Source organism: Poecile atricapillus, chromosome 2 (genome assembly GCF_030490865.1).
Source record: "Poecile atricapillus isolate bPoeAtr1 chromosome 2, bPoeAtr1.hap1, whole genome shotgun sequence".
NCBI classification, from domain to species: domain Eukaryota; kingdom Metazoa; phylum Chordata; class Aves; order Passeriformes; family Paridae; genus Poecile; species Poecile atricapillus.
Window position 1 is genome coordinate 122058918 of NC_081250.1, and position 288358 is coordinate 122347275.

At 38.5% G+C, this 288358-nt stretch overlaps 5 protein-coding genes across 18 annotated transcripts; 2 read left to right on the plus strand and 3 right to left on the minus strand.

Annotated features, from left to right (window-relative positions):
- Positions 1-4037: 4037 nt before the first annotated feature.
- Positions 4038-175464, minus strand: STAU2 (staufen double-stranded RNA binding protein 2). 6 transcript variants are annotated; one of them, XM_058832098.1, is made up of 16 exons: positions 175327-175464; positions 155489-155696; positions 154310-154440; positions 149529-149688; positions 147118-147253; positions 122516-122675; positions 118871-118978; positions 112769-112981; positions 110203-110340; positions 106847-106978; positions 102789-102849; positions 89521-89828; positions 65201-65314; positions 30927-31041; positions 6019-6107; positions 4038-5172 (listed from the first exon to the last, which is right to left on the minus strand). In XM_058832098.1, exons 2-15 carry the CDS (start codon positions 155685-155687, stop codon positions 6037-6039), a joined length of 2046 nt encoding a protein of 681 aa, XP_058688081.1. In that variant the 5' UTR covers positions 155688-155696; positions 175327-175464; the 3' UTR covers positions 4038-5172; positions 6019-6036. The 6 variants fall into 6 exon arrangements, with proteins under 6 accessions (XP_058688081.1, XP_058688084.1, XP_058688083.1 ...); XM_058832101.1 differs by lacking the exon at positions 175327-175464 and adding an exon at positions 175142-175226; XM_058832100.1 differs by lacking the exon at positions 175327-175464 and adding an exon at positions 174931-175041.
- A 12647-nt stretch (positions 175465-188111) lies between these two features.
- Positions 188112-220179, minus strand: UBE2W (ubiquitin conjugating enzyme E2 W). Of its 5 annotated transcripts, none has more exons than XR_009276894.1 (6): positions 219914-220067; positions 201891-201982; positions 199069-199171; positions 196443-196598; positions 195225-195319; positions 188112-190995 (listed from the first exon to the last, which is right to left on the minus strand). XR_009276894.1 is itself a non-coding variant. In XM_058832108.1 (6 exons), the coding sequence occupies exons 1-6, from the start codon at positions 219926-219928 to the stop codon at positions 190982-190984; spliced, it is 456 nt and encodes a 151-aa protein (XP_058688091.1). In that variant the 5' UTR covers positions 219929-220064; the 3' UTR covers positions 188112-190981. The 5 variants fall into 5 exon arrangements, 4 of the variants coding, with proteins under 4 accessions (XP_058688091.1, XP_058688088.1, XP_058688089.1 ...); XM_058832108.1 differs by having other exon boundaries at positions 195225-195300; positions 219914-220064; XM_058832105.1 differs by lacking the exon at positions 188112-190995 and adding an exon at positions 191002-194524 and having other exon boundaries at positions 195225-195300; positions 219914-220179.
- Positions 220180-229882: 9703 nt separating this feature from the next.
- ELOC (elongin C) lies at positions 229883-240968 on the minus strand. 5 transcript variants are annotated; one of them, XM_058830348.1, is made up of 5 exons: positions 240817-240885; positions 240367-240436; positions 233545-233606; positions 232854-232997; positions 229883-230313 (listed from the first exon to the last, which is right to left on the minus strand). In XM_058830348.1, the coding sequence occupies exons 3-5, from the start codon at positions 233546-233548 to the stop codon at positions 230123-230125; spliced, it is 339 nt and encodes a 112-aa protein (XP_058686331.1). In that variant the 5' UTR covers positions 233549-233606; positions 240367-240436; positions 240817-240885; the 3' UTR covers positions 229883-230122. The 5 variants fall into 5 exon arrangements, with proteins under 5 accessions (XP_058686331.1, XP_058686329.1, XP_058686330.1 ...); XM_058830346.1 differs by lacking the exon at positions 240367-240436 and having other exon boundaries at positions 240817-240968; XM_058830347.1 differs by lacking the exon at positions 240817-240885 and having other exon boundaries at positions 240367-240642.
- A 735-nt stretch (positions 240969-241703) lies between these two features.
- TMEM70 (transmembrane protein 70) lies at positions 241704-244914 on the plus strand. The gene is made up of 3 exons (XM_058830344.1): positions 241704-241969; positions 243044-243155; positions 244234-244914. The coding sequence occupies exons 1-3, from the start codon at positions 241820-241822 to the stop codon at positions 244689-244691; spliced, it is 720 nt and encodes a 239-aa protein (XP_058686327.1). The 5' UTR covers positions 241704-241819; the 3' UTR covers positions 244692-244914.
- A 6544-nt stretch (positions 244915-251458) lies between these two features.
- On the plus strand, positions 251459-258919 carry LY96 (lymphocyte antigen 96). Its single transcript, XM_058830345.1, is given in 7 exon segments — positions 251459-252062; positions 254142-254280; positions 254282-254379; positions 255337-255426; positions 256321-256449; positions 257349-257401; positions 258378-258919. Coding segments are annotated over 6 exon segments (546 nt in total). The 5' UTR covers positions 251459-252062; positions 254142-254206; the 3' UTR covers positions 258480-258919.
- The last annotated feature ends 29439 nt before the right edge of the window (positions 258920-288358 follow it).

The window sequence follows — 288358 nt, forward strand, 5'->3', positions numbered from 1 at the left end:
CAGCCAACCATGACTAACTGCATAAAGCAAATAACAAGCTGTACGATCAAAAACAAAAGTCAGTGCTGCTCATGTGGAATAATAGAAATCATACCACCAAAACACTTCATACACATCTCATCTACCGATGTACACACTTGCTCAGCTCCTATCACGCCTCAGGAATGCAGTTACAAACAGCAAGGGACTGCAGGAGAGGTAAATACCCAGAGGGGAAGCAGCATTTCCCTGTGTCTCATCTCGACAGCACCTCATGCCTTCGGCTTAGGGATCATTGGCCAAGGGGAAGGGAAGGCAGAGCAAGCTGTTACTCAGGACATCTCCTTGCAGCTCTTCTGGAGGTGTCCTAGGGGAGCTGTGCCAAATATACAAGCTGAACACTATTGCCCAGAGCAGATAACTTGCCATGTTTAAGCCAGAAGGCTGGCAGAAGATAACCATCATCCATTCGCACTGGTCACAGAATCACGACCCCCAAAGTGCACAAAATCATCATTCCATGTTGCATTCAGGGCTCTGATACAGTCCCTGTCTTTATTATCATTAAAAATCACCTCTCACCCTCTGCTCAGTTTTCTCGGGAGTTGAAAAGGCCATTCTTATTTGAGCAAAGAAAATACCAAACACCCGTTTATAGGATGCAGCTGGGAGTGGGGCATGCTGGATTTGACTGGGAGTGGATATAAAGATTTTACCAAGCACATTTTTTTTGCTTAGTGTTTCAAAACAAGCAAACAAAACCCCAGCCCTCTGCCTATTAACTGGAAAACAAATCCAACTTACAATTTTTGCTCAACTCTCACTGCAGGAAATGGGAAACCTTCTGCTGTTTCATGGGGAATTGGAGCAGGCCAGAAAGATGAGAGCAATAACAAGCAGCCACCCACCAATAAAATGCATGTAGTAAAGCACTGTCAGAGAGATCAAGGGCTTTGCATATACTTTAGGAAGGATTAGATTTCATTGTCACTTCAGGCCAAGGAGGAGGAGATTCCATATTCCTGCAGTCATTCATCCCAGCTACTCCCCTGCTCCTAAGGTTCCTCTCTACTCTTATTCAAAGACCCTTTAAAAATGCTGCTGATAAGTACTAAATATTTTAAATCCTGTGACTATGACTTCCATCAGAGAAAATTAAATGCCAGCTTAATTATCTCTTGAATTCAATGAGGACTCTGGCTGAAGGGTAAATTCAGCTCCACTGTGAATGGAGGGGGAACACTGGGATGTCTGGGAGCAGAAATCTGCACGCTGTTCCGCAGCTCTGTGGCCCCGATGCTGCTGTGTTTTGTATTTGTCAGAAGCAGCACATCTGTCCCTTTGGAGACCAGTGCTACACGTGACAATGTGAGAACAGAAACTCCCAGAGTGTGCTGAGCTGTTGACAGAGCAGTGCTCCATCAAAGATGATAACTCAGATATAAGATTAACCATGTGTATCCCTGTCCTTTGAGCCATGTCAGACACCCCATTCTCTCGGTGATGGGCCTTTTCCTGTGCAGGTTCTTAGTTAGCTGACCCTTGGAAGGTGTTGAAAAGATTTTTGAGAGGATACCTAAGTGACCTATTTTCTCTTTAGCATGATTCCTCCTGATTAATAAGTTCTATAGGTTCAAAACTGATGACAATTTGTGTTCTGAGTCCTTAAAGTGTTGAGAACAATGTAGTCTGCTAGACAGGCAAATGGCTATTTTAGGCTTTATTCCTTATTCCTGCCTTATTCCTAAGGACCAGCCTGCACCTTAGATCCACTTCTGTAAAACATGGCATTTGCTCATCTTTGAAAGTGCTCTGAGACATAGGATGAGATGTGTGGTGTGTGTGTGTGCAGTGAGGAACTAAACTGTACCTGGTGCTTTGCAAACATAAGTTGGACAAAATCTATACCTTAAAGAATGTATCATCTAAAAAATAAAAAAAAAAAAATAAAAATACTGACTTCTGTCAGAGAAACAACCTCTTTAGAATTAATAGTAACATTCAAACATATTGATAGTCTTTCAGTGTCCATCATTATTTACAAAATTAAATATAAAATCTGTTCAGTTCAACATGTATTTATTTTAGAAAGAACAAAAAAAAAAAGAAAAAAAAAGAAGTTACTCAAGAAAAATATAATAGTTTTTAGATTATCAGACTGAATTCCTCACCAGCAGCTTTCAGATACTGGCAGCTCAGGAACTAAGAGGAACAGCTGTGAACCAACAAGACTGAAGACTGAAGACAAGTCCAGTGGCTGCTGCAACATCACTGACGCAAGAATTTTGCTCAAGCTCTTGGGAAGTTGCTAGTGATAATGCCAAACTAAAGTGCATTTCTGTGTATGTGTGTGAATACTGAAGGATATTCTTTGAGAAAATAAATGCTGCAGGTGGAACAGACTGAAATCTCTTCACTGACACGGGAACTTTGTAATGCCTTAGTGACACCAAAGTGACACTGTGGTGTTCAGGTGCAGTATCTTGATGAGCTCCATACAGAGGTCTTTGTGATGCTGTTGGTACCTGAAGGAAGGAGGAACACTTTCTTCAGATATTCCAGGAAAAGCTCTGTCAGCCTTCATTGGGGCCTCTGTGATGAAGCTTTTAACCTGTGGTTTTGGAGGTGCTTTGAAGCTGCCATCTGTGTGCACTTGACAGAAGGCTACAGATTTTCTAACTTACTAATTACAGCAATCATTAGTCAACCCTGCTTTTGGACAATAGTTAGAACTTCTGCTACTCTAAGACTCTCCTCACCCAGTCTGCTCCATGTTTCTACAGTTTTGAGAAAAAGGAGTGAGCCCCCCAGATCAGTTACTTTCCTTGTTTTATGTCAGAATCGGAATTGAGCATAGTTCTGACAAGCAAGAGAATCTGAAATAAGAGGTTCACAGAAATACTCTTTCCCTACTGTTGGAGAGGCTGAATGAGCTCTCTTGGGCCTAGACAGTTGGTTGCACACATTTGGTTGCAATTTGATCATTGAGAGTGAGGTGAGCATCACTTTGCTGCACTCCACATGCACTGGCACAAGCCTGCTGCTCAATGCAGAGCCCACCTGCAAACAAAGCAACTAATCTAAAATTTACTGGGACAGGGAACACACCATAGAGGTTCTGTCAATGCTAGGGGAGACCATACTGCCAGTCTCCTTGTCACATTCTCCCCAGTAAGCACAGAATCTCGCCTTAGGACAGAGGAATGGGTTTGCCTCTTCTTTTGTTCTTGCTCTCCAAGAGGGGAGACAGTAATGACATCTGTATCCTGCATACTGGCAGGTACAGCTAAAATGCACACTGAGGCTGTCTCTGAGCTCTCTGAGCTGTCTGATGAGCTGGAGGAGCAGAATTTCTGCTCCAGCTACCAATTAGGCAGGTAACATATCCCTGAGAAAGGTGGTATGTAAGAGCTAATTATTTTTGTATGTTGCTGCCTGAATAACTTGAGTTATTGAGGTGCCAAATGCCCCTGGAAATCTGTGGGAACTGAAAGGTTCATCTTGTTCCTGACTCTTTTATAGAGTCAGACCCTAGAAAACTTCAAGCTTTTAGAACAAAGGCTCCTTATCTGCCAGTGCTGAGAGTGAATCATACCCATGAGAAACATGAGGTATTAAAAAAGGACTCCGAGCGCTGGTTCTGTGAGAGCAGGATGCGTGTTCTCCTGAAAGCCCGTCCCAGAGGTGAATCAATGTTACTGTACCTTGCACCACTTCCTCACATTGCTGTTCCTCTGCTTTTCTGCATGAGTCACTGAGTTGTGATCTCTGGTTTTCGTGCTTCTACAATCTTGTGCAATGTTGTCAAGGCTGTTATGCAGTTAAGCTTTATCTGTTGCATTAAATAAAATCATCTGTATTTTGGATAGATAAGTGACCTAAATACCAGCATGTCTGGTCTAACACAGTGAGTTTGTAGAAAGTGGTGGCATGGGGACAGCTTGGTTGAAACCTGGCTCTAGTGTGGTAGCCAGTCATTTGTTAGTTTTTAATTGTTTTCTTTTCCTTTTTTTCTCTTAGTTGTCTAACTGTGAGTGATAAAGAAAGAGAAGACACTGTCATTGTACACATGAACTGATGTGGTTTTACTGCATTTGGCCACATACTTAAAAGAAATATGCTGGTACAGAGCAGCCACAGGTCTTATCTCTGCTGCCACTCCTTTCACAAAAGAATGATCTTTACATCAACAGTTTCCACCCTTGGCTTGATAACATTGCGGTCCTCCCTTTTGCTCTTGGTCCGAATGCAGAGATTAAAAACACTCAGTTGATGCAAACAGTGGGTTGATACAACACACAGAATGGGGTGTAGATGTGCTTCACACAACAGAGAGCAGAATTGAAGGGGAAAATGTTGCTTGGAGGCAAGACGCCTCTTTAATTGATTATGGCGAGGAAAATCAAATACCATATTTGTTTTTTTCCTGGAGTATATAGAAAATGATCATAACTAACATCTGTTCATGTTAAGCAAATACTTGTCAAGACTTAAACTTCTGTTTGCATACAACTCTGAGTAGTGCATCTTAAAGTCATACATATTCATATAGAATGAAGAATGCATAATGTCTGCATAAAAAGATAAGCTGTATGACTATATATGAAGACAACAACTACAATTCTCACAGCACTGTCATTGGTTAATTTTAAAATATTCAAGCATTATTTAAAAAACAGTAAGCTGAACTTAAAGCTACACTACAAAAAATTGTATAACTGAACCAATGCTGACTTGTTTTCCTCAATATTAATCAATTGTAAAGTTTCCCATGTTGGTTTTTTTTTTTTTTTTTTTTAACTAACACTTTTTGTTAATTCATTGTTATTTTAACCTCCAGTAACACGATCAGACTTCTTCTGCCTCTGGGCAATTGAGTTATGCTCTGATCTCGAGTTCTAAGGGAAATGTTCAATTTTATTTTTTTCCACAGTTGAATAAACAGTACCATGTATTCTATCTCTTGTGTTAGAATAGTGTTGTCTTCACATAAGACTCAAATAATGGTATTAGTCATTCATTTCCTTGTACACATACACCCTATTGCGTGTTGACAGGTTTATAAGGATGCAGTGGCAGCCGTGGGTGCTGGGAAGCTCCTAGACGACAGCCTTTGAATCCTTGCAGTCCTGAGCAATGGTGCCTGAGTTAGTCTGTTTATTGTCTGCTTTCTCTCCCAGATGCTTGACTTGTCTGAAAGATTAATACATTAACAAGAGTGGTAAGGTCCAGGGTTGCACATCTTTAAGACATGTTTATTACCAGATGGCACATGAGATTCAAAGGTCACTGTGGAAGGTAACATTTTAAAGTGAAACAACAATATTTATGTTCAAATACTATGCTGATGAGATCATATGGAAAAATGTTTCTGATTAAATTAGTTTATAAATAGCCACAATATATCTACTGAAAATTCTAAAGGCCACTTTTAGTCTTACTTCTTTTATTCTATTACTTCCTAATTTATTTAGTAACACAACACTACTTTCTTACATAAACAGACTAGCAGCTGGAAAAAAAATCTTTACTGGATGGACAATCCCACTTTCTTAATTAATTGAAAATCCAGTGTGAAACCCTGTTCTATTGTCTACTACTTAAAGCTAATATTCCATATCAGAGTTTTTTAGGACCTGAAAGAAATTTCAACTTTTAAATTCTCTTAGGAAAAATTCAGCTTGCAGTCATAATGACTTATTGGCAGATAGCTATGCTTATTTACGGGCAATATCATGTGCTACAACACATTTGACAAAAATCATGTTATGCTACTTACACAGAATCCATACAATGGAAAGAAAATCCTTTTCTTTAGCATTTCCACAGGACTGACTGTCTCATAGCTCATTAGTAAACATTATCAGTAACACTAAACCTGAAATCGTGTTTATCCTCTCAAATTGTCACAAACTGTATATAAATTCCAGAGGAAATAGTTTTGCATAGGTTTAAAAGGGCAACTAAGCTCTTAATTAGCATTTCTTATCTACCATGCCACACGGGCATTAAAATGCAGAGGATTTAAATGGTACTTACTTTTCATGTGATCCGTTCTCAACTTTCATAGCTCCTTCCACTGGATCCAGTCCTTGTTCTGAAAACTGTTTCAAGGCACTTAATGCTGCCTAAAGAAAAAATGAGTTGTCAAAAAAACCCACTGGCACAATTATATTAGCACCAAGTGAAGGAAGGTGTGTGTTTTGATATTCTAGATTCAATTAATTTCTTGTATATTGAAGCCGTTTAGTCTATAGAGCTAAGGGAGTGGGTGCACAACAGCTCCGTGATAAACAGCTGTGCTTGTGCATGGATTGAGGATATCTCCTTCCCGGGCACATGAGTGACTTGACTCCCATTTGTGTCAATGCAAGCTTCATCATTATATGAAGAATGGGATATACTTTTAGGATTCTTAGCTTTCTGGCTGCAAAGTCTCTCCAGCTTCCCTACCTGCTTTCTGAGAGCCCACACCTCCCAGAGATTCTGTGGACAAACTTTTGAGTTGCACATGGTTGCAGAAGGTGTGACAAGTGGGAAGAGGGTCAGCAGGACACTACCAGCACTCCAAATTCAGATCTGGAACAATGTTACAGCCTGATGTCTTTCACACAGGTAGTGAAATGTGCTAATCAAGGGGAGCCAATATGGGATGATTAGAGAGAATCAGGAATAGAAGAACAGTCCGTTTTTATCTAACATTTTCCTGTGCATTCTTCATTGACCAACTTCTGCCTCATCTGCTATGAGCCCCGCTTCTTCTCTTCCCTCTGTCTGCTTCGGTAAAATGAAATTCATTTTTGTAATCGATTCAGAAAAGGTTGATTATGAAACTCTATGACATCACAAGGCTGACTTTGAAAGTAGAGCCAGCTGAGGTCAGTTCTGTTAAGAAGGTGAAATGTAAAGCAGAACCAGAAAATGGATTTTGCTTTTTATCCACTTCCTCCTGAGATGCATTCAGAACTAATCACAGGGGAAAGAAAAGGTGACTTTTCACAGACAATGTGCCCTAAGCTAACACCTCAAGCAGTGGAACTGACTGGTGGCCCTAAAGTGCTGTTCACAGTGAAGCAACAATTGCTGCTCTCTTATTTGATGGGACTGAAAGAATCCATGTCTCTATCTTCCTTTCCCTCAGAGAGCAGGGACCCTGCCTGGAACAGGAGCTGCCATTGTAATGAAGCACTAGATTTGCTTTTGTAGTAATTCTTTGCCTGGATTGTCTCAACGACTCCTTCACTTGAAAGGCATGTTTATACAACTTAAATATTATTAGACAATGTGTATTTTGGTGAGATGAATAACAGCACAAAAATTGCCAGGCTGCCCCAAAGTAAAAGACCACGTGTCCCATATTTGTCTATAGCAGTGACTAGCTGCTAAAACCTCAGAAGGCTATACAGGGTACTCCCACCCATAATGCATGAAAGTAGAATCTTTCTAGTCTGAAATGTTATGGTTTGTGCCCTGACAAAAAGAGCGATGAACATTTTATAAAGTCTCTTGGTAAACCTCAGATTATAACTTTTACCTACAATCCACTTTACCCTGTGCTCTGAGCTCCCTGTATGAGATCCTATTTCTGGATCTTTTGCTTTTATCACTCACTGAGTTCCCCTGAGAGAATTTTCTCTTTCCTCATTTTTTCTGTTTTTCTTGATGTTTTGATATATTTCCATTCTTCATAACAGTTCTTTCTCTACCACCTCATAGTGTCCCTTCACAAGCTTCACATGTGCATTCTCTGCTCCTATAAGATCTAACCACCATCTGTCTTTGCATCCTTGATCTTGACTGCACAGCAAAATCACTGCTCATCACAAATAATTCCCCCAGTGGCAATGAGGGTTTTCAACTATTCTCCCCTTAACTTTTCTGTTCCAGCAACCCATCACATTTCTTCATCACAATTTCTCTCTTCTCCTCCTCTCCCTGAGGTCCTTTTCATCACAATGCAAGCACGACTCATCATGTGAGGAAGGGGAGTGATTTGGGCTCTTATGCTTCCTTGTACTTTAACTTGTCATGGGTTAGCATGAGAAGAGAGAGAAAGAATCCAATGGGTAGGGACTGGCACCCAAGAATCTCCTGTCTTCTCACATCCATTTTTTCCTGATGCACATTAGCAAAACTATCAGAATCTCCTTCCTTCTCATGTATGGTAAACCAAAGCCCATTACCAGGTAGCACTGCAAGGAGAGAAGGAAGCTGAGACATCCGCTCCTCCCACACAGTTAACCTGCTACCTCATATGTTTCTCAACCCACCTTGTTTACTTTTTCATACCCACTCTTAACTTCCTGGTCTGATGTGTGAATAGCAAACTTATTGTGGAAGAACTTTGTGTTCAGTTATTTGTTTGTACAGTGACTTAGACAAAAAGGCCCTGATCACAGTTTGTAAGTAGAGCCAAGTAAAGTTTCATTCAAGATTAAATCACAGATTGATCATATGATCTGCAGAACAGTCTGGTCTCAATTAGGGGTAACTGAAATCCCAAAATCATCAAGAGATTAATTAGACCAACACAAACATCCAAATTCTAGAATTTCTGAGTAGCTGTTACTTACTACTGTTTTACTCAGAGAACTGCCTATTTGCGAGGCATCCCACATAAACTACAGAATTGCAGAGCTGCTTTCAGGGTTGTTTTCCAGGAAAACTGATTTGGAACTTCCTGGATAAATATTAGCCACTAGCTTAATAGAATTAGATGAAGAGAGCCCTTCTCCTATTCTAATAGCAAGGGAAGAAGTACCGCAATATAAAATAATGAACACTTTGCCTATAAGCATAGATCACTGCGTGTCAATGGGAACACAGAAGCATATGGGTGTCAATAAAGTAAATATGGAACAATTAGAGAAAACACATAAAATGAAAATATGATTCAAGGTGTTCAATGATAAACATGTTTAACACCAACACAACTTCCAAATCCTAATGCTTATAACCTGGTGCAGTCTCATTTCGCTGTCTCATCTGTCTTCAAGCCATGCCTTTCCCAAACTGAAATATGACATAAAAGATAAAATCTCAGACCTATTGCATTTGTGAAACCAAATATCAGAGGGAGCAATCAGCAGGGAAGCAGTCCCGTGCCCGTATCCTTGGTCTTCCAGCTACAGGTGTCAGGGTGTTTTTGTGAGTGCAGTTGAAATCTGCATTTTTCCAGCTCCTAAATGCTCTCCCACCCAGGACTCCAGCAGATCCCAGGGCTAGGCTTTTCTTCCCCAGGTTCTCCCAACCCCCTAACCTCACAGTCCATCTCCAATTTCCAGTTTTTCCTAATGTGTTCCATCCAGGCTAATACGAGGTCTAATTTCTTTTTCATGGAACCATGTCTAAAGCTCCATAACTTATCTGTGGGGGAAGCCTAATTACTTATACCCCAACATTTGCAACAAGTTTTGAGTTTTGAGTACGTTTATTTCCTTTTTTAAAGGTCCATTCATGGGATGTGGCTGAAGGGGAGTAGAGGAACGGTAGAGAGAGCCTTGCAGTGTACTAAGAACTCCCCCTTTTCTTTCTCCCATAGCCTGCTTATGTTTGGAAGGATCAGCAAGCTAAGAGAAGCAGGTGAGTAAACAATACTTTGTATCTTAATAGATGTCTTTAATGTTTCTTCTCTCCCCATCATGCCCCTAGACAGACATGAAGAGGCTGGATTCAGGAAGGAAGCTGGTAGCTTAGAGGCTGTGACCTGAATAGTCAGCAGAGCAACACAGAGCTCAAGTAATCTGCAGTGAAGAAGAGTTACAAGCAGGCACCAAGCTAATTTAATCCATGATTCAATTCTATTAGTCCCAATAGATTTACACTGCTTGTCTTAAATATAACTTATGAATGGCAGATAACTTAGGTTAAATGAAAAGGAAGGAAAAGAATGGAACATTTGACAGCGAATCTGGTGAACAATTTCCTCTTTTAAAGGCTCAACACTTCCTTCCATTGATATTTTTCTTACAATAGAGCATCTGCACAGATACAGAGAAATTCTTCTCTCCCCCAGAAGATTTTACAACTGTTTTGTGAGTGAAGCCCCATAGGTTACAGAACAGATGTCCTTACACATTTCTTGTATCACTTGTTTTTTGTGTAGCTACAACAGTGCCAAAAATACAATGCCAACAGGATGCACTGCACTGCTAGCTGTTTGTCTTGGCTGCCATTTCCATTAGTATGTGTGTGTATCAGGACAGGGATGGATGTTTCCAGTCATTTTTTAGCTTTCTTCAAGTCAATTGGCAATTAGTAAATAGCACTGAAACTTGTAAATATTCTTCCTGTTTCTCACTCTGGGGGTTAAGTGTCTTATAATGACAATCTACTAACATTAGATCATTTTCAAGCAAAAACAGCAGACAGGCACTCCACTAGCCCATATGCATTTAACAGCACATCCTCACGATAAAATTTTCACATTTGTTTTAACACAGTATGTGGTTTGTGTTTTTCCTCTTAAATCTATATTACATTTCAGCTTATTCCATGAAACTGAAAATTGTAAAAGTTTGTTGTCTCTGTGGCCCTTCCAGTTGACTTTACCAAGGAGGTCTGAGACAATCCCAATAAACACACTGCTTCATACTGTTAGTTCACAGGCATCATTGCTCCTAACATCAATTTTCTAAGTATATAAAAAAACACATTCAGCTTGGACTTAATCAGTGTTTTCCAAAGACATAAAATTACGGGCAGAAACTGCAAGACTGACTTGTCAGGGTCTAGAGAAGGTCACGAAGAACAAGATTTTACCGTCTTTAGTAGCTGGGTCTTAGTTCAGGACTGAGTTTGCTGAGTCAAATGATTCATTGTGGTCATGTTTCTTGTAGTCACATGCCATATGCATCAACAAGTCTCTGTTGCTCAAGTTTAGGCTTGAGAACATGTTTGCATACCAGGTTACCATCACAGACTTTAGTCCTGGATTTCAGTTTCAAGCCAAAAACCTAAACAGCAGAGCATGAGCAAAACCGGTACTATTTACAAACAGATCAATGTTTATTTGTTTTCTAAATCAAAAGAAAAAATGTCCCCCTAATCAGTGAGTTTCTTTCCCTCACCCTGACTACTGAGGCCTCAAAAGGCAATGTCAACTGTGCAATAACATTGCAGCAAAACTGTTTGCATCAGTAGTGGGATGCACTTCATGCGTTTTTAATATATGGATTTTAATTTCACATTTAAAGGCTATTGAAAAAACTCCAGCAATATTACAGCTACAGAGGTGAGTTTGAAGGCTCAGTGCCCCAAAACTGAGTAACCATTTAAATCTGTATGTATTCAAATTACTGTTCTTGGCGATTGCTTTTGCTTTCTCTAGATGAAGAAATTTTTGACTAAGCTTCCACCTAGCTTTAACTTGCCCACACTCAATACTTCATGCATAGAGAAATGCACAAAGAGAAGATACATTTGTTTGTGTAGACTTATATACATGCACACAGAGTAGTTAAAATTTGACTCCTTAACATACCTATTTAATTCTTTTGGATTTGTCAGGTTGGCTACATACAAGCTAAACAAAAACTAAGTATTGCAAACAAATCCCTTTTTCTCACAGCTTCTGCTGTTAATGAATTTACTATATTGCAAGCAATAACTCCTGCTAGGAGTTTTCATCTCTTTCCTTTCAATGTGCTGTTCTCTCCAGTTGATTAGATTTCATGTGAACCAATGTTAAAATCTGCTTGAATATTAAGTTCAGAAAGGCTTTTCACAGCACACAGTGTAAACCTTAATTAAATGACTTTAAGCTCTTTCCTCATATTGTTTATGATATGCATGAAGAACAGAGGGTTATAATCTGATTAACTCATGTAGTTTACATGGAAATAGCATTTTCCAAACTGATTAATCTCTGCACAAAGGCATAGTCACCTGATAGGCACTACACTTAAGGCTACTGATTGCACCTGTCAAGAGAAGGAGCTTGGAGGATAGGAGGAGTCCACTATTTTCAAACAAAGAATATGATTCATGGATGTAGCTTAGAACAAGTCCCAAGTAGTAATTAATGCTGCCCCCAGGCAACTCATGAAGCCAGAATTTAAATGACACACAATCCATGTACAGCCTGACCTTGCCAGCTTTCTGGGGGTAATCCTAAAGTAAGGATTAACTGTTCTTGAACAATTTTTCCAATATATTTAATAGAGCTTCTATCAACAACAGCATGCATGCCACCTTCTTCCACCTAGTTTTACTGGAAAGATGTACTTATTCCTCCACTCCTCTTAATATGCTGAGAAGTGCGTGGAGTGAAAGACACTATTCAACATGGAACTTTATTTCCATAGGTTTTGATCTTCAACCTCAATTCTACTTCATCTATTAAAGTAAAGAATGCTTTAACAGTAGAGACAGTCACTTGGGCATGGCTTATTTTCCATGTGAACCACCACACTAGAAATTTGACTGCCATTCTTTGGACCATGAAATAATTCCAGGAGTAAGGAATAGTGAAGCATTCTCTTAAAGCCCAAGAAAGAGCTGCATTATCATCTGGGGTGAGACAGTTCTATTGTTCTAATGGTGATACAAAGCTTCCCAGTCACAAAGAAAGAAAAGCATGCCAAAAAGCACCTATTTAAAAATCAGTAAAATATATGCTTTTGTATGAAGAGGATTTAATAAATGATACTTTAAGCCAAACACATCTAAGTTGACAGAATATAAACCATTAATCCAGCATGGAGAGGTTAGTCCTAGTTGCCAAGTTTAGGTTGTGTCCTTACTTGCAGGTAGGAAAAAGAGAGGAAGGGATTGCTAAAGGATCTATATGGGACTCGGACTATAAGGGACTGCATCTTCTCAGACTCCTCCCACACACGTATTCCCAGTTGAAAGGGGCAATATACTCAAGTGCTACCAAGACTTTTACCTTCATGACAATTTATGCAGAAAACCAGTAAGCTGATGCTTCTTCATGAACATCTCAAAAGAGCTTTCAGGTTCAGTATCTACTGAGGTATGTCTACATCCTCTAATGGTGAAGTGAGATATGAAAGTTGGGCCCCAGTACCAACAGTTAAAATAATGCTAAAATATAAACAGTTAAATTTGTTAAAATAAAAACAGTTAAAAAAATGTTAAATAGTTAAAACAGAATTAAGAATTAAGTAAATCTGTATCAGATATTTTCAGTGTCTCTCCAGTGTACCTGCTATAGATTTTGTCTAGAATTCTGGAATTTCTTTTAAAGTAAATTTATTTCTAAATTGAAGACTTCAAATTTTCCTGTCAGTTGGTGCAATTCTAAGAACAAATACAGAAAGAATCACACATCATCACAGATTACTTATGAACACGGAAGAAAATACTTTGAAATTAAATTTCCAAGTGTTTACACTACATATACACAACAGAATTTCACTAGACAACAATTAATCTTAAATTAATCTTGCTTCTAATTTTATGTCCTTAGACAAAAACTACCTAAACACTAACTTTCAGAAGGAGGTAGACATTTTAATAATATAGTGGCTCTCAGTAATTAGAGACTTCCAATTGAGAGTATTTAGATGGCCAATTATTGTATTGGTAGGTAGAGGCTTAAATTACGCAACTAAGACCACACCCAAGCATGATTGAAGAGCTGCAGACAAAAATTACAGGAGATTTTAAGAAAGACAGCTTCAAATGTAAAACTGAAAACAGCAGAATGCATATCCTCAGGAAAAATCCTGCATCAACACTGAAAAAAGGCCATGAATCACTCTCTCATCACTGATGGCTAGAAAATATCCTTGTCAGCTGCGTTCTCAGGATGATTTGTTTTGTTTGTTTGTTTGTTTGTTTGTTTATTCATAGGCATTTCTCCACATGACTGCAATAGATTTGCAAGTCTACTGCCATTAACCCTGCATCTATTGCAGAAGATTTTGACCTCTTGATTTTAAATCAGTAGACTGAGATTCTCGACCACGTAAGAATTTACAGTGACTTCTAAAATATGCTGTGTTAGACAATCCTCTTCTTTCATCAGACCTCCACAGTTCCATCCTGCTTTTGACATCACTGCCACTGCCTTCACTACACAGGTATCAATACATAAATGATTGTGGTATTCCCCATGAGAGAATGGGCCCTGACCCATAGTAACGTAGACATAGCTAGAACTCTCTCAACAAAATTAATGAACTGTAAACATTTATTCTGTTATTTAAGTGGTTTTCTGAGGTAATTTCTCATACAGAGTGGTAAAAAAAAAAAAAATTATAAGATTTTTATGAATTCCCAAATATCCACACCAAAATCAGTGTACAACAAGGTTCAAGCTATTAAGTATTACTCAATATTTGCATCAACACGGTTACTTTTTTACTTAGTAAACTGAATTTGTAAAGCACACTCACTAGTGTTTAGGTACATTTTGGCTCTCCTTGCAAATATCCTCTTCATCATGAGAAAAGTGTCACTAAGGAATAGAGGTAGTTTAATGCTGTTTTAAAAGAGAAGGAAACCAAAGTGAGACAACATAAGCACAGAAAGGGCTGGCCCAAGATCAGGCAATAAAAGTAAGACTCAGTTTTACTAGTTTACATGCATTTTGGCATAGGCCAAGATAGAAAGAGAAGATTCTGAATGAAGGTATTTAATGATAGAAAATGTTAAAAGTCTGCACTACAGCCATTTAATTCAAATGCTTCATTCCTACCACTATCACTCATCAAACTATCATCTTCCCAACAATGCAAAATATTTTCTATGACATAGTGGAGAAAAAGTCTCCCTTTTTAGGAGAAGATGACTGGTGAGAGCCTCTCACAATTTTTTTTTTCCTGAAATATTCTAAAGAGTATTTTTCTTCCCACAATGTTTAACAAAACTACCTGTTTTTTTCTTTAAACTTGACATATTTTTATGTCTAAAGACCATACACTTTACTTTAGACATGGGAGCAATTTCCTAACTATCAGATTCCTTGGTTTTAGCAATTTTAGAATGAAAGAATGTTTGTTCTCTCATACTGAGTCCATTACCTTAAATTTTAAGCGCTTGTCAGTCTAAACATGACTAGAAACTTTGGTTTGAAGACAAAAGCAATAGATTACACTTGATGCAAAGCATTGGCCATTGGTTTCTTCAAGGAGCAAATTGAAGCTGGAACAATGGGGGAGTTTAGGGCTGTAGATTCTTGCATTACAACATCTGTAATGAAGCCCACATACTAAATTGTATCCTATCTCTGCTTCTGTGAAACTCTACTCCTGTGGCCAGCACACTGGCATTCAGAGAAGGATACTTCCACCCTCTGAGCCCCAATGACCAATCCCCCTCTTCATTCTCCAAGTCTCATTTTACAAGTGTGCATGTATGTCCAACAAAGTACCAAATCTAGATTGACAGCTAAAAGCATTATATTTAGCATATATGGCATGTAATTAGAAATTTGAGTGTTTCCAAAAGGAAGAAGTTTTTGATTCTGATCTTAGAGTATTCTTTCACTGCATTAGCCGGTATTTTTTTCCTAATTGAAGCTGATTTAAGTGCGAGCAGAGTCAGACCCAAGAGCTCCAGGACAAACTTCTCATCTGAAGCAGTTTGTAATATAATTTTGTCTTTGCTAACCGTTGATGGCTTGTCCTCATCCCATTTTAACCTACAACCATCAGCTCCCTTAATGGAAGTGTCCATAAAGATCTTCTCTAAAATATGCTTTTCCAGCACACTTAATGTCTTTTAATGTCTTTCCAATTAAATCCAGATGTGAAAAGCTTAAGGAACAGTTCTCAGGACTGAAAAAGATGACATAAATCTTGCAGCTGACAGAGATCCCACTGAGCTCAGTTGGGAAAATTCACAGAGGACTTCTTGTGGGCCAGAAAAGCTGCTGGGTATAAAGACAGATGTGTATACTCCTATTAAAAAAATTTAAATAAAAACTGACTCCTACAATGAGGTATCCACAATTATCAGGGACATTACTAACTCAATCCTTCAATGTGCTGAGCACATCCTGTGCGGTACAAATTTCCCTCATCTTTTTGGGAAGTTTATCAGAGTTGAAGGGGGTCACATCTGTTCGGGAAAGAGCCCCTCACCTTTCAGGATTGCACCTCTTAAACCAGTGTAGAGCTGATACTGGTAAACACCATCTGTCTTGCTCTCTTACTGCTATCAACAGGGAGGGAATACACTCTGCAAAACAACACTGAATTTCTGTCCACTCTCCTTTATCTCTTCCGTAATCAAGTTAGCATATTAAATTGTGGTTTTATTACAGAAGACTTCCCAAATGTGATATTAATTATAAATTCTTACCAGTCTGAAGGGAAACTGGGCATTCTTAGTAGCTGACTACCACTGCTGTGCAAGTGCTGTTTGTGCAGCTGTCAATTTGGGGTTTGTTTTGCTGTAATCACTTGCACACCCTTAGGATTTTTTTTATTTTATTTTATTTTAACAACAGCACATCATCTTATTTTCCAAACACAAACTGTAAATGTAGGCTAAAATCAAGCCACATCTTTCAGAGGGACAGGAAATATTCACACATGCAGTTTGTGTTAAAGAATGTCTCTAGAAAACTGCCCAATGCTAACAGCTTCCATAACTTCCTGCTACTTACTTAGTTACTTTTGATATTAGTAAATTATCCAGACAGATCAATGATTTTTAAAGAACTACATCCTTGTGAGACATCTGAAAAGAGGAGGAATGTTCCAGGATAGAAGGAAAACCCATTTCTAACTGAAGCTTAAGTTTGGATCCATGTTCATTAGTGATGGGAACTTCAGTAGTGACATTTTGGACAGTATTGCTTAATTTCGTTGCATTTTTATAATGTCCATGCAAAAGTTTTAGCATGATTTGGTGTCATGAGTGAGTGTACAGAAATATTAAAATAACTACCTAAATTAAAGGATGATCTTGCGTGCTCAAGTACAAGATCCAATATTGGGATCTGAACAGTAGTGCAAACCTAACACTGAAAGCAGCAGGCTCCTAAACACACACACAAACTCTCTTGAAGACAAAATTCCTCTGGTTCACAGCTTGCTTTACTTTTCACAATGGCCAGCACTTTTCAGACTATCACTCCTTCAGGGCTGAAGGCTGGATCTGACTCCCACCAAAATCACTGTTTCATGACCATCACTCAGGAGGAATGGCCTTCCCTTGGAATGAGCTGCTGCTGCCATGAGGATCCCACTCTTGGCTAGCCCAGGGAATGAGCTCAAATCTTTTGCACTTTGCTGCCAGGGACCACCAGGCCGGCTCTGATTTATAGCTTTTTCTTTAGAGTTTTATGATACAAGAATGTTCACTTGTAATTACAACAGCATTTTGTTGGCTCCCTGCCTTCACTTGGGTATGCACACCACCATATCCTTCATTCCAGCCTTTTTTATGTCAGGACTCCATATTTGAGAAGAAGTACATCACTATTACAAGGATGCTGCAGATCTTGCTGCTCCTTAAGAGGAAACTTGTACGTATTTGCTCAGGGGCACACATGAGCAGCTGGATCTGATATTCAACTAGAAGTCTAGTGGAGAGCTGGTCAAAATTCTTCTTCAGAAAAATACTAAATTAAGAAAAAACTTTGTATTAAAAAACTTTGTATGAGAATGTATGATTTCTGAGAAAAGGTTTTTTAGGTCTAAGGTAGACTCTTCAGTCAAAATATCACAGACAAGTGCAAAATATAACCACTGTACTAATGACTTCTTGGTGTGCCACATTCATATGCCTGTAAAAATTCAACAGGTCTCTAGTTTATTTAAAAGTGAATGGAAATACTTGTGCTCTTGATGTGTTTTGTGGGATGAAAAATCTGTTTTATTCAAAAGAAGGTGACCCTGCCATTAAGCTGCTGTATCACCCTGAAGAAACACTTTAGCTCAATGTTTTTCAGACATATACTTAGTTCCTGACTTTGAGACAATCAAGCAGTACATTTCCATCACTTGTGGTTTAAACTTGATTTTGTGATTTTCAGGAGAGGCATAACCTCCTTTCAGGGAAAATTCCAGGTATTTTAGATACCATTTAATAGTTAGCTGTCAAGCAAGTCTTTCTTTTCTTTCCAAGTCTTTTAAACAAAGAATACTTCTGTGCTAGCTTAATTTATAGAGTCATATATGTCCCATTTTAAGTAGATGTGATTAAGAAGAAACACTAAGCTTAGATTATTCTACTAAATGAGAAAAGTTTAAAGCCAATAAACTGTATCTAGGATTTTAGCTAGGAGATGAAAATAAAAGGCACATTTGTTCCTGGTCACTGAATTTTTAACCTGGGTCTGTTGCTCCTGCTGTTAAGCTCCTATACATTCCTTACTAGCTCATAGTGTCCAGCATTCCCAGCTCTCAGTGCTTGGAATTAGAGGTGAACTGCAAAATAAAACCAGGTTTTTTTTGAGAGCTAGTGTATGGAAGCATCACATATTCTGACAGGAGGCCAGTGAAAAGGGTAATTTTTAAAAAGAGGTCTTCTATTAGATTTTTTAAAATTTAGATTAGATGTATAAATTCCAACCTACCATTTGGGTCTGAGAATTCTGGCAGTATCTGAAAAATGGGAAGATGCTGCTGAATCTGGTGGATAAATGAAAGCTGTACATGGTCTAGCTCCTTAGTAAAGAAAAGGAGAAGTTGAGCATTATGCTCTGCCAATTCTCCATCTCAGGTATGAGAATACTTTTCAAATGCCCCAAAGCTTGCCTTTATTATACAACAAGTAGGAAACAAAACCCCTGGGTTTCTAACAAAAGCCAAACCTATCCTGTTTCTGTCCCTTCTGTGCCTTTTCAAGTTTATATATATATATATATATATTTAAAGTAGTATATTTTGACCTGCCTTTTTGCAGTACAGGAGCTGTAACATAACTTCATTGCTTCTCCTTTTACCTCAAAATCCAGTGGGGGTATTTGGGTATTTCCTTAAGGTGAAATAAAAAAAAAATCTAGCTGCAGTGGCACATCACTCTGGTGATCAAGTTAAATGACACCATTGCAGAAAAGCCTCATAATACATATTTTCCCCCTGCCTAGTCCAGTGCTGCTATTTTACACACAAATTCAAGCATTTCTTCGCCAATGTGTCTTGAAGTGAAGGATTAGTCCTCACCTAAAATCAGTAGCAGCTACCTTCCTGTGCATTTTGTGAAGTGGTAGATGTACTTTTTATTGGATTATTTTCTACTGCTTACAGGTCTCCTTTTTAACAGAAAGGCCAAATCTACCCTCAGATTCAGCTTCTGTTGCTGTTTGTGTACTGATTTAAGTAGGAACTGGCCTTGTTCTCTTGGATTTGCTTTAGTCATTAAGTCCTACTTCAGCCTGCTACTGCACAGGTATAAAGATAAAGAGTAGTAAGAGGCACCTTCAGTCATCTCCATGATTGCTCTCCTGTGTGTTTTTCTGGTGAGAATGGTATCTGTTGGGTACTGTATACTTCAAAGTGGTTCAAGAGAGACACCAGGAGCCAGATTTCCTCAAGAACTTCTTAAATCCAGGAACCTCTCAAACTAGTAGGTCCCTAATGAAGATTAGACACTCCTTGTCTCTGATTAACTGAGCTCTGTATCTATGGACCTGCTTTTACTCCATTTACAGTTACAATCAAAAATATAGATATGTGTCCAAAAACTTTACCAAACAGCTGGGGTTTAGCTGGAGGATCTTCTAACGGCTATTTTATCATTTCATCCTAGCATCTGTTATTAAAATCTATTAACCACAGCTGTCAAAAAGAGCTAACTCAAAATCTTGCTGGTTACAAAATAACCTGTCAGGATTAGATTCAATAAAAAATTCAGGTGCTTACAAATTAGGTGCTGTAAGAGTGAAGTTTCAAACAGCACATCCCTGGAATAAAATCAAAGGTCTAAAGTTAAGTACTCTGTTTTTTTACTCAGCATTAAGCTCAGAGACAGGTTTCTCTGAAGAATGAGCTGAGAAAGCTACATGATGAGTGTGGAGCTACCTTCAGGCAATGAGGTACTCCAAGCCTAGAGGTGAACTCCTGGTCCTCTCTGGAGTTCATCTGCAAAGCCAGGACCACAGGCAGAGGCCTGGCAGCTTGGACAGCTGGTGTCCACAAATGTACAATCCTCTCCTGAAGACAGCTGGCCCCTCAGCCCTCCAGAGGCCTGAGCAGAGCCTGCTGTTGTCATTGAGAAGGTGATCAGCAGAGAGGTGGGTGGAGGTGAGACTCTCCTTTTTGTTCTTTTTGTCAATGGCACAGATGTGAGCACTATTGTCAGAGTATGAGACGTACAGATTTCAGATTTCTTAGCTGTAGGTCAACAAATTACATATCCTACCTTCCTACCTCCTAGGTGACAATGTAACCTCCAGGATCAGTGAAAGGGAAGATTCAGCTGTTGCAAAAAAAAAAGTAAGTCAACTTACTTTTTGGATCAAAGAAAGGGAGGAGTCTGACTCCGCAGGCTGATCACAGCAGTTACTAAGCTGTCCTGAGGATCACCCCTTTCTGCCTAGATAATTTCTGGTTTTTATCTAATTGGTACTTTAGCAGTAAGTTCAGAAGTGATGAAAGCAGGAATTGCGATCCCATTGCTTTTGGGGGTTTCTTTAAAAAGTTGGATGCAACCATATTCCTTCTCATCCTTTCTCTGTGCAATCCTGAGTATTTTAAGGTTGTTATGTGGAGGCTCTGGTTATCTGTAAAGGTAGATAAATAGCTGCACATGCATTTAGACAGTCTCTTATGATATATAATTATTAGTACCTGAAGGCTGTGGCAAGAGTTCATGTTTCCGGAGTAAGTCTATGTTACTGTGTAAAGCATGGAAGCCACTAGCAGCTATCCAACCACAGCTAAGCAAAAAAGCCCTCAGGATACTGTTTCATTAAACATTCTTGTGTATAAGGCATTTTAATGAATATACAGCTCTATCTTACTAAAAGATTTTATTAAGATAAATAATAATAATCCTTCACTATTCAAGCTCCCTTCATGCAAATGATCCAATAAGCCCTCACATGTATGCAAACCCTTTGAGAGGGTTTCCAGGATCAGGATACAAGCAATTTTACTCTGCCATCACAGAGTAAAATTAAGTTAGTTAAAATCATCACACTCAGAATAAAAGCAAAAATACTAACGTAAGTTAAATGATAGTAGAGAGTAAAACTTTATGTCCACTCTCAGTTAGTTCTAAAAATTTAATAATTTTAGCTGTCATATAAACAATAAAATCAAACCATGAAGAAAACACTAGAGTTCTAAGGCTGCTACCAGAAGCAGAGAAAATACATGCATAATCTTATGCATATTAGACAGTAATATTCCTCAAGCACGAATAAGACCTAACTGAAGCCATGCTTGAGATAACTGTCATGCTATCAAGTTACAGTAAAGAGGAGATCAGACTTATTCTTTCCTTCACAATGAAATCAGTATAAACAAATCATATAATGTTTGGACACCAAACTTCTGGAACAAAGAAACCTAGAAAATCTCTTAAAACCACCCACAGACTCCCCATGCTGGTCTGTGATTATACAACTGGAGAAGATCATCCAAACTGTGACGTAAACCAATGTCAGTCTGCAAAGGATACTACTACAGTGGTTCTAACAAAAAATAAAGCAAGTCCCTGGAAGAGCCATCAGTAAGGAATACTTTCATACTTACCATCCATTTTCCCTGTAAATGAGGAAAGCTTTTTTAAAACTTAGAGAAAGAACTTAATCCCTACACTAAGGATACAAGAGACAGACTCTCTTGTGTGTTTTTACTGTACTGCAAAACACATTCAGCTAAACAAAAGTGAGCCTGGGACCAGCCATAAAGGAAAATACTTCTTAATGGACCCCACTGCTTTTTGTATTTCAACCTGCTCCTCTCTATGAAAATAATTTTGTCCTTCTTATTTGTTATGCAGATACATTCACTTTCATTTTTAGAAATACATTTGCAAAACAGCATATTTTTTTTTCCTATGGATTACTCACCAAAAGAGAAGATCCAATGCTGAAAACCTTTCTGTTCTATCAGTAAAATACAGTGTTTCTGTAGGCTGCATTTCTACCTCAGAACTATAGTTTTGCTCCTTGCCTATCATCTGGCAGTAAATTGTTCTAGACCTGAAAACAATATGTGCCTGTCTAGGAGAGATGTGAAAGAGTCCTGCTGTTTTTCTGTAGATATGGCCTAGAAAGTGTGAAATCTCTGTGCACCCCTTAAGAGGCTTCATGAGATTCAGGACACACAGCACTAAGAATGCTAAAGCAGTGGACTAACCCAGCTGCCCTGAATGTGGGGTCTATGATAGATCCATTTTTTGCCCTGTTTCTTCTCAATTTGGATTCCACAAGGCTAAAAAAATGTTTGACTGAAATAAGGAGCAAATGATACAATGCAATCCCATTTTCAGATATTCTGGCATTCTTTCTTTCTATCTGTGCCATAGAGGATTTTGATATTCAAATGTATTTATTAAAGAAACTAATTTCATTAGAATCAGACACCCCTGAAAATTGGTTAATAATTTATATTTCCCTAACATTCATTTCATTCTTGTTTCTAAGCCACAGTTGACTGAACTGTAACTTGGTATCAACAATGGGCATTAATCATACAAAAGAAAACAAAAGAAGCAGTAATGAACTGACAAAGTTTGTTAGTCTTCTCCAGTAAGGGTGCAACAATTAGCAATACAGTGAATATCAATCATTCAAATGCTGTAAAAAAACTCTGTATAAAGAGAAGAAATGAAAAATGGTAGCCGACAGAAACTTAACAATCTTGGAGAAAAAAAAATCTAATAATTATTATAGTTAACAGACTGTGAAAGAATACTTCATTAAGAAGTTGGCAAAATATTTTGTACTAAAATTAATAAATCCTCATTCTTAAGAAAGTATGTTCTGCAGAATTTACACAAAGTTTGTTTTTTCATATAGTCATATATGCTTCTTATACTGATGTATTGTTAACCTTCAATCTTTTTCAGGTTTTATTTACAATATACTGCCTGACTAAAAGCTGTTCTGCTGGTATCAGTGTTACCAGCAGCTGCGCATTGAGGTACCAACAAACTTGTACATGAACAGTGTTTTTGATGAAACATAAGAAAAAAGATTCTATCTGTTCTTCATGATCACTAGCTCTCTTGTGTTTTAGCTACTGCAATGATTTCATCAAAGCTCATCATATATGAAGAGCTAATTTCAAATAGTTTCCTCCAATATTTTAATATGATATTCTATATGCAATTTTAACTTACAATGTTTAAGTATAAATTATTATGAATTCTAAACACAAAATACAAAAGTAAAAAAATTTATTTTTTGAGTTACATTGTTCAATCCAATGCAACTCTCACCCTTCACTGAAGCAGGGACAGGAAGAAGTCTTCAATAAATTTCAGAAGCATTTGCTGATATTTTCTATACCGGAGTTACAAGTTTACAACATACACTGAATATTTTAATAAACAACGTGCTTACTTGGCTAATAATTTCTAAAAAGAGCAAACCCCTCCTTATAACAGCTGCAGTGGCCCAGATGTCACAAAAGCAGAATGCCTTTGCTATGCTGGGGAGGGGCAGGCCTTCCCTCTGCACAGGCACATGGAGGCACATCCATGCCTGATTCGGGAAACATGGAATGAATTTTTTTGCTTCTGTACACATGGCAAAGGAGCTTCAGACCTGGAAAACAGCAGTTCCACCCCCATGCAGCAGTTTCCCTGCTCTGCTACAGTGCAACTGCCCGGTTTTTCTGATTTGGCAACAGAATCAAGATTCAATTGAAAAATGGACTCTGTAGAGAATATGATGCCCCATACTAAATAACAACTTACTGAGGAGACAGAGCTGCTTGCTTCTGATAAACAGCAATATTTGGCAGGCAGTTGCTACCCCTGCTGTTTGCTTTGTGGGAAGGTAACATTCTCTATTGTAGTCTCTTCAAAGCTCTTAATACACCATTAGACTAAAAGAGCAAGCAATAAAAGCTCTGATTTCTCCTGGAAAACAGCAAAGCTTCTTCCTTGTATTGAGGAAGGTCCTACTTGGTACTGCTGAAAACTCCAGCCCTCTGCTTTCCCTGGGAAGCAGCAGTACAGAGCTTCTAGTCTCCTCCCAAGTTTATTAGTCTCTCTGTCCCTAATTCATGTTTTTTACCAGTTCCCACAGCAGCAAAGTCTCAGTCATTGTGCCCATTTTACTGCTGTGCTGCTTCAATCTGCAGGTTGCTTTGGCTGACAGGGTGAACCCTATCCCTGGACACTCAAAGAGATAAATATGGTGTCTAAGGGGAATGGAAGAAGCAGGTTTCTGCCTCTAACATCCTGTGATTGGAAAAGGGTAAGCAAAGCGTGAGGAGAAGCTTGAGATCAGACAGAATCTGTGATCCTCATCATGCAAATGAAGGACTTAGTCATGCAGTTTTCTGTTTGGAGAATGCTACCAGTAAGGAGTAACTTAACAGCTGCACTCTCATAATAGCCAGTTAGGATTCCTCTATACTCTTCAGTCATTGTTTTATTACTTTGCATTTAGATGTAGAAAATTCCATGCACCTGCCCTATACAGCATTAAACCCCATATCTAGTAAGTCTGCCAACAAAGAAGCCAGTTCAGCTGATGGAATTATTTGATGTGGTCACTCACTACAAAGCGGGTTGAAAGCACAAACTTCTCTCAAGCCCACCCCTGTGGAAACAACTGCAACATTTTACTGATGTGGGCAGGACCCAAGTGAGTAAAGACAATTTGCAGCACACTTGAAAAATAAGTTATTTTTGAAACAAAGAAACAAAGTTTCTTTGTTCAGCTTTAACATGTTTCTTGACTTGCATTACCCACTTCTCCCTTTCCCATTCCCAAGGAAGTTTCCATTAATCATCCCTGTAATGGAAACACTTGTGTCTGATCACTGAGCAGTGGACTCAGGCATAGTCTGTGGGCATGCACTGAACAAGAAGCCCAAGGGAAGCCTAGCTGAAAAGTTTGGGAAAGCAAGGATGCCTTTTTAAAATAAACTGTCGAGAGGTCAGTGGGACAGCAAGGGGTCAGCACCAGGCAGCCATTGGGTGGATGGCACAGGAGAAAGACAACAACACTTGTCATTAATTATATCTGTTGGAATGCTACACATTTTCCCCCCCAAGTGGTAGTACTTCAGACATCCAAGCACAATCTCTCCCACGTCCCACTCGACCCCAGGCAGGGCACATGCCAAGAAGCTTTCATACACTAGAAGCCAAGAAGTAGCTAATACAAGCAGAGCTTTAAGAATCTAAATTGTCCCTCCACTTCAAAACATTTTTTTCCTTTAGTTTCAGACCATCCTCATGACTGTCTCCTTCACCAGTGAACCACATATTCTCTTGGAGCTAAATATGGCTAGATTGCTGTGCCCAGCCTCAAGCTAACAAAACTCCTGACTTTCATTGGAGAGGAATAACTACAGGGAACTGGACTGCTCAGAAGAACTCTACTCCTAAAATCAATCCTCCAAGATCCTTGTACAATGTACAGTTTACCCAGGTCTAGAGGTATCTGATCTACAGAGGTGTTGTCTCCTATAAACACTTTTTACAAAATGTCTGCAAATGCCAGAATGAGTCACTGCTGCCAGTGCTCCTGCAAAACCTTGAACCATACCTATTTATAAAGCTAAAGTTTCATAAGCAGCAGTATCTTTTATTTTAATAAAAAACCCAAGAAACTGTTGGTTGTATAAGAAATGGCAGGCTAGTAATTAAAGAATGGATGGACCCATTCTCACTTAACCCTGAATTTACTGAGCACACAGTCAAGTTCTTTGTTGTGTGCAGAGGAGACAGGTATCTCCAGAGTACAATTTATCCTCTCCTAAACAAACAGATGGGAGGCGTGAGCCCTTGGAAATGCTTCTCTCTGTACTTCCACTACAGAAAAACTCATAAAATTAACCCAACCTAGAAGGATTGTAGGCATCTGAAAGGTATGCAAGATGCTTTAGTGACTATAGTTTATGAGGAAGCTTTGAGTATTATAACTCCAACACAGTAGTTATAAATCACAGTAGTTGTAAATCACAGCAGTTATAAAATATGGAATTAAATTACCTGTCCATGTGGTGAAAAAATTTGCTCATTTCTGCAGAGTGGCCAGAGATGTCTTAAAATGAGCCTATGGGGTTCTTTAGTGTATGTGAAACAAAAAAACAGCATTGGGGCAGGGGACAGTCGGAACACCTTGTACACTGCAGAACCCTGTTTTGTGCTAATGGAACTGGACAGAGATAACAACTCAAGCAAGATCGATCTGGATATGCTAAGCCTTGCTAATGGATTCTGATCATTAAGGGGGAAGAAAAGTAATGCCTGCACTGGGGCAGGCTCCACTACAGGCTACACTATTCTGTGGCTTAAGGACAAATTTCCCTATGATGCAAGTAAACTCCCTACCTTTAATCCAGATCTTTGGGATTGCAGTAGAAAATAATATCTCTTTTGGTAGAGAGCAAGGAGACTTTTGGAAAGAGAGAACTCTTCCATCAGGTAAAAAGCCAGACCATTGTTTGTGTTTTCAGTTGAATGATGTATCCAACAGGAAGGATTTAAACTGTGTTACCGTCTGCCAGTTCAAGCTCCAGGATGGGCTTTGAACCCACAGCTTTGGAGCCCAAGTTAAGTCACCAAACTTTTTTGAGAGCTTGTCTTTAACTTTTCCTCTGTAGTTTTCAAGGTTTGATAGTCAAAAAACATGGGGAAAAATAGGCTCACTTTACCAACAGAAAAATATTGTGTAAGGAAATATATGCTGTGGTAAGTATCCACAGGAAAGTATTAATCATTTTTTTTACTAAAAAAAGGGAAAACCACCCAATGCTGAAAAAGTAGTAGCACTTTAAAAGTAACTTGCTGGATGGATAAAGAACTCCTGAGTGAACAACAGTGTTTGTCTCTTGGAAGTCTGTTCTTCAATCCCACAAGATTTGTGGGATTTAGCATTGAACAAGAGAGGTAAGAATAGGACCTAAGTTGCATGTAAGAATTTAAAAAGCAACTAGTCCTGTTTTTCCCCCAGAAAACAGCAAACAAGTCAAATAATTAGCCTAGTTGTGTTGATTTAAACCACTTGCAAAACTGCACTTCTGAGTTGTGTTTGCATTAATCCAAGCCGGCTGCCAGGCTTCCTCTCTATTTTGAGATATTCATCATAGCTAGAAACTGCAGGAGATAGACAAGTCCAAAACAACATGTGAGCATAGTGAATTCACTACTCAAAACCCCAAACAGAAGTGGAAAAGACACCAAATCATCAATTACAAAAAGAAGCACTCACGGGTAGTAGAATTAGATTTCACCCGAGGCCTCACTGCAAAAGCAAGCTGGCACCACACCCCAGTATGCTTCCTTCAATTTAGCTCCATGCTCTCTCTCATAACATGCACTGATTTTCCTGGCCTGTGCTACTTGGTCTAGTGATGAAAGTTACAGGTTTGTGAGATTCCTCTTCTGTAGTTATAAAACACATAGGTTCATTAATTCATAAAGCCAGGATGGAACTTGGGTTGGTCTAGTCTGTCCTCTTACGATACTGCTGTCCTTGAGTGTTGACCAAAGAAATGCTATCCTGTTCGGGACATTCAGAAACTTCTTTCTTGGGTAAGCATTTTTCTGTTCAGAACTTGTTCTTTGTCCTCTGAATTTACACACCTTCAGATTTTTGTTAGTGGTTCCAATTATGTCCTTCTAAGGTAGATAAGGTAAGAGTCCCTTAGGAAAAAACAATTTTTTTCTAAGTATTTTTCCTTAAAGAATCAAGCCAGCTCCCAGGTTTTTTTTCCTTTAGACATTACACCAAATGAGCTTCCAAGTCTCTCACCAGAAGGCATTTTTCCCACTTCCTCAAGCAAAAACTTTTTTGTGGTTGTTTTCTGAACTTACTTCAATGTTTCCATACCCCTTCAAAAATGCTGACATCAGGACTAGAATAATTCCTCCAGCATCAGCTTGACCAATGCCATATACAAGGATACATCTTGTAACTCATAATTACTGTTATTTGTTACATTCGTGTTCAAGTGATGACTTCTTACTCAACTGCCCATCCTATATGACCCCTGATCAGCTAATTAGAAGCCAGAATTCTCTGTGCTGACAGTATGGCTTTGATCCCTTGTTCCTCAGTGAATAAGTGTGCCGTTAGCTGAGTCAGAATAAACTTTATGGAGTCAGCAAGGTTTACTGCATTGTATTCTACAACTTATCACCATTTAACACTCTGCTGGCCTTCATGCTATCAGCAAACATTACCAAGAAATGATTTTATGCTTACTTCCAGACCACTGATGAACATACTGCCTATAATGTTGAAGTGTTTATTTCTGTATAGCGTAGAGAAAGAGCAATACAGTCTGTTGTGTACTAGAAGAGATTTCTCAAGGTAACTCAGGAAATGCTGTATATATAATAAAATGCCAGGTCACATTTTCTGCCCTACTCTCCAGCTTTTGAGTAACTTAGCATTGAAATGAAGACATTTATATATAGACACTGCAGGCCAAGCTATCCAATTTCTGTGTAAATTAGGTACATGGACCCTCCATTTTGATCCTAGTACCTGGCACACTCAAAATCCATAGCCTTCTCATGCTTCCTTGGCAGATTAGGTTTAAGAAATACATATGAGATCAAAGCCTTGAAATATGTGCCCATGTCAACAGAGTTAAAAAATGAGAAAAATGAGAAAATAAAAAGGAAGGAATACTTAGCCCACACCTTGGTTATATTGTGAGAATAAAGTTGATTATTGACATCAATATCAAAGTTGAAGCTTGGAATTTTCATTACTATACACCTTGTTAGTCCAGAATACCATATTCTGCTGAACTGAAATATTTGAAAGCATCTGATATAAGTGGTGCATTTAACCTGACTGGTATCTAAGCCTCATACAACTTCTCACTCCTTCTCCCCACAGTGGGGTGGGAGAGAGAACTGGAGCAGCAAAAGTGAAAAAAAAAAAAACTCATGGGTTGGCAAAGACCATTTAGTAAGTGAAGAAAAAGGAGGTCGAACCACATGATGTAAAGGCAATCACTCACCACCTCACACCAGCAGATGGATGCTCAGCCACTTTCCTAGTGATGGTTATCTTGGAAAGACTCTCCCCCTACTTTATTGCTGAACACAATGTTATACAACTTGGATTATCTCCTTGGCCAGTCAGGGTCAGCTGTGTCCCATCCCAGACTCTTGTCCAATCCAAACTGCTTGCACTGGGGCAGACTGTGATAGAAAAGGCCTTGACTCTATGCAAGCACCACTGAGCTGTGACTAAATAGTGGCATGTTACCAACACTGGTCTTGTCACAAATCAGAGCTGGAGCCTCACACAGGATGCTAGGAAGAAAATTAATTCCACTCCAGCCAGACCCAGTATACTACTGGACAACAAAGGAGCAATAACAGGTGCTAAATTCAGATTATGAAAGCAAGTAGTCAGGTTGTTTACCACTCTGCTCCAGCCCAAGTGAGTATTTACTTTATTTGGGTATACAAAGTATATGAAGTTAAAAACAGCTTTATATCCTAAATTCAACAGCCTGAGACTGTAGATTGTTATAACTAACAAGGCTATGAATGCCCACCTCCTTTAAGCAATCCTGTAGTCCTTTCATGGAAATAAAAGCTATACTTATATTAAATGATAGAACTCTTTCCACACAGAACAAAGGCTGTTTTTAAGACAAGCTGTGCTTCACTGAACTTGTATTGTCTTTTTAAAATATAGATCTTTAAACAAATCTGATTTGTCTTTACTGCCTTACAGTATTAAGCTTCATGCTCTGCCTGCTTCAGTATTTGAAAATCAATTATTTCAAAGTATTAATGCTATGAAGAGTTGGTTCCACAGTTTACACTAAAATAAATAGTTAAAAAAATTCAAATTGCTTGTAGTTATTTCAAATGGCCTCACTTAGATGTAAAAACATTTACTATACTTATATCTTACTCTTTTGTTAGTTTACCAGGTCATTTTAATTTTCAAAACTCATATACTTATATACTACTCACTGTATAGTAGCAGCCTGCACTGTCTCAATGACAGGATATTAAATACCCTGCATTCTGTTTCCATTTAGTGTGGAAAGGAATCTAGTTCTGCTGTGTCCAGAAACGGAATTAAGTTATCACAGAATATTGATTTCAACACTGAGAAATTATGTGTCTTTGATGAATAATTTAAATGTGAAATAAAGTAAAAATAAGATAGAATGTCATCTGCTAATTTCAAAGAGTTAGAAATATGAGGCAAAATTAAGACCTGAAAATCCAGGTTTCTGCATCTTCTTCACTCAACTGTGATGTTATTACTGGCCAAAATAACTTGTTTTTTTTCCCATAGCTTAGCTAAAGGTTTATTTGTTGATATTTGATCTCAAAAAAACCTTTCTTTGAGTTGGGATGGGAAAACAGCTTAGACATCAAGCCCTTCCTCTGGAAAGGTTTTGTAAAGGCTCCATTGCTTTGGTCAGACTTTTGTGTCTGGGCTCATAATCTGGGAAGAGCAAAGCCATGAATCCCTCACAGTTATTATTTTATATAAAGTGACCTGTTCTCAGGCTGTTATTTCAACCAGGGAGGTTAGCAAGAGAGATGAGGATAATACCTACCTATAGTATAATGGGCTCTTCCCACTAAGCTCCTGAAAGCTGAAACACAGTGGATTTTCTATCTTATAAATATCCAGTTAAAGAAGAAAAAAGAATCAGATTATCCATGAATTTAAGTGATACTGGGATCCCATTACAAGCAGAAATCTTCTTACGTTCCACTGCCCGAAGCATTTTCTTGAATTATTTCTTGCAGAGTTCAGATTGTTGAACAGTGAGATTTGAAGCTTGGAGGAGGAAGATTTAGATACAGTGGAATTATTTGAGATGTGAACATCAGGCAGGAAAACAAACACAGACTTTCAACCCTCTTCAGGACCACACCCAGAATATTTCACTCACCTTGGTGACTCCTCCCTGGCCCATCTACAGGGGTGATATCCCAGGAAAACCAGGGTGCAAAGAAGGCAGGTAGGAAGGAAAGCTGCCAGGCACCTGCTTCTTGTCCTGTATGAGGCTGAGAGACAGAGTACTAACCTCAGGAGCTCAAAAGTCATCTTCTAAGTAGTGAACTCAAATATTTTTGCCAGTAGTTACATCAAATGGATCAGGAAGTTGGAGAAAGTAAGTTGGTGGACATTTTATTAATGTGACTGCACACATTAAGAACTCCATTATTCTGGAGTTTGTTCTTTTCTAGATCTGCCAGAAACAGGATATTCTGGATCCAAGGTTTCCACTCATGGAAGAAACATCAAATCACATTACAAATATTCAGGGAAAGGAATTCTGGTTTACGAAAAAGCATATTAAATTATCATTATTACTTATCAACAGTGTCCATCCTCAGTGAAAAAAATCTGGTTTCTAGCATGTAAAGTTTGAAGAAAGTACACAGGATGATTTTGAAAAGTGGATTTGTGTTCTTCCATTTAATATTAAATCTGGTTTTCTTTTTTTTTTTTCCCTGAAGAAAGGAACACCACTTTTTATCTTCTCTTGAAATATTTTTTTCTCTCTAGTTCTGATGAAACTTCACTACTTCTGATGAAGGAGGAAGTGGAGATGCCAGCATTTGATGCTGATTCAGAGGCACCCACCACATGCTATAAAAGCTGCTGCCTGAAAGGGATTATGTGTTCCTTGAACTATTATACGCTTAAGGAGATATGAATAAACTTCCAAATTCCAAAATGATTGAAAAAATAGAAATACTCCCACAGAAAAGAAAAAAAAAAAAAAAAAAGGAGAACCGAAAAGAAACTTGAAGAAATGAAATCAATTCATGACAAATTTTGCCAACACATTTCATATGAATGTCAGATGTCCTGGAGTTATTTCTACAACTAGTCTACAAACAAGAACTGTCAGTACAAGAAAAAATGGGTTGCATCTGCTTATTCTTTAGTTCCAGAATATTTACAAACCTGTAGAAAAGAATAATTCAAAAAGACTTTTGTGTTCAGTAGATGATACAATGAAGAATCAGAAGACTAGCTTGTTCTGCTGTAATTTAGAGCAGTACTGAGAGTGACTAAATCATGCCAGACACTGCACAGACCATACATAAGTCCTTTGACCTCATCCTCTAGATCCTACGTCAGAGAGTGAAAAGCATCTGAAAAGGGACCAGTTTTTCAGAGCTTTCTAAGTCAGACATTGTCTCTTACACAGGCATGATGGTCACTTTTCACTGAGGCTACTTTCATCATCATTACTCTCAACCATCTCTTTAAAATATATTAAATAGCTTCAGGTCACCATGCTGTCTTTGGTAAGGGCAAGTCATTATCCACTTCTTGGTAGAGATAGGAGAAAAAGTTAGACCCTTAGTTTCACTAGTCCTTGGCATTTATCAGAGGATTTTTTAATCAGCATATAATCATAGTGGCTGAAAATCTGAATGCAACAATCCAGGAATTACTGAGCCATGCTATTTCATAACATATTGCATTTCAGTTTCAGTATAACCCTAAGCTTTATTGCATTCTTCTCTTTAGAAGCAAATTTGCCTCAGGCATACTATTTTTGATGGTCTAGAATACATCCTCCATAAACTCAAATTCATATGGTAAGTTCTTATTCTTAAATCCAATTTTATCCTTATTTTGGAGGAAAAACTAAAGATAAGGATCAGTTTCTACACTTGCCCTTAGCTGCTTCAGAAAAAGGAATGCAAACTGACAAAGCGTCTTTATTTCTACTTATTATTCCAATTACTTATCTGAAGTTTGGATCATGATTGCTTCTATTTATACTGGGAGCCTACACATTGCACTATTTCTGCATGACTGCTTGTCAAACAAACACCTCAAACAACGATAAACAGCTCCCTTTGATAATTAAAAATCCAGAATTTTTCAGGGGAAACAAGTGAAACATACTTTTTAGATAGAAGGTGACTGAGCTGCAAATTGGAGCTGTATGCCTCAAATTTAGTAACTGAGACAGCTAGAAGTAAAACAAAGTCCTAAAATAAAGATCAGGGCTCACAGTACATAAAGCAAACTTTTAATAATGAAACATATTTACACACATGAAATATTCAAGGTTTGTAACATGCTGTGTAGCATGTGTTCGCACTCTATAGACATGAAAAATTCTTCAGGTGATCTTGTTCTGACTAGAAAGTTGTTCAAAATTAGCATTAAATGAATGGGTTTTTTTGCTAAGGAAGTACACAAAATTGTTTATAGGTAGCTCTGTTTTGAGAGGCTACAAGAAATATAATTAATGTGCAATACCAGTTTTCATTTATTAAAAAGACAATATTTTGGTCTACTACAGACTACACAGGGCACAGACAAGAAAACAAAACCTGAACAATATTGTATGTTAGGAAACGATGTAATTAAGCCAAAGTGACAGTCATGTTTCTATGTGAAAAATAGAACAGCTAATGGGGAGCATTGACAGAAACTGGTTTTAGCCTTCTCCTAAGAACCTGAGGTGTCAGTGACATGCCCTGTGGGTCTGCCTCTCAGGACACTCTTCATGACAAACTTCCTCCTTCACACACTGTGGAGCAAAGTAGCACTAAAGAATTACTTGAAAGTCTGTCAGCCCCAATAAATTTGGGCAGAAAGGCACAGGCGATTTTGAGGGAACAGTACTTGATTTCCTTCCAAGGAAGTTAACCTAATGCAGTCCACTTGTTAAGAGCCTGCTGTGGCAAGGTGTTGAGAGCTCTCTGGTTCAATGGGCTATAGTCAGTGTGGGATGCTGAGCACATTTCAAGTTGCTCCCTGAATCATGCAGGCATCCAATATGCTCACAACTGTTCTAGCACTCACCCTAAAGATTTGCACATAACCCACGGACACAAAAAAAAAAGAAGGTTGAAGCATATGGCAAGATTTTAAATTGCTCTGAAAGACATCAGAGAACTTTACATGCAATCACAAAATATTACACATTCAAGTGCTTCAAAGCTGTTTGTAAAAGATCACTGTCATACTGTGGGATTGATTCTTCTGTTATTCTCCTTTTGCTTCAGTAAGCCCCTGCTTGGAATCTGAGGGTGCATTGGCTCCGCAGGTCTTTATGCAGTAGCATTTATTTAAAGATACCAGCAAACAGAGCTGTAGTTAGACTGATGCCAGCATAACTTCTTTAGATGTTTAGGCAGGTTTATGGATAGAAATCCAATCTTTTTCAGGTTCAGATTTGTCCTGTCATCTACCCAGGCTGTTTGCTCCAGCTGAGAGGTTTCAGAGGTGTGCATGTTCTCAGACAGATGACAGCTGTAAAATGCTACTCTTGCTCTCAGTCCCTTGCTCCCCCATGCATCTTGTGTAACCTACAAATGCTGAATATGCTATCTAATCCTAGAAGGTCCTTCAAAAACTAATTTACTGCCAGCTTTGGTCAGACAGCTGCTTTATCTTCCTCTATATTCAGGGCTCAGAGTCGCACCCCCTTTGACTGACAAGAAGCAAGTTGCCTTACCCTGCTAATCTTTGAGATTGTCACAACAATTCACAGTGTGGCATGTTGACAATATGGCTAAACTCAGACCTTCTGCTCCAAATGTAAATGTCCCTTACACTTTAGATAAAGGAAAACCTTTTCTAAATCCTTACCACAGCCATGGTTATAGTGATATTTCTTTTGGTGCCAATATCTGCTTAAGCAGTTCCTCGCTCCTTCTCTCTTCCACTCCTCCATCACCATTCCAGCCCTTGTTTTGCTCCATTAATTATGCTGCTACAACTGTCTTTGAGGACATGCCAAAGACCAGCCTACAAATAATTTGGCAGGAAAAATGAAATCATGTTTAATACTGGTCAGTTTTCCTACCTCATTCTTCCCACAGGCCTGAAGAGTGGAACCAAGAGGAGGGGTGGTGTGTCAGGCATACACACCAGCTTCACCACTAACAGATGGTCTGCACAGCCATGCCCAATGAACTACATTAGAAACATGATTCACTGGGAAAGTTAATTCAGTTATACAGGCTGACTCACCACAGGTTTATTGTGGAATAGCAATTATGCTGCCCTCTACAAAATACCAAGGCTAGTTTGGCCAGACAGCTAAGCTGACCAAACACCGTGTCACTGCTGAAATTGGCTGTCCAATCTTTCCCCTCTCAGACCATGAAGGTGCTCCTGCCCCAGACTTCCACCACCATGGGCACCTGATTGACCCTCAATGGGAGCTGTAATTACATTAACAGATTTTTACAGGGTTCATTTTTTTCTAAATCTAGAACTCTAAACAAAGGCACCATGGGGACAAGTGCCATGCAAAGGACACAGGGCAGTCATACAGTTGGGAATGAGATGGCAGGAAAGGGATGAGACTGGCTCTTTGGGTAGCAGTGAGCAATTAAGCTGGTTTAGCTTTAGTGTCAAACTACATAATGACTAAAGAAAACACAAAGAAGTACTACCTATCTGTCAGTCTCCAGTGAGCATAAAAGGGCAAGAAGGTTCATTTTCCTGGCTTAACGTGGTGGCATGTGTTAGAACCAAGTGGATTAATTTCTGCTGAAACAAGAGTTTTGGGAGGATAACAGGCATGGCTCATTAGCTCCACTAGGTGTAGGGGAGGGGAAGGTGGCTTTTCCCCTAAGGGCTTAGGTAAACACAGAACTTTATAGGAAAGTGCTTTAAGCAGCCAAGCTTGAGAAGAAATATCAGACTAATGTTTGCATCTTAGCTGTTCTTTCAACTAACAGCAAAGATATACTCAATGGAAATTACATGATTCATTCTGCTTATTCTCTATCCCATGCAGGTTGTCCCTTTTAATATCCTTTAACTCATTCTTTGGTAAAAGGTTTCTGAAATCTGTTTCTCTCAGCTGGTGATTTGACAATATTGAGACTTTGGCAGTAATGCCAGCTATGGAGTAAGAAGGGTTAATTAGGCACCCACTTGGCCTGAGATTTCCCACTTCTTATATATGCCTGTGCACTAAATGAGAGAAGCTAGGCTGTACAGATTAAGAAGGTCTTGTTAGAAAAAATTATGGTGCTTGGAAATATGCTCTTCTACTCTGAATACCTGGATCTAGCAGAAGGTGTCCCTGTCCATGGCAGGGGGAGTAGAACTAGACAATTTTTAAGGTTCCTTTTAACCCTCAAAATTTTATAGTTCTATGAATACAGACACAGGAACAACAACAACAAAAAACGATTATAGTAAATTGAGAAGATTCTTTCTCCCTCTCTCCCCTTGAACCCACAGCACATCACCCATAAGAAGACCTGGATTTTATTTTCTACTCTTTAGATTTGTTATCTTTTTCTTTTTCTATCTAAAGTTTTATTTTATAAATATATGAATAGTTATAGGTAATTTTAAGGTGTATTTGTAATTAAGCTACCAGTAATTAGTATGATAGAAGCTTATTGGTTATACAATGAGCCACAGGCCCATAGCTCATATGTCTTACATTTAATCAGAACATTGTATATTTTTATTAGCACCTATTTTAAAGCAGTAACTCTTTGACTGGTTGTAACACTAAATACCTGTTTCAAGCCAAAAGACTCAATGGATTTAGCTCCAATCTTTGACAGCTTCACAGAATGTAGCAGCAACTTGGACCATGGGTGACAGCCAGGGCTATCTCTATGGACATATGTCACCAAGCTTGATGAATATAACCCAAGAGGTCATTGAGAGCCTGAGCAGACCTCAGCATGACAGCTGAGCAATTTGTTTAGCTTTTGTACCCTAAATAAAGGTTGAGTAATATACTGACCGCCCTGGTTCGCAGCTTACAGCACTGTAAGTGGAGTTGAAGCCAAGTGCTTCTTCACTGGTGACATGATTTCTCAGAATCAAGGTCTGTCAAGCTAGTTTTCCTTTTAATTCTTCTAACCAAAGGTTTGAGGATAAACTACTGCCATTTTAAAGGAGACAAAGCTGTGACTTCTCTGTTATGGAATCCAGCTCTTCAAAGTTCAGACAGTAATTCCAGGTTGTTTTGTTATCCAGTATTGCTTATTCACCTGTTACCAGCCCCACAATGTTTCCATTCAACAGAGAAAAATTTGCTTGATTCCTACCTCTCAACAAACAGAAATTAACTGACTTGCTTGCAACCATGCATGAAGACATTAGACCCAGCTGCTGTACATCTATAGCAGGCCTCAAGTTAAGATTAAAGCAGTGTACAGTGCCAAGTAAATTGACCTAACCAGCAGTTTTCTCTGGAAAGAATACTGAACAGCACTGTAATATACCTCCTCTAATTTTCTTGTGTCAGCACTAAAGATAACATTAGGTATTTGCTTCACATCATTTACAAGGAAAAAAAGCTTGCATGGGAAAGTGTAGCAAGGAGCTGAAGTAGTAAGGGAAAAAGCCTGGTGAAATGCAGGTTTGTGGGAAGGAATCTGGGACAGAAATAGGGAAGGGCATCAAAGCCTTCCCTTTGGCATTTGCTTTCTCCAGAGCTGCCCCACACTGTAATGCTCAGGCTTAAAGAGAACTGCCTGCACAAAGCAATTCAGGACAGGTTCCTGCCTCACTTGAGCAACCTTATCCTGGGAGAGAGCTTGTACAGGGTGCGGATTTCACACTGTTTCCCCATGCAGGCACAGCCCCGGCAGCAGAAAGCCCCCGGGTCTCACCCTGAGGCTGGGTTTCCACACGGTCCCTGCAGCCGTCACGGCACTGCCAGCAGAGATTACTAATTATGGCAGCGTGGGACTGCAGAGATGACACCTGCCTACCCAGCCCAAAACCTGCAGCTTCCTTCACAGGGCCTCCTGCAGACACCACATTGGAACAGCTGTCAATCACCCATGCCCCAGGACAGATCCGTGCAGCTGACCTGCAAGTGAAATATTTCCCCCACTAATCCCTGAGAGCCACCAAGGGCTCCCTTTAACAACTTAAGATGTCACTATGTCAAACAAGAATGGTACTAATTTCTGGCTATGAAGCGAAAGCTAAGTTTTGTTTCCTAGTAATTACTTATATCAAAGGAGAAGAAAACTGAATCAGTGACCTGATCTTTGCTTTTGGTTTTCTTTGAGCCTGCTGATCCTTGGGACAGCAACAGCCATAGGAATCACAGCTTCCCAGGGCCTGGCAGCTCCACAGTCAAGCAAATGTGTTGTGGTACTGAGCTTGAAGTTATGCCCTAGTGAACAAAGAGCAGCGAGAAAGCTGAGCAGTGAACAGGCAAAGGGACCAGGGATCAAAGGATACTCCATCTCCTGGCTTTGCTGGGGTGATAACAGGACAGGCAAAATATGTCTGCTAAATATGGTCTGGAGATGGTATCATCAGTGGGGACTTCTTAACCTACACTGAAGGCAGAAACCCAAACCAAAACATGAGCTTGGAAGTGTGTTAATGTTTAGCTATTCATAGCCCAGCTGATCTGTCAAGCTATGTACTTGTTCCCTCTGCCAAAAAAATTATAAGGATCTAGATACTTGGGGTTATATATGAGAGAGAAATCTTAATGAATTCAATATGGCACCTTCATGTTGCTTATTTTATATGGCTACTCAAATACTTATATTTTAAAAATATAAATGTATTCCTTCTGTGGAGACACAAAAACATGGCTATTGGCCCTCTATTGAAAAACAGCTTATGTGGCAATTTTTTAGCTAGATTTGGTTTAAAAATGAACTATGCACATATAAAAAATACATATTTTTCTAAAGAGAGACTTTCAAAGAGCCTTTTGAAAATTAGCTATGCATTGGAGCCAAATATTTCACAAAAAGAACTTGGAAACAATACACTGGCATTTTTTTCTTGGATTACTCTCAAACAGAGGCTTCTGACTATAATAGTATGCAGCACTTGCATGATATGGACAATTGCCTTGGGACTGAGAAATCAATTCTGCAAAGCACTAAAAATGCTGGAGATCAGCACTTTGTGGGATACCACCAATTCTTCCTGGGACTAGTTAGTTTCTGAGACACTCAAACTGACTTAGTGCTACTGATGTATTTCAAATGTTAAACATAATCTGCAAGTCTTAATACTACTTTAGCAAATGGTTGTTCCTTCAAGTGTCTACAGATAAATCCTTTAAAGTCTTTTCTGCAAAAGACCAATGTTTGTGAGTATATACTTCAAGGAAAGCTGTGGATTAACTCTGTAGGTCAAGGTATATGCAACATTCAAAACTGTTTTACTGGAAATGGTTAAATCTATTGTTTGGGAATGGATGAATTAATTTTATAGAGAAAACACTTATGAAAAAATAACCAGGTAGATAGGTAGATGTTTGTGGCTTAGGAAGATCTAATGGCAAATAGAGGATCTATTTTTTTAAAGCCTATATGGACTACAATAATTTTACATTGTCTTAGATTGTTCAAAAAAAATTTAACCACTGGTTTTTTTCCTACTTAGCTGTAACACTTCTGAAACAAGCTAATATTTACAGATTAAAGTGGTGTTCTAGATAAGTAACTAGAGTCCAAAAATTTCATGGCGAAGATTTAGAGAAGGATAAACGTAAGTAGCTGTTCCAGTTCTGGTTAACCTTCAAATACCTACCCATACCTTGATTTTTCAGAAAATATTGGCTTGGTTCTGAAAAATCAGTTTCTCTGACAATTTTTTCTAAACTGCAGCATCTCTAATCACAAGTCACTTGAAAATTTATTCTTTCTTCCCACTAATCCATTTTGATAACTACACTTTTTACACTTCTAAGTACCAGTAGTGAAAGAGTGAAGAGAGAGTTTCTAAAAGTGAATCTTGTCAACAAATAAGTCATTAGTATGCCACCTAAATAGCTTCAGTCTTGGCATGCTAAATAGTCATGCTCTGATAAGATTTTGGCATGACCCTTTAATTATTCTTGCAAAGAACACAAGTAATTAAACCATGAAGTACTCAGTTTTCTTCGTTTGGTATAGGAATTGTTCCCAATCAAAGGCAGTACACCTATATGCAGAACATGACTATTACTATTACTATGTAAATAAGGCAGTAACTCTCATCAAGAGATACAAAATGAATGACTAATGCATATTAACTCTGCAAACACTATGTGTTCAGCTTTGTCATTCTCTCAAAATAGGGAATAATGCAATCTGCTCTAAAATGCCTATATAAAGGCTGAAGAAGTAAGCTGCTTTCCTTACAGAGCTTCTCAGACTCTCTGCTATAGCACAATTGGCTTTGTGTGTGTTTGGGGAAAAGGTGTCCAAAAGCTTTGTGAATTATTCAAGAAATCTAAAAGTATTACAGAGGACATGTCCCAGAACACTTTGTCCCTGGCTCAGGGCCTCTGCTCAGAAGCACACACTGAAGGAAAGCATAGTCTGAGGCCCTATAATTGATGCCTACTGGTGATTCTTTTCTTTGCACAGATCTCCAGCACCTGCTTGCTTTCTCCCCATAAGTGCCAGCATGGATGCAGAGACACAGTCGTCTCTGCACTCTTTCTGTTTCACCATGTCTTCTTTTCATTCTGATGTCTCCAGATTAGGGGGCTAAGGATTTGGGCTTCAGGTCCCAAACTGTTGTAATCCTGCCTGTAAGTGGAATGCACACATGAAAAATAATGAGTGGAAGTGATCACTTACCTGATGTCTGATACAGGAACACAGGATTGCCAGGGTTTACCAACCATCATTCTACCACCACCATAATCACCCCTAACCCATATCCCTAAGTGTCACATCCAGATGCCACTTGAACATTTCTAGAGATGATGACTCCACCACCTCCCTGGGCAGACTATTCCAATGCCTAACCACTGTTTCAGTATTTTTTTTTGCTAATATCAAATCCAAACCACCCCTGATTCAATTTGAGGTCCTTTCCTCTCATCCTTTTATTTGAGACACGTCAGAAGAGACCAACTCCAGCCTCACTACAACAACTTTTCAACCTCCTCCAGACTAAAGAACCCCCAGTTCTCTCAGCTGTTCCTCACAGGACTTGTGCTCCAGTTCCTTCATCAGCTTCACTGCACTTCTCTGGACTTGCTCCAGCACCTCAATGTCCTCTTTGAAATGGGGTGACCCAAACTGAAGATGGGATTCAAGGTGCAGCCTCACCAGTGCTGAGTACAGGGGGACAATCACTGCCCTGCTCCTGCTGGCCACACTATTCCTGATACAGGCCAGCATGCCATTGGTTTTCTTGGCCACCTGGGCACACTGCTGGCTCATATTCAGCTGTCTGCCCACCAGCACTCCCAGGTTCCTCCCTGCAGAGCAGCTCTTAAGTCACTCCCCCCCAAGCCTGTAGTGCTGCATGGGGTTGTACAAACGGTTATATACAATTGTATAAATTCTAGGGAGGGATGATGGCACAGAAACAGATATAAATGCTTAGTGTGACCACAGAGACAGCTCTTGGCAGTTCCTTCTTCAGCTACAAACTTATCCAAATTATGTGTCTGAGATAATCAGCATTATTGGCTGCTGTGCCATCTTCTGCTGCCAGTATAGCCACAGCCTGTGGAAAGGAATTGAGACTAACAAACTCACACAAAAGTTTAGCCTATTTCCTAGAGCTTCAGGCACTCAGACATAGCCCATGAAGACTGAGAAGTGTGAAGGCACTGGCTATAAGACTGCCTACACAGCCTTAGTGTGGTCCTTCATGTGTGTGTAGTATGGAACAATCTTTACATACATGCTCATTCCCTCCCTGTCCAATGCCACTCACGAGATGGGCATATTCAAGAGTCGCTCTTTCCCAAACATGTCTCATCACAAACTCAGAGTTTCACAATAAATGAAATGGCAGATTTTAAGGATGACCTGGGAGGCAGCAGAACCCATGAAACAGAGCACTCGGACAGTGTTTATACTTCCAGGTTTCCCAGCACCATAGTGGCTAACTGCCAGCAAGATGCTAAGCATCCTCAACCCTCATTTCCCCACTCATGACATATTCAGAATAATATCAATTTTCTTGGTGAAGTATTTGAGATAGATGCACCAATAAAAAAGGATATGCAATAGGCAGGACTGTCTTTTGAGAGACAGGAGTTTCACACCTCACACAATCCTCCCTTCTCAGCAGAAAGACTGAAAAAAACTCTACACCTTTCATTTTTAAAAAATCTAAACATTCCTAATCCTTGGATCACACCTGGAACTATTTATTACCAAGATCTGATCCTGTGATGGGATTAGTTCAGCCTCAGTATTACAGTAACTCCACTGTGGTTTCACTCATAACAGGGAATAAAAATACATACTTCTGGAGTTATGTTTCATATTAGATGGTGAGCATATTTGTATGAGCCCTCATTTTCCCATTCAGCTTCAGAGGATCCCATTACAGAGTTTTGTACGGTTATTTTCTACTTCTGCATTGGGTCAAGCTTTCCCTAGGGTACACTTCTAATTCATGGTCCTCTACATTATTATTACCCTTTTGACCTAAATGATTAGCCAAAGTTTGAAGCCCTGAGGGCTGTTTCTATTAGGAGAAAATTATGAAGTCAAGCATCTTTTAGGCATATCTAGTTAAAAAAACACCTCCAAAATCACCCACCCCCAATTTTACTCCTGTTTCCTTCAATGCAGGAGATATACAACAACACCAAAGAAATCTTTGCCTTCCCTTCTTGAAGCCTTTTCAACCAGCACTGAGACCTTTGTAGGGCTGCCACAGTGGTTATCTAATTCTTTCTTATTTTCACATTCTTTTCCTCCTTTGAGTCTTCTGGTATGCTTTTTCTCCTGCTTTTTCCTTTCTTTTGCTTTTGCCCTACTCTTCCAGACATATCCAATTTCCACTGAGATTAATTTAATCTCCAGTCACACCCTTCTTCCACTTAAGTGCTTGAGCATCCTCCCTTATGCTTCTGTTTCAGGAGGTGAAATGGGCTAGAGTTTAGGGTGGAGGCTGCTAGTGTTTGAGCTGCTGCTAGCATGAATTTACCTGTTCCTTAGAGGAAGGATGCAACATTCACCTAGTTCCATGGTACTTAACAAGTTCACATTTCTGGAATGCTGGGAGACCCTTCTGGTTTGCTTACATACCCCACCCATCTGGCTCCAGCGTCTGCAGCCAAACCAACACTTCTGCTGGTTGTACCAGAGCAGTGAGTGATGGCAGCAGTCCTGTCCTCCCCCAGCCTCCTCTCCCTCACTGCTTGTAGGATAAACAGCTGTGATAGCTCAAAGGATAGCGTGGTAGAGGGTCAGGAATGAGAAGTCAGGAGTGGGGGAAAAACAGGACTGTGCTTTTGGCACCGGTGTCAGCACACCTCGCTTGAAGCATTCATCAAACCAGCCTCGTCCATTGACATCTCCCTGAGCTCTGAGCAAGCAGAAATGCTTATAAAGTGGATGCTAGTAGCTGCCAGTTCTAATCTGAGAATGGTATGGGAAAGCTGTGAATTTTTAAATTATAGCAGTTATGTAGAGTAGCACAACTGTCTCAATGCTTTCTACCTGTCACAGTTAAATATCTATCCGAAATGAATTAAAGAACATAACAGAAAACACGCTCACGATGAGTTCTAATTGACACAAGGGGGTTTTGGTATTTCATAGCCCTAACAGCTGAAACCCTTCAAGATTTTAAGAATGTAGGAACATCCAAAAGACCACTGTGAAAGGTAAGTACAATTTACAGTGACTTGCCCAACATTAACAAAGGCATTTGTGGCACAGCACCCACATCCTCACCTCCTCACCCATCTGATCCCAGTGCTTTCTCACAATGGGAGTCCAACTATTATCTTGAAAGGGGAAAACCTTGTGTGAGCAAGCTGTAAAAATAGCTATAGAGAAGCACATGAGAGAATGCCTTGCTATTACTTCCTCTTGCAGATGCACATTTTCAAATAAAACTCCAGCATCAGTTCTTGAGGCAATACACGCAGCATTCTCTAAACTGCCCAAGCAGTTGTGCTACACCTGTAACCCCAATCTAATAACACAAATATTAAAGCGGAAAAAGCTTGCATAAAATCTATATTACCACATTAATCTCAAAAGGACATTTGGCTAATATAAAATTCAGCATCATCTTCATTGATGGTTCAGGGAAATAAAGTTGTAATAAATTGCTGCAAGGCAAAGTACTAATGATTGAATGAGGCTATGCAATTAAGATGTAAGTTTTTTAATCACCTTTGAGGTTAAACATAGAAGAATTATGAGTAAAAGGGCAATTAAATGCCAGAACTTTCAATCTCAGGTCTTCTCATCAAAGATTCAGTTACCTAAATTGTTTTCCACTATTTCAGAGGAAGAGCTGGGTGTAACAATATTTCATGCCCCACTAGAGGAAGTAAAGAATACTCTTTCAAACAAAAGCATTACCAGGCTATCAAAATCTTAACAAAGAAAAATAAACTAATCAAGATTGATCTCTAGGGCTCTCAAGTTCCTGAATTCCTAAATGTTAACTTTAGTTAGGTTGTAAAAGGGAAAAGTAGTGCAAAATGTACCCATTATCATCTTTATATCACATCCTCAAGTAATATATATCTTAATGAAATGTGACTTGCATCAGCAGTGCATTTGATATTTCTGTATTTGCAACTTTTTATATAATTTCACATGCTCAGTTTAAAAATACTTTCCTTCTGAAATGGTTTAAGATTTATTTTTGAAGAGAAAAGTGGATTCACTTATGCTCTGATCCCACAGATGCTTATATATCTGTCTTTGAGTAAAACTATTCAAATTTAAGTCAATTCAAGATTGTCAAGCCAGTTTAAGTTTTCTTCAAGGGACACATGACAAATCCTAATACTTAATGACTGAAAAATTAACTAGCTGCAATCTACAGTTATTTATGAAAGTTAGAGGAACATGCTGTTCATAGTGTTGAAAACAGCAAACTTTTTCTACATTTCCAAGGAATGTTAAGACAGAGCAATTTAATAACCTGACTTGTTCTGTGAGGTTTTGTGGCCCTGTCTCTAACAGAAAAAAAATGGGGAAAAAGAAATATTAGAAAAGAGGTTTCTCACCCAAGATCTGTAATATTCCTATTACTGCACTGTAAGATTTAAACTACTATATTTTCATAATATAAACAAATAAAGACCACATGCAATTTTCCCTTGGGCAGAATGAAAAAGGGAGAAAAGAAAAGAAAGAAGCACTTTTGACAGATGCTAGTCAGTTACTACATGATAAGCTGTTAGAAGGCGTATATATTTCAAAATAACTAAATAAATTCAAAATTCACACCAGTTTGTTGCAAGAACTCACTGTTTTTATTTTAGACTAGGAATGTGTTATTTCTCTCTAACTTAAAATAGCCACACACAATCCTTCTTTAAAAAATACCACACTGAAAAATGTTCCCTCAAGATACACATGACAAAACTGACTCTCTTAGTGATGGAAGTGAAACCAAAGTATCCCTAATTAAAAACTTACCTCCAAAGTGGACAGAAGAGTTTAGGAAGATGGGAGAAAAAGAAGTATATGAAAATGTGGTGCTTTTTATCTTATGCAAAATGTGCTTCTTTATCTTCTCTTCATTTACACCTCTAACCCTGCAGCAACAGTCACAGTTGTACTGTACAAATTTCACTGTGCACTGCTTTGAGTAATTATTGTTATTTACAACTGCCATTTTCATCAGGTAAAAAGCCAGTTCTCTGACTTTCAATAAAATTACAAGTGTCTTCCCAGAGCTGTTTACAACAGCCTTTCCAGCTTAACATTTCTGAGATATGTAGGCAGCTTTCCTGACACGTGGAAAAGAGTGCGAATTACTGGAGTATTCAGCATCATAAAACACAGTCACTGGTATAAAAACTGAAAATGTGCATACCAGCTTTTTATTGTGCATTTACAGCCCAATTCAAGTTTATGAATAAAGTCTCATTAAAAGTTGAATTATTGCATATAAGGTATTCTGGCATTATAATAACACCAAACCAACAACCAGAATCAATTGCATTTCTCTTGGCTCTATGTAATAGAGCTTCTCTCTGTACATCTGTAATTTTTAAAAATTCCTCCTGCTCCTACAACAACCTTCTGCTAATTTTCTTCAATTTTCTGCTCCACCAACTTAAAAGTCATTTCCTTAAGAAAACAGATGACAGACAACCTGAGTGACTGATTATATTGTGCCATCACTTTGTTTTTTCTCTGAGGCCTTGGTTTAAGAGGATGGATGTTAGTGTAAATGACAGAAAGGGGAGCTTCGCATAGGATTTCACTTCTGTTCAAAGACAAGCTAATGCAGCCTCACCGAGGTGCAATCAACTTGACAAATGGATGCTGTGCAGCCCTGTGCCTCCCACTGAAACCCGAGAGTCTGATTTACACAATATTCCCCCTGTAAACGGAGGGAAGCCCAAATTCCAATCAGACTTAACGCTGCTCGGCTGTATAATGGGTTGATCTGATAATTCCTCCCATATAATGAAATCTGATAATAGTGGGAAAAAATACATCAGAGAGAATGGAATACATTAATGAACTTGTAAAAATACACTTAAGTCTTAACAGATTTAATAAACAGAGTAAGGATGGCTCAAACCGGGAGACTTCATATGTGGTCAGCAATTCTTGGGTTTAACAATGAAGCTGACTGAAAATACAGAGTTTCTATTTACAATTGACTACATTCACCACACCTTTTTTCAGATGGCCAGGAAATGAAAAAAAAAAAAAAAAAAAGCATTTAAATATCAAAGTAAGCTTTGTAATATGTTTACATGTCTTGCCTTGTTCTGTTTCCCCTTCAAACTAAACTAATTCTATGATACAAGTTGTTTTCTCAGGGAAATGTGAGTCAGATAGAAATGTTTTCCTACACGAAAAACAACGTTTCATTTACTGACTGGAAAGAATAGGAAACATTTGCTTTTAGACTTTCAAATTTTTTTTGAATTGAAAAACAAAGACAATTCCATTTCAAAACACTTTTCACACAAGTTTGACAGCTGGCACAGAAATTAACTGAATGTTTACATAGAAAAATGTGACAGAAATGTCTATTAAAATCAGTACTTTTTCTGTATCATAACAAACTACCCTGATTGTCATTGTTCTCTGCAAATAAATATTTTGCCTTAGCAGCTACAATTGTGACCAGAAGCTGTTCTCATACATCTACAAGTTGAGTAGTGCAGAATTTTTAGGGTTTTATTTACTTTGCTGTTGTCACAAATAAAAGAAAAAAAGAAAAAAACTTATGCAAACATTTCATGCTGAAGTGAATGGATTTCAACAGCTGCTGATTTGGTGACATCGAGAACCCCAGTGGAGATGTCCTGCTGAATTAACGTCTTGGAAATGTTAAAAAGAAACTTCAAACAGCCCTTGTTTAGCGGGCGGTCGAGGCTCGCTCTCGGTGGGGATCATGTGAAGCCTAGCAGAGCAGTCACTCAGTCATGAATCAGGCTTGTCAATAGTTGCCTATTTTCTCAACAGGTGTCTCAATCACACGTCATGATCCTTCCCCCATAGGCTTCTGTTTAACAGAAATGGCTCTGGCACAGGACGCTGCTTTTCCTTATATGAGACATATATTGACTTCTTACTTAGCAGCTCCCTCCTCCAGCCTCTGCTGAGCTTTGTGCTTGCTATAAACATGTTTCTCTCGCCTGCGTGAGCCAGCAGGGAAAGAACGAGGACTGTAACACAGGAGCGAGGAAGCTTTTAATCCTTTGTTATTGCTGCAGATAAGCACGGCAAACACCAAACCATCACTCGCTCTTTTGTCAGATAATTACGAAGTGCTGTTATGTTGAGGTACCCTTTCTGAATCCCTGTGCAATAATGCACTCAGTACTCAGACAAAAAAACGCATCACTGACAAAAGATACCTTATGCTAGCTAAAATTGTAGGGAAATGCTTCATAATAATTAAACAAACAAAAAAAATTATTAAAGTTTAAATTAAATCCCAGGAAGCCACTTTCAAGTAGGTATTTTTAATATAACTAACTTTTAATCATTACTCTTTACAGTAAGTTTTGTAATTAAATTAATTTTCTTAAATTTTGAAATCCTCATTTTTTTATTCAGGAAACTACTGAAGTAAATCAAGTCCCATGGGTCCCAGATGTCAGAATCCTGAACAAATGCAAGCATTCATGGAAATTTTTAAGTTACATACAGTTTTTACCCTATAAAAAAGTGTTTATATCTATGCTTACCCCTATGCTCTCTGAGTCACATCACCATTAAGCAGAACAACAAAAAGATTTAAAGAAACTTTGCTTGGCATTTCTGTCAAAAAATGACAAACCAGTAAATATTCTACAACCCATCTTAAGCTTGCACAGATGATAAAATTTCTAACGTATCACCAAATTACTCTGGGCTTCCTATCGCTACCTTTGTTTTCTAATTTTACCTATTACATGTACAGAAACTGCTGATGAGCTAAAGCAATTTTCTGTATTTCTAGGCCAGTCTCTTCCTGTATCAATGGAAGAAGTGTGCTTGCAAAATAATGTGGGCTGGTTACTAGCAGCATGCTTCACTTTTATAGTAACAGCTCCTGTAGAAACTACAGCTTCTACATGACTTGAAAATTAAACATAAAAGAAGATTAACAAAAAAATATATCAGCTTTATGTAATGTTTTGAAATCATAAGCTCCCTTGTATCAGACTTTATTAAAATGTTCCATAAAGAAGGTAAACTCTCCAACTGTAAGACTGTATACAACTTAATAATTTTGAAATATCTTTGAAATGCACATCAAATGAAGTTAGACAGTAAAATTGGTGTAGTTTGATCATTCCAGCTGTATGTCAAAATTCTTCCACATTGTTGGATAACATGAAAGTGCAGCACCAGTTTCTGTCACCCTCAATTTAAAAACTTTTGATATACTACCTCTGAGCATGGAGTTGTTTAAATACTATCTCTAACATCAGTAAACTGCATGTACCACCTGCACCATGACTTGAATTACTGAAACACAATACTACACAATTAAAGAGATCTCAGATTTCAGCAGAAAAAACATTGTACTGGAGAAATTTATAGCAAAGGAAAATATTTAAAATGTATTTCAAACGTGAAATATAATTTGATTGTGTATCTGATGTATACTTCATACTGGAAACACCACAGTGACAAGATATTTTAAGTATGTTGATAGAAACGTATAGTCTGTGCCAGGTCTTGAAAATGCTATGTAAGTGAATGACTTTACATACAAGTTACTTCTGTGAATTAATTTTAACTACTCACACAAGTGCTTTGTAATGACATAGAAGTTTTTGCAGTTTCTGTCAGAATGAATATAAAATATATACACTACTTCCTATGTAGACAGACAGCATGTCAGTATATTCTTTATTTTTTTTGCTCTAGGGTATTTGGAAGAACTCTGTTCCTAATCATAGTAGTAATTTCATTATATTCAACACTGTATAAGTATTTTGACATAGGACTGGACTAATAAATTGGTTTCAACATCATTGCTCAGATGGATGCTGCTTACTGCACATTTGTAGGAAAATTTGCATTTTTTAAGATTTCTTCTCTCTGTAATTTTTGACACTACATAAGGATATTATGCAAAGAGTCTGCCAGATGATTATTTAGAGAACACAAATACATTCTCTGTAAATGCAGCCTTTAATGACACTTACTTTGAAAACTTACTGGGCACTGATTGATTGTGAATGGGAGCCCAGCCTCATACAAACCACATCCATCAAAAGCATCCTAGTCATACCACCATGTTAACATTTTGAACTTTACTTTCAGTATTTAAGGAATGGAATTCATGAAATAATCAAATTTAGGGGAAATTGACTCTTATTTTTCATTTATAAAGACCTACTTTCAACACAGATAAGGCATTCTTGCTGAATTCTCTGCTTTCTCCCAAGCCAAGAGTAAGAATTGGTAAAAAGGGAGTAAACCCCTAACATTGACATGTAAGCATTGTAAAATGGAACTTTCTGTGGGTAATCCACAATGATGCAAGTTCCATCTCATTCAGATGCAGATCATTTATTCCAGAAAAAGACAACATTAAAAAATTGATATCAAAAGTAAGGCAAGGGCTACAACAGCAAATGCTTAGGCACATGGTCACAATGATATCAAGAAACAGAAAAGTGTTATTACCAGTAGAGATAGCCTTAATATACCAGAACTTGGTCACACTTAGCTCTAAGCTCTAAAGTTTAAAAGGTATATTGAAAGATCAGATGTTTTCTGGAAAAAAAATAAGGCAAGGACGTAAAATCTTCCCTGTATTTCAAGACTAAAGAATCTTAAGTTGTTCTGCTTATGAGACAAGGTGTGGGTAACTTGACAGTAGACCTGCAATACCTACAATGAGAGATTTGTTGGGAGATGTCTTAAAAGTATCAAAGACAAAACCAAGATCTTGGGAAAGGCAGAGGAAGATGAGATTAGAAGAAAGGTGCACAACTTCTCCCCAAAGCAGAGAGGAGTAAGAGTGATACTGAGATTTTTCTTTCTTCTGTCAGACAAGGAATGGAATGGAAACTTCAGATGCACCCTCTGAAGCACTATCTTTAGTGAGTTTCCAGAGCCAGTGCACTACACCAGTTACTCACACTGTCCAATTCACAACCTGAAAAGACATTCTGACTTCTTAACATAATGGAAAACAAAGCACGGCACCTGGTTATACCACTTTTAGCTAGCAATGTGGCTTGTTTACCTTCTAATTTCTACTTGAAGTGGACTGCAAATGCAGAAGTTCATAACATACAACCTAGAATCTTGTTCCATCTGATAAAGACCATCCCCCTAAAAACTGCACCAAAAACAAACCATCAGTCAAATACCAGGCTTTGATACTCTGGGCTGCTGCTCTCTCTATTGTGGATGATTTGCGATCTGGAACAAGGTTTTAGGAGGGAGGTCTAGGAGGGAAGTAAGAGGCATTACTCAAAACAAGACACTGCTCTTCAAGATACAATCCAGCCACATATCTGTTCTCAGGACAAGGGACATTAATTCCTGTAATTTCAACAATGAGCCTTTACTTTTCTATGCTTCTCACCACCTCTTTTTCTACAATTATGAACTAAATTTTCCTCTTCAGTTGCTTTTGTCCAGCTGGAGGCAAGGGGCACACAAGTGCCAGCTACAATGTTTTGTAAAACAAAATAGAAAGAGTAAATGGGACTTCAAAATACAAACTACTCATTCTACTATAAAAATCATGAGACAGCTGGAAACTGCAGCTTTCATGCACCCTGGGCTTTAAAAAAATAATTATAGGAACATCAGTTCTTAACATGACTTTGTTCAGAGATGTTGTGGTTTAGTCTCAAGCACTTAGAAAAGCGCCTAGCCAAAACAAAGATGGGATCCTAAGCCCAGACTATGTAGCTAGGTTTAGTATTTCACCTCAGATCAACCTTCACTCACACCAGCTGAACTGGCATTTTTGACCCTGTACCTTGCACAAACCAATCATGTGGTAATCTAATGGAACACCTCACATGTAGACCTACACGAGTATGGAAATGTTTACAGGATCAGAACATCAGGCCAGAACTTTTTCATGAACTAGTGTTTTAAAAGCTGTGGGTGCTCTTTTTTTACGGATACTGTAGTATAAAGCATCTCAAATCAGAAGTCCAGAATTAGAGGTTATATTTGAAAGGTAGCCTTTAATTTTTCTCACAAGGCCTTGATTTGTACTTTAGACTTTGGATTCCAGTCTGTATTATTTTTAAAGCTTCATGATTAACCCCTAACTTCATTAAAACTGCTCAGATGAGTGCTACTACATTGTTACACATAGCACTGTCCTTAGGCTGCTAAGGGAACACATCTTACCTAAATAACTCAACAAGTGATGATAGCCTTTGACACAACTTCTGGCACGCTGCTACATCACACTGCTTCATACCTTCCCATGCTTTCTTTCACTAACAAAATCTTTCAGGCAAATAATACATTCTCTTTTTTTTTTTTTTTTTAATTTTACACATTGCTTAAAAAAGCTACTTTTTTATTTAATCAAAAGTCTCTGATACCTTTTAATCACTTTGTTTTTTTGTCTAAAGTTGAAAGTTTATTGAAAAATAGCAGTTTACTCCTAATCACTTTTCTCACTGTCATGATCAGAAACTAGATGTTCTAAGATTTTCCATAATTTTATCAAGTTCTATCCTTCCTGTTTTTTCAACTGGTTTCAGTACAGTTCTCTTCACTCCACTGCTTATTTTGTCACATTTCCCAAGTTTTACTATAACCCAGTGCTTGTTATATTGCTGTATGTTCTGGAGGCTACTGAGATATGAAGTGCTCTTGGCATGTTATTCTAAAAGGCATATCTTGTACACAGAAAATAATCTGCTTCTGAACTTAACACTTAGCTTGCTACATTTCCTTCCAGATGAAATAAAATATAACTGTGACATTTTATTTGGTCATTGGCTTGACGCAATTTATTTGGGGCTTTAACAGGTAAATAAAATCCTGCTGTTTACTCATGACTTGCCAACACTGTTAGGATAGGAAGATGTATGTCTAAACATATTAAAACACAGATTCATAAGGCAGATGCAGTATGACCAGTATGACCTAAAAAGTCAAAGTGTATATATATATATATATATATGTGTACATATATCTTAGAAGAGTCATTTCTCTGTATGAAGAACTAAGACAAATTGCACTGAAAAGGATTGTGTCGAGGGGTAAGTCTGGACATCCACTGCCACATTGCTCAACTGACTCTTTGAGAAGCTGCTTTGCTTCTAAAACTTCAGTCATGAACTTCCCTCAAAAGTTCAAGTTATTTTCACCAAGCAGCTCTAGTCATATTAAAGCTATCAGCTTTTGAATTTATTTTTCATATTTCATTACAACTCTGCTAAAACTCTTTTTATAGAGACAAAAAAACTGAGAGTCCAAACGGCAAAATTTCTTTAAAACCCCAAATACTGTTCTTTGCTGAATATTGATCTTGTATCACTTAACACTCAGAAACACTTTAACCCGAAGAGTGAACAAAGCCATCAAAAATAAGAAGGATTCAGCCAAGATCTTTATTTTTCAGGACATTATACATACTTATTTTATTCCAATTAAAAGTTGCAGAAAAACAAATTCTTTGAGAGAAGAGTATGAACTTTGACTCTTTCCATTTATATTTGTCTGAGGTGTTACCTTTTCTAAATGCAAAATAATTTATTTAAAAGTATAACTTTCCCTTTTATATGAAAAGATAATATATATTGTCCAAAACACAATTTCCTTACACTCTACTAAACACAGACGGGGATGGCTAGAGGCTACAAATCTTTAGGTTCTCCACTGATGCATAAACTAAACAAAAAAGACAACCTTACTTGTTTCAGAAAGCTTTATTAGAATAGGAATCTTTGAAGACAAACACAAAAGATTCTAATATGTTTAGATTTTATAATGTAAACAACTAATTTAATGCATCACTAACAATATACAATACTCGCCATCTTGCAACATGAATGCAAGGAAGAAACTGATGTAATCTGTGAGATATTTCAAAATAATTAATTTGAGAATAAAAAAAGAACTTTTATTGTGTAAACTCTCCTTGTTTGCCTTTTTTAAAAAGATCAGAAAACTGCAGCACTTGAACCTTTGTTAAATGAAGGTAACAAGCAATCTTTTGAACTGGCCTCTAAATTAAGAACATGTAATTGCCTGAGAAAGGCTATTTGATCAAAAGGGTTTTAAGTGTTACTTATCAGGAGAGTTCCAAAAAACTCAAGACTCAGTTTATTTAAATGAGGGCCAAGAAACTTTCAAATTATCTTAAAGTAGTTTGACATGTCTAAATTGTATCTTTGCCAGCATGTCAGATTTCCTTGCTAGTATTTTCATTCTGTAAGGGCAAATGGGATTTTAAGCACTTTTGGATCAAGCCAATGTTTGATGCCTCCTTTTAATTTCCTTAACTCCCTCTCAAACACACATCTTCTTGCTTAATTCTTTTGCAGCTTATAAAACTATGGCAAACATTCCTTTACCCCTTTTTTTTTCTATTCTTTTCCTCACAAGCATGGACAAGATGATAAAAAAAAAACCAAAAAAAACAACAAGAAGTTCTATACACTGAGCCTTTACTTTTTATTTAATTTGAAAGAATGATCCTGTTTTGTGGCATTCCAAAATCAAGCCCCAGGTGCTGCAGTATTATTGAAGCTGCACTCACAGGCACAAAGGTTCATGTATGTCCAGCTCCCCAGTAAATCACTGATAGTGTATTATTATACCACTTCACATAAATGACAATGAAGTATTGAATAAAACATGACAACATAAAAATCTCCTCAAGTCATAATTTCATACAGCATGATGTGCTAGAAAAAGCTACCCCAATTATTCAAAACAATACTGAAGTAGGAAATATTTAGAAGGGATTATGAAATAAGACTGACTTGCTGAACAGCCCAATGTTTTGAAGAAATGTCTAAACAGGCGTCCTGTGACCTCACAAACCATCTAAAATCTTTCCATTACTGGGATAAGCCTTATATCCAGTATCAGCAAAAGTTGTTATTTTTATCTGAGTGGCTGAGGCATGGTACGTACAGGGACTTCTCAGAGCTCCACTGCTATCAGCATAAGAGACTTGAGGCTTTGGCACTTGTCTTACTTTATCTACAGCCAATACAAGAGATTCAGTAACAGCAGCTGCCAAAATGTCCTTTATGAATCCATGCCATGCAACCAAGTTTTAAATGTCCTGAAACAAACGTAAAGGTCTTTTACAGACAGCTGAAGAGCTGAATGCTGAGGAAAGAAAGACCTTGATTTGTCTGCATGTTATGCTTAGAAAAAATACACAAGGGAGGAAGACAAAGACTTTCCAGATACTGCTGAGGAACACAGTGACACCATTTGAACATTTAATACTGGCTTAAATTGCCTTTGTAGCTTGGTCTGGCAGTCTCAGCTCCAGGTCCGTGTGGCAACATCCACCCACGAGGAGCACGTGGCTGGAGCTTTGAACAGTGCCACCACTAGCTGGACACCTACCCAGGGCAGGGGTGGGGCTGGCTGTAGAGCAAAGCAAGCATATTCCTCCAGGAAACAGTTATACATTGGAAAGAGCAATTTTGCTTTGGCCAAAACTTCTCCCAGACTCAGGACAGATCTTCTGCATTTTAAACTGTAAATACCTTTGGAAATTAGAAGTTATCTATTACAGTTTCTTTAACTTTATCCACTTGGGGTGAACACTAAAGGGGAAGATTCACTTGATGGTCAATTCTGGACTGTGGAATATCATAGCTTAAGCCTCTTTAAGTCCCAGGAGGATAACAATCCTACTTTTCATGATTCAGATCAAAGGGGTTAATATCAAACGAGAATTCCACCAAACTTTTCTGGTCATGCAGCTCTATTGAGCAAACTGTTCACTGAGTCAAAAACAGGACTGCTCTGTTGTTGCCACTTTGTGTTCCTGGGGCTGCCCAGCTGTGCCTCTCTGTAGCATAAGAAGGGTTCTTAAAGAGGGTTCATGGTCCTGTAGGGACCTGTAGGGACGTGGAATAAAACTTAAATCTTCTGCATCTTGCGTGAGAGTGTGAACTCCTGAGCTTATTGGTAAAATAGTTCATCATCTTTCCCACCAGTTTTGTAAATCTCAGCCATTTTCTTAGTTTTACTACAAATGCCCAAGTACAAAATTAATTATTTTTTTTGGCTGGAAGCATTTTTTCCTTTATTTTGGACCAATTTGAACTGTTGGGGTTTTTTTGAGGGGATAAAGGATGAGAGAGGAGATTTTGGACTGTAAAATCAATTATTTGTACAGCCGTAAGGATCTGTGGAAAACTAGGTCTCACAGTCTCTCTAATGATGGGAAAGAGAAAGAATGAATATGAAGAAATATTGATAAAATTTAAAGTTCAACTTAAGAGCTCACTGCATTGGTTTTGCTTGATACCTCCATTCTAGTGTTTATTATCTCAAGTCCTGGATCCTTGAGAGAGGGAATTACTTGGAAGCAGTCTCACATTTAGCATATGTGAAGGATCTTGCTGGAATGAAGCATTAGTGTTAGAACAAAGGCAGTCTGTAAGGGCTGTGAAATGGAGGACACAAGAATATACAGAGGTTCTGGGGAGACAGAAACTACTCTATCAAGTAAGGACATTGCTCATTCAATGCTTTGAAGAGAAGGTTGGTTGGTGACTCCTTCATATCTCAAACAGCGGGATCTTCTGACTCAATGATCTTAGAAAACCAGTGTGACTACAGAAAACCTGTACGGATAATGAATTTGGAAGCAGACAAAGGGACTTGGATTTTATGTTAAATGAGCTATAGGAAAGAGTATAAACACCTTTTTCCCTTAGATATCTGACACTATCCATACGGCATCAGTGACAAGCATGTAAAAAAGCAAAGTGAAGTCATTTTCTCAGGTAAACCATTAGTCATCAAGCCAGGGTAAGTCTTCAGCTCTTTCTTGATGGGGTATTTTAAAAAACCTCCAAGATAAGAAAGCAAGCACGGATGTCTAGGAACTGAGTTTAATCATAGTGCTCCTCAACATTGCTCCACAACTTTCTTGTGCTCATACTAACAAAATTACCTGTTACTAATGCCTAATTACAAACTAGTAATTACTTATGAATCCTGACCTTATTTATTTCCCCTTAAGTCCATTGTCAGAGCATTTATTATGAGATTCTGGCTTCTTGAAATGAATCCTTGAAATGAAGGGGTGTAGGATGTCAAATTTAGTTTCTGCTTGCACTGTGTAGATCAAGGGGTTGTATGACAATTGTGCAAACCTAAAACTATGAAATTTCATTTGTGCTAGATGCATGCATAATGCCAGCCGTGGGATATTATTTCAAGAAAAGTGGAAAAATTAGGTGGCAAACAGAATTTTGGCAAAAGAACAGTTCTTCAGATGCCACATGTGCAAATCATTATTTTGTCTTGTAGAATGGTTAAGGAAATGTAATTTGAAATGCCAATTATATAATTAGGGTGTTAAGCAACTTCACTGAATGACAAGTGCTCAAACACAAATCAACAAACAGACATAGCATTACTTTGAGTAGAGTGTGGAAAATGCCACAGAACAACTCTAGCTAGCACTGGGCTGGCAACAAAGTTCAGTGTATATATTTCTAATGTCTTTCTTTGTCTAAAACGGAGGTGCCTACAAAAGCTGGGCTTTGACTCAATGTTAGTTTTAATTCATAACTTTTAAAGTCTTTATCAGACCTAGAAATTAATATGGACAAAACTACTAAAATTAAAATGCTGCCTGACAGGAGTTAAAATGAAAAATCTAGATCTTTGTCAATCCCAACTGCAAGACAAGCTACTTGGGGGTGGGTCTCCTTCCACTTGATTTTTGCCTGTATCTCTGTTACTAACTTTCATCCAGTAGGTGTATGCCTATCCATTTTTAGCTGCTGAGTAGGAGAAGAACCTACCTCTGTTGTCTTCCCCATGTTTTTCCCTGACAGGGAAAAATCTGTTAGATTTCTTGATAATACAAGTGGGCTGAATCTCCTGCTGAAGCGTGACAAGGCAGCAAACTGACATTTTTAGCTTTTCCAAACTTCTCCAATACCTTTCCCTTTTAAGCTCCTTCCCTTTCCTAACAGCCACAGCAGCAAGAAAATTCAAGATTTTTGCATTCCACCATTGTCCAACTGAGCCTAAAGTAACAGCAAAACAACCAAACCAAAACCAGATTGCAAACTTAGGATAGCGAACTGCTGGCCTGTGGTCCATGGAAGGTTGGCTCATTGTATGTTGTTAATGCTTCTCTTTCCACTTCCACATGTTACACTGCACTGAAAGCTCGCTAAGGTATTTTAATGCAAGCAACTACTAAGGGTGCAGTTCCAAAACAGCTAAACTTTTGCAGGTCGGGGCTGCTAGAGCCTTGTTCTTCCTCCCTCCATGTGCCATTCCTGATGTCCTATTTGTGCCAGGTCATGCTACTGCACAGTGAACAGCTTTAAGGGTACTAAAGAAGACAAACATTTCTACAAGAAATTAACTTCTCTGTACCGTTAATTTTTGCCTCATCCCCTTTAAATGACATTTTACAAGGCGGGTAAGCTGAGCCAGTAGGGTTGCTGCTGTGGAAATGGATGGCTCCCTCTCCTCTCCTCTTGGGTGGGCAGTCCTGATGTCTCCCTTGCTTCAGCACTGACATTCATCTAAGCCTCAGTGGATCAGTTCAACTCACTGAGCTGGAAAAAAGCTTGTTTACACCTAGGTCAGCAGTTAAGAAAGCAGCCAGGATAGGAGATGAAGTAAATGGGAAAGAACAACCAAGGCAGAGTGTCTCACCTTTAAGATACTCAAAAGCTGCCTCCACACGGCCTGGGCAGGCTGTTCTAGATGGCCTTGTTTCAGCAGGGGCCTTGGACCAGGTGACTTCCAGAGGTCCCTTCCCACCTCAACCATTGTGTGATCCTGTGAACCTCACCACTCTTGTGAAACCTCACCAATAGTGGTCAGGAGGATATTTCACATTTTTTCTCTTTTTCCAACAGAGGAACACAATCCCAAAAACATACATGGTGTTTGCTCATCATTAGTTACGAGTTACACACCAAGCATGTAAGATAGGCAGAGACTGCAACAGTAGCATTTCATACCCTGCTGACATTGCTGTGTAAACAAACATGCATACACAGAGCGCTGAAAAATCCCATTATGCATCTTCAGCAAGAAGCAGTCACATTAGGAATCTGCTCAGGAAGCCCTGAATGACAGGACTGAAAGAGCCTGGCAAGGAGATAGGCATGCCTTGGTTTGCATTTTTTTCCCCATTCAGCAGTTAATTAGTAACCCACTTTTTGAAAATTAAAGATTACACTTCCTGAACAAATACAAGCATTTGATCTTGGGCTCATCAAGGAAAACTTTAGCAGCTGCCAGGGAAAAGCAAATGTTCTGTCACGTACATCCAGACTGACATAATGCAAAACAGAAGATGAAGAATACAGAGAGAATGTACCAATACTTCCACACACAGTGGTGGAGAGCACAACAGATGAGGTAAAATATCAAATAGCAGACAACAATCCAGTGTGCCTAACTAAAACCTGATGGGATGACTCCTTACTGCAGCATCAACCTAAGAGACAGAAGAGTGAAACGTGGTGCTATATATCAAAAGTTTAAATTTCTGTCCTACATGAACTGGCTCTTTCGGAGCATTGGGCACTCAGCCGTGGTCATGCTTCACCCACCCCTGAAGGTTACAGAGTTGCCAAAAAGAGGACAGCAGACAGTGAGACCCCCTCCCTTGAAAGAGGAGACCTAGTTGTGTGAGATGTTCTCATAAGATCAGTTAGAAGCCCTGATGCTGAAGGGGCTGCAATGGAATTGCCAAACTTTGGGAAAACTGCTAGAAAATTTTTACTTATTAAAATTAAAATTTTGTAATTTTATTGAAAAAGCCACCCTGAAGAAATAACCACATTTACAATAAGTAAAGTAGAAATAAGCTGACAAGTGAAGCATATATCACCTAAGGAAAAAACAAAAAGACAAAAAAGGATATATGTATTTTTTAAAGAAAACCTTGACATTTTTTTCATTTTTTTGCCATGTCCAGGAGAAAAAAAAACCCACTGTGAAGTTAATGTCAACATCTAGAAAATCCTAATTTCTCATTACAAAAAAAAAAAATAATTTTAATTAGAAATTAATGTAGTGTCCAGTAAATAATCTGATTTTCTGACCTGGAAAGGTATCTTAACAAAAAACACAATCCCATTTATCTTTTCTGGTTACAGCACTAGACAAATTCTTGTCCTCTGCATACTCACTGACTACACCTTTAGTTATTTTGGCTTCTGTAAATTCCCTAGATGCTGCCTCCTGAGCATGCTCTACAACCAATTCTCAGGCCATAACAGAGATGTGGAGCTTCATATGTGTGATGCATTTGCTATTATAGTGCAAAGTTCTTTTCAAACCTTAATGCTCCAAGCACCTTCCCTTGAGCCTATCACCCATCTCTTTTGTTCCCTGAGAACTATTCCTGCCCTTCCTGTATTCAAATGCCATGAAGAGCTGCTCACATCTGGGCATCCCCAGTCTCTGTTAACCCTGCCCAGAAATGTCTGCTTGCAGACTAGCAATGATGGTTTGACCACATTCCACTTTGCTTGCCACTGCTGTCTGCCAAGCTTTCCATCAGTGATTTCTGAAACTGCTGAGCGTGCCATCTTCCTTTCAGTACATCCCCTCCCTGCTGGGCTCTCTGATCAAGTCTATCTTAGCAGTAGCTCTTCCACTTCTACAATTTCTGCCCCTGCTCATTCTCTTTCCAGATATTTTTATATTTGAAAATAAAAATGTTATTAGTGGTAGGTTAAATATAACATTAAACAATTGGTATCTTCCTGCAAAATACAACTATTCCATTCTGCACACTGCAAAGTGCAGAAGAGTTCTAAAACTACAGTCTAATATACAACATAAATATAATGGATAACACTAAGAAAGCAAGGAATAAAAATATTGGCATAAAATGTTCATTGATATCACTTTAACAGCACAATTAGGTGAAGTAAACAGCTGAACTCAGTAATAAACAAATGAACAGTATTGCCAGTTCCAAAAAAGATGCATGTGGTTAAAACCTCCAAAAACATCAGAAAGTATTAAAGCAATGAGACTTTAAGAAAATGCATTACTCTTTGATCTGCCTCCTGAAATTCAAGTAGAGAACTGGTCTCTCCTCAATGAACATTAAGTTACTTGGAATTAAAAATTCACTTGTACAGGCAGAGTACTCCATGGCAAGCATTCAAATACCTCAAAATAGGCCCTTGTTCTTTCTCGTCACTAGCAGCGACTTTTAAATAATTTTATTTAAAAATGAATGTTCATATTTTCAATTTGCCTGCTGTTCAGTAAGCCTTAAGAACACATTCGAGATGTTTATTCCTTCACAGCTATGACAACCGCAGGAGTGTGATACCCCAAAAACACTCAGTCACTCAGAGCTGTAACATCCAGAAAAACAATTGTTATAAAGCCACTAAAGATGGCAACATTGCAAGTTTCTAAAATATATATGTAAACATGGAAGCTGAGTTTGACACTGGCTTGTTCATGGCATAGCAGAAGTATGTCACTTCTTAGACTGAACCTATGTCACGGCTGTCTTGTTTGACATAGGGCATCAGATTCAACCTATCTACCCTTACAGTGAATCCCGTGATATTTGCTGAGTGCAGGACATCTATAAGAACTTTAAGGTATTGCCTAGAGTCCTCCAGGGAAAACATAAATCTCCATTTCCTTCAATTGCAAGCATTGCATCTTCTAACTTACAGTTCTTAGTGTGCCTGCACTCAAGAATTCAAAGAACTCGCCATGTGTCACAGTTCACAAAAACTGGGAGATATTTATTTGTAGCAGTAACAAGAAATTCAGGTTTCAGTAGTTTGAGATGCAGCAGTGAACAAGATGTCATTTTTTGGTGGGGTTTTTGATTACTCCTTCTGCATAACTCTAACTTTCTCTCTTTATCCCACTTCTGTGGCCTTCAGACATCAACTGTCCCGTTTCCCTGCACTTTAATTTTCTGCCTCATTCCAACTATTTTTTGCTTATATAGCCTCCTATCTATGATTTTTTTCCCTTTCTATCTCCTGCTTTTCATATCATGAATTTTCTCAGTGACACAAATAAAAAACTATCTGGACTTTATTTCTGTTACTTTAAATCACTCACTTTCAATTCGTTCCCCAACTTTACAATATATGCCTGAAGTCCATCATAAGCCTTGAGAATAGGTTGTATCCAGTCCCACAGCAATGTAAAAAATACCAGGCTTTACTATCATTAAGGAAAAATTCAGCTTTTATTGAGAAAATCAATAGAAAGTGGTGACCATTTTAACTAATAGCTACTTGTAACTAAATTTTACTGAAAAAAAAAACTCCAAAGAATAGTTGCTGTTAAGAAAAAAGAATTTTAGACTTTTAGTCAGATAATGAGAAACAGAAAAAATAGAAATAAATAATTCAGGAAAAAAAAATTATGAACCCCATTAAATTTTTATAAAAGAGGTTGGCATACCTGAATGCAAAACCCAGCAAAATATGTGGAGGATAGACTGCAGTGGTGCTTTAGGAATGTTTCCCATTTTTTCTTTTTGTCAAAGGAAAAATGGAAGATCAGCAATTGCTTCCACAATACTGCTTCATGACCAAATGAGATATGCCTTGTCAATCAGACATTCAAAATGCACACTAATTAGTGTACCAGTCTGATATGTTTATATTAATCTGAAATTGCTCAGATGAAGAATGTGGGGAAAATATTTGAACTCATTAAAATCACAAGCTAAACCAATCTAAAGAATGAAAACTCCCTACGGAGTACAGGAAAAGAGCAAGAGACTTGAAAAACTGCAGTGTCAAGTCTTGACATATTTGAAACAGCCAGATAATGTACTTATGTAGGATTGTAACCACTTTGGTATCTGCTGGTAACAAATCTCCCACTGGATATGAGTAGGGAGACACATTACAAAAGACAATTCCAATCTAAAAGGTATTCTATAGTGCTGGAGATGCCACTAGCAACATAGTTTTCTTTTTTTTTTTTTTCCCCTTTCCATTTCTATTCCTTTTTTTTTTTTTTTTAATTTTTTTTTTATCAGCTTCCACATACCACAGTGGTTCTTCTATGGTTCTTCTGCCACAATATAGTGACAAATAGCTTTTTTATTAGATACTCTCACACAGCACTTTTTATTCCTTTTCCCCCAAAAATATTCCAGAGTCTCATTCCTAAAGTGTTCCATAAAAATACCTCTAGAAATTATAGAATCAATATTTTTAGACGAATGTGAGAAAAATTATCTTCCTAAGCACAGAAGCCAACAATTCCTGATGTCAAACTATGCCATGCCTCACTACTGAGGCACAAATCACCATCCCTCCACTGAAATCACAGGCTTCCAGGTGATCAGCCTATCCTAATAGCCACAAAATACTACAGACATGATTTAAAAGTCACAGATTACAAAAGTTAAAGAAGAATTTCTAAAATTCAACTTTTATAGCATACATAGCATCTTGCACTTATTTGACACTTTAAAATGAAGTTCAGTTTGACAAAGGTGCAGTATTTCTGTATCCTATTTTTAAAAGAGTAGAAACCATCAAATCAACCTACTGTGTGTAAAATTGTAGGAAACAAGGAAAAACATACCAAGCACACAGGAACAACAGAGAAAAGGGAAATTTTCTTCTAGTTAGTCCATTAACAACCCTAATTTTGTCACTAATTCATTAATTCCAGTGCCTGACAAACACAACTTGCTAATGATTCTTTTTCTCTGTTTATTCAGGTGATGGAAAATGATGCTTTAATCTAGTCCTGCTACCCCCTTATCAAACACAACCTACCAATAGCATCCCTTTTCCCCAGAAAATGAAATTCCCTCTGACAGTTAGGAAAGATATGAGCAGAAATTTGTGCATCCTGTCCAGTGAGTGAATCTATTTTGTGAGCCATGGGTTGGCATTTGGCTTTCAGATTATTATTTTATTTTGCTCTTGGCTCAGATGAAATCTTTGCACAAGTGATGTGGGTTCAGTAACACAACAACCACCCCATCGTGCAATAACAAAACATTTTTCTTTCCATTTTAAGAACCCTGTGGAAAATTACGTAACTAAAACCAATTATGAACATTTTTTCAACTTCAAATTGAAACAAGATGAGGAAATTCCAGCTACAAAATGGCCCAAGCAAATTTAATTCTACTTATTTGTGAATGTGCTATGATACAATCTTTATCTGTGTGATTTTATGCAATTTTTTTTTCTTCTCAGAAGAATATCCTGTTTGGAGCACTGAATGGGTACATTTGGGGTGAAACTAATGCTGCACATAATCTGGAATTTCCTAATTTCTGGGTGCTTGACTTTGCAGGCTCAATACGACATTTTCATCTAGAGGTCTTAAATATATAATTATTTGGATGGCTTAAATGTGCTTTTTGCTTACAGAGTCTTTTTTCTGTTTACATATCATACTCTAGCCTAAATAAATGCTAAGACAAAGGCCAAGCTGGCTGGTAGCCCAGAATGTAGTTGTTACCAAATTGACAGGGACCACCTTAAATTCATTGAAATGTCTAAATATCATACTTGTGTTATAACTATATTTTAAAATCCTATCTTTACTGAAAGAAAAATGGAGCAGCTTTAGAGCAGCATAAACAAGTTGCTGGATGAAATGAGAATTGAATGTAAAGTATGGTCTGACTTACCACAGCTCTCCATTTCTGTAAAACACCAAACACTTAAGGGCAGGAAGTATCCTCATGTTACCATGTAAATAACTAATGGGCTTAGTTTATGTTAACAACTAACTTAGGAACTTGCAATAAAAAACCCACCAAACAAAAACATGGCTAAGAGTGTCTGAAACTTTTCCCCAAAAGTAACTAATTCTGCCAATTCTTAAGGCAGCTTTCCCTTTTTTTCTTAGAGGATTTTGCATAGAGTCTGATAAAATGTACAGCAAACGTGAACACAGTACCATTTAAAGATAACCTGCAAAAGCAAGTAAACATGGTAACTTTTTCTAATCTACTGAAGATATGAAAGGTGCAAGGTTTGGTTTAATGCTTTCTTCTACTTGTTTCCTTTTTGCTTTTAATACTTTCAGAGTATCAAAGTCTTGTCTTGCTTTTATACATACGAGTGGTGGAGGAAAAGACAACAAGAATGGAAGTCCCCCTCAGTTCCCATCTGAAGCAATAGGGTGATAAATGATTAACATTGAGCCTTTTTTTTCTCTTCTGGCTTTTTGCCAGAATCTTGAATTAAATGTTTTAGCAACAGCCAAACAAAATGGGAGTTTTACAAAGTCTGATTAAAAATGCCTTTCCCCTCTCAAATGTCAGTTTCTTGTGACAGATGATGGCTAGAGATGATGGCTTCATCTTTCTGCTTTTCCAACTACTCATAATCTTCTGACAAAAATAGAATAGACAAGACGTGATACACACATAAAAGCAAATAAAACCTTTGCAGAAACCTTACATCTGACTTTAAAACCAAAGCAAGCTCTTCAGGCTTTTTCCTAATATTTCTTAGAAATATGCAAAAGGCAATATAGTTTTGTCTCCTTTTCATTTCACTCCTTAGATCTAATTAGGATTTTAGTAGGGCAAAAGAGGCAAATCCCTGTGACAAGAGCATGCCATACGAAAAGCACAAGATGTGTCGAAATTTTAAATTTACTAATGCTGACATTCTGGCCTTACCAGATATTAATAAAATTACAAGAGTGTGGGGTGAAGGTATTATACCTGGTCATGGCTGGCTTCAATGGAGCTTCCGATACCTTGGAAAGTCATCTGCACAGGAGACAGTGTCAAACAGGTCATACACTCTTTGCCATTTTGTCTATCACTGTAGTGTACCTATAACAGAATAACATACGTAATCTGCTAAACACCAGGTTTGCACAAGGGAGTCATGCTAAAATACTGTCCCTTTTCAACAAGCTTGTAAGAAGAATTCCAGACACTTACATTGAATTCATCTTTAATATCAAAAAAGGAGTGTGTAAAATAGTCTAGATAGTCACATGCTGAACTGGGGCCAAAGTTTCCATTATATGCCTGTTGCATAATTTTTGAACTGCTGAGTTCTTGAGATTCTGACATCTTTCAGACTGATTTCAAGATGTTGTATCTATATAAGAAACTAGCTTCAAGTTAAAGTTTCCAACCTACGTGTCATTTTTAACAGCATATTGTAGCTTAGTTATAAAACACCCAAGTAAATCTTTATAACCTCCAAAAAATTGCCAATAATAGTTAAAATTTTCTGATTGTAATTTCATTTCTAGTAAAATCCACTAACTCTTTTGACATTACTATTATAGTACATATTTCAATTAAATCAAAATGACAGATAAAATGGAGAAATCACATTCTTCTTGATATGTCTAGACTATCCTTTTCTAAGAGGAACTCATTCCCTGTAGGCATCAAGATGTGCATCTTGAACCTGAACTTGCATGAAATACAGAGGAAGATAGTGCTTCTACTTGAATTATTCTCTTTGTCTTCAGGTTCCCTTCAGCTGGTTTTTAAATCCCCTAAAGAAAGGATGGATTTTAACATGATGAAACAGAATGAAATTAAATGTTGCTAGTGTTTCATTATTAAGAACAGGTTGCCACTCATGCTGAATTATTACAGTTCTCTGCATAGCTCCTGACTTCTAGACAGGCAGATCAGGCACTTTGTTCTACAGGAGAGGTGGAATTTAGTTTATGGTGGTAATTTACATTGACTATGTGACCCCTGTCAGAACTGGAAAGAGAGATCAGCTCTGCTGGAGACAGACCTTTTATGTTAGTATCTATTTACAGCTGTAGAGCTCTCAGACAAAAGGTACATGGTAAAGCCTCATCCTGACTTTTAGGCTAAAAAACAAATCCTGCTATTCCTGAAGACAGCTAGGAACTACATTAGGTTTATTCCTGTGAAAACAATTTAGTGACAATATGACAATTATAAAGCATGTATTAAATCCCTTGTGCCTAACTCTTCTCTGCCACAGGTGCAATTGGGAATGCTTCAACTGAAGTAAAACCAGTGCAAAACTGGTTAAGAGGAAAACAAAGTTGGTGCTATGTTTCAAAATTACTTAAACGACAACACACCGAAACAGTTTTGCCATGGCCAAAAGTAAGATATAGAATGCAAAACTCTTGTACTGTGTACAGAAATACTGATTTCATTCAGCCCTTCTTAAAGCCTTCTGGATTATTCCTGTCTCTCTTCCTCTCAACCCCCACAGTATGTGCCTACTAAATTGCTTGTGGCTCTCTGCCAGAAAAGCCATACTACTTACTTAGAAACCACAAGAGGCCCCTTCACATATACAATGGTTTAACTTTGATTAATTGAAAGAGGTATGAAGGTATGAAATTTGGCTGACAAATATAAACTGAAGTCCTTTAAATGTCAGGGACTACTGTTATGACAAAGGCTTATCAAGCTTCCACAACTAGCTGCAAAGTAGATTTTCTGCTGAGTATGTGCTGTGGGAATGTGATGTGAGAAATGCAGCAGCAAAGACCAAGAGAATGGTTCTGTGCTGCAAATATGAATGACATTGCAAAAGGGGCAAAATCTGGTGGCTAAGAAAAGCACATATGTAGAAATGGGAGAATGGCACTTTCTGAGCTGTACAGCATATTTGTAGGCTTAGTTTTCATAAGAATAATATGAGCATACAATCCACTAGTGTCCACTGGAATAAAGAATGACTAACAAGCTGAAAGAACAGGAGATAGCCAGAGGAAAAAGTATTTAATGACACTGCTATTTTCAATAGCAGGTTTGACTCACATCCCTTTTTGAGTCGCACATTGAAATTGCAATAAATTCAGAATTTTGGTGTCTCTATAGACTTAACTTTCCCAAAAGGATTTCATTATGCACTTTTGGCCTCATCTCAATATACCAAGGCCTTCTTTTGTAATTTCTCAGACAACAGATCTCTAATTATCTCTTGCTCTGTTGAAGCTCTTCAGCTGAACCAAAATAAACACTTTCTATATTAATGATATGAATAGTGATATAAAAGACAAAAGACTGGACTTTAAATAGGAACAAATAAAACTTTGTCCTTTCATCAAATCTCTCTAGTCTACAGATTTGTGCAGTCAGAAGAAACATTCAGGCTTCGACATTTGGCATGCGTATGTGCAATTTCCCACTAATCCTGTTTTGTTATTTATCAGTCCAGTTACTACATTCTCACACTACATTATTCCTTTCCCCTTCAAGTTTGATCTATGAGCCAAAATTTGCAGCTTTTTTATTTACCTATTAGAGCAGAATGTCCAAAATAGGCACTCAGAAAGAAATAACAGTAGTCAAATAATTATCAAATAGCCCAAATAGCAGCAGATAGTTCTTGGCTTTTGGCCAGCAGTATGTTACAAATATTTCAGTTTATATGTCCATGCTATTATTACTAAGTGTGGGAAGAATCTGAACGTCTATAAAACTCTTTCAAGAATATCATATCTTTTAAAGCAGAGCACAGCAAATACCTGAGTCAGTATCTGTGATCAAGGGGTGATGACTGAAGGCTGGCCAAATGCTCTGATTGTGATTACGAAGCCATTATTGAGAGTCATGATGACAAAAAGAACACTTTTCTAAGTTCCTCTGTGCCTTAAAGAGTCAGGAGTGCTTAACTACAGCCCATCTCACCATACCTCTGTTAGGCAGGTATGGACATTTTGTGGACAGACCTTAAATGACTCATCCAAGCTGGACTGGACTGACTGGCAGTGCTGGGACTATAAAGCATCATTAAGGCCTCTGGCCTAACCACAATTCCTCATTTTCTCTTTCCTTGTGTTATGGGGGTAAAAACAAAAGTGTTATGAAAATAATTACTCTATATGTCCAGGACCTAATTTCCCGGCTTCACCTTTTATAATTTAGGGACACTCACAGATTAGCCCAGTGCATCTAAGGATTAGCAGCAATGAAATTTCACTCATTAAAATTCAGAATGTTTTATTTAGATAACACGTAAGCAGAGATTTGATGGAAAAGAATTAGGATCTGGTTAGAAAACAATGGCCAGCATACAGATGTCTCTAGAAAGAGTTGTGCAAGTTTCTGAGTAAAATGCAAGACTCCAGCCTCAGACTATTATGAGTGATTTACATGTAATTCTCCTCCAAGGTTTGTCTACACAGCACAGAGCAGTGTCACCACAAGAAGATCCTAGCAATAATTCTAAATGAGACTGCTCATTTATTGGGAAAAGCACACAGCACTGCCAGCTTTTCTTTTGGTAACTACATACACCTGAGGTAAATCATGTATAGCCAGTACAAGAATCCCAAACACAGCACTCCACGGCGCTGTGTGGGCAGGGCATAAAACCTCAGTGTGTAAAACACAAAGGGCATCCTGGACATCAAAATACTGAAATAAATTCTAGAAGTATATTTTTTTGCAATGCCATGGATTTACTAACACATGTATCCATATTCACATGACATGCAAGTGTATATTCATTTTACAGATTGCTTCAGTCAGGAAAAAGAAGCATGATATGAGTATATATGGATGTGTACCATTCATTGGAGTGTGTATATAGAAACTTATGTGAAGGTCTGAAACCATGACTTATGCTGAAATTTGGCCCCTTGTTTTTAGTATTTTAAATTACTGAAGAGATGCAAATATTTTGATGGGCATTTATAGCTATACATAAAGGAAGATATAAGATGAATGTGTACAATGTTACATCTGAATGGAGAATGGCAGAGCCAGAACTTTTAACTTTTTGCTGCATAAAACTGTATAGGAAATTACATTTTAGGGTACTTTTCTCATCATGCTGCTTCTCAAGCAGGAAATTTCCCATTTCTCTCATATTTATATAAAGATGCCTCTTCAATCTACCTTTACTATAATACCCCTCCTTACTTGCAAGTGTTCTGATGGAACCTGCAAAAATATTTCAGGATTTATGTTGCAATAAGCTGCTTTAAAAACTGGATCAATATGCAATTTCAGATAATGGCCATAGTTAAACTGCAGAAATTATTCTGTAAATACAGTTTTCCTAATTTCAAGAACAGCATAGTCTGCTGGCCTTCAGCATGCATGTCTGAATTTGAACATCTATCCTTTTGCATGGACAAGGGTTGTGGTTCACTGAGTCACAGCTGAGGAGGGTGAGAGACCTATTGTACTGCTACTTAATCATTAAGCTTGACTATGCTATCCCAAACTACTGTTAGAAACAAGTAACAAGAGTCTGAAGGGAGCAAAAATAAAGGCTACTCTTTTCACACACTGCTGCTCGATGTTCACAGTTTGAAACAGAACTTCTGTCAGGAGAAACATTTTCTTTCTTGAATATTTAATAGTTAAAAAAAAAATAAAATAATAATACAAATTACCAAAAGTGAGAAGTCATCTGTGACACTGGAGTTCAAGTTTCCCAACTGAAAACTAATCTGAGTCAAAGCATCAGCAGGAGTCTTAGAATGCTAGACAGAAATAAACTAGGTAATAAAATGCCATTATGTTCAGCAATGCACAAATCTTCTGGATTGACAAGCCTGGACTATTTTGTTAGAACAAAGGATGGTATTCCTTTAAATCTGCCCCTCAAAAGGAGAGCACCCGATTTAGTCGTGAGTTTACAGAATAGTTTCCAAGATTTTACATAGGCTGCTTTGGATTTACAGCAACAAAAAAACCAGAATGGGCTCAGAAGTCAGATGTTAAAATAGCAATTTTGATTTGGACAAGAGTCTCATGAAACAGTTTACTTCCTTTTGCATCCTGGTGAAAAGCTGTCTTTTCCATATGGGTCTTTTATCTTCCACTTTATGTTGTTCATCTACAGTTAGTCATGTCAGCTATTAAAGAAAAAATGAAACAAACCTGTTTGAGCTCAAGTCTGCTTCATGCTTATTTATTGGTGAAGAAATACTTCTGGCACAAAAATAAATTTCATTTACTTGCTCATTTCAACCATTTTCTCAAAGCCAATTTTAGCAGCTTTCACCGTATAGTATTCTAGCACTTAAAAGCATGAATCCTTGTATTATATATTATCCATAGAAGTTTCCTAAGAAATATTAGGTCAGTTTCTTCCAACGCAGAGCAGTATGAGAGAGATTCCAAATACCATTTTTCATTCTTACTACCTGTTTTACAATTCTTTTTTTTTTTCAGTTAAAACAAACACAAAAATAAAAAAATATGGGGAAAAAAATCCCATCATCTAAACAAATATTTTTTAAAAAGTTGGAAAATAGACACAAAAACCAAGTCCAAGTTGGAAAAAAAAAAACCAAAACTATCCCAGATGAAATAATAATACATATGATAAAAAAAAAAAAAAAAAAAAAGAAAAAACTAAAAGAAAAAATCAGAATAAAAGCATTGAATCAAACTGTTTCCTGCAATGCTGGAGTTCCTTGATGTAGTGCGATTACTAAATATAGTATTTTACTAATCTCAGCAGGGCGCTGGCTAACTGCATGCCCGTCAGATGTTTTTAACGGCCACCCCCTGTGGAACAAATCTAAGGAGCGCATGAAAAACACCCACATTTTAAAAAGCCCCCTTGCTAGATCATTAAGGAAAGATAAAGGCCTGTACATTGGGATGTGATATATAACACAATCATTGTGCCAAGAAAACATATGTTTGATTAGCACGCCTCAGGTTCATTAATCGCCGTGTCTGCTTCACAGCAGTGGGTACAGTTTCCACTGTAGCTACTGCACCAAAGGGTAAAGACACTTGGTAGCTTAAACACTGACAGTTCAGCAGTAAATCTTGAGCTATTCCAACATGCCTCTCTCACACAGTTTGAATAGCAGCTGTATCATAGCTTTAAATCTTCATTAAAATACAGTCCTAGGGTTTAGACTACAAAATAAACCATTACTGCACCATAAATAGGCAACAACAAGCAGACTAAAGGCATTGCCACAGGTTACTGTGGCAGTATTTCACACTCCTGGCTACAGTAAGGCAGATACTTGACATCTACAGAAAATAGCAATGAACAAATAGGAGGGGGAAAAAAAATTATTTGATACAGTTTCCAAAGAGAATATATAAAATATCTGCTAAATGCAAAGCAAGTGTAGCTGAAGAAGCTTGTACCGGGTGTTTTTCCCCTGCTATTTATATATCCTCTGAATTGAGAGCTCCTGTTTCAGTGATTCATGAGAACTGGAAGGCCAAGCCAAGTAGTATGCTCAGTCAAGCAAGGGAGACCCAGCTCTCTCCGACCTCTGGATGTGATGTTTGGTTCTACAAAAGAGAAAATCAGCTGCCATTATGGCACAGAGGATAATCAATGCAGTAAGGTGCTTATTGCTCACGTTCCATCTGTGAGATCTTAACTCAGGAATGTTTTGTGTCCCTGCATAGCACACACAAAGTGAGTAATTGTTTACAATGGCTGGCACTGAGAGGTGCAAAGAGACCTTTTTGTCTGATAGTAAAGCTGAAATCAGGAGATGAGACTTTACATTAAAAAAAAAAAAATCACACTTACATTGAAAACTACCTGGCTACCCTCTTCACTTCCTCTGTTCTATAAATAAGATATGTATTATTTTTTGTCCATATAGGAGAGAGTAGCTTAACGACAGTGAGTTTAAACACTTAATACAACCTTCCCCCTACATAAATAATAAAAAAGTGATAAAAATAAATGAATTACTCAGAAATTAAAACAAGGCAAAGCCCTACAAAAGAATGTAAACTATAATTCATATGTTTTTTGCAGAAACAACTTGTCTGCCATACACCTATAGAACAGGTAAATACTGTGTTTTCAGAGAGAGGAGGTTTAATTGATTTTATTATTAACAGTGAAAGGAAAAATGAAAAAAATGGCAGCCCTGAGATCTCCTGTTTTCACCACATGGCCTAAAAAACAGGAGGAAGGTGAGACGGTATGTTTTGCTAATAACATTCCTGGAGGATGAGCATGATTTGGAGCATTAGTGGAGGAGCCTGTGTCTTGGGTATCAACCTGAACAACGCATGACATGAGAGAGGAACTTGGTTAGTTTGGAAAGACAAAATTGCTTGAGTTTGAAATAACTTTCTAGCAACAGCATGAATGGAAATATGTTCTCAGGAACACTCTTTTTCAGGATGAAGGTTGTCACTGAAGTGAAGAGCGAAGCAAACATTCATGATTCTGTGTTTACAAACCATGTGTGAAAGCCCCAAAAGCTGCGTTAATGAAGGGAGAACAGGATCACTGTGAAACTGTGAATAGAAAATCAGCTGCCTGAATTGGCTAAGAGATCTGATGCTGGTACAGACACTGATGTTGTGCACTAACCTAAAAATAAGGCAGTATGCATAAAGAAACACCCTTCTTTAATTAAAACAAGAAACAACCATTTCACTTCCAAAGATTACCCTGCTCCATTGTGGTTTCAGTTTTGAATGAGAAAGAAGGAGAAGATAGCTAAATAAACCTTCTCTGAAAGCCTCAGTTTCAATCACAGAGAGGGGAATAAACTCTAACTTGTCTCTTTTCTCCTTCTTCACCTTTTCTTGTAGCTTCTCTTTTTAAGGGTTTTTTCTTGAGAGCTGAATTCCCTTACTATAATTAAAACTAAACCCTAGTCTGCTATGAATTCACCACTGCACCTTCACATTTTTGCCAACTGAAACTTCCAGTCTTTCAAAGTTTGGGCTCTATTCCAAGCCAAGGTCTGTAGCTAAGTTATCAAGTCACATTAGGATTTACTGAGAAGGATTTTGGCAGAGAATGCAGTCCGGTGTGTTTAGTGCTGGCTGCAGTATTTTGAGAGATCCTGATAGCTTTTAAACTTTCTCATACATAAATCCCCCAAATTCTAAAATTGGCTATCAAAATATAACTCACATTTTTTCCACAGACCAAGTTACATGCAGGGATATGTGGGAGGATTTCAAACCATTATTTGCAAGATGCCAAGCAGACAAGCTAAAATGTTACCAAGGTGACATCCACACCACACCTTAGGACCCACACACTATCAGTAGCCAGTGATTCTCTGTTTACCTTCTTTCCTTTCAGAAATTGAAACAAAAAAGAGGCACCTGGCTGTTTCTGGAGACAGGAAGAGCAAAACTTCAGCAGTGCTTGAATAGAAGAAAGCTAGTTTAGATAGAATTCTGGCCAGAAGCCAGCTAGTTGGATAGCTTGTGCTAGATTTGCATTTGTTTTCCTAATTCTGCATACTCGTGAGTCAATTTGGAAACACTCTTGCTGCAGCGAATACTACCTCCTGCAGTATGCTCTGTGAACAAATAGGTTACATTTCCACATTGCATACCTTTCCTTATGGAAAATCATATGAGAATGATTTTTATGTTTATTTTTTTGCAGAATGCTACCACCATTTTGACTTCCTTTAAGGTCAAAAATAGGATAATATGAACTAGATGGTCTGCAGTCCACAGAATCGTTTCTGAAATAAATGGAAACTATAAAACCACTTCTTGTAGATCTACCTTGGGTCACTGCCATCAGCTGTGGCACTGCCTACCTTCCCTCAGAAGTTAGGTGATTAAGAAAACCTATAAACCAGAATGCAATGAAGTCCAGGTGCTTCGTCTTTTACATGAGGCTCTCTCTGAAGATCAATTCCTGCTATCATCTTGTTCTGTTTTATCTCTCCCTCTATTTCACATTCCCAACATATTTTCTTTCCTTTGGCTAGTCACGTAAATCAGGGTTTGGAGACCTAGAAGTCCTTTCCTACATAACACAGCCATTTGATGTCAAGATGCTTTTCAGTAGCAGGACACCTGCAAGTTTCTGAGAGCCAAGCAAAGACTCTCAATTATCAGGTAGCCTGGAGTTGTGCAAATCAGAGATGTCCCTAAAATTGTCAATAAAATCCTGCCTGACTTGCTGTCATTCTTGGAGAATTTTTTTTTTCCCTGTAAATACAACAAAGAACAGTAGTTGTCTTAAATAAATGGGTAAGTTTTGTAGGAAGTAACCTGAAAAAAAGGTGTAAGTCTTCTTCCAAGCACAATAACTATAAGTTCACATGGATAAAAGGAGCTCTCTTATTGACTTCTGCCCTGTGGCACGTAGTGGCAAAGATGCTACTGAAGCATAAAAAGCTGTACCAGTTTTGACTGGGATGGAGCTACTTTGCTTCATAGTAGCTTGTTTAGCCCTGTGTTCTGGCTTTGTGACCAAAAGTGTGGATAACACACCAATACTTATTGCTGAGCAGTGCTTACACAGCATCAAGGGCTTTTCTGCTTCTCACACCAGCAAAAAGGATGGGGATGGGTAAGAAGCCAGGAAGGGACACAGCCAGGACAGCTGATCCCAACTGGGCAAAGGGATATCCCACACCATATGGCATCCTGCTCAGCATACAAAGCTGGGGGAACAAGGAGGGTGGGGGGTGTTTGGAGTGATGGTGTTTGTCTTCACAAGTCACTGTCATGTGTGATGGAGCCCTGCTTTCCTGGGGATGGCTGAACACCTCTCTGCCCAGGGGAAATGATGAATGAATGGTTTGTTTTGCTTTACGTGTATGTGTGTGGCTTTTGCTTTCCTTACTAAACAGTATATATCTCAACCCTCCAGTTTCTGCACTTTTACCTTTCTTGTTGTTCTCCCACACCCCACAGAAGAGGAGTAAGAGCAGCTGCATGGAGCAGAGCTGCCCACCAGGGTATACTTGTAACAATCCTTTCTGGCACCCCAGTGTGGGGCGTGAGGGGTCAAAGAAAACAACTGATGTGACCAGAGTATGCTATACCAAATTTATATCTGTTTAGCTATTAATTGTCAGGCTCCTGTGCTTGCCATAGGACTTGCTTGCCTGGATGTAGATGAGTAACTAGTGCTTGCTAGTGACTGCTTTTTGCTTCTGCTGTTTCCTGTTCTCCTTATCATCCTATCCTGCTCTGCCTGGGAACATACTGATAACAGGAATGAGCTGGCAGATGGCCAGGGCACTGCCTGTGCTGGACAGGCTGGAACTCAATGTCACAGGACTGTGACTGTGACTAAAATCATGATGGAACAGCCCAAAACATACATGGCCATGGAGCAGTTTATACTAAAGCACGCAATCCTCTAAAGGGAGAGTGGTCTATGGATATCGGAATTCTGGAGTAGCTACATCCCTAAAGGATGGTGGTCTGTAGACATATCCACACTGCTTCACGTGGACTGTGGGCCTGTGTGTAATCTCAGACTGGAGGGGGGCACAAGGGGAAGAGTCCATTGAATTGCTAAATCCTATGGTCTGGTCCAAAGGAATGAGGCCTGAAGATTGTAATGGAAGCACCTTTAAATTGTTGTAGCCCAGGATATTGCATGTCATGGGAATCACTACAGCATGAACCCCTTGTTGCTAGCCAGGCTAGGAGCAAAGGGAGGAGATTGCTCCAAACCCTATTATGCTCTGTTGTTAAGCCCTATAACCTGGCCCAAAGGAACCAGAGGTGGAAAGTGTCAAGGGAATACCTTTAAACTGTTGTGACCCAGGATGTGAGTTGCATGCTATGGAAATTAGCACTGCAGGAACCATCTGAACCAACAGAGGACAAGCCTCACAAGATGTGAAAGTGCAGCAGCGACCCAACCTGAGCTGTCTTTGGTGCCCAGTAACTCCATGCATCACACTGCCCCTCCTGTCCTGAGTGAATTGGTTGAATGCAGATTGAATAACAGATTGAATACACATGGACTAAATGGACTCAATGGACATTTTGTGGACTTTTAAAGGGGTGATCCATAAACTAAGGCAATGATTTCCATGTATATATCCAGGATGGGAAAGAGGAGGTGGTTAATGAAGGAGAATCTACTGGATAACGTGGGACCTGAGCACAGTGTCAATAATATGGAGATTACACCAGTTTTGTCTGGGATGGAGCTAATTCGCTTCATAAAAGCATGTATAGTGCTAAGCTTTGGATTTGTGACCAAACACTGTTGATAACATATTAGTATTTTAGCTGTTGCTGAGCAGAGTTTGCACAGTATCAAGGCTTTTTCTGCTCCTCACCCCCTCCCATCAGGGAGCAGTCTGGGGGTGCACGAGGAGTTGGGAGGGGATACAGCCAGGACAGCTGACCCCAACTGACCAAAGGAATATCCCACTCTTATCCTGCTCAGTGATAAAAACTGGGGAGAGGAGGAGGGAGGACGTTCAACATTACGGCGCTTGTGCGATGGAGCCCGGCTTTCAGGAGATGGCCAAACATCTGCTTGCCTACAGGAAATGGTGAATGAATTCCTTGTTTTGCTTTGCTTGCACACACAGCTTTTGTCTTCATCTCAACTCCTGAGTTTTATCACTCATGCCCTTCTGATTTTTTCCCTTATCCCACCAGGGGGGAGAGAGTGAGCAGCTGTGTGGGGCTTAAGCTGCCCACCAGAGTTAACCCACAACAAAAGCCTATAGTAATCAGAACATCAGGCAATACTTTGGTAATTGGTGAAAGTGCAAACTTCCCATTAGAAAAAACCCCCACGGCTTTCAGAAGACACAGAAACTGAGATAATGAGGGCTTTGTCAACCATTTCTAAAGGTGTTTATACTCCCCGAGGGTAAGAGACAAACACTGCTGTTGAGATTATTGTACTGGCCATTAAGCAGGGCACAGTACAAGCACGCAGGAGATAATACCCTTCTGCCAAAAGCCAGGCTTTAATACTTCTGGTGAAGAAGAGCACATCATTCCACACATCATTTTACAAAAAGTGACCTGACCAATGAGCAGAAACAGTGACAGTACACCTGACTAAGATCTAGGGCACCAGGACAGGAAACAGAAGACCAACTTCACTGCTTGTTTTACAGAAACAGGTATTGATAATATATGGCAGCACAATCACTCTGAAGCAATTTGAAGGGGGTTAAAGAGTAAGTAATAATTATATTTTTAATATAAATTCAATAATTCCCACTATCCTTTGAGTGTTAACACTAAGGCAAATCAGCTGAACACAGTTCCCTCTGGGCCTGACTGTACACTGCTATTTTAGAATAATTTCACTAACATTTGCAGTCTGGTCAATCCTGCTGGGAAAGAAGTCTCCAATGGTTCTGGGACTGTGGGGAAGGAAGGGGCTAGATGTGCAGTTGCATACATAGAATTATAGGGAGTCTTGACTCCAAATGTGAGTAAATAAATGTTGTCTTTAACAGTCTTATTTCAAGAGTTTTCTTCTCTAACACAATCCTGCAAACCTCTTCACTTTTTAATATGCTAATTTTTCCTGATTTTTTGAGATAGTATCTTCAAAGAACCATTTATCTAAAAACATTTTGCTGACATAGCTCTCAAATCTGTTTTACATTAAGGATGCCAAGAAGCCTGATGCTGCAATTTCAAAAGCTGCCTTTAATTATTATTTGGGTTTTCTGCTTTGAAGAAGTGATGAGACTTTTGTATTCCTCAGCACTAGCCCATTTTCTGGGACTGCAGTCCCAAGCTGACAGTGGCCACAAACTGTGTCCGCAGCCAACACATTCAAGGACAGAGCAGTTATCATCTGGATTTACATTCTTGTTTTCAGCACTTGATGCACTTTCTCTCTTTGGCTTTATCTGGAGATTTGTTAAAATGTATCTTTTGTTTCATTCATTTGCACGGAGCTTTGAAAATACACTCTCTCTGGCAGCTAACACTGTAACTACAACTATCCTCATTATAATAGATTCAGTGCATAGAACCCTTCCCTTAAAAAACCCAGTAAATAGCCCAAGTTTGCAAAACAGTATGTAGGGTGCCTCAACTAGCAAGTGATGTGGAGGTTAGGTATCTAATCTGCACAGGTGTTTATGAAAATCCCAAGCAGCTTCTACCTTTTTAGATGATTTTACAGTTTTAACTGACTTCCTATTAGCATCCAAAAGGCCTGTGTCGATTTTGAAAATGGTATTTAGGTGCATTTTAAAATCTGACTTGCTCAGAGAAATCATCAGTTATGTACAGATCAGACCAAAACTACAGCTCTTTCCTTGAAATCCACTGAGGGTTGAATTTCCCTGAAATTCTCCTCACATGCATACCTCAGTAGTGAGCTCCAAGCACTCCTACACTCATTTCCAAATGCAACCTCCACAAAGTGTTTTGTTTTGTTTAAGGCCACTGTAGGGAAAGGTTTGAGCTTAGGGTGTCAACCCTAATACAAGTGTAGAACTTGAATTTCAGTATAGTCCTGCCAACAGTTCAAAACCATGCACTGGCATGTATGAGCCACAAGTAAACCTGACTCTAGAGCATCCAGCAGGACCTCTTCAGTGTGTGCAGTCATTCAGAAACGTGTGCCACTGGGGAAAGGAGAAACATTTAGAAATGCCACACAATAAAACATTTAAGTATATCCATGTATAAAATGGAACAGTTAATGACTAAACAAACGTGGAGGGGAAAAGAAAATTGTGTAACCATTGCAATTGAAGGAGAACATCACATAGAAACCATATCCTGTGTGGGGTTTTGCTGTGGAGCCACTATGCAGGAAAAGTTAAGACCTTCAAGCACTGCCAATGGAGCAAGCCAAATATGCCTACAGCCATGTATTGGGACTGATTGTGGGCACTCAGTCCTGGTGTTTTACATTTTTTACGATCTTTGCTTCGTGGAAATTCACAGTGGAATTTCCTACTGGACTACCTGCAACTTGCATTTTGTTTCAGTAAAAACTGGAGGCTCAAGTTATACATGTGTAAACAGCTTTTCTAAATGTTTCCATTTGAACAAATTCTGTGAATAATTTACTGCACTTAAATGGTCAGCAAAAATAACTGTAACTTTCCTAGTCTGGTTACAAAACAATAGCCAAAATACCACATAGTCACTTAAAAATAACAATTTTACCAAAGCTGAATTTTCCTTTAAACCATTTCCAGGCAAAGTCTGCAAAACAATTAACTGGGTAGATAGTATTCATAAATACAAAGCAAGCACTAAAATGCTTTATTCAGAGTTTGTAAAGGCTTGCTTGAAGAATTTCTGTTTAATTATCACAGGTAATTTGAAGCCTGACCTTTGAAAGTATCCAAGCTAAACACCTGTTCTTCAGTGACACTGAGCTGCTGCTTATCAATTACAAATGTCTTTAGAATAATAAATCACAAAGAATGAAAATGCAATTTTTTACTACTTAACTATACCTTGGCCCAAATAATTTAATATTAAGGGCTTACAATAGAACATGGCTGGGATCATATACAAAGAGTTTAGAAGGATTTAAGTTAAATGAATGTGTTTTAAAGATGTGTCCCCTACAGCTAAAGAAGTTCAAGAAAACCATTCAAATAAGCAAATAACATTGTTTACATTTACAAATGAAACATCATATGAGTATTTATTGATTTTTTTAAAAAAATTCAAAAAATACATTGTAACAGAACAGAATGTATACGTTCTTCAATGAAAAGACAAAACTATGGTTATCATCTGGACCAGAATACAAATACATGCTAACAATTTAAAAATCATTTTGGGTCATTCAGGAAACATGAAACAAGCTAGCTGTTTGGAAATGCAGTAGTTTTCTCCTTTAGTAAATATGCCTGAGAAAGTTAACCTGTAAAGAAATCGGCTTTTAAACTCTAAAACACAAAGAGCTTTCTAGGCTGAAATGGTGAAGAGACCTGTGATATGCACCTGACAGGCCACTGAGCCATTTCCCACAGAGATTCTGTTCACTGCTCCACCTCAGCTCAGCCACCCAGCAGTGGCAGAGTTTCACATCAATACCAGGCTTATCCAAGTGAGGTGTTAAAAAGCATGCTAAGATGATGTAAAACCATCAGCTACATACACAGCAGATAGATGTTAATAATCAAGATTCTGTACCAAATTTCTTGCTTTGAATTAGGGCCAAGTAAAAAGTAGTAGTCTAGTTCATGGATGAAAAGGATTATATTTTTTGGCTCAAGGTAAGACCCTTTAAAAACAGTTTCTACAAAAGCATCTAGAATCAAAGCATGAAAAAAAAAGCCAACCAGGACAAATACAACTAATCATTTTACAGTAACCACATACTGTAGGCAAGTAGGACCCAAAACAGTAACACAAATTGTGCATCAGTTCTATGAAAATAAACCGTTACTAGGAGACACAAGCAATCTGACAAGATGTGAAAGTGAGCAGTGAAAACTTCATGGATTGAATTTCTTTTCATCAGAATTCATCTGTTTCTACTGTAGGCAGGTAACAAATGGAACTCAGGAAAACTGAATTCCTATTAGCAGCTTAACTCTACTACAGTGAGGCTAAGGCTATTACTGTTTCTTTCATTAAGAGACATTCAAATGAATGAAGCAAAAATGACATTTCAAAAATGAAGACCAAAAGTAAGCTATGTAGAAGAATGTACATTTTAGACAAAAACAGTGTTAGGTCAAATCCACAACTGGTGATATCTGATGTAAGCAAAAGTAATTTAATTATGCTGCTTATACCAACAGAACATCTGACACTGTTTCTTGAATTCTCGAAACCTTTTTTAAGTCACTTCCAACAACTGCATACTATGTAAATTACATGGGCTTTGACGAAAAATTTCATTATCAGGCATGCAAAAGAAGCCCCCCAATTTTAGAATTTAGTTACATGATCAAATTATATGTGCTAAAGCATATGAAACCAACTCTTCAAATGAAGCAAATTCACAATTCTGAAAATGGAAAAAACTCCAGGCAAAACAAAATTTCAAAACAAAAACCTGTGACAGGAAGAAGTGTATTTCTACATATATCTCTGATGGTTCAACACTGTAAATGAGCCACTATCCATATATGTGTGTGATTTTGCATGTAACGGGATAGGGAAGAGGCTTCCTTTTCCTAACTTCTACACCACAGAAATGACTGGATGTAGTACAGAGGCTGCCACTATCCTATGAAATACAGGGTATTTGGCATTGCTGGATACAGTGTTCAAGGACTCATGCACTGACCCAGCATGGTTCATCTTACATTCTCTAGTATTGACTGTGATGGCAAAAACATTCTGCATTGCTCTGACACCAGCTTGGCTTCTAGGCTGCACCTTCTGAACGAAACACCATTCTCAGGTGTCCTGGTTCCAGTCAGGAAAGAGTGAACTTTTGTAGTAGCCAGGAGGCATGGACTAGGACCTGGAGGTTATTCTATAATCACATCACTGCTGCAGGAAGGGAGTCTCTTCTGGGGAGAAAGACAGAGAAAGGGGTCCCTTCTGGTCAAGCAGTGTGCCAGAGGGAGTGGTTGGGTGTTGTCTATTGGAGGGGGAGGGTGTTCTGTGTGATTCTTGCACTCTCTGTCATTAGTATTGGTCAAATTCTTACCTCACAGCTGTTTCCAGTAAGTTGTTTGTATCTCAACTTGTGATCTTTGCTCTTTGTGCCTCTAACTTTCCTCTCCATCCCGTTTAATGGGTGGAATGAGGGGGAGGAAGCAGTGAGTGAGTGGCATGTGGTTTGGAGAGTCTCAGCGGGAGCATTAAATTAGGAAGTACCATTCTTAAACCAGGACAGTCTTATTTGGCACCCAGTGTGTGGCATGAAGGCTTGAGATAAAAACAGATCTGTCCAGAGCAGCTTGGAAACAGATTCAATCTAAGCACTTGTTGCATTAACTCCAGAGCTGCTGTTCACAACGTTGCTTGGTCTGTTCACCTGGCTGTGGTGCTGCAGTCCCATATTCCCCTATATTCCTGTATGTTGTCCTTGTGATGTCCTTTTTCAGAGCAGGGAGAGGGACTGGGGCTGCATTTTTGCTGTATTATGGGATATCAGTCTATGACTGATCAAGGGCAATGAGGGCAATTTCAAAAATGTATTCAGTGCTGATCTCCTACTTTTGGGCACTGTCTTTGGAAGTCTATTAATAATCATACTCAGTCTCTAGGGGGAACAGGGTAGGAAGATTTCCCCCAGTCTTTCACCTCCTTCTCCTCCTTCACCTGTTACAACAGCTTTTGAGAATTTTTTAATTCCCCTGGATGTTAAGGAAAGCACATTCTTGTTGATAAGTCTCACTGGTCTCCTTAGTCCATACCCTGTTTAGAGTCAAGAAAGAGATTTCTAGGAAGTTCAGTCAGAGTTCTGCCCCAAGGGTGGATAGTCATGAGTGGCATGAAATGTGGCAAAAAATGAACGAGTTTTTTTTTTTTAATTTTCCACTCCAATGGTTTGGAAGTTCATACCTAAACAACTACAGGACAGAATATTTGCAAGGAGCATGCTGTGGCAACGAGAAAGGGGCAACTTATTGCAGTGTGCTGGGCCCTGGCTAGTCTTTACTGGACATAGTTCAATACTAGAGAGCACCCTCAGGGAAAGAGGAGGAAACAGACCTACAGGCACTGTGGCCTGATTTGCAGCTGAAACAGAGGAACCACCTGTGCTAGTAGCTGCCCCTATGCAGAAGAAGAAATCCAAGACCAAATCAGTTCATTTAGTGGGGGATAAAGAGGAAGTAGAATCCCCACAATAAGAGGAAGAGGCAGGGCCAGAAATAATCACCAATAATCACCTGATCCCTATTCCCATGTGTATTGGGTTTACATGGCCTGGGTTTTGGAGGAGGGAGAGATTACAAGGCTGGCTTCTGTGAGAAGTTGCCAGAAGCTTTCTCTATGTCCAGCAGAGCCAATCCCTGGCAGCTACAAAGATGGATGTGCTGCTGGTCAAGGCTCAGCCAATTAGAAATGGTGGTAGTGCCTCTGAGACAACATATTTAAGAAAGATAAATGAAAAGCTGTTGTGTAGTTGAAATTGTGGCTAGAAAAGGGTGGAGTGAGAACATGTAAGAAAAGCTCTCCAGACACCAAGGTCAGCGCAGAAGGAGGGGGAGGAATGCTCCAGGCACCAGAGCTGGGATTCCTCTGCAGCCCATGGGGATGGCCAAGGTGAAGCAGCTCTGCCCCTACAGCCTATGAAGGTCCATGGGGATGTAAGAGATCTGACTGCAGCCTGTGGAGGAACCCCAGACTGGAGTAGGTGGATACCTGAAAGATGGCTGTGAGCCCATGGGAGACCTGTGGAGAGAGGGGCCTGGTCCTGTACTGGAGCAGCCTGTCCCTGAATGACTGCACTGTGTGTAAGAGTGACCCACGCTGCAGCAGTTTGGGGATGACTGTAGCTCGTGAAACAGACTCCTGCTGGAGAAGTTAATGAAGAATGGTCTCCTGTGGGAGGGACCCCACAGTGCAGCAGAGGAACAACTCCTCTCCCTAAGAAGTGGGAGAAACCACAGGTGATGAATTGACCAAAATCCCCATTCCCTGTCTCCCTGCACTGTTGGTTGGAAGGTGTGAGGGTGTGAGAGATGAGGTAATATTTTGTTGAAGCCAAAAGGTTGTTAAGTCAAAGAGTGAAAGATGTTGTGTTGTGTTGTTTGTGGCTTGGACTTGTTCTGATTGGTTTGGTGGGTGTTGCTGTAAGCTGGCAGAGGGGTGGAGCTGAAGACCTGACCAAAAGGAAATAGGATGAGAGAGAAGGGGATAGAAAAGTAGACAGTCAGGAGAGAAAGTAAATTCCTGAGTACCCAGCCAATGGGAAAGGGGCCAGAGACCACCCCCACACCATCCCCCCCCCCCCCCATGGGAAAAGTGTATATTTTGTAGACATTTTGTTGGAGGGTGTGTGTGTTCAGCTTGGAGGGGGAGAGGTATGCACCTGGCTCAGTTAAATCCATACTAATAAACAGTTTTCTTTTCCTTGGACAAAACTTTGTCCCCATTTAATTGTATCTGAAAGTTTTTTCATTTCTAACAAGCGAAAGGTGTTTTTGAGGTTCTTATTTTATTTCTCATTATCCTGCTCCAATTTTGTCAGTAATAAATTCAATGCCTATCTCCAAGTTGATATGCATTGGGAAGTACCTGTTTTTCCCATGATGGTATTGATGAATGGTCTCTCCCAGTCCTTACCTTAACCCATGAACCCCTCACTATATTGTCTCTCCCCCATCCAGCTGCAGAGTAGAGTGAGAGAGCAGCTTTGGTGGGTGCCTGCCATCTGATCACTACACCAGGTGAGCAAAAATATGTCAGCAGCCAGCCAGGAGAGCCCCTGGTGACCTGGTTGCTCCCATGCTGGGATATTGTGTCCAACAATTTGAAACTAGATGGTAGTGAAGCAAAGCAACTGGAACCCTGTCACAGGATGCAGGTATTAACAAGGGGATTGGGAAGAGGGCAGAAACCCTCAGCTTCTGGAAGTGACTCCTGTCAAGCAGAGGGAAGGGTGTTCTTTCAAGGATCATCTGATAGTGTATCCAAGCAGAGGGGATGCCATGGAGAAAGGTATCCAGTACCTGAGAGCATTAGCTGTGCTAGAAGTAATTTATAGGGATTTAAATAAAGAGGAGTGCTCTGTAGTTCCAGATGATGTCCAGTGTACACAGTCCATGTGGTAGAAGTTTGTGCAGAACACACCACCATCACACCCCATTGGCATTAATGGCAATGAAAGAACAGTGCTTCAGGTGACTACCTGACTCTGGCAATATGAAGATCATGTCTTTTCCTCCCTATCAACCTGCACCTCAGCTGTGGAAAGACTGTACAAGATGGCAGACAGATTTGAAAGACTTGAACAAGCTAGACCAGAAATATCTCATGGCCCACCAGTGTGGACCAGAGTCATTGCTATTGGGAGCAAGCACCCCCCATTCCAGAGAGAGGGTACACACCACAAGGTAACCTGTGGTTTTACTTGCATGACCATGGAGAGGACATCAGGAAGTGGAATGGAAAACCCACCTGTGCCTTAGCAGTATGGGTACATGAGCTGAGAGGAAGAACAAACACCACAAGAAATCCTTCAAGGATAAATGCCACTCCAGTTTCCTGTGGACAAGTCCTCAGACAGAACAGGAGGGCTGATGTTGCTTCCAATCCTCTTGAAGTACCTTCAGCTCATATTTATTTGTGAGCAACAAATACCATGACCAGAACTGGAGGAGTCCTGCCTCCAGCAAGGTGGAGGAAAGAGATAATCAGATCTCTTGGACTGTGTGGCTCTGATGGCTTGGCACACCAGACCCAAAGGAGTTCAAAGCTTTAGTTGGCATCAGTGCACAATATGCCCTGATGCTAACAAGATATGTACAGGCAGAATTCATCTCTGTTTCTGGGATGACAAGGGATCCCAACAGCTGACTGTACTGGAGTATGTACTGAACCTGACTGGGTAATGGGAGAGACCAGAGGAGATTGCTTGCTCAAAACATTTTGGGCATGTGTGTGGGCAAAGGGGCAGGTTGGGTCTTGCCCTGGTGAGGTGATGCCCTGCTCCCCACACCCCAGCCTCTAGAGCCTGTATCCCAGCCCCAGACTGACTGCCAATCACTGCCACACTGGAGGCAATGCTCCTCATCCTACCTCTGAAGCCACAGCTCCTGAGCAGCTGCCAGACCAGAAGTCTTGCCTGGAGGAAGGGCCCAGGAAAGACAAAGGGTACTTAAGCCAGTACACCAGGCAAGCATGTTGGCCCTTCCTTCCCTTGGATTTTATATCAGCTAGAAGATTACTGAAACCCAGCAGTGGTAGCTGTATTCACTTTTTTCTGCATCTTGTCTCTCTTTTTTCTCATGTCTTCTTCTCGAAGTTTGAGTAACAAACTTGGATTGGTTGGAGTTTGCTAAGTTGAACAGGCTTAGAGTTTGCCAGATTAGGGCTTTGCAAAATGTTTTATGTTGACTGAATGTTGCTCTAAACTTTTGGCAAAATTCTCTGATTTTCTGAAGCTTGCCAGTAAAGTTTTTGTTGTTTTGATCTCTTGTTGGTATTTCTCATTGCTCTCTAATTCAGGGTACGTAAAAAACCTGCAAGCCCTTTCAAAAGACTCCACGAGTGACTTCTGGGGTCTTACAGGAACGAATTGCAAAACCACCCCATTGTGACTGGCCCAGAGGTCTTGTGCATCCTTGGCATAGACTGCTTCAGGAGTGGGTATTTCAAGGACCCAAAAGGATGTGCAGTACTTCTGGAACCAACTTCCCTGGGGTGGAAGCACCATCTCACCATTTGCCATGGAATGATCCAGACTGCACTGGAAGAGAGTGTGGCTTCATAACACTTGCAATATATTGATTACATCATTGTGTGGAGCAACAAAACACAGGAAGTTTTTGAGAAAGGGGAGAAGATAATCTAAATCCTTCTGAAGGCTGGTTTTGCCATAAAGCAATGTAAGGTCAAGGGACCTGCCAGGAAATCCAGGCTTTAGGAATAAAATGTTAAGATGGATGTCATCTGATTTCAATGGATGTGCTCAACAAAACAGCATCTATGTCCCCACCAACCAGCAAGAAGGAAACACAGGATTTCCTAGGAGCCATGGGCTTTTGGAGAATGCATATTCCAGAGCTCACTCAGATTGAAAGCTCTCTTAGATTAATTACTTTAAGTGGGGTCCTGAACAAGAAGCTTCTGAACAAATTAAAGAAGAGATTGTTCATGCAGTAGCTCTTGGGTCAGTCAGGACAGGACAAGATGTGAAAACTGTGGTCTATACTGCAGATGGGGAGAATGGTCCTTCCTGGAGTCTCTGCCAAAAAAGTACCAGGAGACACTGGTGGATGACTCTTGGGGTTCTGGAGTTGGGAATACAAAGCATCCAAGGCCTGCTACACAACAACTGAAAAAGGGATACTGGCATCTTATGAAGGGGTTCAAGCTGCTTTAGAAGTGATCGGCCCTGAAGCACAGCTTCTTCTGGCACCCTGACTGCCAGTGCTGGGCTGGATGTTCCAAGAGAAAGTCTCTTCCACACATCATGCCACTAATGCTACATACATAGAGGGAGTGGACTGTGCTGATCATACAGTGAGCTTGAATAGGAAACCCCAATAGCTCAGGGATCTTGGAAGTCATCATGAACTAGCCCAAAGGTCAAAATTTTGTACTAATGTCAGAAGATGAAGAAGAAAAGGTGATGTGCTGAGGAGGTCCCACCATGTAATCACGTACCAGAAACAAAAAGTGATACACTCTCTTCTCTGACAGATCCTACCATATTCTAGGGATACATCAAAAATGGAAAACTGCTATATGGAGTCCTGCATGGCTAGTCACAGAACCTGAGGGTAAAGGTGGATCAAGGCAGGCTGCAGGGCTAAAAGCCATCTAGCTGGCTTTTAATATCATTTAACAAGAGAAATGCCCAGCACTCTGCCTCTGCGCTGACACATAAATGGTGACAATGCTGTGTGGGGGTGGCTGGACCAATGGAGAAAGGCCAGCTGGCAGCACAGAGGTAAACCCATCTGGGCTGCTGAACTGTGGCAATACATCATTGCTCAGGTAAAGAAGTTGACTGTAAGAGTATGTCTTGTAGATGCACACATACCCAAGTGTCAGGCCACTGAAGAACACCACAGTGAACAGGCAGATTTGACTGCCATGATTCAAGTGTCTCAGGTAGATGTGTACTGACAACATAAGGGTAAATTATTTCCTGCTTAGTGGGCCCATGATGCCTCAGGTCATCAGGAAAGAGGTGCAACACATAGATGATCAAGGGGTGGATTTGAGCATGGATACAATCTCCCAGGTTATGGAATAACCTGCAAAACATGTGCTGCAATCAAGCAGGCCAAGAGGGTAAAAGCCCCTGTGGTGTGGGGATCAATAGACAAAATATGGGAAGGCCTGGCAGATCAATTACACCACAAGGCCACCAAGGCAAGCACTCTGTGCTGCCTGTGGTAGAAGCAATCACTGTAAGCCCCTGCGGTGCATATGATGAATGTGTTAGGAAAGAGAGCTTGGATTAGTCATGCCTCAAGGAAGGGCAAACACAGCCATGGAATTGTTTTTGCTCCAGGACCTGGGTGCATTTGGTGGGTAATGCAGAGGGACAGGGAACTTCCCTGTGTACCTCCAGCGGTGAGGTACACAGGGAAGTTGTGTGAGAATAGTCTGCAGTGTTGAACAGTATAACATTGGCTGCTGAATGACACTGCCAAATGACACTGCATGCTATAACTGCGATGGACAATGAGTATGGACTGCTCCAGATGCACCAGTAGTGAACTCGTGATGCAGCTTGCAACCAGCTGACAGCACACTTGCCCTCCTGTCCTGGAAGACATCTAGGACAGACAGAACCCACAGTCATGGATTAAATTAACTCAACAGACATCTTGCAGGAACAGCCATTGAAAATGATACCTCTGCTTGTATATACATATATATACTTGGAATGCATAGGATCTGGGCATGCTATAGATGGTATAGAATAAGGGATGGATAATGTCCTCATTTTGGCCAGGAGAGGGCTTATTTTTGCAATTGCCAGGAGGGGCCAGGGGTAGGACCTGGACATTATTCTATACCACCTCATGTCATTGTCAGGTTTAGGGGAGGGAGTCTGTTCCAGTTGAGCAAATGTGGCAGAAGGCATGGTCAGGTATTGGCTGTTCTCAGGGGAATTCTGTGGGAATTGTTAATTTCTTCTATCCTCCGCCATTAGCATTTTTGCTGCAATTGCTTGTTTTCTTATCTCATTGCTGTTTCCAGTAAATTGTTCTTATCACAATCCATGATATCCAGCTTTTATGCTTCCAATTCTCCTCTCCAGCCCACCACAAGGGGAGGAGGGAAAGGGAAGGGAGAGTGACTGTGTGGCAGTGGTTTGGAGAGTCTCAGTGGGACACTAAATTGGGTAGTACCTTTCCTAAGCCAAAACACCAGGTTACATGGTGGGAAGCAAAAAATCTACTTTAATGACTTGGCCTAGAAGACAAATGAAAAGGTAAGGTGGTGCATCAGTAGCTTCTGGAACAGCGTTGAAGGGAGAAACCAAGAGGTGAAGACTCTCAAAAAACTGCAATTTGAAAACATAATTTAAGCCTGTAATTATTTAAGGAGAAGAGACATAGGAGAGAAAGATGGGCTGCAGTAAGATAAATGTAAGGAAGGAACAAAAGAGAAGGAGGGATGCATATATTGGTAGAAATCTGTATCTCCTGGACCCAGAAACTGCCTCAGACACCAACTAATTTTACAAGATAAGTTACATGCATGCCCACATTCAAGAGGGCAAGAGTGAAACCTTGATGGCAACGCTACGATTCTGGCTGAAGAGCTTCATTTTCCCCCTCCCATACCTGAAAGCCTTGAATCCTTGCCAAATATTCCAGCTGTTTTGAAGGCTGCACTGTAGAACAGGGGGAAGCAGGAGATATTCCTTTTAGACCTATGGCTTCGGCAGTTGGGGATGTTCCATTCATGAGAAGTTCCCTGGCAATTGTGGCTGTGCTATTTGTTGTAGGAGATATGCTGAAGAAAGAGCTAGAAGTCTGGCTCATTTCTTTGGACGACAAATAGCTTACAGTGGTACCAGGGGCTGATTTGTTGCGGCTTGCTTCCATCTCTTGATATACATCAGGAGAGAGATGGAGTATTCCCTTTGGTGCTGAAAACAAAACCAAAAATCATTCTCATTATTTCAGAACAGGTTTGACACGTAGACAATTTTCATTAACATATTTTACAATGAAAAACAAAGTCAGAATTTAGAAGCAGTGTATTTTTTTTTTTACAGTAACTGTAAATGAAGTCACCTAATTTATTTAGTAACAAAGCAGATCTGAAGTGCCCTTCTTCTTCCTCTTCCCCAACTCTTTTTGAATGGTACAAACCTTACCTTTAAAACTGTGGCTAGCATAGAATACACAATATGAACATGGTTTATAGGTCTCCAAACATTTTTTGAGAAAAAGATGTTACTTTAAAATAGTAGCACAAACATTATGTCCCTACATTCTTCTACCCCCTATCTGATACAATAATTTAGGCTGTTTTCTCACAAATAATTGAAACTACTCTATATCAGCACTGTTGCCACCAGAAGTAGAGCTTTTTCTCCCACCTACAGGTGGGGTTTGTACTCCCCAGCTGCTCTGGTGCCAGCATTAGCACCTGTAGGACCATGTCAGGATGTTTATGAGAATGAGCTGCTGGAAGCAAAGGAAGGACAACGTGGTTCCTTGCAGTAGCAGCATTACCTCAAGTGCTGGCTTAAAGTGTTTGCTGAATCACAAGGGCAGCCTGTGGGTAAAAAAATTTAAATTGCCCTGCAGCTACAGTGTTACTGTGCTAATGACTGATGTGACTGACTCCTCTGCAGTGAAGAGGAATTTATTTATTTGGCTGCATATCTCATAGTTTTCAAATAGCTCCTTGATTTCAAGAACATTTATACTGAAAAAGGAAAGCATATATGTATCTTACTTAATATCAATAGGTGTTAAGGTAAACATTAAAAAGATCTAAATTTATTTGAATTATTTCTAAATATTTCTAGTGACATGTAAATTAGGGATAATGTATCTACATTTAAACATTTTTAATACCTTTTTAGAAAATATCTACACCCTAAAAGTGCTTGGACACAGAAGTATACTCTTGATCAGTTTTGCTGATAGTCCTGTGCATGGAAATGTGTAGAATTAAGTCTGAAGTTTGCTAGCTTTCTTGCACAGAGAAGCATTTTTTGGAAATACAAATAGCCAGTTGGCTGATACAAGAAGAAAACCTTTTTCTTATTATTAATATGTCAGAAAATGAGCTTGAAATGTGTAATTTCATATTAAGAACATACTTTAATCTTCTAGCATATAATATGAGTGAACCTGAGCCATATGGCATTTCATTCTAGGGATAATAAACCTGTTTGTTAACTGATTTAGTAATCCCAAGAGAAATCAAAGGGTTCAATGCTTAATTCATTTGCAGTACATATTAAATTAATCTCAGAAAGTAGAATAAATTCAAAGAAGAGGAGGAAATTAATTTCTAGTACCTAGGAAAGATTCCTCTAATCTTAGAAGTGCAAGTAGTACTTTTAAATATAATGTCTACCACAAGGAGAAGACTCAAAAAATATTACCTGTAATTAATATCCTCATTTTCAACTACATGGTAAAAATGGAACTTCCTCACTGCCGACTCAGCAAACTGCTTACAGGTGAATCTTTTAATTGATTTACTTGTACATTTGGCTTTTAAATTCATATGGCTTTTAGAAATCTGGAACATCTGCTTATATCACTTACAAAGACATATCTGTTATTCACCTGATTGCTCTCCCCACCTACCTCCAAAGTGTTGGGTAGTCTGGTTGGATCCTGAACATGAAGGCTGCTTTTACCCAGTTTAGAACTGGCTACAAAGGCTGTAGACTGAACTCCAGAGCTAAGCACAAATTCAAGACAATGCTGCTGGGACAGATGGAGGATAGGATCCCTACAATTTATTTTTCTCCATCTGGGACAATTTCAAACATAATCTAATAGATAAACTGTGTAAATAAACAGCATTATTTTATGTCACATAACCACTGTATGAGAAGAGAGACTTTATACACTTTTCGTGAGGCTGTAACCTCCAAGGCCTACCTCTGTCTGTATTTTTAAAGTCTTACACAAGATGTAAGATTAATGAAAACTGAAAAAAAAAAAAAAAGATAATACAAATCTTGGTAGTTGACACTAGGTTACAAAATCAAACAGCAATAAAAATACTGAGTGGCAGGTGTTCACCACCTCCTAAGAACTGCCCACTGTAAATCTGATTTCCCACGAATATTTCAGAAACAGAAATGAAAACTGAACAAAAGATTAAACAGTCTACTTGTTTAGAAATAACATGATATTAGCCCATCCAATCAATTTTAGAAAAACACAGTACAATGTTAACTAAAAAAAAAGTTTAAAGAAGTTTAAAATCAAGTTCAGTGCTGCAGATGTCTGTTCCATTGATGTAATATTATTTAAAACAAACATTTTACATGCTTTCTCAGCCATTTCACTGTTTTTACATGATCCACCCAAATATCTAACTGCTGTCTGGAACAATGGTTTGGAATATTTCCAGATTACTAAGCTTTCTAAATGTTAAAATAACTAATATCCAGCATATGATGAATAGAAAGATATTGAGCAGAGTATAGCAAATGCTCTTAAAGTACTGACTTTAATGATGATGTTAAATTAATAATAGTACTTTTACACTTTGCAACACCTTACTGCTAAAGACTTCAAAGTGCTTTATAAGCAATAATTAATTTAAATCATACATTGGCTCTGAGAGGCAGATATTATATTACCATCATTGATTATATCTGGAAACAAAGTAATGTAATATTCTAGACATTACATTAATGTAGTTGCAAGATATTAACTTTTTATATTCAGGGCCTATGCTTCATGAAGCTTCTTACAAACTTGTTTTAAAAAGCCAATAAAAATCTGGTCTCTTTGAAAACTTCTATAAAACAAATATTAATTGTAATTGATTATCTATTTTTAATGTATTACTGAGGATATTTTATACATCATTCCTCACTGTTGCCTGCTTACTTCAACTCTGCTGTATTATAGAAAGTGTATAAATATATTTAGTTACAGTAGTAGAGTTATCAAATGACAAGGGATATAACAACAACAACAACAGAGGATTAAGTGCAAGAACAAAAGAACCCTTCAGAAATTGACTTATCTTCTAACGATCAGTTAATTAAAAAGCATGGGGGAAAGAAATACTATCTTATAACACCTTTATGCATTGCAGGAGAACATCTTCAGGGAAACATTTTCATTTTTTTTTATTTTTCAGCTAAGAAAAAAACTTGGATTTTTGTGTCTGATAAATATTTATCCCATACAAGCTTCACCATACTCCACAGGAAGAATCATAATTATTAGGAGTCACAGGATCTATAATAGACCAACAACACTGCACCTTCTGCTGGACATTAACTTAGAGACACATTTATGAAACATGTTAAAATAATTTCCATTGATATTATTTAAACCTGTGGGCAAATGTGCTACAAAAATATGCAGGCTAGCTTTGCAATGTAATCACTAACATTTAAAAAACATGTCTTATTCATCACTGGCAGTAATTGTTAGCAGTCTCTCACAATCTTCTGAAGTCTATGAAAATACACCAAAGACCTTTCCTACCTAAGAACAAATTTCTTCATCTTCCATTGTCTACTTTTGCTGTCACATACTAGATAGCTGCAAAATAGCTTGGACTCCAAGGCAAATATATGAATAAGATACAAAATGGCCCAACAATCCCTCACAAGCCTTGCCCTGGAAATCTCAGTGCTTAGATTGCACCTTTTTTTCACAGCAGCCATAATAGAGACAATCTCCAAAAGTTCTGTTTGAGTGATGTTATTTTTATTCCTAACCCTTTCTCTTCAGTGTCCCTTTGGCTGGGAAGATGGGGGACATTTCTACAAAAGCGTCCTACACTTTCTGGAGTTTGTGGTAAACAAAATTAACCATTAGAAGAACTGTCTGCATGGGGAATGGGGTGAAGAAGAACAACTGACAATATTACTGAACAAGCCTCAATGTAATAGGACTGCAAAAACGGAATTTGCTGATACAGGAACAGTGACAAGTTACCCCACAGCAGTGGGCTATTAAATTAAGAAAAGTTCAAAGTGATGACAGCATTGCCTGCACACTCACAGCTATTAGAGTCTACACAGGTACCACTGGTGTCCTATTTCAAATTTTCTGTTTCTGTCAGGAAGATCAGAAAACATGAGAAGCTGAGATTCCAATTTTACCATTCAACTCCACAAGATGGCCCAGAATCAGGCTCATGTTATCAATCTGTGCACACACACACACACACACACATATACATATATATATATATATATATATGTCAGTGCTAATTTTCTCTTCTATACTTAATCAGTACTGTTGGGATATTCTTCCTCTGCCTTCACTCAATGACTTCCCTGGTTCTGGGGCACTCATTGACTTTTCATATTTATACTTGATCTAAACCACAACTTCATGCTTTCTTGGGGAATAGAGTTTTCTCCCCAAGTTCTCACTTATCCTACAGAAAAGCTACACTTTTCATGTGTTAGAAGCAGTGCCAGCTGCAATATGACTTTCCTTGACCCTGCTGAAGAACACATGCTCTTCCCTGAACTACAATCAGTGATGTGGGATATGGCACAAAGGAGTGTTTTCATGTCTTGTGCAAATGGTGCAGAGTAAACCATGGTATAATTCTGTATGATATGCTCATAAATTGAGCACCCTGGTATTTGAAATAAACCATCACTAGATGAAGAAAAGACTATGCATAGGGAAATAATCAGTATTTTTGTAATTGAATAAAATACTTGATAGATAATAATCAAAAAGCTTTCAGATTATGCTATCTGTAGTCACATTTGAATAAAACCTTCTTATAATGTGGTACATAAAGTACAGGGAAAAATCTTGTAGTAAGGCTGTAAGAAGGAAAAATTAGAACTGGATCTAATCCTGACTTCACAATTTTGTACATTAAAATGGACAAGAACTTAAGAGGCATGGGGGATGCTGAAATGCAATAATTACTCCCTAGAACTGGCAGGTTCTCAGCATGCCCTAAAATATGGCCCATTACAAATCTACTTGTACATAAAAAAAAGGAGAGAATTTACAAAAAAACCCAAATAACTACTTCAATAACAAGACAGAAAAATGTAAATATTATAATAAAAAGAAATTATGGTTTTATACCCCATTCAGTGTAAAAGGCTATTTATATACTAGAATATTTTCAAATTTTATTACATCAGTAGGAACTCAGAAAAGGTCAAAGAATTGAATAGGCAAATACTATGGCCATTACGTTCTCAGCAATTGTCTGCACACAATCTTGGCTTGAAATACCAAGCTGCAATCATTACCTACTTAACACAGCTATCCATGGTATTTCTAAGTCACCAGCTACTGCAATATTCAGACATGAAAAAATGTTGTGTCATTACACAATGTCTTTCAATCAAAAGATGTCGTCTTCATGACCTTAAACAAACTGATGTTATATAAAGCCACTCATTAAAATACTAACCTTTGTTTAACCTTTAAATAACCATGATACTGAAGTAAATACTACTTAGTTCTTCATGTAATCAGGCCTTGATATCCCTAATTTCACCAGACTATTTTTCGTATAGTCAAAACATAAATTGCAGTATTGAAGGACTTAAATTCTATGAATTTCTGTAACATTTGGCATTTAACTCATGTGAGGAAGGTCCTTTGAGTTCTCCCTCAGCTTTACTCCTGCTTGAATACATAAGATTTTGGTAAAAAATAAGACATAGTGTTTGCAGTGGGGAATTTCTACAGGATATTCTAAGAAATATTCCAATAGACAGATGAAACATCTACACTGCAAGTTTTACATTATAATTTCTGCATCATAATTTTCCAGCAATATGTCCACGTACCACATAACCAAAGATCAAGATTGAGCAGGTTCAGAAAATAATCCATCAAAATACAGAAGGAAGGTCAGTATCCGTAAAGAGGATCAGCAAATTTGGAGCAGGAGCAAATCATGCTAGTGAGCTGGCAGATCAAGGTGCTTGTAACAGCTGCAAGAAAGTGATGCTTGTGGGGATAAAGCAATTTAGGAGAGTGCCTAAGTGCAACTGGAGGCAACCTGAGCAGGCAAGACTATTCATTAACAGATGAGGAAGGGAATGAGAATGGTGATGATGAAAACAAAGGCCTGACCCACACAGAGAAGAGATGAAAGAATGAGCAAATCTCAACAAGGACAGAGAGGTTGCTGAAGCTAAGGCCAAGGGGGCCACCAACAAGCACAAGATAGGTGTGAGTGAGGAGGAAATCAGAGGAGGAGAAAGAGGCGTTTGCTGTTGAAAGCGCACACAGTAAAGAGTGGAGAATTCAGTTTTAGCTCTGACAGCTATGAAGTTCCAGTTCAGGAGATTCAATTTTTCAAGGACATAATTATCCTAGATTAAGGGTGAGGTACATGGTGGGTTCCAGGTTGGAGGGGAGGGAGTTGGAAAATGAGAAAAGACCCCAGAAAAGTGAAAATATTTAGAGTAACACTGTGCTGAGGTGAATTATGTGATCCTGCTCCATTTTCTCACATGAAGACAGAAAAACAAATGCAGATATTTAGCATAATTACATAATTAAATTTGAATTTGAGAGTTAACATCAAAAAAGGGTTCTGCATTTCTCCTTCATGTGTAGATTTTTTCAAAGGAATAGACTGGCAACCTTGAATAAAAGTAATTCATATCAGCCTTTTACATTATCTGAAATTACTCTTAGAGGTGGCTGTCTCCTGTCTTGGTGGCTGCTTCCTCTTTATTCATTTTATACATCAAAAACTTGATGGTTAAGCAGTCTCCCCGACAGGTGACTCGAGTTTCTTCTCATCCTGAGGGCACCCAAACCACAGACCTCATAGCCCAAGTCAGTATTTCTTACATATGCACAATCTATACTACTCAAGAACCAGGCAGCAGGTTTCACACAACTCTTCCTTTTTAACCTGTATCTAAAATAGGCAGAATATCATCTGCATCCTCATTCACAAGAGATTCAATCAATAGTCATGATTACTTTAGATCACTCCTTCCCTGTGAATTTCCTATATTTTAATAGCATTTGATTTTTCCTTTTTTGGCTGCAAATCATATTAGATACACATCCCCAAAAGGCAGCTGCTATTATCCAGACTCTGCACTCCATGAAGTCTCCAATGCTCTGGGCACATGCTTAAAACGCTAGGCTCTTTATAAATACACGTTATACTCTAAACTCAGCAAAGAAACCATCGTCTCCGAAGATGCAAAACTTGCAGAACTTCAAACAATTCATAGAATCTGAAAAGGGAAATGCAGGAAGAGGAGAGGGACCAATTGCAGTTGCTGTTTTATGCTCCGGAGTTGAGCCCAAATCCCACTCACACATAAAAATGCTAGTTTGGTTCTTGTCATTAGTTCTTAAAACAGCAAAGAGAAAATAACACTCCCTTCCCTTTCTTGTTAATAGGTTTTTTAATATTAGATGTGTTAGAAGTTTTTTCAAGTATTAAAAAAAAATATATGCAAGCTATATTTAATTTGTGTTACACTGGATAAAATAATTTTCATTGTTAGATGAAATTGAAAATAATACATCAGTTGTTAATAATGCCAAATGCAGCATGGATTTCCTAGCTTCAGTAAATTAGGAAAGAAACAAAATTGAACAAATCTCCTCTGCTTCTAAATTTAATTTTCCCATGTCTTCAGTTAGAAAGAAAATTTAATTAGAAAATTAGCAGATCAACTTGGCAGTTACAGAGGCAAGGCATTTTTTAAAGATAACCAGCTGTGATAAGAGACTCTAGACAAGCCTGTGAGACATTTTAAGTGAGGACAAATGGCTCAACTGAAGGAACTGCTCCATTGATGGTATAATGCTCACCTGACAGGTTGCTAGCTAAAAAAATCCCCACAGAACAGAAAAAAAATATCAAAATGAACAGATGGAAAACTACTGTTCTGTGACCTTTCACCAAGTGGTGTTGTCAACCACTTTATTGTGGTTTCTGGTCAGAATGGCAAATAATTTAGCAAGTATTTAGTGATGTATCAATGTAACTCCTAGCAAGAGTGCATTATAATTGACAAATTTGAGTAAATTTGAAAATAATTCAGAAGCCATGTCCAATGCAACAGCAGTACTTAGTAATTAAAAATGCACACAATCTACTATAAATCGCCTGTGAAATATACCCAAAAGGATTACATATTTCATCAAAATATAACACACAAACATTAAAAATGCCCAATATGCAAAACAGAAACTTTATTCCCAAACTGCAGACTTCTGTTCCTGTTCATGGAAACACATGGGTATTAAATTATCTACTGGAAATCTTCACAAAATTCCCAGTTGAAAAACAATTAGAGGACTATATAAAAAAATCTCTTTCTGAAATTATTGAGGGCCAGAACTACAAAGGTCACATAAATTTTGTTTCCTTCAACATGAAGATGTATTAGTATGTAAAATTTCATAAATACATCATTTATGTTGCATTTATTATCTCTGAAAAGCTGGTGAGGAAACATCTAAGTAAGGATCTGAATGTAGCCATACATTTAGGGCTTACAGTAACATGTAACATTTTTGTATTTTTTGTATTTCTTAATTTATATTTCTTAATCTAATATTGAAGTAGACTTTTCAAAATATTAATACTAAAAATACTAAAATAAATGTTATTTACAGAAAAATATCAAATTTTCTCATTACAGACTTAAGAAACTCTTCAGAATATCTATTTGCTTCTTTGTCTCCTTTTTCTTTTTTTTTTTTCCTGTCACTGAGAACAATTGTATGAGATCAAGTATCTTTGTTCCTTAGGAGATCATCTGCTCCTGCTGCTCATTTACCATCTGAAATCATAATCATCTGTTGCTGACAATCTAATCATCTTCACAGTAACTAATTGTGATGTCACAAACAAATGGTTATGATTTCAGGTGGTGAACAAACAGCAGGAGCAGATGTACTCTGAAGAACAAAGACTGTAAAGTCATGCACGAATCCCTAGTAATAAAATGTTAGGCAAGAAAAACAAAGAGTCTGTCCTTCACAGAGAGGTAAGATTGCTCTGAATGTGTTGTTTGTTGTTTTTTTTAAATTATCAGTTTTTCAGTACTTTGTGACTCTCAAAATTGTTAGAAATAGGTAAAGGAAAACTATACAATAAAAAATTGAAGTTGGGAAACATGTAAAAACAGCTATGGTAATTTTTTCCTTCTTAGAATTATAATATATAAAACCAGAGTTACTTTTTACTTTTATTTTTATACTGTTCTTCATAGCTCATCTACAGAAGACATCTCCCAGAAGACATCCTGTATGATGTTTGTGATTAACCCATCCAGAAATACGAAACAAAAATATGTTCCCATGAAAATGCACTTTGTAATAGGATTGTTTATTTGTTGCATGTTTTGTTTCTGTTGATAACTGCTTAAGTCAAATCAAGAGAGATAAATGAGATTCTGTTTACAGTAAACATCTTCTGTATGGGCTGCAAATGCTTCTGGTCTGCTCATAGTCTCAGTCTCTTCCAGAAGCATAAGGGAAAAAAACTCAACGTTCTTGACATTTCACATGTGAAGAATGTCAACGATATCCTAAACCAAGAAACCAATAGCTTTATGTTTCATCTTTCTTTGAAATTGTGAAATGAAAAAGATAAAGAAGTAAACCTGTGGGAAGAAGCTTTGCCTGTGAGTAGGAGGAACAGAACTGAGGTTTGCCACATGGATAATGCAAGAGTAATGTGATAGAGGGCAGCAGGACAAGTTAATTTTCAAGAATATTTAATAGGAAGTTACAGACTGTAAGGTATTTCTCAACAAAAACAAGTGACATTGAAAGAGTACAATGGAATCTGTTCTTCAACTAAAATATAGAACTGTCATGATTTTGTTTTCTATTGTACTGAAGTTTACAAATTCACTTTACTATTCCAGTTTTATTTGACTTAGATGGAAACTCAGGGCATTAGGCACACAAAGAAATACTATCTATCTGCAAAAGGAAATTGATGCACAGTACCCTGCCCTAGCAGGACACAACTGTTTTCCTGGAATAAAATTACTTGAAATATGAATAAAAGCTGCCAAATGGTAGATGCAGCAATCTCAGAGCCTCAGATTTTCAAGACCACTGAAAGTTAGGTTTATAGTAACAAGAAATACAAACTATTCATTTCTCTTCTAAGAAAGATACAAAAGGGAGAAAGCTGCTCCATTTGCCCTCTTTTAAAGCTTTCTAACTTAAAATAATGACTTTAAAAACTTCAAGAGTAAATTCACCTACCAAAAAGTGTTGATCTTAAAAATAAACGCACATATTCATACCACAAAGGATGTAACATTTTTGATCTAAAAGTGTGGAACTTGTTTGGAACTGCCTTTAAAAAGCCCTGCACTTCACAGGTGCATTAGAGATCATGCACGAAAGTGATTACTTTTATTCAGAACACCCTGGCAGTGCTCAAAGTCAGGCTGGATAAGTACGTGAGCAATCTTGTCCAGTGAATGGTGTCCCTGCACATGGCATGGGTGGCTGGGACTAGATAATCTTTAAGATTCATTCCAATCCTTTAACATTCTATGATGCACTTTAATCACCTATTTATTATTAATGTTGCCTCTAGATTGGAACACTCAAAAAAAGAGGTTAAGAGATTAAGAACAGTGATCTCTGAACAAATTCTCTATGTCTATTAGCATGCTAGCTCTATCTCCTTTGACTTCCAATTTACTTGTAGATCAGAAGATCGGAAATGAAGGCATTGTGCATTACAAAAGTGACCTAGAATGAAAACCTGTTTCTGTACTGTGGCTCTGGTGGCTGCAAGAAGGTATGTGAGCAGGTCAATCTGTGAAAAATAAGTTATTTGGTCAGGCCAGCTTTAAAATATAATTTCTGTTAATCTTGTCTCTTGTTGAATGAGTTTGCCTTTGTGCTCTCCTTCTAGATTGGGATTTACAGTGCAACTATCAAAGTTGTCTTGGGCAGTCTCAGAGATTGTTTTATCTTGTTGGTTTAACAGAAGATTGTGGTTTCATCTATAAGTGTCTTTGCTACAAGGCACTGCAAGGACAGGAGAAAAGTTAGAGGTCTTATTCTGCTGTCTCAAACTCTAAAATGCTAACATTTGAAGATATTTCACTGGCCTTATCCTCAAGAGATTTTGATGATATAAACACAAATAACTTAAAAGTATTGATGGGGGTTGATGACAGGGCTGTAAGGAAGCAATTAATAGGAAATCTAAGATCCTGTGGAATACTTCCTTTCAGGAAACACAATGACGTGCTGAATCCAAGATCACTTTAAACACTAGCAAACTGTTGTGTAAATTGAAGCACAAATTGTTCCTCAGGTCTCTGGGTCACTGGTGACTGGGAAGACCACGTATATAATGGAACACTACTGAAACTCCTTAAATCTGCTTTTAGGACCACGTCTTTCAGATGTATATAGACAAAAAATAAAAGGTAGCTCATGTGTGTGTCCATGTCTGTACAGTCCTTAGTTGAGGGAGATAATGTCTGGGACCCTTAAAAAGTTCAAAACTATACATGGTTCTACAGAAAAATCTCAGGCTCATGAAAAAAGTGAAAAGGTATGGTTTATATTATCTTTACCACTTTAAACAGCAAAAATCTAATTATAAACTCACAAAGTTCTGTCCTATTCTTTACCTGTTGCAGTGAAACTGAATTCAGTCTTTACCAACAAGGTTTCTTGGGCTTTTCTGTCTTATAGACAAAGCTCAAGGAAGAGAGGAACTACCAGTAGCAGAACTTCATCAGAATCAGGGATGTTGTGAGAAAACCTAGAAGTCAGCCCACAGAAATCACAAAATCTCAGAACTGCAGACTGGGTCAGGTTGGGAGGGACCACAGAGGGTCATCTGGTCCAATCCCTCTGCTCAAGCAGGGTCATCCCAGAGCATATGGCACAGGATTGTGGCCAGATGGTTCTTGAATATCTCCAGTAAAGGAGACTCCATAACCTCTCTGGATAACCTGTTCCAGAGCTCAGTCACTGGACAGTAAAGTTCTTCCTCATATTCAGGTGGAACTTCCTGTGCACCCACTGGACCAAGTGGGAAATATCTTAGCATGGTGAGTCAACCAGCCTGCATCATTGAGGCCACTCTCTGTTCTCTTCAAAAAGTCATGGAGATCAGAAGAAATCTCCAGTGCCTGGAGAAATGCATTATATTCAAAAAAGGCAGGCTGGTCAACCTCAGTCTGGTCTCTGGGAAAATCATGCAGACCTCTTAAAGCCATTTGTGGGCGCACAGTGTGATTGTCTTCCATGATAAAGTGACTGGTTTTATGAATGGAGAGAATTCACTTTATGAATGGAAAGTACCTTGGCTTTAGCAAGGATTTTGACATTGTGTCTCTCACTGTATCCTTGTCTCTAAACTGTGATTTTAGAGTCCAGGTAGATAAATTTCTAGATAATGGAAATCTGTTGGGACCCAACAGCAGCCTTCCAATATCTAAGAAGTGGTTGTCAGTAAAGATAGAGCCAGGCACATTACTGAGGTATATAGCAGAAGAACAGGAGATGCTCTGACAAGGATAAAATTGGAAAAAAAATCAGTGTGAAGAGAGTTAAGCACTGGAACAGGCTACCCAGAGAAGCTACAGAACCTTCATCCCTGGAGAGCTGTTAAAAAGCCATAAGCAACCTTATCTCAACTCTGCACCGACTGTGCTTTGAGCAAGCAGTTTAGGTGACCTCCTAAAATCCCTTACAAACTGAAGGATTCAATGATTCAATTAGTAAATAAAAATTTCCTTGTTCCTGCACTCGTTCATACCTACACTCACACACAGGACACTCAGGGATTAATTTGTCTAATTGTAATAAAAACCCCAAAGTATTTACCAAAAGCATTTCAATTGTCTTGGATAATCCAAATCATACAGAGACAAGGAGAAATAAGTATCAATATGAATTTATAAAGCAATACTTACTGTTACTTGTTGTCTCAGGAAACCCAACATTTTGGCCATTCCAACTTTTGTTTTCTCCAAGCTGAAACAGGTAGAAAAAGACAAGTAACTAAAGAGCAAACTACTCCCTAAACAGAGCATTCCTGTTTATAAATTTAGTTGTAAGTCACTAAAAAGGATGAGTTGAGATTGCCGTATCTGTTCACAAAATTTTGCTAACTCATCTTAATTTTTGCCTAAGATAGGTTACTTGAGTAATGTACCCTTCATGAGTAAACATTAGCAACTATTGCCTAACACTGAAATATAAATGTTTCCCCAAGGATTAGGTTCAACTCAATATGTTACCAAATCAGACTTAAATAAAATTAAATGTTTTAAGCAGCTCTCAACTGAAAACATAAACAGCCAACAGAGAAATTACATTCTAAAACAAGAAGATCCTAATTACTGCCTATGAAGGAATGTGTAAACACTATAAAGTACTTGGGTGTAATTTTAAAATATTTACTTGTTAGGAATCAATTTAGTCACTGAAGTGGAAGTAAAAATTATTGCAATTTTCCATTATTTTAATATATTTTCGAGGAAGCAAACTGTCTTCAAATTAATTTTACTATATTTAATACTGGGTATTACTCTGATATGGAAAAGGGGAACAATTAACAGAGGTTCAAAATGAAGCCAAAACTGAGGTTTACACAGTAAATAAGATGGCAATATTCTAGGTTTATGTATAAAACTGGATAAACAAGTCCAACCTTCCTCATTACTTAGGAGCTATTGACAACTCTATGAATGTGAAATGTATGATCCTTTTCAGATTTCACTGTGATTTTCTATGCAAACAGAAAACCTCACTGCAATGCAGGCTATATGCCAGAACAAAGTTGTAATCATTTGCTCTTGAAGATGGGGTTGGAAAGTCAAAGAAATGAGAAGGAAAATCAACCTGAAACCTGCCTCTACATCTCAGAAATTGCATTAAGGCTGTTTAGATTACTACTATGTCATAATATAGACTACTAGATGATACATTTTACTTGGGAAAGAGGAGGGGGGAGCACACTATGAAAAGCAGGTACTTCATTGATTGTTTCCCTGCTTTTCATCATCATGCACATCCCAAAAAGCCTGGGCAATGTGCAGTGAAAATAGGAGATAGTTGATGGGAAGGGACGACAGGCATTACAGTCAGCTTTCTAACTGGTCACCTACATCTATGCACTTTAATTTTATATTACCTGATTTATTCATATTATGAAGCAGGTTATATGTATATTAGATAACAAAGGTGACACCAGTTCTTCATATGAATAAGCAACAGGAAATCTATAAATATGTTTGCATTTACTGCTCTAACAACAGTATGGTTTTGTCAGGATTCCATCCTGACCATCTGTAACATGATGCTAACACAAGCAAACTGTTACAATATGAAATTTCCAACTTTCCTCATTCTTCTCTTTCTTATTGCTTATTAACTTGATCATGACGGAGAATTTAACAACAATCCCTCTATGAGTAAGTGATCCTTAGTACTGCTGCCTCACATGAATGCAATCTACCCTGGTTTTCTTCTTTCTGACAATACAAGTGGCAAGAAGAAACAAGATGGAAACATGAAAAAATTATTACAACTCTCCATTCTCATCCATAGAGATAAAATTCTGACAAAAAATATCTCCCAGCATGCCTCCAGATTGCTCTCCTCAAGGCTCTGCACAACCATTACTGACTTCTTTCAGGAATCAGTTTAACCCAGAAAAGAGCAGAGCCTTTACTTTTTTACATTACCTGGATTACTTGTGCTGCCATCAGCACTACACATTGCTCTTATAACACTCTTAGGTCTCCATTAAAACAATAAATAAAGTCACTTTTTATGTACGAGGGTTAAGGAAAAAACCCACTGAATTTGGTTTTGTTTATTTTTTAAGGGAGGAGGAATGGAACGAAAGGACTTGAGGAAAAGGGGGCACAGGAGAAAAAAAAGAATTGCCTTTTTTAACATCATCAAAAAAAGCATACAAGTGAAAATTATCTACTTAGATGCCAACCTGCTACATCAGCTAATCTACACTGGGACCCACTTTGGATTCAAACAGTGAAACAAGTATCTTCTAATGGTATATATTTATTGTGCGTTTATATGCAAGGAATTTTGCAATGCTCACACTGGTAGAGCTCTAAGGGCTATTTTCCCTCTTCTCCACCATAGTTTAGTTTGAGATTTAAAATTCTTTCAGCTACACAAACTAACTTGTGCATCTCCAAATATGTCCAGTCTGTTATATACAGAAGATAAAACCACATGCTCTAGATATTTCATGCCCTTAAATCTCAACAAAGCTTTAAAAATTAGTTGTGATTTTGTTATGATACTGCCATTACAATGCCACTACCAAAGTTGAGTACTTCACATTTTTTGGATACAGTAACATGTTTGTTCATTGTGTTCAGAATAACATTAAGCAACTGTACACTCGTCTACCAATCCTAAAATGTCTACATCTGGAAGTATGCAATTAAGCCTGATTTTCTAAAGACAATGCACTTGTAAGCAATAGCTTAATAAATGTAGGGAAACAAAGCAACAGCATCCCATTTTAGCCACTCAAGTTTTTTGGTAAGGATTTCAATGTAACCACAAGTTTACACTATGTAGAGCTCTCCAAATCAACTATGTTGTAGACTGATTTTTTTCAGGCTTTATCTCTGAAAAATACTGAGTAAAATTAGTTCAGCTGATTTAAAATGCAAGAATGAAAACCTGTTTTCATATTAGAAAAAAAAAAAATTCTGTTTTGACTTGTTTTTTTTGTTAAAGCCACTTGGCCAAATTGGCAGTGAAGAAAAAGTTGATAGTTTTATACCACAGAGAGTATATTCTACAGCAGAAATGTCTCAGCATTCTGGTGAAAATTAATTATCATTTGACCCAGTCAGAAGCTTTTTTTAAAATGGCTGTGTCTGCACAGTGTGTTCTCACTAGGAACATCATCCAGCTTCCAAGTACTCTGTTTAGAGTATTTCACACTTGTCTGTGGTTAAGACATACAGTGAACATAGTGAAGGTGAGTGTGAACAGCACACATTGCTGCTACTCTCAAAGGAGAGTGAAACAAAAGAAGGTGGGGCCAAGTAACCAGTACAGTATTTCTTTTTTTCCTGGTTAGGAATACAGAATATACAGAACCAAATATCTTCATATTTACATATACATAGATGTGTATATATACACTATATTCAGATTTATCACGTAGTCCTAGAAAAGCCCAACAGAATTTTCTGTTTGCTACCTAGTGCAGCCACAGTAAACATATAAGTAATTATCAAAACATATACATGCAGTGAGCCTGTATATGACAGAAGCTGTTTAGGATCCATAGCTTAATTACCTTACCAAATATCTTTCCAGAATACAAAAGGCAAAACTTTAACACCCTATTTTTTACAATACTCCTCATTAATGCATTCAAGACAGGAGAGGAGTGCTAAGTTGAAGATAGCTAACGTGGAAATACATACTTCCAATGCATATGAATTTAAAATGCAATTCCTTCTTCATTAAAAACAAAAACCTGACACACATTTTCTTAATCAGTCATCAAATGTGAAAAGGCCATTATTTTTCTGTAATGCCTTTTGTGCACATGCAATGGGAAGATAAACATTGACTACTACTTCATATATGAAAATGACTAATGTTTTTCCTTTCCTTCTGTTCCTTTGGGCTCTCATGGATGCCCAAACTGGAATAAAAGCAAGAGGCACATTCATTTTGATTTGTAAGTAGAAATAGGCGATGGATCACATGTACACTTTTGCACACACACTATTCTATGGATCTGTGTTTCTGTTCCTAATTACTCTCACAGAAGCAGAGGCTTCACTTACTACTAACTGTAGTACAGCTGTAGAGCTGTAGCTAAACAAAGGCTAATCTGTGACAAGCAGCTCCCTTAAACAGGCCGTGCACAAGCTTAAACTTCCAGTCTTACTAAGTGATTAGCTGATACAGCTTAAAAATCTGGACAAGGGTAAAGTGTGGGCATCACAACAATTGGTCCTCTCACCTTTTCTGTCTGGTCTTGAAGAGGAGTAGAGGCTTTGTATCCCAGTTGTAGCAACATTGCTTCTGCTGCATTTCTTTTAGCTATTTTCTTGTTTGGACCTGTTCCAGTAGTAATGTCATTGCCTACTTTTACCTTTAAAAGAAAATATTGATCATAATCATGATAAATGCAAGACTCCTTAACATCACTGTATAATACTCTTGCTGTTTACCAACAGTTGTCAGCTCTTTTGACGAAGATGCAATCTTGAAAAAGCTACAGTACTGCAAAAGGGGACTAGAGTGTTCACTTACAAGGACTGTTTAGATTTTTCAGAAGACCACCAAACTCATACCCAAGAGCTACATTTTTCTGCATCTCAATGCACACACAATTGTCTCTCTCTTCCATCAGCCTCTGTGTCACCCCCATTCTCCTTCATGAACCTCTCCCCAACTCTGTTAACATGGGAGCTGACACAGGGTCTGTACTTCCTCTTTCTTGTAGCAAGGAGTGGTGCCTGCAGCAGTTCCCCAGCATCATCAGGAAAGTATACAGAATACAGTATATAGAACAATGGAGAGACAAACAGACTGGAGTTTTAACAGGAGTGGTTTCAAAAGAAGGGTGAAAACCGTATTTGCATTCCTGCCACTTTGTTGTGCTGCAAGGAACACAGGGACTGGACCCGCTTACACCTGACAAGCTTTGATCCAAACAGTCCTTGGAAAGAAGGTTCCTCAATGGACCTGTGGTCTGCACAGCACAAAGGGCTTCTGACAAATATGATGCCTTTCATAACTCCAGGAGAAATTAAAACCCCAAAATAAGGACAAACTGTAGGCAATGGATGTTCACAAAATGTGTGGCTCCAACTTAATCCTTGGCTTTGGTACCATTCCTAAAACTTTTGGAGCTGTATGTGTTGGGTTTGTGACATGAGCACTCTCACTGCTATTCATTTAGGCAATATTCATAGCTCTTTGATGGGTGTATTTGGCTCAGTCCATTAAGCCCTTCTATTTGCCGAATTGTGTCTTAAAAAAGTGCACAGTTTCAAAACCATGTCAAAAAAAGGAAATCAACATTACATAAATATAATAAAATCATCAAGGTGATCTGAATAACAAAAAAAAAACCCAGAGGTCAAAGACCTGAAACAGTTTGGAAGGAGCTTTTAAAAAAATGTAAAAAAAGGCATACAAATGCTAAATAAAGAATAAATTATATTTAGTAGTTTATGTCACTCAATAATTCTTCACTTTCCTCAATTTACCATATATGTATTTTCCTAAAACTTTAAATTCTTCTTTATTCAAATATTTCTTAATTCTAAATATTAAGAAGAGGATGTAAATAAATAATAATCATGAATATCCTTTCAAAGTACATATATATACATGATACATTATATATATATATATAGCCAAAAAATTTGCCAGCCTAAGCCAAAAATATTAATAATCTTGAAATATAAACCTTATCTTCTATGCAGTTCACAATAACAATTAGAAAACAGCCAATCTGCTACAAGTTTATATGCAATAAAATTGAGCGACTTTAATGGGACAAGACAAAAAGATAATTTATTACATAGCTCACAATAAATCAATATGCTGCTATTTCTCAGACCTGTAAAACTGGTTTAGCTATTATTATAACCTCTATCAAGGATTAAAGGCCTCACTACAAAGAGAAAGAGCTTTCTGAAATTAACTTTGGGAACAGAACACCAACTAATGTCATCAGAGGTTTTCTTCTGTTTATCTAGTAGCCAGGACAAGTAATTGGATCCATTTCATCACATCTAAACTTGCTCTTTGTGTGACAGATAAAAATGAACATATTATCTCTGGATATTTTACTTCCACATTCAATTAAATTAAATGAAAACATGGTTTAAGTAGTTTATACAAAGGCTTTTTATTCTGATAAGGTTTTCTGCATGTCATAATGAACCCACTGAGACTTCCTGAAGGTGGGATAAATAGCAGAATAATTTTAGTGTGAAAATATTACAAAAGGGTGAAAATGGAGTTTTAAAGTATTTAAAGTATTTGTAACAAAGCAACTGCTCTATGGAGTTTAATTCTTTCACAAACCTTCTTAAATACAGGAATCTTCTCCATATTTACTGCTTGTAAGATTCTTTGTTATACAAACCAAAGACTGCCATTACTGACACTCCTCCAATAGAAAGCTAAACTTCCAGCCCATCTTCCTAATACTGGGCTGTGTTACACTGTTCTTCTGAGGCCTCACACAACAACTACCAACTGTAGACCGTCCCATGGGGGTCTTAGCCTGGGAAATGAGACTTTCTGTGATAGGGTCACTCTTTTTCAAATACTTTCAGGTCTCATAAAATTTTAGAAATCCAAGTTTATATTAAACAAATTATTCTGCAACAAAAGGAACAAAATACTTTCTTTTCCTTCAGAGAGAAAAATAAAAAATCATGAAGAAAGACCACTGAGGTCCAAGAAAATTAAGATTACTAGCTTATCTTCATAGACATGAAGGAGGAACTAAGATGATTTAAGTGAAAACATAACTAATTTTCTGGAGAATGAGGTGCTGGAACATCATAAATTTTGCTTGTGATCAGAAGTGACATTTTGGTGTGGATTATAGACAACAAGTCAAAACATGCTGAGGTACGCTGTTCTGACTTGTTCCGGCATAAAATTACCCTTGAGTGAAAACACAAGAATACAGAATCCTTTCCTGTTTCTAATCTTTCTCAACCTGCTGTTGTGCTATCTAAAAAAATATCAGTTATACCAAATCCTTGTACATGTTCTTAATTTAAATTTGAAAGGAATTGTAATGATTTACTGCTTCAGTATTAGGTCAAGTCAGAGCACAGTCTAAAACGTGTTGTTGGCTTTTTTGGTTGTATTTTAGGTATAAACAAAGTCACAAAGAAATTGGAAATCTGCAAAAATTTACAACACTATTTTTTAAAGCCAAAATGCCTGGAGATATTAATACCCATATTTCAGAACACTGGGTATTGGGATCCTCAAATTAACACCTGCCCAATTTTATTTTTTTTTCCGAAAAGACAAGTAAAATAAATAAATCATGAACCATCAGGGATAAAGACAATAACAATCAAGTGAAATAAAAATAAGAGTATAAAATAATGCAAATCACATGAAAAGCATCAAGAGGGCACATAATTCAATTGCCATTTGTTTCACTATGAGAAAGAAGAAAGTTTAGACAGGCTTTCTGATACTGTATTTCATACTATTCCAGTATATCTGACGGTAAGGCAAAAAGCTAAACAGAAGGAGATCCACTTCATATTTTGCTTGAGTTTGAACAAAACACAGCAAGGCCATTATCTCTAACATGACAGCAAATGATACCTGCATAACAAATTCTCGACGGCGAGGCATTCCTCTCTCTGAAAGAAGAACATACTCTGGCTCCTTCTCCTTTTTGGCCTGTTGGATCTGAGCCAAACGGCTGATGGGATTCATTCCTTGACCATATTCTGGTCCAGTCTAAACCAGGTTTAAAAGAAAGAACCATTATTTCAGTATATATCCCTATAACTACTACATTGCCTTGATAGAACATTTACAAGGATTCTCTCTTTTGTAATACTCCCTTTGAGAGAATAAGAAGTAACTTACTTTCCATTTTCTGATCGTGAGACAAAAGATAAGAATCCTCAGGCTCAAAGCTGTGGAAAGAAATTGTCTGCCATTGTTGCAGGTAGTGTGTGTACCTTGCATCTGCAAGCTATGAAAACCCTCTCCTGTATAGGGAGGTCCTCATAAGGATGGATGAAAATTACAAGATCCATTAGTCAGTTATATCTTATTGCCCTGTTTCTTGGACCCTTCCCCCTCACCCTTTAAAATAGGTTGTCACAATGCTGGAACATGCAGTACACTGAGACGAGGTGGGATTTACACAGGGACAAAAACCATTTGCCATACGTAAGGAAGCTTTCTCTTTCAGCCTTCCTGCTTTTCCTCCCATCACTCCAGACCTTCAATCCTACAGCACAACTTGCAACTAAAGGTACAGAGAGTTTACTCTGTGTGTCGTATGAATTTATCCTCAAAATACTCCTGTGAAGTGAATGGCTAGAACTGTTGTTTATGGTGAACAACCCATAAAATACTTCAAATGATTAACAGGTAATAATACTCACAATAACACGTTAAAATGTGTAGTTGGTGGAGGAATTGATCTCATGCCAGGGAAACAAAAGGACTGACAAAGTGGTCTGTTCAGGACTACACAGACAGGGGAAAAACTACAGCCCTTGAGAAGTCTCTAGCTCTGAAATTATTTCAATGAATTATTGCTCACATGGCAAACGGTCTTTCAAAGCACATAGCCATGAAAATATTTGTAGATTTTAAGAAGAAATTAAAACCCACAAAAATTTACCTGAAGTCATACTTAACTGATTTATATAGGATAACACAAAGAATGCACTTGCAAATGTAAATGGCATTTAAATGTAGAATTGTTTTTATGTTATGAAGCTATTTCCCTTTTATGAAACCATTTGCAGGCTAAGAGAAGATGAGCACTCATGCTTGCTTCAGTTTCTCAAATAACAACCAAATGTTCAGGAACCTGAAGAAATTATCAGCAACTGAAGGCAAAGACCAGAGAGGGATATTATATTTAGAAAGCTGTGCAGAAAATCCTACATAGTGTAACTGCTGAAGTAGTTAGAGAAGATGTAGGTGAAAGAGCTAAGACAATGTCATACACAAGGGCAGCTGTGTGGGCAAGAAGCCAGGCAGAGACAAAATGCAGAGCAGGCTAAATAAAGAGCAGGCCATAAGATACAGCCTCATAAATACATATACAAATAAAAAGAAGTTATTGTTGCCACTTTTTTTGATGCTCAAAACACAGGCAAGTTAAATTGAAAGAAATAGGCACATTGAAAGCATTTCAGAAGTTTGGATGTTCAAAAAATAAAAACATATCCAGCTTATTCTGACAAATAATGTTTCTTTCTGACAAGGCCAACTGTGTATAATTAAATTTAAGTTCGTAATGGCAAATGGTATATGGTAATATAAGAGATTTTTTCATTACTATACCCTTAGCGTCTTTCTTGAGAAAAACTTTCCAAGATGTTTGGTGAAAGCCAAAGCCAAAAGCCTTTTCCAATCTTCCAGCTTTAAAGCTTCATTAATGCTGGTGGTTTTCCATTAAATTATCTTCCTGCCCATTTTTTCATATAAGTTGCTGAGAATTAGATCCCCAGGATTTTAGTAGGAGACAGGTATCTAGGTTTTTAATCTAGGTTTTTTTAATCTAGGTTTTCCTGAAAAGTCACTTATTCTGTATTGAAGGCAAATGAAAAGACGAAGGTGACAAATAAGCCTTTTGTACATTTTCCAAATCCAGTTTTGCACTCTCCAAAGTATTTGCTTATTTTGAAGTGGTTCTCTGGTGGCTGCTCTTCCAGAACTCTGTACTTTGTATCCTGAGTACACAGATACCTAATGATCAAACTTTTAGTGAAGTACTGAAGCACTAAAGTAGCACCCCATTACTTTACTGTTTCATGTATCACTCTCCTTCCTCAAACTGGGGAGGGGAGAGAGCCCAGGGAGAGAACCACTAGATATGCTAAAAGGGATTCTCTGAGATGATGCTAAAATTTCACATGGCTGGACAGAGCTGCTTGGAGGGCTTGATCCTCCACTAGCCTTGAACCAAACCATCAGTGATGTGAGCTATTTACAAGCCATTCTGTTTGAGAATCCCATAGCATTCTCAGGATAAAAAAAAGCCCAGGCATATTAGCACAGGCAAACTAGTAACAATATTGACAGTAACAAGCAACTGTAACAATATTGACAGAAAATGACAAATAAGCCTTTATTGGTTTTAAATCTACTGTTCATTTCTGAGCAAACATTCTTAATTGTGTCAAAAGTGGACACATACCTTCAATATTGTTTTTGGACGCTTTTTAAAGTAAAGTTTTGGCTTTTCAATCACAGGAAGAGGAGGAAGTTTCTTAAGTTCTTGCAGGACAGCCATTGCAGCACGTTTCTTTGAGAGTTTCTTACTGTTGCCTTCTCCCTCTGCAGTGAACTCTCCCACTGTAACTCGTGTAACAAAGCTCTTCATGTGAGGAGGTCCACTTTCTTTAATCACCTTTTAAGAGAAAGTAACACTGAGTCAAAGCACCCTACAAGATGGTAACTTTACATTTATTATCTCTGCAATGCACTTATTACTAGTCCAGTTTTCCTGCTAACTGAAGGCATTAGATGGGTTTTCATAGAACTTGGACAAGTACTAATAACAGTATGAGGTTTGAGGACAGAAAATTAAGACTAGTTAGATAAAGCAAATCTGACAACCATACTCAGCATTTCACAGAAAACAAGAGTAGACCTACATTTTTAAAGATTTATAGAATAACACAATATACAACTATGCATATTTAAACAAAGGCTGGTGGGTTTTTGTTTTGCAAGGTGCTTCACATACTAAAGCAATTAAATCCATGAAGGTCTACCAGGCTTTGGGTATTTCTTTATACAAAACATATTCAAAACTGTATTAATTTGTCATTACCTCAACCTGTTTGTAATATTTTTTCTATTATCATTAACCCATTAGATGTTCACAGTCCCAAACTTCAGTCTCAATAGGTGCAGGCAGGATGCCTGCTCTCAACTCTTGGCTTGCCAGAGTACACAGCTCAGAGCAATATCCCATACATTTGAAAGGCTGACACATTCTAGCCTCCATGGCTCTCAGCTGTCCCTCCCAACAGTACTGAAAAAAGTTACCAGAAGAGCCAACATAACTCACACAAAGCAAATATTTTCTGAAAAAAAATAATTTATTCATTTCCTTCCAAACACTTTTAGCACAACTATTAAAAAAAACCCAAACATTTGAACTCCTTCACTACAACAAGTTATAGTAATATGGAAAGGAATTAAGTTCTGAATGCTGTACCTTCCTTTAGCTGTTTTTCTGTCTTCATTTTTACACACATGCACACACGTGCACACACACACACACACGCACACAATCTCCTTTTAGAAGGCTGATGCTTGGATGTATTCCCCCACATATCACAGCACTGCAAGTGCTAGGATAGCCATCTCTTCATGTATACACACACACCATTAACTGGTCTGGACAATGTCTACCAGGAATTAAGAGACCTCATTTGGGAAAAGGTCCGGTTATTTTGTTTGATGGGCGGAAGTAGCTACGTAATTTAATCTTTGTTGTATGTAATATGTATAAGGAGACATTAGAGTATCTGACAGGCATCTCTTTATTATATCTTCAAAAGCAATACAAATATAAATTTTTTTTTTCATTTGATGGAATTATATCAAACCATGTTTTGAAGAAGAGTAATGTCTCTTTAGGTTGAGGAGGGAGGGGAAAGGGAACTGAGGTAAGGTACCAGGGCCTTCTTGGTGTAATAACTATAGTTTTAATATGCTCAAACCTTCAATCTTAACATTATTACAACATGTTTTGTATTAAAGTTCTTTTTATCAAGGTCATGTCCCTTGCATTATTTAGTTTTGCTGTTGCACTGTAATGAGGTCTCCTTAGGCTTGTATTTCTTTTTAAGTTCTCTTTTGTGGCAACTTCACCCAGCAAATACAATTACCACAGCATAGATCAATAAAAAGACACAAAATTAAAATTAAAAGACAACTTTGCCCCATTTTCCCAGAATAAAATGGTATCTATGCCAGAATGGGATTTTTCTGTAGTCCAGGAGCGTTCCCATTCTAAAATTTCAGGTATTAATTTCAGAAGTGTTTTAAACACTGCCTCACTTGAAAGCTGCCCACTAACACTTGGCCATGAGAAGGCAGCAGTGCTTTCAATGCACTGAGCCACACTGAGCCCCAGGATTCTGCATTCCTGCAGCAGAGCTGGGATGAGCCCAGTGCCAGGATCTCCTGCTCTCAGACACAGTCGGGCGCTGTGTCTGTGCTGAGCACCTTCATCACACTGCAGCATCTCCCCCTCTATTTTACAGTATCTCAAACCTGTACTTTGTTACCCAAGTATTACGACATGCTGGCTGTAAAACATTGCTAAATTAACCTTACTAAGGTCCTTAATCTTTCTGTGGCTCTACTAATACTATTATATAGGCGTTTGTCTTTACATGCAGTGTTACATACTAATAAAATATACAAGAATGTCTACACTGACCAGATGAAAAAGGAAAAAATAATTTGGTTAAGAAATGTAATTGCTGAGTTCCTAAAATATTAGTTTATATAAGTTTTCTCATATTTATTAAAATGCACAAAAATATATATATGAGAAAAAGAATGTTAATACAGAACCAGATTATATTTTCATATACACAAAAACATATTTTTAATATAAAATTAATGCATTCTGGTGTGGTTTTCATCTTATAAATTTTAAGTATGTGACACTTAAGTAAGGTAAATAATTCACTGGAAAACATTAAAAACTGTATGTTTGTTAGTGTGTAAACGGAAAAAAGTCTGTGTTGTCAATGGAACGAACCCCATAGGATTCAGATGGGATCTGGATCAAGCTAAACATCCAAATTTGGTAATTAAGCAAAAAAATATTTACCTAACAACATTTTTGGTTAACCCCAGATTTCAGATCTTTTTACTCCATATGATTTCAAACAGTTGTGCTATGAGCCTTGGGACAGAAAACACTATAAAGAAATTCAAGCATTGCTATACACATTAGAACATTAAACTATTTCCTCAGTTGAAAGATACGACCTGTGGACCTAATCATGGCTAATTTAAAGCTGAGAATTTGATTAAGGGTGACAGTTCAATACACTTTTCTTTTTCTGTTCCATGGATTTAAAGAATAATTGCAGCAAGAGAAAACACATGGGGCCAAAACACATCTAAGGTCAAGTTACATCAAGAATGAATTTGGCTCAACTTAATGAATCATGCTGACAAATGAAAAACAGAAGTATGATTGCAGTGAAAGAGTAACACTGCCTTAATTATTAATGAGATGCCAGGCAGAAAATTCAAAAGATTAGGACAAGATTAAATGGACATTAAAAAAACCCCTGAAACTAGAGGAGACAAAAATCAGATCAAAACCCATGTCACTTACATCTATGAATACCCAGTTATTTATAGGATTTAAAAATATCGATATATTTCCAGGAACTTGTGCAGACAAATACACCAGATTTTCCCAGTTACAAAAACAAAACAATTTTTAAAAAATTAAAAGGAATAGTCGGAATGTCAAAGTGTAAAACTGCAGTGAGAAGGGTGACCATTCTGCATAATCCAACTGAAAGTTACTCAGTAGCCAGTCATGCAGAGCCTTAATCCCCAGGACAGCAGAAGCCATATAGGTGTGAAACTTCTTGCTGAGAACTATTCTCCCACAGTCTGCAAAACCAGTCCCTGGTTCAAAATGCAGGATCTTTGCTTTACTATGATAAAACTGGGACATAAGAACACTTTCCATCAGAACACTGGACAGAGATGGAGGGACAGAAAATTTTCCTGTTCAGGCACTCTATGCCTTCACTCCTGATACTGATAATGAAAAAAACATTATTACATTTGCTGTTCTGAAGAAATGACACTGCAATCCAAAGAAAAACATTGAAAATAAAATGGCAATCTGAAACACCCCAATGTGTTCTAATATCTGAAGTTGTTGACCTCAGTTATCTCTTCTACACTCATCTATTCCTTACTGAAAAATAAGGAATAAAAAACATATATATTGAAAAAAAAAGAAAAAAAGTAAGATTTTAGTCTACTGCAAGGCAGTAATAAGAAGTGGAATGACCATTCTACAGCTACTCTGACAATTCCTACAGCAATCACTTTTGTAATCATCCTTGAAAACTGTTCACTGGAAACCCCACAAATGCCTTAGAGCAGTTGCATTTTGACTTAAAAGTTGATGAATTAAAGTTAACTAAGAATGTACAGTGACAAGTATGGAGTAAAGCTTGTTCTTTGTTACAATTGCATGTTTTTATTTAACAACTTAACAGATAGAAAGTTTTTAAAACTCATCCTAAAGTTCCTAGACAATTAAAACTACCAACACTACATGAAACAGGACTGTTCACTCCTCGTGCAGTTCTGAAGACATCCTTACATAGAACTTTATATATATTTATGATCATTACTTTGTTGCATAACCCAGCACTGTTGGAACACTGGCTAAAGCTTTGTCAGATGAAGAAAAGGCAGATCATTTTATAGCCACCACACACAAAATAAAAGCTAGAAAAAGCTTTGATGCCTGCCTGGAATAACACAAGACCATTAGTAAATAAAATCCTATTAGAAACATCAGATCCTGGGGATTATCCATAATTGCTTAGCAGTTGTATTGAAAAGTAAGCCAGAACAAAGTTCAATCCAAACTCTATTTGAGAATGTCACCTATACTTAGATTTAAAAGCAGGAAATAACACAAAACCTGTCAGGAGAGCAAGAAACTGTCTTTTTTCAATGTTACTAACATTCTTTGGCAAGTGACACATTAGATTTTTCCTTACAAAGTATCTCTGCCTTCATTCTCTCCTTACCAAATGCTCTCCCTTAAATAAGCTCAAATAAGAGTGAAGAAGACATTCAAAGCACTACCCCTCTTTTCTTTACAACTTCCAAGCTCTTCTGTGACCAGTGACCATATATCTCCTTACTTTTTAGTGCATTGATTGGTACAGAACTATTCCAAATATTTTTAAATGTTTAAGGTAGAAAACAATGTTTGAAAACTGAGACATTAATGATGAGCTTCCTTTTTGAAACACAAACATGTTTCCATTGTGTCTGCTCTTAGCTAAGAGTGATTGGCATGTAGTGGCAAACTGATACACCAACAGCCCCAGACACCCCAGTTTCATCCTCTAGATTTTACACTCTCTTAATGTTCTAATTAGTCCATATTACATAGACCACATATATGAAGCATATATGCCTTTGCTATACCGAGGAATTCCCTCGTCATAAACAATATTCTTTGTCTTTCTTACCTACCTTCTGAGGGTATGTTGGCCAATTCAGGGACATGGGCCAAACATGTCAGTAAACTGCATACAGCACACTGTAAGGCATGCTACAGCTTAGGGGTTTTGATTCTGTTCACATGCAAATACATGCCTATACTTTAAAAGGAAAAAGCACTGGAGAAAATAACCATCACCAGTATAAGCACTATCCACATCTTCCATGCAGACTCAGTTTAAATGTAAAACAAAATGCAGAAAAATAAAATAATAAAAGGCCACTTAGCATTTATTGCATTGAAAAAAAAAAAAAAAAAAAAAGAAGAAAAGAAAAAAACCCAGCTTGAAAATCTAGTGCTTCCTACCACAACAATGTTAGATTTTTATAAAAAACTTTGTAAGAACTTTCTCATCAGAAAAAAATTCCTGCTAGTATCACTCATTCTCCCATAGTTACTTCATTGATAGCACTGGAGCTGTTCCAAATGCTCTTTATTACTTCAGGTAAACAAAGTTGTCAGAGGTGGGTTCATAGATAAAATCATATGAAACAAACAAAAAAACTAGTGAAAGCTGAAGTAGAAATAGATAAGTGAAACAGAATCAGAGTGGAAGATACTCATGACTTTTTGAAAACAGCACACTGAAGGTAAAACGTTTCAACTGGAACTTTTCTATCTTATGAATGCCAACAGTTAAAGGAAAGACTTTGGCTAATTCTTTTTAAGATTATTTCCAATCAGATTGAGTGTGGCTACAGATTCTAATCCCACAGTTCTGTACAGAAGATGGTTTAACTGTCTTTCTGCCATCCAAGTGTTTGCAACCAAATATTAGATCTCTAAAACTTCTGAAAGAGCATCTATTTTACCAGTATAAAGTAATTGTCTTAGACTCTGAAACACTGACAATTTTTTTTTTATAATTTCCAAGAATATGAAATTCATACTTTTCATATATGAATATTACCTGTGTTGAGTTTTAGTGGTACCTTTTTTTAATATTTTCTTGGCAAGTTAAATATGTAACACAGATAAAAATGTAACACATACCTCGAAAGTGACAGGTATATTACGCTTCAAAGCAATTTCAAACACTACGCTGATCTCAGATTTGTTTGCATCTTTATCTTCTTCTGATTCTTTTCCTGTTTCTCCATTCTGAAAATGATGCATAGATAATCATACTACAATTCTTAGAAGATCAACAAAATATCATATCCTTCTCTCCCCAATTTCTCAAAGACTTTTGAAGTCTCCTGTCAGGCTGTAAATCAGCATTTGTACATCCGTCTCAGCACCCCATCATCAGACATCTGTTGACTGAAGCCATACATATTGTGCTTATGCTTCATAACATACACATTAATTTATAAATTAATTATAAACAGCAAAATAATGTCTATGGATGTTAGTCTTATTAATGACATGGATAACGATTTCTGAGAACACACTTGTGTCAAACATGAGGATCAAACAGATCCTTTGATCCATTTCTCAGGCTCTCTGTGGGCACCCCTTCTAAGCAAGGAAGAAATCTGTACTTCTTGGAAAGTACAGAAGACTGTGCTTCCCTCAGAAGAAATTCAGTCAATGACCCCCACACTCTGACTGGGTCACCAGGTTACAGGTGTCCTCAGCAGGTCCAGCTGGTTAATGGCCCCTCCATCAACTTCGCTCTAGGAGTTATGACCAGTGTGAAAAGGTAGTGACAGAGAACAGCTTGCTCAACACAGAACATTATTTATTTATCCATAGGAGCATAACAAACAGAGAGGGAAAGAGATAAAAAAACAAAAGGCACATGAAAAATTATTCTGCCTAAAATTCAGCTTTGTTTTACTCTTCGGGTAAATCTAAATTTCCTCACACAACTATTACCACCAGGATCAGTCAGAGTTTTGCCTTTTGAAACTACTGCCTTTGGTGTTTGTCTCCCAGGCCACATTTCCTTAGTTCTCAGAGGCTTCACTTCCAGCTACTTTCAAACTGCAAAGCTCTGAAATACTTCAAACTGGGATCTCTCAACAATCATGTAACCTTGGCCAGACTCCTAATTTTTTATTAGTGGAGGTAAACATCAAAGACACTTGGGCTGAATTAGGTGGATTCCTGCAGAGCTCCCATCTTACATAACAAAGTCTGATCTAAATCTTCAGCCACCAGCATAGCTACAAAATCCAGATACTACAGTTCTAAAACAACATTAAAAAAGCACTAGGTTCTTCACATCAAAATTAAATTGATCAATTTTTTATCTACCTTTTTTAAGCTCTTAATTAATCTTTAAGATAACACAGGGCCAAAAATCCAGCACTCAGCTACAGCATGCAGACATGGAACACCTTTTGTCTCATGAAATTGTTGCACAATTTTGATTCTGAAAAAAGCCATTTATATGCCTTACATGCCTGATATTGATCTGGAGCTAAATACAAGACAAAATATTATAAAGTTTGTAGAACCTCCAGAAGAAAAGGGTGCTGTGCAAAACAATAACAAGGGTAGTTACAATGAGATTATGTAGGACCTCTAGTTCATTTCATATAATGAAATGTAAAGTACCACGGAAATCAAGAATCTAGATCATTACTTATAGGACAGGCATAGCATTGATTAGGTTCACTTAGAAAGATCACCAGAGCTAAAAGGACAATTAGTTAAAAGTTAAAAAAAACCTGGGTATTTAAAGAATGGGATACTACTATTCTGTAAAAAACCTTAGTGAGAATATTATTTGGTATTGTATTCAATTAAGTTTGTGCTTTATAAAGGACACTGACAATCTAAAAAACTGGCAAAAAAAAAAAAGCCCAAAGTATGAACTACAGTTTAGATAAAACAACTTTGCACTGAGACACTATGAAAACAATCAGTTCTATAAAAAGATTCAAAAATAATTAAGAATAATCTGTAATTGTGTACCTGGGAGAGATTTTTGATATCTGTTGGTTACATTTAGCAAACATAAGAAAATACCAATTAATAGAAAATGAAGCGAAGTGAATTCTAGAAGAAACACCTCACAAATTATATTTGAAGTGGAGAATAATCAAACACTGGCAAAATTTACATAATATAATGCCCACTGGACTGTCAGCAAGCCTTCAAGTCAAGAATGTTTAGGTTTTTTAGCAGTACTCTAGTTTAACCAGATATGTATAGTCTAAACTAGAAACTACAGTTTAAGTTTTCACAATTAATACAAACACATCTGTCCAGAAAATCCCTCATTGTCCCTTCTACCCTTACAATTTAACACCCTGCATATTTTTTCATCAAGCATAGTAAAGAACCTTACAGTGAGTGGAGAAAAGGGAGGATCAAGGCTTAGACCTCAGTACTGAGCAATAAGTTTCAAGACTTAGGAAGATAAAATATGTTCAGGAGTGTCTCAGGCACTTTGGATTTAAATTTGATCCTCATTCCCACAACTGACACTTTAATTGTAAGGCCTTTCTTAGCCTCACATCTATGAGACAGCAGAGGTGCTTTGGCAGATACACAATAGCTCTTTGTGAAAGCACATTCACCAGCAGCCCTGCCCTGTTGGCTGATTGCTTCTTGCTTCTGCTCACCCAATGCTCTTCTACATATTTGTACAATTAGGTACTAGGATAGCAATACTATTTTCAGTGTTTAATATGGATATAAGATTTTATCCTTAATTAAGTTTGTTCTAATAAAAGAAAAAAAAAGGATAGCTTGAAATTGAAGAATATACAGAAGACTGCATTAAGGATGGTCATGAAGGCCAAGACAGACCTATATAAGTAACTACTGTGCCACATTCCATGGATCCAATTCCAGTCAAGTTCACTGAATTACTAATAGAATTACTAGATGGGTACTGGCAGGTCTGTCCTTGCTCCCTCAGGAGCACACTGTCAGTAACTGGGGAAGAAAGTTCAACCTCATAATGTAATTGAGGCCAGCCACAGTACGATGTGCACTGGGTCTAATCCATGCCCGATGTTTGAGGAGTGATGAATCAATCATCTTCCACAGATAACCAAGCTGGTCAGTTTTGCTGAAGAAAATACAGTTTTACTAAGACAGACCATGTCTCATGGTGAGAGCACACCCCACCACTGCATGGTGCTCTGTGTGCACTTCCCATGGGCAGCAGCAGGGAGGAGACTGAACCTTGACACCATGAAGCCCTTAAACTCTATCCCAACCTATCTCCAGTTCTCTGGAGAGCTACACTCAGCTCTACACAGTGCAACACTTAGTTTTTCCCTCCATTATGATCTCAGCAAAGTGTTACCTCCAGCCTTCTCCAGTCACCTACAGCTCTAACCCATGAAGTGACAGAGGTGTTTTTCATGACAAACCTGCAACCAGTACCCCTTAACCCCAACATAACCAAGCCACAGAGATTTATTTGACCGAGGATTCAATTTAGTCTCCTACCAACACACACCTGCTATTGAGAACCTACAGTATCCCAAGTGGTCTTCAGCTGCTCCCAGAACAAGAACTTGGATTCTTTGAGTGGGAATCATTATTATATTTTTGCTTTCAATTTAGAAAGATTATCCTGAGAATAATTTTTCTATTCAGTATTTTTTAAAATATGACACAACATTTTAATTTTTAAGCAGCAATATGTGCCACTTAAAGACATAGCAGTGAAAAAGAAAGTTATTATTAAAAAAAAAAAAAAAAAGGTTTCCTGAAGCACAGACCACAGACCTGAGGTAATTTTTCTGGAATAGGCTCATTCTGAAGAGCTTGAAGGGCCTTCATTGCAGCATTATGTCTAGCAGCTTGACGAGTCTTTCCTTCACCAAAAAACTCACTGTTGCCAACAGTTAACTGGACATAGAAAATTTTAGGCACTGGGCAGTGATACCTGGAAGGAATGAAAAGAAAACAACAATACAAGTTAGGAATTTTACCCATCCATTTTATGTAAAATAGAGTAGTATTTGGGGATAAAACATTATCTTTTCTCCCAGAATTAGACCCAGTACTCAAATACATGGACTGTTCCTCAGCAAGGCAGTTGGTAACTGACAGCAGCTCCTATGTGCACACCAGCTCTTCACTTACATTTGCAGAGCTCTGCAATGAGTTCTATTTATCAGCCCAACAGCCTTGCTCTGCTCTCTTCTTGATTTGAGTCTTAAGAAGATGAAACCTAAGCAGAATCAAAAATTCCAGTGGAAGCCCTGCCTGGGAGACAACTCCTGCCATCATAGCTCAGCTCTAAAGGATAAAGAAGTCAGATGACAGAGAATATACCTAGCAGAAATGGATCCTCACTTGACAAATAACTTGTTCATATTTTACAGCAATGTAAGAAAGCCCAGGATTCCAGGATCATGGACAAAAGCAACATCCATCACAAAACTAGATTGATTCAAACTAGATTCAATCAAACACAGTACATTTTCCTTACTCCTCTTAAAGGATCCTTTTAAAAGGGTGCTTTCTCCATTTTCATCTGTGGACACGGGTGACAACTTTTTTATATTAAGACTTTCTGAATTTTCATTAATAATTGTAACTCACTTGGTTCAACTGTAAAACAAAACACAAAGTTTACCAGAAAGCAGAACACTTCAGAGCCAGACAAGTGTGAATAAGTACTCTGGCCTCAATGTCCCTGAAATTTGTGCCTAATTCTAAAACTACATTTTTATGGAAAGAGCCAAGCATAACACTGGCTCAAACATGCCTCTGGCTATAGGGCCTTGGAGGAGTGAGCTAAGTTGCCTTTACAACATGCAAAAAGTGATTATTTACTTTGCTTTCTTGTTTACAGTTTCACACACTTATAGAAAATTATCAAGGCCTGGAAATGCTTTTGCTTATGCAACATTTTCATAAAATTATATAACTCCTGCTGGAAAGGCTCCTGGAGGTTATCTGGTCCAAAGCAGCATCCAGAACATGGTCAAGACCTGAAGTTACACTGTTGTTCATGCCTTGTCCAAGGTATTGTGGAGGTCTGCAAGGATGAACATTCCACAACATCTCTGGATGACCTGTTCTAGTGTTGGACCACTAGTGGTTTCTGGAAAACTATCACAACGTTCCTACATGCCTAATGGAATTCAAACACTTGGCACTGATATCGTTACAGATTTGCAGATGAAGCAGAAATCTTCCTCCCAATACCAAAAATTACCAGTTTCCAGCTTTTGTCATCACAGGACTCCCTCCCCGCCCCATTAGCACTGACTCTCCCTGCTCCTCCTTCAGTATGGCTGGGAATTCATGCTCTTGTACTTGCAGGGTCTTACAGAAGATCCAAGTGATCTCTTACTTATTTGATCCAGCGATGTCAGCAGTTTGCTGACATCTTCTTTACTTGGTAACAAATCCTCCAACACAGCACAACTTCTGCAGATAAGACCACTATCTCTACAGCCTGGCTGGAGCTCTGGAGCTAGCTCTGAGTCAAGGTCTCTGATGTACCAGGAGAGCTGCTTCCAGATGGTGCTAGGAACCGTGCCAGGTGGTGCATCAGCAGCACTGCTGAGCACAACCCCATCCTCAGAAGAGTTTCCAACTGCCTTCTGTATCATCTGCTGTACAATCTGCTGTGTCTGCTGGCTGTCTCTGGCAGCAGTGCCCTAGGCCCTGCAATTACATGTGCTCTTCCCTAGCATCTGCTAAGATGGTGCTTGACCCTCTCTAATCAGGAGATGACTGGAAGGAAAGCTCAATGCTGGTTTTGACCAGGAGTAGCTGACAGAGCTTACTGGCAGCTGCCAGAGCTTGCAAGAAGCCACAGTCTCCTGTAGTTCTCTCTTCCCTGCAGCAACAGGTACTCTCAAGTTCTTTGAAGAGATCCAAGAATCTTCCCACCTTCCCAAAGATGTAGAACTGGACATGGCTGCATGTGTTGTCTGCTGCTTAGCACATGACAAGCTGTGTCACGCAAAAGCAGTACACACATTGATAGCATGTCCCACCTCATTACTTCATAATCCTCTTTTAATAGAAAGAATTGAGGTAGTGCTATTAGCAACTACCTAGATTTAGGGAAAATACAATATCCATCAGAAGTTCCTGTTTCCTGTTGAGTTACTAGACCTACCTTTCACTCCATTGCATGCAAAGGAGGAAAGCACATGAACTTAATCCACTTTATAAACTCAAATCCCACAACAGGCATTCTCTTTTTCCCTCTCCCCTCCCCACCTTTTCTTTTAAAGAGTGTTTAGGGAGCTATTTATGTGATAATAAGGAAAAATGATATTCAGCCTGTGGCTCTAGAGCCTCATGCAGCTCTTTGGCATTGCCAGAATGATTAGGCTTTTACATGGTTTTGATTAAATTTTTCTTGCTCTCCTTGGCCTCAAGCAGAGTTGTAACAGAGCACTGATAATATGAGCATTGCCAGGAAAGTGCAAAGGAACACCTGAAATCCTCAGAAAATGAACTAAATCTTTGAGGCTATTGGCTTCTCTACAACAAGAAGCACATCAAAGGAAACAACATCCTCTTCAGTGGTGAGGACAGAAACTGCATTAACAAAACCCTCAAAAGTAAGCATAGTATTACAGTCTGAAAATATAGTGTGACAATTAAATTAAGTTTTAATAGTGAATGAGTCTCCATTCTGAAGATGTACACTCATGTAAAGAACAAGCCCACGCAAAAGTAAAATGATGTATCTGCCACTGATAATTAACAAACCTTCCCAGTATACTACATATGGGTTACTAGAAAAGACCGAAAGCATTAGCAATCTTTGGAATATTTATATAACATTTAGGGACTATTCTGCAATAATGTATCAGCACAATATTTTCCATCATAAGACCATCTACAAATCAGCCCTACACTCCTCAGTCTTCTGTCACTGTTCAGCCACAGAACTGAAACAGTCAGGATTTTGAACAGTAACGCCTCACACATGGACTCATTAGGTCTCTAAAAGTTTTCTAATTATCTTCATTTAGAAAATATGCATCTTCCTGCATTCTGCATGGCAGCTACAAATACTAGGATTTTTCTTGGAGAAAATTCTTATGTAAAACAGATTTTCAGGTGATAGTGACACATTCCTCAGAATATAAGCTGACCAACACAGCTAAATGATAGAAGATTGTAAGACTAGAAGACAACAAAAGGCATGTGAAAGGATACATTCAGTTGGAAGGAAACAAATTGTGATAACGGGTAACACACAATCAGTCACATATAACCTATGTGCTCATTTGTCAAAAACAAGTTCATTTTCATCTGGCTCTTTTGGACATTTCAGATTCTTAAAAAGATCATTCAAATATGAGGTCTGGAAAGCAGGTTCCCTTTATTCCCTCTAAGTTCACAGCATCAGAAATCTACTTTTTAGCTAATGCCACTAGAACAGTTAACCTGAAAAAGGATATTTGCTATATGAATGTGACCTTGGATGTCAAGTTTCAGCAATGAGTAAATATTTACAACTACTTATAAACCCCTAAAAATAGGGGTTCATAACAGAAATGCTGACAGACCTCAACTAAGTTGGTGTGATTGGGCGCCACTATAATTAAATAAATCACCAAGGTCTGCTGACAATTAGAAAACTCATTTTGGTTTGCCACAGAGACAAACAAAAATTCTGTTCATTATAATTTTACTGGAATATGATGTCATAACATGTAAGCATACTGAAACAATCTGCTGCTTTTCTAGCCAAAATATTAATTGCATACTAAGGAGCCCTTGGGGCCTCTTCCTTTTTGGCCATCAAATCCACACACACAAAGACAAATAAAGTATTAGTACATACGTTATGCGTTCATACTGCATTTCCTGCATTTCTTTGGATTCCTCAATGGCATAAATGTTTTCGATAAATATTGTTACTTTCTTCTTAGAAAGAGAGAAAAAGCAAGTGCAAGATGCAGCTCACAGAAACCAGGAAGTTAATTTAGATTTAGCCTTGTGTTAAAAAGTCAGTGAAGTTTTCTCTAAATTCTAATGGTCAACATATTCTTCAACTAAGTAAAAAAGAACAAATAAACCCAATTACTACACAAGCATTATAGGAAGTATTACCCGATTCACATTCCATAATGGAAAGTGAAGAGGAACTGGGACCATATTTTAGTGGCCAAGATAAAGGCCACTAACATGAGCTACAACTCAGTGTGGGAAAGCCATTCTTCAGATGCCAGCTCTGCTGAAAGGGTCATTCTCTGCACTTTTTCTATCTGGCTCCTTTTCCATATGAAGTCAATCAAGCTGGCAGCCCTGCTGGCACTGTTTAATCACCAAAATGCTGTGAGTTTTGTGAGTGGAGGGATAGATAGCCACAGACCATGCAGGGGAGTGGGAAACAGCATTTGCTGTGAACAACTTTTTCTCCATAACATTTGAAATTTCTCTAGGGGAGCAAGTTGCTTAGTGCAGCTGTTCCCTGGCTATATCCTATTTTCCTAAGCAGTCCATTAGCCACGTGCATTTCTTACAGATGTGAGTTCTATTTTGAAGAAGGAAACATCCAGTATAGTCACTTTTGTCTTCACACAGTGAACCTTCTGGTTCTTTCAGCAGATCCACTACAACACCTGGGAACAAAGAGGCTCTCTTTTCCAAGTACTCCTTTAGAGAACTACAGTCCATTATCCTTGAACTGTGTCTAGTACAGGCTAGGCTGCCTGATCAAGTGGAGGCTATAGATGAAGCCTTGTTGCTCCAGTTCCAGGAAGGATTTTGCTCACAGGCTCTTGTCCTGCTGAGGGACTTCAACCACCCTGACATCTGCTGGGAAAGTAGCAGGATGAGCTGCAGGCAATCCAGGAGACTCCTAGAATGCATGAAGAATAACTTTTTAACCAGCCTGACTAAACAGAGAACTTAGGGTGAAAAAGAGAATATATCACCTCTAGAAGAAGGTTCTGGTAACCTGGAAGGACTATAAGGACACTGCAAGGTCATGTAGGGAGAAAATTAGAAGGGCCAAAGCCCAATTAGAACTTGATTTGGCTGCCATAGTTTAAGACAACAAAAAAATTTCTATAAGTACATTGGCAGCAAAAGGAAGGTCTTCAGCATTTGTTAAATGGAAAGAGTAGTGACAGGGGATGAGGAAAAGGCAGAGATACTTAATGATTTCTTTGCCTCAGTCCTCAATATTGAGACCAGCTGTCCCCTGAATATCCAAGTCCCAGAGCTAGAAACTGGTGATGGGGAGCTGAGTGAAGCCCCCATAAACCAGAAGGAGATGGTTAGTGACCTGCTATGCTAATTAAACACTCACAAGACTATGGGCCCAGATGGGATCTACTGCAGAGCAATGAAGGAACTGGTGAAAGAACTTGCCAAACCATTCCCAATAATCTAAAAGCAGTTCTGGTCAACTGATGAAGTTCCAGCTGACTGGAAATCAGCAAATGTAATATCCAACTACAAGAACGGTTGGAAGAATGACCTGGGGAACAATAGGCCTGTCAGCCTGACCTCACTTCCAGGCAAGGTTATGAAAGAGACCATCCAGGGTGCCATTGCATAGCACATGCAAGATAACCAGAGGATCAAGCCCAGCCAAAATGGATTTACAAAAGGAAAGCCCTGCTTGACCAGCCTGATCTCCTTCTATAACAAAGTGACTCAGTAGATGAGAGAAAGGCTGTGGATGTCGTCTACATGGACTTCAGCAAAGCTTTTGACACTATTTTCCCCACCATCCTCCTAGAAAAACTGTCTGCTTGCAGCTTGGATGAGTGGACTCTCTGATGGTTAAAACTTGGCTGGATGGCTGGGCCCAGAGAGTTGTGGTGCATGGCGCTCAATCCAGTTGACAGCCAGTTGCTAGTGGTGTTCTCCAAGGTACAGTTTTGGGGCTGGTCCTGTTAATCTTTGTTTAATCTCTTTACTGCCGATCTGGATGTAAGGATTGAGTGCAGTAAATTTGCCAATGACACTAAGTTGGGTGTGGCTGTTTATCTGTAGGAGGGCAGGACAGCTCTGCAGAGAGACCTGGATAGATGATCTGTGGGATAAGGATGACTGCACGAGGTTCAATAAGGCAAAAGGCAGAGTCCTGCACTTGGGTCACAACTACCCCATGTAGCACTAAAGGCTGGAGGGGGAGCTGTTCAGCAGAAAGGGATTTAGGGTTGCTGGTTGACAGCTGGCTGAATATAAGCCAGCAGAATGTCCAGGTGGCCAAGAAGGCCAATGGCATCTGTACAAGAATAGTGTAGCCAGCAGGACTAGGGAACCCCCCTGAACTCAGCACTGGTGAGGCCATACCCCAAGTACTGTGTTTAGTTCAGGGTCCCCCACTTTGAGGTGCTGGAGCATGTGCAGCAAAGCACAAGGCTCATGAAAGGTCTAGAAAACATGTCTTTTGAGGAACAGCTGAGGGAGCTGGGTTTGTTTAGACTCAAGAAGAAATGACTTTAAGCTGAGACAGGGGTGATTGGGATCAAATATTAGAAAAAAAAAAATCATGATCAGGTTGGTCAGCCATTGGAATAGGTTACCCAGGAAGGTGGGTAAGAGGCATCTGGATCTGGCACTGGATGTTGTGGTTTAGTGGTATAAGAGTGGTAGTGCTGCACTGATACTGTACTTGATGATCTAAAAGATTTCTTCCTGATCCAAGTAATAGACAGCCCTACCAGAGGGGATGTGATACTGGATCTGCTGGAAACCAATTCAAGCAAGCTAATCAGGGGCATCAGGACTGGAGGCAGCCTAGGACAGTGGCCATGCTTTGGTGGAGTCCCAGTCCTGAGGGATATGGGTCAGGAAAAGAGTAAACTTAGGCTCCTGAACCTTAGGAAAACTTTCAGCTCTTCAAGAAGATAGCCAATAGGGTTCCCTGCAAGACTGACCTGAGGCACAAGAGAGAACAGACCTGGCAGATGTTTAGTGGTCTTCCATGGAACTCAAAAGCTAGCAATTCCCAGGAGCAAGAAATTGGTCAAGGGAAACCAGAGATCAGTGTGGCTGAGTAGGGAACTGCTGGTCAAACTAAAGGGGAAGAAGCAAATGCACAGGCATGGAAACAAGGACAGGTAACCTGGGAAGAGTGCAGAGATGAAGTACGGTTGTTTAGGGATGGGGTGAAAAAGGCCAAGGTGAAGCTGGAACTGAACCTGGCAAGGGATGTGAAGAATAACAGGAGGGGCATCTACAAGTATGTTAACCAGAAAAGGTCAAAGAAAGTGTTCCCTGCTGAAAAATAGTGCTGGCAAACTGATAACAACAGATGAAGAGAAGGCTGAAGTACTCAACAACTTTTTTTGCCAGTCTTCAATGGCAACTTCTCATTCTCACACCATCAAAGTCCCTCCTATTGTAAGTAAAGGTCAGGTTCATGAACACTTGAGGAACCTGAACATAAACAAGTTTCTGGGACCTGATGGGCTGCTGCAGAGTCCTGAGGGAACTAGCTGATGTGGTTGTCAAGCCACCCTCCATGATATTTGAAAAGTAATGGCAGTCAGATGAAGTCCCAGGTGACTGGAGAAGGGGAAACATTGTACCTGTCTTAAGGAAGGGTAGAAAGGAGGACCCTGGGAACAACTGGTCTGTCAGCCTCACTTCTGTGCCTGGGCAGATCATGGAACAGGTCCTCTTAGGAGCTGTGCTAAGGCACAGGGAGAACAGGGAGGTCATTTGGGACAGCCAGCAAGGCTTCACCAGGGGCAAGTCCTGCTTGACCAAACTAGTGACTTCTTACAATGGAATGACAAGGGAAAGGCTACAGATGCCATTTATATGGATTTCTGTAGAACCTTTGACACGGTCCCCACAGCATCCCTCTCTCTAAACTGGAAAGAACCGGATTTGATGAATGGATTATTAGATGGACACAAAAGTGTTTGGACAGTTACATCCAGAATGTAGCAATTAGAGTCTTAGTCCTGATGGACATCAGTGACAAGTGGTGTGCCTCAAGAATCTGCTTTGGGACCAGTGTTATTTAATAGACAAATGGGATCAAGCACACCCTCGGCAAATTTGCACATGACACCAAGCTGAGTGGGGAGGTTGTCACACCTGAGGGATGGGATGCCATCCAGAGGTGCCTGGACAAGCTTGAGAAATGGGCCCATGGGACTCTTATGAATTTTAACAAGGCCACATAAAAAGTGTTGCACCTGGATCAGGGCAACCCCCAGTATCAGCACAGGCTGGGGGATGAACAGATGGAGAGAAGCCCTGCCAAAAACGGCTTGGGGATGTTGGCGGGTGTGAGGCTGGACATGAAAATTCTTTACTGTGAGGTTGGTGAGGCACCAACATGGTGAGACACCAGGTTTCTCCATGGAACAGGTTGCATGGAGAAATCTGGTCTAGTGGAAGGTGTTCCTGCCCATGGCAGGGAGTTGGAACAAAATGATCTTTGAGATCCCTTCCAACCTAAAGCATTCTATGATTCTATGATGAAGTAGTCTGGCTGTTCTCTTCTACATTACTTTCACATACTCCAAAAACATTCTTAATGTAAAGTGAGCAAGGCAAACATTATGTATCAGTTTTAGCCACATCCCTTGTTTGAATGCTGACCTCCTCCCAGCTACATAGATGAGAATTAAAACAAGAAAATACACATATACTTGTCCCAGATTATTCTTAATTTGAAAAATCATGTTAAATTTTAAGTCAAATCTTTAAAAACTTTAAATCAATTTAATTAATTCTGAATGATTCGGTATTTTTTTTCTCTATTTAATATCTGCTATGGTCATTTATGAAAACAATTTTGACCTAGTTATAGAAAATCCCTAAGCAAAATAATGTTTAACTGACTATGTAAGAATTGTAAAAAAAACCACGTGAAGGAAACATTAGCAGAAAGAGATTCAAAAGCATCTGTTCATTTTTTTAAAAAATAGTCAGAAAACATAACAAAGATGCTTCCCATTTTAAAACATAGAAACCCCAAACCACCTCTCTTTCAAATGCAAGAATGTAAGAAAATCCCACGTTAAGCAGTCAAGATCCATGAGTTGCAGGTAACTGCATAATGTAATCCTCTTTATCTGTTAAGGTCTATTAGAAAATAAATGAGATTATTTGCTTCTGCTGGGAGGATGATCTAGAAGTTGAGTTGATACTTGGGAATCTCCTAGTGTTCACCTTGGCTATACTTTTATATACATCATTTTGTGTCAATACTATCCTGTAAGTTACATAGCTTATTTATTGCTCTATTTTATATATTGCTAATTTATTTTGTTGTTTACCCTCCTAGGTGAGCTTTCCCACTCCCTATCAGCCTTTGCTTCAAAAGGGAACAAGTGAAAGTATTTCAGAGCTTTTCTGTATAAAAGGCTACCCACCATCTTGACCATTCTTCACAGCCCTTCCCCATACATGCTCTTGTTCTTAAATACAAAAGCCAAGAATGGTAGACAATATACCATATAAAAGGCTAACAGTGTTCTGTACAGTAGGAGTATTTATGTATCTATACCAGAAATATCTGGCTCAACACATCTTAAAAATCACATTTGCCTCTCCATTAATTCAACCACATTAGTTCTTCCCAGTTTATCTTGCAAATGCTTAATAATATAACACTTCTGTTCTGTGGTTTTCAACTGAATAACCCTCAGGTGACAATAGAGTTAGTACTACTAGTGCCTATGCTATTAGTCTTACCTTTTAGACTGGAAAGTCTTGTCTTGTTGCATTTCTAATATATCAGTCCTCTCTATCACCCAAGTCTTCCTGCCTATCTTGACCTTCCTGTGTGTCAATGATGCCCTCTACATCTCATGAACATTTTCCTACTTCTTGTGCAAACATCTTTAACAAAAATAACTTAAAAGCTTGATTCTAAAACTGGAAGAACTGTACTTAACAATCTTCCTCCTAGTCTGACTTTTAAAACTGCTGATTATTTTTCTTTTCCTTTCCCACCCTGCATTTCTTACACAAATCCCCTTCTCCTTCAGTTTAATGAAAACATTATCCTTATCTAATGCTATAAAATGCTTAACTGAATCCCACAAATATAAATTTACTTTACCCACTTTACCTAAAAAATTAGTTGGCACATAGCATGTAAGGTTAACACATTAGTCATACACAATCTACCTTTAGTACACAGTAATTTCACATTTATGCTTTTTTCTCTGTCTTTATTTATACTTTCTTTTAAACTTTGTTATGGGTCTGAGAATTTTTCATTAAGCTAATGATAATTTCCTTTTCTATTTTTTTTTCTTTTCCTAAGCTAGAGGTTATGTAGTTCTTCCAACCAGTATGAGTAACTTAGTAAAAAAAAAAAAAAATAGACTCATGTTTCCACGATCACAATATCGAAACATTCCTCAGTGAAAAACAAGAGGGAGGAGGATTCAGTTTAACATAACATTATCTAATGTGGAATCTTCCCAGCAGAATTTGTGATGACAAGACGATAATATTGCCACATCACTGTTTTTCTGAATTCCAAGTTGCTTAATAGACATTTGACTGAAATAAATATTTCAATATTTATTCTCTGGATTTACCACTACTTTGTTTACCATTTATAGCAAATATGTACAACAAGAAGCAAAAAACCATGTTGCTCAACACAAGTAATTAGAAGAAACCAACAGAAAGCTACAGACATTTTAAGTTTAGAAGTTTGAACCTCCATGGATTAAGCTGACAAGTAATAGAGCAAATATACTGAACTAGCTATGTAGAACCAGTTTCAGAGTAATTTCAGGTCTCTGCACTTTTATTGCTCTCCCTCCTTCAATCTAAACCCCTGAAGTTAAGATGAAGCACTTGTCAAAGTTCCAAAAGAGTCTCAAAACCAGCCCAAATACCCTCTCTTAAAGAGAAACTAGTGAAAGAGATATGTAAGGGGGAAAAAAAAAGGCTAAGAAGAAGTAACAGGGAAAAACCCAGAGGAAAAATGATCATGAAAAAACCTCCTAAGGTACTGTACACTGAAGACTAAGGTAGAAAAAACAAGTGAAAAACAAGAGAATCAAGAAGAGAAAAGAGAACAATTTTTTATGCTCCTCTGAAGTATTTTTACCTATCAACTGAATAACTAAGTAATGACAGTGGTCTACAAAACATCAACTTATTCTTGACTGTAAAAATAGCATAATATAGGAACATAACAAGAATACTGCCTCCAGAGTTAAAGACATTGGAAAATGTCAAGTGGACAGTGCTGAAATGGAATTGGGGGCTGGGGGAAGGAAAAGACAAATACAAGCATAAAGTAAAGGTTCTTTTCTGTGACACAAAACCAAGTACAATAAGAATAAAAGGGAAAAAACATAATGAAGCTGTGATGCACACTGTATACTTTAGAGGTTAAAGCAGACATCCAGAAGACAAACATCTCATACTCTTATCTACTTCAGCTCATAAAATTTCCCATGAACTGTATTACTCACTAATCTTTACAAGCATGCAGAGTGGTTACTGAGAATGCTGTCCAAATAGCCATTACAGTAAAAGAACATAAACAATGCTGCATATCTGACTACAGTATCATTTTCTTTTACATAAGAAATTCATGTAAAAAAAAAAAAATTAAAAAAATCATGTCACTTGCCAGCCTAGACACCAAGTAAATGAGAGAATGAAGTATCTCACTTATTTCATTTTATCATATATTTATGCCAGTAATATAATACTGATAAAAGTGTTACTAATAAAATCATCTCAGGGCTAGGACTTCATAGGAATTAATTAACCTGAAAGTCCACAGAGGAAGAAGGCCCAAGAAAGGTCACAGAGTGATTCTCACCATCCAAAATAAATTCAAATAATTAGTGTATACTGTTCTACATTCTTTTCCCACTTTGAGGAATGTAAACATACAGGCATTAAATTTCATTATCATAAGTAAGAAATTTAACCTATCAGTTCAAAATTGGAAATTAAAGGATTGAAAGTAAGAACAAGCTGAGAAAACACACTTAATTCTGATTTAATAAGCCACCCCTCAGCAGATGTGTGCAGTTAATTGAGGATGCACACTCTGCTACCTTGCTAGTTTATCAGCTCTGCAACCTCTAAAAATGGCCACGCATGGCCAGCTAAAACATCTATCCAGAAATCTTCTCCTCTGTGCCATCAGACTTGCAAAGAAAACAAATGTGAGAGAGAGCTTGGTCAATTGCAAAGAGAGAGCATTTCATGTTGCCTTGCACATCATATCAGAATGTTGACAAAAAACTGGATGGCCTTAAGAAGGAAGCTTCATCTACACCTGGAAGGGGAAGGGAAGGTGTCTGATAATCGACCATTGAGAAAATTCTAAAGGACCAAAAGGTCAGAAACCCAAAATGATTGGTGAAGCCTTTCAGTGCTTTGATTCCTTTTGACTTAAAAGCATAAAAAGAGCAGATTTCCTAGGGAAGCCGACATAAAATATTCTTTCATATTCTTTTTTACTATTTAATATTCTTTTTCAATCTTTAATGGATTTACACGAATGACTGACAAGTAAATTGCAATTCATTGCTAATAAGAATGCATAAGTAATGCTATGAGATTGCCATAGTAGTGGTCACCAAAGCAGTGACTGATCTCAGCTGGTCCAGTGAATACAGTTTAGTACTGAATATTAACAAAGAAAAAAAAAAGGTTGATCATGTTAGATCAGTACACTAAAATACAAGGTTGCAGACTTTCTAAAAGGTAGGAAATGTGAGAAATGTTTATAAAATGGGGTGGAATTGTATTGTAGAGAACAGAGACTCAAAAGAAGTCTTGAAGGACAGAGTTACCAAGGACAGTTAAAATGGAATCACAGAATTATTTAGGTTGGAAAAGACCTCTAAGAAAATCGACTTCAACCATTAACCCGGCACTAACAAGTACACCACTAAAACCATATCATTAAGTGCCACATCTATGTGTTTTTTAAATACCTCCTGTAGTGGCGACTGAAGCACTTCCCTGGACAGCCTGTTCTATTGCTTGACAACTCTTTTTGTAAAGAAATTCTTCATAATATGTGAAATGGTTATTACAATGTTTGACTTAGTTAAACAAGGTCAACACAGAGATTACCTTCACTGAAGGGAACAAGCTGCTGATGTCCACCTCCTTAAGATTTCTCATTTCTGTTTCTCTGACACTAGTGTCAGACTTGAATCTAAATCAATAAGATGATTAGACTCCACATTCTCTGCTGTTGTGGAACAGAACCTCAAAGCTGAATTTTGGGCTGGTTTTTGTCCGGAGATGATTTCCCTTTTAATCATCACACTGAGGGATTCACCCCCATTTTAGTATAACATATAAGCCAGAAAAATTATGGTGACAAAGTACCCGATGAGCACCTGTGAGTGCACCTATCCCTTCTGTGACAGTAAAAACCAACTTAACCTGGCATTCTTCTTTAAAATATCCTATAAAGACAAGGAAATCTTTGGAGGATCCTGTGAATTAGCATTTTAGAATAGATGTTAACTGTACTTTTCTTTCACAGAACACAAGCACCCACCAAAATCAATATTATAAACAAGATGTGAAGAGAAACTATAACACAGTGCTTGCTGGTAAAAAGTTCTCCCTTCAGACTGCATATATTCTGTTACAAAAGAATCTTGAGAATCTTTCTTCAGAATATTTAATACTTTCTCATTCTGTGGCAGAACTTCCAGTTCAAAAGTGACAAACACCTTGTAGGGATAGAGTACAATTCCAACCAGATACTACAGAATTACAAGCTGCTAAAAAAATTAGCCACTAGCCTTTCTGCTTGCCTCCCTCAGGAAAATTATGGCAGCCTCTCAGAGGAAAGTTTGACCTCCAACAGTAGTTCACCTCTGTCATTACCAAAACAAGCAGGCAAAGGAAAGAGAACATATTTACTGGTTACCAATATTCAGGTTCTGGACACAGCAGAAAGGCCATAACAAGAAAGGAGGCCACACAGGCTTGTTTCCAGTGAGCCCACTATCTCACAGGTGTCCCAGCTGAAACACCCTTAGTTCAGCGGAAGTACAGCAAAAAGGGTGAATAAAAAGCTAACTGTGTCAAAAGAACAAAACACACCCAAAATACTGCTGCTCCTGAAGGAGCATTCTGAATCAGTGCTTGTTTTCATACATACCAACGAGACTAGTCTTCTGTCCATATCCTGACAGTAAAGCTGGCTGTGCTAAAGGCAGGGCTAGAGAAAGAACAGCCAATGAGTTGCAAAGCCAACAGACTGAAGCGATTCACAAGGTGCTGGGGCAGGCTGCTGGCTCTGAGGATCTTTGGATCAGAAGGTTTACAGGAAGTCTCTCAAGTGGAAGGGCAGTGTTGAAAGACAGACATTAGGAAAGATAAGGATTGTATTACACCTCTTTATGTTTTCAGCCTCTGTGAGAACACAAAAAATGACATCTGAAACTTGGAGACACATCTGGAGTCAGATGCATTTCCTCCAGAGCAGAGAAAAATCTGAGGAAGTTAAAAACCCAAACTAAAGAACACTGTCCACTGAAGAAGCTTCAAATGAATTAGTCAAACATGAGCCAAGGACCACAGAAGGCAAGGGCAGTCTTCTCAGCAGACAGAGCAAGAAAGCAAGTGGTCTATGAAGGTCACTGTATCCTGAAGGAAAATGAATAAAAATATTAATTAAGAAAAAATTGAAGCATTAGGGCTTAGGAGCTCCTCTGCAAATAGGGCCAGGAGGTCATTGACAACACTACTTCATCTTTAGCAAAGACTGTTTAGAATGCTGCAATACCGTAAAATGTCATGCCTGATGCATCACATTTTAGGCACGAAGAGCGATGAAGAATTTAGATGCTCTACAATTAAGGCTAAAAAGATTTTAATGATACCAGATAAGTGCATTGACTTAGAGAAAGAAGAGACACTGTACTTGGAACACTAACCTCAAACCTTGCTCTCTATTCTGTCAGCTTGAATTTTAGCCTACATAACATTATTTTAACAGCTGTCAGTGTAATATTGTAAATACACTTAAGAGTATATATGTTATTGATCCCTCATAGGTTAAATGTACCCATTAATGCAGTGGATGGTAGTGACAGGATGCATTTGTCAGAAGGATTATATGCACACTGTGCCAGGACATGTCACCTAACACCATTTTGTGTGCATTGTGCAAATTCATGATAACAGGGTGAGGGGACTGCAGAAAAATCAATCTTGGAAAAAAAAGTGAAAACTATAGATTCCATAGCAGAATCTGTGTTTTCTGATCCCAGATGCTCTATGTATTTTTAAGATTTAAAACACTGTAAAATTAAACATTAGCTGTCAAAAAATTTACTACAGGAATAAATATCCTCTGCCATTTAAGGAATCTTATTTTGTTTTAAGCCAACCATATAATCACTATTGTCTGAACTGATAGCTACTGGCAATGGCAAAGCTCATCACCTGCAAGCTCCCTTGCCACAGTTCTTTTGGGAAAACTATCTTAAGACAAACAGATGTTTCTGCTGTTTTAAACCAACAGGAAATGGACTGACTTTCTCCCTTTTCCTTTCCTAGAAACAAATACTAGCAAAGAAAAATCTTAGCACAGCTGTACTCAACACTTTCCTTACAACAATATGTCTGTGTGGGAGGCAGGCAACTAGTGGGAACAAACAGACCAGGGGAAGTGAAATGTAGCATGCAGAAGATGAAGACAAAGAATTAATCTGAAAGTCTTGGAGACTTAGTTTTTTCTTACTAGGAGAGGAAGTAAAAAGGTGATGTACAAGACTTTGCTTTAAGATATGATCCAAATCCTATCTCAGCTGGTAATGTACACAACTGAATTAAGTATCAGCTGGCAGTCTCAGTCCCTTCCAAGCAAATAGATGTTTAAGTCATCCGAAAGCTTCTTTAGTACAAATAGACTGCAGGTTTAGTGGCCAAGTTGCAGCCTTGTCTTTAAGGAAATGTCTTTAGGTCAAACCTGAGGAATGAATTAATATGATGAAATGCAGAATTCATGCTTTGTGCAGATACCCCAAATGCTTAATTGTCACTGCTGGCAAACTGGCATCCTTTACTCACACTAGATTTACATAAAAAAGGAAAACTGCCATTGAAGCTACTGCATTAGAGCCTCAATTATTATAGAAGATGAAAACTTGAAGAAAATTATGAGACAAAGCCTTGCAGAAAACCTGGTTTTAATTGATTTGTGCTGGTATTATGACATTATAAAGTCATGAAAAGCTTCAGAATAGAAAAAGGCAACTTTTTTCAGAATGCTTTTGCTGAGAAATTCTTGCACAAATTCATGCTGCCATCTAATGGTCTAAATCGGCTATTTCCTGCTGAAGAATTAAATCTGAACAATCACTTGATTTTTTTTTTTTTTTTTTACTTTGGATTATTCTTTATTTTCCTAAGTTTTAATTCTTTGAAATTGATATCTGTTGTTCAGAATGAAATAATAGCATATTTAAGGAGATATCACCTATTTAAACCAATCTTTTAATTTCTATTTCCAAGTATTTTTTAATATTTCTTCCAAGGTTTTTTCCCCAAACTACTGGGAAGAGTATGAGGAATGCTGAAAGGAGTTTCTGCAAAGTCAGTCAGTAAACATTTTTATTATCACACCTCTCAATCCTTAAAATACAAATTTTTAGAACAGAATTTTGCAACACTGACTGGAAAGGCAGGCAAAGCACCTCTGATTCCGTTTTTTTTAGGGGAAGAATATAGTACCCCATGTCTAAGGTCTGAAGCTGACAACTGTAGCAAAGTAAAAATCCCAGTGGAACCCCACACTGCTCCCCCACAAAACAAGATATTTGTTTGCTGTAATCAGTTCAGCGTAACAGGGTCCAAAATGGAGGGTTATTCAATCAAAAGCACGCCTGCCTCTCCTCAAAACTGCTGTTACCCAGATATGCCCCTAAAGAGTTTGTTCTTTTAATACTTTTCTCTCCCGCTTCTCTCTGGGGAGAGATTTTTGTCTTTTTTTCAGTCCTTCCACTGCGACGGTCGAATGGCTCCCACTATAGCACTCATAAAAGTATTGTGAATTGACATTCTTAGGATTATTTCTCAGAGTAGGATTCAGCTCTAGATTCAGATGCCTAAATTTAGGTATTTAGTTAATGTGTAGAAACTAAGTTGCTGTAAAAGTGAAGCTCTGGAGAGATCCATGCTAAACATAGTTTAAAGCATGACAAACAGCATTCTAGACCAGGAATTATTCTGACTAATCCTTCCACTGGTTATAAAGGGAGACTGAGTTTCTAAACCTTAGGCAGAGACTATTTGAAAGGCATCTGTGCTTGGATCCAAATCCCGCCAGCACCACAAAGAACTGCACCTAGCTCCCTAAAAACAATCACATAGTACAATCTGAGGATGCAGTCATGTACCTAAAACATCCACGTGATGTGACAGAGGACTGATCCATGAAACAGACAAGTTTCTCACAAATAGCTGGAGTCCTAATGGATTACATGAAATACTACAATGACTGAACATCATCTTTAGGGATTCCTTCAGTTGCCTAAACTTGGATATGCAGAGCCATTTGAAATGCTCTAGGGTATCTAGCCTGACCTTCCGCTGCCACTCTACTAGGGGTCTTCTCTAGGTCTTCTGCTAAATCCATTGGTCCCATGTGGATGTCTCACACACCCCATGATGTCTCAAGTGGCACTAGAGACCTACGTTTAGGCAACTTAGTGTCCCACATCTGCCACAGTATATATGCTTGGGAAAAAATCTGCTTAATACACAGCTGTGCATAAAATCCTTCTCTGTTGCAGCAAGCCCCAACATAAAGTCTCAATAATGGGAATTCAGTGACATATATTAAGCTAATCATGTGCCTAGAGTAACAAAAAGACTCTGTGGAGTAATCAGAATTTTACCTTTTCCAGACTGCTGCTTGATCTTATAGATCAGATATAGAAGTCTTTCAGATCCAACAACTTTTTATATTATGCACTGGAATATTTGTGCCTCAAACAGATGAGGCTCTCCATGCAGAGAGCAGTCTTTGTCTAGAAGCTAAACAGGGTGCTTAAGCAGCACAGAAAAACATCTAAAGGTCAGGAAAAATTCAGACTTCATTCTCTTTCTGTAAAATAGATAACTGGGTTGTATAACTGTAGGTGTAGTTTTAGACATGGTAATATCAATAGATTTTTACATTGTCTCCTGCATTGCAACTCATGCACTTCAAATTTGGCTTCTACAGCTGTTCTTCTGGCTAGATTTTCCCTTTTTTCCCCTCATAGGACTATGTAACTTTTGTGAAACAAATGAAGTTGGGTGAGGATTTAGACTGCATTACTAAGCACTCATGTCAAGTAACACTTCCCTTAAATCTTTTCCCTTTGATGCATATATTAAATCTTTAGGTCAGCATTCATAAAAGAAACAAACTTTTCATTTTATTCCATTCTTTCACCATCCAATCTTCTATTAATACGACTTGACAATTTTGGTAATTTATCCAATAATCACACAGTCTATTCTCTCTTTGATCATTAGATTGGATAACATGTTAGTCCACTATGAAGCTAGCAGCTGCAGATGTAGTTGGCCTAAGACCAGGCCTCAAGCTTTCTTTTATTATCCCTCATTTTTAAAGTGCTTGTTCAGTATTCAGTTCACAGGGCTGATATACATCACTTCAGGAGCAGAGAAGTCTAAGCTAAAGTACCATGCAGCAATGAGTATCCAGCAGGGGAGCATGTAGGAACTAGTTAGAGGTAGGGTGATACCCTGGTGCTTTGTGGCCAGGCAGCATAGCTGGCTCCACAAGAGGCAAGGATATGCTGCTGCTTTATTTTTCTGAGTTTGGTCTTGCAAATGACACTGTAAAGAAGCATTAATTAACAAATTTATTATCAAAGAAAAATGTCCTCAGAATGGCAGAGCTATGAAAAAAGAGAAAAGGAGGAATAGTTTGTGCAGTCCCCCATGCTCTGAGGAGAAAGGGGTTAGTCTTCTCCTTAGCCTGTAGTACACAACATACATACAAAAAGAAGCAACCCTACACAAGACTAAGATGAAGGCTCAGTGCAGCAGAAACTGTCCAAGTGCACAGAAGCTGTAGTTTATCCTAGGCACACCACCAGTTTGCGTGACATGCTTGCAGAGCTATCACACTATCCAAATTCCTTAAAACCAAGCAAGAAACTGCTTTAAATACTGTACTTCCGTTCTTTAGCTTGTCATTGTTTTGTACTCCCTTTGTTCCTATATTTCGCAAGTGTTTTTCATTTTGAAACATCTTTTTATATACATAGATTTTTCAAGCCCTCTAGATTGTGGTGAGACACATATTAAGGAATTTTATATATTAAGAAAACAACTTCTGAATTCTCCCAAAACACAGGGGTTGGGTTTTATGATCTCTTTAGCACTACTTTCTAAACTAAAACATCAAAAGCTGCTGTTAAAGTTTCAAGCGGTTATATTTCTTGGCTGAAAACTCTTAGTTAAGTCTGTAAGATATAATTTGTTCTGTCACTTACATACATTCTATAATTGAAAGTACTGCAGGACAATTAAAATTCAGGAATTACTCCCTCCAATTTTAACTGAAGAAAAAAATAAAACAAACCATCATTCAATGGTAACAAAGCAAGGTGGACAATCCTGTAGTCTGAATTGATACCTTATTTTATTGTTTAACAGCTCTAATTTAAACAGCCATGTTTTTAATTCTTTTTCACATGGTTTAAGCCAATTGCACTTAAGCCAGAGATGCGAGGGAGTATGGGTTCTAGCACTGGCTACAGATATGAGAGTATGCACATGTTTTGTCCTCAGCTCTGCCAATAGTTTTCAAACCTGACCCGCCGACTCAAGGCTTGGGCTGTGCTGAGTAGCGTGCCAGCTCTCCTGAGTCATGCCAAATGCTGTGCTGACAAACACGCAAGCTACATCAGTTAGCAGCCCGGCCCTGAAAGCATGAGCACCTCCTTCCCCAGAGTCAGCCTGGAAAGCTCTTAGATTGAAGAAGCCATAAAAAATGAAATGAGACATTTTTAGCTTTTCTGTAACATATAGTTTTTGAACTGAAAGGTCTTCATGTGCCTTTTTTGCAAAATTGCTTACAAGTCCAACCTATGAATGTTTAAATTGGTTGTATATAACTGGTAAATTTTGAGTGCCAAAAGAGTATTTTCTTCTACTATAATCTCAGTTAGGAATACAGACACCTTTGTTAAATAAGAAGTTGTCTGACATGGCTGCATTCAGGGTTGAAAATTTTTTAAAAGCTCTGTCTTATCAGGGGCCATCAAACTTTCTTTTACCAAACTTGCATGGATTTTGCTTCAATAAAGAAAATCCAGAGAGGACTCCAAGTTCTTATCTACATTGGAAATAAATGAACTGTAGCATGCAGATACCCAAACTACCAGAAACCTAAGCTGGGAACTTCACTTGATTCAGCTCAGCATCACACAGACTTCATCAGCCGGTCACAATATGCAGTATAACAGCAATGACCAGTGCTGTTAACAAGTTAGCCAGTTCTGCATTCATTATTTTGAGTGAAGTCAGAATGGAAATATTCATACCTCATCCAGTTCCAAGCTGGACGGTATTTTATATACTTAGCTACTCTAAGAGGAGAGCTGACTTGCCCTGCACCTCCTAACTTAGCACAGGAAGAGATTTAAAGGGCTAAGACCTTGCCACAGTGTTACACACTGCCTTAAATGTCTTGCTCTCTGCCACGCTGAGTTTTGCATGCACAAAGCTCTATAAACAGCCAGTATCCAACACCTACCCTGGTGCAGCACTATCAGCACCATAAGCAACAGGTAGGTAGCTGGAGCATGTCCTGATAAAAACCACAGAATTACTGTGAGAAAGTGTTACAGGGAACACTTGAAGAGAACACCTGTGGAAGGATGCTCATTTGGGACATCTCATCACTTGCCTTCCATGCTGACCACTAGGAAAACCTTCCCCTTTTCCTTTTCCCTCTCATTTGTTTGTTTTCCTTTTCCCTATGAAAGTAGCTCTCACCTTCACTATAAATTTATGCCATCAGCTGTAGATCTTGCAAATGGATGTTGGCCCCTTACAAACCTTCAACATCCTCTGTGTAACATACTGCCCATATAAACATGCTCCATGGCATGTGAGAGAGTAGCCCTTCACACACTTAAAACAACCTATGTTGCCCTTACATTCCAAATACACCCTGTCCCTCTCTGGTGAAGGCAAAAACTCCTGTGTGACTAGAAAAGAAGATGTCTAAGTACAGTTGTAAGTCACGGAATAACTTCTCCTTTGCTCTCCTCCCGAAAACTGATTAATTTCTGAGCAGCTCAACTTCCAGTGGTGGAGGCAGGAAATATTCAGGGACACAAAGGCTGGGGAATTGAAAATGAAGGAAGAGGAATCACTGCCACTTTTGACATCTTAGCCTGACATGGAATCTAGCCACCAACTTTGCATACGAATTGCAGCTCTAGGATCACATTTCCATGAGATATTGAAAAGGATCTTTTGTGCCACTTGAAACGCTAGACTTTAGTGGTATAGAGATATGCCCTGGAATGAACTTAATAATCTATTTTTTCCTCAAGACATTAGTCTTGCAGTATCAAAGTTTCCCTAATGTAATCTCCTAATCTTAGTCTGTACCTTCACCTATTTGAAAAGCACATTTCGTAAACAGAGATCAGTAAAGGGAATGCAGACGCAGTATAAAAGACAGAGCTTCCAATTTATTTAACAGATTTTGTATCTTTTTTAATAGCAGAAAATAACCTACAGTCAAACTAATGAAAATGAAAAAATACTTTATGCAGCGTGTTATCTACATTAATTCTCAAATCTTAACAGTCCATATAGTCAGCATTTATTTGGGTACTTCAGCAATACTTCTATTCCACTACCCAATCCGCAAAAATCAGCAAACAAATGCTAAATACAATGTGGCAGTAGAAGAAAATAAATGCAACATATTATACCACAGGAATATAATACAGTGCTGCATCATATGCTTCACATTTCAAACTTCACTGGCTATTGTAAACAGATCCAGACTCTGTCTCCAGGCTCGCCTGCGGTGAGGGTGAGTAGAAGGTGCCAAGCGCTGCTGACAGGAGGATGAGCAGGATCGTGCCCATCACAGGCAGTGCCCCACAGTGCAGCCAGGCTGAGCTGCAGGGCCTGTGCCCAGCACAGCTCACAGGACAGGGCTGTGCTGCTCAAATCCCTTGGCCACAGGACTGACTCGTGTCTCCCCCTTGGTACCACCCGCATGGCCCTGCCTTTATCTGACAGCACAGCACAAAGTTTTCACATGACCATCATTCCTCACTATTCCTGCCAGGATTGTCTCCTTGTACTCAAATCCTGTAAGAGTGAATGACCAAGAGGGGTTCATCTCTGCCGAGGCTGAGGTTTGCATGGTGTGGTGCCCGTGGGGAACAGTCCCATTCAATGCCACACCAGTCAGGGCCCAAGGTAGCTGAAGGTGTGGAACATTATCTGTAATACTCTCTTCTTAAACCAGCAGGTCTAATAAACATTTAAATGATGCTTTACAAAGCATCATAAGTGCCTTCCTTACTGTGATAATAAAGGGCCAGCACCACCCAATGCAAAACAAGGCCATGAACAATTATTTCTAACAGAGCAGTCAGTATTACACAGTTCATTTTTCTGCTTCGTCTTTACTCTGGCATTCATGTGTATACATGGCAAGTGCACAGTGGGTATGTGCTCATGCAGATAGACAGGTATATCCAGTTATTTACTAGTTAGTTTAAGTTATTATTCAATTCACTAGCCACAGGATTATTAGCTATTCTGCATAGGTAACTATACTCAAATAAGAACAGTGAAAAAGCAAGCAGAGATTGTGGCCTTCTGTCCCACCCAGCCTGTTTGTGATCAGAAAAATCAAGTGGCCTTGGCTACCTAAGGTGCCCAGAAAAATAAAGCTCATCTATCATTTCACCCTAACACCAAAATACAGCTCTCATGAAAGAAAGTTTCCAAAGAAGCAAACTTACAGGTTGAGCTAGACACACTAATCATTTTCTACGAAAAGAAATAAAATATTATGAGTTAGTAACTACTGAGTCTTTTGACATTCTATTTCCACCAGTACCTTTCCATAATTAAGTTCAGATTCCAGAATTCCAGATTTTATGCCTTTAACTAGCTTTCATTTTTTTCCAGTATAGTGTTGTATCTGCTAGTCAAGCTAATCTCACTATAAAAGCAAGTCAAATGAATGAAGGATTTCTAAATATTAACTAAACTCATTTCAAGCACCATAATTAGCTTTTTAAACAGTAATGTATATAAGCAGAGACCCAAGTCAGCAGTTACTAGAAATATAACACAAGTGGTACAAAAATCAGGCCCTCTTCCACAGAGTAATTAAAGGGCTTCTTCCAGGTTATTTTGGGGGGTTTTTGGTCTTCTATAATTCTAGGTATTGTTGCTATAAAACAACACAACCCACCAGCCAAGCAAATTTAAAAAAACAACAAAAAAAACAAGTCAGAATGAAGTGTTAAAATCTTACACTTACCAAGTTATCATGATTTAAAGTCTGGGGAAAAGTAAAATAGAATTAAGTAAATTGAACTAATTTCCTTAGACAATTCTGAAATGCTGGGTTTTTTTAAACTACTTAATTTTTCAACCTTGCCATAAATTCAATTTCTAAAGAGTAATTTTGAACCAAAACACTCCTTCAGAATTCATACCCTCAATCTGTTTGATAATTATGAGATGCACAAAAATAACCATTAAATCCATCAAGCAAAGCTTTATTAAAAATGATATTACAGATCATATTTGGTCTCATTTTTGGAGCTTCAAAAGCCCTGATCTAATATAGCTGCTCTGGGGACAAATATGGGAAAAAACCCTATCTCAGAGAAAGAAGTTTTTCAGATTACAAATTGACAGAGTTCTGAATATAGGTTTCTAAACCATGAAATAAAGGATTTTTGAGGATTAAGGAACTGAGATAGCAGACCAAGAAGAATAGTTAAAAAAACAGAAACCTGAGAACAGTTTCAAACCAGTTTTCAAAATGCAGTCCTTCCAATTTTATATTCAATTTCTAAGAAAAGAGTGCTTCATTTTTGATGCAACAGGTTCTAATCACATGACATAACAACAAAAAAAAGCAAAACCTCTCTCTGCAGCTAATGCTCTGCCTCCTCACTACCATGGCTATGTAATGTGCTTTTAATGCACATTAAAAAAAATAAAAGCAGTTTTACATACCTTTACTCCTTGTGATGTGCTTAGGGCACCTGTCTCTTTTAGGACGTAATTATGCATGTTCTAAATAAGACTGCAGACTCTCCTTAACAAAATTTTAAGTTTTCTTTTACTTTGAAATAACCTAGAAACTTAATGAAGGTTTAAATCTAGATACTAAATGAAGGATTAAAAAAAAATAAAGTAACAGAAAGAGTACAAACCTCTGATTGTACATGCCCCGGAAATTATAATTTGCTCTGTAATTGGGAATTGGCTTTGGATCTAATGGCCTGTAGATGGCAGGCTCTCCTCTTTTCATTGCCAGACCATTCAGCTCCACAGTCGGTGTTATACTGCCTGCAAAAAATAAAATGTAAGTAAGGTGCTAAAACCAGAAATACTGAAAAACATGCAAGCAGAACTGAGCCCCAAAGAGAGACCTACATGGTATCTCTTTACTCTTAAATTAAAAAGATGCAACTAAAAAGACATTTCAGGTTCTTTAAAAGATGGGAATATAGCTGCCAACTTAATCACAAGCAATGAAAAGTACATTGAAAAATCTCAGAGCATTCTCTATGCAGTTTCAGTGGACTAATCTTCACATATGAATGAGAAAGTCAGTGTAATAATCAAGCTGGTTATTCATCTTTCCAAAGTACTTATAATACATTAAGACACTTTCTGAAAGAAATATAAAGATAGTAGAATAATGTCTCTTTCTGCTGAATACCATTAAATGAAACCACAAATAGAGCAAAGAGTCATTGAAACAAGCATGATGAAATAGGCATTACTGCAGTCATTCAGGAGTCTTACAACAAGTTAGAAAAAATGTTTTATTTGAAAGACTTGAAAATTTAAGACCGTGTCTAAAAACTAATGGTCTCATAGGAGTGATCTGCAGACTGAGCATACAGCTACTGGAAATCAGTGCAACTACAGCCATCTACTGGTGACAGAATGCAAAAATAGAAGGCAGACAGTACTTGCCCACTTGCACGGTTTCAAAAATGCCAAACAAGCTACATCCAGCTTCTTTCTTTCCTTTTTTTTTGTTCTTAGATAAACCATTCAGCTACAGTAATTCCCACTTACAGTGCTGTAAGAGAATCCTATATGAGCTAAATGTGCATTCCAATAAAAAGGAGTTACTATATTCTGAAAATATTTTCATGAGATTCAAATAAATTTACCCTTTAAAAAGCTATGATAATTTTCCAGTCTGATATTGAAGCTTTATATGCCAAATGATGAAAATGTTTATGCAATACTTACTCAAAAACTTATACCAACAACAGTTCTTATAATTTCCAGAGCAAGACATTACTATGAATTCAATTTTTTTATAAAACATCAAAATGTCATTTTGATGAGAAGATACCTCGGCATATACAATGCACCTTTCCTGGAGCAAAATTACAGTGTTAAGTGACAAAATTTTTAATTAATTCTCTTAAAGCCTGTTCCTCTTGTTAACAGATTCTCCCTCTAAGAATATGCTCAAAACCAATAAACTCTAGAAACTCAGTAATACTCTGCAATGTCAAGAACCAAACTCAGCATCACTTTTCATAGAGGTTTGAGCCTCCTGCTTTCTAAGCAGCCAATGTCACAGTGACTGTGAAGGAAACAGGGCAAAACCATCATCCTGGGTCTGGAGAGGCATTGTACTGACCTCCAAAGGAGTGAGAGAACACTACCACACCCCTCTCAAACAATCCTTCACAGCTAATGCTCAGGATAATACAGACAAGTTCTAAAGGAAATTTACTTCTGATTTCTCTTTCAAACACAGAGAAGATTAACTGCAATTCTTTTTCTTTTTAAGAAAGTGTCTGAAGAATACATTTTTAAAAGAGGGGAGGGGCAGACAGAAATTAAGGGGAAAAGAGGAAAACAGAAAAGAGGCAGGGAGAAAGGGTTTAAAAATAAAAATGAGAAAAGATTTCACCATTTGATTTCCTTTACATGAATCTGAAATGAAATTATGATTTTTTTTTTTTACTTTAGACATCAAGATAGAACAATCACTGAGCATGTGCATGAGATATGTACCTCAGAAGGTTTTGCATGCACTGAAGGCAACTTGCAAGTAACAGCTCAAAATGAAGGATGCAAGACATCAGTATACATTCTTTCTATTATTGAAACAAGTTTCTAAAGCCACCTGAAAGCTTTTTGAAAGCACAGGTTGCTCTGAAGGAAAACTCAGAAAACGTAGGAAATTACCTGTCAAAGCTCTCATGCCAAATCCCAGCCTTTTGTTTATGCCAGAGATGCAATATTTCCAATTCCATTGTAAAGCCAGCCGAAATATCTCTTTGGGAAATGTGTTTTAGTTAATTCAGTCTGGTTTTCTCCTGTCTGCTTACTGTTGATCACACACCATCACATCGTATACATCTAAGCATTATCTAAATAATAGATTCCCTTACAGTTCAACCATTTTAGGTATGTGCATTAAAAATTCTTCCATGAAAGCTCACTAGAGGTTCTGCATTATCCAGTCATCCTATAGCTGTGTTGATTTTCATCCTACAAATTTAAGTATCTTGTTACAATTACTTATTTAGCGCTATAATATACCAACACTTCAACACGATCTAACACTCAGAGGAAAATGTCATACCTGGATTATTGTTTACATTGTTTTTGGGTGGTCTAGGCGTTGGTTTGGGAAGGGTAGTTTCATTCAATGCTTTGCTAGCAGCAGCATGTTGGGCCTTTTTAATACTGCTTCCTTCAGCTTCCCATGTCTGTTCTCCAAGAGTCAGCTGCACTGTGAACATCTTCAAAGACAAAGAACAGGTAAACACTGGCAAGATTACCACTGTGAATTAGAACAATCCGTATGAAAGCTTCCAGGGCTGAAGAGAAACTGTGCTCTCTTCTCATTGTATTCAACTCCCAGATAATACATCTGATTCTTCACCAGAGATCAGTGAGACCTTATCAGCAAGCAACATTTGGCCTTTCAAATCACAAAGTAAAATAGTGGAATTGTAGTGTCAATTATCAAAGAACAGAACAATATTTAAACCAATTAAGAATAACTTCAAACTGATCCTCTGCTCTTGGAAGACTATGTACAGTTCAGCTAAGAACACATTTCTTCATATATTTGAATATGTTTAGTCATTTTACTTGTAGAAAAAAAAAATATTAAGCATGATACTGAGAAAAAAAATAATTTTGTAATAATTATGAATGAATATAAATGACTACACACTTCTCAAGGCAATAGAGAATTTGGCCCAGATTATTTTAGAGAGTGAATTAATTTCTCACATACCCAGATTTCTAAAAAAAATGCCTTTTGTTAGGGCAGAGTCACAACTCAAATATGTTCAAAAATATTAAGTAAGAAACAAAAGAAATATTATCTTTTAAAATGAAACTGCAGTTCTTAATGTAAAATCTATAGTGAGGATAGGAACTGTAAACATCCAGAGCTCAGAAATGGACTGATAAAAACTCTATATTTCAAATTCTAACAGAGGGCTATTTCAAGTATCCATGCTGTGCAAATTGTGCAGATAAAACTCAATGCATGCTTAAGATATTTGACAGAGTCTATATTCTGTATGATACATAACTGTTTTATTTAAATTTGAGCACATCACATTTGAGCGTCTGAGAACAAGGGGAGAAAGGCTAGGAACTCAATATATTTGCCATATAATCCCTAGGTAAAAGGCAGGACTTAATAGTCAGATACACACAGTAAACCAAGATATCACCTACTTGATACTTTAGTCAACAGAAAAAAAATCTACATATTAGTATGACCAGTATATAAAGTAAAATTTTAATTTTGACAGCTCTCTAATTTTTAAACTTATTTAAACTTGCTAGATCCAGGACTACGTTTTTAGAGATGAATATGGTGGGCAGCCTTTAAATCTGCCTTTACATATACAATTTTTTAGCATGTGCTTGCAAACAAGCATTTGAACACAAGTATGTATGTGTCTCTCAACTCAGCCCTCTGCACATGCATACACTGCATTCAAACTGAATGCTATAAATACATCCTCGTGTCTTAATTACAGCCCTGAGATTTGGCCTACTGTTACTTTCAGAAGCACAATGCAAGTCCCTGTATCACAGCTCCTATTGTCATGTTGGTTTTGCCACAACAGTCACAATTTCCTCATAGAAGAAAGAGAGAAACATTCTCTTCATTTTACACTCTGTCAAACCCTGCCTCCATCTGAAACCTAAGATGGGCATTAGAGCTAAATACCCATAATTATATAAATTACCTACAAACATACATCCTTATTACTAAAAAAGTTGAAAATTGATTTCTGGATCTGGAGTTTATGTATTTCATATTTTGCAAGGAAGTATCAATGTAGTATTTTTATAGGAGGAGGAAAATCCTGAATTTAAATGAAAATATGATTAATAATGGCTACTTATCTACCTATAACTCTTAATGCTTAGAGCAATAAATAGGAACTCAGGATGATAAAGGGCTTGCTCAGTAAACTTCTGCCAGTCAGAGCACATTCTCACTTAACACATCTGCAAAAAAATCTCCTGCTAAAACCGACACAGAGAAGTAGATTTACTCCTTTATTAAAAGAATGAACCTGACTAAATCCAAACTCTGGAGCAGACAATGGAACATTCAAGCCCTGGAATACCAGGGCTAACAGTTCCACTATTGACTGAGAGACATTTCTCACCTGAGGAAGTTTCTACTCCTTATACCGAACATAATCTACCTGATGTCCAGAGAGCAGAAATGCAAAGGCCACTATGCTTGTTCTTGTTTTTACTCTGCTGTGCTCATAAGGCCATTCTCTCTAAGCTCTGACAGGTCTTTACTCCTCACTTCTTCTGTGTAAAACCTTCTCACCTCCTTCCCAGCTTTTGAAGTGCTACATCCCTTACCCCTTTCCCTCTTTTCTATACCACCCTCAGTTTTCTTTTGCCACTGTTCCTTTTATATTTGTGTCCTGAAATGACACTGACATAGAAGGACAGAAAGATGTGATCAATCTGACCAACATAGTCCAAAACGTCATTTATGCTAACAAAGACTTTCTGGTTTTTCTTATGATGAAGAATCTGCCTAGAGGGCAGACTCCTAGAAACCCTAACTGCGCTGTTAGGAAGAGCCACTCCTCTCCCAACTGTATTGTTTCTAGTTTTCCATTTCAGCCCTATTGTCTAAACTTATTTTCCAGAGACAACTAGAAAAAAGGGTATAAAAATTAATTAGCATTTGTGGTCACAGACAGCTATCTTGCAGAGCATGACTGAAAATTGAGAAAGCCACCAGTGGTCAGGAAGAGAGTATGTGTAGGAACAAAGCAATGTGAGAAGCTTCTTGAATGGCAAAGAGCAACAGCAGCATTACATCCTTCAGGTCATGCTCCCCAGGAGAGAATCAGGTCTGTTTCACATATTCTGTCAAGTATATCATCACATTACTAGCAAGACATGATACTAAACTGCTAAGAGAGGCATAATAAACTATATTTCTTTCTTCGCTTTTCATAGGTCAAAACCTGCATAATCTTATTAATAGCACCCTTGTTCTTCATCCATTTCTCCTTTTTTTGTTTCACTACACAGATCAAAGTTAGATGTAATATCCTTCTGAATCTATAGAGCACATAACTGTATTTTTTTACCACTATAAGCACAACTAAAAGAATGAGGTAAACTGAAAAACTGAAAACTTAAGAAATTCATTGAAAATCTGCCTTCCAGAAGTGCAGGTAATGCAGACTTAAGTAACTTCACTGATATCAGTTCCTTTAAAAGTAATAACAAATATATCACAGAATAAATAAAGTTGGAAAAGACCTCTAAGATTATCACGTCCAAACTTTGACCAAACACTACCTCATTACACAAACTGTAGCAATAAGAGCCATGTCCAGTAGTTTCTTGAAAACTTCCAGGGATGCCTATTCCATCACCTCCCTGGGCAGTCTATTGCAATGCTTAACCACTCTCAGAAAAAGTTTTCACTATGTCCAAACTGAACCTCCCCTGGTATTGTTTATGTCCTCTTATCCTGTTGCAAATTGCTTGGGAGAAGGGTCCCTCCTTCCATATGCAACCTATTTCTTATCCTACTAAAATTTTAAGTATAATATAAATGTCATGTAACTCAAATCTCCTTACTGCTGAGAAACAAAAACAGCCAAAACCATACCATACCCAAAGCATTTTTTTTTTTTCCACAGAAATGGGAAAAAAGGTAACACAATAAACACAATAGCGAGAAGTTACAGAAAGTCCAACAAATTTAATATGCCACAACCTAAAACCAACCAGCAGTGTACCCTGTGGTGCCAAACACCTCCAGGAAGAGGAAGAGCACTTCAATTTCCATTTGCGATGAGGGATGCTAAAAGCAGCTCTGCACCTGCTGACATCATTTCCACCACTGAAAGGCCTTCAGCAACGGCAGCCAGAGCTGAACACAAGTGATTTGCATGGGTTCTGCACTAGCTGGCAACAGTGCGCAACACAGAAACAAGGGGCAAGGGCAGAGGCAGCCCACGAGGAGCTGAAACTGTTACTAATCTACACCCTGGTGCCTGCTGCCTCATGTGGTACAGCCACTCCAGAAATTCTAAGTACAAATCAGCTACTAACTATGCTAGTGTCTCAGACTTTTTCAGGATTTTTTTTCCTCCCCCAGTTTGCTCCTAACTAGGGAGGAAATCCAAAATTATCTCCAAAAAAATTACCCTGAGGATATTCCTCTGTATTCCACATCATCTGAGACCATCCTAATTTTTATTTATTAATTTGGACATCTAAATTGATACATGAACCGGCCAGAATTAGCTGTCAATTCACTAGAAACTTCTATGCAGTAATCACATTAGGAGTTTTAGTATAACTCTACATTGTAAAGTTGCCCAACGATAAAGTTTGTGCCCTAGAATGCAAGATTCAAAGATAAAGTATCAACTTCATGAACAAAAAATTGCATCAACGAGCACTTTAAAAAATGTCACTAATTTGTCATCACCTGCATTACCATGAAACAAATGCAGAGGTAGTTATCAGAAGCATGCTGACTGCAGAGAAAGATTCATGCAGCCTAAAAAGCAAATGCTCCAGAAAGATTAGGAAAGGGTGGTGATACCCTGAAAAGACCTTCATGTGGTCTATATAAAGACCAGCAAATATAAATTCAAAGATGAGAGACAAAGTAAAGTACAAAATGATCTACAGGGCTTCTGTAACAGAAATACAGGCATACTTTCCATAAGTGTGTTAAAAAAAAAAAAAAAAAAGGCAGCAAAATAAAGAACAGGAAGAAAGCCCTTACACTAGAAATGTAGCTGGGTTTGACAAGCACATTTGTCCAAACCATGATATTATCTGTTCAGCATGTAAGGTATGGCTCATCACCTGGAACTGTGACCTTACCTTGGCATGAGCAGGCCCTCTTTCATTCAGAAGCTTATACTGGGGTTGAATTCTATTGAAACGGGCTAACTCATTTACCAGACACATTGGAGTTTTCTCTTTGGGGTTTGCCATGTTATCTTGGAGAGGAGCTGTAAATAAAGAGTCTGTAAAGTTTTTGTGGAGAAATGTACTCTTCACAACTTCACAAAGCTTTGCAAAAGCAGCATGCTTAAAAAAGAAAATACTTTGGCTAAAACACACTTTTGCATATATGCTAAATACAAAGTTTAAATACCATTTATATAGTAATCACATGATAACACATAGTTCACAATAACAATTTTGATTACATGCAATTAAAAAAGCCCCCAAAACTATTTCTTTCCAAAATGTCTTTATGAAAAATGACAGTGCAGGAGAGCATATCCATATTCTATATTTTCTGTGCCACCAAAGTTAACTGTCAGGAGTATACTGGTTCCTGGAATTGACTATTCTTTCAGAATGGGTTTTCCACGCTTTGAAGCAGAAGCGGGTAACATAAAAGTTATGAGACAAATACAATAGATGAAACCCTGCAGTTCCCACTTATTTCTGCCAGCTTCTTCCCAGTGTTTTAGACTTTTCTCACAATAATGAAGTCACTCTCAGAACACTCCCATAGAACACCTCCCCCTTTAAGGATTTAGTTCTGCTTTTTTTTCAGACTGTTTCACTTTCTGTGGGTTTTTGCAATTTATTTGCATTTATTCCTAACACACACACATTGTAATTTCTTGTTTAAAATGTTAGGACAACACTTCTGCATTTTATACCCAGTTCAGCATAGGAGCTACAGCGTTTGTTAGGCTACAAAAGAAACACCAAATACTGCCAAGCAGTCAGAAGACATTCTGTTCTAGGGAAGAGAAATAAACTTGGAGACCTTCCTGCCCCACTAAAACTTCTCTATAAAAGATACACTGAGAATTTGACAAAGTAGACATGTTCTTTTCTGACCTTTTATATAATTGATCAAAACTTCACTGCAAATCTGAACTCAATAAAGAAACTAAACTTAGTAAACAGTTTATAGTTTATTTAGCCAGAACATTTCTCTTTGTGGGTTTTCTCCTTTATTTTAATCTTCTTTAAGACCTAATCATTATCTTTTTAAATTAACAAGTCGTCAATTTGAACAGCACTGAACCAACTTACCTGGTGAGTTGTTCAAAGACGCGGGATCCACAAGGCTGGCAGTAGGACTGCTACAGCTGGCAGCTGATTCTGAAATGGATCCATTCATTGAGGATGGCAGACTCAGGGTATTTGTAGCTGTAACTGGCAGGGGTAGCACCACAGGGGCCATGGTGGGTCCAGACAGGTTTGCTGTAGTCTGCATTTTAACTTGTGCCATTGCCTGTCACTGCAATAAACACATTATTATCAGCAGAGCACTTTGCATTTTGAATGTCCAATGACTACAGTGGTATTAGCAACACTCCTTTTTTGCTCCTGGATCTGGGTCACAAAATTGTCCACAAAAGTCATGCCTCTGTAAACATTACTTCCAAACGGATGCACAGAGAAACAGAGCTCAGAGCCAAAGAACATCACTGGAGAGGAACCCTCATACCCTGGCTCCAGGTTCTGTTTTTCAGTGGTGGGGTCACTCTGCCTCAAATATGGTAGGAAGAATTACTATTCTAGAATTAAATTCTACACAAACTATTCTGCAGATGACATAAGCACTTGCCAGTATCTTCAAGAGAGGATGACTTTGCAACCAACTGCCATAGCAAACTTGCAAACCTGTGCCATTGTTTTTCCAGTAAAATGCACCTGAAGTATTAAATAAGGCCACAAGAAAAAAAATTCCTACATTTTTTGGCCTGTTATCAAACTAGAAAAGAGAGGGGAAAAAAGGAAGAAAATACAAACAAACAAGCAAAAAAAACCAAAACACCAAAGACACAAGTCCTTAAAGAAAACCCACTGCTTATTCAGTCAACAGGTGGAGTACTTCAATCCTTGCATAAATTACTGGCAGAGGTACCAGGATTTCCCAAACTAGCCTTTAACCCAGTGGCAGGAACTTTTACCTGGAATATGCCAGGTAATAATTATCTCTTTTAATCTGCCCAAATTAGTTTTTTTATTGCCAATACTTGTTCTCAGGCTAGGTCTACATGCATAAACTAACCAGGGCCAGGGCACCACTCCATACTACTCACTGAGAGTATGCTCCTTGGCAAAATTTGGCTACTGGCTGAAAACTTCTGCTGCTGTAAAAACCACAGAGGAGCAGCTTAGGGGCCTGCAGGCATCCCAGATAATCCACTCAATTAAGAGAGAAACTAGTCATTGTCAGTCATCTGGGAAAAAGGTTTGGGCTTTTCCTGTCCCGTAAGGAGCAGGATGATGTACTTTACTCAGCAGCATTGATATAGACTGTATTATTTAGGGTTCATATACATGAGGTGACCTGTACCAAGCAGATAGACAACCTGTGAGAGCCAACAAGCAGCCTGGGCAACTGGGACTTCTCCCAGCAGCAGCTCTGGTCCTGCTGGCCAAAGGAGAGCAAGGGTTCAGCTTTCATCCATCACAGGTAGCACCCCTTACCACTAAGCCCTTTGCTCCTTCTGCTGGGGTAATTCTCTCTCCCTGTCAAAAAAACCCCCAAAAACCCATTCAACACCTGAAAAACTTTCAAACAAAGGGTTTATTGAAATGAATAACCTATATAAAAAATATGTGATTACCATCAGTATTTTGCCACCCCACCTCCAACCCATTAAAAATATCCAAGTATCTTTACTCAGAGGGACAGTATTGTTGGATTAAGATCCCAAACCACTCATTACACCTTGGAGTACAAGTACTTTAACACAGTTGCACTAGTATAATGAAAATAATAAATCCTATTACTGTGACTCTGTGCTTTGGAGAAGAGATTCAGACTGGAATGCCATTTTTATTACTGAGGAAAGACAGAGATAATTGATTTAAGTCTCTGGAAAGGCAAAAGTAGAAAAAAAATTAAAAATTGAGATGCATTCACCTGCCCTCTTCATAAGTATCTTTGGTAAAATACTAATAGTGACAGATCTAAAATATACATAAGTGGTTAGCTGAGATCTGTTCAAATACCTCATGTCTTCAAAAAAAAAAAAAGTGCTAAAATCATATTGTAATATACTGCCATGCAATACAGCAGTATTGTTAGAAAGGCCTAAAGAATAAGAAGGTGTAGAACTATAGAAGTCTTTGGTATACAACATTTCTGCTTCCGATTTTAAACACATTAATATAAATAGGAATTAACTGAAGACACTTCTTAATTGTAAACAGTAAAGTCAATGATGGCAGAATCAGGCCATGCATCTTAAACATATTTGAAATGAAACCAACATAACATGAAATATCATCACAATAATTGAAGCTCAAGAATCTCACAGTATTTACAGCATTTTAGTCTACAAATGAGAGCATAAGAAAGGCACCACTCATATGGTACTGCATTAAATACTACTGAATATATGGTCTTGAGCCCTGACAGTTGTCAGCTTCCAGTATTTTAAAAGTTTATTCTTCCTGAAAGCAGAACTTACTAAGAGCCAAATAAAATATTATGTTCTACAGTATTGATGTTCTAAAGGGAGAAATCATGGGATAGGCCCTTTCCTATTAAGGATTAAAACAAGAAAAAACAGTTTAAGAATAGTATTGAAGAACTGCAAAAATGAACAAGATAAGGTTTAGGGGAAAAAAAGACACTAAAAGTAAAGTATGTAGAAAATTCAATTCTGAAATTAGAATTCATCATAACATATTGAGTGCTGGGTTTGTTTGGGTTTTTTTTGCTAATATTTTTGTATCTAAAGCTGCAGAAGTCCTACAAGAAACTAATTCTTCTGCATATTAATCTGTATAAGCAAAGATGCCCAGGAAGTAATATAATCATAGGGAGTAACTCTTAAGCAGATGAGATATGGAGATAATAAATTTGTAATCAGTTCTAAAAATCTACCAAGAGAGAGAGAGAGCAGAAATAATACAGTTGATATGATGGCATATCATTTTCACACTACCAGGCAGCCAATCTTCAATGTCATGACAAAAGGTGACAAAAACTCTATGTTCCATCTTTTCTTTACATTTTTTACATATATACACCAGTGTTGTACTGTTTTATACACAGTGAAACAAAAACATTTTGGGGCCTTCCAGCCACAAGCACAAACATAATAAAATACTATGCTACATAAAATATAGGACTTGGGGGAGAGAGATTCCACTAAGCTGGTCAGAGATGAAATGCAGTTATACAATAAAAATATTTTTACATCTTCTATGCAGGTATTTTTGAAAAATCCAATATACACAAAAGAGATGGTTCACTTAGGATGCTAAGATTACAATTAGAAAAGTCCACACACCCCATTTCAGGAGGCTACCCAACTCATATCTAGGAAATTTCTACATCCAAGTGTCTCCAGAGAGGCTCCCCTTCAAGTTCATCGGTGGTTACGGACACTCGCACCTCTCAGAGAAAGCTGGACTGCACAGCTGGGCCTCCCAGCTTTGTGCCTTTACTCAGCTGCCACGCCAAGACACAAAAGAAATGATATTTCCTAATGTTTTAATCACACACATCTATCCAATCAGTCTGCAAGTTGCACTGCTGCTGTTTTTGCAAGGCTACACTGCAGGGCTTATGGTGTGTTACAAGCTGCTGCAATGGTTTCTCCTCACAGTCTCATCCACACAGATACAGTAGAAATGCAATAGCAAACACATAAAGGGATGCAGATATACTAGAATTGCATTTTACTTCACTTCCCCTTTTGAGCATTTAGTACATAGGCAGCAACACAGGTTTCATTAAACAGTTGGTATTGACTTTCTTATTAAATTATGTACAAGCTGTGAATTTTCCTGACAAATTAAAAATGACCAAACCAAACCCACACAAAAACAACAAAACAAAACTCCTCACATTTTAAAGTGAAAATATTGCTGTAAAATAGTTCATTAATTTTTTAATATACCAGGAAACACAAAGTTGTTGTGAGTTGACCACAAAAACTGTTCTATTGCTCACCACCTCAGCTGGACGGGGAGACAAAATATAATGAAAGACTTGTGGGTCTAGACAAGTACATGAAAAGATCACTCACCAGTTGCTGTCACATGCAGAACAAGCTCAGCTTGGAGAGATTAAATTATTCTCAAGCAAATCAGAGTAGGAAAATAAGAAATAAAACCTAAATCTTAAGAACACCTTCCTCCCACCCATGCTTTCTTCTCAGGCCTAACTTCACTCCTGAACTCTCCACCACCCAGAGAGATGGCGAACCAGGGTTACACTCAGTTCATCACATGTTGCCTCTGCCACTCCATCCTGCTAAAGGGAAGACTCCTCATACTCTTCCCTGCTCCAGCATTGGGTCCCTCCCACTGGGCGACATCCTCCACAGATTCCTTCAACACAGTCCTTCACACAAGCTGGAGTTAGTGAGCTGTTCCAGTGTGGATCCCTTCCACAGGGTGGCATCCTTTAGGAACAGAATGCTCCAGTAAGGGCCTCCCACAGGGTCACAAGTCATGCCAGCAAATCTGCTCCAGCGTGAACTCCTCTCTCTCTACATGGGCCACACATCCTGTGGGTCTCCTCCACGGGCTGCAAGTGGATCTCTGCTCCACCACGGATCTCCATGGGCTGCAGAGGCACTGCTGTCTCACCATGGGCAGCACCACAGGCAGCAGAGGGGTCTCTGCTCTGGCACCTGGAGCACCTCCTTCCCCTCCTTCTGCACTGACCTTGGTGTCTGCACTGACCTTGGTGTCTGCACTGACCTTGGTGTCTGCACTGACCTTGGTGCCTGCAGGGCTGTTTCTCTCACATATTCGCACTCCTCTCCTCTCTCGCTGCACTTTGTTAGGCAGCAACTCTTCCTGTTGCGTAAATCTGTTATCCCAGAGATGCTACCACCAACACTGACGGGCTCAGCCTTGGCTGGCAGCAGATTCATCTCGGAGCCAGCCGGAATTGGCTCTATCGGACACAAGTGAAACTTCTGGCAACTTGTCATGGAAGCCACCACTGTAACCCCCTGTTACCAAAATCTGGCCATGCAAACCCACTACAAATATTTAGTTACATTTATAGATGCAGAATAATTTTAAAAATTGTGAATAGACTTGCATCATGCTAAAAGCATACACTTGTATCATGCTAAAAGAAAAACACTTTTTCTGATTATTATTACTTTTTGTATTTTTCTGGAATCACTTTATAGCCCTGGATCTTATGACACAGAATATGAACTAAATGGTGACACTCTTAGACTATGTGACAGTAACTGAATAAATAAAGATTAAGTAGATAAAACACCACAAAAGGCAGAAAGCATGGACAATGAGTTTTTAAACCAGATTTGTACAATGTGGGAAAAACGAAAAACTTGTATTAGAAAGACAAGTTGTATGCACAATCAACAGACAGAGAAACTAATTACCCAAACAGGCAAAATAGAAGGCTGGATTTCATCTATGCAGAAAGTGAAAATGCACATATGCAGTAGAGTCACCACACTTCCACATTGCTCTGTCATACAACCCAGAGTACCAAATTTAATCTGTGTACAAGTATGTAATGGTGGTACATACTACATACTGGTGAAGGACTTTACAAATGGAACAACTGAGGGCCAGCCACTGCTGAGTGAGAAAAATTACTTGACATATGTTTTATATAACCAAGGGTTCTGCTTATACCTTCTGATCAGCGTCCATTTTTCACAACAGTATTACTGTTGGTCCCAGATCCTTTTCTGCAGAACTGCTACTCAGCCAGTTCTAGCCCGTGCTCTCTTTGTGAATCTGAATGTTTCCTAGCTAATGAGACTTTGTTCTTGTCTTCCTTGAATTTTCTTATTAAAAAACCTCAACAAAACAGAAAAAAAGGAAAAAGACAATAATTTATTTTTTCCAAGATCACATCAAATTTTAATTCTAATTCCAAAATGTTTGCAAGTCTTCTCTAGATGTTTTATAGCATCTACAAATTTAATAATTGTACTGTTTCATCCACATCATTAATGAAAACATTGAAAGGTACAGGAACTGCAATCCAATAGACTGGGAGCAATATCTAAGCAGCCAGCAAGCATCTCAAGGGTTTTTTTCAGACCAACACCCATTTTGGCTAGAAGCTTGTTAATGTGATTCTTCTGTGAAAGTCCCAAGTCACAGAACTCTAATACTTAACAGCTTCCTAATTAAGAAGGATGTAGTTTTAGTTTTAAAATTCCATTAAATGCTCTGTTCTTCTTTTATTCTTCTGGTATTAATTCATTCGCTCAGTTACACAAAAGCATACAAAACTGCCTAAAGATAAAACATATTTCTGGTGTGCCATTTTTCACATTTACAGCAAATATTTATACATTTGTGGACATTATAATAAAAAGTACTAATGAAGTTCTAAGTCTTATGTAATTTCTTTTTATTGTGTTATATCTAGCAGCTTATTTGGGGTTGACAAAAAACACACAGTTCTGCATTACCTTCAGAGCACCTTAATTAGAACTTTTGACTTCTAAAGCCAAGTAACAAGATGGCCGCACAGCAGCAATTTAGCAAGAGTATGACTTAAAGCAACAATCAACAGATGGTTATGCAGACTTATTAGCAAAATTTATCTTATTTATACATTTTAAATAGCAAAAATTAAAATATTAGGCAATAAATTGCACAGGGTTTCTCTGTTTTTAAAACATTTATTTTTTCTCTGTTACTGCTGGTCCCCCTCGTTTGTTCTTCCCATTTGCTCCTCCATCAATTGCATACCTTTTTGCCTTATGAGGAGTGCTTTGGCAACAGCCAAACTGATCTAATGATTTGCTGCCAAAGCAAGGCACAATCCCATGTCTTCTCTTACCTGCAGCAAAAAGCCAACACTTTCTGTCCATCTCACTGAACCAGTTCACATGGCAGGTAAGGAGAAAGATCAGAGGAGCATCTGGTCTGTACAAGGAGGGCCACAAACTCCTGACCTGGAGTGGGTGCAAGGAATTAGCCCTTTCAACTCCTGCTAATCAGCTTAGCTTTGCTGTCAAGCCATACACTGAAGTTCATCTCCTTCACACTGCTCCTCACAAAGCCCGTGATCTCATCCCTGATGATTACATCTTCAGAAACCTGTGGCCTGGTTTCTTTTTTTTTTACTGTGCCTTACAGTAAAGAATCTTAGTTTCAATGGATATGTGAACATAGCTACCAGCTAATTAACAGCTAAGTAATACATGACAGCAAGTGATGCCTTAAAAGCATTGTACTTTGCAGAAGTATAAGATGGGTGGGGAAGAAATCACTAACTCTTTTATTTTCACTGCTTTGGTAAGACATTTTACAAGCAAAGGAAGTGACATAGAATATTAGGGACTAAAACTCAGAATTTAAGGAGCTGCAAGGTTTACAAAAGTTACCCTTCTTGCTCAGTGTTAAACCCTGTCCCTGAAGACTAAATACTACAGTTTCTTACAACGTATTTCCTCTGTGCTTGGACTGGAGCAGAAAAGGGTTGTAGATAAAGCCCCAGGAAGGCAAAGAAGGGCCAAGCAGCTGCAGTGAACACCAGTCACAACATCAAATCCCATCACACTTTCAGGTATTATCACCCATGGAGGACTATCCTTTGCCAACTCTCATGTACAATCAGTAAGAACCTTCCTGAGGAAAGGAAGATAGGTATTTTTGGGAGGAAAAAAATCAAGTAGGAAACAGACTACAAATCTGCAGTCATATTTTTCAACCACTTCTTCAAACAGCAGTCAGCTCAACCTCCCTTTTGAATTACTACACAGAACGGGCACATTAAAACAACATAAAAGGACTTAAAACTCAGAAAACTGCGGTAGAAACTGCTTCACCTTGCACATATCTTTAGTCATGAAACCATACCTGTTCCCTAACTTCCAACACGATGTTGATCCAATTTGGTACAAAAAGCATGCAAGTCTCTAAATCAATGACCACATTACCATTATCACAGAATCACGTGTGGGAGTACATATTATTTATATCGGTCACTGGTTCAATCCTTCAACACTCACAATCCTAACAACTCACTTTAAAATTGTTTCACGTAAATTTGAAAAGAAAAAAAACAAATCAGACAAATAAGGCACTTAATTATGGAATCAAAGACTAAACCTAAAGATTTTCTCAGTCAACAAAACAGCCAAACAAGGGGACTTTTGCTGCCATTTAATTATGATGTGTTAGCAACAGGGCAAGAACAGAAGCCTTACTCTGCAATCAAAACTGGGTATATACAACTTGAAATACATAGAATATGTCACAGAGTAAATATAATAAGCAAACATCTAGGATGCAATAAATTGCTTAAACCACTACAGCAAAAATCAACTTATATATTTTATATTAGTTAACTAATTAGCTAACTAATATGAAAAATTGGTGATCAACAATGACATCTATGTGCACAGGACCTCTCACACCAGCACAGGCACCCATATGACATGGCACTGCTGTACAGTGAGATATGAGGACTCAAGGATGAAAGACATCTATAATTCAGATTTACAAATATAAGCAAGGTGTCAAAATTGTCACTGGAGTCAAAGTAAATGCAGCATGGGATTACCGTGGTTTACCAGAATGTACTGAGTTTGTATGGGGAAGTTTTGGCAGCAGAGGGTTACAAGGGTGGCTCCTGTGACAACCTGCCAGAAGCTTCCTCTGTGTCCAGCAGAGCCAATCCCTGGCAGCTACAAAGATGGATGTGCCGCTGGTCAAGGCTGGGCCAATTAGAAACAGCGGTAACACCTCCAACATATTGAAGATGTAGAATCAAAAAAAAGCTCTTGCACAGTTGCAACTGCGGGCAGAGAAGAGCAGGGTGGGAATATGTGAGAGGAACAACTCTGCAGACACCATGGTCAGCACAGAAGGAAGGGGAGGAGTGCTCCAGGCACCAGAGCTGGGATTCCTCTGCAGCCCATGGGGATGGCCAAGGTGAAGCAGCTCTGCCCCTACAGCCCATGAAGGTCCATGGGGATGTAAGAGATCTGACTGCAGCCTGTGGAGGAACCCCACACTGGAGCAGGTGGATACCTGAAAGATGGCTGTGAGCCCATGGGAGACCTGTGGAGAGAGGGGCCTGCTCCTGTACTGGAGCAGCCTGTCCCTGAATGACTGCACTGTGTGTAAGAGTGACCCACACTGCAGCAGTTTGGGGATGGACTGTTGCCCGTGGGATGGACCCATGTTGGAGAAGCTTATGGAGAACTCTGTCCTGTGGAAGGGACCCCACAGTGCAGCAGGGGACAGACTCCTCTCCCTCAGCAGCAGGAGAAAAAGCAGGTGATGAACTGACACTAACTCCCACTCTGTCTCCCTCTGCTGCTGGGGGAGAGCGCAGGGCTGGGAAAGAGTGAGGGGTAGGAAGAAGGTGTTTTTAAGGTTTTATTTCACTTCTCATTATCCTGATCTGATCTTGTTAGTAATAAATTCAATTAATATCTCGCATATGAGCTTGTTTTGCCCATGATGGTATTTGGTGAGTGACCTCTCCTGCTCCTTAACTCATGAACTTTTCATTGTATTTCCTTTCCCCTGTCCAGTTGTGGAGGAGAGTGAGAGAGTGGCTTTGGTGAGTGCCTGGTATTTGGCCAGGGTCAACTCACTACAGTCTTTTAAAAACCCAATACACAATATCCAAATGTGGTATCTCAGAGATGCCCTGAGATACCACATTTGGATACCTGCCTATTTCCTCAGCTGTTGCTTCAGGAAGCAGACATTCTCTCTGAAGACTCATGCCACATCTGGCACTGCTTGTGGCAGGCAGTTCAGAGAAGCCCTAACATGAAGAGGCAATGAAATGGTAATAATGTGTGTGTTTAAAGAAATGTATTACACCAGTTGTCAGTACAGCCAGCAGACCCAGGGAGTTATTCAAGGTGATCAAGAAGTAGGCTTCTAATTTTGGATTAGCTAACCACACAGCTAAGTGGCAGCTGAGAAGCAGAGAGGGTAACTCAGTGTCTCAAACTGCACAAGATGCCAAAATGCAGGCAACTGAATCTTACCCGAAGTCTACTGCCAAACTTGTCTTCAACAAGTAAGTGATCACGAATGTTACTAAAACTAAAAGACACAATTACAGAAGTAAATAAGCTCTCTTGCAGAGACGTGTCTTTTTGTAAGGAATGATGGAAAATGCAAGGGTTAGGGCACTGACTGCAATAGTGCACATTTGCATGAGCAAGAGTCTAAAAAACTTGTAACAAGAGAAACTTAACAGAAAGTGGAGCATACTGACAGGCAGGAATGCAACTCTTCCCTTGCTTCCCTGGCAACAGCGAGGCTGACAGGAAAAAGCTGAGAAAAGAGCAACTCAGGCCACAGTGCATCTTACTGTATACAGCAGAACTAATGACCCCAGACTGTACATGTGGCTAATTTTCTTTTCTAACTGAGAGATCAGTCAGGTCCTGTGTGTACCACTCAAAGACTCAGTAGAGACCTCATAGACAGACATGAAACAGAGATCCTAGGTAGAGAAACTTTACTAATATTCATCTAGAAAAATTATGGGAAAAAGGATTTCTATTCTGTATTAAAATGGTAAGGGACATCAATCAGATTATCAAGTTGAAGATTTCAATGCCATTAGAAAACTGAAAGATAAAGAAAGCCAATATGTTGCATCAGAAACTGAGACAGTTTGGCATCTCAATGCATTTCAACCTGTTTATAACCCAAAGCCCAAGGGGGGAAAATCAGTCTGGTTTATATAAATGTTTGCTATGTTATGATAATTTAATCCGAAGTCTCTCTCAATTTATTGTTCCTGTCCAGAAAACAGAGAAGATGGTATAAAAGTCATGGAAATTTCCAACAGCCAGTACAAGCTAACCCAGTTCTCACAGTGCCACAATTTTTAAGCTCAGAAAAGACTCTGAACCATCCTGACAGAATATTGGTTCAGGCACAGTCATCATCTTGACCCAGCCACGATACCCTGAATTACTACAGGGAAGAAAATGTGAAACTCCCTCATGAAACAGCAAGGTGATCACCAGAGACTTCTTTGTGGGAGGCCTACCTCCTCCAAAACTCATCATGGTTTGAGGTAGATTCCAAAAACTAGGCGGCTATAATGCCTTACAGATGAGAGGCAGGACACACACACTGCCAAACACTAGAGGTAATATCCTTTTTGTACTTGTTTACTGCACCTGAGAGCAAGCACTAACCCAAAGCACAAGAGCTGGCTGTCCACTATTGTAACTCATCAGCTCTCTCCCTTACCATAACTATAAACTACTTATGACTTCTTGAAAACTGGAAATTTGTATCTGCCCCAGACACTCTGAGATACACAGCCATATCTGTAACACTTTTTAAGAGATTAACTGGTCATTATGCCATCTTACTCCACATACAGGTAACTCATATTCATCTTACGTTAAACAAAAATTAGTTAGTTAGCTTTCCTGAAGAAAAGTAACTGAATAGAAGGGAAGCCTAAGCCACTAGTTTAACAATCAATCATCAGCTTAAAAATGAAGAAGGGGACTAAGTAAATGAAAAAAACATGACTCAAACTTGACACACTGAGGCTACAGACTTGTTTGCACCTAAGATGTAATTGGCTCCTTACTTGTGATACTGGAGTCCAATCTGAGGTGCTTGCAAGAATTTAGTTTCTGATTTAATTTGTATTTTGAAAATTCTCTCCTATATATCTTAAAGCTGCACTTTTTTTCCCTCCAATTTCTGCTAACAAGTAATAGTTACATTCCTAAACTCTCCAGTGAGCTTTGACTGATTTTAAATTACAACATACTCTTACTCTAAGTGAAACATCCCTCCAACTGTTATTTTGTTCTGAAGCATGCAACAATTACTTATTGACTTCAATCCCAAACTAAAAATTGCATTTTATTAGTGGAATTCAGAAAATCATCTGTTTTCCTTGACTGCCTGTGACAAACTACTTCTCATATAATTTAAAGTAGTGAATTTGATGAAGTAGCAGAAACATGCCTTATTCTTTGAAATGACCAGCCCTCCTCATATTGTAGTTAGCTGGCTATAATTAACAGCTACAAGATCCTCAGAGAAGGCAGTTTCAGTAGACATAGTAACAGGTGTTACACTCTATTTTTAGAAGTAGATAAAATTCTGGTTTAGGTGCCTTTTTTTGTTCTCCATGAGTGTATTTAAACAAAAACACTGTATTTGACAGCTAAAGTGATGAATGCCCATGCTGAAGTATCATACAGCTTCCAAGAAGTTGCAGCTCCCAGAAACAGCTGCGGTCAAATTGCCACCTTCTGTTCATGAAACATTCCTGGAGTTCCCCCTTCTCTCAACTCTTCCATAGACAGTTTTTTAATTGCTTGGCTATAAGATAATGTTGACATACAGTTCGCACAGAGACTAGCTCCCTGCTCACTGGGGGACAGGACTGGGCCTCTGCTAACAGGCAAAGAGTACCTATGAGATCAGGAGTTCTGCACTGATTTGACAGACCCTTCTTCCTATTTTAAATGCAGCTCTCCTTAGTCAATGAATAAAGCTAAAATAATTTCTGGGTATTCTATTGGGCCTACCAAGTGCTATGACTGAAGACAAGCACAAAATCTCAGTTTTCAACTGAATAAAATTAAGTTTAAAGATGCTGTGTTTGGGGGAAAGGTAATGATCAATGCTAAACCTTAGCTGAACATTAAAAACCTGCCACAAATTCAGCTGCAGCACAGAGACTACACACAACTAGCAGGATGGTAAAATGTTATTTCTGGAGTTGAATCAGCAAGGAGGATACTAAAGTAACAATGGACAACAGAAAGGAAGAGTGCTGGTAAAAAGACATTTGTTTCAAATTGAGCACACTGAGGGCACAGAACCAGCATAACAAAACCAGGATTTTTCCTCCAACTTATGTACTACTCTTTAGGAACACTAAGTAGGATACATCATAAAATAGCAAATAAGAGACCTTCATCTGTACAGCTGATGATTCAGAATAACTTGTTTTCCCAGACCAAAGGAAGTTATAAGCATAACTACCGCAGAAAAAATAATGTAAACAAACTGAATTAAAATTTGGAACTGTCTCAAGTATTTTTACGCAGATAAAGTCAGAAAAAAAACAAAGGATAAGTCTGGCTTAAAGCGCAAGCTGATGCACTGGTAACATGAAATTATTTCATATACTAGGAAAGAGTACCTGGAATTGAGCAAAAGCGAAAAAAAAGTTTGCATTTATTACGCATGGCAATGCTGTATCATAGGCTCACAACCACCTAGAGGACGGATGGATGGATCATGCTGTGCTGCCCTTCAAAGGAATGTCTTTCTTACCACTTACTGTACTTTCAGGGCTCCAGGGCCATTAGACTCAGCAGGGCAAAGTTAGCTTTTGTGACTCTGGAACCACCCTAAAGTAGTGTAAAAGAACAAACTTGCTTTTGAACTTGCAGGGAGCTAACTCTTCTGTTCACTACTAAGACTCCTGCTCTTTACCTTCCAAATCAAAATCAAACTTAAAAAGAGTACTTCAAAAGGGAAACAAGACCCCATTTTCTAGGATCTCCAATATTAGGCTACAAACATATGCCTAACAGTCTAACCCCCTGTAAAAATGGATGTTCCTTGTTAACAAAGGGTTGTGCTCCTAGCCCAAGGGTCATCCAAAGGCTGTCTAGGTTGCAATGACACATAGCAGAAGTTTAGGTAGAAGTGCTGACCCAGAGCCATGGAGCAATCCAGCACAACAGCAGACACCACATTCAAAAAACAGAGCAGGCCCTGGAAATAGAACTGGCTCAGCTAACCCTGTTCATCTGCAGTGCTCTGTCCTGTCCTGTCTTGGGGATATATCAGGTATATTTGTCTGACAGTACCTATGTCTCGTCTCCCATGCTCCTGTCAGCTGTGAGATACCTGAGCAAAGGTAAACAGTACCAGCACTTGCAATAACAGTAAATAAAATCACTTCTTTTTGGTGTTAATGTCAAAATTCCTAGTGAGCACAGGATTGGTTTAAAAACCTTTGAAATATTCAAATTACTACTGTGTCCAAGAAAAGAAACAATTTCAAATCCAGGATGGGGAAGTTCATGTTTACATGTCTTTTAAAATATTTTAAATACATTTAATAACTGAAGTTTCACCAGCTAGAGCAGCCGCTTGCTCTCATGCCTACTGTAACCTGTGAGTGTTCCAAAGTATCAAGGGGCTCTGAATGCATTGAGGAGAACCAGAAAGGGAGATGAAGTTTTACAGGTAGCTTAATGGCACCCTGGAAAGAAAAAAGGCCTTCAAAGCCATCTCCTCTGGTTAATTGCCACTGACAGTAATTGGTGGAATGGCCATTTTCAGAAGAACCTTGTAATGTAATAGCAGAAGAATTTAATTAAATATTAAATTCTCTCGTGGGACTTGGCAAATACTTATGGTTGCCTGAAAGTCCAGATCCAGAATGTCCTCATGAATGGCAGCTCCATCAAGTCTGTGGAAAATTGATCCAGTCCTGGCATCTTCAGTCAGTTTTCACTTGCTTGAGGCTCTAAGTAATAAAAATTGGCCAGTTGAAAAGGGGTGAAGAAAAGACAATGTGGACCACTCTCCCTTCTGAAGAGGTCAAGCCCCATACCTAACCCAGTAGATTCAGCTAAGAGGGAATGTTGAGAGATGCCTCTGCAAAAACAGGGAGAGCTTTAACTGACTCCTGATCCAGGACAAACTTCTCATTCCCTTACACAAAGATGAGGCAGCCTTAGCTGCCATGCAGAAGCTGGACACTCATTTAATACAAGACGAGTAAGTGTCTTGCACTGAATTCTCAGACGGTCAGAAGGGTTTTCAAGAAAATCCCTCTGGAACCATTCATTACAATTCCTAGGTCCTAAACAGGTACAAAAGGAATGTCTCTTGGGTATATACTCCTAACCAAAATACCCCCTTGAATGGACATTGTCATTAGAGATGAAACACTACTCAAAGCAGGCAGGCTCAAATACTATCAGAGACACAATCCTGAAACAAAAAACAGAGAAAATATTTTCCATGGTCTGGAACGAAAAAAGCAACATCATATCCAGGACTAAAGAAGGATCAGCAGAAGGGGAAAAAAGTCAAAGAAACAAACAAACAGTTGACATGAAATTTTAGATTGTTTCTTGTTCTTACCTTGTCTAACAAAGCCAAAGCTACTACCAAGTATTATTTCATTATTATTTTGTTTGTATCAGAACTGGGTGTGCTTCTAAGTGACCCAACATTGCCCTCTACCACACCTACATTTCCACCTTGGGAACAACTTTATCTTGATTTCATCCTTCAAAATGTATCAGTTGCATGGATGTGGCATCTGGGTGACATGGAAAAAGTTCTCTATCACTTGCAGACAGTTACTTATCCAGACAATTCCAGTTACTGATACCAATCTGCACATTTAGTATACTGATATTTCCTTATATCCATGTAACAATGCTTTTTTTAAACTGGGATCATTGTAGGAGAAACTGGGAACCCCAAATACCTAACAGGTGCAAAAAATAAGAAACTAAGACTAGCAAAAGCAACAAATAGTAGGTTACTCATCTCTTGATCCAACAGGTGACCATTTTCATTGTTTTCAAGAAAATCTGGTGTTCTACACTCAAAACCACTTCCTTTAGCCTGCAGGCAAAACAGCCTCCTCAAAGCTGGCAGGCAGCAAAACTGGAAGCTGGACCACTGTGATTCTTTGGAAGTTTTCAGAAGATAAGACTGTAAATATACCCGTCAAGTGAGCATGTGCTACTATAGTAAAAACTTTAGTAAGCTAGCTTCTCCCAGAATCTAAGGACAGGAGGTTAATCCATGCTTGATATAACAATTAGCTGCTGGTTATAACCAGGAACCTCCCCAAACACCAACGGGGATCTGAGCTCAAAGCCTGAGTTCCAACCAGTCTAAAAAGTGCCCCCTCCCATCATTTTAATGGTGACTGAATTAGATGATTATGGGGATACAGAAGCATGGTGGAGTCACAATATTAGTAATTAAATATGAAAAACAGTGCTATTTACCAGAAAAAAATTAAATTTCATGATTTGATTTTATTTGGTTAAATAGAAATAAATTTGTAACGTTCTTGTGATGCACTGTATAGATGTATAGTTGACTAAAGCAAATGCAAAGATAGCGTATGACGCACTTCATTATGGGGAAACACTCCAAAAACTACCAGTTTAACAAAAAACACCCACAAAACTAAACCCAAACCACAAAACACTTACTCTTGAGATGAAGTATGAACAAACTCTAGCATTTACAGACATAAGATGTGACTTTAGTGTTACACTACCAGAGATGGTTTTTCAAAATTAATTTCTACATTAGGAGTTGTGACAAGCAATTTTTTTATTTTAAATATTTTCCAGAACAACGCCTGAGAAGACATCTCTCAGATTAATTCTTACTGAACTGTTGATCTTTTCATGCAAATACACTCTGGATAATGACGATTGTGACTCAGTGCTGACAATGAGCAGACCCTCTAAATGCAGGGCCCTTGACTTTTAATATATATATTAATTATATATGTGTGTTAACTACACTACACACAGGTTCAATTTTCTCTCTTCACAGAGTTTGTCATGCACTCCCACCAGTTCCATTCCCTCTCGTTTACTGTCCTTTCCTTCCTGAGCAAAACTGCCTCCACAGGACCCCTGCCTTGTGCTCTTTATGCCCCTCAACCAAATGGAACCCCCCGTCTTTCTTTCTCCTTTTCAGAGGAGAAAGAACTCAAGAACTATTGTGAAAAATACAGGCTACGTGTGATCCAAAGATTAGAAATGTAAAATAATAGGTTCTGGCAAAAGAAAGGCCTCTTTTCCTATATTTTAGATTTTGCTGTTGGTGATAGAAAATAAATGTAAGCAGTGGAAGGAAAAGTGGAGCTCTGGTGGCTCATTAACAGAAGTTATGTTGTTTCAGTTATCCTGAAAAAATGCAGTCTTAGGTCCTTCCCCACCACACCTGCATGAGGAAATAGATACTTCACACTCTGATCAGAAAAAATCTGTGCCCATATCTATCAAATATATGCCAAAAAAATGGCACCAAACCCCACTAAAACTCTTCCTTTATAAGGCCAGCTCTCCAATGGAATAATACCATAAGATGTATTTTGGGGTGAAGGACTGGATATAATTGATGGGAGTTTTTAAGTGTTTTCAAAGAGCAACAAATCAATAGCTATGTATTTTGGGTAGGTCAAAACAAACTGTCTAGATAGAGCATGACAGGTGCATCTTTCCTAATGGCTAGAGACCCAGTCTTGGAATCAGAGGATCTGCTTCACTATGGCTTGTTGCCTAACCTTCCCAAGGTCATTTGTCACAACACTTTACAATTAAAACACATAGTATCCTGTTCACTTCCCACATCCACACCAATGTAAACCAGAGTTAGAGTTTACAAAGCTGTGGAGGAATATCAAACCTTTGCCCCCAAAGAAGAGGCTGATGGTGCTAAATGCTTATTTATACCTGGTCCAGTCATTAAAACACCTCTGATCAGGCTCTTCTGCAAGTAAAATGAAAACATTTTTTTACAATCTACTATCTTAAATCAGAATCTAAGATTAGTCAACTTCATCATTATTTTTATGTAATTCTTGGGGAACAAGGTAGGTTGAGCTGGGAAAAAGATACATAAAGACTTTGGCTCCAGGCTGAACAACCTGAGCAGAACCCAAGCCGAACAACATGGCTGAAAAGTTGTCAGCAAAGAAAACAAAATCTGAGCTGTCCCTTCCCCTTAAAAACTACAAACAAGCAGGCAGCCTCAATCCTGTCCCTAGCTGGCAGCCATAGGAATCATTGCAAAGACTGGCAGGAGCAGAAATCTCTATATCTCTCTCTGAGTTTTTCTAGGTCAAAGCTAAGGTTCAGCAGCTGGAAATCAGTACTGGAAATGTTACACTGCTGCTAACTTTCTAGAAAAAAAAGATTTCATTCAGAAATCTGTCAGCCTGGCACTGTTTATATAAGCAGCAATGTCACAACAAAGCCTATACAGAACCTCCTTGTACTTGACAAATGGCTTATATGCATTAGTATTACTTCACCGGTGTAGACTGCTAACCTGGAATTACCACACAACCAAGGAAGACCTTACTCCTATGCAGCTCGATGCCACTGGTGATACAGCAACATATGCTCCCTGACAGAAGCACAGTTCAACCACCCCGAGCTATGGCAAAGCAAACAGCCTTCCTTGTGCCTTGCAACACTGCAGTTACTCATACACATCCCTCACGACTGCTCAAGACAGTATTGCACACAAAGAGAGGGCAAAAACAACAGCAGCACTTTATCTACTCTTGTACAGCACAAACTCTTTTTTAGTACCATGGTAGTTGCACAGGGAGCATTCCAAACATGGCTTGAGAAGTTTACGTCTTAATATTCACAGGAACAGCTTGCTGGCGTAAGGCAATACCAGCCAGATACACTGCAGGGACATTTTTTGCTTGGGTATCACTGACTTGTCAGGTGGGACCCTGAGCACTACAAGGCAAACAGCTTTGCTGCAGGATTCACCCTCACAGCTAAGCCCAAGCAGCCCACACTTCCCTAGCAAGGAATGGCTGTGACTTCCAGGCCTGGCTGCAATCAAGATGAACTTTTTCCCACCAGACACCTGAACGCTAGGAAGATGCCACCCAGGCCATGAGAAGCCTGGACTAGGCAACTTTACAGCAGTGATTCTCTGGGTCCCACCTCAACGATGGCCCCCAAACCCTCGTGCTGGACGAAGGCCGGTAAACGGCTCCGCTGCCCATCGCTGGAGGAGATGCCGACATCCATTTTGGGAGTGGGAGAGCCCAACACTGATGGCAAAGTTTGAGGCCCTGTCCGAAGTTCGGGGGCAGCGCAAGACGTGCACAGAGAGGGCTGACTAACACGTACAAACACAGGCGGCTGAGCTGTGAGGTCCGCGCCGCTGACCGGGCGAGCAGTGCCGGGCGCCCCTCGCCCCGCCGGTGGCGGAGCGGCCCCTGTGCGCCTCCGAGGCCGCGCACCGCGGCAGGGCCGGGCGGGACAGAGGACGAGGAGTAAGTTCGGGTCGCACAGAACTCCTTCCCGGGGACTGGGGCAGGGCAGGCCGGGCGCGGTCCCCGCCGAGCTCGGCCCCGCCGCACGGCCCGGCCGCGGCCCGGCCTTGGCGCAGAGACCGCCGCCGGCAGCCGGACCCGTGTGCGGGGAGCCGCGGGGAGCTGCGGAGCGGATCCGCAGGGGGCTTCCCCGCGGCCCCCGGGGGCGGCAGCGCTGCCCACCTGTGCCCCCGCCCGCCTCCTGCGCCCCTCGTCGGCGGGCGGCTGGCGGCGGCCGGGGGCCCCGGGGCGGATGGCAGGGTCGGCGCCGCCGCCCCCCGCCGGAGCGGAGCGGGCCGGCGGCGCCGTGGCGCAGCAGCGCCCGCACGGCCCCGGGGAGGCGGGGGACGCCGGCAGAGCCCTCGCCCGGGAGCCGCCGCGGCGGCGGGAGGAGCGCGAAGCCAGAACGGAGACTAGGACATCTCGGCTGAAGCCGCCCCCTTCCCTCCCTCCCGGTTACCTGCTTCCCGGGGACACTTTGGAGACGCCTCCAACATCGGCAAACACTAAAGAGAACTGACCCCGCCGCCGCGGCGGCCGCCGCCGGCCCCAACCACTGCGCCCCCCCGCCCTCCCGCCGGCGCCGCCGCCCCGCCCCGCCGCCCCCGCGCCGGGCGTCGCCCCCCGCAGCTCCCCTCCGCCCCCCCCGCCGCCGCCCCCGCCGCGCCCGCCGCCCCCCGGCGCTCCCCGAGCGCTCCCGGCGCCGCGCTCCCCCCGCGCCCGCGGCGCGAATGGCCCCGTCCGCGGCCCGGCCCCGGCCCCGGCCCGGCGGCGCGCAGCGCCCCCAGCGGCGGCGAGGGGCCCTGCGCCCTCCGCCCGCCCCCAGCCCCGGCGGGCCCCGGCACCCCGCGCTCACCTTTCCCCGCCGGGCCGGGGCCGGGCCGGGCCGGGCCGGGGCCGGGCCTCGCCACACGGCGAGGTCTCGGCACCGCGGAGGAGGAAGCCCCGACCCGGGGGGCGCGGAGAGCAGCGGCGCGGGGTCTGCGCCGGTCCGTGAGTGGGATTGAGATGGGCCTGGCGCGTGTGCTCTGCCCCCTCTCGGCCGCTCCTGAGCGCCGCTGTCTGCACCGCTCCTGGCGCGCCTGGAGAGAGCGGGCTGCGGGCAGCGAGACTTCAGGCGAGGAAAAAGAAAATAAGGGCTGACAGAAATACAGGGACAAGGGGGCAGCCACCACAGCACACTGGGAAGAGGCTTGATTTTATTTTCCCTATCTGGTTTTACTCACCTCACTCTAGCTTGGACCACTAACTCTCCAACGTTCTTCCCCTCTCACTTTTCCCCTCCGAGAGAGCTGTTTTCAGGGAAAGATAAAAACTCATAAACATGATTTATGTTAAAATTTTCTTCTGTCTATAATTAGGGCAGATAACTGATGCTGGGCGCTGCCTGGAGGAAGGCTGAAGGAACGAGGTCCAGGGAGTGCAGCTGTGGAGATTCAGCTACGGAGGTTCCACGGTCCATCGCTGAAACCTCCTCCTTCAGCAGGTGGGCACAAACCCTCTCCTCCTTAAACAGTGCCAGGACTCAGCTACATAAAGCCCTGGGGTAAACTGTTGTTTCTGTGCCTTTCCAACCAAAACCAACCGTCTTTGGTTTTGCCACCATATTTATCCTGTTGCCATGTTTCAGGTTTGCACATCCCTTACAGAAGGCAGAACTAGACAGAAAAAAAAAAAAAATTAAAAAGGCAGTAACAAAAACAAAATGCTTCTGTAAAATTGAGATCAAAGTCTAAAGTGTTTCCTCGTTTAAAGTAGAAATTAATAGAAGAATCCGGGGGAGAAATCAAATTAATTTCTGACCATCTTTAGCATGAAAAAGATAACATTCAAATCTTTATCTCAAAGCAATCAAAAGTTTATTGTTCATTAATAAAAGATTTCCGAGTTTAATCCACAATCTAACTTATTTTGTAAAAATCTGTTTTCTTGATTGCCTCAAGTAAAACAAACTAAGTTTTAAATATATGCAAAAGCCAGGTAGAAGCATCAGAACTCAAAGCAATCATCTTCCTACCTGACTTGTAGGACTGCAGTAACAAAATTCCTCAGGCTCAGAAACAAAACTAGGTATTTTGAGGGGGCAAAGATCTATATCTTTCTGGTACACAACTAAGTTTTAATGATAGGTATGAGAGTTATAACATTAGTCATAGCAAATGGAATTTTAAAAAACAACAGGTAAGTCAGGATCAGAATGAATCTAGAGCTCATATTGCCTGCAGTATCTGCTATTATATGAGAATTTTTTAAATAAAATTATTACTTGTTACCAAGAGGCGGATCAGAAAAAAAAAAATGTTCCCAAGCATGGTAGAGGAATACTCTAAAAGCACAGAGCCCAGGTGAATTTTGGTAGTAAGCTTGCATATTGTAGACAATTTACACACCAAATACACATCATGACATCTAGTGGCAGAGCTGCATTGTGAGTATCTAAGTGATAGCAAGATTTTATTCATACTAACAGAACACTAATATGACATTTACAACTTGTTTAAATATATGTTGGGAACTCAACCTTTGCTATGAGAGTTTTATACATACCCTGTATTCAGCAGTGGTATAATCCTCCCCTTCTCATTCCTCCATTGTTTTGTTTTCTGATTCTGAGATTCCTTACCCCTTAATTTAATTTAAGAACTGAGAACAGAAATATGCAGTGTAATACAATTTCTTTTGTAGTCTTCTGATATAATGTAGCAATGGATAATAATGCAAGTACTTTTCATTAGGCTACTACAAAGTTTTGCGTGAGTGAAGTTCATTCAGATGCTGAATCATGATGGTGCTGTCCATAGAAGTTTGTGGTGTTTTTTTCATTTATTTGTTCTTGGGTTTTTTCTTCATAATTTTATGTCATGTCATTTTTGTTTTACTTTCTATGTAGTTTGAAGAACAACCCAACAGTATAGCACATACTTAGCATCAGAGCACCCAGAGAAAAATGCATCCAGTGAATGTCAGCATCAGATTATGAGGCGAGTTTTGTGAACTTTTCTGCAACAGACAGATGTAATTCCAACAAGCCTCTAAAATCCCCAATCTCTGCTTTTATTTCAATACCTAACATTTTTATAACATTGCTATTACTAAATAGGCAAAGGCTTAGTTTAAACACATATCTTGAGATACATGTATCATCTCAGAGGTCTTGTACCTTGATATACATTTTGTGCTGCAAACAGAATGTAGCTGGAAGAAAACTGAATACAAAAGAGCAGATTTTATCACAAAACTTACTACATATATAAACATATTTTATAAAACAAAGGTTAGTATATTTGATAATAATTTTAAGTTCATACGTGTATTTTGCTTTTTTAACATTTCCTATATGCTAGTAGCTCTACATATACGAACAACTAAATTGCAAGTAAATTACTAGTCACTTCTTTAGATTTACTGCACCCTTACATTTGGGGGTGTTTCTCCTGCTACTGCTGAGATACAGGATAAAGGCTACTCAATGCCTCCAGTAAAAGCAGCTTAATACAACCTAAAAACTTCTCAGGTTTTGAAAACAAGATGCACAGTTTGTATGTACTCTTTCACTCTACTCCATTATTAAATAATAAGTGTCATGACTTGAGCAGCAATCAAGTTTCAGTATGCAAGTCATTAACAGGAGTGATTGATTCAGTATGCACTTTGAAAATAAATGCCTAAACGCCTGCATAAATACCTTAGTGGGTATTATTATTTATTCTTATTATTACTTACTCTATTTGGTCTGTACACATGAGTGCAGGACACTTGAAGATATTTTACTTTGTCATTTTTAACCTCAGATTCAGAAAAAAATCAGCACTTTCACACTGACTTGCAAAAAATCATAATACTCTAACTTTTACTAATATATTTTATTATAAGAATTGTAGTTTTTAAAAAAATCATCAAGAAATTAGTTCCCACCCCTCAATACACTTTGGTGTTACAAGCCAACCAAACCAAACATAAATGCCCAGTGATATATTTAAGAAGTAGGAGATTTGCAGAACTGATTGGAAAGGAGTTCTGAAGGTCTGCTCCACCACCTTCCTTATCTCCTCAAAGTAGGACCAACTTTGAAGCTGGATCTGACTTTCCAATTAGCAGGTTGCTTGGTTTCCTTTTGAGTATCTCCAAGACCGGATATTTTACAGCCTCTTCCAGAATTCTGTTTCAGAGTTTTATAAAGTTTTTTTGTAGCTGTACTATTTATTTATTAAAGAACTTGGATGATATTTGATACTGAAGTTGAAAGCATAATGAAGCTAATAGAGTGCTCATAAAATAACAATAAAAAGTGAATAATGCATTATTTACATTAGTCAGTCATTCAACTGAATAAAAGCCTCTAATAGCTTAGTACCACATGAATGGGTCACTTAATTTTTTTTTAATAATATTTTTCTAATCATTAAAAGCAAAACCCAGGAGTTTGGGATTATATTTGATTAAAACCCAGTATTATTAATGAACCTAAGTCTAGTCAGACCATTGCTCTTCCCAATGACAGGTGCAGAACTGTAACTATAAAAGTAGATTTTTAACTACAACATATGACAGACAAATGACTAAACCAATTTATCAGTAGGTAGTACACTGAATGAGAGGCATGAACAAACCAAGACAAAACAAACTGTAAGTAAATACTGTGAAGAGTTTTCTCAGATAATGGAAACCATTTACTTCTTATGCTCCAACAAGGTCTCACAAGCAATGAATTTTAACAAATCACACTAACACACTGTCTTTAATGACTCATGTCTAAAATGTGAGTTCCCTATCACTTCAAGAATCCAAATCAAGTGAACTAGAACTTGCACTTGTCAGCATATATTGAATTCCATCACTGTTGGTATAAGGACATTGAAAAACCTCTAGGTCCTCATCTCCTTTAACAAGTATCATTTTTTTAGAATACAAAGTGAACCCAACCAGAAAGATGAGCTGATTTTGCAATTACCAGCCTCCATCTAGGTCTCCTTTCATTAAAGATATCAACACTGTTTCTTTATTAGTTGACCAAAATTTAGATTACTTTGCAGGTAGCATTGTATTTCCCAGCAATCACTTGCTGCCATTGTGACACACGTGTGTACCACATACATCAGTACTGGGAACAGTAAAGGCATGTGTAAATAAATGCTTTACCCTTTGAATAATGCTAGTGAAACTTTAAAATTATACTGGTAAATTACTTCAAGTAAGTATTAGGAGTTGTACTGCACATTCAGAAAACTTCACTCATTGGCATAGTTCATGTATCCAAAACTGCATAAAATAGCCCCAAGTCCCTACTTTTAATTTGCACATTTAATTTGTAACAGCTATTTCCATAATTTTCCATTTTGACACAAATGTGGCTTTCAATACAGCCATCTTACCTTCTTACAACTACAGAAAATGTGATGTTGCATATTTATGCCTATCTAGTTAATATGTATAGTTACTGCATAAACTTTGTGTATGTATATGCACAGATACTTCATACAAGTTCATCACCCATTATGAACACTGGAATCTTATCAAATATCCTATGTGTTTTCCAGATTAAAAGAAACAAAAATCAACCCAAAACCCAACAAGATTTGGATTACTTCTTTAAAGCGCAGAGCATAAAATGGTAGAAGAAAACCAGGTTAATTCAGGTGAGCCAAGGATTCACACCTAATGAGTACAGCAATGAAGACAAAGGTAACTACAGTTTGATAAATCAGCAAGAATAATAACAGAACTAGCAAGCTGAAGATCATGGTTTATTGGTTTTCCATTACAAAGCACACAGACATTTATATATGGCCCATTTCTGCATTAGTAGGCATTTCTACCTGATGAGACTACACTGCCTTTGCTCAGGAGAGAAGTATGGGAAAGCCAAAGTGTAATTACAGGCTAAGGAAGCAATAGATTCTATAAGATTAAATTCCTGTTTACAAGCCTGGGGTTTTTGGGGGTTTTGCTTTACTGATAGCATTTCAACTACACAAAAGGCCTTCAAACAAGCCCAAACACGATGCTACTTCCACTGACAGTGTTGTATGAGAGGATCACACACATCTTGAAATGCTTTGCATTCTCGTTTAGTGCCTCTCAGTGCAGGCAAAGATTACAGCAACACTTGAAACATAACCAGTGACACCAGTAATGTGACCGGTTTGTACATCTGTGTCCATACCAGCCACACTTATTTGCAGTCATGCTTGTGAGAGAATGTACCTAATCATACCTACTGCCACCCTTACAAGTAGCAGACAAGATCCCAGAGAAATCAGGGATTAGGCCTTCTACATCTTGAAGTTAAGGCCAGTGTTGGACATGAAAATTAAGAGTTTTGTTTTTCTTTTATCAAATGTGTTATATATAAATCAGTAATACACTGGGTTCCATAGTGAACTTAATGTGTAGCAAGGAAACAGATAAAACTGTCCCAAGATTTGCAAATCAGTCTGTAAAGATGCAGTTCCCTGTAATTTGCTTATGCTTTATCTTAATATGGCTTTGAAAAATCAAAGCACTGTCAGACATGGGGATGTTTCCCTAACTTCTATGAAGGCATGGAAGCACTGTTCTTGTCTAAACTTTCAGAGATATTCAGAGATGTATAGATCTGCCATAGACCTTGCCTTTTAAAGCATTTTTATTTATTGTTCCAAGTAATAGATTCATCCTATTCTCTCATTAAATGAACACTGAACTTCTCAAATTATGTTGAGGTTTACTTTTGCTTAAATTGTCAAATTCAGCAACATTCAACCATCACAAAACTAGTGCTTTTGGTAAATTATTGGATGGCTGGGAAAGGTCAGGCTCAATGATGTGTTATGCAGCAACACTTAGCAAAAATATCCAATTAGGGAATTTGTATGAATTCTCAAAATATCCTAGGTCTCCTCTAACTCCCAGATTCCCATTGTCCTGGCATAGCTAGGACATAATGGCAAACTTTCGATTTAGGTGATGGTGCAGGATAAGGTGGGAGTTCTATCATTAATGGGAGAATGTTGCATGGACTGCTTATTTAAAAAAAAAAAAAAATTACAGAGTTAGAACTGCTGCTAATCTGTTTACTGTATTATACCTTCATATAGCAATAGAATTTAGTCCAGCTTTTTTTGTCAGTTTATGTACATGACAACATTTGTGCTTCATTACAGCCAATAATTTATAATTTTGTAATCAGACTCAAAAAAAAACTTTACTAAGAGGTAGGGTCCTAATTTTGGCAGGACTGCAAAATGATGTGAAGTCAAACAACTTTAACCAACTTCATCTAATATTGATGTGATTTGTCTCACTCAAATACATTGTTATACTATTTGTTTATTGCTGTCCTCTGAGAAAGTCACAGTGCTTGTTGCTCTAACATGCATAATATACAGTAAACTTCTTGCACAGTAAACCTCTTGGAAATGGGTATTTCGTAGGTGAAACTGAGGACTTCAATTACATTTAATGTAGGTGTAACATGCACGGATTCTGTATTTTCAGCTAATAAAATACCTGCTGCTTACTCAATTACACTCCACCTGTTTTGAAGCTGTTTTGTTACGGTCCTTAGAAGTAGCAGGAATCTTGTTGCTCTAAGAGCTGTCACTTAAAAAACTGGGCAAACAGAATGAAGCTTGTGTGCACTGACAAGAGGTAGTACTAACAGCAGATTGGAAGCATTGGTAATCCTCTAAAAATAAACATAATTTGAGTGACAATGCTGCCAGTTGCCCTTGCTTTTAGTGTTTCCATTCATGAGATTCTATACTTAGAAACATATGTAGGCAATGCTTTATTACCGTTCCCATTGACCACAATAAGCCCTTTATGTCGTGTACTGAGTCATGTTTGCAGTACTGGTAACTTCTGAACCTTTCTTTTTCTGGGGCTGGGAGACGGGGAACTCTTTTTTCTGTATGAATGCTGGGTACAGACAATTTCTCTTCTCTGCTCTTGCAGTTTGGCTTCATGCAAGTCTAATGTAGCTCTTGTTCCAAGAGAAAAATAATTTAAGAAATTACTGGTTTAATACAGGTCTAATTTGCTGTATAAATCCTTAAGTAATTTTTTTACTTCTATAAAATGGTAGAAATACATGTCCTTTTCAACTTGTTGCAGAATTGTTCCACTGTCCTGCAATAAAAGGTAGTCAGAAGTGTAATTTAATAGAGACAGATAGGAAGCAAATGAACTATGCAGAATGGGAAGCATCTTTTGGACTAGTATTTGTAGTCTTTGGACTACAATAAGTAGTCTTTGGACTAGTTATAAGTCTTTGGACTAGTTATGTCCTTTGATCTCTGTAACTGTATCAGGTAAATTTAATGTCATTACACAAATGTGTTTAGAAAAAAGAAAAACAAAATCAACAAAAAATACCTTAGACTAAAAACTTGAAATTTGAAAGGAGTATTTTGTAAGAATTTGTAAGTTTTAACTTCCAGACAAAAGCTAGCAAGTTCTTACTTCCTTTTATCCACGTTATTTTTAAAGCAGTATCTTTGCTATAAAAAAAAAACCATAAAGAATGAAAATGTAAATGCTGATGGAACCCTGCTCTTTTAAATGAAAAGCTGCAATTAATAAGGTATTTGATACTATATAAAGTAAGGTAAAACAGATAATGATTGATATACACCAAAATAAACTCAATTAATGCATGGCCTAAGCAAAATTAGTACCCACTTTTAGTATGTACCACACATTTAACTACTGTTGAGACCAAACACAATAAATAAATTCTATGGCAGAGAGAAACAGCATTCTGGTGCAAACCATGTAGGAGGATTCCTTTCCAGAGGCCAAATTCTGCCATAATACTTCGTAAATATAAGAAAGAAAGAATTAAGTGAATGCTTTACTCTGTGGCAAACTCTCAATAGTGACAGGACCTATTTCTCAAAATCAGGCACCAGTGCATTAAGAGCTGCCTTGAAATACACAAAAAACCATCTCACCACAAGACAGTATGGAATCACCTTATGTAGAAAACCACAAATTTTTCAATTAGATCTTTGGTTTACTCCAAAGAAAACCCTGAGACATTAAACTTGGTGTGCAGGGATGCTCCAGACTGAGTTGGCTGGCACAAGACAACTCTTAATATACTTACATACATATTATACATACATATTTATTCAGGTACATACTGAATAAAGAGTTCAGATGGATTTACATTTCAGAAATCATTCAGAAAGACCTAGGCCTTACTATATTGCATGCTACAGTTACTAAGGTAAGGAAACTTGCCTTCTGGATGGAATAACTTATACCAGTATCCAAATGGTAAGCCTTTATAATGTTCACTTTCAAAAAGTGTTGCAGAGAAATGAGTTTAGAAACCCTCAACATTACAAAGAAGCTGATGTGCAACATAAAGAAATAGATGATGTATTTAATTGAGTGTAACAACAATCCAGAGAAGCTTTTAGAGAAAAGTATTACAGGCTTTTCTATACAGCATTCCACAATAGTACCCAAGATACCAGGAAGACATAAGTAATGCCTAGGTATGATTTAGTCTATTCCTACAGACTAAAGAAAGGAAGCTAACAGAAGAAATTTTCAGAATTACAAAACACAAAGCAAACTATTGTATCCAGTCTATTTCCCACCTTCAATACTTGAAAATCTCTTGTCAGGCACAGTATGAAATCTATTTTGCTGTTTATTAGGGTTTCTGGTAAAACTATTGCAAAGACAAAAAGAAACCTATTACCTCAGTTTATGGAGAGGGTTACCCATTCTCTTTTCCTTAATACATCACATCTCAACAAACTGCTACTGGTTGTCATACAGGACCTTGATCCTTCAGTTCCATCATGACCACAGTTGCGCTGCATTGCATTTACCCTTTTGCAATTTTGAAGAACTTCGTAACATAAGATTTATAGATTGGTGCAATTACTGATGTCCTCTTAAAAACAAACAAAAATAAACCACAAAAACCACCACCAAAATAACAAACCCAAACCCAAAATCCCAAAAACATAGAAACCCAAAACACCATGACACTAGCCACTGATTTTTAGAGAATCTTCAGGATGCTATCAAACTTAAAACTTCAGGAACTGATTGTTCTCCCTTCCACCCTACTTTGTGAGCATAGCCTGTCTCCGTGTGGTATCCTCATTGTGTTGGTCAACAAAGTTTGAAGGAGCATTGAAAAATCATTCTCAATACAGGACTGTCTGGATTATTATTATTTAAGGAACACAAAGTCACCCGTTACTCCAGCATAATGCTTAAGATAGTAGTTACTGCTTGGGACAGATGAAAACATACAGATACCTAAGAAATTAAAAGAGTTATAGCCCAAAACCAAGCGTAATACACAAGATACCAGTGCAAGATGATGCCCCAATTTCTCCCCTCACCTCAAGCCCTGCAAATTTAAAACCTTATGCAAATCAAGACTTTGAGCTTGATATACTCGTCATCTGGAGATTGGATGACTTATCCTTATCAACCGTTTACGTAGTTTTGTATACATTCTATACTGCACCTTCCAGCCTTCTAATCTTCAATAAATTGTCTACACCAAGTAAATAAAATGTACTTTATTCTGTGCATGTGAAACATAGCTAACAATGTTTTCTGCAGACATATGGACAGTTTAGAGAATGAGAGACTCAAGAGCTATTCACACTTCATCACCAGTCAGAGTAACAGCTGTCACACACTCTTCACTGACCCAGAATAAATACATATCCATTCCTTGAACAAGACCTTCAGAGGAAGGGATGAGGTGGCAACCAGTGTGGCTCTGTCTTGAAAACCTCCTACAGTAGTGCAAGAGTCCTGCTTCTTCAAGTATACAATAGACAAATGAGACCTCTGAGACTGGGGACACAAGTGTTTTCTGTGTTAGCTGGCTGTAAACACATCTGGCTTTTTATCTAATCTCAAGAACATTTTATTTGTAACATTATTGCCTTCCTTCTGGAAAACAACTGGCAGTTTCTAAACAGTTCCACCACATCTGTAACTATATTTGATTAAGGTTTGACAACATTGATCTGATAAAAAGTTAACTAAAAATATCCTCACAGAACAATGATTACAGACTTGCTACATTAAAAAAAAAAAACCAACAAAAAAACCCCCAAAAAACCAAAACCAAACAAACAAGAAACCAACACAAAAAAACCCCAACAACAACACAAAAACCCAACCTGTTCCTGAGCACTAAAACTCAAGGCATCTAAATTAAGAGGTAACAGATCACCTGAAGGTTGGAACAACTTCAGATATTTTTACTGGAAAACAGAGTTAAAATAGATAGGAGCCCCCTGCTGTAGACTGTTATAGGAAGTCCAGACCTCCAGCTCTCAGGCTTCTCATAGCACATAGCTTCTGCGTAACACAAGGTTGCTAATATTTCACATTATGTAGAAAATTCTAAAGATACAAATAATGTTTTAGCTCCCACCTTCCTCTTGCTCTGAAACTATTGCTTATGCAGCAAGCTGATCTAATTTACTAATTGAGAAGAGAGATTTTCACTTTTTCTTAAGTCAAGTTTCCTACTGGTTTACCATGTTAAATCATCTCACTGCAGACTCAAGAAAGTTAGATGCAAGGTAGGAATGCAAATCATTAGACTGGAAAGGAAGGAATACAAATTCTTCTTCCTCTGGAACCATGCTTGATTTTATCTTTAAGGAATAAATGCCCTGGAGAACTGTATTAGCAGCATCCAGATAATATTGTAATCCCGGGAAGAAAGGGCCCAGAACGTTCATCTGAACAGATGTAACCCTCACCTGCTTGGCACAAAGCACTTCAAAGGGCTAGAAGAAAACAGATTCCCCAATTGCTGAAGGCCGGAGAAAAGTTTTAAGGTCTTATAATGAAGATTTTAAATAACAAAAAACAGGCCATCATGAGGGAAGAACTGTGGTCTTTGGTACAAGATTTCAGATTGTAACTTCTTTCTTTGAGGACATCATTATGGTTTTCCATTCTTCACTGGATTCCGATTCAGAAGAGTCTCTTGCAAGCTGCTCCTTCACCAGCAGAGGTCAAGAGAAAAATGTCACTTCAAAAGACAAAGTTACACTGCACATAGCATGTATGTAGAGGGAGTTAATAGAATCTAACCTAGTACTACTGACTCACACATTAAAGCTCCTGTGAAGTATTATGTTAGAGACTGGACACAGGCTTATAAATCCAATCTCTGGACTTATATACACTGCACAGTCAATTGATTTTGCATTTAATTTTTGGTTTTTAAATACAAAATAGTTATCTGAAAGAAATCTATACAGTTTTGCCTACATACTTCAGGACAGAAATTCCTTTGGAACTACAATGTTACTGGAATACTCTTACTTTGTAATTTAAAAAGAAAAAATCACTAAGTAGCTCCAGGGAGAATTTGCTACATTGAATCAGCTCATCAAAATTCCTTTAACACTATTTGAAAAAGTGCGCAAAATTCACAAAAAAAAGAAATGGAGAGTGAAATAAGAACAGATAATAAGCATTTTCAAATTTGTACTTCTGAATTATGTTTTATAGTAAAAGGGGGCTCATGATATTTCTACTCTTCCAATTTTATTAAGGTATTTTAAAGCCAGGAGGTTTGGAAATTTAGTATTAGTCCTAGAAACAACAGGCCAACAAGTTACCTGGCACACGAATCAAATCCAAAGTCTCTCTTCCCATGCTGCTGTGTAACTGCAGCTGAAGATGGACTATCACTAGGACAGCTTAATTCCCCTACTAAATTCAACACCCAACTATTCAGCACTGTGTATTAGAGGCAATCACTGAACTGGGTGATAGGGATTAATAGTAACTTGTTTTAAAAGAAAATGCATTCAAACCTATTCTTTAAGATGATCAGGATTTGTGAGCATGCAAACACAACATAATGCTCAAGTGCTCTACCAGAGGAGGCAAAAACTATACTGACTTCCTCCAAACCGTGAAACTCTACAGTTGCATTTTTTGCAAAACTTTTAATTAGGGTTTCTTGCCCTGTCTTTAAAAACATCTTTAATTAATGACCTGCAAACTTTATGATCTCCTTAAAGCATATCTTTAAATACAGTTCACATTTTAGGTTTTTATCTGACTTTCAAAAAAATAGTAGTAAATAAAAAAATCAAACATTTAGAAAAATCTTCACAATAGAAAATATATGGATTTTTAAAACTTAATTTTTCATAAAAATACGTGCTTTAGGTATGCAGTGTCTTGCCTTTTGTAAAGCAGAAGACATCTCTTGAAAAAAAAATCTGAAAGCAGTTATTGGTATGAGGCAGAGATTTGATTAAACAGTTCTGATACATGCTGACAAAATAATAGAAAGGCTCTTCCCACCACTTCTTTGTGCAGGCAAACAAGAATTCTGCACCTGAAACTTCTCATTAACTATTTTAAGTGCTTGTCAAATGGCAAAAAGAAAAAAACGACCTATTTGCTCATCTGTGAAAGTGAAAGCATTACATCTTAGCAATTTTTTTAAAAATTAACTATTTCTTTTAGCTGTTACAACTGATACCCTCTGGAGAACAAGGAAACACCTTGCTGTTATGCAAATTCCTCCTGTGATATGCATCACAACATTTCAGAATTAGTGGCAGCTTTGTCTTAAGAGTGGCTGATTGTAAGGAACTGTGCTTCTGCATTCCACCATGAAAAGGTCCACACGTATTTCCATTCAAGGGTAGTAATCTATTTTAAAACAAGAATTTATTGTGTTATAGTATAAAGACACTAAACACAAAACAAAGTGTTTAACAACATGAATATTGACACAAAATCAAAGCAAGATAGTTTCAAGCCAATTCTGTAACCATTCCATGTGAGAAATTCCAAGTGAAAGAAAGTTACATACACAGGGTCACCCTTGGGAAAGGATGGCACCACCTCCATCTGATTCAAGCCCTTTTTGAGGACATCATAACATTGTCAGAATAGTTGCATTATTTTGAGGGCTTCAGTGGTTTATAAGCTTTGTCTTGGCCCTCTCTATATAGTTGAACTTACCCACAGATCTACAAGAGAACCAATGAGGCATTTCTACTGTAAACTATAAGACCTGAGGTACATTCTTTACTAATCTACCTTGCATTTTCTTGATCTAAGTATATTATAGGGGGTGGGGTTTATTAAAGAGCAGCATAAATTTGGTTACTTAACTTCAGTATAGTCCATGTGATAGCACAGGTCAATAAAATGTATAATGCTTTGCACTACAACACCCATCTTCAATAAAATACATATGGTATGTAATAAAGCTTCTCTGAAACCATGTATTGTAGTTTTCCAAGTCACTGTATGAAAAGATAATTAAATCTGAGATGTAGTTAAGCCATTTCTTCAGACATTACCTGGTCACATTAAGGTCTTTTTCCTGTGGACTATTTTAATAGGATCCATTATGTGAACCATTCATACATTGATTTCTTAATTGTTTCCATTAACAGAGCAGTGAAAAAGACTATAGAGATTAAATATCAGATTACTGCTCTTTCATATGAACCATTTCCAAAAATAACCAGTGTGATGATCTCACAACAATAAAATTTCGCTAAACAAAAAGTTTAGAGCATAAGTATTTCTTTTGTTCAAAACAAATTTGGGTTTTTTTTTGGCTTTTAAAAGAGAATTAATTCTATGTTTCCAAGGCTCATTGTGAAAATATATACACATATCAAATTTATATCCAAAGCTAGATTTTACCATTGAGTTTTAAAGGCCAAGAGATGTTTTCAGTACAGTAGAAAAAAAAAAAAAAAGCAGTTCCTGAAGTATATTGTAGCCTCACTTCACTGCCAGTGTCTACAGTTCTGATGCTGTACAGAATACTTCTCTGAAGCAAATCCATCTATACTCTATCCACCCTGAGTTAAGCATCTATACCTTTTTTAAAGTGTTTTAAACAATAGGTAACAGAGAAGTATGTACAAGGCTATAAAACGTCAGCTATCATACAGCAGATTAAAAAAAAAAATCAGTCTTTTCAGCCAATTTTCTGTTTTTTATTGTAGTTATTCATTGTGAATTTGGTTTAGGGATTTTTTTTTTCTTTTGTTTGTTTTTACATCAAACTATTACTTGATTTAGACATTCATGCATTAATTGCTTGAACTTTTTTTTGAGTGCAACAATAAGGCAAGAGTAAAAAAAAATTGTAGAAATTTTGCATATGTGTAAAGGTATTTAGTTTACAAAAGTGCTTCCTAAAAAGACAACCTAATTGCAGTATCAAAATATTAAAGAGTGCTGAGAACAACTATCATTTCAATAAATGTTGCTCCACAGAAAAATGTCTGATTTTAGGCTTTTTCCTCCTTTTTTTGGTGAAGAAAAGCCTGGAAAAATTGGCATGGCTATGTGGGACAAGCAAGTTAAGAAAATATACTTTAGTCTAAACTTAAATAAGAAGGTCCACACTTTTTTGTGAAAACTTTAAGCCTCTGTCAAAAATGTATTTTTTTTTTATAATACAGGATTAAAAGACAAGATGATGCTTACAAGATAAAGAAATAATTTACATGAAAATATCTTCTGACAAAGCTTTTCAATCAAAATATTGTTTTGTAACATTCAAACATGACATACAACACAAAAGAAACAGTGAATGCAAACAAAAAATGTTATATGGATTGCTTTTGAACACATAAATAAATGAAATATTGGTGTAGGCAGTAGGGCTCATGCTGATGGCTAGCAGGAAATAACAGTGTGCAATCTACTTGGAAAAAGCTCTAAAGTACAAATTACAAGCCCAATTACGGACTGCAGCAAATTCAGTTATATCACTGCCATCCTCTATCTCCAAAATAAATTCTTGTTTAAATCACTCATACCCTAAATTACTCATACCTTTGCTTCAGAGATATGAATAACTATATACAAAAAGTAGTTTTATTTCACCATAGGGATAACATTGTACCTCTCTGCCAATGTCACTTGAAAAACCGCCCATGTCAAAACAATTTGACAGCAGATAAACAATTTAATAAATATGTAATGATCTTATTACTGTCCTTCAGCTAGTTTTGTGGTCACAGTGCATAGAATCCAAATATAAAAGAATGGGCTGGATTTAAGGTAACTGTCAATCCCTTGCTTATAATCCAAATATATCCAAAACTTTCATAAGCTCTGTCATGTGTCAATCTTTTTTGTGGCAGAAGCAAAACCTTTCCCTGGTACAATGTCCATTGCCGGCAATGGATGCACCAAAACCGCCAAGGAGCTCAGTGTTATTGCACAATATATGAAGACCTGGAATTCTTCCAAAAGCTTAAAATAAAAATAATGGAATTATTCTGACATTTCTGGACACCTGCATTAATACTGTATGACTAATAAAAGCATGTCAGTTGCATGGACTGAACCAGCGATCAACATGCGCCCAGAATGCACACTAGTAAAAATGCAGTCAAAGGAAGTAGTCTTCATTGCCTATAGGTCACTTCCAGTCAAAGGTTAAAGTTCAAAGACTGAATGATCAAAGTGCTCATTTTCTCAGTAGGACTATCTTCTGCTACGAGGATCACAAAATGGTGGCATCAACATGTGTCATCTTTAAAATAAAAGAAGAGCATTTATGGAAAACATATAAACATTCTAATTCCAAATTAGCAAGGTGCTATAGGCAGAAACAATTCCTAGCATAGACAGTAACATGCAGAGGATATACCCTGATTGAATTCTGTTGTTTTGTTCAATAACAACTTGGGGAGAAAAGAGATTATCAAAAATTAAACTTCCAAAATACACATACATCCCCCAAAGACATTAGTATTAGCAAACACCCCATTAAAATGACAGTCATTTCCATGCTTGATATTTAGAAAGCTACTTGCCAAGAAAATGAAAAATCAAATATGCTTAACATTTTGCACCCTTGAAGTAGAGCAGATCCACAACAGTTACCAAATTAAGACATCCTTTCATAAGGAATATATAGGGATAAGACCTGGCAGAGTGGGCTGCTTCTGATGCATTCTCAACCCTTTATACATTTATATGTGTATGTGTGTGTGCATATATATATATATATATATATATGTGTGTGTGTGTGTTTGTATTAATTTATTTAGCACGACTCAACACAAAACAATAGGTGACAGATTTATGCAAAAAGAACAGGTTACTACTATAATCCTAAAATCCTAAACATGAAAATAAATTACATACACTAAATTTTAGATAGTGTGATTAGACAGAACCTACTATAAAAATGCATGTTCTATGCCTATCATTTCTGCATTATGCTCCACATTAATGCTCTCCCTTATAAACATTCTCCTTCACACATCAACCTGCAGTATATTTGCACCTGCTAGCAGTAAATATTGAGTTGTTAACAGAAAGCAAACTTACTGTCTGCTTATTTTTAAAGGACTTGTAACCTCCCACACCTAAAAAATGTAGCCTCATAAACATTATGCATTCTCATCAGAAAATATTATATCAAAGCTATTACTTGTTAAATAACTATTTTAATTTTTTACTATACATGTAAAAAATATGGACAAGGATGCAAAAGAGAGAGAGAAGGGGTATTTCAATAGTGTACTAAAATTTTAGGCCAAATATCAGAGAAAACACTTTCTACTTAAGAAAAAACCAAAACCAGACCAACCTCCAAACCTAAAAGCAGCAAGGAAGCACTGATTGAAAACAAACACCATTGCCTTTCCCTTCCTCACCCCACCCCACAAAAAAAAAAAAAAAATCTACTTTCTGAGAACAAAAAAGGAAGTCAACAGCTTTATGAAACCTATTTCAGTCTGGATGCCCAAATAAACAGTATCTGGAGGATCCTCCCCTGTCTTTAACACAACACAAGCAACTCTCAGATTGAAATTCAGCAGGAAAGTCAATATACAGTTGAAACACACACACTGGGTAGGGCAGACAGCCTAGAAATATTTTCAGTTATCATAGATCAGGAGCTTCAAAACAGGGCTTGTAAGGACATAATTTTGTAGCAAACAAAGCTTTGTTTGTGGAATAAGCTGCTGTGTTTGGACAGGGATGATATGACAGATTAAAATCTCTGTACTATATTGAATGCAGACACATATTTACGTGTCAGAATGTCTCTAAAGTGCCACTTTATGACTCTGATCATCTGGGTTTGCTTTACATCAGCTCTCAGCCATGGACTATTTTGCTTCCAGGTAAATAAATTCCAGGTACATGCTGGAAAAAAAATATTTTCCTTCAAACGCATGTATTAATACATATGACAGACTTCTTCCTATCTCTTCAAAACAGAGCTCCAATGTCACATTAAAGCTAGACCAGTCCAGTGGGCAGCTGACAGCAGAAGTGGCAGAACCACTCCACACTTCTTTCCACAGGTTGTTGTATTAGCACTGGCATTTAATTTCTCACAGCAGTTACCCGTGGACAGCTGGTTTTCTTTCCTGGGTAGGAATGCTTTTTCTTCCCTCACTTATCCAGGCAAATGTGGTTCAACCACAAGATTAGATATATGACACACTTCAGTTGAAACATAAGCAGAAAATAAACATAAGAGAAGCATCTTTTCACACTTCCCATTTTACTGTAACATACCATTTCTTTAAACCTGTTTAGAAAACACTGACAATTTAAAGATTATGCCTGGGCAGTCTTGTTCTGTGTCCACATAGGAGAAACAAAATTAACTGAGAAAAGAAGCAAATGACACATGCACAAAACTGGAAGGGAAAACACTCTAATCATTTATGAATTTTTTGTCTAGTGGACATCAGGAATATTTTATTTTTCATGTAAGAATTTAAGGTGGTGGGGAGCCCAATGAATTTTTAATCAAGACAGTGTGAGTTATTTAAATGAACTGACTTTCTCTTGCCTCAGGTTGGTTTTTAGGTTGCTTTGAATTTGAGGAGGGGTAAGATTTTCTGACTTTGAGAAAAAAAAAACTGCGTAGTTACTTCCTAGTAACTAAAATACCCATTCAATGAACTGGAAGCCATGGTTTAGAGCCATAATAACCCAGCAACTGTCAGAGTCAGTAACTCAGATTTCTTTTCATACTAAGTTCCTGTTTTGCTTTTTTAACACAAATTGAATTTCATGATGAAGAAATAAAAGTAATATCTGCAAACTGTTCTCCTTTTACAGATTTCTATTCTAAATCAAAATAAGACTAGTACAAATTAAAAGTAGATAAAACATTTTAATCACAAGATAACGCCAATAAATGGAATTTTACCTGTTTCTCCTTAAAAATAATTAGCAAGTGAAATAGAAAGTTAACAAAAACTCTCTCAAAACTGCCATTTAAGAGAAACCAAAACTAGAAATTGAGAAGAACCAAACACATTACAAGAGCATGAAAACAGAGAGAGAAAATAAAGTACTGAATACTCTGGTGAGGATGAAAAATCTATCGTTGTGTGCAAGATGATTATTATTCTTGGAGTCAACTTTAAAAACAACCACAGAATGCCCCAAAGTTTCTTAGATATACCTTAATCTCATGACATACAGCACTTCTCTTACTGTGCCTGAAGCCACCTTGTTTTGAAGTTACTATTACTGTATCATGAGAAACAGAGTTTCATTCTGTTACATTACCATATGTCAAAACCCCACGGGTCTCATCAAGTATTATGAAACTATCAAGTTTTTCTTGTTGGGCCATCCATGGGTTTTTAAGAATCTTAAGAATTTTAAGGGTGAAGACTTTGGAATTTGCCTCTCCAGTCATGAACTCTCATTGCCTCAAAATACTTGCTATAGTTTCACTTCAGGAACAGAATATATCTGGAGCGAGGAGGCCATGAAAAACAAAGGATGTCTTACTGTGGAACCTTCAGCAAGAGGCCATGGTGGAATCAACTGTTCTGCACTACACTATCATACATTATTACCTGCCCTGACATATCCCTTCCCAAAGAACCTGTGCTTCCAATAACTACTGTTTGTACATAATTTTCCTAGGGAAAGCAAGGAAAGCATTGCTAACAAGAAAGGAGAGAAACAAAGCATGTGGCCCATCTCTATCCCCCTCTTCTCTCTTTCCTCACCAATGGAGTGGATAAGACAAGCACATACAGCCAACAGCAGCTCTGGGTGGAAGATGACAAATGCTGAGGCAGAAGAAAGAAACCACACAGTATAAAGCAAGACACAGAACACATATAAAGAAAAGAAAAAAGTGCAAAAGCAAAGCAAACCCCAAACCAAAACCAAACAATAAAAAAAATCCCCAACACAACACTTAGCACTGCAGACACTAGCAGTATTAATTTTTTTTTCTTCTTTATGCTGTCCATGGAGAATCTTATTACTATATTACTGAGTATTAGTTTTTAGGAGTCTTTAAAGTCAGTCAACTGTCCCATACTGGAAATTCTGATTAAGAGTGGAAATCTATCAAAACACATAGCTATTTACAAATATATAGTTATCTTTTCAACAACACAGAAGTTTATGAAGTATTATTAACAATAACCAAAACATGGTTTAGAGCAAAACCTAGTTTCATGATGGACTTTCCCCAATCCCGAACTGTAAACTTGTCATGTATTGATACACTTTACAAGAACTTTCATTCAAAGTCAATCATACAATTTAAAACATGTTTAAATTTCCACCAGGAATTATTCAAATGTGATATAGGAAAAGAAAAAAATCAAAGCAGAGTATCACATAAACAGGATTTAAATAACTTTTTGAATTGAAAAAAATAGTTTAATGCTTTGAACACATTTATCCTACTTTCCTGCAATTTAATTACCTTCACCCTGAAAAGAAGTTACAAATATCTGGTCCTAGTCTGATACTTACCGTGATACCACCATTTTGTTTTCTTTGGATTCTTGTTACATGTTCTTACATAAAATGAGTTATCTGGAGGTCGCCTCTGCAACAGAAGAAAAGACCTACAAATAATCAAACAATCCTCATATTGTAATACATGAGCTATTTAATAAGCTTAAGAAAGATTACCATGTGAATGCAGTGAAAATGAGGTAACAGACCTTTCTGGTCAAGAAATTTACCTTAAAGATCCAGGTAACAAATTCTTACTTGAGATACTCCAAAGAAAAAAAAATAGTAAAATATATCAAACAGCTTCACGATAAATAGGGGGAGAAAAAAAATGAAAAAAAGAAAAAGAAACCAAAACACAATAAACAAACAAAAGAAACTAAATCACAAGAAACAGCTGTTGTTCAAAAAACCTCCCAAAATTAAATTCCTTTGCAGTTTGGAATCTAATTCTGATGCATTTCATCAAATTCCCATTCAAAGGCTCAGCTTAGAGTGGATGGAAAAAATGAACTTATGTATTGGTATCTGATCATTATTACATATTCTTTATTTTTCTTCATAAGTGTCATCATTTACAAAACTCATATCTAGAATACAATAGAAAGCCATTTTGGGGTGGTTTTTTGACTACATATATGACTAGGACTAATTGGGATGCAAAATAAATAGGCATGTTTGAATAGCACATATGGACAAGCTCTGACCACATCTAACTTCCACAGACAGCCCTCTGCGAAAGAAATGGTCAAAAGTGAAAGGGCAATCTCTTTACAAAAAGGTCTAAGGTATTAGTGCCAAAAAAGCAGCTTAGCACCATTTACTTTCCTGAAATGAAAATTATCAAGTTCACTGAAATAGTACAGATGCAAAGTTAGAAGCATCTGCACTAAAGTCATTTCACTAGCCATTCCGCACTGTCTTTAGAGGAAGGATAATTTTACAAAGAATCGTCCTAAAGCATGACTGAACTTCACAGTTAGTACAACTGGAAGGGTTCCATCCACTACTCTTCCAGTAATGATATATAAGCAGGTTACCATGAAAACAGTGGCAAAGTACTTACTGCACTGTTTATTTTGCAGTTCTAGCTTAGTATTTTCTCAGTAGTAGAAATGTAGATACAGTAGTTTTGCCTATTTTAGAATTTGAGAAATGAAAATTTTACTTCGTAAAGTAGAAAATTACTAACTTTTACTTATTCTACTTCAACAGTGCTAAAAAAGCCCATACCTTTTCTTTGCAGCTGGAAAGCATGCTAATAATGCTAAGACAAACAGATTGCACTGAGAGGGCTGGAGACCAGTCTTCCGTTAGAATGGATAAACAGATATGACCATTGCTATAAACATGAGGATGAACAGGGATATTGTCTCCAGTAAACATGACCTAAAAAAAAAAAGAACAAAAATAACTAATTTATAGTCCCCGTTTTAAAGAAAACTGTATTGGTTTGGGGAAAACAATATAATCTTATTTAAGAAGCAGGTCTGCCATTTTCACTTAAACTAAATAATATACTTTACCATGTTGGGTTACTTTAATTTTGGAAACTATTAAGTGAAACGTGAAATAATCAATGGATGCCTAAATAGCTAGTGAAAATGGAGTCAAATAAATGGTTAAATATAGAGTATTTTCTATTAAAATTTATACAGCATAGAAAAATGCAAAGGTAACGATGTAAAGACAGTGCAAAATCTTGCAGCCTCAGTCTTCCATGTCCTAAGGAATACACCTGTCTAGCCAAAACACTGGATTTTAATGATTTTATAAGCCACAATGTTATACACCAAGAAGCGCAACAAGATTAAAAAATGAGTATTTCTATAAGCCTGGATGTAACAGAAATAAAATTCTAGACAACTCATCCAGGTTCCAGAATGAAGAATAAAATTAAAATTCATCAATCTTATTAACTATAAACAAAGGACTTGTGAAACCAAAGTATGTTACCAAATAGGAAATACTTTTAAAACATTACCTCAAATAATAAAGTCTTTATTTGTCATGGCGTATATGGAAGAAAAGTGTTTAGAACCTGAATCCCTCCCTATTAAAAGATACTATCAGAGTCAAAAAAAGGCTAGAAAAGCAATTTTGACAACTACTGCTCTTACGTCAAGTTTTTGTCAGGACCAATGGAAAGAGAGTAAAACTGAAACCTTCATATCAGTATTATATTCCTGAACTCCTTTTCCAACTCCTTTTATACAATAAAAAAAATCATAAATCTCTACCACTCGTAACTATAATATTCAGTAGTTTCTTAAGTGTTTCTTCAGCTATATAAGTATGCATAGAAATATGTACACATGTAGACAACACACCCACCTCCTCACTGATGACAAGAAGCAACACCATCATATAGGAAACAGAAATTAGAGAGCTTAATTTATCTGCAAAATGGCAGACAGGTTTCTAAGGTGTAAGAGAAACCGGATGCAGAATGATCTTTCATAGGTCTTTAAACTGGCATTTCTTAAGCATTAAAGGGCTTACCTTCATAATCCTGCAATGTATTTCACTTGTAACTAATATCCTACTTTTACATGACAACCTGAACTAGGCAGACTGGGTGAGTAAAAAGCATGCACTCTATGACAGACAACATACATTTAAAGGCAGAAAACATCCAAGTGATTAAAGCAGCACAAGTGAAAACTGTCAATTCAAAGTAACTAGATTTGCAGGAGAGGTAATTAAGACCAAGAAGTCTGTAGTGCAGAATGACCCTGCTGCATAGCAATGTTTGAAAAACTGAAATTACAGCCATCTAAAACAATCCAGTATCCAGTACTTAAATTTAATTGTTTTCTGTGATAAAATTCAGTGTAGATGTATGGATCTAATTTGCTACTTAACAATAAACTGCACAGAGCCACACACACAGGCTGGGTAATGAAGACAAACAACCTGGAACCAAATTAAATTGGCTACTCTCTTGTGGATCACCTATAAGTAGTACCTTGCAAACCTGATGAGGTGCAGAAGTTCAGGTGGCCAGTTTGTTCTGTAAAAGACTAAAAGTCAGCATTCTAGTGTTTATCATGGTACCTAAAAATATATTCATTTTTATGGCTTAAGTGTCTCTCACAGCTCCATGCTCCAGTTTTAACATCAAGAGAAGTTGCAGAGATAATTTCTAAAACTCTGAGCTGAAACAGACAGGACAAGAACTACAGCACTCCTGCTTTTCTCCTTCCTTTTTCAGAAAAACAGAGGTGACAGCTGACCACTACTCTTATGAGCTATATTTCGAAATGTTTCCCGCAGGTAATGGAGGAATGTCCATACACACCACATTCTGCAGTCTCTAAATTCAGCTGTCCCTTCAGCTCTCTAGGCTGCCTTGAAAGCAACACAATATCACATACTTCAGTTATAACACTATCTTGCAGGTCTCTCAAGCACCTCATGTATCTGTAAGAATCCCTATCAGAAGCAAGTGTTTCTTCAGCTGTATTAACAAGGGCAGCAGAGAAGATGCAAGAGTCTTAAAAATCAACCAGAGAAAAATATGTTGGAAGTAAGAAGGGATGAAGCAGCAGTTTATTGTTTACTTTGCTCCTGCATCACAGTAAAGGGGATCTTCCTACTTTACCCTGTATTTCATGACACAAATATCAACATCAAAGGAGCCTCCAGTTTACACTACTTTCATCTGTCCAAGCAGACATCAGAGCCCTATACTTCACTGCAGAATCATTTGTAAAGAAAAGGCATCTGCACAATGTGTTTAACACAAATTAAAGTAAGTGAAGCTGACATTAGGCTATGTGGATATTACAACACTCAGCACACGTCATACAGCTGTAACCTGAAGGTAGCAGTAAGACAGGAAGAAGGCATCAGTTACCTGAGGCGAATCAAAAGGATACCGACTACTAAACTTAAATAAAAGCTGAAATTTTTCCCCTTCATAGAGTGTTCCTGGAGCACCTTCCATGTCTACAATCCACCTAAGGAATATGGGAAAAAGCTGTTAGCATTGTGTACTGAAAAATTAATACTGAGAACTTAAAAGGTTTGGAAGGAAACAAACTAGTACACATTCTCTTTTGTGTTGTTCTACCTTTCTGTCAAGGAAAATATCAATACAGTCTATTAAAATCTGTAACCAAGGGGAAAGGGCAAAAATCATCTTGTACTTGCATCTGTGAAAAACTCAGAAATTAAATAGCATCTTGCAGGTAATGGAATCAAAACTGGAAAAGTTTAGTAGTGTAAAAATTAAAAGGTCCTAGCAAATCAAAACAAAACCAAATAAAAGGGTAGTTTGAATCTGTAACTAAGATAACACCTCAACATACCAGTATTCTTTTTCCTCTGCTTCTGCTCCTTCCACCATAATAACATTAAAGTAACTGACAGGTGGAGTTGCTGGGGAAGAGGGTGGTGGTGTTGCATGTGGGGGTTTTATTTGGTTTGGGTTTGCATTGTGGGTTTTTTTAATGCAGCTAAAAGCAGATGCTTTGCATATTGTTCAACACATACAGCAACATTCTGCTATCTAACTTCTATGATTTTAGAGTTCTACTGTTGACCACTTAACACTATCCTTTGCAGCATCACTTCCCCATTTTTGGTTTTTCACCTTTGATGGAGTTTTGCAGATCTAAGTAACACGATAAGGTAAAGAGACTACAGAAATACTCAGATATGGTTTACATCGACTCAAGGAAGGCAGATGAGATTTTGCAGAACAGCAGTGTACTCAGAAAAGTCAGCATCTCCAGCTGGCAGCTCTGATGATCCTATTTTCAACCTTTCCATCCTCCTATATACTCTTCCTCTGTATTTAAGTCATGCATATTTTTTTATTTTCCCCTTTATCACTCTTTGGGGATTTTTTTGCTGGATGTATTGTTATTGCTGTGTTTTGGTTTTTGGCTTGAGAAATCTGCGTATTTAATAAACTGCTAGCTCTCACACCCTTAAAGAGGAATGCATCTTCAACAGTAGCACAGTGACGGCTGTACAGTGAAGGCTGATGAAGTACATTTCATATTTTAACTTTGTGAAGATGCTTTCGATTTAATCTATTTGCACTCCAGATCACTTTTCTTCTTATGCCTTCTGCTTTTACAGTTATAAACAGAGTACACCAATACTCTTAAATTTATTGGTTCTTGTGATTCAGAGCTTCCATTTTCAAGTTTTTAAAATAGTTTACTAAGGAGAAGATAATTTTGCCTGGATATTGCTCCTTTTATGGTCAAGGAATCAGTAGAACCCATATTTCCTGTGTGCTTTACAGTTTAGCCTTCTCCAACTTCTAATCTTTGTATATTTAAAATAAAAGATTGTTCAATGTTTTAAATGACCCAGTTACATTAACTGATCCAATTATTTTATTCAACATCTTTAAAACACAAGCAAGTATTGCTACACAAATTTTTAATGCAACCAATTCAAACTGTAACTTGATTAATGAACTCAAAACAGGCTACCTGATACCAAAAAATCCTCAAAGAGAAAAAAGAAAAAAATCGTTTTACTTGTGACAGGAAGCTTCTAAAACAGCAACAGTTTTAAAATCTAGCATGACAGTAAATAGGAAGTTTTTATGTGCAAGGTATTGAAAGGTATAAAAGGCAGAAAGGTATATACAGGCAGAAATTATAATGAGGTAGTACTCTGGAAACAGAGATAGCCTTTTCCATCTGCTCTAAACTTTGATTTAATAGTTTTTTGTTGAAATAAGTGAATACCACTTGCAATATTAGACTAATTATTGCAGAAAACTAAAAACTGCTTTTTTAATTTTAGTCATGTTCATCTGCATGAAGTATCACAAAGGCCAGCATTATGTAAAAGGCAGTGAGTGTTTAACTCACTATATATGTCTCAGAAGACTCATGTAACATGGTCTGAGTGCCACCACCCAAAATGAAGATGAGAAAACATCAGAATTCAGCTCTATGTTTTAAGCTGCTCCATCAATACCCTAGTCCAGAACATACAGTCTGAGATCATATTCTCATCCATGTTTACATGTGACAAATTTTTAACATTTCTCTATAATGAAACTAAGAAAGTTATGAGAAAAAAATACCAACACAGTCTGAATCTTTTGAATTTCTGTCAATTAAAAAATAGATTAATACCAAGAACAACCTCTGTCCATTTCAACAGACAAAGAATATTTTACCATGTTTCTCTTCCCATTTCATGAATCACTGAGAAAACCAAGGCAGGGAAAAAAGTGCAAACAAGTGTATGCAGACAACTTTGCTTTTTAGCAAGTTTTCTCCACTTGCATTAGAGAAAGAAGGTGATGAAAATTAAAAGCCATGACATATTCTATTCAAATATTACAGAACTCTAAAGCAGCTACTCCATTATTTCAATAAATCTAGAAAAGTTTTGGAGGTAAGTAGCTATGAAAGGTAATTAAATTAAATTATTTTATTCTAAAAAATGCAGAAGCTTTTACCAATTGACAGCTTGTTAGACAGTAAAATACCTAATAAAAATTTAGTAAATTTACTACCCTGTTCCTGAAAGTGTCCAACACATTACTCCAATATGCTTATTAAGGAGAACAGTATTTCATTGCCTAGACTAAAAGCAAAATTCACAATGTTACTTGGAGTAAATGGTGGAAGTGTGAAGAGAACTTCTCATTACTTAGTCTTTTCATCATGATAGCATAAATAAAACAGTATATATACTTACTGTGTAATTGAATTTTGTACACTCTTTTCATCTAGAGTCATTCCCGGAGGTGGATCATTTTGAAATGCCAATAGTTCTTTTTGTAATCGTTTCTATAAAGAAATTGCATAGAATATTTGAAATACTAAATGAAGTTTAACAATAAACATACACATTTAAGCACATTTCATCAATTTTTGAGAGGTAAAAGGAGTTTTACTTGACAATTTAAAAACAAAGTGAAATTGAAAGGTGAGAAAAAAGGATGACTCCACTCCTAGAAATTTAACTGAACGGACACAGGCAAAATAAGTTACAAGCTTTAAACTTATTTTTTGGGTAAAATGCAAAGGCACTTATGTTTGCAATACTGCAAAGCAAAGATTATTAGGTTGTTATGTTACAAATTACATGGAGGTACAACTGAATTTGTTGTATTACAAAAATATCTATAAGAGCTCTACCCCTAGCAGTGAACATTTCATATTTACACAGCATCATTAGATTTATAATTAAATCTACAAGATTTTAACAGCACAACTTCCTCCTCTAAGTAATCTAAGACACTTCCATTTGGCATCTGTGCAAGCCTTTGCCTTGTTCTAAGTCATCCCAGAGGACAAAACAGAAAACTAAAACAAGACTATTTGGACTGCACAACACAAACCAAAAGCTTTACACTAACTGCATCTTAGAACCTACAGAGTCACAGCACTTGAGTAAAGCGTTATGGCAGTAACTCAGGTAATTCTTGTCTATTTTGACAGAGATAAATCGGTCACTGCAACCAGCTGTTTCTATAACAACTACCAGAACAGTTTCTTACAATCTACTGGGCAAGGGAAATGCAGCCTCTGTGAAATGCTGTCATTGGCACTGCTCTCAGGGTCAATTTTCTCCATATAAACAGTTATACAATACGTTTTGTCATTTCCAAGCCATCTACGTGACAAAAAGTTCAGGGCTTTCTCATTTCTACTGTCCTTTTTCCTGCCAACAATTTTAAGGTTATTATCTACAAGTTCACTTCAACCACACTATTAGTTGAAATGATCATATATTCCAAAGGAATAAAAATATACAGTCTGGGGATTTAGTACCTCATTTCCATTCAATATCCGATTTTTTTAAAACACAGTTTTACCATACTCTTGTAGCTGTTTTCCACTAATTAGTAGAACTCAGAAAAATTCCCATGGGAAAGTGAAGCGTTGATTTGTCAACACAGAAATGATTCAGTATCCCATCAAATATATTTAAAGTCAGACTACAATAACCACACAACTCATAAAAATTTGCCCTTATACATTTAAAATTTACATTCTGAAAATACTGGAGTAACTTTCTGTCTCTGTCAAGCAGCCCTGAAAACTTCCTTGGGCGTCTATATTGAAAGCTCCTACCTGGCACTGAGGTATCATATAAACAGACTGAAAACCCAATGCTAGCGTTTTCATAAACTGTATTCATTGCTCACACACTGAAAAACAAGTTAGAATCCTAGCGTTTACCTTTTTCTTTCTGCCTAGATTAGGAAAACATTAACAGTGCTTCCAACACCATTATTATGAATTAAAATGCGAAGGAGCAAAGTTACAAAACCATTTTATAAATCCTTAATTTGAATAGCAGAGATGTTTTGAAATCAATTCTCTTTCTGGCACTTGAGCAGACCACCATCAAAAAAAACTCAAAGGCAGTCAACCTGTACACTTTGTCAAATAGAGTATTTTACAGTATTTTACTACAAATATTAAAAAAGTTCAGGGATGAGAACCTTTTATGGCAATGGTAATTCAAACTCCCCTAAAGAGGAGATTTGGAAACATTGGTTGCAAAATAGCAAAGAACATATGTATATAAGAACAGCAAATAATTCAGTAGATCCATTTACTTACACATGTAGACCAACTATACAACTTTGTCCTTATAAAAAGGAGCCTAAAACACATATCAGAATTTAATTAAAATCAGAAACATGAGAGAAAATTTTGTCTGTTCTGTAGCCTAAAGAAAATTCAAATTACCAACATTTAAAATATTATCTAATTTCAAGTTTGCACCTTTGGCCCTTTATCCAGCAACCATATTTTCAGTCTAACACAGACTCAGTCACGATTTTATCCATCTCACTAGTGCAAAAATATCCTCTGTTTCATGGGTTTTTTTGGTTCTCACATACTATGTTTATGGTCATCGCTAAACAAAAAATCCAGTAGCAAAAAGAAAAAAATAATTAAAATGTATACTTGAACAACAGAGTAAGACTGAAGTGCTCTGTTCCTCTGATCCTAAAATATTTGCTGACATGGCATGAGGGTCTGTCCACTCAGCACAAAATCATACATACAGACAATATACTGCTTCTCATCATTTGCAATTCAAACAAAATTCAAAAAACGTAACCCAGAGAAATAGCAGGAAACACTATTTACACTTTGGATCAAATGCGTCACATCAAACCAGTCATATTTTTAAAGAAACTATTATTTCCCAGTTAGCCAATTCAAATAAGTATCAATGTAAACCAGAAAAGGAAAGTCAAAGGAGATATAACCCCTCCCAGCCATAAAAAATCCTGGACAACTGGAAAAATTTGATTAGCTGAAGGCTATGGTGCTCAACAACTGGGTTGGGGTTTTTTTTGCCTCAGTCTTCAATGGCAACCTCTCTGCCCACACCACTCAAGTGGATGGACAGCAGGAGGGAACAAAGTCCCTCCCACTTCAAGTAAAGGTCAGGCTCATGACCAGTTGAGGAACCTGAATATAAACAAATCTGTGGGACTCAACAAGCTGCATTCCAGACTCCTGGGCAGAATTGGTGGATTTAGCTGCCAAGCCATTTCCCAGATTTGAAAAGTCATGGCAGTCAGGTGAAGACCCAGCTGACCAGAAAAAGGGTAACAAGGAGGACACAGACCTGTCAGCCTCACCTCTGTGCCTGGGAAGTTCATGGGACACATCCTCAAAGAAGCTGTACTAGAACACATGCAGGACAGAGAAGTGATTCAGGACAGCCACCACGGCTTCACCAAGGCCAAGTCCTGCCTGACCAACCTAGTGACCCACAATGGAGTAACTACATCAGTGGGCAAGGGAAGGGCTACAGATGTCATTTATCTGGACTTCTCGTAAGTCTTTAGCATGGTCCTCTACAACATCCTTCTATCTACGTTGGACAGAGATAGATTTGATGGATGGACTGTTCAGTGGATAAGGAATTGGTTGGACAGACACATCGGAGTGAAATTATCTTTACTGTCCCTTCAAATCCAAAACATTCTATAATCAGTCCCATCTGACCTCTATTCACAGCTCTCAATGGAAATATCAATAAAAGAAAAAAAAAATAAAAATCTATGCCATTCCCATATAAAGCCGAAAAGAGCTTGTTCAGAATAAAATGAATGTGTTATCTATTAAGTTACAGAAACTCAGTAACCCAGAAAAGACTAACACTGCAAGTGTTATAATGAAAACAATTTATAGCAAATAAATTTATCATACTGAAATATGGGAATCCACAAAAAACCCTGACTATGATTATCTATTTAGCATAGGAAATTCCAGTGCAATTCTGATTAATGGTATATTGCTGGACCCAGCTCCTCACTGGATAGGGAAGGAAGGGATTTAGAGGTGAAGAAACATACACCTCTTCTGGATTTGCTCTTGATTCAGAGCAATATCCCGAACAAAACCAAGTTTCAGCAGAAGGCATTATTTCCTTCTGTCTTACAGCAACCTCTCTAACCCTATGTCTGCCTGAAGAACCTGTATTCCATTATCTCCATTATATTACACCTTGATGGATTTTATGTATCTCAGCACTGCTCCCTCCCAAATAGACTCTCACCCTAGAATAGTTCAGGATGGAAAAGTAACAATTGCTATTAGAAATGCCAGAGAACTTCCTCATTTATCTTGTCTCCAGCTAAATTATCTACATAATTTGCCTTGATATTAAAGATCAAAAAAAATCTTGTAATAAATTCCTGGATTTCTCCAATCTTCAGTGACAGGAATTTTGAAAGTGTTAAACAGTTTGAGTGAAAAAATGCTTTTAAAGATTTCCTATTAATCTTGCTACTAGAGATAGAAGGCAGTTTACATATGAAGATAATGACTTCTATTGGACCAACAGACACGCATTTAAGATGTGATTCAAGACAATTATTTGTTGGGGGGCTGAGTGTTCCCCAGCTGGAATAATAAAATATACTCCATATTTCAAAATGCTCTACTACATTAACAACTAGTACATCAACAACACCACACAAGTTAATCATTCCTAATCTGATGAAAATATCTGGGTATCTTTAACAGGCTTTCACCACACATTTTCAAAATTTGAGGGTTTTTTTAATCAAACATTAACTCAATTATTTCTGTACAGAATAATAAAGAGCTGTCTACAGACTTTTTCCAGAACATGAGAGTACTCTATAGCAACTGGAATAAAACTGTAGAGGGGACAAAGGGCCTACTAAACAGAATTCATTCAACAGCGAAAAAAAAAAAATATTCTAAGGGAGAGACTAAACAATATTTAGAAAATAATATTAAAAGCAACTTCTCTGGTCAATGCATTCCAGTGTTTCACTATCCATGGTATAAAATGTTTCTTTTGTATCTTACCAAAATACCTCATGTTCTAATTTGTATCTATTGCCCTTTGTCTTCCCATTGTGGCTCTGTTTTCCCTAGATATCCTCCTATTATGTTCTTGTAGGCACCAGCAAGATCTCTCATTCACCTTCTCTTCTCATAGCTGAAGAAATCCAGTCTCCTTGGAGGTCACACAGTTCAGCCCCAGCCATCCTGCCTGTCATCTGCTGGACTCACCCCAGTACCCCAATGTCAGTCCTGTACTGCAGCTCCCTGAACACAGCACTCCAGATGTGGTCTCAAGTACCAGTGAGAAGAATCACTTTCTGTGAGCTGCTGGCTCCATGCTTGCATGGACAGCTCAATGTGCAGCTAAAGATATTCAGAAAACTTGAAGATATTTTCCACAGTTATTATGAAAGATTATTTTTTTCTTCCTCTCTTTCTTACAATAATTTGTCTCTTGTTGTCTCATTAATACAGAAACTGGATTATCAGGAGACTGATCTAGTGATCTAGTTTTGCTGACCAAAAAGGTTACAAAGGACATTAATTTTCTTACAGCAACACAGTTTCAACACACACTCTTAGCTTCAAGAGTGCTCAAATGTACTTTAAAAAAATATAACTCTGATATATCAAGCCCATACACAATAGTTACAAAAGGTACATTGTGACTGCAAGTTCCTCAAATTAAGCATTTGAAAAGGAAAGTTTCAGCAGTGGGAAAGCCTTTCTTCTATTTGACAGTCATGAGTGCAGAATTATTGTTTTTGTTTTCACAAACATCCTAAAAAATTAGCAGCAATATATATAGGAGGACAAAATATAACAGATTAACACTTCTGAGACAATTTTAACTCTCATTCATAGAATCTTATAAACTTAGGACTTAAAGATACCTCAACAGCTTCCTAACATAAGGAAGTTGTGTTAAAAGCCTTTAATATTTTTTCACACCACTTTATCTCTTGCTTTTATAACTGGAAGAATTTTCTTTACAGTAAGAGATCTAGATGGGTTGAATGAATTATAGTCAAATTACTTCTCTTAGGCTTCATGGACACAAAAGAGTTATTTTATTCATTTCAAGTCACATCTCACCTTTCCCAATCTCAACTCAAGTAAACACTTTCATGCCAATGCAAAAATACCCTTTGGCAGTTTCACACTGTTCGACAGAACCAAACACCCCTTCTCAATCAGACACCCAGTCTAAACAAAAAACAACAACTTTGATAACTTGTAAAGTGGTCTTTATGGTGTACATTATTCAAATGTCACACCAACACACCTGGGAAATTTTTGCACAGTCAAAATATAGCTATTGCTCCCTTTTCACAACAGCTACAGCCCAATACAAGGAGGAAATAATGTTAATTCAATGTGATTTTTTTTTTCTTAAATCCATTTAGCTACTTGTGTCTGGTAATTGTCGATTGTTTGCTATCGGTATCAGAGACTATTTCATCCAGTGTTTTCCAGAAGTCAAACTTTCACATGATAGTAGAAAAATAAAAATAATATTTATCATCTGGAAACTCACTCAAAAGAACTGCCAAAAATCTCAGGTTCAGTTGCTTAAACACTTTTAAAAAGCAAACCAACTCACAGAGCTAAATTATAGTGACTGACATAATATCCAGTGTCTAAAAGATATTGAATCTGCCCTTTTTGTTTGGCATGCTTTGTCATCAATTCAAGTATTTGTGACCTATTCTTTACTTCACCTTCCTATTTACAGGCTTAAGGCCTTCCTCATCTTTCTAAAGATTTATAAAAATATCTTCTAATGCTTTTCAAATACACCAACTTAAAACAATGAATCATGAGTAGATTTCACTCATATGCTTGTCCTTTTAACAGGAATTACCTAGTTTCATTTTTCTGTTCTACACAAAGTCTCCTCAGTCTTCACATCACTGAACAGGCCCCATGTTGCCATATTGACTTTTATTCCTACTTTCTTCTATATTGGGACACTTGATACTATACACCAGATTTTTTTTTCTAAAAGTCTGTAGCCCTTCAACAGTCCAGCTATATTAAGATGTGCATACCTAAAGTCGATACCACAACTGCTTTTGGCTTTTTCCTTACCATGAATCAGGAATACCATTTTTTCATCATACACTCAAGTTACTTTCAGCCTCTCAACCAGCTCCTTCAAGTCAAAATACAAGCTAGTGCAGCTATTCATGCCTAAAATAACCCCCAAACAGATGTTTTCCAAACACTGATATACTCTTGGGAGCTGTGGTTCTTTTACTGTCCTTTTCATCACATCCCAAGACACTCTTTTCAATGTTTCTGCTAATCCATCATAACATTTCATATAGAAGCACCTCTCCTGCTTGTCCACTTTCTATTGAAAGGGATTGGAAGAAAGCAGGCTGCAGACTTATAGGGGAATACATGAAGGATGCACAGGCAATCTAATTTTGCTATTTTCCACATTTTTGAGAGAGTGTCTTATGCTTAAACATTCTTGTAATACAACTTCAAAGTAAACCAGAACTAAAATGTATCAAATTGATAAAAACATTCACAATCTAGAGGGAAACAGAACAGCTGAGTAAGAATATCACAAACCCAAGACTGGTTAACAGTACAGTCCTTCAACTAAAGGAATAATCACCTGCAATAAGCAGAGGAGTGATGTAACCAGTAGTTTCTAGAAGTATTTTCAAGTTACTTGAAGTATTTTAAAGTGGAAGTCTTTGAAATTAAGATTACTTATTCATCTATCTCTACAGGAAAGGATGAATCAGGGATGAAATCAAAGAACACAGTTTAACACGGATCCAAGAATCACTTCCAAAAGAAGTTTATTCAAGTACTTGAGACATGACTGACATAGCAATGGTTTGTATCCTGTTGCTAATTCTGTCAAACAGGATTTGTGCAACTCCTTCAATTATCCTCCACAGATTTTCTATGGTATCAAACCCACAACATTTTTTACAGCATATGGAAAAAATAACACAAAATTAACTGGTGCCAGTGATGTAAAATTTATGACAACTCCCCAGTCATCTCACAACCATTTCTATCCTGACCGACATCACTCATTGTCTGTCATGGTTCGAGATAAATGCATGTTTGAAGGCAACAGCTTCTAACAAAAATACACATTCCTCTTTCTCCAAACTAGCACTCATCTTACTTGGTCACCTCTGGGGAGATAACATCTCAAATGCCACAGCTGAATTCTCACTTGAGGTGATTCTTGGTGAACCACATAGAAGCAGGCAGGGCCTGCATGTAAAAAAAGATGCAACATGTGAAAAGGGAGAGGGGGCAGCAATATAGGACAGGAAGAAATGTAGAGGTTTTCAACATAAGTATTTCAGAATCAGCTCTAGAAACAGGTTATTTGGTCACTGTGTATGTCTGAGCTGGATATTATAGCACATAAATGCTTATCAACAGATACAATATTATTTCACTGGTCTCTGTGTCTCTGTTAGCTACCTCAAGTGTCAATAACCTATATTCCTAAAGCATATGGCATCATCACCATCACACTGCCCAAAACCAGGGATCTTTTTTCTCATTCTACCAGAAACAAGGGACACCCATTAACAGACAGGACAACAGACTTTAACCACAATCTCTGACAATGAAGTAATGCAAAGGTATCTTCTTTACCCACCATGAAAACTTCCCTAGCTCTTGTAGGCCTCTGAAAATTACCTTTCTCAATGCCTTTATAAAGGAATATCAGAATACAAGGAGTCTATTTTCAGTTCTAAGCCCATTGTCAGAACTCTTAAAACAGCTTTGCCCTTCCCTTGGAAAAGTGGAGCACAGAGAGTTAACGTTTAACAGAGCTATGGGCAAATGTGTACAGTGAAGTTAGGGGGTCACTACCAAGTACAACTTATGTACATACAGCTGAGAGCACTTAGGCCAACCAGTGAGTGTTGCTTCAGGTAACATTTTACTCTTCATAACTGGAGCAGGCAAAGCATACATACAGTGAGGTACACTGGCTGTTGATTAGCAGTAAAGTATTAACACATTAATCCAATCAAGTTCGAATGTATGCCCATACTCCTGGCTTATTTTCTCCTATGAGCTGAAATTACAAACTTTGAAAATACAAATGATACAAAAAAAAATAAAGTGGCAATTCTTGAAGATGTAATTTTTTGGTATTTCAAGAAATGCAGCACAAAATGTGCAGGGTCTTAAATCAGCAATATCTTAAGTTAATAAACTAAATGATGAGCTATCTTAGTCAAATACTTTACCTACAAACAACCTATTTCAGTGATTTTCCTTTTTATAGAGAAATAAAGCAAGAAGGAGAAAAGCTGAGTTGATTAAGCCCAAAGAAGATTCAGCAAAAGATATGATATAGGGGTAAGAATTTGGTAGAAAATAGCTAAGAAAAAAGCAAAACTATCAGTAGAGCAGAAACTTACAAGGAGAGCAAAAAAGTGGCAAATGGACAAACAGATTCCTTTCACTTCTGCTGGAGGAAATGTTTCATTGCCACACCTTATTTCACCATTAAAACAAGCTGTGATGGGTAATTTAACTGAAATGTGGTGGCCTTTTCACCTGGACTGGTAGGAACTCAACTAGCCATGTCCAATAAGGTAGTATCAGGATGATATGAAGAAACAAAGATGGAACAGGACCTTCACAGACTAGGAAACATGCAGGACCAAAACATCTGCACTTGAATTGTGTCACAAACCTTCTATTTCTATGCACTTAAATTCCCTTCTCTTTGTTGCAAGAAACTGTCAATGTAAGAAAGGAACAGTCTTCCAAGGCCAAGCGTTCCTATAAATTCAAATCTTAATCTGGATCAAAGATCAAAGAGGAAGAAAATTAACTCAAATAGTTAGAAGTTAAACATTAATCCCACAGAGGCTCCACTCTTTTATTTTTTATTGGGTAAGCTGCTGCACCCTAAGGAGACCTAACAGTATTTCCTTCATAACTACCAAAATTGTCTTCCACATCCAAAAATTTAAATGGGCCCAAACTCTGTTAGCACCAAAACACTGTCAGTGATATGGTAAAGTCGTGGCAAAGAATTTACATTTTGCTTATGAGCTACAGCCTATCACCTCCTCCCCCATTCAAGTTATAAAATGTTTCACAAAAAACATCCTTTCTGTTTTGAAGAAGTTTTTACATGCAGGTGACAGTCACTGTGCAGAGACAAACAGCAACCCTATCCCAGAACAGGAGCTGAAAAACAGGCTGTAATGACAGTGTTGTACAACACCATGTTGATTCATAAGCAAAGCTGTTGCTTGACTGTTAGTACAAGCTACTAGCCTGAGTGCAAGACCATTATAACTCTATTTTCACTATTTCAGTTTCTTCCATTCACACGTTTTCATACTGAAAAGTCCCTCAAATCCAGAATATAAACACCAGGTAGACAGCTAAGCTTTTCAAACTAAACTCCTCTACAGAAAAAAACCCAACACGTTTTAAACAGTAAGTATTCCAGGAACCCATTGCACATTACTCTCTAATTAGAAACCTAACTTAAAATACCAAAAAGCTCTCAAACAGAAAAAAAACAACATCAAGATTAACAACGGTGACATTTTAAAAAGTTACTTGCTATACTCCGTCTCACTACATAAGAAATACAGATAATGACAGTTCCTTCAAATAAAAACCTCTTTATTTCCCAGTCAACCAGGTCACTCAAGGAAGTTCTTGCAAATTATATCCCATAATTCAGGTGAAATCATTTGCTCCAGACTCTCAAAAACACAAACCATTCAGATACTTGATTATCACAATCCTGCATGGATTTTTCCTATCAAAGTTCTTCTACTAAGCTTTAATCAAGGCCAAGAAGAGGAAAGATATATAATTGTCTGGATGTGGTCAATTAAAGCTTCAGCAAGATGGATAACAAAACAGCTCCACAAAATACTCTGTCTATTAAAAAGTAATACTGGGATTTTAGCTCAAAGAATTGTTTTTCAGTTTTATCTATTTTTGGCTGAATAGCAGGTTTTCAATCTATACTGAGAATGCAGAAGCAGATTAGTCTCCTCCTCATTTCTAATAAAACATGTTAACATCTGGCAACCCAGTTCTAATGTTATTTCCTCAGACCAATCCAGACCTCAAGATCTGAATGTCAGGCATTTTGCACATTTCCCTTGTTTTAAAGGAATCAAATGGCAATGCATGAATCTTTTTATTGAGCTACTTACAATAAGTTTCCACCACTCATCTTTTGTTCTTCTGAGCATTTAAAAATTTCAAAAATCCAGTTATGGATTGAGGGTGATGGGAAGAAGGATTGTTGATTTTTCAGTTTGGTAACAGAACACTATCTTCACATGCTCCAAGATATTCTAAAACATTTGACAGAAAGGTCAAAGCAACAGTCCTCTTTAAAAGGGAATAATACACCTGACTTAAACTCACTAAGAGACAAGAACAACCTGAAATCGTAACTACAGTATAATTAAAGATAAATCACAATAACTGTACAAACACAAAGGAAGCATTCTGTACTTCACAGTCTGAAAAGCTTTTTACCAGATAATCAAATTCTTTACAATGAACCTGTCATTTGAAAGCAAATTAAGTAGAATCCACTATTACAGAATAAGATGAAACTGACAGCGAGTCATCTGCTTTGTAAATGGAGTCCTTAAATATAAGGAAGCCCAGCACAAGCCTCACACAGTAATAAAAAGTCAGCCACAGATAATTTTATCTTTCAAGGAAAAGAGTCTGGCACTACTTGAACTGCTTCAGTTAAAGAAATTAATTTAAGACAATAGTGAAGGCTGGCACAATGAGGTCAACCATATGTTTACCAGGGAATTTCTTATCTTTATAAAAACATTCCAAAGGTTGGTAACCAAGATAAAGTGTTCTATTCTGAAAAAGAGGATTATAGAGAGAAAAATAGGTAAAATGTTTGAACTAGGAAACAGTAACAAGATTTAAATAGTCATACTACCCATATCCTTATATATAACAGGGGGAGAGTTTCTAACTTAAGAAGGGGAAAGGAAACTGAATAGTTTCTTATTACTGGCCACCAATTTTTCCTGAAGAAGAAATAAATAAATCAAAGTGAACAAGTAGCATCACATTCTTTGAAGCATTTTATTCCAGCAGACTTTCAGGGACAGTATTTGCTACGCTCTAGTAAACTATTATCATAATTTATTGACATATATACAGATTTTCTTCTTGAGACTGATTAAGCAGTACTTTTAATTAAGTTAAATAAAAAAGAAGACAAACAACTTTGTATTTGTAATCACCCAAGGAGAAACAATTATATTTTAGTACTGTGTATGAAAGGATGAATAGCTACTATCCTCAATGAGATCATTAATTAGCAAAAATGAGGTGTCTCACAATTCCTGACTTACCATCACTAACTAACTTCTGTCCTTCCTTTACTAACATTAATATTGCTCTTAGGAATGCAAATTATAAGGTTCTCTCCCTTCTTTCCCTGCCATCCCTGACTGATACCTGTTTTTCATGTAATTAAGGTCACCTTTTCTGAGGAAAAACAAGCAAACAAAAAAACAAACTGCAAAGGCTTGCACAGGTTCCAGAATACATTTTTGAACAAAGCAAAGTAAAACAAAACAAAACAAAACCCCAAACAACTGCAAAGGCTCGAACAGATTCCAGAATACCTTTTGAAAGCCTTCAACTATCAAAAGCAGGCAGAAGGCATGTTACGTGACCTTCATGTATCACAAAAGGTTGCTTACTGGCTATTTTTATTTAAAACATTTAACCTATTTATTTTTATTTGCTTTCAATAAATGAAGCTGCAATAGCTTTCAGCAAATAGACAATACTACCTCTTCCTCCCTTCAAAAGACAAAAACTATATATCCAGCTGACACTTCTATCACAGTCCTTCACTACTTCAAAGCCATGCAAGATGCATAAAATTTCTGGCTCCGAGTACTGAGCAAAAGACCTTCGTCATTCTCTTCCCCTCTGCCCTAGTGGAAATTTTAGCCTGTAATCTGCTTGAACACTCATCTCAGCCGTAAACCAAGGCTGTGTGAGAGACATGAGCTAATGATCTGAAGGCATTTACGTTTGTTGCACACGCCCATAGCTATGGGTAAATTCAATGGGAATTGTGCCTTCTCTCTTTCACATGAATAGGGGTAGTTTAATCTCAGTCTCTGGGCGTAGTCACCAGTATGGCCGATACCTGTATAATATATAGTGAAGATCCTTTAGTCTGAAACTCTCAGCTCAGTAGAATTGGAGCAGACAATTAGAGAAAGTACTTGATCACCGAGTTTCGCACATTGTTTGAGCTAAGCTGCTTTAGCTTATTAATTATAAACTCACAGAGCCTTCCAAGGGAGCAGCTTAACAAGACAACATTCCCTGGCTCTTGCAAATGTATTGTGTTCTATTTTTCTCTTCTCAGAAGTTGAATAGCTAGACCTAAACACAAGTATAAGATACTATAAAACTCACAGCAAAAAATAATTGCAATCAACCAGAATCACTCTTTACAACAAATACCAGTCTGTTTTATTTTCCTGATTGAAACCATACACATATTCATGAAATACCAGTGTTCAATGTGACAGGTTGAAAGCATCCATGATTTTTTACATTTTTGCTGTAGAGTTGGTCTGTTTGTAAGGAAGAGCTGCTGATAATGCTCAGGGGACACTGGTTTCAATAAGCTTTTCTACTACTGCTTTCTTTCTCAGAAGTGAATTCTTCCATCCTAGCTCAAAAATTCTGCAGCTGCTGCACAGCAAAGTATTTCCCAAAATTCTATTTACACAGGCAGACACAAAAACAGGCAAATGAGACTCCTTAGGGCCTAAAGCCATAACTTTTATTTTATTTATCTTTACTGAATGAAGACTATAAATTTTAAACTTCAGTTGATAGTCAAGTCAAAACTTTATTAATAAACCCCCAAGGTTAAATTAACTGATCTTGGTAAAATTACTAATTTTTTTTCATTTATCTTACTTCACTCTAGCATGGTTGTATGCGAAAGCTAATACAGCACACATCAGTATGGACTGGTTACCAAAGGTTACATAGAAGACTAACAATCTCTTAGTGGACAGAAGAAATTAGGTTTACTCTCTACTCATTCTGGTTTCAATTATGGTACTCACATTTCTCTGTTTAAATAATCACTGAAATTTCTATCTTCAATAGCATTTCACCAATGGAACTACTAAATGCTTTATTAACCACCAATAATTGTATTCTGTTTATATCCCAGAATTGGTTATATAGCTACAGTATCCACTCATTTTCATTTTTGCTTTTTTGAAATAACACAAATAGTATCTTCTACCATGACATTTAACAGTACAGAACCCAGGTGCATAACCATCCAAGTTCCAACTGACTGAAAGCTTTCCTCACTTAAGGCTGGGGCTTTGGCTTATTTTGGAACACACAATAAAAATAGTTCAATACTTTTTCCTGGACAAAGCTTTTAAATAAGAAAAAATTATTGCCAAATCATTAAATAAAAACACTGCCAGTGTTGAGCAAAGATTGAGCAATAAGTAATTGTTCTGAGAACAGCTGGAAACACAGAACTTCCACTAACACTAGAAGTGCAGGTAAAGAATAGAAGGAAGTGGAACCAAGAGTACACATATTTTTTCTGGAGATTTCAGTAACCTGTAAATATTTATCTCATTCCCTACCCCACTGACTGAACATACTGGGGTGAAATTTGTAGGAAGTTTTCATACTGCTAATAGCTTACGTTCTGTGATACAAGTTCCTTGGGATCTCAAACTGCCCATGAATTCTGCATTGTCATCTCACACAGTTAGTTTATTAAATGGCTGCTTAGACACACATTTTCAAAAGAATTCTATTGATGGAACAAGATTTTTCAAGCAGCACTTCATTTAGGCGTGTGCATGTAATTTGATGGTACCCCACCACAGCAGTTTTTGAGGTGTAACACAGAAGCACAGTGAAAGCTAACATCCTACACTCTTTATTAAAGTTGCTTGTGTCATTAATTACATTAGCTTTGCATTCAATCAGATGTAAGTATCTACACATACAAATCTTATGCGCCTAACTTTACAGGATATATGAGAAGTTATTCTGGTGATAAAAAAACTTAAAACCATTCCTCTAATTATTTCCACAATTTCACACACATATCCAGGGTTTGTAGTATTAAAACTAAAAGGAAGTGAAAGGTAAATCATAGTAATTAAGATGTCAGTATTATCAATAAAGTAAATCTTTCAAGTGTATGATGCAAACAGTTCATATCTGCACGTTGTTAAGGAAAGGCCTTATTTAACACTTTGTACAGCAATGGCATATTTTCTGTACAGTTTCAACAGAACTTCCTTACTCTATTTTTTACCTCCTCTTCCATTCATACTTAATGCAAGTCCTGTTTCCAGCTGTACTGAGAACAACTGTTTACTATTTCTTCAGTGTTTGCCTTTAAAGGCTTCATATTATTAAAGAAGCTATATCAAAATTTTCTAAAGCAAATACATTCTATTCCCTTGTTCTACATTACTTGTACCTTTTCAGAATATTTCTGTGGTTTTTATCCAGGAGAACATTGCAGAAGCTTGGGCTTTTTCTGGGAAAATTCTTGAAAATAAGTGCTTGTCTGGGGTCATGTTAGCTTTTTTTAAGAAAAAATATGATTTGCCTGAAGTTATGCAAACCAGTTTAAACCAGTCCAGCAGTGGCAAATTAGCAACAACCCTGTGGTTAGAAAACAAAACACAAGCTCTCATTAGCACTAGCATCTATTATTGCAGAAAGAAAGGGTTACAGAAAATACCCATTAAAGACTATCCACACAGACAAAAAGTCACTGTAAGTTTAATGATACACACAAACGCTCAAAGTCACAGGTTTTACAAGTTACTGGGCATCCACTGAACTGCAGTAACTATTCAGGTCGATGCTCAGAGCCATTAGCAAAAAGAGGCAATTTGTTACAAGTTCCAAAACTTCCCTGTAGACTAAGAACACGGCTAATCAACTAACTCTTGAAACTTAATCCAAGATTTTTCAGTGGATCTGTAAAGATAAAATGTAATTAACCTGGGGCATCTTCCACTGTTGTATAAAATTGCAGCAGTTTAAGAAGTAACTAGAACTTACTTTGTGCACCAATGTATCATTTTTATCAATAAAATAAATAATAGTGTCATTATAGTACAGTGTCAGACCACTGGTATAGTCAGAGAGAGCAATGGGTTACATAAACATTTCAGGTAAACATTGGGTATTTAAAAACACTATACTTCATCAGAAAAAAGACATCTCTTTGTTGTGTCAGGCAATTTAGAAGACAGCACTAATTATAATAAATTAAACTATTCTGACCGAAAAAAATACTTCAAATTATAGATACCAGTTTCCTTTGTAAAACATTTTTTCACACTGAACACTTAAATGTTGACTGACAGAATTCAGGGTCTTGAAATCTTGCCCACCTGGGAGCATGTTTACAATATACTAGTTCTACTGTTCACTTACTAAATTTTTATTTATGCTTCCTGTTTACAAGTCCCTTCAAATATGCTAAACTACATTATTAAATTAGTCATATGCTAAGCATTGTGCAATTAGCAACATACAGACAAAAAAACCTTCAAAAATGTCCTTGAATCTCTTATCAAAAGACAACAGAAGATCATGTAAGAAAACAAAAAGTGTCATCTTACAGCTGCTATTTCTAAAATGAAAGCAATTACAACATCAGCCTTAGCACGGCTGTAATTTCAGGAAGCGAGTATTACCCTCCATACATGTGATATTTAGGCAACATTTGTCATTCATGTATCCTCAACAACCTTATTTAATATGTAACCATTTTCTCCCCTTCACAGAGGGAGCAACAGGAATTAGGGTGAGGCACGCTGAAGAACTAGGCCAGAGACAGCGACGCAGCACAGCTTTACCAAGTCCCTTTACAGTGTCCCTTTCCCAGTTCACAGCTTCCATTTCCCTACTTTTCAGTTTTATAAAAGATACTTCTTAATAAACTATAGCCTCTATTTTGCAGTTGGGCTTGCAGAAGTCTGCACATTAGAAAAAGAGAATTGCAAAAAACTCATTTTCCAGATAGAGCTAATAAAACCAAGGCAGATCAGACTACCTGCCTAAGCTACTACTAAAAGAAGAACATTCTGTACAGTATGTTCAATTTCTTGATCTCATTTCATTTCAGTAACTCTGAAAAACACACCATGGGGGAGGGGAGTTATGATTCTAAATTTCAGGAGAGTAATTTTTATTCCATAGAGTTCAGAAATTTGACATTTTGGCTATGATAAATCCAGGTTATTAGGAAAATTAAACAAATTCCATTCATTTTGCACACTCTTTCTGTGTTGTTCTATTACTAGTGACAAAAAAAAAATAAAAATATAAGCTATACTGGACCAAAATGAGAGGAGATCTAGATGATCCAAATATAAAAACAAAATGTAAAACTGTAAATATCCAAGGAAAAGTAGAGGAGTTGCTGGTTAAATAAGGAGAGACAGGGGCCACTACCACATAAACCTAGAGATGTTTTCTCCTACCCGAGTCGCAATAAAGCACCACCCAATCAGAGCAGCACACAGTGAAAGTGATCCATTCTACCAGAGCAATTTCCGCAGCCCCTATTTAAGAACCCCTTCGGAGTAGATATGAATGAATAATTCAGCTGGAAATACCTGTCAGGCAGCAAGATGTTCCATGCTACTGTACCTACAGCAATCCCATCCGGCCGAGAAAGCCAGACGTTACCTGTCCACAGGGCTGACACCACAGCACAGCCTCATTTTACGAAGAGAAAGAGAACCCCACGGGCACCACGCGGCTTGGAGCAGAACATGCCTGTCCCAGCCCCTCCGTGCGGGGGAATTACAGTGCCGTACCCCCAAGAACTCGGAGCTGTCGGTCACGGTCCCCACGATGCCACAGGGAGGGTCTCCCTGACCTCCCCACCCCGCAAGGTGTGCCACACATTCCCACGGCGCCCAGCGAAGCTGCGGCCCCCAAAAGTCCCGGGGGACAGGGATCCCTTCGCCCTTCCCTCGCCTGCCCAGGGAGCGGCGGCATCGCTGCCAGACACCTCCCTGAGGCGCCTCTTCCCCTGCGCCCGCCCCGCCCGTCGCCGTCCCGGCCTCGCCCCTCACACCCCTGCGCGTCTCACCTCCATCCCGGCGCTGGACCGGCCCTTCCCTGCCGCCACCTGCCCTCCACGGCCCCGCTACCCGGGAGCTCGACGCCCTCAACCTCTGCCAGGGCGGTTCCTCCCTCCGCGCCGCTCTTCGCGCCGCGCCACGCACTGACGGACGCACGCACGCACGGACGCACGCGCGCTCCCGGCGGAACAGCTGCTCCCGGCTCCCCCCGCCGCTGCCGCCCGGCCCCAGCGCTGCCCCGGGGGCTCCGCCGCAGACGCCTCACCTGCATCGACGCCATGATGGATCCGCCTCCTCCTCCTCCCCTCTGCGCCGCCGCCGGGGCGGCCCCGCCCCGCGCGCTCCCCGGTCACATGCCCGCGCCGGCCCATTGAGCGGCCGCGCGTGCGCGGGGCGAGGGCGGCGCGGGCGGGCTCGAGGAACGCGAGCGGCGCGGGCGGGCGGTGCTGGGGAGGTGCCGCTCCCGCCGCCCTCGCCGGCCGCTTGAGAGGCTCCGCCGGCGCTGCCCGGACCCTGCTCGCCCTGCGGCCGGGCCGGGAGCGGCGCGATGTCCATCACCGCCACCCGCGGGGGCGGGAAGGGGCTGGTCCCCCGCCGGCTTCTGTTTGTGAACGTTTCGAGAGCTGCACGTGCAGAGTGTTTGAGTGACTCAATTATTGCGGACTGTGCCCCTCCCTTTTGTGGGCGTCTCCGGGCTCCCCTCACGCCTGCTGTGCCCTGGCGGGAGGGTCATACAACCATAAAACCATAGAATGTTAAGGAGTGGGAAGGAGCTTTGAAGATCCTCTAGATCCGACAGCCCCGCCGTGAGCAGGGACACCTCCCACACGACCAGGTTGCCCAGAGTCGCTTCCAGCGTGGCTTTGAGCACTGCCAGGAATGGAGCAACCACAAACCTCCCTGGGCGACCTCTTCCAGTGCCTCACCACCCTCACACTAAAGAATTTCGTCCTGATATCTAACCCAACACCCTCTTCTTTCAGTGTGTCCCAGTACTCCGTGTCCTGTCACTAGACCCCGCCGCAGGTCGGCCCCGGGCCGCGGGGCGCTCGGCGCCGGCAGCCGGAGCTGAGGGGCTGCGGGGAGCCGGGGGGCGCCGCTCTCCAGGTGAGCGGCTCTCCTTCTGCGCCCTTCCCTGTGTGCTGCTCTGCCACACATCATCCCAGTGTCCTGCGCCGGGGGTCTGCTGGTGTACGAGTCCAAATTAACCCGGGTGTATTTTATGTCTGAGCATTTCTGGATTCTACGTTTTCCTTTTCTGGACTGGAATAACCCCTGTCTTTTGCACCAGATGATTTTGCCATATCCGTGTAGGCGAAAATAAACAGGCAGCACTCAGTAGAGTGACTGTGTGCAATCAAGGAATTAAACAACTTGCGGAAACACACTTCATAAAGCTGTTATTCCTGCTTAGTGTTTCAGACTTAACGGATCCTCAAGATAAAATGTTTATCCAAAGACAACCTATAAAATTTATAATCCCGGTGGTTACGTAAAACTAAGGATTTAACAGAAAAACTGATTTTATAGGTCATTATAATCCCCAGCTCCTCACTGCTTATGCTGCACATTCCAAAAAACACTGAAGCCCCTTCACCCCTCTCCTTTTTGATGATGTTAAAAAAATCCTTGGATCGCCTCCGCTCCAGTAGTAGCAAAGAAATTATTGAAGAATTTTTTGCAGTTTGTATTACCTTTGAAATCTTCTTTAATTTTAGATTTCTAGAAGTGTTCTGCACCCAAAAGCCTGTCTACTTTGTTCAACCATCTTATTTAGTGTGATGCAAGTACTACCTTTATCTACAAGCTTTACCGTCTGGTATGTTTTTTATATCCTTAACTTTGAAAACAGTTAACTGGAGGAAAACAAAACCCCAGCACAACATGGCATCAGTTTCCAACTTTCATCCAGCATCAACAGTGTCGTTGATGTTAAAGGAAGCACACAATCTTTGGGGTTTGCTTAAAAGGCAGAACCCTTTAAGCAGAAGAAGACAGCAGGAGAATCCTTACCCTGTGAGGTGGCTGCAGAAGGGAACAAGCCACTTGATTTTGCAGGAATGTACTGAAGACAGAATCAATGTACGTTGATTTTTGAGTAGGAAAGGAAATTAGCCTACCAAAAGTAAGGATGGGAAAAAGCATTGTCATGTAAGCTGCATCCTACACATTTGTCTTCTAAATTCAATTCTCATTCACAGACTATGGGTTCCTGATGCCATGTAACCTGGCATTGCTCAACTGTTTTCCCTGGAAGTCAGTATTTATTATTAAATGATTTTTGAAAGTCCATTTAGGTTGCAGAGGATTTGTTGCATTAAGTAGACGCATAGAGCTGGTAAAGGTTTCTCTTTCCTGCAGTTCTTCAGAATGAACTTAGGCTGTTACAGCACTAAGTGGAACATTTCTGTTTTACTAGTTGCTGTTGTTGTTCTGCATGATCCAAACATATGTTTATCCTAAAATACATCTCTTAATGCCATATGCCACAAAGATAGCAAGAACATCAAGTTTCAGCAATGGGCATGTGTTCGGTTATAAACATGGACATATTGACTATCTGTGTTGATGTAATCACAGTGAGACACAACTGATTTCAAACCATTATACTCAGTTTCTTAAGCCTCTTCCAGAAAACCCTGTTGAAGGTCAGAAGTTATAAAGCAGCATAAGCTTATGAATGCCAGAACACTTCATAGACTGCAAGCTGGTTTTGTGTGGAAAGATCAGCTTTGTGGTCTTAAGCAAATTGTATTCAGCACAAATATTACTTCTGCTCTGTAATAAAGGAAAATTATCTCTGGATGAAAAGCCACCTTTGCAAAAAAAAAAAAAAGTCATAGCTTTTAACTTATGCTCAATAAGTCTTATTCTTTTATCACACAGAGCTTTTCAATATTAAAAACAAGTTACCCACTATGTTTTTGCTGAAGCATTGTTTAATGAGATAACTTAATCTATGCTGCAAATCCTATTCCTGAGGATAGTAGGCATGAAAAACAAGGGACAGTTTGCCCTGCATATAAATAGAGCATGAGTTAATTACTACCTACTCAGTCTTAACTGGGTATGTAAGTAACTAAAGCATTACACTGCAGCTGAAACTCGTGGGCAGAATCCCCCATCCCTGAATCCGCTTTGAGTTTATTCTTACAGGACTACCAAAGGTGTCTCTTACCAATGTTGTCACATCTTTGTTTTTTAAAGTGTCATGCAATGCCTAATATATATGTGAAACATTTTTTTAGCTCCTTGTCATCATGGGAATAGGGGCATCTGGAGAATTATCTGTGTTTCATTGTGTTTTTTCTCTTTCCTCATTTCTTGGTAACCTGGCTTGCAGAGATGTTTTTGCATAGTGATATAGGGACTAGGGAATCAGTCCCATAAGCACAGTAAGAAAACAAACACTATTATCAGACTCACAGAAAGAATATATAAATATCAGTATCTTCTTCTTAAATTATCCAGTAATCCCACTAAGGAAAGGCCCTAATTCCCAGAGAGGGTAAATTTCACTAGGAGTAGGTTATTGTGATTTGGTTTTAGTTTCAGTGTTTACCTATGCAAAACAGAAGAAAACGCTTCTGCAGTTAACCCTTCCTAATCTGTTGCAGGTATAGAGATGGACAACACAATAACTGTTTGTTTTTTTAAAAAGAATGCTTTACTATTTAGCTAATGTAGTCTGATCTTTCACCAGTCAACCTAAGTTTTGGCAGAGACTTCAGGGACCAGAGTCCTGGGTCCCAAATATTCAAAGCTTATGGGGTAAGAGAAATTTTATCTGTTATCTTCATTATTTCAGAGGCTATCTTACACTGATCTGATCAAATACATGATTATGACTCACATATCGAAAACATATGGAGCAAAAAATAAAAATTGTACATCCTAGTAAAATTTTGTCACTACCTGCTTCTTTATGATTCCTGTTACTAAAATGACATGAGAGCTCAATTCCTTTTGTCTGTGTTTGCTGTAATTTTTAGCTTTTCATCTTGTTTCCTTACACAGAAGCCAACTGTACATTCATGTTAACGCCCCTTATTACTCAAGTGGCATCGCCCTTGTAATCAGCAGAGCCAGAACACTGCATCTCCTGAGTGCAGAGGATTCCCTGTCCCTCAGAGGAGGCAATTTGTTGGCAATTGTGCCAACTACTTCTTCTGCTCCTACCTGCCAATTTAAGGAAGGCTATTGAGTTTAAAACCTCTGTGGAATAAAGATCAAGCTTGGTGCACCTGCAGAAAACATCAACTAAAGATGCAGAATCAAACCAATACAATACTATATCAAGAAAATAAAAGTAATAAATTGCACACATAGCTAAAAATGAAAATAGCCTAAATTTGCAAGATAACTTTGAGCTGTTGAGATTTGTTGTTTTATTCCTTAGTGATTATGTAGGTTTTTCATCAACAGTCTATTTCATTTTCATCTTAGTTCTTAATAGTAACAGGCAAAATGTCATTTCCATCCTAGGACTTTCAAAGGGATGGAAAGAGGCTAAGGAAAAGTCTCATCTTTTTCCTAATCTGCTATATGGGCAGTTCCTGCAGGAAATGATGATCTTATTCTCAGATGACATACGCCTCCATTTCTTCTCTTTAAGATTTGACAATTTTGAAGCCACTGAGTGATCTGTGGCTTTCATCTTATCCACAGGAGGACTACACTACCAAAGTAATTTCCATCAGATCAGAAAATAATTTGTCATATTATCTGGAGATACTGTTGTAATTACTGCTTAAGGAGGACACGGGGCTAGGGAAAGGCATGGAATTGCCTGCTTTAGTATTATGCAGAATCACAGAATGGCTCAGGTTGAAGGGAGCACAGTGGGTCATCTGGTCCAACCTCCCTGCTCAAGCAGCATCACAGAGCACATGGCACAGGGTTACATCCAGGAGGTTCTTGAATATGTCTAGTGAGGGAGACTCCTCAACCTCTATGGGCAGCCTGTTCCAATGCACAGTCACCTGCACAGTAAAGAAGTTCTTCCTCATATTCAGGTGGAACTTTCTGTGCATCAGGTTCTGCCCATTGTCTCTTGTCTTATTGTTTGGCACCATGTGCTGAAATTATCAATTTGTAGCAATTGAAAAGACATGTTTTTAGGCAGCAGGAGTCCTCTAACTCTTTTAAATGCTGTAAAGACAAACACTTATAAAGACAAAAGCTGTAAAAATTTAATGAGGACTGTGTAGGACCTTGGGTAACCTCTACAGATGTGTGATAAACCACCGTAATTCCCAGTGGCTGAGAAGCAAATCTTCCAACTGTGCACATCAGACTGCCCTCACTGGACCCTGCACACTACTTACAGAGCTTGAAGAATTTCATTTCACAGGCCTGTACACCAAGATGACTGTTGACTTATTTAATGTCTCTCAGGAAAGACAAGAGCTCATATGGGCTATGAGTACTGTGAACCAGAGCCATGATCTAAAACCAGAACTGGTGAGCAGTTGACTATTTCAGTGGAATATTTTGAGATGTTTTCTTCTTAAGTCATAGTTGTTTATTACAAATCAAATATCTACGACAACTATGAAAGCAGCTTAAAAGTTAAATATTGGTATATAATTTTCATGTTTCATTTGTAGCAAACTACAATTAAATCTGACTCAAATGGAGTGCCACTTCTGGAAAACATTATATGTCAGCTTAGCATGGTAATGCAGGAAGCTTTTCCCTATATAGAGAAAGTAAATACTTTGTGCCAAATTAATTTAAATTCTAGATATTTTTCAAGCTTGGTGATACCAACCAAAATTTACAACTTCTTAATCTGCATAACAGGCATCCCATTGTTTTGCTAGACAGAGTTTTTAAAAAGAATTCATAGAAAGATACTCATTATGTATTATTTACAGTTTTGTGTAGTGGTGAATCGTTAGATAAAAGTTTTCTATTAGCATAAATAGGATACCAGGAGTATTTTTTTTTCATGGGAAGAAATGCCTTAGCTATGAATTCTCACCTGAAAAGGCAATTTTAAATGTGAATTAGCATCAATGGAATTAACAATATTTGCTTTTTTTTAACTTCAAAGTAACTTCTGGTTGAAAAAATAAATTAACTACAAACAAATACAGATTAGCATTAATCCACGCATGTATTTCACAAAAAACTAATCCCACAAAACTATTCTGAAAACTAGCAACTTTAGCACTGAACTGTATTTTAATTTATCGAAAAGCTCTTATGTTGTTACTCTAAAAGGCAGTACATATTTCAGGGGTAATTTTAATTTTCTAATTTTACCCTCAACATGTGAGACAACAAAACATTACATGACTCACAGCTTGCAAACGTATTACGAAAGTTCAAAAGGATAAAATGATGAAGTACTCCATTTGTCAAAGAAAAATCATGATCTTGCAATTCTGATCTCCTCCCATTTAGAATGGGAGGAAAATCCTGTATTCTGTAAACATAATACAGTAACATGGTAATGACAGATAGATTTTTTTTTTGGTTTTGTTACTTTTTCTTTTAAATCTCAGTGACTTTCCTCCCACAGAAGAGAGATTGCACAACCTACATTTCAGATGCAGCATATGCAAAGCTTTATTTCATGACACATAACACTTGTTAAAACTCGATCAAAACTCCCTCTTCTCTGTGCTGCCTTAGTGATGACACTCAAGCTTCACAGGTGACTAATAATAAACACAGAGTCTACTTTGTCCTCTTTCCTTGCTCATTCAAACATTGAGCAACACCTGCAGTTCACAGCATTGGTATCCTCCCATAAAATTGCCATCTAATAAACTCTATTTAAAAAGAAATCCAGTTCATCGTTTGTCAAAAGCTTTCAAAAGTTGAACTTTTTACATCAGAAAAAACCCCTAACGCCTTTTTTTCTAAAGCTCTAGTCTGTCTTTAAAAACAAGCATCCTCGTTTAATTTCCAAATCCACTCAATCTTTAATGAATTATTGCTATTTTTCTCTTACTCCTGCTCTTTTGTCTTACTCAGGTGTTGAAATTAAGTTTATACCACAGCTTTGACCCTTAGTTTTTAGGTAGGAATACTACTACTTCTCCTTGTGCTTTTGTTTACTCTGCAGTAACTGTTACTCCCTTAAATTACACTGCAATATTTGAGACCTGACAAAATTAAACTAGGAATAAAAACATAGACTGAAAAGGTTACTTTCCTGCCCTACTACGTTGTTTGTCCACTTCATTACAGAAACCAACAGATTTAAGCAAGTTTTGGGAGCACCCCTTCAATGGGCAAAGTAAAAAGAAGAAAGGGGTAAAAAACAAGTCACTACTGCGATTTAGGCCTGTGAAATAAAACAGACAGTGATAAAACACGAACAGAAGCAAACAATTTTCCAAACTTCCTAGCATTAATTGAGAAATGCATTTCATTACTGTGTTCAACATCTATTGAATATAATGACACAGAGAATCCGGATGGTGGATCCTCCTTTCTTTAAGTTTAAAACCAAAAAGGAATTTCATGTCTTGTGGAAGGGAGTTCTGATCATTCTAGATGCACAGACTATTTCACATTGAAGACCATCAGAGACTTCTTCAGCAGCTTATACACACCCAAATGATGACAAACCATAATGCAGCATGACTATACTCACTGTTTACAGTTAATAAGAATCTGGAAGTTTTTATGACTAAATCAGCAGTTCATCTTAAAATTTCAACCCCCCCAAATACAGGGCTACCTTTCTAAGTAAAAAGGATACTATGGAACACTTGAACTTTTCAAAATATCCCCAGTAGGATATCCTTGAAAGTATCCTCTAAGTCTGTTCAGGAATACCGTGCCTTTTTAGTAGTTGGTGCTGAGAATTTTGTATACTTGTTATTCAGAGCAGCACAAAGATATCTTAACACTTCAATTCTATGAAACTCTTCAGAACAATGAAAAAACCCACCACCTTTTATTTTATATATGCAGCTTCACAACCTATTACCCAAATACTAATTACATTAGCATTTCACTCATTATATAGTATAGCCATGAAAATTAACACTTCCTCTAAGATGTCATAAATCAACAGAAACACAGGTTTAAAAATTTTCAACTTTGAAATTTATTTAGAACTCAGGGGTTAAGCGTGGTAAGTTTCCAATTGTCTGATAATAGCATACCCATTTAACTATCATGGAAATTGCACTAATTCCCCCTGCCCACCTCCCCCTTAGAAATCTGGTTCATTTTAACAGCCGGTGGTTTTGCAAATAGTGCACTCTAGGACACTACTGCAATTCCTGAGTGTTCAAAGCTACTGTGTAATACATTAAGCTGAAAGAAAACCAACAAATTATTAAGAGCTAAACCAGCTATTTTACCTTACTGCTAAAGTACAGAATCATAAAATGCAATGTATTTTAACAAAATTAAGAAAATTGTTCTAGAATGCTTAAAAAGGGGAAGAGAGAAAAAAAAAAGAAAAAAACAACCCCACTGTTTTAAAAAAGGACATCCTTTTTTCCTTAGTTTAAAACTAAATAATTTTTAGCCTCAAGTCATTAGCCTCAAGACTATTAAAAATGGCCAATGAACTTAAGACTCACTCAGACTGATATGTAGTTGTGACTAAAATATCCATGTTGGTATTCCTTGACCTTTTAGGGTATTCCTAGCGGCTCTAACAAAAGCAGCATAACAGGGTACCTCTGGTTTATCATTCTAGTGCTCTTGAAAATGAGTTACTAACAGCACTGACCAGAGTGCTTACACATGGAATTTCAGACAATCACCCTACAATGCACTTCAGCTTTACCGTGCAAAGTCAATCTAGTCACAAACATCCCCACATTAAACACATTAAATTGTGCCAAAGTATGTGATGTGAATAAATGTCAGCCAGCTAATCTACACACTGACAAACGTCAGCATTGTTTAAGCCCAGAATAAAATTTCATTTGTCAGAACTGACCTCCTCCACAGGCAGACTGCACAGTCTATCTAAGTTACTACTTTTGATCCAGGAAAATCTCTTCCAAGTTGTATTTATGTTAACAAACAGGTTTAGAGGAGTCTCAGCCCTCTAAATCAGCTGTGAGTTAAAACATCAAGAAAGACGTTCCACCATCAGTTGGTGGGATTTTTCCATGATAGACCACAATCACTTCTTGACCAAAACAAAGCTGAAGCAGTGGCAGCTGATGGAAATGCTAATTACATTGTTCTTGCATCATTTCTCATGATCCATTAGTTTTATTCTCATTTACAGATGATTTTAGCAGAAGAGTTCTTCAGGCTGCAGCTGAACAAAAAGCAACTTCTTGTCTCAAGTTGTTTTCTTCATGGAAACTTGTTTTGAACAAAGAACTGATACTACAGGCAACTGCCATCAGGATCTACCAAGAGATAATATGTTCCACTCTAGTATTATGTCAGTGGCTTGCCAATCCTTTTCCCCTAAAACATTTGTAAAAACACTGGAAATACCTATGAAATTTATAAAACAGCTCCTAAAACATCTGCTTAATGTCCTTTCCTTCAAATATAAAAGACCTCCACATTTCAGGGTCTTTCGCTATGGGTACAAGGAAGAGGTTGGGGAAGAGGTTAAAAGGTAGGACAACTTCTATCTTTTCAGTTGCTATGTTACAAAATTTAAGTGACTACTACTCTAGAGATTAAATACAGACTTTACATAAACAATCAGAACTACGGAAATAAACCATAACTGAATCCATATAAAATCCTTATCAGGTCAAGTGACAGTATATTAAGAAAAACCATATATGTTATATAGAAGATAATATACACAGATTTTAATAGTTATTTTCCCCCTTAAAAGTCACTGTCAGTAGGATCACAGTCTTACTGTACAGACAAGTAACTGGAATATTTGGAATTACTCATGGGGTAGATTAAGGTTATAGAAGCAAAATGTTATCAAGTACACCTTTGCACATGTCTATACTATGACTTAAAAGCCTTAAGCATTCTCCTACATACTCCACTTTCAACCTAAATGGAATATCACTGTCAGTATACAAAGAGGGCACTTCTAATCTAGTTAGTGTAACTATGCTACAGGACAGCTATCTTACAAAGGAGATTAAGTTCAGATGTTTAGAAACTTTAAAAATAAGAGAAAGCTAGAAACCCTAAACAGCTACTCAAATGTAACTATAATTATCTTTTAGAGAGTATTAGACTAAACTCCTGTATTTGCGCTATGGTCATTGTATTAAAAGAAAGTTCTACCACACCTAAAGGATAAGGCATAGCCATCTACTAATTGGCATATTTGTTTATTTGTCTGTTTGTGAAAAGGTCCTCATTTGTGTAAGCAGCAAAACAAACTCCAACTGAATGATTGCTATATGCAAAAGAACTGAAGGCATTTGCCTCTGCAGTGAACTTTACAGTTCTCAACAGCACACACGCAACATGCTATCTGAAAAAAGTTACTAACTGAACTACATGTATTAAATACTGAAAAAAGTTTTACATTTTTAATTATAATTTATTTTATTTAACAATCTAAGAAGTTTGCAGCCATCAGAAGTTCCAGTGCAATTTCAGGTGCAATTGGGAATTCAGGAATCTCCGTAGAGCTGTTAGTATAGCGGACCTTGTAGGTGAAATACATGCATACTTTGGATAGGACATGGGATGGGATCTCTCTAAAATTGACCTCATTTGTTTCATTTTCTGCAAACTGACCTGTAGAAAGAAAAAAAAAACAACACAAAAGAACACCAAACCAGAAGTCAAAATCTCAATTCACTGCAAAATGAAACAACTTACCATATTAATACAATGCATTCTAAACAGACCTGCCTAAGTCTCACCTTCCAGGGTATTAGATTCTTCATTGTAAAGCAGTATGTGCCACATTCAGAGCCCTTAAGAATATTAAGACACCCAGCATTATGAAATGTTTATTTAGGCTGCAGCCTATCAACATTATTCTGAAGAACTACATCAGAAATTTAGGTTTACTTCTATACAGTTGATAGGTACTTAGCTGTGTGCTAAGCTCTAAGAGGCATAAATTCAAATTTCTAGCTGTCTTGTCCAAGGAAAAAAAAAAGGTTACTGGATATTTCCTATCTGCACATGCACACGTATATATCAGTAGTCCCTTCTATGACTCAGCTTTGAATTCCTCAGTTTCAGGTAGATTTGACAAGAGGGTTGAAACCTCAAAGATCCATTAACTTGATAAGCTGTGAAAACAGCAGGGATAGGGAAACTCTAGTTGTACTGGAGGGAAGTTAACATGCAGTAAAAGTTTATCCCTACTAGATATGAAAGTATTTATTCAAAATTCAAATCTCAAAATACAAGTACATTTGAAATTTGCTTTCTGTAGTGCCTATAACCATGAACCTGGATGATACAAAAGTTAGGATTCTATGGTTAGTCCCACAGGATTTCTATTAGTTTTGTCTCTTTTCCCCTCACATCTTTTGACTTTCAACTCATTAAACTGAAAGACAATTAAAAAAACACTAACTCCATGTTTCTGGGAGACTAGAAATGTTTAGCTCCCACTATTTGTGTGGGCATCTCCTTCTAGCTACAAAGCAGAACTATTTACTAATGTCTACAGAGATTTGTGTAGAAATATCTGCATGCACTGAAGCCAATCTGGCTATTATTTTACTACAGGAACAGCTGGAAGCAAAAGAAGAAATGTTAGCATATTGGCCAAGTCACAGCACTGACACAAAAGACTTACACATCAGTGAAATTATGACCTACTGAACTAGACAGCAACAGTACTTTTCCTTGTGACCTATTTATCTTGTTAGTATTTATACAAAATATTCTTGACTGCTGAGTCCTTTACAGAGACAGTTTCTAGCCCTCTAAGCAGGCTACTTTGCCTTTTATTCCTTAACATTGAATGAATTCGGAGCAGGTCTTGTAACTACTCTTTCTCTTAGATGCCTGAGAGGCTGACATGGACACAAAACACTTACTACATATTTTCAAATGCTACCATTAAAATGACACTGAGAATTTTAATTGGTCAGTTTGCCCAAGTATGACTAAGTAATTAAAAAATATATTAAACCAATAGAGCTCTCCAGTAATCCCCCTCATCAAAATCTAGAAGAGAACATAAGTGACCATATTCAGCTCCAAGCTCCATGTAGCCTACTGCCAATCACTCAAGTGGCCAAAGGTAAACATACAGGATGAGGGTTTAGAAGAGAGAAAGGACTTGTGTTAACTTCTCTCTGTTCTCTCCCCTACCCTTTTGGTCTTCAAAAACTAGTTCAGACACTTCTTAAATCAGATATAGAATCATTTTCAGTAACACATGAGGTCCTGCCCTCCTGTAAGTTTATCTACCTTTGTCTCAAGCTAACTTTCATTATTAAGCTCAGGAATTCCTTGCCATAGGTTGTTGTCCACATGTGGCCTTAAACCCAGTAGGCAGCAAAGCACCACACAGTTTTGCTTGCTCATTTGCTCCTGCTGTGGGTGGACAAGGGAAGAGGAAAGGAACAGTAAAAGCAAGAAAATTTGTAGGTTGAGAGAAGAGAAAGGAAACAAAACAAGTGATGCAATGGTAATCACCACCTCCCATGGACAGACTGATGACCAGCCAGTTCTCAAGCAAAAGATGGCTCACTTTGCTTTGTTACCCCTCTCCCTTTTTTACTTTGGAGCAAGACATATGGAATGTACTATCTCCTTCAGTAGTTGAAGTCATGTGTCTGGTTGTGTTCCCTCCCAGCCTATTGCATACCCTCCAGTCTGGTTATTGAGTGGGGAAAGAGTGAGAGAAAGGAGGCCTGTGTACGAACACCTTTCAGCAACAGCTAAAACAGCTGTGTTACTGGTTCTGTTTCAGTCACAAATCTAAAGCACAGAACCCTGTGACCTGCTATGAAGAAAATTAACTCCACATGGAAACACCAGAAGTTCCACCATGGATGTGGTAATAAAGAACTACCAGCTCTCATTTGTTTTGAACTTGGCAGCTCCATGTTTCACATAATACCCTCAAGTTCTCATGGGAAAATAGTAGCAATATAAGGCAGTGTAAGATCCCTAACTGCCCAAATAGAGTCCAATTTCAACTCTGGTATCACAATACCCCAACAGAGATGGACTGTTCTGCTGGAAATAGGAACTAAGCAGGATATGGAAAAGTTATAATTTTTTAACATTACTAAACGATAAAAATTCAGAATGTCCAGAAGTGAAAACAAAGAAGGTAAATGTACTAAGTCTTCTGTACCTACCTGGTCCACTCAACATAGCTTTTATTGTTCCTGATGTTAATGCATGCTCTCTTTTTACAATGAACTCATGGCCATCAGAGGATATTAACTTCACATACATAGCATCTGGGCCCTCACACCCACCGTACGTTTTCTCTTCTCCATCTGTAATGGAAAAAAAAGATAATGGTTTCAGAACACCATATACTGATTCACAAATCCAATCCTGTTTCATTAACCAGTCATTTGTTGAGGCAGAAACAAGTTTCAGAAATGTAGTCATATCACACACAATGTAATTTATCAGAAATCAGTCCCTATTATGATCTCTGAGCCAGAATTTAACAGGCTGACTTTAGTTAACAAACAAAGAATTATTTTAAAAAAGTACACAGTGAAATTTCCTAGGCCTCTATATACAAGTTGAGTGCTATAAAAGCCTAAAGGCACTCCTATTTTAGCACGTATATTTTCAGAACTATGTATGTTAAGCAAGTGAAAATTTTTGTTAGAAGAGATACACCCTGAACAAGTCTTCCAATAAATGAACAGTCACTTGAGAAAATTTTCCTACAAAACACTTGTAGGAAATTTGAGGCTACAAGTGACAAGATCAACATGTAAAGTCTTAGAATCCACCTCCTCTACCGATGTAAGAGAAAATGCATCAAATCATATGAAAACAAGAAACACTCTAAGATTGTGAACTTACCCATTCTCTTCTTATAAAAAAAAATTGTTTTTTTTCAACTGCAGATTTTGCAAAAGGAGCGTCTGAAAAAACACAAGAGGCAAAATTTTGAGTCAGCAGTACAGTTTTTAAATTCCCCTTTACTTACTAGTCTTTGTGTTACCATAAACACTCTTCCAAAAAGAATATGATGACAGACAACATGCAGTGTTGATGAGCAGCATGTTTTGAAAACAGAAAATGTACGAGTTCATCCATGGGTATTACAAACTGTCAACTTTAGCACCTCCAGTACTGTCTGGAGGCCGACCTGCTGGAAATCAGCTTTGCACAAATAGACCTGGGGGTGCTGGTGGACAAGTTGAACGAGCCAGCAGTGTGCCCTTGCAGCAAAGATGGCCAACAGCACCCTGGACTTTATTTGAAAGCACTGCCAGAAGGCTGAGGCAGGTGATCCTGCACCTTCCTCAGCAGTGCTGGGACACATCAGGAGTGCTGGGTTCAGTATGACAGAAGTGAGTCCTGCAAAGGGTCACAAAGATGACAAAGGGATTGAAGCGCTTGCCATACAAGGACAGGCTGAGACAACTGGGGTTGTTTCGGCAGAGAAGAGAAGGCTCAGGGATCAGTCTAATTAGTATGCACTAAATACCTGGCCTTCAACCTGTCCTTCACAGAAGATTGACTGACAGTTCCCAATATCACCACCAATATCACCTAGATAATCTACTTCAGACATATAACTTAGATATAGCTAACCAGGAGCTTCCATATCTTATATACTAATATCCAGCTTGCTGCATGTGTATTTCTCCGTGGAAAGGAAATTTAAAGAGTTAGAGAAATGGAAGTACTTATTTGCAAAACAAATCTGGTATGTTCAGATACAACTTTTATTTCTTTGCCCCACACTGCATCTCTGCTGTCTCTGCAAACACTAACCCAGTACAAATCAATGATACTGCTGTGTGCCCACAGATTCAGGAAAATAGCACCAATAATTCTACGTGGTCTCCCGGCTGATGTTCAGGGTTGAGGGCAGCAAAGAGATTAGAACAGAGACCACAACCCCCACTGGAGCCCTCCTATGTTTCTGGTAAAAGTTTAGCAAAAAATCTAAGCAAGCTGAGGAAGCTGCACGATGTGGAAGAGGTACTACAGACACTTCTTTGCTATTGCTGATCACTTCACCTCTGCACAACATTTTGTTGCTGGTTTATTCCATCTGTCTTTTTTCATAGCTACAAATATAAGAGAGTCCAAATGCTTCCTCAAGCTTTCATAGAAAGGCACTTTGTTATGTACTAATGAAACTACACACACATAACCAACAGTTTTTAGTTTTCTGAAGAGAAATGAAAATTAAAATAATCTTCCACTTACATTGCTGCTTCCTTTGAAAATTATCTTGACTTTACACAACTATCTCTAAAAAATATTTTCCTTAGCACTGGTATAAGGAACATCTTAAGCTGTACTGTTGCAGGTGAAAAGTTCCTGAATATAAGGCACATTGGAGAATGTTCTTTGAGAGTTAATTTTTGTGTTCTGTAATAGAGATTCCTGGACATGAAGTGTTAAATGCCTTCATCACTTTCAGTAATTCCAGGAACTCATCTAAGGAAATTACATTGGCTGCTGGGACAGTCAGGGCCCAAAACTGTTGGCATCTTTCACCATATCTCAACAACTTTTGTAAATGGGAATCAGTCATCTTATTGGAGAGCATCTGCAGCACAGGAACTGAAGAAATACCTCACATTATTACTTCTACTTTGCAGAAAGGGACCACTTGTACTACCTCTTTTTCTAGCCACAAAACAACTTGCTACATTCCAAAAGAGTAGTGAAGCCACCTATGATTTATAAATAATAATAATTGGGAAAAAAAAATAAATAAAAACAACACGGAAGTGATACCACACTTTAGAAGTGTTGGTGATTATAAAACGTGACTTGGTTTAAAATACAAATAATGCCACTAAACTCAGGAATAAGCTTAGGAATAAATAAAGGCTAGTTAGTTGGAATGTAGATATATTAAGACTTTTCAAGGTAAAAGCATAACTTGAGGAAGCTAATACATTGAAAGATTAAAAATGGAGAACTGGAAAAATTCTACACAAAAACTTAGATGTCACAAAAATATACAAAGAACATTTTAATAAATCAAATGTGCTATCACATGATTAATGAGGAAAAAATATAGTAATTAACAAAGAAGAAAAAAATTATCAGGCTCAGTGGTCTGAATTTAATTGCACTAAACAGTAAAGCAGGATAAAAATGCAGTAAGCCTTTGTAGTTCCAGGGCATGCTGAACTAATGTAGTATTTAAGAAATCAATCAGTCGTTTTCTTTGGGAAAAAGGAAACTCAAACAAGATGCAATCTGGGCTCAGTTAAATAATTGTGATAAAAAGTAATCTTAAAATGAGAAAGAACTTTTCTACAAGACTCTAAGAATACAGGATGGTGTTGCAAACATAGAACAACTGGATCAGAAAAGAACTACTAGTTCCACCAAAAATTTTTTTTTTTAATTTTTTTTTTAAGCAATGCTACCAGAAAAGAATAGGCAGATTTGGATGAGACAGAAGTGGAAAAGATTGCAATAAAAGTGGGACAAAACATAACACAGACAAGTGTCCAGTCTTGAAAAACTGTGTACTAGAAGCCATATGAAATCAAGAGTCCTGCATTAAAGGACCAATACAATCTTCTTCCATGTAGTCAGGGCTTGTTATCTGAGGTTATAGTAATTCTGTGGTCAACTATAAACTGATGCAGCTCTGTGGGGGTGAAAGAAAAAAAATGGTGAGGGACAAAGAGGCAAATGCACATTAAGGATTCCTTTTCAAAAAAGATAGGGGATATGAGCAATGTTGCACATGAGCAACAACTTGTCTGGAACACCACACACAATTCTGAATTCCTTTTTTCAAGAAAAAGAAGTTTGAATTACAAGAACTAGAGAGAGAACCTACTGATATGACCAAAAAGCCTGTTTATAAAAGAAAAATTAATCTTCCTTATTCAGCTTAGCAAAACTGGAATGAAGATAAATATAAAAACTCATTAAAAGGACAAACATCAATGGGAAAACTATGCCAACATAATACCTCAGTTTAAGTTCAACTAATGAACATAAACAACAACAAAAAAAAGAATAAAATTCATACTGCTATTCCAGAATCCAGGTTTAGTTCTGGATATGGCAAACCCCAAACATTCTATTGCCAAAAGTAAAAGATGCAGAAAAGCCAACCTCCTTTTAAGAAAAAGACACAGTATGTTACAATATATGATGTATTTGACATGTTAGCAAGGGATACACTGAGTTTCACTCAGTTTCCATTCTGATGCAATGATGTGTCATTAAAAGAAAAAAAAAAATCATGAATTCTATTAGCAGTATAGATTTATTCTTGAGAAAACAGCCAACAGCAGAGCCCAGAAAGATCAGAGAGCCAATGCAACAAATGACGAGAAAAGAAAAACAAGAAACTCAGGAATCCTGACAAACCAAAAAAAACCAGTAATGGTTCCTCTTCTGGATCAAGAATTGTGCAGTTTGTCATGACATTGTAGGAAGAGCAGAACATTTTCAAAGCCAGAAAAAAATGCATGAAGAAAATAAATCAAAAGAATAAAGAAATACCTCCCACAAATTCTCACTTGTGCATATAGGGAGTACAAAACGAAACATGGAGGGAAAATTTCTGCACCTTTTTTTTTTTTTTTTAAATTAAAAATGGCATGGTCTTCGGTTTTAAATAATAGGTCAAGGAGATTCAAGCAACCTTGTATGTTGTCTTCCAAGAAATTATTTTCTCAGTGTATTTCCAGTGTAATGTTTATTATAAAACATATCATTATATTTTCCTTCTGTATAATGAAAGCAGCATATAGGCAATATAGACAATAGGAAGAAAGAGACAGCTTTCTGAAACTGCCTGATTATACCTACCTATATATTAATTATTTTTCCACACCTTATAGTTGTCCTCTTTGAGTTCACCAAGACTACACCAATGCAGCAGTCAGGATAAGAACAATCCAAATTTTGTTAAAGTGTACTTTTTATATATTTTTGACTTGACTATTTCAGACTCCTGCAAAGAACCACTAATTTATGTTGAAGTACATTCACAATTCCATTTGCCCTTCAAGAAGCTTATGTGGCATTACCATAAGGTAGCTCAGCTCCCTGACTTAAATCTCAAAAAAGCACATATATTAGGTGTTACTGTTCTCCTGCTTTGCCTCCTTATTAAAAAAAAAAAAAGAGAGAAAAAAGAAAAAACTGCATTTATTAAGAGAAAGTTTACATAAAAGGGATATGCCACTTTTTAATCAGGGGAAGAGTACAATACAACTAAACCCTGTGTATTTGGCACAGAAACTTTCCAACCAGTCTAAAAAGACTTCCTGCTGCAGAAAACATAGAATTGTCATTAGATATTAGAGAACTGAAAATTCCCACAGGCTGCCAGAATATTCACACCTACAAGGTACAATATTGCAAAATATCACACACCTCTAAACCATGGCAATTGAGCCACACAAGACAAGTGTTCTTGTTTCCCTACTTCAATGTCTTCATCTAAGAAAAAGGATGGTGTAGTGAGTTTAGTCTGATCTCCTTCCTGCTTCTCTTGACCATCAAATGCAAGAACAAAACTGAAGCATGTTCACAACCATCCCAGCTCATTCCCAAAGCTGCATGCTCATTTCCCAAGTTTCCCAGAATTTCCAGAATATCATTTCTTTTCATGCTTTGTATGCCAATGAGTGGAACAGACTTGAAGGACATATGCTAATGTAGCTGAACATGCTGGACCACTGCACAACTTCCAGAACCACACTACTCTGTTCTCACTAGCACAAGAACACGGAATCTATGCAAACATTCCAAGCATTCAGATTCTTTGATCATACAGGAAAATCCTTTAAAAACTCAGCTTCTGGTTTAAGGAAATTCAAATGGCTTACAACTCATTGGCTACACAACACACATGTGACTTTTGTATACTTCAGCTGCTAACATATGTATCCTACACTGTCCATTTCTGGAAAACATGTGGCAAATTTGCCTTCTCAAATTCCTGTGCTTGTTTAAAAGCCAAATGTGACATTTTTTGGTATTATTATTTATATAGCAGTAAGAGTTCATCAATTACCAAAGGCTATTATGTATTACAATCCCAGCCTCCTACTGTTCACTCCTAAATTCTACCCTATCCTGTACAGTAACTTGCTTAAAAACACTGCTCCTCAGTTTAACATTCACTGCTCAGCACACATCAAGAAATAATTAAGGTAATACTAATTAAGGGATTGAAGCATATTTAGAAAAAACACGAGGATACACTGGTACAGCATGATTTCCAAATCAGCTGATTCACTACTCAAATACTCTCAGGCTCTAAAATTAAATTTTTCTGGGACCCACTGGAATGTGACAGGAAGGCATACTACATGTGAATGGTAGCTGAAATAAACAGGAGATGGGGTAGGATAGCATTAACAGAGCACCAAAGATCTTAGTTAAGATTTCTTTTCCTGTCTAAAGAAACTTTCCTTTTCAGTAATTCCCCAAAAAGCTTCAAGGAAAAAAAACCTCCAAAACATGGGCAGGGGGGTGTTACTGTTTTCTTCCAAAGAGTACTTCCAAGCTGTACTGTACAGCTCTTGCCATGGGGGGAAAAGAGGCTGATGGAATACTGCAAAAATTTACAGGGCATGGATTTCTGCCCTCTTGTTACAGGCATTCACCAAAAACTGCTGTTATGCAAACCATCCCACAATGGAGCTAACTAAACCCTGAACCTTTCTAGGTAGTAAGAGACTTGTTAAAATACACCAAAATTCCTCAAAATAATCCGACAAACCCCCTACTTTCATGACATAACTTAAGTATTCCTTGTAACGTACATGAGAATTGTAAAAACACAGTAAAACACCTGAAGAGGAGTAGCCTTGAGTGTGATATTCATTTGTGTCCCTACAACAATATTAAAACAATTAACAATATTAAAATTCTTCACATTAAGACTATGTGAAACTCTCTAAATCTGTTCATCACCCACTCTGGTACAGAAAAAAAAAAAAAATGCCAAAGTGCTACAAGTTCCTAAAAATTATCTTAAAGTTCCCAGTGGAAACGTTAGCAAAAATTTTACTGACGTAAACTTTTTATTGCTATAACTTAAGCTCATTAAAAGGCTGAGCTCAAGGCATAAGGGGTATGCCACCTGTGCAAAGATGTAGCAAATGTACTACAGGAAAACAAATAAACACTTATTCTCCTTCAAAGTAACTCTTCAGTTAATTGAACATTCCCCCAACAATTATTTTGGTCCTTATTATAGCGAAAGGAGAAAATTGGGAGCTTGTAGGGGATTACGCAGAAATAAGTGCACAAAGTGCTTCTTACCCTAAAGATCTCTCGCGTGCCTGTTTATCTATGTTTTTTCTGGTTTGCTTCCAAATGCTATCAAAGCCAAGTAAACAAATGGCCTGTGACTATCTAGGTCTCCCCAGAACGCAATGCATAACTTACAATTCACAGTACCAAACAGAAATACTTAATAAAAGTGGTGGAAGACCAAATTGGCTAAAAACAAACTGCCAGCAGCACCATCACCTTTTCACACACAAATGGAAAGCCCTCGACAACTTACCAATGCTCAGGTTACCTTGTATTCAAGCAGGACCTCCCTCTGAGGAATACACGGCACGCAAATGCTCATTTCTGTTGCTACATGTAGGTGTATCACCTTTTGCTTTCCTTACATTCGCCGACCATTATAGCCACATCACTTTAACCAGCACTTCTCACCTTGACAAAACAACCCCTGGGGGCGCATCCTAAATTCTTTCGGCCATAACTTTTCCCCTCTCCCTACGGCCTGGCGTAGGAAAACGGCAAACGTCACTTATGGCAGGAGTTTGGGAGCGGTGCTCAAACCCAGCACAGCTCCAGAGAGCCCCTTTTCTGGCGGCGCCGGGATTCCAAAGAGGCGATTTGGGGGAGGAATGCGCCTTTCGCCACCACCTCAGTGGGAGAACCTCGGCTTGGCACCGCGCCCCGCGCACCCCGACAGCCCCGGCCCCTCCGCTCGGCCCTCGTTCTGCCCCCCCCACCCCCTCCGCCAGGCGCGGGGCGAGGCCCGCTGCCCTCCGCGGGGCCGGCTGCGGGGGCTCCCCGCTCCCCGCCCGACGGGGCGCCCCGCCCCCGGGGTGTCCCTCGCCGCCCCGGCGGGGTCCCGCTCTCGCGGCCGCCCCTCACCCGTGGGCGCCGCTCCCTCCGCCCCGCTCGCAGGGCCGCGGTGTCGGCCCAGCTGCCTCCGAGCGCTTCCGCCCGGGTCACGGGCCGCTTCCGGACCCCCGCGCCCAGCCCGTGAGGCTCCCGTGCTCCCGGCATGCTGTGCGCCCGGAGCGGTGCATGCTGGGGCGCGTAGTTCTCGGGGATAGCTGCAGGCCCGCCATGTCAGGGTTCGGGGGTGTCGGTCGACAGCAGCTGAATACGGGCGAGCGTGTGCGTGGGTGGCCCGGAAGGCCAGTGACATCCTGGCTTGTATGCAGAATAGTGTGGCCAGCAGGAACAGAGCCGTGATGAGGCCACACCTCGAGTCCTGTGTTCAGTTCTGGGCCTCTCAGTTAACGCACGGCATCGAGTGCAGCTGGAGGCTGTCCAGAGGAGGGTAACGAAGCTGGGTAAAGGTTCTGGCGCACGAGTCTTGTGAGTAGCACCTGAGGGAGCTGAGGTAATTTAGCCTGTAGAAGAGAAGGCTCAGTGAAAACCTTACATCTCTCTACGACTATCTGAAATTACAGTAATAGTTGGGGTTGGCCTCTTCTCCCAGGCAGCTGACGAGAGGACATGAGGCAATGGCCTCAAGCTGCCCCAGGGGAGATTCAGGTTGGACATCAGGAGGAATATCTTCACAGAAGGAATGTTAGACATTGGAATGGACTGCCCAGAGAGGTGGTGGAGTCACCATCTCTGGGGGTTGTTTAAGGGATGCTTTGATGTGGCAGTTAATGCCATGGTCTAGGTGACGTGGTGGTGCTGGGCCACAGGTTGGACTCGATGGCTCAAAGGTGTTTTCCAGCCCAGTTAATTCTGGGATTCTGCGGCTGAGCGGTGTACGGAAGATGCTGACGAGGGCGCCGTGGAGCCGGCCGGCGTCTTCCCGCGGGCGGAACCAAAGCGCGGCGTGGCGGCGGCGCGGCGGTGGCTGTCGGTGTAACACCGCCCGCCGTGTCCCCGGTGCGGCCGCGGCCTCGCCATGCTGCCGCTGCTGCTGCTCCGGGCCGCCGCCCCCGCCGTCCCCACCGCCTGCCGCCGCGCCTCCGCCTCCGCATGGCTGCGGAGCGCCGCGCACCCCGCCTGCCGCCACCGGGCTGCTCTGGCCGCTGCCGCCGCGAGGCCCCGACAGGTTCTGTGTGGGGGCTGTGGGGACTGTGTGTGGAAACGGGGGAGTGTTCCCCCTCCCCAGGGAAAGGGCGGCGGCCTTGGGATTCACGGTTTTGCCCGTAGGGGATTTTGAGGAGGAAAGCGAGGTGCTCCTCAGGGCGCACCGCCTCTGTTAGGCTCAGGTGAGACCTCACCTGGAGTGCTTTGTCCAGCTCTGGGGCCCCCATCGACCTGCTGGAGCGAGTCCAGAGGAGGCCACCAAAATGACTGGAGGCATGTAGCACCTCTCCTACGATGAAAAATTGGGAGAACTGCGTTTGTTCAGCCTGGAGGAGAGAAGGCTTCGGGATGACCTAGTTGTGGCTTTCTAGTACCTGAAGGGAGCCAACAAGAAAATCGTGTAGGGAAAACAGACTTTTTACAAGGGCGTGAAGTGCCAGAAAATGGGGAATGGATTATAACTGAGAGTAGGTATAACTAATGTAAAGGAAGCTATTTAGCTAATCTAAGATATTAGGAAAAAAAAAAAAATTTCTGTGAGGGTGGTGAGGCACTGGAATAGGTTTCCCAGAAAAGCTGTGGATGCCCCAACCCTCAAGGTGTTTAAGGCTGGCCTGGGTGGAGCTTGGAGCAAACTGGTGGAGTGGAAGATGTTCCTTTCTGCAATAGGGCTGTTGGAACTGGATGATCTTTAAGGCTCATTTCAACCCAGGCCATTCTGTTATTCTGTGATCAAACAGAGCTGTGATGATCATAGGTACCATAAATGTCTCCTTGCAAAGCTGTGTGTAAATTGATTGCTGTCTCAATTATCAGTAATGGGGTTGCAAATATTTAATGCTAATTTGGGATATTTACATGGGAAGTTATTAAAACAGTCAGGCAGCATATTAGTTGGAGTTTTTGGCATGCTTTGGAGTGTCACCTAGCTTTAATCCCTAGTTTGAAGTGCTGGGGATGGGTTCAGGGCAAGGAGGAGCTTCGTGTGACTATATACACATATGTAAGTGTGGATGTAGTTGTGGATGTGGATGGATAGGTGGATGGAAGGTATAGTACTGATGTTCCTTACCCCTGTACTGGTTTCATCTTTCAGGTTACATCTTTTCAAGGTGTGGCTATTCGCAGCCTCAGCACATCCTCCCCTCATGATCACCCAGAACATGGAAGATTAGTTTATAAAGGAAATTTGGCAAAGGCAGTGTTGGGTATGTGACTTAAAGTGGTTTATATTGCCTTTTTTTGTTGTAGTAGTTTTAACAGTATTTAGTAACTTTAAAATGGAACATTAAAAGTGAGTGTTCTCCTTTCCAAGTTTGCCAAAATCTGGATCATACGTACATCAAAACAAACAAACAAAGGTAGTAGTGGTTGTACCTGGTTTCTATTTCTCTGCTTGGGTGTGCAGGGTGCTCTGGTATTTTCTGTAACCCCTCAGCCTTCCCTTGCAGCGCTTGGGGTGTCTTATCCAACCCAGTGAGCAGCAAAGATGAGCTGTAACTGGTGTTTGATTTCTGTGTGCTTGGAAGTGTTCCTGAAATGCTTTCCAGGCAGGCAGGTACTATGATCAAATGCTCCATCTGTAATGAGACTTTGCAAATCTTTCTTTGGTCAGTTAATGTCACAAAGAGCTAGTGAAAAGTAAATTGGATGTTTTCTGATTCATATCTTTGAAATCTGTCCTAACATGTTTATTTGTCACAGCATCTCGGGGTGGGTCCTGGTTTTCTAGGTGACTTAAGCACTGTAGGTGGTCCACAGCACTGGCTACTGTCTTTCAAGCCACATGCAGAATGGGTGGGGAGTACTTGTTAATATTTAGTAATTCAGGCTTTATGCATGGTGGCCAAGCTGGCTTCTTTGTAATACACGCTGAATGTCAATTAGTTGTTGATGAAGAGAGAAATTCCCTGTCTGCCATCTCTTCAATGAGCACCATTACACTGTCCATGAATGGAGTCAAGTCTCATTCGATATCAGTTTTCGTGCCTGTGAAGTAAAAACCTGCTATGTGTGCATAACAGCTAATAGCTGACTGCATCAGAGAAATAGAGTCAGCTTTGATAAACCCAGCATGAAGGTACAAACAAATCAGAACAGTGGCAACAAGACAGGGTTAGGTTTTCAGCAGTTTGTCCATGAGCTGAAAAAAAAAGGAGAGGGATTTTCAGTAAGTTCATCAGTTCAAGTAATGGCACTGTTATGTGGTAGCAATATATATATAATTGTAGAGAAGATTTTGCTTCTAAGTGTTAACTTTCATTTTATTTGATTTCTTTTATGCAGGTGTGAAGTTTTTCTCTTACTCCACCAGCATATTCAACCTGTTCATGATGCCCTACATCATGCTGAAAAGTGGTATTGGAGTGGAAAGTCTGCTTGTCCAAGCTGCCTTTTATGGGTTGATCGGGATTTTTACGTTTGTAACTCCGGTTACTTTGCATATCCTTACAAAAGGTTATGTGATCCGGCTCTATTATAAAGATGAAGTGGACACCTACACAGCCATTACCTACAATGCCATCTTGGCAGAAAAAGTGACTGTTTTCCATCAGAAAGATGTAAAGATTCCAGACATCACCAAGATGTTTACAACATTTTATGCTAAAACAAAATCAATGCTTGTTAATCCTACGCTTTTCCCAAATCCTCAGGATTATAACCATCTCATGGGCTATGACAAATCCTCATTTTTTAAATTTGAGGATTTAGAGGAGGTAAAGGAAGCTGATGAAAGGAAATAATTTGAAGATAATATCAGTATCATTGTCCCTAATGCAGTACTATATATGTGAAAGAATGTAAAAATCTATTACATTTGCTAAGTATCACATAGCTGGAGTTTTCCATATGCATTTTGGAATGTATAAAAAGAGACACTTTTTAAAAAATATTACAAGCAGTGTGAGGATTCTTTAGTATTAATGACATAAAATACAGTAAAAAAAGGAGATGCTTAGCCCTGTCTTTTGCTTGTTTATTCTTGGTTTGATTTTTGTTGTTAGTTTTCCAAAGAACTGTAAAACACATGAGCTGTGTGGCAGTCTCACCATCTCCATGTCAAAAGAAGCCATTCATGATAGACAAGTTGTCAACACTCATTACCTGTCAAGTATGTAGTTAAGATGTTAAGCCTTAAATATTAATTATACTTAATCTAAAAATAGTGTGATTTTGTCACTGCTGGTGATGGTATAAAGGGAGTGAACATGGCTTTCCCTTCCCTTTGTGAGACCATCAGTAGCTAGGAGCAGTCTCTGGAAAGCAGACAGGTATTATTGCGAGTCCCTGCTACAACCTCCTCCCAAAGGAGAGAAGAATATGGGGAGAATGGCTGTGTGTATATATAGAGCAGGAAGTTCTGGCCAGTTAAAACTACTCTCAGGTTTCTTGAACTAAAGTCCCATTCCAAGCAAGCCTGTCCCCAAAGGTGGAGAGCAAGAAGCCTTTCTTCTTGGGTATGGGAAAACACCATAGCATAAAATTTGCTCTGTGAGCATCCCATTGACAAGAAATGCTGTATTTGAATCGACAAAGAAAGTTCTAGCAGCTAGTGGCTAAAATGCATTCCGTCAATTTTTATGTAAGGTGGGGAAGCAATTATGCCTTTAAAGAACATAGCTCTTGATTTTAAGCACTGTGAGGAAAACCACCTTTCACTCAACTAAAAAGGGTATCCAGTCTTTTTGTGGTACTAAACTGGTTCATCTGCCTCAAGTGTGCAGAGGTTGGATTTAAATTTTTTAGCCCAAGGCACATAAACTGACAGATACTTGTTTTTGAAGAATGAAGTGCCTAAATATTTTGAGACATAAAAATTACTGAATTGAAAAAAAACCCAAAATTAAAATTAATCCTTTTGTGTTAGCAGTACCCTTTGTAATAAGAAAATCTAATGCTTGCTGCTAGTCATCCTGATCCCACAAATAAAAAAATTGTAGCTAACTTTCAAGCTGTTTCCTAAGTTGTAGCTGAAAAGCTGTATTTAAAAGTCAAAATGTCTTCCAATACTATGATTTCAATTTCCTTTTGTAGGATGACACCACAGATGATATTGACAGGGTTTTGAATGTTCTTGTTCTGACTGTCCTCAATGTACTTGGTTAGTAATTAAAAAGCAAATTGTCCCATCCCAATATTTTTGAGGCATTTTTTTTGTATTGGCACAACTATAATTTTAAAAGCCTGATAGAGTCTCATTAAGCCAGTATCATTCCATGGGTACCAAATTTTTCATAAAATTATACTGAACTTTTGAGGTTCAAATTATATTGAACAAGCAGTTCTGGTCACCTGGTTGTGCTGCTTGTCCTCATTGAAATTACGTTTTGCACCTAGTTATAAGTAATCTTTCCATGTCTGATGCATTCACTCCTTTTGGTGCTTGCATTTAAAATGAAGTTGGCTTGATCTTCTTATGACAAATTTGGGGAGAACAGGAAATAGAGTTTGCTGGAGAAGGTAAAGGAAACGCCCCCAAATTATTTATGTAGTCCATAGGCAATATCAAAATCCTCATATTTTTCTTCTGGCTGCAAATAGTTTTCATTTCTAAATTTGAGATTTGAACAATTCAGAATTAAGCAGCAAGAGTAAGATATCTCCATGCCAGTGACTATCTATGTCTTATATCTATGGAAGATAAGTATTATTTCTTCTGGTAGTGAAAAGCAAGTGAAGCTTGTAGGTGGCTTTCTGACACACAGATGATTAAAAATAATAATAAAGAATTCAGAATTCTACCAGAAGGTAGGTGATGATTCTGGTTGGGATATAATTTCAGAAAAAATATTTAATACTTCCAGTGTGCAACTTGAAAATAATGGGATAGTACTTTTATATTAGGAAAAGAGAAGACCAGACTTACTGAAGGGACTCTATTCCACCTGCTTCTGCTTTGTTAGCTGCTACACTTAGATTATGTACTTGGAATTGTAGGGCCATTTTGGTTGGAAAAGACCTCCAAGATCATCGCCTCCAACCATTAACCCAGCACCGCCAAGTCCACCACTAAACCATGTCCTTAAGTGCCACATTTATGTATCTTTTAAATACCTTCTGGCATGAGGACTGGCACTTCCCAGGGAGCCTGTGCCAATGCTTGACAGCCCTTTCAATGTAGAAGTCTTTCCTAATATCCAGGCTAAACAACCCCTGGTGCAACTTGATGCTGTTTCCTCTTGTCCTATTGCTTCTTACTTGGCGGAAGAGACAGATCCCCACCTTGCTGCAACCTGCTTTCAGGTTGTAGAGAGTGATAAGATCACCCCTGAGCCTCCTTTTCTCCAGACTGAACAACCCTAGTTCCCCGAGCTGTTCCACCTAAGACATGTGCTCCAGACCCTTCAGCAGCTTCACTGCCCTTCTCTGGACACACTCAACACCTCAATGTCCTTTGTGTGGTGAGTGGCCCAAAAATGAACCAGGATTTGAGTATACTTTCACATGTGTGATTGGTTTGGATCCCTGGAATTGTTGAGAGCAGTTATTCACATTAGAATCAAAATAAAGGAAGGGAATTGTAATCCAAAAAGACTTCAAGATGTGTTTCTTCTTTGCTCTGGGTTCTGAGCAGTCTGTCTTTATTTTTGCAGCTCATTGTGTGCATTTCCAGGTGGGAAGCTCTAAAATACTTGGTGTCCTTCTACAGTAGAAAATGTGTGTAAATCAGAACAGGCCCTCTTGCTACTAAGAAATCCTGCAAGAGAATCAACTATGGTGTGAGTGTTTCAATAAACAAATTACAACCAGGTAATTCCCAAAGTCTGTTAGCTCCATGTCTGTTTAACCACCCTATTAATTACATGAACTACTATTTTCTTCTAGTGTATTATTCTTCAGTTACATACACTTGGTGAAAACCAGTACTAAGTGCAGAAGTATTACTGCCTGCTAATGTTTTCCTCCCTGGAAGTTGTTGACATTTCTCTGGGTGTAGGTAACTTGTACATGACATGGAAGAAACGATTTATGAGATCTAGAGAATGTGCTTGTACATATGGAGATTCTGAAGGAAATACTGATGTAGGAGCCCAGTTTTCAGAAATAAGTGATTTACAAACTGTCTTATTTGCAGGGCAACACCTACAGTGAAGGCTGACAGATCCAGCAGCCTTTTCAGGACCAACCAATCACTTGTCCATAGCAGCTGGGCACATCTTACCCTGGTCCCAGTTTCACTTAATCTGGTATGAAGAGCAGGAATGTATCAGTGTAACAGCAACAGTGTGGCCAGCAGGACTAGGGCAGTGATTGCCCCCCTTTACTTGGCACTGGTAAGGCCACATCTCATGTACTGTGTTCAGTCTGGGCCTCTTAGATTCTGGGAGGACACTGAGGTGCTGGAGCATGTCCACAGAAGAGCAATGAAGAAGGTGAAGGGTCTAGAGGGTAAGTCCTATGAGGAGTAGCTGAAGGAGCTGGGATTGTTTAGGCTGGAGAAAAGGAGGCTCAGGGGGACCGTATCTGAGAGGAGGTTGTCACCAGATGGGGGTCACTGATCTCCCAGGCAGCCAGCGGCAAGATGAGAGGAAATGGCCTCAAGCTGTGCCAGGGGAGGTTCAGGTTGGACATCAGGTGGAATTTCTTCATAGAAGGGGTGATTAGACATTGGAACAGGCTGCCCAGGGAAGTGCTGGAGTCACTGACACTGGAGGTGTTCAAGGAAAGACTGGATGTGGCACTCAGTGCCCTGGTCTAGTTGATACAGTGGTGTTTGGCCATAGCTTGGACTCAGTGATTTCAGAGGTCTTTTCCAACCTTGTTAATTCTGTGATTCTGTATGAAATTACTGAAGCCTCCTTCCTAGACACATTCTGCCTATCCCCTTCCAGCCTTAAAAGCTTCCACAAAAGGTCATAAATGACTGGTTTTTTTTCTTTTTACTCTTTGAAGAACAGTCAGGATATGTGCAAATTTTTCTTTTCAGTCTTTGACTACATGCTATTTTCTTGCTAGTGACCCTCTTGCTTTCTCAAGTTTTTGGCTTTGTCCACATTATTATTCATTAGTCCCTATCTGTTCTTAATTATAAAGTACAAAGCTGCTTGTCATTCTTTAAAGTTATTTTTTATTAAATTATCCCACAACCCTCATCCTTTTCTTGCAAATGTAAAAATTTTTGATGAGAAAATTATCCCTTTTTGATACTTCAAAGAGAAATCTTTAAAGCTCTGAGGTACTTCACACTCTTAACCACACTCTGTAGAATTAAAAGGTAACTAATGTGACTTGAGCTTGCTTTATTACAAACCAAAGTCACCACATTGGCACAGATGAATAAAATCCGTAAATTTTTGCATGGTACCATGAGGGCTTAATTTAGGTGATGGAAACTTCATGGAAAGCTCTTCGTGCTGTAAAAATTAAGAGCAGACGTGAATTATTACAACTGCTCAGTATAACTTAATAGGGTGGAAACTTGGTGAACCGCTGTAATTTGGTTGTTCTGTAGTTCTGTGGCCATACCACAAATTTCTTCATGCCTCATACCATGGATTTCTTCATTCCCCCATGTACAGCATAGCTGGCTGCAGCCTGCATGAGAAATGGGACAAGTGTGCTTAGCTATGAGTTGGATCCATTATAATAAGATTATCCGAGAGCTACACAGATCTCAGCAAGCAGCTATTTTAAGCAAGGAATAACAGCGAACAAGAGCAGACAGCCACAAAATATGTCCAGCTGTCTCCCTTTCTAGAATTCCAGGGTGGACAGTGTTGCTGTGCTGTGGTTACTGTGAGCCTCAGGTAGGACGCATCCCTTTCTTATCCCTTCATCCTCTGCTTTCTCTTCTTTTTGACAATTTTAATAGTTTAATGAATACTTTAGAATACAATTGTAAGCTTACATCCTAAACTTGGCTTGCAAAGAGTAAACCATAAAGCTACTGGCAAGAGACAGGGAGTTATTTCCAACATAACTGTTTGCACAGGAAAGCCATACCACCTGGTACATATTTGCTATATTTTAATAGTCTCCAGTGGTTTAATGTCATATATTCAAATCAAACCACTAAGCCAAAGTTCATACAGTATTTAACAAAACATAGAGTAATGCACTGCCTTTTTTCTATATTTCAAAAACTCCTTGGTTTCTTACTCAAATGCTACCAACTCACCATTGGATATGTGCCAGCGCACTGTTCTTGGTTTGCTCTCCCATGACACTCTCAAGCACTTCATCAATTGCCTGTAGAGGAAAAGAATCCTCTACCTCTTTATTGTATCACTGGGCATGACTTTCAACTTCCACTATAAACATTGTTAAAGATCGGGTGAGGGGATTTGAGACGAGTCTGCAGTTTTCTATTCATGCTGATAGTTGAGTGTGTTTTTATTTTGTGAATGGAGTCTTATGCCTTATATAGAGCCTCTGTATGTTATAGTGCCTTCAGCATCAACCCTAAGCCCAGAATCAGAAGGAATAAATGTCTGCTTCCAGGTACAAAACAATCTACTTCAAAAACTCACAAATGGTCCTGCAAGGAAAATTATTATTGCCTCTTTATTTAATAAATATGGTTAACGTCTTAAAAGAGTTTTCCATTAAAGCGAAATTTTGTTACATGCCAAAAGTTATGACATAATCTTTCATTCTGTCTGACTAACACTTTGAAATGGAGTACTTTCCCCTGCTATACTGATGTACTGTTATTTATTTTTCTGTGATGGGATATTATGATCACGTATATTATAAATTATATATATGGGCATGTCTATCTTCCTCTTTTCTGAGGGAGATTTTACTGACAGATTTAGACTTTTAGTGGTCAATGTACTCGCATGCAGCCAGCAATCCATATACAAAGTGATTATTTTGAAAAGCAGTCGCAAGTAAGTTAAGCACTTTTTGGATGCATTGAGAAAGAATATAAAAATATCATGAATTATTTTTAGGATTTTAACCATAAATCAGTGAGGAAACTTGGAATAAACTTCTATTCTCAGCATCTCAGATGTAAAAAAATTAAAAGTCATAGGTATGAAGTTCTAAATTCTTTAGACTTGAATTTATGTACTGTTAATTGGATATGAAACCTGGTTCCTACTGAATACACTTGCAAAGCATTTTGAAATAAATGAAGTATTTCACTGACAAAACCTCAGTGAAGTAACATTGTGTACCTCTTTCCACTTCTCTTTCTTTTTCACCTTCCTTCTGGTTAGGAATATATAAGCAAAAGATTAATGTAAAGAAAGAGGATTTAGTAAAATTATTGAACTTTATAATCTACAGTGATCCTCATACTGACTTAAAAGGAACAGAACAGACTCCTCACACCATTAGTGCACTAGTTTGGGACTTTAGTGGTCATCACAAGAGATCACCTCTATGAATAGCATCAATGTTGGCATGAAAAACCACAAGCATTTAAAATGGAATTTGCTGGAAATATTTAAAAATAATTTAGGTTATTTTGATTTAATGACAATTTGAGCAAACACACTGGTCAATGTTGTAGGCTTTATAATCGTGGTCAAAAAGATTATTTTAGTTGTGGTATCAGTAGTATTATTGTTCCTGCTTTCCCATTTAGCTAGCCAGATCCTTTTAAACTGAGCTTTCTTACACTGACTTTTTAAAGTATTGGAATAGTCCTGACCTGTGCAATAAAAGTGCAGTAAGGAAGGAGCAGGAGGTTTTTGCATGTGTCTGTCTGTCCGAGCCACCAGGGGGGACTCATTCCTCATCTATAACTTTTCTGCAGCAAGCATCTGAAAAAAACACCTATGCTTGAACCAGGTCTAGAAAGTCAATTCAGCAGAGAGTTTGTCTTCGTTTATATTAAGAGAGTTTTATGTAAAATCTTGCCAATCTGCAGTGCTCTTTCCACTCTGCCCATGAGTGCATCAGCCACCCAACGCTTTGAGCAGCAGCAAGTCTGGCCACAGAGGGCCAGGCGTTCAGCTGGGAAATCTTGTATATCAGTGGGGTACGGTCAGTGCCACCTCCTGCCTGCTTCACACTGACCTGGGACTTGTCCTAAACCTATTGGAGCGACAGAAGACTCAGAAGAGAGCCTGGCTTGGCTTCTCATGGATTAAACTCCTTCACACCACTGATCATGGCTTTATGGTTGAAAGGAATATTTTTTTTTGCTGTATGTGCAAAAGGTAGCTCTTCTTTAGTTGTTGCTTCATTGCTCCTTTGTGACTGTCTCACTGCTCCATTTCTTTTTGCCAACTATTACAGCCTTCCTGATTTTTTTCAATTTCACTGCATGTCTTACAAAATTTTAAGCAAAATTTGTCCACCTTGAAACAGAACTGTGTTATTGCTATGATCTCAAAGAGCTTATATGTTTTATAGCATCCTGTTAAACAGCAGCAAAAATCTGTGTGTGATGTATGTACTCTGGAAATCTCTCAGGAAAGTTATGTAATTTTGAATTCCCACCTAAAAGCTAAATACTGTAAATTTCTTAAAATTTTGAACTCTGTCAGGCCAGTGAGACTTCTCCTGTGGTCTATAGAAAGATTTGGAAATACTGAAGAGAATTCTCTAGCTGCATTAAATTTTAATTTTTTTATCTTATTTTTGAATTATTACAGTAGCTCATTAGTTGGTACTTTCAGGCACCTTTAATTCAATTTTCACCTTCCTTAATTAATCTAGAAGCTACCCCCATCTCTGGGCACAATCAGTCATAGTTTTTTTGCACATCATTATTCCTAAATTATCTTTTCTGTTACATGTTCAGACTTCTGAAAAACAATTTCTTAATCTTTTGCTACTTTACCTTTCTAATATGTAAAATATTAACCTAATATGCACAGAATTTGTGAGAATAAAAGCTTTTAGGCATTGTGATGGGGAATGGAGAGAGTCAGAACAATTGATTAAGTTATATGTGTTGTAATTTTTACTGAGTTTCCCGCTTAGCAGGAAACAAACTCAAATACCTGTCTATTTCATGTATTGCTTCTTTTCTTAAAAAAATAAATACAGTTTCTGATCTAAGAGAAGTCAGCAGATATATGCACAAACCAAGAAGGTAACTGGTGAGAAAATTATTTGCTTCATTTCTGTAAGTCATTCTTCCTTTAAATTCAGTAGATTTCCATATTTTATTATAGAAAGAGAAAAAAAATTAGTTGTATTTCCTGTCAGTTAGAGGGGGTTGTGCTCTCTTGAATGAGTTATTCGGCTCAATTTGATCTGTTCCTGTAGTTGGGACTAGCTGGGGCTAGCTGTTAGCTCTGCTGGGTTTGTGCAGTAAGAGCTGAACCTGTTTAGTCCACAGGATTGATATAGCTGACACAGGAAATGTGTTGTTCTTTGTGTAATTCACTAATGAACAGAAATAATGATGTGTATCTAATAGCAAAAGTGCTTTAAGAGGTTTTTGTTTTGGTGTTACAAACTTGGGTATCAAGATCTGTGATCTGGAGTGTTTTCAGCATCACAGGGTAATATGAGGTTGTAAGGTACCTTCAGTTGTGACAGATTCTGTGCTCTTACAGAAACATGCCAGTAAAACTGGACAGCTTTTGCCAGTCATTGACTCATGTTTTGTGTCCCCTGTGCATGGCTCTGTGCTCTAGGCAAACCACACAGTGCTGCTTCTCCAGCAGAGACTGTGGAGAAGTCTGGGAGAAGGCGGCAGAGAGACTCTGGGAGTCAGATATGGGAATTATCAGTTGTAATTTTACCAATTTTTGAATTTGTTCCCACTAAGTGTAACTGTGATAGATACAGCTTTGAAGGTGGTGTTTGGCATCATGCAGGACAAGAGAGGTTCTACTCAATAATGTCAGATGGTTGCATTCAGCTCCATTTGTAATACATCATCTAATTACATTCCTCCAGATTTCTGGCATATTCTTAAAGCATGGTGAGCTTTGTAAGAAATTTATTATTAAAACCAGTGAGAGGTACTGACTACCATAAAAATAAAAGAATGGACTTACTTTTCATCAGTTACATATTTTTCTCTTCTTTAATATGGGCAGAAAACTCTGTGTTTGAAATGATGCCTTTTAAAATCTTACACCTGATGAGTCAACTAAACTTGCTCTTTACGTGCTTCTGGTAGTCATAATGTCATTTCACTTCCCCATTTCACATAGTTTTCTCTTTCATTTTTCACTCTTGGTTTGAGCTGCATTGTCTGGGTAAAATGTAACAACAAAACCAGGAATTATTCTTCTTAATAAAATTTAGTGTGATGATAACTGGCCGTGTTGCAGTAGGATTAACAAAGGTTGCAGAGAATTTGATAAATAACAGAACTTTCCCTGAAGACATGTGACTGACGATGACTGTGCTGAATTTTCTTCCTCTTTCTCCCAAACGAAGTTTAATACCATCGAATGCCGAGCAAAAAAAAAGCAACCATGTTTGGACTCTTTTTTTGCATTTTATTTGCCCCTGGAGTCAGTGAATTCATTTGTACATCACCAGATCTTGAAATGTCCTATGCTTTTTGTGGTAAGTAAAAAATAGGTAATTCTGCTGTTAATTATGCATGATAATTCCTGTAGTCTGAGGTATTGTGAATTTTCTTTCAAATTTGTTTCTTTGAGGAATACAGAAAAATAAAAAGTATATTTCTGTTACTAATCACTCTGTTATAAGAATTTTATTTCATAGACATAAATCTTACCACAATGCTGATTGCAGCAGCTAGGAGAGAGAGAATTTTATTCTCGTATATGCATGTTTTCATTCAGGAAATGTTAGAAGATAATGGATTTAAACTTGTTTCAACAGTACTCTCTTGTATAAATTATGGCTATTGAGTTAACCAGTATGTTACAATGAAAAGCTTGAATTATGTGGAAAAAAAGAGAGAATGTGACATTCTGTCAAGCTGGGGTACCAATCAGGCTCTGAGACAGCACAGTGTGTCCCTTCTGGCCATGTCTGTGTCATGGGCTGATATTTTGTGTATTTTAAAAATGCAAGGAAGGTCACTCACATAGCAAATCTACTCAAAGGTTCATTTACATTATCCTGGAAAATATGCTGGTGTACGAAAAATATTTTTAGCTGTTGTCAGCATGATTAGCATAAGTAGGGTTATTTTCAGTAGAAGACCATGCTGGTTTAGTGCTCATGAAAAGTTTGTGTGTCTTCAAAAGAGAAATAAAAGTTCTTTTGTCTCTTGTCTTTTGTTTGCAAAGTATCATCAACCAAAAATTGACTTCTCTTTTTACTTAAAGAAATATGATACTGGTTTTGTCTTCTAAATCTAAAAATAATTAATAATATAATTTAAAATACGTATTTAATATTTACCACATATATAGACTGTTTTATATCATATACCTTATATTAAATAAATTTAAAAATATGTATGTAGATTTTCTGTGTATAACTATATTCTTATTATTTTTATGGAGAAGCCTATTCACACTATCAATGTGAAATGCTTTTTTTCTGTAGATTCTACAGCTCATGCTTTCATGTTTAATCTGACACCTTGCAGCACGATGAACAAATCTGTCTGGAAGGCTGCTCTTACCTGGATTCCAAGTGAGTCTCTCTTAACCAGGCAAATATATTCTGGAAATGCTAAAAATTAAACACAACTGAAAAACTGACACTTCATTCTAAATGCCAAGTGATTTTGGAAATTTGTTTCTGGGATTAAAAGTAGAATGGATAAACTACAGCAATGGACAGAAATGATGATTTGTGAAAATGTGTTTGAGTTTTGCTTGGAGCAGTTACCAGAGCCCTGCATACAGACTGTCACTGTACATGCAAATCTGTGACAGTTTAGGTCTATGTGCATTTTGATCTTCTGGCCTGGAGAAGATCCAAGCCCTTTAAAGGAAGGAGAGTATCACCAGGCCATCTAACTATGGCAGGACTTGTATGAAGAATATGCATGTTCCAGAAGCTGGAAATGGTACTGGATTTTGTGTGCAAACCTAACTATGGTCTTCAAACCCAGCTTCAATCCATCAAGCTCCGCTAATGAAATGTTTAGGACCTGGCTGTATCATAAATATCTGCACTAGGTTTGTTTCCCTAGAAAGACATCTCTTTGATGCATTCATTATTGTTTGCAACACCTGCTTCAAACTAAGGTCTTGTTTTAAGCACTTATTTAGGTTAGCTGTGGAGCTGAGTGAACTATCTTTTCTTTACTGAAGAAATTAAACCAGACTTTGAAATTGTTCTCCCAAATACTTTTTAAGACTAATTTTTGTTGTGATTGTTGTTAAAAACAAAAATAGTTTCTTTTTATTTTTTTTTTTCTGGAAGTAGCAGTTTTCAAGATATATACCTTTTTAGTTTTGGGGGAGTCTTACAAAAATATAGTATTTTGGAAAAATCGAGTTTTTATCTAAATGACATGTCTCCATATATGCTTTTCCTCCCCACCAGTTACCATTTTCTTACTTGCAATGTTTTAACTAGGAAGTGACATCCACTTTTTGAAGGTTGTCTTCAATGTCTGGTATGATGGTGCCAAAGCACTCTTCTGGAAAGAACTCCTCTGCAGCGGAGCTGATGATGAATACTCAGTGTGCGGAACACTGAAAGGAGGTTGGTGTGAAAATACATGGTGCAACCAACCTATGCAAACAGATTTTTACCTCCACAATCTAGACCTTGCTTGGCAGGAAGCAGACCTCAGAGCAGGCAATTCTTCAGTGCCAGAACCCCACTGAAGTAGAAAATGTCCAAATTCTATATTTTAACATCCTTGTACTGCAATTTCCATCTACATAGATGAGGACTACTAATATCCTTCATCTCATTATGACACTTAGTGTAAACATCTCTAAAATGAGATGGAAAGATTGCACTTGACTGGACTGAACAGGAAACTTGAGAGGTGATGTGGGCACTACTAATATCCAGAACAAGGTTTATTTAGATATGTGTCTGGACATGTTTTTTAAGAGATTTTCTACACCCAGGTATGATGCTGTTATTTTTTGTTTGTTTGTTTTTCTTTCTTTCTTTTCTTTTTTTTTATGGAGTCGAGTCAATCCCTTGTCAGGGGCTAAGAAGTATTAAAATGACACAGGCCCAGATTCAGAGAATTCAAGCAGGATGTCAGACTAAAGGCCAAAAAAACCTGCAAGGAGGTCAAAATACAGTCTGTTTTCTTTTCTCTGAAAATCATTATCAGCTCACTTCAGTTACCATTCAAGTGAACTACTATTATAAGTTAAATTACTGAATTTATCACAGTAGGATGTGTCTGGAGGAGATGTTGCTGGAGCACTGTGGTTAATTTCTATTTTCTAACGAGGTTTCAACAAATAGTCAGAGCTCTGAGAGAAGAACCAGGTGAGGGCTTTATCAGTGAAAGAGTAAAGGACATTGGCAACTGCTGCTGAGAGATATGCCATATTGCTTTGAAGTTATTTAGGCAGTCTGATTGATGGCTTTATGGTTAAGTAACTCTTTGTATTATAATTATCTCTGTTTTTCAGAAACACTTGTATCAGCATTTGACATTAAAGGCTCAAGAATAAAGTTTCCAAAGGTACTTTTCAGTTTTGTATAAAGAAGTAATAATAGTAAAATCACATACTTACAGGTATATTTTTTTCTGAAGAGAGATGTTCACCCAAACGGTAGAAAACAGAAATGTCAGAAAGCTTTCTTATAATAGAAGTGATGACACTCAAATGGTAGTGTCTCTGAAATGCTAGCTGTTCTAAGGTTATATTCCTCTATCATTCCTCCTTTATTTTATAAAAGACCAAAATAATCAATTAATGTCACCTTAATTATTCCAATTTGTTTGGTAAATTATTCTCTTTCCTTTTAACTGTTTGAGTAAATCCATTCATATTCCTTCTGCCCACTTCATTCTTTATTTTACATTCTCTTCGCATGCTGTTCTCTTACTCCATGGAATCATTTTCAAAAATTTGAAGAGGGATAGCAATATCCAAAAAGTAAAAGCAATGCTCCACCGTTAAACACAGGGGCAGCACCAGTCCTCAGGTTAAGCCATTCTCTTCAGACTGACTCATCAGTTGTCTGAGCTTTTCCAAGGCCCTTACCATCCCCATTAATCCCTAAAAATGTCACTAAAGAGTTCCTATTGGTCCAAAATCTCCACCATCCCCCTTAACTCCTGGGCATCCAACAGTGTTGGACTCCATCCAGTCCAACACCTCTTGTAGCTCCAGAGCTGGTAATGGACAGGAACATCCTCTGCCATCAGCTGTCCTCCTATAGGTGGGAAACTTATGGTAGACCTGACACTCCCTGATGGGACTGTGCTAGACCAGGAGGTGCTGTTCCTGAGTACTTTGGCCATGAGAAGGAAGGTGAACACTTTTATTTTCATGCACTCATATACTTGACTTCACCCATGAGAACAGTCCCTGATGGGAATCTGTCTTTCCCAATTCTACCAAAAGTCACCAGAGCCATTCCAAGAAGCCACTTAGACAAGAGCAGGTGGTACTGTGCACTAATTGTCTTTTTTTTTTTCTTGCTTGTTTTAGGGCAATTATAGTGTTGTTGTGCAAGGATTCTCAGATGATTCTGAGAATAATATGCTCATATGCTTGAATTTTACCATGATTGTAAAACAAGATGCTTTCTGATTGCCACAAACTTCTCAAATAATTCCAGAACATGGAGGTCACTTCTGTGAGAAACTGGAATCCAAGCTGTGAAGTAATATGCACACTAAATTTCCTGAGGCAGAATACATCATGTGCTGTCTGGGAAGCTATATGATGTATAGTCTTACTCATTTGTAGCACAGCCATAATCAGTTGCTCAGCCAATGTGCACAAAATCTCTGGAGTCAGGCATCCTGATTAATCCACAGAATTACCCTGACTGGATGTCAGGCAGGTCCTACATTTTGGTGCGGTGCCTTGAGTTACAATAATGTCGAGTCCTTCAGGCTGAGCTAAAGTAATCAAGAAGTTTTGAAGTGCAAGAATCAGAAGTTCATAAGTATTCAATTTAAAATAACACAGTAATTGAATTTGGGAACCCTGCTTTGAGGTGGTGGGGGGGCAGGGGGTTTGGTTTGTTTGGGTTTTTTTTTTCTTTTTTTGTAACAATAAAACTTGTTTGTAAAATCAATTTAAGAGATGTTTTTTATTCTCCTATTATTTTCTGATGTTTCGTTTTGTTCTGCTCTGTCTACACCAAGCTGAAAGAGAGGAGTAATTATTTGTTACGTGGTAGTAGCTGATGTGGATAAAATCCAAAGTGGAACACGTTTCCAGTTACACTGATACGGTACAGCTGAATTTAGCCATCCAGAGCTGCAACTGCAATCCTTCAGAATGTTTTTAGCTCTTGCTCAGAGTCTGAGGGGCAGAGGCTACACAAGCTGTGTCCTTCAGAAGGAGGAGGATGGTGTCAACCAACAGGCTGATCTATTAAAGCATTTCTAAAGTTTTCCTGTAGCTTTTGTCCCTTGGGCAGCCAACACTGTGTACCCACCTGCCCTCTCTGTTGCTCCTCTGCACCCAAGACCTTCAGTAAGATTTGGGTGGAGTATGAGATTTGATCCTTAAGAAAAGTGCTATCCTGTTTTCATCCTCAGCCCCCAGACAGCAGGGCTGGTGAACTTAGTGAGTTCAGAGACTTTTCTCCAACTAACAGGACACTGTTGAAGCTGCACTTTGTGCTGGCTAGTTTGTGCTGTGTCTAGCAGCAGATTGCTTCCAAATGCCTGGAAAAAATTACAAGCCAGAACAAACAAACCCTCTTTCTGACTGCTAAATACCAAGCATGCAAATTAGGAGAAGTGAAGCTTTTAATCTCCCTTTACACATAAAGAAAGATGTTTTTCAAACATGGTATCAGAAATTTCAAGGAAAAACCCAGCACCCAAATTTGTAGATACTTGGATTTAATCATAGCTAGTTTGGCTAAATAAAGTAAAATCATTAAGAAATAATAAAAACAGAAGTAGAACTGTATAATGACTGGAGATAAGAAGCCAGATTACATCTAAGTGATGGTGGCAAAGCATCTGTGCTTTCATTCAATCCACACGCCATTCCAGGAGTAGTCCAAGATGGAGTATCACAGCATGTTCTGCTCATGTATGAATTGATTTACTACAGTTGTGATGAATTTACTCCTAACCTGAAATATCAATCAAAGAGCAGCCTGAGAGCATGATAAGCAATACCTACCTTTCTTCTTCTGTTTTGCTTATTTCAAGTACTGTCTGTTTCAAATTATTGACCTAAGGAACAGTCATATCTTGTGACGTCCCTGTGTATACATTTCACGGCATCCAGCAACCACAATTCTCAAAACCATCTTCGCTGACAGGGTGTCCTGACATTTTCACTGGTCTGAATTATTTGGGTGTTAGAAGAAATACTTTTTTTATTAAGCAGCAAGTAACACAAGTAGGAGAGATTAATACTCCTGGAGATCAAAGACACTCATGTGCTCTATTTTACATAAGCATGTTTTAATGCTTTATGGATGTGACAGAAAATTTACAGGACATGTAAAGGTATAAATAGAATTTCTGTCTCTGAATAGAGACATTTACAGATAAACATATGCACTCACTATCTTGCCTTGCAGACTTTTACAATATAGACCTTCAGCTGAAGGGTTATAATTGTACATGCCAGCAGAAAGAACTGCAAGGCAGAGTGCAGGGGCCACGCTTTATAAAGTAAAGACTTTTCAAAGGCCTCAAGCTTTCTCCTTCTATGACTGGAAATTTCCACTTATTCAGGTGCTGGTGACTGCCACACCATGTTCTCCCCTGGACAAGAGGATACAGATTTAGTAAAGTGTCAGATCATGCAAATAACTTACCCTGAAACTGTTGTGAAACTGTAGAGTGAAGGAAGGGCTGAGCTGAAGGCAGAGCTTTGCTTTTCATCTCTGGTTCCTGGGACAGTGCTCTTAAAAAGCTTTCCTTGCTTCCTTCTGCTGTTGTCCAGAGCTGACAACAGTTATCATTTATTTTCTTTCCAAACTTCCCTGAGCCCATATTCAGGGCTCCACAGCAAAGAGGAGTTCACCCAGGATGAAGTGGGCTACTTGGGCTCGGTAAAGACTAATCAAAATGTTTCCCGTTTCTTCACTTTACTGGTTCAGTAAACTTTGATCCATTTTTAGTTTCTTAATTTTCTGCTTCTGTCTAGAGTTGGAACGGTGTGAATACTGTGAAATAAAACATCAATGAAGAATTTATTTCTTAAAATATTCTGTGAGAGCTACCTGCCCTGAGATCCTTGTATTTTGCCAGGAGTTCCAGTGGATGGTGCAAAGCCTCCTCCTGTGCAAACAAAAGTAAATCAAGGAAGGTTTTGTGTTTGGCATATTTACATAAAATTATTATCTAAAACCTTCACAAATACCCCTTTTTCTCTCCCTCATTACTGTTGTTTTTAAGAGGCTGTCAGGATTTTCTGCAGATGGGAAAATGGCTTTCCCTCACCCCCTCACACTCTGTTGCCAAATATGTAATTATGAGAAGAAGCAGTTCCTGTACAATATGGTCTCCAATAAGAGTATACACTTTTTGAGCTGTGTATAAAAGCCATAAAGTATTCATAATTTCAAGTGAGTGAAGGCCTGCTGACCACAATAGCATGTACATTTGCTGGCTGAAATTGTATCATTTGATACACAAAGGTAATTCCATGTAATTCAGGTATTAGAGTAGCATCTCTTGTGTCCAGGGAAGCAATTCCTTTGGTCACCACTTAGCTTGGATGGCAGAAAGCACACACATTCATTCAGAACAAATAAACTACAGTCCATTCAGCAAGGAGTCGGATTTAATGATGCAGGACATGCATCCTGATCTGTCTTACAGGCATCAAAAAGAACCATAGCAGCATTATTCCCTTCTGCACAACGTTTTTTCTTGGTGGAAAATGCTAGCAATCGCCTTGGAAGGGTCTGTGTAGCACATTTTGCTGAATGACTTCAGTTCCTTCGTTCTGCCCGTGGGTCCCTGCCAGCACGAGTGAGTTCAGGGGCAGCAGATGGGGCAGTGACATTTCTAATGGGAAGAGATAGGAGGGAGGGAAGGGGCTCCTGCCTGCAGAGCTTAGGGGAGAGAGGAAAGGAGAAAGGAAATTTGGAAAATCCTTTTGCTGGCAGTAGGAATTACTGGATTTTGGAAATCTTGGATAATAGCCACTGTGCACATGTACTTGTGTTGTGGATCCCAGGCATCTTTGTAGATCCCTTGGCTGCAGTAGATGGGTATGTCCATAACCTCTTTTCTTCAAGATACATTTTACTACTGGCAAAAAGAAAAATATATGTAAATAAAATACATATATTTAATATATATGCATATATATATGCATACATATATTTGGCCAGGTATCACAGCTTCACAAAGATTCTGTATGGGAAGAAAAAACCTCCCACAACATATTTTTAATTGAGCTTTAGCTTAAATGGCTGTCTTAGCTATGAGTACTGTGTTTGTAAATTCAAAGTTCTTGCTAAAATAATTTCTTGCTGACATAACTAAAAGCAAAACTTTTAATAGCGAGCCTGGTTGCTTTCTCACAGGAGGGAACAGTCACACATTTTAAGTACTAAGATTCCTGTCTGCCCATTTCCCTGTGCTGCACAAAACCTTTGAGAACTACAGAGTAGATTATATTTTTTTTCTTAACTTGTAACTCCTGCCAACTGCACACATCCACTGAGTGTTTTTTTCTCTGAGAGGTTTGGCATCTCTACCGAAGAAGTACCTCCATACTGATTATGAAGTTGGTTTAGTTCTTAAATACATTCTGTTCAGTCACATTCCATTTTCACTGTATTACCCACAATTTTTGTATTTTTAGCACAGTAGTGCAGTTTAACAATTTCAGTAATACAAATTAAAAAAAAAGAAAAAAGAAATGCCATACAAAAAATAAAGATAAACACAGAAAACAAAATAATAGCTTCAGTCCTCTGAAAGTAGTAGAACTGAAATATCAGTCCTTCACTTACAAGATGCCTAAAGGAAGAAATAATAAAAAACATAGTGCATATGAGAGTGAGCAAATGTTCACTATGACTCTGAATAAATTTGACCCTGTTTTAGGTCTTTATTTCATGACTTTATTTCACATTTGAATATCAGTAGAACAGACTGATAGTTATCTTTCCTAATCATATATCACACTGCAGTGAATATTGCATGTAGTGGAATTTTCCCACTATCTTTAAAGCATTAAAGTTGCTTTCATGAAACAGATGTAATGTAGACAGAACAATGAACATCATTAATGAAAGTTTCACAGATGACTGTCAGAAAACAGACTGTCAGCAGGAGTGTTCCTTTCTGATTCCGCAAGCTACATTCCAATGATTTTGACTACTAATTGTACTGTTTCTCTAACCTGTGAAAGTTTGGGTGTTTTTAATATTCTAATTAAGAAGGAAAGGGGAACCATTATTGTCAGATGAGTAGTAGGGAAAAAAAGTGGTTGTGGAAAATAAATTATTTTGATTACTGCAGAATGTTGTGTATTTATTTTGACCAAATAGCTTTAAAAATAGGAGGCTTCAATTCCTTTAAATTTGAGACACTTCAGCAAATAAAAAATACTTTTCTACTTTTTTTTTTTGACAAATAGTTATTATTCAAGCAAAGATCATTTTGCCATAAAATCACTGTGATTTTGCTGATAAGACAGGACTCAAGCTTTGATGATTGTACTCATGTTAGTTCTTACCTGACAACCTGAGTTGTCCTTTTGGGTACAGCCCACTTGTAAATGACTCTATATGCATTTTTCTGGAATTGATGAGCAAAGGGCAACATTACAGTTTTGCAAAGAATACAACAGGAAGCAAATTGTCAGGGGGAGCAGATCAAATCATGTATTTTAACTTTGCAAATTATAATTTTCTTTTATTACTTCCGGTTTTATAAAAAGTAAATCCTCCAGAAAATAGAAAAACTAGACAGACTAATATGCCTCCTCCGTATGCACCTTTGATATGGACAGAGTAACCAAAATTTATAGTAAAATAGTTCAGTTGGGAGAGACCTCAGTGCTCACCTAATGCAACTATCTGATCACTTAAGTGTGGATCAAAAGCTAAAGCATATTTTAATGGCATTCTGGACCTAATGTGCCAATTTCTGATAAACTCTACTAGAGGTGTCCAAATCTCCTTGAAGCTTCAAGTTGGACATATTCAGCAATATATAATTTTATTTATCCCAATCTTAGCACAGTCATAATGCAAACTATTTTATTTAAGTGTAGATGAGAAGTCTGTGATAAAATAAAGAAGTGGTATATCCTTCCAGATTGGTATTGGTTCTACAGCAAATATTTTGTACAAAAGTTACTTTGTTCAAGAGGCCAAGCCCAAATGTCTGTGAGCAGAGTGGGGAGCAACACAGGAGGAAGTGTCTCCTTTTGGCCTTGCTGGAGAAACAACACTCTGCAGAGTCCACAGTCACTGTCACTGCTGTGCTGGGAGTGGAAACACGACTGCTTGCTGTTTTACCATTGCTTCTTTTACAGGTACCATCAATCGCTGTGGTAATCCACTTCTTCACCCCAAAATCACAGTGTTCTGGGAGAAAATACAAAATAAAATTATAAATATAATTTCAATTTTGAAAATACAGAAGTAAATAAGGAAAAAAGTATATGTGGGATAAACAATTACCTGAAATATATGTTCAAATGTGAAGTGTTTGAAATATTGATCAACAAACACTGCCATATCCATAAGTCAAGCATTGATATTGGGTTTATTTAAAGGAGGTGATTTTTTTCAAACATTCAGTCAATACAAGGATGACTAAGACACATAATTCTGTGACAAGTGCTAAAATTCTCCATAAGCTCGAGGTGTTCAGCAATTACAATTATAACAATCAGGTTTCTTAGCATTTGGATTGCAGTGGTGCCTCCTGTGAGTAGCTTGTAATCAGGACTGTTGCTTCCCTGCTGCATACCATATAAATATTTATGAAATTAGTAAAATAATATTTTAAGGGTTCTTTGAAATGTGAATCATAGCCAGATCCAGAGCACCTACTAAGCATCTAACACCAAGAGGGTGACCTGGAATCCCTTAAATTCTGCAGTAAAGATTGCTTGACATCTCCAAAGAGCAACCCACAAATCCTACACAATGGGGGGCTGGTTCTGTGCCGTGCAAGATAACTTTCTGCAGAGCATGGCAGACTGAAATAATTCTTATTTTCCAAGGCAGTTCCACTGTAATTTGTATTTTAAGGAATTAACAGTCTGAAAAGCACATAGCATGGCACAGTATATGCCATAACCTAAGGATTTTGCTGGACTACGAAAATAGAAACAGAGACAGATTCCTAACTCTGATGGGTCTTGACCATATGCATTCTTTGGATATTTAAACTGATGTCATGGGTGCTTGCCATAAAATTCTGTCTTTTTTTGCAATGGTCTAGCGTGTTTCCAAGGGATATCACAATGACCACTGTTCTGGGAAATACAAGATGCTAGGCAAATTAAACTGTCTCATTTTTCACCACAATAAAGAATGTGGCTGTGTTATCAAAAACGTCCTAACACAAGAAGTGCATTGGTGTAACCTTTAGACCAAATCACTGAGTCTTTCAGTGATATTCTCTATTTTTATGTTCTATCTGAAGGCTGAGAAACTAAGAAAAATTAAGTATATTTTGAGGTACATTGCCCTAGTGTGCATTGTAGTCAGAAATCTTTCTGTCTGGTGTCTCTTGCTGGGCCTGGATGATTTTTCTTGATGAATGATGTTGCCTGCATGCTTTATATTAGTTTTGCTCTATTCATTTCTGTTGCAGGGCGGGGCTGGTGGGTGGAAAAAGGTAATCCTCGACTTTTGAACAGGCAAGATAAATACCTAAATGTTCAGGAACAAAATGGAATATACTCTGTTTAGGCTTTAAATTCTTAATAACACTTCCAAAGTTGTATCAAGCCCAGAATAAAAGGAGGAGGTTGGCTGCAAGTTGGCGCCTTCCTGTAAAATCAACAACTGCTCTCAGAATTACAGTGCTGGAGAGCTTATCCTTGCTGACGACTGACAGGCTATTTCTTGCTGAATAAAAAATGAGCAATCAAACATGAAAGGAAGCCCTGTGCATAGAATCAAATTCTACACATCCTTAAGCATGACACAAACTTGCTTAAGTCAATGAAGGCACTTTTTTAGGAGGTTTTTTGCAGCTTGGCCCTGATAAGGTGAGTGCCTACACATAATGCTCCTTGTCACCATTGTCCCAAATGACTCAAACGACTTGCAATGTGGCAGAAAGCTTTTCACCTGTAGACTGTCAGTTCCAATCTGTCAAGCAACAAAAAGTTCTTCCTGCAAGAAATTTTATGCAAAAACTCCAAGCAATGCTAGAAGAATATTAAGGCTGCATGTGTAGTTATACTCTCATTTCAGGCAGGCCTGTCATTCATTTTTAACATCCCCCTTTTGGCTACAGCATGATGATTCCATCTTTAATAACTCAATCACATAGCACCCTTCAAGCAGTGTGGTACAGGCATTTTCCCCAAATCTGCAGAAATCTTTGTTTTGATGAACAGAAATCTTTATTCATCTTCTGAGCACCCCGTAAGCTTCTCCCAATCTAAATGAAGAAGCACAAAAATAAGCACATATTTGAATGACACTGTACTTCACAGTCACTGTCATGATCAAAGTTTAGTTGTATTGAAAATGTCTTTCCTGAAAATCGATTGAGTAAAAACACCAAAGCAGAAAGGAGAAATTTTAACTATGTGAAAATGGGTCCCTTATATAACAAGAAATATTAGTGATTGCTAGTTGTAGGTTAAATACCTTTTGGCTCCTGGGGTGTTTGCTTTCTTCAAATGAAATGCAAGAGATCTAAATGCTCATTTAGCCTTTCTACAGGAAAATCTGACTCCATTCAGCTTTAAACTGAATAAGAATCTTTTCAAAAGGCAGGTTTTTTTACCTTGATTTCTTGAAGAAACTACACTTTTGAAGGTCTTCGGTTTCCTGCAGATCTCTCCACATAGTAGAAAACTTCCCCACCTCCCTTTATTATAAACGTGCTGCACAAAAGTCCCCTACAAAACAAATATCCTGTTTTTGGTTAGGCAAGTGACTCAGGTTCACCCCTCTCCACGTACAGTTTTGAAGACGGTTTTGTTGAAGGATTGATCACTGGCTGAATCAGCATTTTTTTTATGCTCTGTATGAAAATAAAAAATAACTAAATGAAGGTGGACTCTCAAGAGGTGGTCACTTGCATTACTACTGTTGCAGCCAGCAGAGTTTTTCTCTGTATGGTTCTATAAGGAATCTTCTGCAATGCCCTGGATATTCTTTGGGGAAAATATGTGTTGAGAGCCCTGAAAAATTCTGCAAAGCTTGGAAAAGACAGAGCTGGAAAGTTTTTGTAATTTTGTAATTTGTTTGGGCAAATGATCCCAATCAGCACTATCAGGTCAAGGCTTTTGGGAGCTGTTGGGCTGGAGACAAACTCAGATTTAGTCATACAGTACTGAAATTAAGAGAACTATTTTCTGCTTTAAATGAGGTGTTAATTATCCCAGTAATTGAAAGCAGACTAATGAACTCGAAGAGTGATTGACATCACTCAAGTACAGTTGTAAGAAATGCTGAGCCACTGAGGAAGCAGGTAGCGGAGTGCAGTCAAGGATCCCTGGTCCACTGAGGGATCCTTGGTTTGAATGGTAATTTTGGCTGACCACTCGAGCATCCAGGAGGAGGATGAGGCTGCAGGGCTTGGAGACCTGTGCCAGAGTGTCCTGGCCCTAAGTCAGAGACCTGTGCTGGTGTCCCCCTGGCACACCTGGGCTGCTCCTGCAGCCACCAGCTCCGGCCGGGGCTCCAGCTCCTGCCTTCTCCCCATGTCCCCGTGGGCACTGAAGAAGAAAGAGGAGAAATGGAGAGGTTTGGATCCAGCAAGTACCTCTGTAACTCAGCCTCAGCCTGAAAGGAAGGCTGGGAAATATTATTAACCAGAGAAATGAACAGCTTCCGTTGCCTTGGAGCTATTGTTTTTCTCTCTAGCAGGGCTGCTTTGAATATTAAAGAAACTAATAGGGATCCAAATTAAAAACTGTGATTAATGGTAGTGCCTAGTGTGCTTATGCTGTGAGAAAGCAAGGGATAGTAGAAAACAATCCAAAGCCTGTCTTACAAAAATGAACAAGTTCATTACATTGTATGGTGGCTTCTGCAACAAAGATATTCTATAGGGCAAAGTAACTTCTATGTTAGTGTTTGGCAGAAAGTTACTGTTCTGGTGGAAACTGAAAACATGTCTTCTGTACATTTTCTTTAATTTCGTTGGGTTTTTTGTGGGGGTTTTTTTGGTGGGTTTTTTTTTTTGGTTTTTTTTGTTTTTTAAATTGTGTCGTGGGGTTTTTTTAGCTGGCGGTGTTGTTGTAGTCCAAAATACAACTGTGAATATATCCTGCAATGACATGTTCATTAATATTATTTTTAGATGAAGCTTTTCCAAAGATGCCAAAAAAAGATGCATCTTTTTTGCCGGCATGGTATTAATTTAAAATATTTTTTCTTGTTTCTGTTGTTATCTTCAGTTACCACCCCCATATCAGCCCCATGCTCTTCTGCATTCCTTCAGTTTTCTTTTCAAGACAAGTTCCAGCTCTATTACATAAATATCTTTTTAAACATGTATTTGACTACTGAAGTTGTTATTCATACAGCTTTTCTATATGATACATATGGCCACAAAATGATAGGCTTTTCTTTAATCAACAGATGCTAAAAATGTTTATCCATAATGAAATACAGAAACAAAGATAATAACTGATTAAACAAATAATGAATATGTGTGTATGAGTATATCCATCTGTATATAAAAGCTTTAGCAGCAGACACAACAAAGGGTCTGGAGCTTCTTTTAGCACTGGCTGGTGCAGTCCAAGCTCCTACTTACCCTGATGCAGGTGTTCCCTTCACTCTCCCCATTTGGGTCAAGGCTGTGAATACTGTTATGGTATGAAGATGTGGAGCTTATCAGGGTGGATGCCATTTCTGTCCTAAAGACCCACATTAGGTCTTTCCATATCCTTTCTGTACAGATACAGATCTCATCCTTAAAGATAAATGGTCATCTGAATATTTTCTGAACATCATAGACAGCAGACACCAAACCCTCCCACAAATTAACAAAAAGTAAAAATCCCACAAACCAAATGACCAACAAAACTCTACTGACCTGTGGGAAATGTGTGCAAGTTGTTTCTCCTTGCAAGCTTTACCTTGAGTTAAGAGGTGTTAAGCAGCCACAGCTTAGAGTATTACAGCATTCAGAGTGCTCAAAAATCCAGTGATAATATGAGACAGTTAATTTAAACCTGTGTGCTAGATGTTCTCAGAATTGGCTCCTGTTTCTGGTTTTATTAGTCATGGTCTGTTCAAAACTGAAGAAAGAAAATCTTTTTGTATTGTTTTACAACCATTGGGCAAATTGCACATGGTGAAAATCGATACAAACACATTAATTTTATTCAGAGCTAGAAAGTCTTTGCAATGGTTATGGTGAGACCATGTGACACAATACAGTCTAGACAGGTTTTTATAAGTATTGAAAATTAATATAAACTTATGTTTCTTCAGAGATTAATCCATCAGAAGTTCCATGGCATTAAGACTTTTTATTTCCTAACTTTGAAATGTGACACTCACCTGCTTGATAATAGGGTAAGTAAATGCTAATGAGCAGATATGGGACCTCAAGGATGTTCTTATAACAGCTGTAAAGTGTCTGTAATGCTCTATACAATGAGAAGGAACAATTCCCATATTTTCACTGAAATTCCAAGAATAGCTAGATTTTCATTCAAAGGATCTGAAAAAAAAGAAAATCCAAAAAACTGAAACAGCAGTTTTCTAAAAGTGACTGTGAGTGGTCCTTCAGATTTGCAGACAAAGGCACCTTGAACTACTGGGGGAACAGGGCTACCAAGCGTGAGCCTACTTTAGGAGGTGCAAGGAGAACAGAAGCATGATGCTCTTGCTGGAGCTGAAGTGTCCATTAATGCAGAATTATTCTGCTGAGTCTCTGTCATGAGGTTAGTTTACCTTTAAGGAAGTTAAAGTTGCTGGGGGCTCTTGGGAGTCTTTTCTCCTGACCAATTATCGGTCATTGCTGAGAATTGACAGCAGTTTTAGCCATTGAAAAGTAGAATCAACTTGTGAACCCCACCTTAAAGTGTACACCCAGAAGTCTGTGGTAGTTCTTTGTTTCCTGGCTGTGAAGAGTGGCGGAGCTCCGGCTGGCCTCCCGTTCCCTGCCCAGGCCATGCGGCCTGGGTGGGGAGCCGGGCTGAGCCTGCCGTTCTCCCGGCCGGGAGATGGGGGCCGGCGGGGGCTTGCCCCGGGCTGAGCCGGGCCAGGCCGGTTCCTGGCTTAGCTGCAGGTTTTGCTGTGATAGAATTTACCAGAAAACTGCCGAGTAAAGAAGAAAAGCTCTGGACCTACGGCAGGCTGAGACAGCAACCACACTGCAGAGCAGCCATGAAGAATCTTCTATCAAAGACAGCTCCAGCTGCTGCTCCGGCAGAGATCACAGAACCATCTACAAAAGCCTGGGCAAGATTTTAACTCTTTCTTATCCAGATAAAACTTGCGGATTAATCTTTTCATCCAGAGAGAGAAAAGGAGAGTAATCAACATGAAAAGAGACTTTATAAACTACTAGTGGCAAGAAAGAAAAGAGACTTCAAGAAAGGTAGAGAATTAAAGAGATGCTTTAATTAAGCTGAAATATCTTTCTGTTAAAACTATGGAGATGGACAATGAAGTCCTGAAAAAAAACCCTTTTAATTCATAATAGAGTATGGAGAGGAATAAGGTGTTCAAAGTGTAAATTTGAGTAAAAAGTGAAGTAATTGTGGTATAGTGAAGTGCTGAGAGATTTGAAGCCTTGAGAGGCAATGAGAAAAACTGTTTCTTAGTGAAGCTCACAGAAGCAGATGAAGAATACTTTTTTGCCTTTGACTAACTTATCCTTAAAAATGCTATCTTCAAACTCATGACCCATAACACATTTCAGAGTGATGTGGAATGGGAGGGGTGGGCTTTAATAACAGTAGCTCTGAGCAGCTGATATCAGAGAGACAGAAAACTATAACAAAATAGCTTTCTTGTAAGAAACTCCATAAATTAACAGAAAGGAACTTCTGTTTCTCTACAGAAACTGAGGAAAAGACTATAGAAAGAATTAAAACTGTTTAAACCATCAAAATTATAAAGTTTTTGTCTCTGTTGTCATATGAATGAAAAAATAGTGAGCAGTGAGAAATGAAAAGGTTTTTCTAAAAGTTTATTCTGGTGTTCTTATTCTTGTAGTTTGTCAATAAACTTTTCTTTATTCCTTTTAAGTTTTATGCCTGGTTTGCTCTTATTTTAATCCATATCTCACAGCAAGACATAAATAATCCTTTTTTCCCCTTTTTGTTAATTACTGGTTCAAAACCACGACAGTCTCCAATCTTGTTCTGAAAGGGGTTTCACTGGAAATCTGGCTACATTGTAGAGAGAGATGCAGAGCCTGGAGATCCCAATTTCCTTGCCCAGGTGGCTGAGCTGGGGAGACACCGATCTCAGGGATGGTTGGCAGACCAGAAAGCTGGGAGTGCATCCTGGACCAGGCACAGAAACTGAACTCTGCCCCTGAATAATAAGATAAAAGGTTATGTGGTTGAGTCTCCTCATAACAGCAGACTAAGGTAACCAAACAGTACTGCATGTTTATTTAAACATAGAGACTTCAGTATCTTGTAGTCCCCCCAGACTTCTGTATGTGTGTCTTCTCTAAAGGAATCCCTGCTCAGCTTTCTTTTAACTCAGTTTTTACTTCTCCATGGGTCAGTGTTAATACTGAATGCAATATTTAGTCTAACTTATGTGCCAAGAAATAAAGAATTCTGTGTTTGTGGGTTGTACGTGTCTTCAAATTTGTAGACTGTTCAGCAAATAGGAAATCCATAGTCTACAAAATGTAAACCTGCTTTTACTGTGTTCAAAATATAGTGTACAGTGGTCTTAGTGACAAAAATCTAAGTGTTTAATGATGGAGGTGTTGATGCCAGCAAAATAAAACGAAGACATGGTTTATTAGACTTACCAGGTTAGCACTTAATTTACAGAACATTGCCCTGTCTATTTAATAGCAGTGATGACACTCCTGATTTTACATCTTACTGAAATGTTTTGCCTTTTTCTGGCTACTCCATGAAATGTGAATTTAACTCTAAGAATGAAGAATGAAGTTCTGCACAATAATATTCTGTCATCACTTATGGATAAAATAATTTGTTTAGGTTTATACACAGATGAGAGAAGGTTTTTCACTTTAGTATGGTATTTGATGACCAAATAAAGCTTAAGGAAGAAAGGAGAATGTAGTGAAATCTACAATCTGAGGGTGAATTCAAATCCAGACTTCCCTGCCCAGCCATTACCTGCTAGAACAGTTTTGCAGCTCACTCAGGAGACACCAAGTGACCTCCTCTGCAGGAAACATGATTGGTATTCTAAGGACTTTATTTGTCATGGAGTAGTACAGAGAGTGGTCACCTGTAGATTTTGTAATAGAATAAAGGACTGTATTGTCAATATTCAAGCAGATCTTAGGGAAGGAAAAGCTCTTTGGGTTACTCAGCAAGTACACTCTGTTAAACCCATGGCATGTGCCTCTGAAAGTGGAAATTCTCTGTGATTAGGGTCGAAATAGTGAACCATTTGAGTAATGCTTACCCTACACACACTACATACAGGGTTGGTTTAATCCTGTGTCAGAATTAAATGAATTCCTTGCTATGCAGCTGTGTGGGTTGACCCTGGCTGGATACCAGGTGCCCACCAAAAGCACTCTATCACTACTGTCCTCAGCTAGAGAAAATATAATGAAAAGCTCATGGGCTGAGAAAAGGACAGGAAGAGATCACTCAGCAATTACAGCCATGGGCGAAACAGACAACTTGAGCTAAATTAATTTAATTTACTGAGAATCAAATTGGAGTTGGGTAATGAGAAGTAAAAATTTAACCTTAAAACACCTCATGTAATTAAAGACCCAAAGACAGCTTAACAGAGACCATAATGCAAACTTCAGACTGGCTTACAACCTGGACCCCACTGGTCTCTTAGGGCCAGCACAGGACATGGTGTGCTTTCAAACTGACAAGCTGAAAATTTAATCACCAAATATGAAATGGCTATTATTTGTCTAAAACAGGTGACCACTCCTATCAAACATGATACTGGCTGAGCTGTCAGAATTGCAACAGAAATAGAATAAACTTCTGAACATCATTGGTATGGTGTTTTTATGAGATATGCACCATCTGCAAATGGCATATTGCATCTTATATTACATCCTATGATTGTCGTACTATTGTGCTGAATTTTATTAGTTTTGCTGATAATATTTTTTATATCTATGTTTATCACATATCTCCCTGTGCTGGAAAAGTGAATCACCAGTTGCTACCTGATTTGGGCTTAAATGAGTGCCCAAATCTTCCCCTGACTGTGACAAGAGTTCCACACCTCACCTAGGCTCTGGTTTTTCTCAGAGTTTGGTCTGTGGCAAGGGTGACTGTCCATTCAGCTGTGGTTTTGGCCCAACATACAGCTGATGCCACAACACAGTATGTACTGGCACAACCACTGGGGCATGGAGACAGCAACATATAAGTTAGAGAGTTTGTGAGCTGGAGAATTCATGAATTAATAAAGTGATGAATTAGAGAATTCATGTCATCCGAATAAAGAGCAGTGAGACCCATTTAATTAATTAATTTATTTTTTAAAATTTAATGAGGTCCTAATATAAAATTTAATTTTTTGAGTATGTCATTGTGTAAACTGAGATATCCAAAGAGTACATTAAAATTCAGTGTGTGGTAGAAGTAAAAAAAATGGAAGAGGAAGAGAAAAATGTCCTTTTCTTCAATCTGAGCCTCTCTAAGGATTATTCAGTTTAGATGTGAGATCAAGACACCATAAATCACCTGTAAATTACAGTAAACAATTCTAGTAAACAAATCTATTTATTTTTAAAGGAAGGCAGCTCTGTTGTGGCCTTTGAGGATAAGAAAAATTTTTGCCAAGGCACCTAAGCTAGATAAGAGTTAAAGTTTCTCCCTTTTCTTTGTCTGTCACTATTTCTGTAGGTGTTAGGAGATTTGCTCTGAGACATGTCTTGATCCAGAAAGGCTGGGGTGAAGTAAGGTTGTTTGCATTTGTGCTTTGTGAGGGTTTACTTTAAACAAATTATTCAAGTTCAGATATTTAAATATTTGCTCTTTTTCTTGTTTCAGCCTATGAAAATTATTTCTATCCATAAAAGAGATCTTAGCGTTTCCTGACGCCTTGTGCTGCTGTAAGATTTGTCCGTCTTTCCTCTTTTGCTTCCCTACCGTTGTCCTTATCTAGGGAATTTTCCTCTGCAAAGGAGACTACAAAGCTTACAGCATGCCATGCATATCTTACATGCTGTCCTGGGAGTCAGCTGCAGAGTCACCATTTCTGTCTGTTGTCCAGTCAATGAAAATAGATTCTCAGTCCTACGATTACGAATCACAACATGAGTCCTGGCTGCCTTGCCTGACTTTGCTTGCTTTACATGAGCAAAAGGGAAGGGGCCGGGTTTTCAAAGGAAAAGGCTACGCCACGACTTAGTTCCTGAGCCAATATGCTAATTCTAAATCCACTCGGCAAATTTCAGCGGAAAACTTCCTTTCCTTTCTTAAGAAGAAGCTCTACAATTATTAGCCGTTTGAGAAGAAAGCAGTCTGTGCAAGTGTTCTGGAAAAGCTGTTTCCCAGCAATCTTAGAGCAGCGCTCGCTCCTCAGGAGTCACGGGCGGGCGGTGACTCCGCCGCTGCCCCTCGGGCGCCGGCAGGCAGCGCCTTTGATTGCTGCCATCGCTACGAGAAGCGACAAAAGCTCCCCTTCACCTGATGCGCCTGAGAAAAACAGCAATTACCCAAAGCCTGTGTCTTGCTGTGGCAGCCTCTCTCCTGCCGTGTGCGGGGCCGAGCAGCTGCTGGCCGCAGCGGGTTCACACGGCCGGGCACGGCGCTCCCTCCCCGGCTGGGTTAAAGCGTGCTGGGACGGAGAACCCAAATTGCCAAGGGATTAGGAGCCGTGTTACACGAGACTGCAGGTTTAATTCAAAGCCCACACCTCTTTTGTGTCTGGCACCTTTATCTTAGTAACGTCGCTGTGTGAGGGGAAGTGATTGTGGAATTCACCTGCGTTTTCCTCCTGCGTTTCAGTGCCTGTTCCTTTAGAAATTCAGTAATCATTTGGCAGAGAGCCTGGTAGCAAAATCAGACAATAAACTAAAAGTTGGCTATTGCGTTTTGCTTCCTTGCACATGAGTAAACAGCACAAAAAAGAAGCAGCAATACACAGTCCAGTGAGAAAATGGAAATCTTAAGAGCAAACAAGTGGATGAAGAAGTAAAATCAATTCTGCAGAGAGGTGGCAAAGGAATATCCTTACTGTATGGAGGTCTTAAAGGTCTGTCTGTCGGAGGCCTGACAGCCCTGCAGAAGCTGAGGTGTGTCTCTATTGCTGACTCTGCCATGGGATGGTTATCTCAGACAGAGCAAGCTGCTGAGGTCAGAAATCCTGGAGGATTTCTCAGGGAGACTTGTCAGGTTTCATTAGTCAATATCCTTGCTTTTCTACTGCATGAATCCACCATGCAGGTCCATGGGAAGCGGCTAATGAAGGTCTTTAAATTTCAGTTAGCAGCCTGACAATGGAAAAGTGATATGTGGGTACAGCAGCTCTCAGCTGCTTGCAAGGAAGGAATGAGAAGTACTCCTTGTGGTCTCAGCAAGGAATAGCAAAAGGCATGGGGGAGACTTGTTCTGACATCTGGTTTGTGTTGTTGCTAGCCATCGCTGCACAGCCTTCCATGTGGGCTGGGGTGACCTGAGGCTGTTCACAGCTGTGGCTGTGGCTTGTCACAGGTTTAAGTGACAATTCTTTTGGGTTTTTGGGTTTTGTCCTGTTGCTAGTGTCACAAATAGTTTGCATGATGATCATCAGTGAGCAAGTGGGAAGTAGAGAAGTGCAATTCATTATCCTCAGGAGAGAGAGTATCATTTTGAGGCATTCCCAGAGCCCAGGAGGAGCAGATTTCCTTTGGTATGTCCAGGGCTCCTGTAAGAGTAACTACACTCCTAGGCTGTTTTACACGCAGAAATTCTAGACAAGTCATTGAGTGTCACTTCCCATTTCACATCTACAGCACCCCAGACATGTGCGACTGTGAGCAACCCTTCATCCCACAGGTGATGGACTTGCTGTCCCATGAGCATGCGGTGCTTCTGGGGTGGCACACCCTGGACAGAAGCAGACTTCAGGACATGCAGGCTGATGTGATGGTCTTGGTAAGGAGAGAAAGCACTTGGGTCTGAGCTTTAGTATTTCCTCCACAAAGCACTCACTGAGTCTTTGCTGACCAAAGTCTGCACAGGAGTCCACAAAAACTGTATCTTAGCTGAGTATACAGGCTTGATTTTTCAGCAAGTGTATGAGGAGAACATTTAATAGACATTAGAATTCTAATTCTGGATGAATTATTCACAGAGGTGGAGGTTTGCTGTGAATTTAGCTGCTTCTTCAGCTCATGAGCTTCTTACAAGCAACATGCAGCTTTCTCTGCATTATTTGTTATTCAATGTTAATCAAGTAGGGCCTTAACTTAGAACCAAACCAGGGGCATGACAAAGAATTTCTATGGGAGAATCTGACCTCGCATTAATTTATATGTTGTTTTCTCTCCCCCAGAGATGGAATTATAAATAGTCTGAGAGAAGCATCGACTACTGAGTGTATGACTTGAAGTAGCCCATGTGTGTTGTGTTCTGGTACATGGTGTACCTGACAGATGCTTTAACTCTGGTAGTCAGAGAGACACTCAACTCTTCACTCACGGTTTTGTGCCTCCTCAAGAGGCAGGGAGCATGTTAGGGCAAGATGGCAGATGGTGAAATTTATGATGGTTTAGGAAATGTTAAATATGTGGTTTTTGGGCTAAGGACATCCTGCCAATTAATTATTCTTGAGTAAAATTCTAACATGAGGTGGCCACTGGCCACAGTTTCTGCCAAGTCCATATAGTTTCAGCTATAGTGAAGTATTAGAGAATTCATGTGAAGAATTTCACAAGGATGTGGTCTGACAAATTACATTTCTTCTGTGCTGGGATGTTGCCGATACCTTTTGGGAGTTTTGTCTCTCTACTTTGTGGAAAAAAATAAAAAACTTAAGTTGCTATGGAGCACAAGTTTCATTTATTTTCTAAAAGCATTAAGGGAGGCATATGTCACAGGCTCAGGCAGAGTTCACCAGTTATCATGCCATATTTCTCTGGAGCTTTAATATTCTTTTCTACCAAAACATTTAAAGCACTTCAAAAGGTTTATATTTTTTTTACTAGCTTGGGTGTTTTTGTTGTTGTTGTTTGTTGTTGTTATTGTTGGGTTTTTTCTTTTTTTTTCTTTCTTTTTTTTTTTTTTTCCAAACAAGAAAATTTGAATGGTGCTGCAGATATATGACATCTAACAGCCTGGGGCTAGAAAAAATACAAAAGTACTGATGAAGAACTGTGCAGAGTTGTTATGTCCAAAGGATATCTGCCTGTGGCCTGTAGCAGGCCAGATAGTATTTGCTTTGCTTCTCTATTGATTTTCCTTCCTGGCCTCGAGGGGCCCCAGAGAAAGCAGGAAAGGTTGGTGTTCCTCAACCCTCTTAATACAGACATACTCAAAATGATTTGTCTGAAATTTCCATGGCTCTGCAGAGAAGTGACCCCAGAGCACCCCGCTTACACCCTCAACATGTTCTGCCTAGGCAAGAAGAGAGAAAGACATCATTGGTGACAGTGAATTCAGTTTCAAGTCCTGACTTGGTGCCCTGGGGTCAGATATGGGATTCATGCTCTGCCTGTGATAAGACAGCATCTAGTAGAAAGCTGAGATAGTTTTTTTCCTTCAGCCTTCCCAGGTAGGAATGTGGGCTTGGATCTTTCACTGGATCCCTTCTTCTCCATCCAGGCAGCTTCACAGGGGTGTTTGTCACGCCTCAGGGTAACAGAGCGACTTGTTTATCTGCTGCAATGAGCCCTGCTGAGTCTTCAGAGGAGTGGAATTACATTCTGGATGATGGCTTGGGCTGCAGCCATGTTACTAAACATTGGCTAAAATTTCTCATGGTTGTTGCCCTCACTTTATCCCCATCAGTGGGAGCAATGTTAGGGGCAGTAACATAGAAAAATCTGCAGAAAATGTTGTCATTTTATCCACTCTGTCATCTTGCTGGCTTCAGCTGGATGACACGGTGCTGCAAATATTGTAAATATTAGTTTATGCTTGTGTTGATCTCCCTGTTGGTTCTCCTGGCAAAGCTTTGGTTAATTTTTCTTGTAGTGGTGGGTAAGACAACAAACCCTTCTGCTCCCATTCAGCAGAGGACAACTCCATTTATTCAAAATTAAACTTTTAAAAGAGATCAAACTCAGTGTCAGGGTTCCTTAGGATATTCAGCACTCGGTTTTGAGAGGCAGTGAGGAAGATTGCCATGTTTCTGGTTTAATAGAAGCTGCAGCTTTTGCTGGCACAGCTCTGAGCAGGGTAGCTCAGCATGGGTGCACGTGGGGTGAGGAACAGCTGCAGAGACAGAGAGGGGCTGCTAACCTGTGGACAAGGATGTGGTGGGTTTTAAGTCTCATTTACATAATGCAGGTTTGAAATCTTTTGTTTAGCCCGTTTTAGGGACAGGGAGCTGGGTGCATTGTCTGCAAGTGTAGTAACAACCTGCTCTGTGCCACTCCCATGGTCTTCAGGAGGTTACACAGTCTGATCTCCTGCCATTCATGACATGTAATTTGTGTCATCAGGGGAATTGTTTGGACAGAGAAAAAGTTTAATTAGGAGAAGAGAATTCCTTCAGGATAAAGGTGGCTATGTATTGTCCCTTCTCAACACAGCGAAAGAGAGAATATAAATTAAATATTGAGCGTGAAATAAGAGATTTAGATAAACAAAAATAGGTGCATTTCTGTTGGTACATCAAAGTCAGTTCCTTTCCTAGAATCTGCAAACCCACACTTCTCTAAGTCACACATGCACAAAATCCACCCCCTTGCCTTCAGCGAGTCCTCACAAGACCTGGGAGTTGCAAGAATGGCTCCTGGAAGTAAAGCTGGGTGAGGACAGTTCCTTTCAGTCACTAGCCTACTGTATAACAACTGCTCTGGGCTCTAACTGAACCTTGTCCATTGCACCCTGGCCCTGGATTTTTAAAGCAGGTGCTAAAAAAAAAGGCAGCAGGCTGGAATATGGAACATGATCCCATATGCCATCCATTCCCTTGGAGATGGCTGAGGGACTCAGGGGGAACTAAGGCATAAAAAGAGCTTCTTTGCAGTGGTCACAGTTAACATGTCTGTATGATACAAGGAGGGTGAAAAGAAGGAAGGAGGTATGCAAAGCTGATGCTGATGGAAACCCTATTACTTAGGCAATGTTATTCAAGAACAATTTATCTGTGAGAAAATATGACACTTGTAATATAGCCAAGTCCTTTGCAAGCTGTAGAGGCAGCTGCACAGTCTTGCCTGAGGCATTGAGTATGCCATCTGAGCAAGTTACAAGGAAATCTCTATTTAAATAAAAAGGGTAAAAAAAAAAAAAAACAGTTCATGAATATTAGGCACTTTGTGTCCTGCCAGAATGTTCGCTTTTCATATCAAGGGTCTGATTCTTCAGAAGTACTTTTTTGTCCTCTTTTGGATTGCTGAAAATCCAATTCAGTGGAGAGAAAGTGTAAGGAAGCCAAAATCATATTCATCCATGAAGTATCTTTGAAATAGAGCTTTCTGGATTGTCCTATATTTGAAAGACTCTTTCATGGGTACATGGTGTGTGATTCAGCCACAAGCAGAATGAGATTCCTCTTGTTAAACTGCAGATATCTGAAATGTCTTCATCTGAACTATCTCTCAGCCCACCCTACAATAATCAATGGAGATAAATAAACAACTACATAGGACTGCTACTTCTGAAGTTTTTTGCATATCCATGTAATCAAAGATGATTTGTACCTGAGGACTACCATCTTCTTTCTCTTGACAGCAGAGATGCCTTTAGACATCTACCGTAAAGTTAGAGAAAATAAATCCCAGCATGAAAGTATGCATAATTTTAAAATGGTTAGCCCATGTAGTCTGGATAGCCACAAGGCATCCAAATCCTGCCTTCTCAGCTTTTCTTTTTACATTGTCTGTGACAGATTCTACTCAAATTCCTCCTTTTCATCCTACCTGCAGGTGCAGACAGCAGAATACACCTTGAACAGTACCCAGCAGTACAGCAGCCTCCTAAACTGTGCGTGTCCAACAAACAAGGTGAGTTCTGTAGTAAATCTCAGCATATTGGGTGTTGATAAATGGCCTGACAGAACAGATGATGGGGATTTTTGGATGAATGTTTGTTATTAGAAAATGACAGTTCACAGCAGTAAAAAGGACTGGTGGGAGCATTGTGGTTCCAAACAAATTTTCCCAGTGGAGATTTTTGATTTGTGATACTGGGAGATAGAGTGAGCTTGGTCAGCTACTAGGAATAGCCCTGGTTTGTGTCCTGGGAGACCTCTAATTAGATCTGGAAGCTGAATTTATGTCTGAAATGAGTACAACTCTTTCCTGCAAAAATATGAAAGAGAAAATTGTTCCTGTCCCGGAGACCTCAGGAGAGAGACTAACAAATTTAAATGCACTTCATGCTTGTTAATGGAAGATACATAAGTAATAGGGCTTTAACTTTGACTTATATAAACCAATTGCTTTTAAAAAATCCAGATAGTTAATAAAAATTATTATAGGGTCCAGATAGTTTCAGTTATAGATGAAGCACAGTTTCCACTGTTACTTTCCCTGTTGCAGAAAACCCATGTTGCTCAATTATTTCTCACAAAGTCTTAATGAATGCAAGAAAATGACCCTGGAAAAGTAAAGGAGACACTCTGAAATTATTTCAAAGCTATTTTGTTTTCCAGGGTGGGAATGTATTTTGTATCTAACATACACAGAACTTTGTAGTGAGTTCCTGCCTAGCTGGAGATGCACACAAATGCTGGCAATGCTTTCTGATGCTAGAGAGGACAGGGGCAACAGTTGCATAAAACTAAGTAATGCATAAAATCATAGAATGGTTTGGGTTGCAGGAGATCTTCAAGGTCATCCTGTTCCAATACCCCTGCCATGGCAGGGACACTTTACACTAGACCAGGTTGCTCAGAGTTCTACCTATCCTGACCATGAACACTTCTAGGGATGGGGCATCCACAATTTCTCTCAATAGCCTGTTTCAGTGCCTCTTTACCTTCTAGGAAAAAATTACTCCTACTATCTAATCTAAACCTACTCTCCTCTAGTTTGGATCCATTCCCCATTTCCCTATCACTACACACCCTTGTCCATAGCCACTCTCTGGCTTTCATGTAGGCCCCCATTAGGTACTGGAAGACTTCTGTAAGATCTCCCTGAAGTCCTCCCTAGGCTGAATGATCTCAAGTCTCTCAGTCTGTCTTCATGGGAGAACTGCTTCAGCCCTCTGATCATTTTTGTGGCCTCCTCTGGATTTCCTCCAGCAGGCCCACACCGTTTTCACATTGAGGACCCCAGATCCGGATGCAGCTTTCCAGGTGGGATGTCATGAGGGGAGAGTAGAGAGGCAGAATCACCTCCCTTGACCTGCTGGCCACTCTGCTTTTGGTTGGCTTTTTGGGCTACCAGCATGCATTGCTGGGTCACATTGAGCTTCTCATCAACAAATACCCCCAAATCCTTCTTCTCAGAGCTGCTCTCAATCCATTCTCCACCCAGCTTGTACTTGTGTTTGGAATCCTCCCTACCCAGGTGCAGGACCTTGTACTTAAGCATTGTCTCACCTCAAACAACCCAGGTGGTGTGAATTGTCTTTGGAAGCTATGAGGTGGAATACTATAACAGTACAAGATTTAAAGTTATTTGGGAGTTTTTTGTAAAAAACTAGCGACCTTAGTTTGACTTGTAGGTAGCCAATAGCCACTTCTGTTAGCATTCAGCACTATAATTAGCTATAAAGAGTTTTGACAGGATCAATAATTTACCCATTGATCTTTAACATTCATTATTTTGCATCTAAAGGATGCCTAAACATTAACCAGAAATTTGCTTAGTGACATGGTGTCTTGTGAAATCACCTCCTAAAAGGTGGGGGAAGGAAATGCTACACAGATTTCAGGTGAGTTACTGGTGACCCCTTGTCTGGGGCTGGCAGGACCCAGTGGCAAGGAAGTGCCTGCTACCCTTGCCACCATTGATTTCAGCCAGTGCCATGCTCTCTTTAGGCTCATGCTGGTCTGTATGAATTTCCAGGGCTGGCCCACACTATTCTCTGCTTAAAGGCTTTTGGCAAGATCACACATCTTTCTGTTTGTGGGATAGTGTGGGAGAGCTGGAGGTGCAGGGTATCAGCGTCTGCCGCCTCAAGTGCATAAATAGTCCAGATGAAGACAAAAGACAGGTGGCAAATTAGGACATAAACTTTGGTCTGTGGAACCAGCAGCCAGTTCCCTGTGTGTCCAAATGACACAGCTGATCATTGGGAGTTTGTACCCTCCCCATCCTCCCTCCCTGGCTAGCACCCACCCACAGTCTGCTGCAGTTTTGCAAGGCATTCACATTGTTTGTCCCGGTATAATATCTCGCAGGATCAGTGTCATTGAGAATAAAAACGTTTTGATGTGCAGACAAGAGACCTGCAGAGAAGAGACACAGACAGAAAACCAGCCATGGTTGCAGCAGGGGCTGTGACCTCCTGCCACTGGCAATATGCAGGCTGATCCCAGCCTGGGGGCAGCAGCTGGCACTGGCAACCACAAAGCCAGCCTGCCTGAGGCCATCTACCCCAATTTAAATTTGATCTACCTTGCTACATTCTTAATTAAGGAAAGCAGTTCCTTCCATGCTAGTACCTCTACACCAGTTCACACCATGAAGTTATTTTCATCATCTAGGGAAAATGGTTGTGTTCTCTGCACAAACCTTCAGCCACCAGGAAAACCTTTGTTTCCCCAGGTCCACTCCCTCTTCAAGCTCAAACAATTAGGAAGCTAGTTATTAAGAAAAAAAAAATAATATGAAGCTAGGAAATACATTATGGAAAAGGACAAATAGTTGAATAGCAGCTAAACTCCAACAGTAGCATGTCTGTCGTTCTCCCAAAGACCTTTGGAAACACGCCTGCTTCATGCGAGCTGGATTTGTATTTCAGGGAATGCATGTGCACTACTACTGTGCTATAAATAAACATCTGCTGTACCAGGTCCACTGGCTTAGTACATCTTAGTACAACTTCTCTGAACCCTCCCACCTGTGCTTTTTGCCTTTGGATATGCACTGCCTGACCCGAGGAAAGAGTCCACCCTGTCTCTCACAGCTTGCATGATTGAGTTCTTGAAATATTTTTGCTGTTTAAATAATACTGTAATGTAATCATGTGTCAATTAAGACAGGAAGAGCTTTCTGTGGGTTTTAAGACTGATTTATATCACTTTGGATTGAGCCAGTAATTAATTTGAAGCAGAATTGCACACATCCAAGTTTCTGGCTTAAGTATCTCAGTTTCAATAAAGCTGATATGACTTCTGTGTGCAGAAATGGGTACAGCTCTGAGGAAATGAGAGAGAAGGGATTGCAGAAACAAGACCTGACAATACTGTGTCATAGCCTCTCTCTTCCTGCTCCTCTTTCAAGTTTCACACTGCAGATTAACTGAGTAAACATCTGATGTGTGGCATCCTGCACCTATGCCTAGCAAAGTTGCTCTGATTATACTTCCCTAGCTTTTCCTGAGAATCAGATGTCCATTCTGGGGTTGATGGTAAAAATCTCTTTTCAGGGTAGATCACAGCCACCCTTGGAAAAGAACTCCTGGTTTTTGTTTTTGTTTTTTTTTGCAAGGATGAAGATGCTTTAATTGTTGCAACAATTTTATTGCCATTTTTTAGATTGCAATTGTAATTTTTCCTATTGTCTGATTTGGATTCCCTTTTCTGCTCCCTTCTCTTGAACACTGCTGTAATATTATGGTACGCACATTGTATTTGAAAGTAGAAATGTTCACTTGGGCGGGTGTTCTTGAATTGTCAGAAAAAAAAAGTTCAAACCACAGTACAAACTGACTACCCTACAATAGGGAGACTGGATTTGATAATCACAGGAACTTGGATCAGAAACTTAATTCTCGAGCCACACAAAACATGCTGCTCCAGATATCTTTTCTCCAAAGCTGTCTTTGGGGAGACATTGTACTGAAACTTGGCTGAAGGTGAGGACAGATTCAGAGATAAGTGTGCTCTGTTGCCATTTGTATAGTCTGATTATATAGTGTGGCAAAAAGAAGACTTGCATTAAATTTAAACTACATATATTTTGATCTGACACGCTCACATTTTTTAACTTCCTTGGCGACATTAGGCAGCAATTATTTCTGTAATTTTACAGTGATGGGGAAGTTCAGATTCATTAATTTAAACTTCTTCAAACTGTGAGACACTTTGATTTTGAATCTGAATCATATGTTTTGGACCCATTTCTGCTCTATGCAATTACTACCGTGATGAATTCCCAGGGAGCACAGTGCCAGCATAAGAGGATCTTGTATTACCATTTCCACAATTTCAGTCACAGAAGTCACCAGGAGAAAACTGTTCTGAGTGCCTTTCCCTGGCAGTCAGGTTTTTAGTAATGTTACTTGTTGAAATATCCTGAATCAGCTCCCCTGCAGCTGCAGACATTTCCCCAGCAAAGAGTACAGGAGCTCTAACTACTTCCTTGTCTTTACATCTTCTATCTTTATTTAAGGGAAATAGCATGAGATATTTAGCTGAGGCAAAAGCTCTCATACAGAAATAGTCTGAGTGGGTTTTTTTGGGGGGCAGAATATTTCCCCCCTTTTCAAAACAATCTACCTGCTCTGCCTCTGCAAAGGACAAGGAACAGAACTGTATGTTAGCCTTCTCCTTTCCATTTTGTCTTTTTAAGAGCAGAAATTCTGGATTATTAACCTAAAATTCTGAGTCTTGAGCTATTCCAAGAAGTCATTTATTCAAAGGTCCAGAGATACTGAATCTCCATGTTATGTTTTTGATCATTAATAAGAGACTTGCAGTTTGATGACAATTCTCTCATCATCAAACCCTTCTTGTTCTCTTCAAAGGTGGTTTTGGGGATGTTAATGCTTGGAGTGGCAGAAAATGCAAATCACTGAAGTTAACTTGTGATTACACTGATTTTTGGAAAACAATGTGGCTTATTTCCTGGCTGTTGTTTTTATTGTGGAGCTGCAGTACAGAAAAAAAAAAAAAAAAGTGGGGGTTAAGAGCTTGTGCTGCTCTCTGTGCATTAAGTCTTCCAGTTTTGAGAAGAAAATAAAATCTAGCTGTTCTCCAAAGAAACAACCTTTCACAGTTTTTACTTTTATTTGGGAGTTGTGTGTAGGGTAGAATATGAATAAAAATTAAAAGGTAATTTTGTTATATGCTTGTATTCTATTCAAAGGCAGAAAGGCATCCAAGCATTATAGATCTGTTAAATACCCAAGGGAAGTTACATTGTGTCAGGTTTTGAGGCAAAGTTTATCTATTTAGTCTGTAAATCCTTAAGATAAGGGGTTTTCAAGATTTTCTTTCATTTTTTGTTTAAATAGTTTATTTCAAATTGTTCCTTTGAAATATTTCCAACACAAGAACTGCAACATAGGTTTGCTGCCTGACAACAGAACTGACTGAAATACAAATGGAGCTGTCACTGTTCAAGTTGAGTGAAACAGAAAAAAAGGAAACAAATTACATGAATGATGAAAACTAGCTTAGCTTTTAAAGCGGTTCTGTTATTGTTAATGTTAGATGTTGTTAATGCAGGCTGTTTACAGCACCTTGTGTTCTCCATCTTTACATATTTGTTTCTTACCTTTAAAAACCTTGAGCCTGAATTTATGTAGCTCCTTAAGCTCCTTTTGGTTTCTTTTGTTGGGAGTAGTGACAGTGACAACAGCAACAGCTCTGATGTTTTCCTTGATGATATACCAGAGGATATTCAGCTCTTCAGGCCGTGCTTGCAGCTTGATGTACTGTGGCAATCATCACACATATATGAACCACAAACTGAAAAAGCTTGGCTTTGGGAATTCTGTGCCAATCTAAATGACAGAAGATGAAGGACTACAGGAGGGATGTGAGAAGGAGTTGTTGTAGTCCTGGGAGCAGCTGAGGAACAAAGAAAAAGTCTGGGTAGCTACAGAGCTGCTACTCTGACCTGAGTGTATATGAGGAGCTGTGTAATACGATAGCAGATACAGATTTTTTAGGAATTATGATTAAAATTTTTAACTTCTGATCTATGAACCAGAGTACACATTACTAGCAATAACATGGATTGTTTTTTATGGAATGCCAGCATTATTCACCAATACAACTTTGATCTAAAATAAAAGGAATGACATTTTAAAATTTGTTTTCAGTGACCAACAAGGACATGACAGAGAAACATTTTTTGCTGAACCAGCAAGCCTTGATGTCAGCTGGGGAAAGGAACTCAGAGACTTCAGCGTGGAGGAAAATTATAATTTCATTACAGAAACAGTAGACTTGAGAAAAGGCTTTGGGAGGACCTGTGCCGTGTTAGCCCTTCTGAAGGGTATGGAGAAAGGGCACAAGGAGCCCCACTCAGCTCCCTGGGACAGGCCAGGAAGAAGGAAGTGACTTCTCTAGTCTTGACAATGTGCTTGAGATGGTATTTGCAGTCACGGGGAAGGTTTGATAAATCTGTCCAGGCAGTTTTCCCACCAAGTCACTGGAAAACAGCTGAAGCCTTTACTCTTCGTAAAAGGTCTCTTTGAAACAGGGCTGCAAAGGGACTGTAGGCCCCAGTCCAGCAGAAACCCCGCACTTTTTCCTTCATAAATGTCTCCTAGATTACTCTGGGTGTGCTACTCTGACTTCAGCATATGCAAGGATTTAAAAGACATTTTGAAGGAAGCCTTTAAGAGCAGAAAGCAAATTCTAAATGTTTGAAATTCAGTGTGAGAGGCATGGAAAAATTTGGCCAGCTATCTGCCTTTGATAACCTTGGCTAGATAGGGCACTTCCTAACCCCTATTGCCTGCACTGACAATTTAGGTACAGGACTACGGGAGAAGTTGTTTGAGCTGGGGAAAAGGTCTGAAGGACCAGGTAGAGGGAGACAACTGTGGATTGTATTGAAAGGGTCCCTGTCAGACTGGGAAGAGGTCATGATTGTATCTCTGGCCCAGGTCCTGTTTTGTGTGTTTGTTAATGACCTTGTCACAGAGAGTACTTGTCCGTTAATGGAATTTGCTGATGACATGATCTTAGGACAGAGAGGTATCCTACAAGAAAATGAAGGGATGATTGTGATAAATAATAGAAATAGGATTGGATTAAACACTACAAAATGCTGGCTCATTTGTTTAGGGAAGAATAACAGCTCCTTCTTGCAATATGGCAGGAGTTCATCTGTTGAAAATTACAGATTAAAAAATAGTCAGAAGGATCTATAATGGTAATGGAGAAAAAAAGTCACTTAGGACACCAAAATACATCAAATATTTCACTTCCAGCAGAGATTTACATAGGGATTAACTCCACATGGGTACATTCTTCTATATACACCCCTCTGCAAGGCACTGGTGAGACCTCTCCTGCAGATTCATTGTTGTCATGGTCACACATAATTAAGTATTATGAGCTCACAGTATAATACTTGCAGAAAACAGAATTACCATTAGATCAATGATGTTTTAGAACATATTAAAAAATATGTTTTTTTTACCCAGAAAAATGAAGTACTTTCTAGTAACATCTCAAGGGTACAAAGGCCAGGGTGGGAAGGAAATACTTAAACTAAAGAAAAATGCTGCTATTGCATTAAATGCATATGTAAAACATCAAGAAGTTCCTAACAGAGAAATGAGGATTTGGATCCTCTAGTCAGAGTAGCAGGGCCCAGATTCCTACCCCTTCCTCCCCAATACCAATGTTTTATAACGAAGGGCAAAGAGCTGCAATGTTTTAGAAGCCATCTAAGATGCACAGAATAAATATTCAGTCATGAAATACCAAACATTATTTCATTACAGTTCTATTGCAACAGCTGCCCTGACAGTTCATGACTGGTTTTGTCAGTGAAGCCCACCAAGATGGGAAGTCTTAGAGAGGTCTAAGAAGGGTGCCCTTCCCAATAATGCAACCTACTGGATCTTCATGGTGAGAATGGGGACAGGAATAGTATTAGTATGCCAATAACTTGATTGCAGCGCTCAATTACATCCACAAGTGATGCAAATGGACACATTTCCAATGAGTTGATGAAGCTACACTCACTCAAACGAGCTGGTAACAG

Coding starts and splice junctions, on each gene's coding strand:
- STAU2 (XM_058832098.1), bottom strand. CDS start 155,687: ATGGCACAAGTTAAAATGCAGACTACAGCAAACCTGTCTGGACCCACC. Junction 118,979..122,515: donor TTCCAGAAAAATTACCTCAG/GTCTGTGGTCTG, acceptor CATCATTTTCAG/AATGGAGAAACAGGAAAAGA. Junction 110,341..112,768: donor GTCCAAAAACAATATTGAAG/GTATGTGTCCAC, acceptor AACCTGGTTTAG/ACTGGACCAGAATATGGTCA.
- UBE2W (XM_058832105.1), bottom strand. Junction 196,599..199,068: donor ATCCTTTTGATTCGCCTCAG/GTAACTGATGCC, acceptor TTTTTTTTTTAG/GTCATGTTTACTGGAGACAA. Junction 195,301..196,442: donor TTTCCAGCTGCAAAGAAAAG/GTATGGGCTTTT, acceptor CTTCTGTTGCAG/AGGCGACCTCCAGATAACTC.
- ELOC (XM_058830346.1), bottom strand. Junction 230,314..232,853: donor AGCTATGTTGAGTGGACCAG/GTAGGTACAGAA, acceptor TTCTTTCTACAG/GTCAGTTTGCAGAAAATGAA.
- TMEM70 (XM_058830344.1), top strand. CDS start 241,820: ATGCTGCCGCTGCTGCTGCTCCGGGCCGCCGCCCCCGCCGTCCCCACC. Junction 241,970..243,043: donor CCGCCGCGAGGCCCCGACAG/GTTCTGTGTGGG, acceptor TTCATCTTTCAG/GTTACATCTTTTCAAGGTGT. Junction 243,156..244,233: donor TTTGGCAAAGGCAGTGTTGG/GTATGTGACTTA, acceptor TCTTTTATGCAG/GTGTGAAGTTTTTCTCTTAC.